Source organism: Stegostoma tigrinum, chromosome 6 (genome assembly GCF_030684315.1).
Source record: "Stegostoma tigrinum isolate sSteTig4 chromosome 6, sSteTig4.hap1, whole genome shotgun sequence".
NCBI lineage: Eukaryota > Metazoa > Chordata > Chondrichthyes > Orectolobiformes > Stegostomatidae > Stegostoma > Stegostoma tigrinum.
In genome coordinates, this window is record NC_081359.1 from 108,614,059 (window position 1) to 108,855,127 (window position 241,069).

General features: G+C 44.0%; 3 protein-coding genes across 9 annotated transcripts; 2 read left to right on the top strand and 1 right to left on the bottom strand.

Moving 5' to 3' along the window:
• Positions 1-1,467: 1,467 nt before the first annotated feature.
• On the bottom strand, positions 1,468-114,279 carry rsf1a (remodeling and spacing factor 1a). 2 transcript variants are annotated; one of them, XM_048532437.2, is made up of 16 exons: positions 114,107-114,279; positions 78,359-78,450; positions 68,606-68,698; positions 48,597-48,802; positions 43,265-43,419; positions 39,757-41,108; positions 35,200-35,397; positions 33,133-33,237; positions 29,174-29,253; positions 27,049-27,103; positions 25,271-25,356; positions 19,964-20,031; positions 18,637-18,844; positions 14,178-14,368; positions 11,854-12,039; positions 1,468-2,007 (listed from the first exon to the last, which is right to left on the bottom strand). In XM_048532437.2, exons 1-16 carry the CDS (start codon positions 114,234-114,236, stop codon positions 1,499-1,501), a joined length of 3,714 nt encoding a protein of 1,237 aa, XP_048388394.2. In that variant the 5' UTR covers positions 114,237-114,279; the 3' UTR covers positions 1,468-1,498. The 2 variants fall into 2 exon arrangements, with proteins under 2 accessions (XP_048388394.2, XP_059502824.1); XM_059646841.1 differs by lacking the exon at positions 78,359-78,450 and having other exon boundaries at positions 114,107-114,270.
• Positions 114,280-114,314: 35 nt separating this feature from the next.
• On the top strand, positions 114,315-174,371 carry aamdc (adipogenesis associated, Mth938 domain containing). 6 transcript variants are annotated; one of them, XR_009445867.1, is made up of 5 exons: positions 114,315-114,495; positions 131,819-131,968; positions 144,030-144,125; positions 171,224-171,519; positions 172,751-174,371. XR_009445867.1 is itself a non-coding variant. In XM_059646842.1 (4 exons), exons 2-4 carry the CDS (start codon positions 131,843-131,845, stop codon positions 171,362-171,364), a joined length of 363 nt encoding a protein of 120 aa, XP_059502825.1. In that variant the 5' UTR covers positions 114,315-114,495; positions 131,819-131,842; the 3' UTR covers positions 171,365-174,371. The 6 variants fall into 6 exon arrangements, 2 of the variants coding, with proteins under 2 accessions (XP_059502825.1, XP_059502826.1); XR_009445869.1 differs by having other exon boundaries at positions 173,246-174,371; XR_009445868.1 differs by having other exon boundaries at positions 171,224-171,445.
• A 12,463-nt stretch (positions 174,372-186,834) lies between these two features.
• Positions 186,835-237,018, top strand: LOC125453090 (transmembrane protein 164-like). Its single transcript, XM_048532188.2, has 6 exons — positions 186,835-187,871; positions 208,588-208,637; positions 223,962-224,028; positions 225,376-225,454; positions 226,160-226,260; positions 236,043-237,018. Exons 1-6 carry the CDS (start codon positions 187,512-187,514, stop codon positions 236,247-236,249), a joined length of 864 nt encoding a protein of 287 aa, XP_048388145.1. The 5' UTR covers positions 186,835-187,511; the 3' UTR covers positions 236,250-237,018.
• Positions 237,019-241,069: the final 4,051 nt, after the last annotated feature.

The window sequence follows — 241,069 nt, forward strand, 5'->3', positions numbered from 1 at the left end:
TACTTTGAACAGGATTGTGTGTTACGATGCTTTGCAGCAAGTTTGACACCATCTGAAAATGATACTTCACGTGTTATATATAATATAACCAAATATTATATATCGTATTTCATTCAGATAATGGGTCTATTTCAAGCAAGCAAAAGCAATACTTTAAAGAAATAATTCTTCTGCTTCACCCACTTAAAGGTCAGATTTGGCTGTGAGGGTGTCCTCAGTCCAAGAGGCTATTGGCACTCATCGCACCCTGTTGTCGTGGTTTTGAGGGGGCTGGGGAATGGTGGGGGGTGGGGGGGGGGGGGGGGGGTGGGGTGGGGGTGAGTGGTGGGAAATATACCAGTGAAATTTTTGTATAAGGCAGAGGAGCAGTGATGAATTAAAGCTCTGCTTGATGATTGTTCCCCACACCAAGTTCGTGCTTTCTCAGGAGTCAGAGCCTGCCTGTCCCCCACCTTCCTTCACCGCCTTTGCTTTCCTTTGAAGAATGTCCAAGTACCGCTGTGTCAGGTAGGTTAAATTGAGCATTAAAACAGACCGCAATCCAAGTTCAAAATCACCCAGCAGGTTAGATGTATCAGCATTAAGCCTGAAGTTCAAATAGAGGCACCTAGGAAGAAATGATCTACTTAAAAAAAAATCTAAAATAAAAAGGAGTGACAATCTGAGCAATTTAGGTATGCTCACAGTGCCATGACAGCATATGCTACAGCCCAATGCCACTGTAGCAATCAACTGCAGTACTGGTATGCATCACAGGGATCTATTTTATAGCACAGCAGAGTTGACTAGAAACAGGTCTTCAAAATGGGCACCACTTACTGCACTCACTACTACAATTGCTCCTAACTCAAAAGCACTGAATGTCACCTACAGAAAAATTTGGTGTTCTTTCAGAAATATTTTGATCCAGGTACATGGACAACTAAATGGTGTTAAGATACTACACATCATACTTAAAAAGTCTTTTTTTTCCTGTATAGATATATATATATATATTTTCTTAAAAAAAGACAAACACATTTAAGGGTCAAAAACAACCTTTCTGGAATGAGGAAGAATTTCCATTCGTTTTCCGCGGCACCAATCCCCCCACCCCCAATCTTTACCTACTCATTTTAGGAAAAGGGGAGTCCTGAAAGGGAGGTGAACATCTTTCTTTCCTTTAAGAAAAGAACCCTGAAATGGAACTTTCATCTTCCACATTATGTTGGGCCAAAGGAAATGCAACTGCACGACATAAAAATGAGCGGAAAAGGAACCTACGGTGTTAAGTATCTCAAAAATTGGTCAAATCATGAAACGGGAGAGGAGAGGGGCAGGGGAATAGAGGCCAGAGAGAGGGGAAGAAAAGAAAACAGGAAGTGGGTGCAGGAGAATCTTGGTCTCTGGAGTAGAGAGGGGGAGGGAACAAAACAAGCAAACCAAAAAGACACACAATAACTGGCCAGATGTACAGCTACTATGGAATAAATTATTTGAACTAGTGTAAAAAGAGTTCTTATATTTGTTCATTATTACAAACATATTCTACAAGGTCAGTTACTCCCAAGAGGTCATCTTCTTCTTCCTCCCCTCCATCACCTCCTGCCTCCACTCCCGCTTCAGAGGCCATAGCTTCACAGGCTCCATTCAACGCTGGGCTGGGAGTGGGGTTAGTGTCCTTGGCCATTTGGTTCTTCTCACTGGCTCTGCTGATTACGTTTTCCGGAGCCTGCCCCGCACTCTGTCCATTGGTGGAGGGTAATACCACCAGGCTGCAGTCCAAAGAGCTGGCCTCCTTCCCTACCTCCTCCAGCTCCTCCTCCTCTTCATCACTCATCAGCCGGTACTTCTTGCTGTAATCCCGGGCGGGTCTGCCACGGAACCTGCTGGTCAGCGCTGGCTCGTCTTCATCCTCATCTTCGTCATTGTCCTCCTCCTCATCCTCATCCTCGATCCTGTTCAGGCGTTTCCGTTGTGGTCGTACATCTTCCTGCTCTTCATCTGAACTTCTGCTTCTGGAACTCTCTAGAGAAAACAATTACTTTGCAATTATTTTAAATAAGGTACAAAGTGTGTTTTTCATAAAAGAAGATTTTACTTTGCTGAACAAGTTGACGGACAATTAATTCATAAACAATTTCTAAAAACATGGATTTAATTTAAGAAACATAGAACTTTTCTTTCTTGCCCACCTCTAGTTGCCCAGAAAGCAGTTATGAGACAACCACAGTGTTACGTCTGGAGTCACATACAGACCAAACCAGGTAAGGACTGCAGATTTCCTTCGCTAAAGGATATTACAGAACTAGGCACGGTTTTCCAACAATCAACAATGGTGTCATGGTCATCATTAGAGTCTTAATTCCAGATTTGTTCATTGAACTCAAATTCTACTCTCCAACGGTAGTAGGATTTGAACCAAGGTCCCCAGAACATTACATGGGTCCCCTAGATTTCTGGGTCATGCACAATGGAGATAAGAGCTTCTTCCAATCTGCTCTACTAAAGTACTGACGTGGAGTTGCCGGTGTTGGACTGGGATGGACAAAGTCAGAAGTCACACAACACTGGGTTATAGTCTAGCAGGTTTATTTGAAATCACAAGCTTCCGGGGCAGCGAAGTGAAGCACTTCTCTCTGCTTCACCTGACGAAGGAGCAGTGACGTGAAAGCTCGTGTTTTCAAATAAACCTACTGGCCTATAACCTGGTGTCATGTGGCTTCAAAAAGAAGAAATGGCATCTATTGTTATATGGCATCTATTTCGCACAACCATCCCAACCACGAAATTCCTGAATTAAGGGGAACTATGACCTATATCATAAAGGCTGTAATAGCAGAGCATTCAAATTCAGTAATATGATCAAGCAGAAGCAAGGTGGAGTCAGGAAGGGAAATCTGGCAAATTTATTAGAATTCTTTGAAGGGATAACAAGCAGGATAGATAAAAGGAAACCACTAGATGCACTATATTTGGATTTCCAAAAGGCATTGGGACTTATGTATTAGGATGGATAGAGGACTGGCTAACTAATAAAAGAGAGTTGGCAGAAGATGGGCATCTTCAAGATATCAGTCTATAAGTATGGAGTGCCACACTGGTCAGACTTGGGGCCACTATTAGTTACAATGTATAATAATGACTTAGACGACATTTGTGAATGCAATATCACTAAGTTTACAAATGACAAAAATAGGTGAAAAGCAAGTAGTTAGGATGACACAACACAGGGTAAGCAGCGGTTGAAAATTTTGCAGGTGGAGTATAATGTGGTGAAATGTGAGATTATGCATGATAACAGAAACAATAGAAAAGCTGGATAACATTTTCATAGAGATACTACAGCAAACTACAAATGACGGAGTTGGGAGTCCACATGCATAAACCACAAACCTCGCAAAACTCAGCAGGCAGTAGGAAAGCATGAATATGGGAAGATCTTGCTAAAACTATACAAGTCCATAAGACCATAAGAAATAGGAGTGGAAGTAAGGCCATTCAGCCCATCAAGTCCACTCCGCTATTTAAATCATGGCTGATGGGCATTTCAACTCCACTTCCCTGCACTCTCCCCGTAGCCCTTGATTCTTTGTGAGATCAAGAATTTGTCGATCTCTGCCTTGAAGACATCCAACGTCCCGGCCTCCACTGCGTGGCAATGAATTCCACAAGCCCACCACTCTCTGGCTGAAGAAATGTCGTCTCATTTCAGTATTAAATTTACCCCCTCTAATTTTAAGGCTGTGCCCACGGGTCCTAGTCACCCCGCCTAACGGAAACAACTTCCTAGCGTCCACCCCTTCTAAACCATTCATTATCTTCTAAGTTTCTGTTAGGTCTCCCCTCAACCTTCTAAACTCTAATGAGTACAATCCCAGGATCCTTAGCTGTTCATCACACGTTAAACCTACCATTCTAGGGATCATCCGTGTGAATCTCCGCTGGACACGCTCCAGGGCTAGTATGTCCTTCCTGAGGTGTGAGGCCCAAAATTGGACACAGTATTCTAAAAGGGACCTAACTAGAGCTTTATAAAGCCTCAGAAGCACGTTGCTGCTTTTATATTCCAACCCTCTTGAGATAAACGACAACATTACATTCGCTTTCTTAATCACAGACTCTACCTGCAAGTTAAACTTTAGAGAATCCTGGACCAATACGCCCAGATCCCTTTGTACTTCAGCTTTGCGAATTTTCTCACCGTTTAGAAAATAGTCCATGCCTGTACTCTTTTTTCCAAAGTGCAAAACCTCACATTTACTCACAATGAATTTCATCAGCCATTTCCTGGACCACTCTCCTAAACTGTCTAAATCTTTCTGCAGCTTCCCCACCTCCTCAGTACTACCTGCCTGTCCACCTATCTTCGTATCATCGGTAAACTTCGCCAGAATGCCCCCAGTCCCTTCATCCAGATCATTAATATATAAGGTGAACAGCTGCGGCCCCAACACTGAACGCTGCAGGACACCACTCGTCACTGGTTGCCATTCCGAAAAAGAGCCTTTTATCCCAACTCCTTGCCTTCTGTCAGACAGCCAATCCTCAATCCAAGCCAGTAGCTCACCTCGAACACCATGGGCCCTCACCTTGCTCAGCAGCCTCCTGTGAGGCACCGTATCAAAGGCCTTTTGGAAGTCTAGATAGATAACATCTACTGGGTTTCCCTGGTCTAACATACTTGTTACCTCTTCAAAGAATTCTAACAGGTTTGTCAGGCACGACCTCCCCTTACTAAATCCATGCTGACTTGTTCTAATCTGATCCTCATCCTTGACAATGGATTCTAGAATTTTATCAACAACCGAGGTTAGGCTAATCGGCCTATAATTTTCCATCTCTTGACTTGATCCTTTCTTAAACAAGGGGGTTACAACAGCAATTTTCCAATTGTCTGGGACTTTCCCTGACTCCAGCGACTTTTGAAAGATCATGACCAAGGCCTCCGCTATTTCCCCAGCCACCTCCCTCAGAACTCTAGGATGTAGCCCATCGAGGCTAGGAGATCACTGGTCAAATCACAACAAGAGCAGCTTTGGTCCACTTATTCAGGAAAGGATGTGTTGGCGATGGAGGTAGTTTAAAGTACATTCATTAGACTGACCCTGAATATGAAGGGATTTTCTTATGAAAAGAGGTTGAGTGATTGGGCCTGATCTCATTGCAGTTTAGAAGAATGAAGCGACCTTACTGAAACATAGGATTCTGAGGGGGATTGACAAGGTAGGTGCAGAAAGATGGACTCTCCCACCATGAAAACTAAGGCAAGAGAGCAAAATCTCAGACAAAGAGGTTTCCCATACAAGACAGAAAGAGGAGGAATTTATTCTCTCAGAAGGAGTGAACCTGTGGAATTCTTTCCAGCAGAGGGTTGGTGAGGCTAGGGCATTAAATATGTTCAAGCTTGAGATAGATAGACTTTTAATCATTAAGGTAATAAGAGATTGTAGGGATAAGAATACAAAAATTAGGAGCAGCACTAGGCAATTCATTCCCTCCATCCTGCTACATCATTTCGTATGCTCAAGGTTGATCTCATCTTGGCCTCAACTTTAATTTCCTGCCCATTCTCCATAGCTCTTCAGCCTGCTACTGAATAAAAATCCGTCTATCTCCTCACATTTGCTTAAGTATCATTACATTCTCAGGTAGACACTCAATTTTTTGAGAGGAATAATTTCTCCTCATCTGTTTTAAATCTGCGATCCCATTTCCTAAAACAATGGCCTTTTTGTTCTAGATTGCCCCACATGAGGAAGCATTGTTAATCCCCTTTAGCATCTTATATACCTCAATTAAATCTCCTTTCATTCTTCTAATCTTCAAGGAATGTGGGACGAAAGTTTTAGCAAAGATTTGTAACTTGGGTTCAGGACTTACTGACGATGTTACCTAGAATAGTGATGAAACATCTGAAAAAACACATGCCAGCTCGGCAAGCATGTCAACAACCTCAATGAAGGGCTAAACTGCTCAATTTCTCTTCGTAAGATGAATTCCTCAACTCTGGAATGATGAATCATATCTGGATAACACAAGAAAATGTAGCTGAGGATTACTGGATCTGCCATGATCTCACTGAATGTTGGAGGAGACACATTAGGCTAATTGCCTACTCCCACTCCAACATTTTACAGGCTCCCTCTCAGTCCAAGGGCAATTGGGAATGGGCAACATGTGGTGGCTTTGCCAGTAACACCCACATCCCATGAAATAATAATGAATTCTAGATATACTGGATATATGGTGAGGAAGTGAAAATCATTCAGCCCCTCCACTATTTGAGGAGAGTTAAAATAGTTCAGAGAAGGTTTACCACACTAATAACTGCAATATGTAGGATGTCTTATGAGGAATGTTTGGACGGGCATGCATTGTGTAATCCACTATAGTTTAGAATCGTGAGGAGGCTTGACTTAAACTAATAAAATCCTGAGTGCTCTTAACAGGGTCTATGTGGAAAGGCTGGTTCCTCTTTTGGGTGAATCTAGAATTGTGTAACTAAGTTTGGCTGATTTAATGCAGAGATAACGAGAAAGAGCAGGAATCTATGGAACACTTTTTCATAAGGCAGTGGCGTCCTTGAGGATTTTTAAAGCAATGGAGATAGATTCACGATAAACGGCTGTGGTGGTATGCGCCTACGTGTTTGTGTATGTGTCTGTGCGCGCACGTGCCAACCAATATGGCACTGTAATCTGATCAGCACTGATCTTATTGGATAACAGAACAGACTTAAGAGATCGAGAGGCCCAATCCTACTCCTAATTTACACATTTGTATGGATCTACTTGAATCCCATTGTGCAGTTACCATTGAATATGTTTGCACCACCCTTCACAGCTGGTTTATTGGTAGGTATTAGCTATTTTAGGAGCCATAGGTCAAGTTTGGACATGCCCAGTCTGACTGTTAGCTTTGTGACAATGGACAACTGGAACAAAAAGAAAAGCAGTTCCTTTCCAAGTGAGATTAGTAAAGTCTTGTCACAGAATAAGGGGAGAATTTAAAAACATTCACTGCATGGTATCTGCATATTATGGGTAACAATAAAATCATTTCACTTGATAAAAAGAAATTGTAAAATTTGCTTCACATGCAGTTATACTCTGGGAACTACTGGACTCAGCCAAGATAGCAGAGACACAATACGGTGATATGGTGAGACTTCAGAGGAGCCAAACAATCTGCTTTTGTAACATTAATATTCAACGTAATTCCAGGATTGAACTGAGAAGTGGCAAGTAACATTGACACCACACAAACACCTGGAATTGACCATCTCTAAAATGAGACAATCTAACCACTGCCCTTTGACATTCAATAGCATCACCCTTACTTAATCTCTCACTACTAATATCCTGGGAATTACTACTGGCCAGAAACTGAACTGGACTAGCCACAAAAATACTTGCTTAAGAGCAGGTCAGAGGTTAGGAATCCTGCAGCTAGTAACTCACCTCCTTACTCCCCAAAGCATGCTCACCATCTACAAGACACAAATCAGGGGTGTGATGGAATATTCCCCACTTGCCTGGATAGGTGCAGCTTCAACAACATGCAAGAAACTTGACAGCATCAAGGACAAAGCAGATCACTTGACTGGCACCACATCAAAAAACATCAATCCCTCCATCACCAATGCCAAGTCACCCCAGTGTGCACCATCTACAAGATGCACTGCCAAAATTCACCAAGGCTCCTTAAACAGCATCTTCAAACAAATGACCACCATCATCATGAATAACAAGGGCAGCGATTACACAGTAACTTGACCACCTGCAAGTTCCCCTCCAAGCCACTCGCCATCCTGATTTGGAAATATATTGCCATTCCTTCACTATCGCAGGTTAAAATCCTGAAATTCCCTCCCTAATAGCACTGTGGGTCAACCTGCAGCACATGGACAGCAACGGTTCAAGAAGGCAGCTCACCATCACCTTCTAGAGCAATTAGGGATGGGCTATAAATGCTAGTGCGGGACCTCATTCAATTTTTTTTTAAGAATCAAAATATATTGCATCTACCAGTCCCGCTGTCTGTACTGCTTGTTATCTCCCAAAACAACTGCAATATAATTGCTGGGCATGTTATCCTCCTCGTCAAGTCATGCCAACTCTACTTGATATTTTGTACTTATAAAGGCTCTGCTATTACATCATTCATCATGGACTGTAATATTTTCCTAGTGACCGATAATGAACTCTGTGGTCTCCAGTCGCCACTTTTTCTCTCTTTTTAATGTTGCGTGTTACATCAGCAGTTTCCAATTCTCTGGAAATGTTCTACAATTTAAAGTTTCCTGCAAGATTACAACTAATGCATCCATTCCATAGCTATCACATATCCTACGATGCAACCCATCAGACCCATAGGGCTGATCTGTCTTTAGTTCCATTAACTTCCTTCATACTTTTTTGCTCATGACAGTTATTGCATTTAGCTCCTCTTCCTTTTTTGACCCTTGAATATTTAGAAATTTTTGGAATCGTGTTAAGTGTTTTCACTGTGAAGACTGACAGAATGTAATTACTTCCACACAACCTCATTATCTAAGCGTCTGTGTACACTTTGGCCTCTTACTTTTATACATTTAAGGAACTCTTGCTGTCTACTTTGATATTACTTGATTTTTGGTCATCTTCTGTTTTTTTTAATAAAAGTGTTCCAATCTTCTAGCTTACTACCAACCTCTGCCATATTGTATGTTTTTTCTCTTTCAATTTCAATCTATCTTTAACATCCCTGGTTAACCAAGGTTGTTTTATTCTGCTCACTGGAACATACTTTTTTTGTAGGTCTTGAACTATTTTCTTAAACATCAGCCTCTATTGTTTTCTCTGCTAAGTTCATAGAACAGTACAGCGCAGAACAGGCCCATTGGCCCTCGATGTTGCGCCGACGTGTGAACTAGTCTAAGGCCCCCCCACCCCACACTATCCTATCATTATCCATATGCTTATCCAAGGACTGTTTAAATGCCCCTAATGTGGCTGAGTTAACTACAATGGCAGGCAGGGCGTTCCACGCCCTTACCACTCTCTGAGTAAAGAACCTGCCTCTGACATCTGTCTTAAATCTATCACCCCTCAATTTGTAGCTATGCCCCCTTGTACACGCTGAAGTCATCATCCTCAGAAGACGACTCTCACTGTCCACCCTATGTAATCCTCTGATCATCTTGTATGTCTCTACTAAATCCCCTCTTAGCCGCCTTCTCTCCAATGAGAACAGACCCAAGTCCCTCAGCCTTTCTTCATAGGGCTCCAGACCAGGCAACATCCTGGTAAATCTCCTCTGTACCTTCTCCATTGCTTCCACATCCTTCCTGTAATAGGGCGACCAGAACTGCACGCAATATTCCAAATGGGGCCGCACTAGTGTTTTGTGCAGTTGCAGCATGACAACAGGGCTCCGGAACTCAATCCCTCTACCAATAAAAACGAACACACCGTAAGCCTTCTTAACAGCACTATCACCCTGGGTGGCAACTTTCAGGGATCTATGTACATGGACACCAAGATCCCTCTGCACATCCACACCACCAAGAATCTATCCATTGACCCACTATTCTGCCTTCCTATTATTCTTCCCAAAGTGAATCACTTCACATTTATCTGCATTGAACTCCATTTGCCATCTTTCAGCCCAATTCTGCAGTTTATCCAAGTCTCCCTGCAACCTGCAACATTCTTCCACACTGTCCACCACTCCACCGACTTCACTGTCATCTACAAACTTACTAACCCATCCACCTATGCCGGCATCCAAGTCATTTATAAAAATGACAAACAGCAGTGGTCCCAAAACAGATCCTTGAGGCACACCACTAGTAACCAAACTCCAGGCTGAATATTTTCCATCAACCACCACTCGTTACACCACTTCTTACAGAAAGCCAGTTTCTAATCCAAACTGCTAAATCGCCCTCAATCCCGTGCCTCTGTATTTTCTCCAATAGCCTACCATGTGGAACCTTATCAAAGGCTATACTAAAGTCTGCGTACACCATGTCAACTGCCCTTCCCTCATCCACATGATTGGTCACTCTCTCAAAAAACTCAGTGAGGTTTGTGAGACATGACCTGCTCTTGATGAATCCATGCTGACTATCTCCAATCAAATTGTTGCTTGCTAGATGAGTATAAATCCTATCTCTCATAATCCTTTCCAAAACTTTTCCTACAACAGACGCAAGGCTCACAGGTCTATAATTACCAGGGTCATCCGTACTGCCCTTCTTGAACAAGGGCACAACATTTGCAATCCACCAGTCCTCTGGTACTAAACCTGTAGACAATGACGACTCAAAGATCAAGGACAAAGGCTCTGCCACTTCCTCCCTAGCTTCCCAGAGAATCCTCGGGAAAAATCCCATCTGGCCCAGGAGATTTATCTACCTTCACACCTTCTAGAATTAATAACACCTCCTCCTTACTAACCATAATCCCTTCAATTCTGGTAGCCCGTAACTCAGTCATCTCCTCTACAATATTCTTCTGTTCCTCAGTGAAAACAGATGAGAAATAATCATTTAGCATCTCTCCAATCTCTACAGGGTCCACACACAACTTCCCACTTCTGTCTTTGACTGGTCCTATTTCTACCTTAGTCATCTTCTTTTCCCTCACATACCTATAGAAAGCTTTAGGGTTCTCCTTTATTCTACCTGCTAATGTCTGCTCATGTCACCTCTTTGCTCTTCTTAACTCTCTCTAAATCCTTCCTAGCTAATCTGTAACTCTCCATTGCCTCATCTGAACCATTTCGTTTCAGTGTCACATAAGCCTCCCTCTTCCGCTTAGTCCACTTTCCTAGTCCACTCTAGCTAACTCTGCCCTCATTACTTTGTAATTACTGTTACTTAAGTTTAGCACAGTTGTTTTCAAATAAACCTTCTTGCTAAAACTGAGTGCTAAAATTCAACCATATTATGATCAACTGTTTCCTGCAACCTTTTACCTGAGATTACTTATTAAAGCTGATTCATTACACATTACCAGATCCAAAACAGCTTGATCCCTGGTTGGATCCAAAACATGCTGTTGGATGAATTCAGGACAGTTTTGGTCAATGAATTTTTCCTTACGGTTATCTCTGCCTATTTGATTTTCTCAATCTGAATGAAATGTAAGTTACCCACGATTAAGTAATACATTTGTTAAATGCCCTCATTAAATCCTGATTTATTAAGTGGGCTGGCTGTCCTAAATTGCCCTGTAGTGTTCAGGGGTCTGCAGGCCAGGCAGGTTAACTATGGTAAGTGAGGGGTTAAGTGGATAGGTCAGGGGGTCGAGCCTATCCATGGGCCTACCTGTAGGGATTCTGTGACAGAAAGGTCAAAGCTAATGCTCTGGGGTGTGGTTCAAATTCCACCATGGAATCTGGTAGACTATGAATTTGATTCTAAACCTGGAACTAGAGGCTAGTATTAGTTTCATAGTGCCATTACTATCATTGATTGCTGTCAAAACCGAATTGTTTAGTAATGTCCTTTACGGAAGGAAATCTGCTCTGGGCCCGGTCTCTGAAATGGCCTGGCAAGCCACTCAGTTCAAGAGCATAAGAATGGAGAACAAATGCCTGCAGCACCTGCATTCCTTGCAAGAATAAAGGAAATAATTAACATTGCAAAATAATTAATCCAAATCCACAAATTCTAACAGAGAAGGCAGACAAGTTAGAACTAAGTTGCTTTAATGGCTAGTCGGGCAGCCTTGGAGCTGAGGTAGGGGAATGCACACAGGATGGATATTCCTAGAATAATGTGAGGTTTTTTTTATTGAAAACGCACTGGTTTCGTAATTGAATCAGTACCTTCACAATGCTGAAGAAATGAATTATGAGGCAAATGGAGAATGATTTTCTTACCATCGCTTGCTGTAATGTACAGTCTACGTTTTCGTCCCCTTAGTCTTTCCTTTCTACTTGCGCCGCTTTTCATAGATTTTTCAGATTCAGAATCTTCCCTGTAGTTCACTTTTTTAGCCTGGTTCCGCTTTGATCGCCTCCTCCTCATATCTAATATGTCACTGTAACAACTTGACCCTTCACTCTCTGTAGAAGAGAAGACACTTGTTAATAAACCAAGCACTTTTCAAGCACGTGAACCTCAAGTGAAAGGAGGAAGGCTTTTTACATTATGAGACATAACTCAATAGCTGGTAGTCTTAAAATGAAAATTAATTGTAGATGAACCTGGATTCAAATCTCATGCCTTTTGAATATGTGATCAATTTTAAATTCAAGGAAAAGATTTCTAAAGTAGAATTTTCAAAACTGTTACCCACAATGTGCCATGACATGAACAGAATCATGATTCAGCTTATAGACCGCAGCCATATTGCCAGTTGCTGCCCACTCAATATCAATGCCCCTCGGTGCTTTGGGGTGGCACAGTGGCTCAGTGGTTAACACTGCAGCCTCGCAGCGCCAGGGACCCCGGTTCAATTCCAGCCTCGGGTGACTGTGTGGAGTTTGCACATTCTCTCCGTGTCGGCGTGGGTTTCCTCCGGGTGCTCCGGTTTCCTCCCGCAGTCCAAAGATGTGCAGGCTAGATGGGTTGGCCATGCTAAATTGCCCGAAGTGTTCAGGGGTGTGTGGGTTACAGGGGGATGGGTCTGGATGGGATGCTCGAAGGGTCGGTGTGGACTTGTTGGGCCAAAGGGCCTATTTCCACACTGTAGGGGTTCTATGATTCATAAGCATCGATTATCAGCAAGCAAATTTTAATGTTGAGAAAGATGCACGCGTTAAAACGCATGAGATAGAAGTGATCTCAACAGACAACCAAAGGAATTTTTAAACCTTGGTTTCACACCAGGCTAGAATTCCAAAGAAGTTATTCTACTTGAAATGTTGACTCTGTTTCTCTCTCCAGATCTGCTGAGTTTTGCCAGAAAGTGCATTTTGATTAGAGATGGGCCATGTCTGCTGAGGTTCCAACTAGTGCAAACCACCACTTAGTTTTTTTGGGAGCTTGATCAGATGAAAGAAAGACGACATACTTGTATAATTTCTTTCATGACCGTGGGGCATTCAGTATGATTTTTGGCTAATTATGAACTGTTGAAGTTTTTGCAATGCAGGTAATATAGCAGTCCACTTGTAACCAGCAGGCTTATTAAAACAGTTACTGTTATAATATTTGGATTAGTCAGTTGTCAATGGTTTTTGGCTGAGAGATAATTATTACCTAGAACATCAGGGAAACACCATTTCTCTTCAAAATAATGGCTCTGGGATGGTTTGAAAAAAACTTCCATCTGAGGGGGCACACAGGCCCTCAGTTTAATACCTCCTCCAAAAGATGAACTCGACCACCCTGTCCATTGCCAGGATATTTGGACTGTGTTGGAATCTCATCCTCAGTGGTGTGCAATAATCAGACCCTTTTGAACAAAAAAACTTTACCTGTCCACTCCCATACATCCATAACCCAACTGTGTCGTCCCATTCCTATCTCAAGATTTCAAATGAAATTAGTCACGGTCAAGATGTACCATTTTGACCAAGCTTTCAGTCACCTTTCTATTATCGCCTTATGCAGATTAGTATCAAACTCTGTTTGATGACACTCTTACAAAGTGCTTTGGCATATGCTACTGCATAGCTGTTACATAAATACAACTTGTTGTGAAGCAGTTAATGCCATTCCTCCTATCCAACTCCCTTATCCAGTCTTCTACCAAGCAATGGAACTTAAATTGCAAACATATGAAAGCAGCAGTCATGATAACATGATTCATGCCACTGCAAGTAGAACATTGTCACAATTCAAGACAGTGAACATTAAGTCAGCGTCACTTGCTGTCAACGTTAAGGTAGAAAGACTCAAATTTTCAGAGTGATAGCTTGAAATGTTAAATTTATTCTGATCTTTTAAAAACTCTCTCAAAACACTGCATTGCAACATACAAATTAGACACAAACTAGAAATGCAAACACTGACTGAGTTGTTACAAAGCATTGCAACACTTGAAGGTTCCAGTCTGTAACAAGTTGATTAATATCTCTGCTGGGCTGGAGTCAAAACATCAGTTAGCCTTAAATGCATTGGGATATCTGAAGTTGTGAAAAGCATCCTAGAAAAGCATCACTTGGTAAAATTAGCCTCATGCACACTGGCAGCTGAATATTTCAAATTTAAATTCAGAGCAGTAGGGAACACAATCAGGGTGTAAAATCCTTTTTACCTCCATGTTCTTCTTCATCGTCCTCATCCTCAGAGTATCTCTTGACTTGTCTTCCTCTCAACCGCCAACTCCTCCTCATTGGCTCCACGCATTTCCGGTGCCTCCCTCGCCGAACCTCAAAACCCTCGTCGTCATTTGAGGCAGGGTCTGCCTCACTATCTCTGTCAGAGATCTCAAACTCTTCTTCACTGCTAAATGGGCAAATGATTTTATTTAAAAAGTCATTAACTATGGTTCATCACTGGCTTGCTGTTTCACAGATGTTCTTTTAAGTGCCATTAGCTACAACAAAAGATGTCAAAAAATGTGATTACACAGAAGTTGAATCGGCATGTGGACATAAAGCGTCAGCACTTTCTAGCTACGGTTTATTTTTCAAGCATAATATTTGTTTGGAGACTGGGTAGGTCTCAAGAAAGAAACTGGCCATCTTTTGCTACAAGCTGTATTGAAATGAGAAACTTCTTAGGATTCAAGTGAATTGTGTTTCAGCATCTTATCCCACGTTCTCAGTGCAGGACTCTTGGAGCACAGTGGTAATATCCCTTATTCTGACACAGGAAGTCCAGGTTCAAGCTTCAGAGGTGATTGGATTGATTTGAAAACATCTCCAAATTCTGTGTTCAATAGCCCAAAATAGGTAATCTAACAAAACTACGAGTAATAATGGGAACTGCAGATGCTGGAGAATCCAAGATAATAAAATATGAGGCTGGATGAACACAGCAGGCCCAGCAGCATCTCAGGAGCATAACTATGAGTAGCTCATTTGCCCCTTGAAGCATACTAGCCAATTATAAACTGTTTAATTCATACCTCAACTCCATTAACATCCTTGAATACCCTTACCCAGCTTATCCATCCAAGTCCTAAAAGCACAAATAGCTTGCCCCTTCTGAACAGAGTTCCAGATTTCCACACAATTTCCTGATGTGCCCCCTAAATTGAACTCTTCACTTTTAGGATCATGTCATCATTCTATATTTCCCAACACTTTCCTTATTACAACTCCATGCAATATTTTAAACATATGACAAGTAGTAATAGGTCAATTGACTCCTGGAGCCTACTCCACCATTCAACAAAATCTGATTGTAAAATGAAATCCACATTCTTGCCTAACATGATTAACATTTTGCCTCCTTGCTTACAAGAAGATACTAGTGACTGCCTTAAAAATATTTAGGCTCTGTTTCCATTACCTTTTCAGGCGAGAGCTCCAAACGCTCATGTCCTTTCAAGATTTTTTTCTGCCCCATCTATTACTAACACATGAACCCTGGATTTTAAACAGTGACTGCTGATTCTAGGTTATTTGAAGAAGCAACACCTCCATATCCAATGTGAAACCCCTACGGATCTTATGTTTCAATCGAGTTCTATCTCACTCTTCTAAATGTTCGCAGAAACAAGGGTAGTTGATTCAACCGTTCCTGGGAAGACAATTTCAGTAATTATCCTGGCAAACCTTTTCTGAATTGTGCTTACATCTATCCTTAAACATGGTGACCAATACAACACACAACACTGCAGATGTGGTCTCACCAGTGACCAATATACACTAGAAGTATAATCTCCCTAGATAATAAAATGTGAGGCTGGATGAACACAGCAGGCCAAGCAGCATCTCAGGAGCACAAAAGCACAAAAGTATAATCTCCCTACCTGTGTTTTCAATTCTCCTTGCAACTGATAACAATATGTTAGCTTTCCTAATTACTTATGTACTTGCATAATAATTATTTGAGGTTCATACATTAGGACAAGATCCCCCAGCATTCTAGTGCACTGCATTCTGTCATCATCTAAAGAATGCATTTTTTTTTCCTTCATTCCAAACATACACCTTCACATTTCTAACATTATACTTGCATTGCCACATCTTTGCCCACTCACTTAACCTATCAATTTGTGGTTTGCTTTTGTCCTATTTACACCTTATGAAAACACATCAGATCACACTCCTTCTTACAAACTCAAGGTAATATCCTTACAATGCTCAAGAGGAAATTGCAAGACAAGTGAACCCTTCGTGAGGGAAAGAACATTGATCAGGCTTTGGGAGATTCTTTCTTCTCACATCATGTGCACTTATCACAGGAATGCCTAATGCAAAGAATGGCATATGACATTCACCTCCAGTAATACTCCTTACCTGATGAGCACAAGTAAAGGGAGTATATGCTGAGACAATGTTTCCCAACTGCCCTAGCTAAAGATTCTATAACTAGGATAAGAAGGTGACCATTTACAAGATAGAGCAGAGGACATTTCTTTATAACAAAGTGTGGATCTGGATGAACACAGCAGTTCAAGCAGCATCTTAGGAGCACAAGAGCTGACGTTTCGGGCCTAGACCCTTCATCAGAAAAGGGTCTAGGTCCAAAATGACAGCTTTTGTGCTCCTAAGATGCTGTTTGGCCTGCTGTATTCATCCGGCTCCACACTTTGGTATCGCGGATTCTCCAGCATCTGCAGTTCCCATTATCTCTAGGAGACATTTCTTTGCTCAGAAGGCTGTGTATCGTTTGAATTCTCCACCAAAAGGCATAAAGGATTTATTGCTCTAGGTGTCAAAAAAAACTGATAGATTTTTGGCCATTAAGAGAATTGAGAGATAATGTGAACTGGGTGGAAAAGTAGCGGCAATCATAGAAATTTACACCATGAAAAGAAGTTATTCAGTTCATTGTGCATAGAAGAGCAGCCAGCAGCCACACAGCCTGATCTCACCTTCCAGCACTTAGTCTGTCGCACTGTAGGTTATAGGCACTTCAAGTGATTTTTGAATGTTATGAAGATTTCTGCTTCTCCCACCCTTCTAGGCGATGAATTCCATATCCTCACTTCCCTCTGGATGAAAAAAAACACTAAAGTCCCCTCTAAAAGCTTACGCTTTGCACTAAATCTGTGCTCCTTGGTACCTGGGCCCTCAACACAGGAAGTCACGTATTTCCATCCACATTTTATCGATACCCCTTGGAATTTCACACACATCAACTGAATCTATTACGAACCAGATGAAACAACCCTAGTCTACCCCGCCTTCCTTCGTGACAAAATATTTTCCAAAGCAGGCTACATCCCTTTCAACCTGTAGAAAATGTAAAAGTTCAAACCTGGTCCTATTGAATGACATGACCACATGGCATACTCCTGTTACTTCCTCTCTCCTCACATCAGATCCAGTAGTTGCTAGTTAGCACTGTTTTATTTCTTCTTGATCTCAAAAGTTCACCCTTTGCAAGTGGTATATTTGCTACCTACCAGTGACTGACCTTGTTGAAATTACTTAAGCAGAATTCTGTACCAGATTCAAAACCAATTCACCAAACACTAGAAAATCTATGCTGATTACGCGGAGATGGGTACACATTTAAATGTTGTTCCTTCAAGAGTGAGTGGAATCTGTTACTAACATAGCACAGTAGAATGGTTTTCTGATGAAGGGTCTAGGCCCAAAACATCAGCTTTTGTGCTCCTAAGATGCTGCTTGGCCTGTTGTGTTCATCCAGCTTACACTTTGTTATCTCAGATGCTCCAGCATCTGCAGTTCCTATTATCTCACAGAAGAGAAGGTAGATGTTGTTACAGATGAAATGTGGTTCACACAATTTCCTGGGCTGGTTCCAACCGTCTCCACAGTTGCTGAGGGGCTATCCAAATGAAATGCCCTCTCTTGGACCTGCGTTTCTCATTTCTTTTGCCTCTCCTCAGAGATTATGAGGTTGTGGACAGGTGGGACTAGGAGGAATTGGAGGTGGGCAAGCTCCCCGTCAACTAAGGTCAAATTGGATGAACCAGTGCACTTTGCTTGGCTTGTCGCCCAAAGATTCATCATACTGGAGCAGAGGCAGCCCACTATGCTTGTGTCGTTTCTTTGAGAGAACAATCCACAGATAAAAAAAAACCTCATCCCTCAGTTAATTTTTGTCAATTATTTTAAACATATTTTCTGACTGTTGACCCTCTTGACACTGGAAACAATTTATGTACTGCCCAAAACCAATTATAAGTTTGTATATTATTATTAAATGTTCTCTTTATGCTTTTGCTCTAAAGTTATGTGAACAATGTTTGTAAGGCTGTATTTGTTACACATTCTAAATTGCTGAGACCATGGATGAGCCTTTTGCCACAGTACTGCTGTAATTGACTGTGTTAGCTACCTAAAAAAGTTACTAAGTGTACGCACCAGGGCCTAGTGGTTTCTTTTGAGTTGTCTCCAGAGAAAAGAGAATATATGGATAACATCATGCAAAAACCGTTTGCTTTCCAGACTGTGGTGGTGGTACTTCAATTCATTCTTTCAGCAACATATTTCTATTCCCTGTTCTCTCATGTAATCTCACCCAGTTTCTCTTTAAAAGCATCTGAACTATTTGCGTCAACCACTTCCAGTGGGAGAGTTTTACATTCAAGGGTGTGGAAAACTAAAAAAGAAAGAAATTATCTTCACCTTTCGCTTATCTTGAACTCCTCCTCACTCTCATCATCTTCAAGTGTGCTATCACTGTCAAGATCATTAAGTCTTCGCCTTTTCTTACGTCTGCAGGCAGCTTCACGTATTGGTCGCTTGTTGTCTTTAGACCCTGCGAGTATTGTAGAGATATCTTTCCCTAGGGACTTTCCAGTGATATTTGCCATATCTTTGCCTCGTCCAGCACCTATTGGAATAAAATGCAAAACCAAAAGCACCCAAAGTCAAAAATAACAAATGAATGAAGACTGGCGTTTTCTTTCTTGTGGGGTTTCAATAGATTTTGTTCAACAATCAGCGGAATAAAATTCTAATTACCATTAAGCAATTTGCACTTGTTCAAAATGGAAACATTTCACCCCCTAAAGACCAAAGCCCACAGTTCTACTGGCCATGAAAAAACAGGAGAGATTATAGGATGTCAAACATTCATGGCTAGGTAGACTTAGGTTGGGGTTTGAAGATAACAGGGAAAGAATGGAACAGAAAACAGTACAGCACAGGCCCCTTGGAAGACCGAAGTTGACACAAAATGCCACACACTCTTATGATTCAGGAGATCAGCAAGTTAGGGAAGGATGTGATACTGATAAGAATTTGAATAAATACAGCAGATATAGATTACATGGCTCCTCAAGTCTGCTCCACCATTCAACAGGTGAATGTCTGATATTGATTCCGAAAGCCTACTTTCCTACTCTTCCTGACACGCCTTACTGCCCAAGAAATTAGCAACTACTGTCTTGAATACACTCAATCTCTGAATATCTACAGCTCTTTTGGGTATAGCATGCTAAAGGTCCATCACCCAAGTGAAGAAATTGGTCCTCACCTCAGGATTAGATAGGTGGCCTCTTATTCTGAAATGGACTTAGTGTTCTGAAGTTCCCAGCCAGCAGAACAAATGCCCACCCTCCAGTAATGATACTTTCTTTCAATACAATTAGGATGCATGGGTCAGCTTGAGAAACTCTTCAAACAAAACTCTGCCTCTGGATTTCAGCTCTCAATTGCTAATACAGTAGAGTGGGTGTACCTCACTGGACTCACATGGCCTATTTGAAGACACGTCTTTGGAGAGACAGTGCACTGAGGAAGCAAGAATGTGCTCAGTATCCATTCTTGCTAACTTGTTCTGCCTTATAAATAGAGGTGATCTGGTGTAAAAAAAACCGAGCACCAATTATTCTCATGAAGAGGGTAAGAAGAGGAAAGTCAAAAACACCACTCCAGACAAGAGGTAATGAATAAAGGATGCTGCCGAGAAAAGAATCAAGAGGTGAAAAGACTGACGTGTGACAATGACCTTTGCCCTCTGCTTCCTGTATGTCTTCATGTATTGCTTCATCAATTGCATCATCAAACTCATCAAACCTGAAAAGCAAAAACAAACTGTATTTAGTTTTATATATGGACCATTTGTGAAGCTCTAGCTACAAAAAGGATTCAGGCTGAAACACAGAATATCTGTGCAAGACAAGTTCCCTCCATTGGCAGAAAAGGATCCATATTTAAACACTAAGTCTTATCATGGAGCAAAGTGACTTTGTTCAGCAGTTCAGAGCAAACAGTACGTAAACTGTCAGTAGACACAGCAGCCTTAACATTGCTGCACTATAATTTATCATCCTAACTGGTATAATTCACCAATTGTGCCTTCATAGACCAAACCACCCATGACAGTACTAATTAGTGGTATGAGCCAGAGGATGAGATCTCCACGAATTTGATTACCGTGACTGAAAAAGGGCAAAGGGTTTCTCACAGTCCAATACAGCAAAGAAGGTCCCTTGATGCCTTCTTTCTCAAGTTTGTCCCTTGTGTACCCATGGTCTGAACTGGGATTTAGATGCATTTCCTCACCTGTTTTCTCAGCTAGCTTGACAATATGGAATCTAAAAACTGAAAGTGATGGAGAAACTCAGGAGGTCTGGCAGCATCTGTGGGATGAAAGCAGAATTAACAGTTGGAGTCTATGACTCCTCATCAGAACTGACTCAAACTGACCTGAAACATTAACTCTACTTTCTTCTCACAAATGCTGCTAGACCTGTTGTGTTTCTCCAGCAATTTCTGCTTTTGTTTCAGATCTCTAGCATCCACAGTTCTTTGCTTTATTTTAGTGTAGAACGTAACATGAACATATTAATTAAACGTGGGGGTAGGTCACTTGCCCAATTAAATCTGCTCTGCCATGCAATAAGATCATGACTATAACCTCGACTTCATGCTCCTGCCTATCCCAAATAATTTTTCACCTGCTTGCTAATGATTAGATTCCCTACAGTGTGGAATCAGGCCCTTTGACCCAACAAGTCCACACTGCCCCTTGAAGCATCCCACCTAGACCCATTCCCCTCTAACCCACACACCCCTGCACACTAAAGGCAATTTAGTATGGTCATTCCATCTAGCCTGCCCATCTTTGGACTGTGGGTGGAAACTAGAGCACCCAGAGGAAACCCACGCAGATACGGGGAGAATGTGCAAACTCCACACAGACAATCGCCAGAGGCTGGAATCGAACCTGGGTCCCTGGTGCTGAGGCTGCAGTGCCAACCACTGAGCCACCGTGCCGCCCTATCAAATCCTATCTACCTCTGCCTTACAAATATTCACAGTCTGCGCCTCCCTTTAACTGTCTTTTCAGAAAAAAGGCCCCAAAGACTTGCAACTCTTAGTGACAAAGTTCTCTCCTCTCTCAATCTTAAAGAAGCAATACACTAGTTTTAAACAGTGATCCCCTAGCTCAGGACTCTGCCAGAAAAATAAACATCTTTTCCATAGCCACCCTATCAAGACCCTTCAGTTAGCTCTTATTTTTCTAATACAGGATAACAACTGGCTTTGCTTGATAAGGCAAGGAAAGACAATGGGTGAAAATCCCCTCTCGCAGGGCATCTTTCCTTCTTCTTTCATAGGACACAGGCATTACTGGCAAGGCCAGCATGTGCTGCTCATGCCTGATTGCTCTTGAATGAAGCCTAATATGAGCAATGGAGAAAACATTAGATAGAATCTACTATAGAAGATGTGATCACCCAATATTTAGAAAGTATTAACAGGACTGGGCTTATGAAAGATAAATTGTGCTTAACAAATCTATTGGAGTTTTGAGAGGATGTAACTAGTAGAATAGTGAAGTGAGAACCAGTGGATGTGGTATATTTGAGTTTTCAGTAGGCTTTTGATTATATCTCTCAAAACAGGTTAGTGGGTAAAGTTGAAGCACAAGGGATGAGTTTAATATATTGGCAAGGATTAAGAATTGGTTAACAAATTGAAAACAGAAAGGAGATCAAATGGAAGATAAAGTGTGGAGCTGGATGAGCACAGCAGGCCAAGCAGCATCTCAGGAGCACAAAAGTTGACATTTCGGGCCTAGGCCTGCTGTGTTCATCCAGCTCCACACTTTGTTATCTTGAATTCTCCAGCATCTGCAGTTCCCATTATCACTCAGGAGATCAAATGGGTCTTTTTCCAAAATTCAGCCAGTGACTAGTGAGGTACCACTAGTATCAGTGCTTGGACTCCAGCTATTCACCATGTGTATATAAATTACCTGGATGAGGGAGCCCATTACAGCATTTCAATGCTTGCTGACAACAGAAAATCGGATAGGGTTGAGAGTTACGAAGAAGATGCCATTATCACTATGGAATCATCTGCCCATGGCAGAACATTTCCAACTGTGGCCATTAAGGAAACTTGAAAGCCCTACAAAAAGCCGTCAATCCTTGCAAGACAGCTACTTGACTCAACAGCAGCAGTAGCATTTCCTTCTTAGATTCAAAGCCTTTTCCAGGCTTCAGCACACAACCCACGTTCTAGGGAAGTTGAGAGAAACTGCTGGAAGCATCATTTTTCATAAATATGGATTTGTATTGATACAATGCCTCTCATGACCACAAACTATCTCAGAGCACATTACAACCAATGAATTAGATAAATTAGGCTTCCACTTTCTGGAACTTAGGAGGTTCTGGGGGGGTTGGGGGGTGGGGAGATTAGATTAAAGCCTTCCATATATTAATAGAAGGAGAGAAGGTACGCAAACAGAAACTATTTCTACTGGTTGGGGATTCTAGAACTAGAGGACAGTGTTTAAAAATTAGGCCAGATCACTCAGGAGAGATGTTAGGAAACATTTCTACACACAAAGGGTGGCAGAGTTTGGAACACTCTCGCATAAATGATATTTGGTGCTAGATCAGTTGGTACTCTCAAATCTGAGATATTAAAGGGTATGGGCCTAAGGCAGTTATATAGAGTAAGGCCACAGATCAACTATGCTGTAAATGAATGGTGGAATAGGGTGGAGAATGGCCTGCTCCTGTTCATATTTTCTTATGAAGTATACTTTTGATGCTTTGGCATTGTTGAAATGCAGGAAACTTGGCAGCCAACTCACAGAAAGAAGTTCCCTGAAATCAGAGTGACAATGACCAATAATCAGGTTTTGCAATTTTTGTGGAGGGATGAACATTAACCAAGCTATTCAAATAATACTCTCTGCCCTTCTCCGAAATTTTTTAAAACACCTGAAGGGTAGACATCTCCACTGAAATATGGCACCTCCATCAGTACAGTGCTCCCTCAATGCTGAGATGAGAACTCAGTCTTGATTCTGTGTGCTCAAGTGAGACTGGAGTATGGAGCAAAAGATCCCACGGCACTAAAGGATTTGCAGAGTACTCGAGCCGTCCTGACAAACAATGATCCCTTAACCAGTGCTATAAAAACTCATGAGCTGGTCTCGTATCTTAATTACCGTTTGTGGAAAGCCTGCTGCGCTCACTTTAGCTGACATATTTGCTTAAAATTATGTCTACACTCCAATCACAACTGAGTCCACAAACCCAGATTTCAGCAAATGATAATGAAGTGTGAAGCTGGATGAACACAGCAGGCCAAGCAGCATCTCAGGAGCACAAAAGCTGACGTTTCGGGCCTAGACCCTTCATCAGCAAGGGAGATGGGGAGGGGGTTCTGGAATAAATAGGGAGGGGGGGAGGCAGACCGAAGATGGAGAGAAAAGAAGATAGGTGGAGAGGAGAGTATAGGTGGGGAGGTAGGGAGGGGATAGGTCTATCCAGGGAAGACGGACAGGTCAAGGCGGAGGGGTGAGGTTAGTAGGTAGGAAATGGAGGTGCGGCTTGGGGTGGGAGGAAGGGATAGGTGAGAGGAAGAACAGGTTACGGAGGCAGAGACAGGCTGGGCTGGTTTTGGGATGCAGTGGGGGGAGGGGACGAACTGGGCTGGTTTTGGGCTGCGGTAGAGGCAGGGGAGATTTTGAAGCTGGTGAAGTCCACATTGATACCATTGGGCTGCAGGGTTCTCAAGCGGAATATGAGTTGCTGTTCCTGCAACCTTCGGGTGGCATCACTGTGGCACTGCAGGAGGCCCATGATGGACATGTCATCTAAAGAATGGGAGGGGCAAGTTGAAATGGTTCGCGACTGGGAGGTGCAGTTGTTTATCGCGAACTGAGCGGAGGTGTTCTGCAAAGCGGTCCCCAAGCCTCCGCTTGGTTTCCCCAATGTAGAGGAAGCCACCCCGGGTACAATGGATGCAGTATACCACATTGGCAGATGTGCAGGTGAACCTCTCCTTAATATGGTAAGTCATCTTTGGGGCCTGGAATGGGGTGAGGGAGGAGGCGTGGGGGCAAGTGTAGCACTTCCTGCGGTTGCAGGGGAAGGTGCCGGGTGTGGTGGGGTTGGAGGACAGTGTGGAGCAAACAAGGGAGTCACGGAGAGAGTGGTCTCTCCTGACAGCAAATGATGCCTTGCCTCACATTAATTAAACAATGTTCAATTACGCCTCTAAATAATGGGCACACCTTCCCTCCCAAAGCCAAAATGGAAACTTTTTTTGATGAGAACTTTTCAGCCTGACATAGGAGGACCTTATGTAATTAGAAATCTACCCAAAACTGAAAAAGTCTAGTATGTTTCTATTTTCCTGGGAATGTGTTCGCTCTGTGCTTTTATACCACAAATCAGCCCAAATAGCAAAACCTTGTCAGTTGTAAAATTCGTTGACTGAAGACATGATTAAGAGGCATTTTCAAGAGACTTTTAAGCAGGGTTAGGTTGGAATAAGTTGCAAATACAGAGCTTTAGGAAATGATAAAGCTTGGTCATAAAGGGGTGACACAAGTTGCTGTGGAGTGAGTAGGGTGGGGAAGCACTGTCTGATAACCTCAGCGTGCAGGCTGGGAGACATGATAGAAGTTAGTGGGAAGATGACAAGGAAAAATTAATCAGTGGAGGATTTGGGTGATTAATGCACAGTTACTGGTCAAACTATTCATCAAGAATGTATACTCTCTGGTCCTACCCAAGCCAACTAGAATTAAGGAGTCGGGAGCTCGGACATGAAATTTCAGGCAGCAGTCAATTTTCAACTGGAAAGGCTGCTAACTTGCTCATTTAGGGCGGAGGGCTAGGATTACCCCAATCTTTATCTCCTAGAACCATACTATAAAGTATGCTTACCTACTGAGTGGAAGGGCGAGCTAGATGCATAACTGGAATGTTCTCTTTTAAACTCTACACAGCAAATGGCATTAAGACAATAAAACAAATAACACAATAAATCAAAGCTTTACCTGTAATTAATAGATCTCCGTGTCCTACCCGACCGCCTTTCCAAGGATTTGTAATCTTTTACTTCTTGTTCTTCAGTTACTGAATCCTGACAGAAAAAAAGGTATATTACAACAGTGGCAAATTTTATACTGGGTGACAAAAAAAATCACGACTAGCATGGAAATCCACATAAGCAATTTACTAATAAATCTATAAACAGTTGCAAATACATAGCAGGTCAGGCAAGATCTATGCCCTTTTATCAAAACTAGAAAACGATTAAAGACATAATGGGTGTCATGTAAGTATGGAGACAGGGAAAGCGGGAGGAAGGAAAGATAGATCAAAAGGAGTTAGTGATGGGCAGAGTACTCACATAAAACCTGCTTCTACTTTTCTGCCCCTGGTTTTAAGTGCCACAGAAACTCCACTTCACTCTATGTGAATGGTGTCCAGCCTCTCTCGTTTTTCGATTTTACTTCAGTTTTCCAGTATTGCGATGTTTTGCTTTTGTGATCAGAGACACATCTCTTCCCACATTTTCTAACATGAGAGCAGTGTTACACTGCATTTGTCTAATTCATGTTCCTCTCAGTACAGAACAATAGGATAATAAATCAGCAACAATGCTTTGGCCTTTTGTTTCACCAGCCCACACCCAATTCATTTTTCTGCTCTTCCCTTGTGTTAGTCTTGACGGTGAACACCATCAAGCTAATTGGCTTCACAGCCAAGCTGGATTTGTCCTCACTGTAGCTGCACACAATTTCCGCAGGAGACAACTCCTACAGACATTCCCTCTGGGAGCTGCTACTATTTGAAAAAAAGTTACTGGTGCAGCACTATAACAATTAGCTAAAGATTTTGGAATAAACCCAGAAAAAGCACAGGCAAAGGAGTCAGCATAAGAAAGAATAAAAACATTAGTTCAGCTTGCAGGTGAGATGTTCAGAATTGCTTCAAACTATAAAAACTGAAAGAACTAGAATGCTGTAAATCAGGAACAAAAACAGAAATTGCTGATCAATCTCACAGGTCTGGCAGCACCTGTGGAGAGAAATCAGAGTTAATGTTTTGGGTTGACCCCTAGGGGTTCTGAGGAAGGTCGCTCAACCCAAAACATTAACTCTGATTTCTCTCCACAGGTGCTGCCAGACCTGCTGAGCTGTTCCAGCAATTTTTACTTTTGTTGCTTCAAACTGTCTTGTTTTCTCTTTCAGAAGACAATTTTTTTTACTTTGAGGTGTTTTTATTTGCAATATTTCAAAATCTCAAGATGTTGGCTTGAAACACGTGAAAGCATGTGGTTAAGCAATACTGAACTTCAGAAGTAAAAAGCAATTGTTTAAAAACTGCCCCATTAAGTTGAATTGATCTTTGCTCTCTTTTTTAAACCATAGTCCCTTTCAGATGTTTAACAGAAATTCCTAAACTATGAAATAAGTGAGGACAGGAGCTCCACAATGCTGGCTGTGAAGCTCAGAATGAATTTTCACAACTGTAGGGCCTCTTTAACTGTATATCCTTTTCTCTGTCAGGTGTTTGACTGAATCAGCTGTTGTGAGATGACTGCTGCTATAACTATGCCTGTTGAAAAGGTATTTGTTTGTTATTTTCAGGGAAAATTTGAAGTTTTAATGAGTCCCCAGTCAACAAATACTGCTCTCTCCTGCTAATCTCCCCACCACCATCCTCCAGACAACTCTCAAGATTCCAATTTGCCCAATTTTCACTGAGATCGTTAAAATGGGTCATAACCCAAAAATGTTTAGAAACCGTTAATTTAAAAGGTGCTTACTTTTGGAGCAATGATATTTTCCACATTAATTCCCACAAAGGCCAGCCTCTCTTTCCTGCAAGAAAAGGAGTACATCATTTTTTTAAAAACCAATGTTTTTTTTCAAATCAGTAAACCAACACTTCCACACATGATTCACCCAGTACATGTTTTTAATAAAGACTGAGAAACTGAAGGATATCACCAAGGTTAGAAGAGGCAAAAATAATCTTCACCAGAAATGCTGAGTCAGTGATCCATTTCAGCCTCCTACAAATGCCAATCTTCAGCCAATTTGAGCAATTCTACATGATATCAAGAAATGGCTTACAGGGTACTGTAAAGGCTTTGGGGCCTAATAATATTGCAGCAACAGTTAGTGAAGACTCGTGCTTCATAATTTGCCATGCTCCTAACCAATCTATCCAGCAATGTAACAAATTGCCCAGATATGCCCACAGACATAAAGCAAGGTAAATCCAAAACAACTGAATACTGCCTTTCAGCCTATTGTCAAACACAACAAACCAATGGAACAGATCATCAACTGTACTAAAAGCAGCACTTACTGAGCAATAACATGGTCACTGAAGCACAGTTTGAGTTCTGCAAGGGCTTATTAGCTTCTAAGCCTTGGTTCAAATAGAATTCCAATGGTGAGGTGAGAGTGACTGCCCTTGATATCAAGGCCTCATTTGTCCGAGCGTGATATCAAGGAGCCCTAGAAAAACTGGGATCAGTGGGAATTTTGGGAAATCTCTTTGCAGGTTGGAGCTGCACACAGAACAAAAGATGACGATTATGAATTTTAAAAGGTCAGTCATGTCAGCTCCAGGGCGTTACCACAGGGCAGTGTTCTAGGGACAACCACCGACAGCTGCTTCACTGATGGCTTTCCCTCCATCATTAAAGTGATAAGTGGGATGTTTGCTGATGATTGCACAATATTCAGCACCAAGCAGGACTCCTCAGATACTCAAGCAGTCCATGTCCAAGCGCAGCAAAATTAAAAGTGGCAAGTAACGTTTGTGCCACGAGTGCCAGGCAATGACTATTCACAACAAGAGAGAATCTAACCATCGCTCCTCGACGTCAGTACTATTATTGGTGCTAGATTCCCCCTTCCATTATCATTTTCCTTTGGGTCACTAAGACCAGAAATCTAACTTGACTAGCCACAAAAATAATCTTGTTACAAAAGTAGATCACAAGTTGGGAATCCTGCAGTGGGGAGCTCATCTCTTGATTCCCAAAAGCCTGTCCACCACCTTCCGGTCAGGAGTATGATGGAAAACTCTCAGCAATGGTGACCATGAAACCTACTATCAATCATCATAAAAACTCATCTGGTTAATGCCTTTGAGGGAAAGAAATCTGCCATCCTTCTCAATGGCCTACGAGTCACACCAGACCCACAACAATGTAGTTGACTTTAAACTGCCTTCTGGGCAATTATGGATGGACAGTAAAAGCTGGCCTTGCCAATGATGCTGACACCTCATGAAAGATTAAAAGAAAGTTATTTATTAATGCAGTGCAGGAGACTATTCAGCCCATCATGTCCATACCAGCCTTTAAAAGAAAAAAAAAATCTGTTCAATTAGTCCCACTCCCTCAATGCACTCTCTGGCTCTGATGCCTTATGTTCACCTCCATTAAGTATTTATTCAGTTTCATTTTGAAGGTTATAATTCAAGCTGCTTCAGTTCTCCTTCCATGTTGTCGTCATGATAGGAGAATTAAAACCCATCTGGATGGCTGAAAAGCGGAGTGATGGGTAGAAGCAATTTCACCATTTTAAGGTGCTGAGGACAAAGAGATAAATACAACGAGACTGAGTTCCATTTCTCTATACTGTGGAAGAAATGACCAGGGTAATGACAGAGTTCTGGATCAAAGAGTTTAGTTGCAGTTTGAAGAAGAATGAGAAAGAAAAATTCAAAATAATGAACATTATTCAACATGAAAGGGTGTTTTGAGCAAAGGCGGAACTAGAGACAGGAGAAGTGTCAACACCAAGACAGCAAAATTCAATTCCACCAGGAGTAAGAAACAAGAGATGGTGACTTGGCCCCTTAGGGTACCGTCCATGCAATCTGCGTCATCACTAGCCTTAGACGTTTCTGGTCCAGTTTTTAAATTTTACCTTCTCTCTGCTCTTTCCTTCTTTTTTATCATCACGTCTATATTTTGCAACTGTTCTTCTAATTTTTCACACAGAAGTTTCTGTAGACAATAAAAAGGGAGATAATGTTTAGTGCAACGTTACCATCTTCACCCATACAGAAATAAACAGTTATGTCTATGATGGATTTTATTGCCATACAGAAGGCTTAACAGGTTATACAATATATCTGCATCCTTTCCTCTCATTGGCTACTGATACTAAAGTACCTTTTAACAAGAAAACAACAGGATTATTATTTTGGTACAAAACAGTCATTCAGATCATACTTGCGGAACTATTCTGAATCCCAGAGCGGCCGCACTTTGAATACATTAACTAATTTCTTAGATAAATTATGTCTCAGATTACTATTCCAAATGGACACTTTCTAAAATACCAAATAAACACAATTTTTAAAACAGTGGCATCTTCTGTTTGTCATTCTGCAATATCTCAGGAGAATAAATGTTTTCCCCATTTTCAACACTGTGATTTGTCCTTGTCACACTAAGCATTTGTCTCATGCTGAACTCACACAGAGGCCAGGCAGGGAAAGAGTAAAGGAACATAAGAAATAGAGCAGTGGGCCATAATGCACTTCAACTCCGTTCCACCATTGAGAAGGATCATGGGTGAACTTCCGTATCAACTCCACTTTCCGCAGAGCAGGCTGCAGGCCTGCGCAGAGCTGGGACAGCTGGAATTGAGACGGTTGTTGGTCTGGGGACTGGTACGGGCAGTCAGTGGTTTGCGAGCAGAGTCAGATCACATGTGGAAACACTCTGTGCTGATCTTTTGCAGGCCCATCATAGAAGGGCTGTAATGTTTATCTTTTTGACTTTATTTCTTATTTGCCTAACTTATCCGGTGGATAACTAAGGTAATGTAACTTTTTTCCCTTTATTTCTCTATTTTTGTATCTAAAGTTTATGCTTAGGTACTTTGTACCTGGGTGCCATTTGGGGTGACATTGTAAACTTTTCACTGTACTCTTGTACTTGAGTACATGTGACAATAAAGCAAATTCTAATTCTGAATTCTAATTTTCACCTTAGTCCACAATCCCTTAAATTGCTTAGTGTTCAAATGTCTATCAATTTTAGCCTTGAATACACTTAATGACTTGCATTTACAGCCCCCCTAAGGTAGTATTTCCAAGATCCATAATGCTCAGTGAATAACATACGAGCATTTGTATTAATTAGGAGTTTGCCATTTAGCCCTCAAACCTGTCCACCCATTTAATAAGATCTTAACTGATCTGAAATTTCTTCTCATTTTGGTCTGGAGTAATTTAGTTTTTGCTCAGAGACTGACCTTCGTTCTAGACTCCACTGCTTGAGAAAACAGCCTTCTGCATGTACGTTATCAAGTCTTTTCATACATAGGTCAATGAGATCATTCTTAACCTCCAAAACTCTAGGGAACATACCCCATTCTGCTCAATTTATTTCTCACAGAAAATATGATCAAACCAGTTGGGTCTTGACTGACAATCTGATAGCTATGTCCTTTGTAATAACAGATTCTTTTATAAATTACATTCACATTCTTAAGCAGATTCGAACTCTTGTTCTCTGGGCTATTACTCGAAGCCTTGATATTGCTGGCTTAACACCATGAAGTCCATGCTATCTATGCCCTTTCAAAACTCAACGTGCATATCATGAAACCAAACTCAATGAATGTGGTAAACCTTTTGTTACATCCAAGAAAGCCAATGAAAAGCCATTGAAAATCCAACTGTTTTATTAACAGAGTCTACTACCCATGCCACCAGAAAAGGCTCATAGAAGATTGACAAAAATACTGTCCTGTCTGGAGAATTTTAGTTGCGAGGGAAAGTTACTAGGTTAGGGTTTTTACTTTCAAATGCAAGAAGTTGCGGAGGTGGGTCGAGTGGACACTAAGGTTTTATATCCCTTGACTGAAGGGTCCATAACCAGGGCAACAGATTCAGAATGAGAGTATCAAGAGGCGCTATGGAGAGGAAATGTTTTACCCAGACTGTAGTCAGGACTTGGAACTCACTGACTGAAAGGGGGGCAGAAGCAGGCAGTTTCACAACATTCAGCAAGTATTGGGATATGATCTTGACCCACAAGGCTATAAACCAAGAATTGAACAGTGGGGTTAAAATAGTATCAGAGATAATGGGAACTGCAGATGCTGGAGAATTCCAAGATAATAAAATCCCTCACACCCCGGCCCCGCCACAACTGCCCTAAGAGGATCCCCCTCGTTCTCACACACCACCCTACCAACCTCCGGATACAACGCATCATCCTCCGACACTTCCGCCATTTACAATCCGACCCCACCACCCAAGACATTTTTCCATCCCCACCCCTGTCTGCTTTCCGGAGAGACCACTCTCTCCGTGACTCCCTTGTTCGCTCCACACTGCCCTCCAACCCCACCACACCCGGCACCTTCCCCTGCAACCGCAGGAAATGCTACACTTGCCCCCACACCTCCTCCCTCACCCCTATCCCAGGCCCCAAGATGACATTCCACATTAAGCAGAGGTTCACCTGCACATCTGCCAATTTGGTATACTGCATCCACTGTACCCGGTGCGGCTTCCTCTACATTGGGGAAACCAAGCGGAGGCTTGGAGACCGCTTTGCAGAACACCTCCGCTCAGTTCGCAACAAACAACTGCACCTCCCAGTCGCAAACCATTTCCACTCCCCCTCCCATTCTCTAGATGGCATGTCCATCATGGGCCTCCTGCACTGCCACAATGATGCCACCCGAAGGTTGCAGGAACAGCAACTCATATTTCGCCTGGGAACCCTGCAGCCATATGGTATCAATGTGGACTTCACCAGTTTCAAAATCTCCCCTTCCCCTACTGCATCCCTAAACCAGCCCAGTTCGTCCCCTCCCCCCACTGCACCACACAACCAGCCCATCTCTTCCCCCCACCCACTGCATCCCAAAACCAGTCCAACCTGTCTCTGCCTCCCTAACCGGTTCTTCCTCTCACCCATCCCTTCCTCCCACCTCAAGCCGCACCCCCATCTACCTACAAACTTCATCCCACCTCCTTGACCTGTCCGTCTTCCCTGGACTGACCTATCCCCTCCCTACCTCCCCACCTATACTCTCTCCACCTATCTTCTTTACTCTCCATCTTCGGTCCGCCTCCCCCTCTCTCCCTATTTATTCCAGTTCCCTCTCCCCATCCCCCTCTCTGATGAAGGGTCCAGGCCCGAAACGTCAGGTTTTGTGCTCCTGAGATGCTGCTTGGCCTGCTGTGTTCATCCAGCCTCACATTTTATTAACTGAACAGTGGGATTAGTCCAATTGGTTATTCATCAACTAGCATGGAAATATGGGCCAAATGGACTCCTCTCTTGCTCTAAGTTCATAGGATTTCTACACTCTAAGCTTGACCCATGTTCACACAAAATTATCCACACAGTTTTAGTAAGCCACCAGTTGTGTGCACAAAATATTGCAAGAAACCAAAGGAGCAGGCCATATAGCCTTTCAGGCCATCTCTACATCTTAATAAGCTGTTTAGTCCACTGCATCAAGTCCACTTCCAGCCTTATCCCCATATCCTTCAACTCTCATGCTGCCTACAAATCCATCAACTGAGCATTCATGGCCATCTGGAGGTTCAGACTTCTGAAGATTCACAATCTTCTGGATTGAAGAAATTTCTCATTTAGGTCCTAAATGGCTGATATATTATCCTTGACACAAGTCTTGACTCTGCATCTGGGGAAAAACACTCCCAGAATCTGATCTGACAAGTCCTCAAGTAACTGATCTGAAGTCAATTAACTTAGTGTGGGAAATAAATGAGCCTTTCCAGAATTACTCATTCTGGGGGAAAAAGAAATAAAAAGACAGCGAAGGCAAATTATTGCCCAATTTTTAAATCTTATGGCAGCAACGTCCATTATAAAAAAGGAGTTATTTACATGTTGGCAGGGTGGGCAGAACCATTCTCCATCAGGGATCGTCATCAATGGAGGTCGTAGACAAGCCGTATGATATCCACTATCACAGGAATCACATAACAGAATCTAGAAAAAAAACATTGAAATTAATAATGAGCAGCAACTCAGATCAGGCACTCAGCTACCCTTCAACAGGGCTGAAGACAGCAATGTAACTATTGTCCATAATTCTATCTGTCTTCAGTCCTTATCAAAAAAATCATCAATCTGAAACATTAATTCAATCTCTCTCCACAGATGCTGTCTGATCTGCTGACATTTCCAACATTGTGTTTTTAACTTCATTTTTCATCATCAGCAATATTTCGCTCTTGCATTTAATTACATCACCGTCATCTGCCCATCTCCACGTCAAGGGCATCGACATGTTATTGAGGCACGCACCCTCAGACTAGGAGTCTGAATAGAAGGAAGGCAGTTCACTCTAACAGCAGTCACAGCAGAAGCTCAACCTGTTCTAGGTGTCTGTAAGTAAGCCATCTTCAACCATCTTCAGCTGCTTCATCAATGACCTTCCTTCCATCATAAAATCAGAAGAGGGGATGTTTGCGGACGATTGCAAAAGTTCAGAACCATTCATGACTCCTCAGACAGTGAAGCAGTCCACATTCACGTGCAACAAGATCTAGACAATATCCAGGCTTGGGCTGACAAATGGCAAGTGACGTTCACACCACACAAATGCCAGGCTGCGACCATCACCTGTAAAAGAGACAATCTAACCACTGCTTCTTGACATTCAATGGTGTTACCATCACTGAATCCCCCACTATCAACATCCTGGGGGTTACCACTGACCAGAAACTCAACTGGAGTCACTACATTAACAGAGTTGCTACAAGAGCAGGACAGAAGCTGAGAATACTTCAGCGAGTAACTCACCTCTTGACTCCCCAAAACCTGTCCACCATCTACAAGGCACAAGTCAGGAGTGTGATGAATACTCCCCATTTGTCTGGATGGGTGCAGCCCCAACAACACAAGAAGCTTGACACCACCCAGGACAATGCAGCCTGCTTGACTGGCGCTACATCCACTAACATTTACTCCCTCCACAACCACACTCAGTAGCAGCAATGTGTACTATCTACAAGATGCACTGCAGAAATTCAAAGATCCTCAGACAGCACCTTCCAAACCCACATCCACTTCCATCTAGAGGGTCTAGGGCAGCAGATATATGGAAACACCACCACCTCCAAGTTTCCCTCCAAGTCACTCATCATCCTGACTTGGAAATATATCACCGTTCCTTCTCTGTCACTGGGTCAAAATCCTGGAATTCCCTCCCTAACAGCATTGTGCGCCAACTCACAGCAGGAGGAATGCAGCAGTTCAAGGCGGCAGCTCACCACCACCTGCTCTAGGGCAACTAGGGATGGACAAGAAATGCTGGCAAACATCTCAACAGGTTGATGTGAAATATCCAAACACAAGTCTGAAGGTGAACTTAACCAAACAACAATCAGGGGCAGGTGATCATTTCCTCTCATTAGGTCAGTACTACAATGTCCTAGCCAATTCTTAAACATTTTTAAAAAAGAAAACTGCTCTGCTACATCCTCCATCAACCAAATTGCACAAGAGACATATCGACTGGATATAGATCTACATTGTGCTTGCTTGCCAGCAGAATTCGGAAAAAATTAAGAGCCAACACACTATTTCACATAAGCGTTGATGGGAATATCCTATGAAACTACATACCTAAGCATGTTTAAGTGCATCCATCAAAATGCATAACAGAAAATGTATTAATCCATTCACAATTAAAAATCATAAATATGCAAGACATCTATTTCATATTTCAACTTGCATATTTACCAATTAAATTGAGAAGTTTGAACTTATAAACCAGCATTTTCGATGAAATTTAACTCCTACCTCCCCAACCACTCACTGAATTATCAGACTTTAGTATATTGTGTTAGAACTTGCCGTTAAAAATGCAGTCCAGTATGTGACTACTTATTTATAACAAGCAAAAACAGTACAGGGCCGACTCTGGCCTTAAACAGTATGACCTACCAGTTCAGGGTGATTGGATAAACCACATTTTTTACAAGGCTCATCATCCTCTAGAGGACCTTCCTCCTCTTCCTCCTCCTCCTCTTCACTGCGTTCATTGTCTTCCTGCGAGCTCTCACTCTCTCCACTCGATTCTTGGGGTCTGCGCCTGCCCCTCGATTTGGTCCACCTGGCTCTCCTGCTGGATTTACTCTTGCGCTGTAATGTCAACATGAGGCAGTCAGAAGCAAGCTGTGAAGTCAGAAATCTCAGAAATTGTCCCAGGGCAGTTACATAGTGTATGAATCCTGCACTGCGGCAGTCCCAACAGAATTTTGAAGAATGTAAAGCAATCTTCATGCATTTAGAATTCATTTTTGCTCTTGCAAGAGGCTCATTTTCGAGCCAAACACAGGGCATATTATATTAAAAAGGGAAGCATTGGACCTGCAGCCCACACCACCGAAGGAAGAACAAGAGTGGCGAGTGCACAGAAACACCATTAGTTTTACTTCACTTGCACAGACAGCAGTTTCATTACATGGGCTTACAGCATGAAGATGCTCTCTCTATCACTTCCAAGACAACTAGGGCTTTGTTATAAATGTTGGCTTTGTTGGAAATACTTGTTTCCAGAGAATGCATTTTTAAAAACTTTTTCATATGTTCCTTACAATTGCAACACTCTGATCTTGCGATACAAGCTGTTGGTCTGTTAGGGGGTTGGAGTTAAGCTCAATTGATTCCTTCCCCACCCAGTAGAAAGGGCAGCCAGCAGTATCACTTTTATACTCAGTCACTGCTTTTGGTATTGAACATAGAACATAGAATTGAATTCAAGAGCCATGAAGTTATACTCCAGCTACACAAAAGCCTAGTTTGGCCACATCTGGAGTAGTGTGCCAGTTTTGGTTACCTCATTACAGGAAAGATGCGGAAGCACTGGAAAAGGTGCAGAGAAGATTTACCAGGTTGTTGCCTGGAACGGAGGGAAGGTTGAGAGAGCTAGGGTTTTTCTCTTTAGAACGATGAAGGATGAGAGGTGACTTAATAGAGGTGTACAGAATGATCAGAGGTGTAGATAGAAGTGACAGCTAGGGACTTTTTCCTAGGGTGCAGGTAACTATTACGAGGGGGCATTGTTTTAAAGTGAGTGGAGGTAGATACAGGGGAGATGTCAGAGGTAGGTTCTTTACTCAGAGTGGTCAGGGTGTGGAACTCATTGCCAGAGAGAAGTCAGAACAACCCCATTAACTGAGATAGTAGGAACTGCAGATTCTGGAGAGTCTGAGATAACAAGGTGTACAGTTGGATGAACACAGCAGGCCAAGCAGCATCTGAGGAGCAAGGAGGCTGATGTTTCAGGCTTAGACCCTTCTCCTGCTTGGCCTGCTGTGTTCATCCAGCTCTACACCTTGTTATCCCATTAACTGATTTGGCTTATTACTGTCACATGCCCCAAGATATAGTGACAAGCATAGTGTTGTGAGCAACCCATGCAATTCATGCCTTACATCGAGTACACCAGGGTACTAGAATAGAATGTTATCAGATTTTTGAAAGGACCTCTTTAACGTTAACACTGATCCCTCCGTGCAACTTCTCGACATCTGTAACATTGTATCCTGCACTCTGCTCTGCTAACCTGATGCACTTGTATAATATGATCTGCCTGTCAGGCACATAAGACAACACTTTTCACTGTAGCTTGGTACGAGACAATAAAGAACCAAATCAAAAATCCTGAATCTAAGTTACAGCTACAGAGAATATGCAGAGAAAGACCAACTCTGTTATATCGGAGCTCTGTTCACAAGTCTGATAACAGCAGGGAAAAAGCTCTTCTTCAATGTGTTTAGAGTTAATGTTAAACTGACAGGGTGGATGCTGAAAGGACACTTCCCCTTGTGAGAGACCAGAACTAGCTGATGTGCTTTTAGATTCAGGGATTGCTCTTTCAAGCGTTGGAAGGCAGAGAAACTTTTTGTCTCAGAAGGTTATTAGTCTGCTCAACTCTCTTTCCTATAGAATAGAACATAAAACATAGGCAAGTGCAGCACAGTACAGGCCCTTCGGTCCACGATGTTGTGCCGTGGAATAATCCTAATCCAAAAATAAAATAACCTAACCTATATTCCCCTCTATTCACTGCTGTCCATGTGCATGTCCAGCAGTTGCTTAAATGTCACTAATGACTCTGCTTCCACAACTTCCACTGGCAAAGTATTCCAGGCGCTCACAATTCTCTGGGTGAAGAACCTCTCTCTGACCTCTCTCGCCCTCTATACCTTCCTCCTAACACCTTAAAACTATGACCCCTTGTGGCAGTCAATCCTGCCCTGGGCAAAAGTCTATGGCTAATGACTCTATCCATGCCTCTCATTACCTTGTACACCTCGATCAGGTCACCTCTCTTCCTCCTTCTCTCAGTCAACCTCTCCTCATAAGACAAGCCTTCCAGTCCAGGCAGCATCCTGGTAAACCTCCTCTGCACCCTCTCCAAAGCCTTCACATCTTTCCTATGATAGGGCGACCAGAACTGGACACAACATTCCAAGTGTGGTTTCACCAGGGTTTTGTAGTATTTGGAGGTTGTGTTACTGAACATAGTTAGTCAGATTTTGATGGACAAGGGAGATAAGAAATATGGAGTCAGGTAAGAAAGCAGAATTGAGGACACAATCAAATTAGACATAATTATATCAAATGGCGGAGCAGGCTCAAGGGGCACAACTGCCTACTCCAAACAATTAAGAAAGCAAATGTGTTGGCTTTTATTACAGGAGGATTTGAAAATAAGAGCAAAGATAGTCTCTTTACCTATGGAAAGATATACTTGCTATGAGGGAAGCATAACAATGGTGAACAAACTAATTCCTGGTATGGGAAGTAATTATTCTAAGCAAAAATGAAATCAACCCCTGTGGAAGTTAGAAGAATGAGAAATGATTTTATTTAAACATATAAATTTCTTATAGGCTTGATAGGATAGAGGCAAGGATGGTTCTCCTGCATGGAAGAGGTTCCAAAGCCAAAGCGGCATAGTCTCAGAAGACGCAGAGCATTTTAGACTTTGTTGGTCATGAGTCTTTGGAAATCTCTTTGTGAAAAGATGGTGGAAGCAGAGTCCTTGAAATTTTTTAAGGCAAAGGTAGAGCGATTTTTGCTCAGGAAGAAGGTGAAAGATTATCAGGAGTAAACAGGAACGTGGCTTTAATTTTCTAGTCAGATCAGCCATGATTAAGAATGGTGGAGCAGGTTTGAGAAGTTGAATGTCTTTCTCCCATTCTTGTTTATATTTTGATAGGGCTAAGAGGAGGAGAAATTTCTTCATTCACACGATGGTGAATCTTTGGAATATTCTATTCCAGAGGGCTGTGAGAGCTCAGTCACTGAGTACGATCAAGGCAGGGATAAATAGATTTAAATATTTTTACACTGAAAACATCAAAGGATGTGGGAATAGTGCAAGAAAATGGTGTTGAAGTACAAGACCAGTCAAGCTCTCACTGAAAAGCTGAATGGTATCCTTTTGCTTCTATTTGCGACATTCTCCTGCTCCCAATTCTTACAACCCACCACCTAATTTTGTGTGTTTTTACTGAGATGATCTTCTATTACAATTTCAGACTTCCTTCCCAGCTTTTCACCTGAGATAGACAGTTTTGGATTTTAAAGGCATCAAGAGATATGGGGAGAAGCAGGACTATGACACAAATAGAAGATCTGCCACGATCATGTTGAATGACAAAGCAAGCTTGAAGGACCAAATGGCTGCCTCTTGCTTGTAAATTCAACGTTTCATCACCAGCCTCAAGCTTCATCTCACCAAAAATCTTCAACAAATATCATAATGACAGTGAGCAAGGAGGAGCTCTTTTTGATTACCCACCCCACATTACACTTGTCCTAATATGAGGACTACCAGGTCCCATTTGCAGTAGAATCATCACCATTATTAATTACTTTAAGCAAGGATTAATCCTAGACCATTGTAGCATCCAACTGGTAAATCACCAAGATTCCCTCTTCATTGAAGAATCCTCTGAGTATGTAATACTTAGATAGAGGTGATAATGGACACAGTTACTACTGCACAGTGAGGGAACAGTAGACAGCTCCTTGAAAGGAAAGATGGGGTCTATTGGACAAGGCAGCAAACCAGGTCTAAATTTAAGCAATTTCACCAAACAACTGGTACAGACCCTAATGGATCAAACGGCTGCAAATGTCTGAGGTTGCACTGAAACTTCTGTACAGTAAAACATCAACAACTGGTTTAGCAATAAACATGTACATCATCACAAGTTCCATTTTTCCAGATTTACATTTGGTATTTGTCCTGAACAAATCTTCACCTTGTTCACCAATTTCACTAATGTCACTTAGGGCAGGAAATCTGCTGCCAGTACCCAATCTGGCTTAATTGTGACTCCAAAGTGTTTGGCTCAGAACTGCAACTCAATTGTTTACCACTGCCTACTCAAAGGCTATTCAGGATGTCTTGCCCTTAACACATTCACCCCACACGTGACAAATCAATTTTCTTTTAACTTTTAAATAATCAAATCACTGTACCTTTGCTCCTTTTGAATCTTTCTCCACCTTTTTATGGTTCTCATCTCTATTTGGACTTGGAGGTATTGCTGGCTCTTCCCGCTTACTTGCTTTCTTCTCTAGGTTTTCTGTCACTTTCACCGTAGGTTTGGATATTCTCAGTGACCTCCTTAAGCACCTTGTCCCATTAGGTTCTGTCTCCTGTTTCTGTTCCACCTGCTCAACCTTCTGGGGTGCTTCTTCCTCTGGAGTCTTCTCTGTCATCTGCTGCCTCAATGACGCTCTTGTTCTCCTCACAGGGAGCTTTTCTGTATGTTTCTCTCCCACGGTAGTAACACTTGCTGTTTGTGTGTCAGGCATTCCTTTGTCAGGCAGCTTGGTGCTGAGGGAACTCTTTGAAGAATCCCCCTTCCCGCCCTCACATTTTGATCTTACTTCCTCAGTCGGCTTCTCCAGCTTGGGAAGATTCTGATCTGCAGCTTTTTCCTTTACTAGGCAGTTCTGATTCATCTCAACTGTGCTTCTGTTCATGTGATTCTCCTGATTAAGGTTCGTAGGCAAATCAGAGTCTGGCTTGCTTGACCCATTGATGCCATTTTCCTCTTCTTTAGTTGAATACGAGGGTTCAGGCTCCTTGTTCTTCTTCTGCTCAACCTTCACTGAAGCAGAAGCCTCCATACCTCTCTCTTCATTTTTGTGGTTGTTCACCTGGGGTCCAGCAGCTACCTCACCATTCACAAGCTGCTTTCCCTCCATCTTTTCATCCGGTATCTGCTTCACGGCATCGCTTTCCACTTTCAGTCCTTCCTTCAGTGGCTCTCTGACAGGGGTCATAGACTTGGTGAGGAGACACTTCACAGAGTTGTCATAGTCCTCAGTCAGTTTAATTTCACGTTTTTTCACGGGGAGTTTCGCCTGTTTAACATTTTTCAAGGCCCTCTCAAACTCCTCAGAGGACTTTTCTTTGGCATCATCAGAAGGTTCTACCTTGATGTTAATTCCTGACTTTTCACGGTCTACAGCTGCCAACTTATCAGCACAACTTTTGGCATCACCAGAGTCTTTCAGGCTGACCACTTGTACTTTAACAGCTACGTTTTCTCCTTCAGTTGGCCTATTAATTTTCTCAAGGTGGTTTTCTATAGCCACTTTAGTATCTTCAATTTTCACATCAGTTTTTTCCAATGCAGGCTGCTCTATCTTAATGGTCTGCTCTGTCTTTGAGTCATTTTCGATTTTCACTTTTTTGACTGTCTTTACTTTTGCCTCACTTTCTGGAGAAGTAGTGTTGGGTGGAGATGTTGGATTTAACTGTGTGGTAACATCAGGCTCCTTCTGCTGCCTTTCTATCGTCTCTTCCATTTTTATTTCTTCTGTTCAAAAGTTAAACAAGAAAAATTGTCAAAGGAAGCATGCTTGCATTTCTAAAGCTCCTCAGCACAGACATATCTAAAAATGCTACATATGCTGCAAACTACTTTTGAAAAGTAGTGATCAAACGCAGGAGAAAACAGCAATGAGGCAAGGACAAGTTATTCTAGTTTATGATGCTGCTGGTTGAGGAGGAATTCTGAAACAGTCAGCTCAGCATGGTCCTCTTCAATATCAATCATATTTGAACTATATGAGGTCTTGGCTTAACTCTGGACTTATGAATATACAGTGGTGGGGTGACCACTGTGCCTCATCACATTATACAAGTGAATGGAAGTGAGAGGTTTACAAGGAGCTGCCACTGCAATCACAGCCTGCTGCCAATCCACATTTGCTGCTGATAGACTTGCTAGTGACAAGGCTCTTAATGTCACACATGGACTCCTGAAAATGGCTACAGTGAAAAGAAATCCCAGAGAGTAGTGACCTTGTGGAATTCTCTGCCACAGAAAGTGGTTGAGGCCAAAAAATTAAAGACCTTAAAGAAATGTGAAGCTATAGTTCTTAGGACTAAAGGGATCAAAGGACGTAGAGAGGAAGCAGGATCAGGGTACCGAGTTGGACAATCAGCCGTGATTATGTTGAATGACAGAACAGGCTCAGAGGGCTAAATAATCTTCCTCTGCCCCTATATTCTATGTCGCTGTGAATATGTTGAGGGGTGTGTAGGAACACAGCAAGAGAGGCAGCGAAAGGTGGAGGGGGAGTGAGAGTGACAGAGAAAGGGGTAAAGAGAAAGTGGGAGAAACACACAAACACACCGAGAGGAGGAAATACATGTGACCAGATAGCAGGGAGTGAGTGGTAAGGGCTACTTTGCATGCGCATGAAAGAGCAAGCATGAACCTAGAGACTGAAATAAGCCAGACACACATGCACACACACCTTTGGCTTGTTTATTACCAAGCCAGACAAGAAGTGGAAAATTTTGGCTGCAAAGTAACCCATTTCTCTCCCCTGCTCTGGCATGTATTCTGCTAGGGCCAGTTCAGAATGGACACAGGTATCCTAATTCCTGCCCGTGGTGAAAAGGACTTGGGGTCTAGTCTGTCCCTCTTTCTCTAACTCTGCTTAGTTATGCAAAAATCAAAAATCATTAATCATTTTATTAAATAGCTCTGCTACTTCACACCTCTTCACTGTCAGCTTTTTTTTGTTGAATGACCAATTTATTTCTGACTTCAAACAAGTTCACTTTTTCTTCAGAACTCAACATCTATTCTGAAATTAATGTTTAATGTTGTTGACAAACTTTATCTTTCAAAATCTGATCACTGCCCTCAAGTGAGTTGGGGGGAAAGAAGTGAAATGTGGACTCTCACACAAATAGGATGGATAACTCTGGTTTAACTGGAAGATGACACACAACATACCCAGTCTACAGACAAAAGGAAAGGTAATTAGCCTTTTAAAACACACTGGACATCAGAATTAACTGGGAATTAACTATAATTAATATGAGAAAATGATGAGATACAGAATGAAATCATCAAAAACATGGATCAGGTAGTATAGTAAAGTAAAGACACTCATTTGTCCCCAAAGAACCCAAATGTTCAGAAGGCCGCCTTCCAGTTCTCTGTGAAATGGCTGAGTATTAGGTAGTCCCCCAAAATATTTCTGCAGAAGAGTAAAAATTGAAGTTTGGGAGTTAATTACAGTAAAACCTGGGAGTGCATTTATAATAGATCAGAATCACAAGACAGACATGTCTTTTTCAGCACTTGAGCAGAAATTCAAGTTCAAGACTATGTTTGGGATTCTCTCTGAATGGAATCACAAGGATGGAAAACATTCTGTTCATTTTAGTTAGCAGTTTTCAGCCAAGTCAAGGGGAGAAATCATGAAGTCAGGCACAAAATTAATGCAGTGCAGAGAAAACACAAGTTTAGCTTTCTGTTTTTCATGATCTTGGTGGAAAGATTTTAGGAGGCAAAAGTTGGCGATGGGAGGATTGGGCTCAACCTCGATGGTTCACCCACCCTCTCATTGATACTGACCAAAGATTTCTGAGCACATACAATAATGCTCACTTCAGGGAGATAATTTGCTATATATCTGGCTCCAAGACAATATTTGTGGGAGAGAACGTTACCTTCCAAATGTTCTTCAATTTCTTTCTTATTCTCTTCATCTTCTGGTGTAGGGCTTGTATGAGAGGAGCCATCTTCTTGGATAAACTTGCTTAATAGTGCTGGATCTATTTGAGCTTTCAGGAGTTGCAGTGTTTCAGCCAACTCATTTCGGTCCCTAGTTTAGAAAAAAGATTGATGGACACATGCCATAACTGTATTACTATGGGCTGAGCATTCTGAAACTTTGACAGAAAAGGTCATTGGAAGAGTAGGTAAGTGCACATGTTGCATTAAAGTATAAGCTTTACGTAACAGCCATACAGAAACATATCTTGAGTCATTTCTAACACTTCTCAATAGAGTAGGCTTATGGTAAAGCCTATCGTTGTTTCTTTTTGTAAGTAGTATTGGAACAATCATGAGTTAGGATGGAAGAGAAAAATCCTCTCTCTCTCTCACACACACACACACCCATACACACACACACCCATACACACACACACACACACACACACACACACACACACACACACACACACACACAAATTCAAACTCTAGAAAGAAGCACGTATGAACAGGTGTTGGTTGCGAATGATTTTCCTGTCCAGCTTCATCCATAATTCCTCAGTGAGGCAAAGCATGTTTGGAGACAGTCAGATGATCACAGCACCCCCCCTGGGTTTGGCTGTTTTGAGATTCTCTTGGCTTGACATCCAATCTTGCACCCGCCACAACCATGAACTCATCCAAATCATACAAGAATCCTAGTTCCCTCACCCAGTTCCCCTGCACTCTCATGATCTCGATTAGCTCTCAATTCATCAAATGCCCTCATCTTTAGAATCTTCATCTCATTCACTTATCTCTGTGACTTTGCTTTGCTCCACCTCACCTGCGTAACATCTTCCAGCCAGACATTCCACTGATAGCTTCACGCTCCTCTATACTCCTGTTTTAATCACTACACCATTGGTGACTGTGCTTTTGACTGCTTAGAAGTCAGGAATTTTTTTCTTTTCACTTGCCCTCCTGCTGCAAGAATCTCCCTAAAATCTATCTACCTCCTATCTCTTACACCAAACTATAGGAGGTGGTAATTGCCTTGTGTCATTATCACTGGGCTGTTAATCTAGAGACCCAGGTAATGTTCTGAAGCCTCAGGGTTTGGATCCGGGCATGGCAGATGGTGGAACGTGAATATAATAAAAATTTAGAATTAACAGTCAGGAAATAATGATGACCACGAATCAATTCAATACCTATTGTCAGAAAAACCCACTTGGTTCACTCATATCCTTCAGGGAAGGAAACTGCCATCCTTACCTGGTTAGGCCTACATATGACTCCAAACCCAAAGCAAGGTGGTTGACTCCAGACAACAAATGCTAGCCTAGCCAGTGGCATTCTCATCCCATGAATGAAGGAAAACAAAAACAAATGTGTCATCACCTATCCTAGGAACTATGACAGTCAGCGTGAAATTGTTCGATAAGCCTCCTGTGAAGTGCTTTCAGATAGATGGCAAAAGATGATTATGACATGTGGCAAGAAACATTGAAGAGATCAATGAGCACAGAATTAGATCATTCAGACCACGATGCAGAATCTTTGAAACAGCTCTCCGATTGGTTTGACTATCCTATTTTTGCTCTGCAATGAAGTTTTAGACCTTGGCACTCAGAAATCAAGGGTGACATTCCATTGCAGGACTGTGGGAATCCTGCACTATTATAGGTATTCTCTCTTGACTGACCATGTTGAATCTAGTCTCCCAAATACCTCCTTTAGCAGAAATCCCTGTCAAGAGGAATGGATTTTTCCCCAGTGTCTGGCAAATATTCGCCCCTCAATCAACACCTTAGAAAATAGTTCTTATCATTCATATATTGTTGTTCAAGCAAAATTGCTATGCGCAAATTGGGTCACCTTTTTCCTACACTGACTACACTTCAGAAGTACTTTATTGGCCATAAAGTGGTCTCAGAATTCAGCTGGCTGTTGAAAGCACCTACATACTTGGGTTCTGTGCTCACAAAGGAGGACCCAAATAAAATACCAGAATTGTTGGGGAACACAGGGTTCAGAGAGAGAGCGAGAGAGAGCTGAAGGAAATCAGTATAGATGGGAAATGGTGTTGTAGGGAAAAACCACTTTGTTGTATTCCACAGTGAATTCCACAGGCTCACAACTCTCTGGGTGAAGATAGTTCTTGTCATCCCTGTTCTAAATTGTCTACCCCTTATTCTTGGACTGTGACCCCTAGTTCTGAACTCCCCTGTCATCGCAAACATTGTTATGTGCAAATTGGAACAATTTCACTCAAACAACAATACATCAATAATCAGGTAATATTTCTGAGGCGCTGTCTGAGAAATGGCTACGTGCCATGGTATGATTACAATAAGGTATTGAATATAGCACTTTGTGCTAAAGGGACCAAACAATGTGGGAGAAAGCGAGGTCAGGGTATTGAGCTGGATGATCAGCCATGATCATATTGAACGATGGAGTAGATTCAAAGGGCTGAATGACCTGCTCCTGTTCCTATTTACTATATTTCTACCACAATTTAAAATGTTTCTCTTTCTTTTATCTTTTCAAAGTTACAATTTAAGCTAATTCCTCGACTACCTTCCAGAAGCATATTCCTGATTTTAGCATAGCCTGGAAAGCAATAACCAAGCAGCAGATAGTGGACAGTTGTCAAGTATCATAGGAACATCCCAAGTGTAGGATCACAGAAGCAATGTTCATTGTTTCAAGAGAACTGCTGATGCCTGTGCAAATATAGACAGAAAGGAAAATAAGAAACATTGCTTCAAAAAAGTTGAGATGTTGAAATTTCATGGTTTGTACTGTTTGGCTCCCTGTGTACAGTTCATACTCAAAAGGTACAACATTTGTTGTAAAATTATCGGACTGCTACTCCCTAAAATGCTGCTCTTGTCCAAGGTCAGAGCTCTGCTACATCTTGGAATTCCTGACCACACAGTAAATGTGCACAATTGCCAATTGTGCTGCAGTCAGCAGGACAGTTTGATCTTTACAAGTTACATATTAATATTACGTAAAAGGTAGAAAACAGGGAAAGCTGTGGTGGGGTAAATCACCATCATGAGGGGTAGGTGCCCAGTGTCACAGATGCCAACCTTCTGCTGATCCAATTAATTCCATGTGATATCAAGAAATGGCTGAAGTTATTGAATACTATAAAGACTGAGCATTAGCATTTTGGCAATAATAAAGTAGTCTTCTTCTCCAGAACATGCCCCTAACAAAGCTGTTCCAGTACAGTTACAACGCTAACAGCCTGACAATGTGGAAAATTCACCACCCAAGTCCTATGCACAAATGAACAAGACAATTCCAACTTAGCCAAATACATTATCATCAGGTGACATTCAATCTCGAGCAAAGTGATGGAAGGGGTGGTCCTTAGTCCCAGCAAGTAATATTTACTCAACAACAAGCTGTTTACTGATGCTGATTTGGGGTTCCATTAGGTCCACTCAGCTCCTAAAGTCATTTCAGCCTTATTTCAAACATGGGCAAAATAGCTGCATTCAAGAGTAGAAGTGATTACAACTGCCCTTCTCATTGTGATACCTTGAAACCTGAACAAAACTGGAATCAATTGGAATCAAGAGGTAACTCTCCACTTGGAGTCATAATTGGTACAAAGGAAGATGGATTGGGTGTTGGGAGTTAATTGTTTCAGCTCCAGGGCATATCTGCAGGGGTTCTGCCGCATAGTGTCATAGGTGTAATCATTTTCAGTTGTTTCAATGACCTTCCTTCCTTCCATCATTAAAATCAAAAGTGGGGACATTTGCTGATGATTACCCAACGATCAAAACCAATCAAGATTCCTCAGATACGGAGGCAGTCCATATCCAAATACAGCAAGATCTGGAAAACACTAAAGCTTGGGCTGACATGTTACAACCACGCCATCCAAATGCCAGGCAATGATAATTTCCATGAGAGAATCTAACCATTGTCCCTTGATATTTATGGCATTGCCAATGTGGAATTGCTCCACAGTCAATATAAAGGGGTTGCTACTGACCAGAAATACTATAGCTACAAGAGGTGAGAGGCTGGGAATGATCGTAGAAATAATGCATGTCCTGACTCCCCAAAGTCTGTCGACCATCTACAAGACAAGTTAGGTGTGATGGATACTCTCCACTTGACTGTATGGCTGCAGCTCTAACTACAGCTTGGTGATGGTGATGTACACGGAGATAAAGATGTGAGAGATAACGGGAACTGCAGATGCTGGAGAATCCAAGACAACAAAGTGTGGAGCTGGATGAACACAGCAGGCCAAGCAGCATCTTTGGAGCACAAAAGCTGACATTTCAGGCCTAGACCCTACATCAGAAAAAAGGTATCATGAGATAAAGATGTAGCAGTAATATCACTGAATTGATAATCTGGAGCTCCAGATTAATTTTTCAAGATTGTTGAAGGGTTGCTGCACGTTTCAAAAGTAAGCAACCTGACACATATTGCAGGTTCTATTTATACAGCTGCTGGCTCAAGCATATAGAAGATGCAGACTAGCTGGATCAAAGTCTAGGTACAATTGCAGATTCATCAAGTTGCTGATTAGTCTGTTGGCTAGTTACCAGTTGTTGATGACAAAACCCTTCTTTCTGCTAACTCCAGCATCTCAGGTGTATCTGATCTACAGTAAACTACTTTAAGCCTGAAGAAAACTAATAAGGGAGAGAACTTTAATGTATCAACCAGCCACCCTCTGCCTCCTGCAAAGCAGTGAAAGCATCTAGAGAAGGAGCATTTCTGATCAGCACAAGAACCATCTCAGCAGAACATCTGAACCAAAGCCACTGAACTGCGTTACCAGTTTTCCATCTGCTCGTAACACATGTTTGTGTTTACCTGTCTGTGTGGGTCTGTCTCTGCACGTGTATAATGGCGCACTTCTTAAATGAGTTAGAGTTTTACCTAGTCGAGTTATATACCAACAGTTCCCAATTGTTTACCTGAGGCTAACATCTATTTACTTGTAAAATGAGCAAGTCTTGTCAACTACAGAAACATGATCAATCTGGATCTAAAAGGTAAATTGGGGAATTCCGCATTTTTACAAAAATCTTCAGCTTTTATGATAACTCTGGGAGCACTGGGGCTCATTTTCCAGTCCAACGAGGCATAACCCTTCCCGAGTGAGGTGTGATAGTCCAAAGTACCAGATTTTCTTTCTAACTGCACTATTAAAATCGGCACTTCTTAAGGTAGAGTTCTTCTGATAATAAAGAATTTTAAGAGTTCCTCCAAAAGCACAAGCTAAGAAGAAACCCAACTTCTCCACCCACACCATACCTTACGATAAGCCTCCATGAAGTACCGTCTTGGTCATCTTGTTCTTCTGTGTACAGTCGGACATTGAACTCTTGGTCCAGTTGGTACCAGTACATTAGGCCATCCTTATCACGCCCAATTGGATGGATGCGCATAGCATCTGGCTCCTCCTCATTCAGCGCATTCTTGAATTTCAAATTGTCATCAAACTGGCATTCACAGAGATACTGAAACAGAAAGGATATGATTAATACTGCATCTCCAGAAAAGAGGTTCCAGGTCTGAGAGGCAGTCACCAATTCAAACACCAAAATGCACGTTAAATTGGCTACAGCAGCTGCACAGGGTAAGAAAGAAGAAATGGCCTAAGGGGAGTGGGAGGGCTGGGGTGGTGGTACATGCTTGCGTAAAAGACAGATTCTAGGTAGGCTTTTACGAAGCCTCTGACCCTCATTCCAGAGCAATCCGTCAATATTTAACACGAGTGTGTGAAACAGAGAGCACCAGAGGCAACCAGCATGAGACCTCTACTGCCAACCTACACCCCGTTATCTCAGATTCTCCAGCATCGGCAGTTCCTACTATCTCGATTTTTTAAGTTATCTATTTTTGCAATTTGGATGTCACCGGCCAGACCAGAACTTATTACTGACCCCTAGATAACGCAATGGAGTCACTTGACAAACCACTTGGGAAGGTAGTGGGCCTGGTGTTACATGTGGGCCACAGCCAAAGGACTGCAAGTTGTCACCCCTAAAGGGACACGAGTTGGATTTTTACAAGAGTCTGGTAGTTTAGTCTTATTGCTGTCACTTGTATTTTTGATTTAATAACAAAAACAGTGCACTATCACGTCATTATTCAGGATGGGGGAAGAACTGCTAACTTCCCCCTACTGGGTAGGATTTATTTTTAAATCTTTTGCTTTTGTCCCATTTTATTTCTCACCATGTGCAAAAGGTGCTCGACACAAACTTGGAATGGATAGTCAAGTTCACTCATGAACTACACAGAATAGAAAAGGTATTCATTTCAAATACTTAGTCTGTGCCAAGACAACTAGTCTCAGCCAGGGCTGTAACTGCAGCACAGCGATTTCCATTTGTATTCAGTGAGGAGAAAAATCAAACCACACTGTTTTTGATCTGGTGAATTCCAGCCGGCAAACCATGTGTTCTGTCAGTAAAGGACAGAATGAGATTAAGCTGTTACACTTTATTGTACCCTATGGTTGCACATCTTCCAAATTATGCACAAAACAGGCATCTAGATCAGTGCCCACAGGACTGCAGGGAAGAAGTTGAAACTTCAAGCAATGAAGGAGAAAACTGGCAAGACGGAGAAACAGACTCTTGCACTACTTCTGTGTTTCATTTGCAATACTAGTACCTCCTGTGAAACTGCAATGGGCAAAGGTACAGAGGCAGCTTTGTTGATTAGATCAGTATCAGCAGTTGAGACACCACCAATTGACTTTGGTTTCCAATGATTGGTGGGAACATGGTGATGGAAGAGATTCAATCTGATTTTCTGTGCAATGAAGTACACGTCTGTTGTTGCCACTCCAAGTTGCAAGGGCATTTTTTTGGGTCGTCTCCAGTACATAGCAAAGGTAGTAAGGATGTAGTGTTAATAATCATTACACTAGTAATCCAACACCGCAGAATAACGCTATTAAGGTATTTTTTCATCCAGATTATTAACAAATTCCAGTTTCAACATCTGCTACAGTTGGATTTGACCCCAAGTCCCAGGCCATTAGCCTGAAGTTCTAGATTATGAATGCAGTGACATTGCCAGTTCACCACCATCTTCCACCTCCCACAGCAGACATACTTATTACTGACAGTGATGGAGGCAGTGAATGCTGCAGGTCATGGTTGGCGTCCCATTCAGATGGGCTACTTTGTTTTGGATGGCATTAAGCTTCTTGTGTGGTTGTTGGAGATGCATTCATCCAAGCAACTAGGGAGTATTCATCACGTTCCCGATTTGTGCTATGTAGCTGGTAGACTGGCTTTGACAAGACGAGACAAGAGGAGATAAGAGATAATGGGAACTGCAGATGCTGGAGAATTCCAAGATAATAAAATGTGAGGCTGGATGAACACAGCAGGCCAAGCAGCATGCTCCTGAGATGCTGCTTGGCCTGCTGTGTTCATCCAGCCTCACATTTTACTATACAAGAGGAGATAAGTTACTTGTTGCAGATTTCCAAACCTCTGCCCTGTCCTCAGTCAGAGTTCTATCACACAGAAAAAGGCACTTTAGTTCATCGTGTCCATACCAGTCAAAAATAGCCAACAGTTCTAATCCCATCTTTCAGCATTTGGCTCATAGCCTTGTATGCCTTGGCATTGCAAGTGCACATCTTTGTCAATGTTATGACAGCTTCTGTCACTACCACCCTTATTGACAGAGTTCCAAACTGCCACCACCCTTAGTGAAAAAGATTTTTTTCTCACATTCCCTACAAACCTCCCGCCTCGTCTTAAATCTGTGCCCCCGATCATCAAGTTGACCCGAAATGTCAACTTTCCTGCTCCTCTGATGCTGTCTGGCCTGCTGTGATCCTCCAGCTCCACACTGTTTTACCCCTGGTCATCAATCCCTATACCAAGGAGAAGGGTTTCTTCCTATGCACCCTATCTATGCTCCTCACGTTTCAGCATCTCAATCATGTCAACCCTCAGTCTCCTCTGTTCCAAGGCAAACAAGCTCATTTTATCCAATCTCATCTTGCAACTAAAAGTCTCTGTTTCAGACATCATCCGAAAAATCTCCTCTAAACCACCTCTAGCACAATCACATCTTTCTTTACAGTGCAGATTCTATAACTACACACAATACTCTAGTTGTACCTTAAACAACTTGTTATACAGTTTCTACATAATTTCCTGGCTCTTAAACTCTATGCCTTCCCTAAAAGAAGTAATGATTCCATAAGCTTTCTTAAACACCTTATTACCTGTCCCGCTGCCTTGAGGAACAGATGGGCATACACACAAAAAACCCCTTTGATTCTTGATGCTCACCAAGGTCTTATTGTTCATTTAACATTCCTTTGCCTTGCTTGCTCTGCCCCAGTACATCACCTCACACTTATCCAGAGTGAATTCCATTTGCTGCTGTCAGCCCAACTGAATAGCCTGCCCATATCCTCCACTAATCTAGGCTATCCTCTCACTATTTATGACTCCCAACAATTTTTGTATCACCCGTGAACTTACCAATCAATCATCCTACAATCAAGTCTTTTATGTATATCACATACAGTAAGGACCTCACTATTCCCTGCAGAACTCCACTGAAAGAGTCCTCAACCATCACCCTCTGTTTCATGGAATTCTGCCAATTTTAGACTCAATAAACCAAATTTCTTTGGATCCTATGATCTTGTAGCCATAAGATTTATATGGGTGCTTCAGTTAAGTTTCTAGTCCTTCATAGTTCTCTCCTGGTCATTGTCTGCAGATGACATCTACTTTGGGTTCTGAGCGAGCAGGCAGGCTCTCAAACATAATGTCCCAAAGGTTAGTAGAATCTAGACTGCTGGCTTGCTCCATTTCTCTTCCTATATGAATGACATTCTGCATCTTTATGGCATTGTGACTCAAAAAGGGCAACACAGCTTGATGGACAAACTGCCTTGCTTTGAACAACTAGTAGGAAGCTTCTCCCAGTCACGTCAATCCTTTGACAGTTCATGCAGTACTTCAACTAGTCTTAAAAGTGATTTCAGTGTCCTCTCTTGGAACAGTCACCATTTGGGAGCCCAGAAAGCAAGATCTGGCAGCAAACACTTATTTCAGCCATTTGGCAAAGCTACCAGGCCAAGAAAGTCAATTTTGCAGCAGCCTTACTTGAATGTTTGCAGAGCTGCTTCAAGCATTTATCTAACCATCTTTTCATATAATCTGGAGGACACAGTGGAGGCAATACTGATAAAAATTTCTCCAGTATTCTTACTGACACTTATTATAGGTGTCCAGATGGCATTACAGGATGGAACTGCAGTTAATGGCAACTGCTGCATCATTAGGATTTATGCAGGCATATGGAGGTCCTTGTTGTCACACAGTCAGTTACGTAATGTTTAGAAGGCTATGCTGGTATGGCTGAGCAGCTGCTGGGTCTTGAAAAGGTTTCTCTGATGAGAGAGGAAGCTGCATTGGTATAGGCTGGGTTACAACATTCCAGAGTCTCTCCTTCGACACAGCTGACTGGCTAGGCATGGGTTCATACAAGTTTTAATTTTGGCACCATTGAAGGACTGGCTGAACTTTACATGTCGAGCATGGCTTGCAAATCTGGTATACAATGGGAAAATGATACAGCAGTCATCAGCAAAATGCAGATAATTCATATTTAAAGGTTGCCAGTTTAGTTTTGGCAGGGAGGTGACTGAAATTAAACAGTTTGCCATCAAGGCTCTATTTCATGATGGTACCAGAGGGAAATTGATCTTTGATGAAGTGAGCAGTCATTCTAATGTAAATTGTAAATTGTAAATAGCACTGGTCTATCACTCAGCTTTGCTTGAGAATACAACAGATTCCGAAGTCTCTTATTGACCTTGCACTCTGGACAGTTCCAGCTGTACCATCATGAAGGTTGGTGGACATCCAAATTGATCAAGCACACTCCACAGAGCCTTATAATTTACTGAGTCAAATGCTTCACTCGAATTGGTGAATCCAAATGGCTCACTGGCAAAAAACAAACATTAATTGATAATGAGATAACAAGATGTAGAGCGGGATGAACACAGCAAGCCAAGCAGCAAAGCAACAGGAGAGCTGACATTGCGGGCCTAGACCCTTCTTCAGAAATGGGGTTCTGAAATAAATGTGGAGGGGGGGTGGGGTGGGAGGCAGATAGAAGATGGATAGAGGAGAACATAGGTACACAGGAGACAGACCGGTCAAAGAGGCGGGGATGGAGCCAGTAAAGGCGAGTGTAGGTGGGGAGGTAGGGAGTGGATAGGTCAGTCCAGGGAGGATGGACAGGTCAAGGGGACGGGATGAGGTTAGTAGGTTGGAGATGGGGGTGGGGCTTGAGGTGGGAAGAGGAGATAGATGGGAGGAACGACAGGTTAGGGAGGCGGGGACGAGCTGGGCTGGTTTTGAGATGCAGTAGGGGGAGGGGAGATTTTGAAGCTTGTGAAGTCCACATTGGTGCCATTGGGCTGCAGGCTTCCCAAGCAGTATGAGTTGCTTTTCCTGCAACCTTCGGCTGGCATCATTATGGCACTGCAGGAGGCCCAAGATGGACATGTTCTCTAAGGAATGGGAGGGGGGAGTTAAAATGGTTCACGACTGGGAGGTGCAGCTGTTTATTGCGAACCGAGCGGAGGTGTTCTGCAAAGCGGTCCCCAAGCCTCCGGTTGGTTTCCCCGATGTAGAAGAGGCCACAACGGCAACAGCGGATGCAGTATACCACATTAGCAGATGTGCAGGTACACATCTGCTTGATGTGGAAAGTCTTCTTGGGGCCTGGGATGGGGGTGAGGGGGGAGGTTTATCTGCCGTCCGGGAGAACCACTCTCTCTGTGACTCCCATGTCTGCTCCACACTCCCCTCCAGCCCCACCACACCCAGCACTTTTCCTTGCAACCACAGGAAGTGCTATACTTGCTGCTACATCTCCCCGCCTCAACCCCACCCCAAGCCCCAAGACGACTTTCCACATCAAGATGTTCACCTGCACATCTGCCAATGTAGTATACCGTACCCAGTGTGGCTTCCTCTACATCGGGGAAACCAAGCGGAGGGTTGGGGACCGCTTTGCAGAACACCTCCGCTTGGTTTGAAATAAACAGCTGCACCTCCCAGTCGCGAACCATTTTAACTCCCCCTCCCATTCTGCAGACGACATGTACATCCTGGGCCTTCTGCAGTGCCACAACGATGCCACCCGAAGGCTGCAGGAACAGCAACTCATATTCTGCTTGGGAACCCTGCAGCCCAATGGTATCAACGTGGACTTCACAAGCTTCAAAATCTCCCCTCCCCCTACTGCATCCCAAAACCAGCCCAGCTCGTCCCCGCCTCCCTCATCTGTCCTTCCTCCCACCTGTCCCCTCTTCCCACCTCAAGCCCCACCCCCATCTCCTACCTACTAACCTCATCCCGCCCTCTTGACTAGTCCATCCTCCCCGCACAGACCTATCCCCTCTCTACCTCCCCACCTACACTGGCTTTATCCCCACTACTTTGACTGGTTTGTCCCCTCTCCCACCTATCCTCTCCTCTATCCATCTTCTATCCATCTCCCCCTATTTATTTCTGAACACCCTTCCCCTCCCCCATTTCTGAACAAGGGTCTAGGCACAAAACGATTTTTATTCCAGAACCCTCACCCCATCTCCCTCTCTGATGAATGGTCTAGGCCCGAAACGTCAGCTTTTGTGCTCCCAAGATGCTGCTTGGCCTGCTGTGTGCATCCAGCTCCACACTTTATTTTCTTGGCTTCTCCAGCATCTGCAGTTCCCATTGTCTCTAGGTACGAAACATCAGCTCTCCTGCTCCTAGGCCTGCTGTGTTCATCCAGCTCTACACCTGGTTATCATTAATTGATAATGGATGTTTGTGTGGCTGGAAGGCTGTTCAGAAATAGATGTTCTGCTTTTTTGGCATATATTAATGATTTTGATGTATTGTAGAAGACACGATCAAGAAGTTAGCAGACAACATAAAAATTAACTGTGCGGTTGATAGAGATGATAGCTGCAGACTCCAAGTAGTTATTACTGGATTGGAGGCGCCGGGAGAAACACTGCGGGCAGTATTCAACCTGGAGAGGCGAGGGGTGATGCACTTGTCAAATAAGGCAAAACAACATAATTAATGGCAGAATGCGGTGAAGTGTAGAGGAAGTGAATGTGAAATAAATGGAGTATACGACCATGGATCTCTGAAGGCAAGGTCAATAAAGTTGAGGTGCCATATGGAATTTTTTTTTTTAAAAATTGCCCAAGAATGTTATGCTGGACTGTGTAAAAGCATTAGTTGTGTCACAACTTCAGAACTGTGCGCCCTTATGGCTACCCATGTTACTTGCCATTATTAGACCAAGCAGTCATGTTGCTTAAGTTTTACTACAAATGCATGTGGACTATTTTACTATCTTGAAGAGTTATGAATGGTGCTGAACACTATGCAGTAATTGCCAAACATCCTAGTTCTGGCATTATGATGGACAGAACATCACTGATGAAGTTGAAGACAATGCCTCGAGGAATTGCTGCAGGAATGATGTCCTGGGATTCAGACAGTTAACCTACAACAACTGCAACCATTTTCCTCAGTACCAGGTATGACTCCAATCAGTAGAATTTGTTTCCCCTTGACTTCACTGAGCTGCTTGATACCTGCACTCAGTCAAATGCTGCGTTAATGCCAAGAGCCATTGCTATCATTTTGCTTCACCTCCAGTTCAACTTAAGTCACTTACATTCAGTTCAAGGATGCACTGAAGTCAGGAGCTAGGTAGCCCTGGTGGAACTCATGCTGAATATTAATCAGTAGGTTATAACTGAGCTCACGCCACGTGAAAGTACAGTTGACAATCATTGGGTTGATGGGCTGCTAAATGGACTGAATTTGCCCTGCTTTAGCGTGAGTAGGACACAGCTGGATTGTTTTCCAAATTGTCAGATATATGCCAGAGTTTTAGTTGTACTGGACATCCTGCCTGAGGGACATGTACTGAACACATCATGCCAAGTAAACCTTTTTTTTTGTCAGTGTTCAGGGACAGGAAAGTGAGACTGCATGTAAGGTAGGTAAAGACACCTTGCAGGAACAATCACAGATGGCTCAGGCTTTGTAATTGTTAGAAAGGTTTGAGATTGTTCTAGCTTGTTTGGATCAGAGCAAGGGCTGCAGGGTGGATGAGCAAACTGATCATATTAGTTGCAGCAAAATGTCGTTTTTTTATTCATTCACAGGATGAGGGCGTCACTAGCTAGGCAGCATTTATTTCCCATCCCTAATTGCCCAGAGGGCAGTTAAGAGTCAACCACATTGCTATGGGTCTGGAGTCACATGTAGGCCAAACCAGGTAAGGATGGCAGTTTCCTTCCCTAAAGGACATGAGTGAACCAGATGGGCTTTTCCGACAATCAACAATAGATTTTTAATTCCAGATATTTATTGAATTCAAATTCCACCATCTGCCATGGCAAGATTCAAAGCAGAATATTATCTGGGTCTCTGGATTAACAGTCCAGCGATACTACCACTAGGCCATTGCCTCCTTCTCGTGGTGTTTTACAAGGAAAGACTGAAAACACAGAGGGGTTTAGGGGCACATACATAAATTACAAAGAAGCAAGCATCAAAATTCAGGCTGGTGATAGGAAAAGCATACAGAATGTCAGACTTTATTCCAAAAGGAATGGAATATAAAAATAAGGAGGTCTTGTTAAAATTATGCCAGGCATTAATCAGTCTATACCCAGAATACTGTGAACAGTTTTATTACCTAAGGGAAGACATGCATTGGAGGCAGTCCAGAGATCATTTCCTAGATTGATCCCAGGTATACAGTGATTTTCTTGAGGCAAGGTTGAGTAGCTTGGGCTTGTATTCACTGAAGTTTAGAAGAACGAGAGACCTTACTGCAAAATACACAATCCTTAATGGGCACGAGCGGGCAGATGCGGAGTATATTACGGCTTGTCTGAGAGTGTCTATGACCAGAGGGCATAATCTTAGTTGAAGTGACTGTGCATTTAAGACAGATATGAGGAGAAATTTATTCTCTTAGAGGGCAGCCAATCTGTGGCATTCTTTACCACAGAGGGCTGTGCAGGCTGAGTCAATATGTATATTTAAGACTGTGATAAATTTATTAATCAGTAAGGGGATCAAGAGTTATAGGCATAAGGCAGAAAAGCTTAGTTGAGTGTTATCAAATCTGGCAGACCGAGCGGTCCTTGTGTTGTGGTAGTAAGATTCAGGGCAGTCAGAGGGATTGAGAGCATCCTCTGCAACTGACAGCAAGTGTTCTGCCAGCCCAGTGCCACAGTTTGGGATATCTGCTGAAGGCTGGAGAAGAACATGCAGTGGGAGAGTCGAGGAGCATCCAGGCCTGGGTCTATGTAGTTATTAATGAGCAATGCTAGACAAAGTAGGAGATTATGCATTTTCAGTCTGAGGAGCTAGGCACGTTAAAGAGGACCTCTCGGGTCGTAATGTCTGCTTTGTTGCAAATTAGCAAAGGTAAATCAAAATGGGTGAAATGAACAACCAGCTCAAAGAGTGGTGTTGGAGAAGCCAGTTCCGGTTCATGGGGTACTAGCACCAGTACAGGGAAAAGCGCAATCTGTCCTGTCGAAATGGTTTACAGCAGAACTATGCTATGACTTGAATTCTCACTAAGTGTGCAATTTGATTTGTTTCGATTTATTATTGGCACATGTACCAAGACAGTGTAAACTATTGTAGTGCATTGCAAGGTACTTTACCTGAGTACATCAGGGTAATATAACAGAATGCAGAATATTGTGTTAGTAAAGGGGATTTTAAACTAAATAGCAGGGACATTGGATCAAATGTTTGAAGGTACGGTTCATCAAAGAGTAGAGGCAAGGCAAGGAAAAAAGATATCAAAGTGGAAAATGATAAACAGACTATGACAGAAAGGGACAGAGTTTATAAATGAGTAAAATTAACAAATAAGAACAAAAGGAAAAAAATAGACTAAAAAGACTTTATCTGAATGCACACAACACCTGAAACAAAACAAAAACTAAAAATGCAAATGGAAATAGATAAGTATGATCAGAGACTTGGCTCCAAGGGTTGGTACCTGAAAACTGAAGGGTACAGGACATTTAGAAAGAACAGGAAATTAGGAAGGGGGGCGGGGTGGCACTGTCAATGACAGTATTAGCACAATACAGATTGATTATCCAAGTGCAGTAAATCAGGATGTGGAAATGGGATGGGTAGAGAGGAGAAATATAAAGGCAAAAAGTAACTTATGGGTGTGGTGCACAGGTCCCTAACCAAAACTACACAGTAAAGTGTAGCATAGGGGAAGGAATAATGTACACGTGTCAGAAAGGTATGGCAATAATTATGGAAGAATTTAATATACCTATTGACCAGAACAGTCAGATGAGAAAAGACAGCAACTTGAGTTAACTTAATGCTTTCAGACCAGTTTCTTAGAACAGTAGATTGAAGCCAACCAGAGAGCAGGTTGTACCGGATCTGGTAATGCACAAGCCAAAGGAACTGATGGATGCAGGAACAGTTGCATCTAGAAGATGCTTAGATATGTACATGAATCTGAAAGGTGAAGAGGGATATTGGCCAAACGCAGGCTGTTATTCATTAATAACCTTTGGAAGCCATAATATGATTGAATTCTTCACTCAGTTTGAAGGGGAGGAGGAATGGGTCCAAGGCCGCCTTTTTAAAATTTAAGTAAGGACAATTATGAGGGCATGAGAGCTGGGTAAAATGAATGGGCAAATTGGATTAAAGGATACGTTAACAGTAATGCAGTGGTAGACATTTGAGAGGATATTTCAGGATACACAGAACACATAGATCACGAGTGAGAAAAATTCCAATGCACTGATTCATCATCCATGGTTAACTGGAAATCAAGGCAGGTAGCAGAACAAAAGATTGGGCAGAATATAAATAACAGCAAAGAATGGCTAAAAAATGAATGACGGAAGAATCAGAGTATGTGAGAAAGTTAGCCAGAAATATAAAATATGAGTTAGTAAATGGTTTTACAGATTTTTAAAAATGGTAACCAAATGAGGGCTGGTCATGAAAGAAAGGCAGCTGGGAGGATTAATGATAGGAAATAAGGAACAGGTGGATGAATTGGACAGATATTTAACATTAGCCTTCATTATGTTGGATTCAAATAACTGAGCAATGATAAATTAAGAAATGGGGAGGGGGGGAAATTTGGAAAATGACAATCACCAGAGAAGAGATATTAAATAAACTGTTGAAGCTGCAAGTCAACAAGGGTCCTTATGGATATCATTATAGCTTCTTGAAAGTAGGGATGAGAGATACAGGTATTTCTGCTATAAAGCGTGTTTCGTTAAAAGCTAATTGGCTGTTACGCAATTGACGAATAGTGGATGCTGTTTGGATAACAAATTTTCTACTATACAGTATAGCGATCTCCCTATAAAGTGATTTTCGGTCAGCTTTAATCTTTCAAAACTCCTCAGATGCAGGGAAAGTATCATTTGAATGGAAGGTCAAAAATAAAACTTCTTTATTAAAAGTGAGGGAAACAAAGCAGGAAACTACAGGCACATTATTCTCACACTATCATAAGGCAAACGTTGCAAGGCACACTTAAAGATATTACAGAAAGACATTTCAATAAGTTCAAGATCAGGTGGAGTCAATAGGGTTTTGTCCAATCTCCTGGAGTTCTTTGAGGAATGAAAATATGCTTTGGATAAAAGGGGAAACCACTGAATGCAGTGTACGGAGATTTCCAATAGGCATTTGATAAAGGGCCACATGATAGGCTTCTGCAGAAAACAGAACCTCATGATGTAGGGATAGCTATTTGGCATGGGTAGAAGATTGCTGACTAACAGGAAGCACAGCTTAAATGTATCAACCTTTTCAGGTTGACAATGGAATTGGTGCTGGGAACTCAACTGTGAACAAATTTATATAAATAATATGCATGAAGGAGCTGAAGACTTAATTGCCAGATTTGAGATGATGGAAAGACATATTGTAAAGCAGTTAATGAAGGGAAAATAACAAAAGCTACATAAAAATATACAGATCGGTTAAGCGAGTGAGCAATAATCTAAAGGGTGATAGCATCTCGGAGCTCCAAGGTGAGCTCAGAGGGATCTGGGTGTTAGTGCATGGATTGCAAAAGGTTACTCTGCAAGAACCCAATTCTGAGGAAGGGTTACCAGACCAGAAACGTTAACTCAGATTTTTTTTCTTCACGGATGCTGCCAGACCTGCTGAGTTTTTGCAGCAACTTCTGTTTTTGTACTCCGCAGATACAGCAGACAGCTAGGAACATTAATAGAATGTTATCATTTATTGCAAGAGGACGGGAATACAAAAGTAGGGAAGTTATGTTTCGGCCATACAGGGCACTGCTGGGACCACATCTGGAGTATTGTTTACAGATGGGGGTAAATGCATTGGTGGTAGTTCAGATGAGTAACCAGAATATTTCCTGGAATGAATGGATTATCTCAAGAAAAAGTTGGACAAGCTAAGCCTGTATCCACTGGAATATATATAAGTGTAAGAGGCAACTTGATGGAAAGATTCAAGCTTCTGAAGGGATTTGACAAGGCGTTTGTTGAAAGGATGTTTGTTCTTGAGGGTAAGTCTGGACGTAGCAATCACTATTTCACCTTGTAAAAATCAGGAGTAACCCATTTAAAACAGCAATGAGGCTAATTTTGTTCTCGGAGATGGTTACAGGTCCATGGAATTCGCCTTCTGAAAAAAGGTAGTGGAAGCAGACTGATAATGGGAAATGCAGATGCTGGAGAATGCAAGATAACAAAGTGTGGAGCTGGATGACTCAGCAGGCCAAGCAGCATCTCAGGAGCACAAAAGCTGATGTTTCAGGCTTAGACCCTTCATCAGAGAGTGGAAGCAGAGTTCCTGAATATCCGTAACGCAGAGGTGGATGGATTCTTGATAAAGTAAGGAGCAGAAAGACTATCAGGAGTGGGCAGAAATTTGGATTTGAGGTTAGAAACAAATCAAACATGATCTTTACTGAATATTTGATATAATGAGCGCATCTTTTTTAGAACATAGAACAACACAGTGCAGAACAGGCCCTTCGGCCCTCGATGTTGCGCCGACCTGTGAACTAATCTAAGCCCATCCCCCTACACTATCCCATTATCATCCATATGCTTATCCAAGGACTGTTTAAATGCCCCTAATGTGGCTGAGTTAACTACATTGGCAGGCAGGGCATTCCACGCCCTTCCCACTCTGAGTAAAGAACCTGCCTCTGACATCTGTCTTAAATCTATCATCCCTCAATTTGCAACTATGCCCCCTCATACAAGCCGATAGCATCATCCTAGGAAAAAGACTCTCACTGTCTACCCTATCTAATCCTCTGATCATCTTGTAGGTCTCTATTAAATCCCTTCTTAGCCTTCTTCTCTCCAATGAGAACAGATGCAAGTCCCTCAGACTTTCCTCAAGGCCTTCCCTCCAGATCAGGCAACATCCTGGTAAATCTCCTCTGCACCTTTTCCAATGTTTCCACATCCTTCCTGTAATGGGGCAACCAATACTCCAAGTGGGGCCCCACTAGCATTTTGTACAGTTGCAGCGTGACATCATGGCTCCGGAACTCAATCACTCTAACAATAAAACCTAACACACCGTAAGCCTTCTTAACAGCACTATCACCCTGGGTGGCAACTTTCAGGGATCTATGTGCATGGACACCAAGATCCCTCTGCACATCCACATTACCAAGAATCTTTCCAATGACCTGGTATTCTGCCTTCCTATTATTCCTCCCAAAGTGAATCACCTCACATTTACCTGCATTGAACTCCATTTACCACCTTTCAGCCCAATTCTGCAGTTTACCCAAGTCTCCAGCAACCTGCAACATTCTTCCACACTGTCCACCACTCCACCGACTTTAGTCATCTGCAAACTTACTAACCCATCCACTTACTAACCTGCATCCAAGTCATTTTTATAAATGACAAACAGCAGCGGTCCCAAAACAGACCCTTGTGGGACAGCACCAGTAACCGGACTCCAGGCTGAATATTTTCCAATCACCACTCGTTGCCTTCTTACAGAAAGCCAGTTTCTAATCCAAACTGCTAAATCTCCCTCAATCCCGTGCCTCCGTATTTTCTCCAATAGCCTCCCATGTGGAACCTTATCAAAGGTTTTACTGAAATCCATATATACCACGTCAACTGCCCTACCCTGATCCACATGCTTGATCACCTTCTCAAAAGACTCAATGAGGTTTGTGAGACATGACCTGCCCTTGACGAATCATGCTATCTCGAATCAAATTGTTGCTTGCTAGATGATTATAAATCCTATCTCTCATAATCCTTTTCAAAAAACTTTTCCTACAACAGACATAAGGCTCACTGGACTATAATTACCTGGGTCATCTCTACTGCCCTTCTTGAACAAGGGCACAACATTCGCAATCCTCCAGTAGTCTGGTACTAAACCTGTCGACACTGAGGGCTCAAAGATCAAGGCCAAAGGCTCTGCCACCTCCTCCCTAGCTTCCCAGAGAATCCTCAGGAAAAATCCCATCCAGTCCAGGGGATTTATCTACCTTCACATCTTCTAGAATTGATAACACCTCCTCCTTACTAGCCTCAATCCTTTCAAGCCCGTATCTCAGTCTTCTCCTCTACAATATTCTCCTTTTCCTGAGTGAAAACAGATGAGAAATAATCATTTAGCACCTCTCCAATCTCCACAGGGACCACACACAACTTCTCACTTCTGTCTTTGACTGGCCCTATTCTTACCCTAGTCATCCTTTTATTCCTCACGTACCTATAGAAACCTTTATGGTTCTCCTTTATTCTACCTGCTAATGACTGCTCATGTCCCCTCCTTGCTCCTTTTATCTCTTTCTTTAAATCCTTCCTAGCTAATCTGTAACTCTCCATCGCCTCAACGTCACATAAGCGTCCCTATCAAGGACATGCAATATCTGTTCCTTAAACCAGCTCCACATTTTGATTGTCCCCATCCCCTGCAGTTTGCTACCCCATTCTATGCCTCCTAAGTCTGGCCTAATCACATTATAATTGCCCTTCCCCCATCTATAACTCTTGCCCTGTGGCATGTTCCTATCCCCTTCCATTACTAAAGTAAACATAACCAAATTATGGTCACTCTCTCCAAAGTGCCCACCTACCACTAAATCAAACACCTGGCCTGGTTTATTAACAATATTTAATATTCCTTCCTTTCAACTGTGAACATAGAACGATACAGCACAGGAACAGGCCCTGCAGCCCATCATGTCTTCATCAGCCACGATGTCATTCACACAAAAATAAAAAGGGAGTGATATTATCACTAGGCTATTATCCAGAGACCAAGATAATCTTCTGGCGATCCAGGTTCAAATCCTGCCATGGCAGATGATGAAATCTGAATTCAATAAACGTCTGGATAAAACAGTCTAACGATGACTATGAATAATGAATCCATTGCCAATTGTCAAAAAAAAACCTATCTGCTTCACAAATGTCCTTTAAGGAAAGAAACTGCCATTCCTACCTGGTCTGGTCTACGTGTAACTCTAGGCCCATAGCAATATGGTTGACTCTCCACTGCCCTCTGGGCAATAAATGCTGCCTAGCCCGTCATGCCCTCATCCCGTGAATGAAGAAAGAGAAAAAAATATTAATTCAGTCTGCCTGCACAAGGTATGTATGCCTCTATTCCTGCCTGTCTCAATACCACTTAAACAGTGCTATCGTGTCTACTTCTTCCACTTCTCCTGGCAAAGCATTCCAAGCGCCTATCAACCAAAAAAGTTGCCTCACTTATCTCCATTAAAAAAAACTTTCTTCCTCACCTAACACCTGTGCCCCCTAGTTTTTGACATTTCCATCCTGGGGAGAAAAAAAGGACTCAATTATTCACCGTATCCATGCCTCTCAATTTTACATACATCTATCAGGTCGCCTCCTCAGACTCCGATGCTCGGGTGAAAACAATCCAAATTTGTTCACCCTCTCCAATCCAGACAGCATTGTGGTAAATCTCTTTTGCACCCTCTCCAAAGTCTCTACATTTTTCCTATAGTGTGGTGACTAGAACTGTACACAATACTCCAAATATGACCTGACCAATGTTGTATACAGCTACAATGACTTGCTAACTTACACTCAATGCCTCTACCACTTGTGTTTCTACTTCCATGGAACTATGGACTTGCACCCGAAGATCCCTCTGTATATCAATGGTCCTCAAGATGCTGTCATCTACTGCATATCTTCCTCTCGCACTTGACTCTCAAATACATCTCTTCACGCTTATTGTATTAAATCCCATCTGCCATTTCTCTGCTCAACCTTTCTGACTATCGACAACTCCACCAATTTATATGTTGTATGAAAACTTGCTACTCTGGCCACCTACATTTTAATTCAAATCAACGTAAGTCCCAACATTGATCGTGGTGGAACAACAGTGGTCGTAGACCTCCAACAGAAAAATACTCCTCCAAAACTACGCTCTTCTATGGTCTATGATCAAGCCAATTTTGTATCTAACTCAACAACTTATCTTGGATCCCATGTGATTAATCTTCGAGACTAGCCTCCCATGAAGGACCTTGTCAAATGCTAAAGTCCATGCAGACAGACAGCATCTACTTCCCTATGCTCAATCATCTTTGTCACTTCCTCTAAAAACTCAATCAAATTTGTAGCACAAGCCAACCCCTCTCAAAGCCAAGATAACAAAGCGTGAAGCTGGATGAACAAAACAGGCCAAGCAGCATCTTAGGAGCACAAAAGCTGATGTTTCGGGCCTAGACCCTCCTTCAGAGAGGGGGATGGGGACAGAGCTCTGAAATAAATAGGGAGAGAGGGGGAGGCGGATCAAAGATGGATAGAGGAGAAGATAGGTGGAGAGGAGAGTATAGGCGGGGAGGTAGGTTGGGGATAGTTCAGTCCGGGGAGGACGGACAGGTCAAGGAGGTGGGATGAGGTTAGTAGGTAGGAAACGGAGGTGCGGCTTGAGGTGGGAGGAGGGGATAGGTGAGAGGAAGAACAGGTTAGGGAGTTGGGGACGAGGTGGGCTACTTTTTGGGATGCAGTGGTTGGGGGGGGGGGGGGGGGGGAAGAGAAGGGACAAGGTAGGCTGGTTTTGGGATGCAGTGTGGGGGGGGGGGGTGGATTTTGAAGCTTGTGAAGTCCACGTCGATACCATTGGGCTGCAGGGTTCCCAAGCGGAATGAGAGTTGCCGTTCCTGCAACCTTCAGGTGGCACCATTATGGCACTGCAGGAGGCCCAGGATGGACATGTCATCTAAGGAATGGGAAGAGGAGTCAAAATGGTTCTCGACTGGGAGGTGCAGTTGTTTATTGCGAACCGAGTGGAGGTGTTCTGCAGAGTGATCCCCAAGCTTCCGCTTGGTTTCCCCGATGTAGAGGTAGCCACAACGGGTACAGTGGATGCAGTATACCACATTGGCAGATGTGCAGGCAAACATCTGCTTGATATGGAAAGTCATCTTGGGGCCTGGGATGGGGGTGAGGGAGGTGGTGTGGGGGCAAGTGTAGCACTTCCTGCGGTTGCAGGTGAAGGTGGCGGGTGTGGTGGGGTTGGAGGGGAGTGTGGAGCGGACAAGGGAGTCCCGGAGAGACAGTGGTCTCTCCGGAAGGCAGACAAGGGTGGGGATGGAAAAATGTTTTGGGTGGTGGGGTCGGATTGTAGATGGCAGAAATGTTGGAGGATAATGCGTCGCATTCGGAGGTTGGTGGGGTGGTATGTGAGAACCAGCCCAGCTCGACCCCTCCCCCCACTGCATCCCAAAACCAGCCCAGCTCGTCCCCACCTCCCTAACCTGTTCTTCCTCTCACTTATCCTCTCCTCCCAACTCAAGCCGCACCCCCATTTCCTACCTACTAACCTCATCCCGGCTCCTTGACCTGTCTGTCCTCCCCGGACTGACCTATCCCCTACCTACCTCCCCACCCATACTCTCCTCTCCACCTATCTTCTCCTCTATCCATCTTCGATCCGCCTCCCCCACCCCTCCCTATTTAGTTCAGAACCCTCTCCCCATGCCCCTCTCTGAAGGAGGGTCTAGGCCCGAAACGTCAGGTTTTGTGCTCCTAAGATGCTGCTTGGCCTGCTGTGTTCATCCAGCTTCACATTTTGTTATCTTGGATTCTCCAGCATCTGCAGTTCCCATTACCTCCCTCACAAAGCCATGTTGACTATCCTTAATAAAGTCCAGCAAGTAAATAACTGGAAAACAATTTCCACAGTCCTTGACTCAAGGCAAACTCATGATCACAGTTTTAAAAACCACAGTTACTAGAACTTTTGCAAACTTGCAAAGCAAGATCATACTCAATTTCATAGATACCTGACATGTGTTATACAGATGGCTTTCAGGCTCAAGAATATCAAAAAGGAAATAATATATTTTAACAGCTCAAATAACTGAAATTCAGAATTCTAGTGCACTTTTACAGACAGACACAGCAGTAATTTCTAGAAGTGTTGGCAGGCAGAGGACAGTTCTCTTGCTAAGCTGAATTAGCTTCCTTTCAAAAAAACAGGTTTTGGCGAGGTTTGTGTCTTTTAGGTAGACTTAGCTGTTATAGCCTGGCGTCCAACACTGCTTCCTTCTGTGAGTGCTATCCAACAGACTGATACAAAAAGGAGTTCAGAACGTGTGCTTAAAATTCCTAAGAATCCCAAAGGCATTTCAGTCACGACATCAGGTAATGGGGGAACTGCCCAACCAAGTCTCTGCCTAATCAATTTCTCAGTGGTAGCCATCTTAAGAGAGTCCAGCAAAGTAATTGTTTTAGAACAAAAGCAGATAATTTGTCATTTCCTTCACTGAGCAGCTTGCTGGGGCCATTTCAGACAGCAGTTAAGAATCAACCACATTGTTGATAGCTCTATAGACAGAGGTAGGCCTGATAGAATAAGGATGTCAAAATTCTCTTCCCTGTATTACATTAATGAGCCAGATGTATTTTTGCAACTCAGTGATAACCACTAGAACATCATCACTGCGACTAGCTTTACAGTCAAGATTTTTAAATGTCCTTCACGGCCCCATGGACATGAGGATGATCAGTAGCAAGATTAAGTATACCTACAATATTAATTTTTTGAGAATATCTGAGACACACATGGTTTACTTCTGACAAGAATACTCACCAGATACTATTGTCCCTAATGAACTTTTCTTTCACTGAAGGAGCTTTGTTACGATTTTTTATAAAATGGGTGGAGAAAAAAGGAAGTTTTAAGGCAATTGGCTGAGTAGACTTAAGAAGGGGAAAGAATGGATGTGAGTTTACTCGCTGAGCTGGAAGGTTAGTTTTCAGAGGTTTCGTCACCATTCTAGGTAACATCATCAGTGAGCCGCTGGTATTATGTCCCGCTTTCTATTAATCTGGTTAGGCTTCCTTGGGTTGGTGATGTCATTTCCTACGTTGGTGATGTCATTTCCTGTTCTTTTCTCAGAGGGTGGTAGATGGGCTCCAAATCGATATGTTTGTTGATGGAGTTCTAGGATGGATGTGTTGTCCCAATCAAAGTGGTGTCCTTCCTCATCTGTATGCAAGGATAGTAGTGATAGTGGGTCATGTCCTTTTGTGGTTAGTTGATGTTCATGTATCCTGGTGGCTAGCTTTCTGCCTGTTTGTCCAATGTAGTGTTTGTCACAGTTATTGCAAGGTATTTTGTAGATGACGTTCATCTTGCTTGTTGTCTGTATAGGGTCTTTTAGGTTCATTAGCTGCTGTTTTAGTGTGTTGGTGGGTTTGTGGGCTACCATGATGCCAAGAGGTCTGAGTAGTCTGGCAGTCATTTCCGAAACATCTTTGATGTAGGGGAGAGTGGTTATGGTTTCTGGGCACGTTTTGTCTGTTTGTTTGGGTTTGTTGCTGAGAAATCAGTGGACTGTGTTCATTGGGTACCCGTTCTTTTTGAATACGCTGTATACGGGATTTTCTTCTGCTCTTCGTAGTTCCTCTGCGCTGAATGTTGTTAATTGAAATGTATAATCAGAAGTTTCACTTCCAAAGATGTCAAATATGATAGATTTGATGATGGCACAGTTTAAGATAGGAGGGTGTGATTAAGGAATTTTGGCACTTTACAGGAATATTATTCTAGACCCAAATGCTCAATGCTGACTCTAGGTGATATTATATTCGGTTTCCTTGCACTAATATACCTCATACACTGTATTTTGTGTTAGCAAAATGTGTACGCACACAACATTTGTAAAATCGTATTCCTTTGGTGCTCAGAAATTACCTTTAAGAGACCAAGTTTGCATTCAGCGTCCATCTCTGTATATCCAATTTTTTCCATCTCCCAGGCCCAAGTATTATTGTATTCCAAGCAAATCTATTTCAAATGAAAGAAAATAATTTTACAATCCATTTAAAGAAATAAATTTAGAACATTTTCAAGCAAAACAAAGTACACCATTCAGGACAATTGGAAACTTTGTTTTTGAAAGCTTAATTTGTTATGGCAAACTACAACCAAGCTAGGTGAACAAAGGAATGAAATTCACTTTCAGTCTGTACCAATGTACTGGGAGGCAGCCCAACAATTCCTGCCAAAGAGCTCCCATCTGAGAACCTTAGGTTGGGGAAATTTTGATTGCAATCCACTGACCAAACACAAACATGCATTTTTGGAAAACACTATGCACAGGTGTGATGCAAAACCAAGTTCAGCAGTTACAGCGCAGGTAGGTGCAGCAGCGCAAAAGGTCTCTCAAGCCTGCTCAACCCCATGCACTGTCGTTGGTTTTCACCACCACCTAAAGTAACTAGCAATCTCTATACTGAAATTACACAATAACTGAATAACATAGCTCACCAAGGTAAAAAATTATAAAGGTTCATGTGAAAGGATGAAGTAATTTTTAAAAGAAAATTCTTTGATGGGATGCTGGCATTTGCCCACGCTTTGAACTGAGCAGCGTGGTGGGGCCATTTCAGATGGCAATTAAGAACCAACCACATTGTTGATAGCTCTATAGACAGAGATAGGCCTGACAGAATAAGGATGTCAAAAGTTTCTTCCCAATATTACATTAGTGAACCAGATGTATTTTTGCAAGTCAATGATAACTATCATAGCATCATTACTGAGACTAGCTTTACATTCCAGAATTATTAATTGAATTCAAATTCTATCAGCTGTCATGCAATTGATTTTTAATTGTGATGTCAAGTATTGATTCACCAAAGCACACCACGACTGGAGTCAGTGTAGACAGAGCATGAACCCACATGGCAGTGATTGGCATCTGCCTCTCAGCCGGCAGAGGCAAGAGTTTTGACAAATATGGCATATGAATAAATAATTACAGAAATTTCGTTAGAAGTAGAGTGTTCACTGAAGATTGCACAATGTCAGTCCCGTTCACAATTCCTCAGATACTAAAGTAGTCTATGTCTACATGCAATAAGACTTGGAAAACATTGGGCTGATAAGTAGCAGCTAACATCCAGGCCACACAAAAACCATCTTCAGCAAGGGAGGACATAACCATCACCCTCTGACACTCAATGCCATTACCACTGAATCTCACACTATAAATATCTTGGCTGTTATCACCAACCAGAAACTGAACTGGACCAGTCACATCAATGTGGCTACAAGGGTAAAACATCGGCCTCTGCAGCAAGTAACTCACCTCCACTTTCCCTACCATCTGTCCACCACCAAGTCAGGAGGATGCTGGGATACTCTCCACTTGCTTGGGTGAGTACAGCACCACAACATTCAAGAGACTGATCATCCAGGACAAACAGCCACTTGATTGACACCCCATCTAACCTATTGAACATTCATTCCCTTCACCAATAATGCACAGTAGCAGCAGTGTACACCTTCCAAAAGATGCACTACAGCAACTCCTTCAACGGCATCTTCCAAACCCCTGACCTTGACGAGAAAGGCAATGGCAGAGAGGGAACAACACAACCTGCAAGTTTCCTTCCAAGCCACACACTACCATGAGTTGGAAATATATTAATTCCTTCAGTGTTGCTTGGTGAAAATCCTGGACTTGCCTCCCCACAAGTACTTTGGGTGATCCTGCACCCCGAGGAAAACAGTGGTTCAAGACAGTTGGCCACCACCTCTAATTTGAGATGGATAAAAACTGCTAACCAAACTAGCAGCACCAACATCCCATAAATAACTAAAAAAAATTACATGAGACTCTCAGTATCCATTTCTCATTGTTGTCAAGTTCTCAGCTAGGATTACAGAGGGACGTTGTAGTGTATTGATGAGTAAGGATAGACTGGAAAACTAGCTTGAGTTGTTGTCTCCCAGTTACAATCCAGCGGATTCTATCAAAACATACAAGTGGATTGATCCAGGACATAATGGAACAGAAGGATGCCATTCAACCCCTTGATCCTGTCTGCATTTAACTAAGCCATGACTGAAAATCAGAGTTCACTGAAAAAACACATCTAGTTGGCAGACAGTTCATGTATGGTCTCATACAAGACAAATGGCCATTTCGAAGCGGTATTAGAGCTCCTACATTTCTGCACCAATGAGCAAAAGACAGAAAGGGACTTTTTAAAAAAAAAAAGCCATTCCTGAATGCTTCGATAATATCTTGCCTACCAGCTAATCATAGCCCACATTCATCAATCCATCCCTGTAATCACTAAGTGGCACAGATCTTCCAACAGGAACTAGTCATAACCATAAACAAAAGTTGAGAGTCAGGACCACGTAGATATTCCAATGCAACTGACTCTGCAGGAATTAAGTTTCAAGTGGATTGTTTCTTGTCTCATCATCTACACCGTCTGCACTATTAAGGCAACTTTATTTGCACTGCAGCTTGTTCATTATCAGGAACAGCCTAAAAGGCTTCACATTTGGTTTCTTTGAAACAGCATTATTGTTAAATAGGCAGATATTGCTATCTGGTTTTGGATTAATCAAGGTTGTCACTTCACCATTGTTCTGTCAAACTACTACTTTATACATCACAATCATGTGCCCCCCCCTCAGTCTCCTCTGCTCCAAGGAAAACAAATCCAGCTGGTCCAATCCAAAGGAAGGGTCACCAGATCTGAAACGTTAACTCTGTTTTTACCTTTACAGATGCTGCCAGACCTGCTCAGCTTTTCCAGCAACTGTGTTTTTGATCCAATCTTTCTTCATAAATAAACCTATCCAGCCCAGACACCATCCTGATAAATTTCCTCTGCACCGTCTCCTGTGCGATCACATCCTTCCTCAAATGTGGATTCCAGAACTGCACACAATACTCGCGCTGTGGCCCAGCCATCTTTTTGTACAGGTCCAGCATAACCTTAAAGATAGACACCTTTTAAACACAGTCCGTGTTCAAATGCAACAAGGTCTGACAAGATCAAAGACACAAAACGAACTCTGGGTGGGGGATTTCAATGTCCACCACCAAGAGCGGCTCGGCAGCACTACTATTGTTCGAGCTGGTTGGGTCCTAAAAGGGCACAGCTGCTAGACTGGGTCTGCAGTAGGTGGTGAGAGAACCAAGAGGGAAAAACATACTTGACCTCATCCTTACTAATCTGCCAGGTGCAGCTGCATCTGTCCATGACAATATCAGTAAGAGTGACCATCACATAGTCCTTGGGTAGAAAATGTTCCACCTTTATACTGAGAATAACTTCCACAGTGTTGTGTGGCACTGTCACCATGCTAAATGGGACGGACTTTGCACAAATCTTTCAACTCAAGACTGGGCATCGCTGAAGCACTGTGGGCCATCAAAAGCAGCAGAATTGTACTCCAGCACAATCTGTAACCTCATGGCGAGGCATCTTCCCCACTCAACCATTGCCATCAAGCCAGGGGATCAACCCTGGTTCAATGGAGAATACAGGAGGGTGTGCCAGGGGCAGCACAAGGCTTACCTGAAGATGAGGTATCAACCTGGTGAAGCCACCAAATAGGACTACTTGCACGCCAAACAACAAAAGCAGCAAGTGATACTTATCAATCCCACAACCAACGGATCAGATCTAAGCTCTGCAGTTCTGCTACGTCCAGTCGTGAATAGTGGCAGACAATTAAAGAATTCACTGGAGGAGGAGGAGGGTCCACAGATATCGCCATCTCAATGATGGAAGAGCCCAGCACATCAGTGCAAAAAGATAAGGCTGAGGCATACGCAACAATCTTCTACCAGAAGTGCCAAGTGGATGATCCATCTCAGGATCCTCCAGTGATATCCAGCATTTCAGATACCAGTCTTCAGCAAATTCGATCCACTCAACTTGATACCAAAAAATGGTTGGAGACACTAGATACTGCAAAGGCTAAGGGCCCTGACAACATTCCGGCAATAGTACTAAAGTCTTGCACTCCAGAACTTGCTGCTCCCCGAGCCAGAAATAACGGGAACTGCAGATGCTGGGGAATCCGAGATAACAAAGTGTGGAGCTGGATGAACACAAGAGGCCAAGCAGCATCTTAGGGGCACAATTTTCTGATGAAGGGTCTCTCCCCAAGCCAAACGTTCCATTATAGTTACAACACGGTATCTACCCGACAATGTAGAAAACTGCCCAAGTATGCCCTGTATATAAAAAGCAGCATAAATTTAACCCAAACAATTACCACCCCATCAGTCTACTCTCAATCATCAGTAAAGTGACAATGACATCAAGCAGCACCCGCTCAGCAACGCCCAGTTTGGATTCTGCCAGGGCCACTCAGCTCCTGACCTCCTTACAGCCTTGGTTCAAACATGGAGAAAACAGCTGAATTCCAGAGGTGAGTTCAGTGTGACAGCCCTTGAAATCAAGGCTGCATTCGGCTGAGTGCAGCATCAAGCAGCCCGAGCAAAACTAGAATCAATGGGTATCAAGGGACAAACTCTCCAGCGGATGGAGTCATACCTGACATAGGAAAATTGTCGTGGTCGAAGGCCAGTCACCTCTGCTTCAGGGACATCTCTGCAGGAGTTCTTCAGGGCAGTGTCCAAGGCCCAAACATCCTCACCTGCTTCATCAATGACCTTCCCTCTATCATAAGGTCAGATGTGGGGATGGTTGTCAATGATTGCGCAATGTCCAGCAACATTCCCAACTCCTGGAGGTACTGAAACAGTGTGTTCAAATGCAACAAGGTGGGGCAATGTCCAGGCTCGGGCTGACAAGTGGCAAGAGACATTTATGCCACACAAATGCCAGGCTATAACCATCACCAATAAGAGACAATCTAACCACTCTGCCTTGACATTCAATGGTGTTACCTTCACTGAACCCCTCACTATCAACATCCTGGGTGTGATCACTGACCAGACACTCAACTGGCCTCACCACATAAACACAGTGGCTACAACAGCAGGCCAGTAACTAGGAATACTACGGCGAGTAATTCACCTCCTGGCTCCTCAAAGCCTGTCCACTATTTACAAGGCACACATCAGGAGTGCGATGAATTATTCCCCACTGGCCCTGATGAGTGAAGCCCCAAAGAGCTTGACACTATCCAGGACAAAGCAGCCTGCTTAATTGGCTCTACATCCACAAGCATCCACTTCTTCCACCACCAATGCTCAGTAGCAGCATTATATACAATCTACAAGATGCACCGCAGATATTCACTCATGATCCTCAGACAGCACCTTCCAAACCTATGACCACTTCCATCTAGAAGGGCACAGGCATCAGATATATGGGAACACCACCATCACCTGCAAGTTCCCCTCCAAGCCACTCACCGTCCTGGCTTGGAAATAGAATCACTGTTCTTTCACTGTCGCTGGGTCAAAATCCTGGAATTCCCTCCCTAACAGCATAGTGGGTCAACCTACAATGGGAGGACTGCAGCAGTTCAAGAAGGCAGCTCACCACCACCTTCTCAAGGACAACTAGGGATGGGCAAAAAATGCTGGCCAGCTAGTGACACCTACATCCCACAAATGAATAGAATAAAAAATAGATCCACAGTCCCCTCAAAGTGGCAATACAAGTGGATATGGTTGTCAAGGCGGCATATGACATGCTTGCCTTCTTCAGTGAGGACATGCAGCATAAAAATTGGCAAGTCATGTTGCATTTATACAGAAGTTTAGTTAGACCACATTTGGAATATTGCATGCAGTTCTGGTCGCCATACTAGCAGGAGAATGTGGAGGCTTGGGAGAGGGTACAGAAAAGGTCTACCAATATGTTACCTGGTTTGGATGGTGCTAGCTATGAGAAATTGGACAAGCCTGGTCTATTTTCACTTGAATGTTGAAGGATGAGGGTCGACCCGATAGAAGTTTACAAAATTATGAAAGATATGGGATAGAGTGGATAGTTGGAATCTATTTCCCTGGTTTTAAATGATAATTACTAGAGATATAGGTTTAAGGTAAAACAGAGAAAGTTCAAAGGAGATGTGAGACACAGGTTTTGTTTTTACACAAATGGTGCTAATTGCCTCCATAGGTGGTGGTAGAGGAGGATACAACAGCAATGTTTAAGAGCATCTGGACAGATACATGAATAGACAGGATGAGGGGGATAAGGACAGCATAGAGACGAAATGTTTTAGTTTAAATAGGCATCAGTTCTGGGCATTCAGTTAAATGGAAGATGAAAGTCATCAGTTGGGTGCATTAAGGTTCTCCAGAATTGTACCATTAATGAGCAGTGATACGAATGAAAGGATGTACATAAGATACAGGTTATGATACACTAGAAGATACATGAGAAGGAAATCAAAATTGAAGTTAGTAAAATTAAGCATTTTTAATAAGATAAATCCAAAAAGACTGCTAGTGGTTCGCCACATGGAACTAAACATCAGCCATAACAGCATGCAATGAGGTTAGTTGGTCCATCAAGAGTATAGAAGGAAATTAAGGAAAATAAGAGTAGACTATCCATTACTGCTAGAAAAATGAATAGCAAACTTGAATTGTTTTCACACAAAATATTAGTGTGTGGAGCGTTTTACCTCAAAGCACTGGAACAGAGTATAAGCCTAACAGTTTCATGAGAAAAGGAATTCAGGGCATACGGGGAGGGGGGCCTACGGGGAGGAAGGAATACCTTTCTTTTTCTAAGATTGTTAGTATTTGTTAGCAGAGTGAGAGCTGAAAAGTTGCTCAAAAGGAGAGAATGATAGTGAGAACTCAGTTCCACAAACATTTCCACTTCCAAATTGCATTCAGAAACAAAAACAAAATGAAATCAGAGAAACAGATAATTGATTGGTAAGAATTCTGATAACTTGTTTTATCTTCTAAAACTTAACAAATTTATCAGCAACCATAAGGTTAAGTAAAATTTACAAATGCTAATAAATTCTACTATTTGTAAAAAGACTGATGATAAATGAATGAAAATAATACCAGGTCAGTGACATTTTACGACAACAGAATATCTAAGACTATAAGACAAAGGAGCAGAATTAGGCTACTCATCCCATCCTGTATCTCTGCCATTCAATCATATCAAGGCTAGCAAGAGAATCCCGACTCCACGTTCCTACCTTCTCTCCAAAAATCCCAATTCCCTTACTGATTGAAGATCTGTCTTTTTCAGTCTTGAAAATACCTAATGACCCAGCCTCTACAAACCTCTGCAGTTAAATATTCCAGAGATTTATGAACCTCAGAGAGGAAGTCTTTCATCTGTTTTAAAAGGGCAACACTTTGCTCTGTGTCCTCCGATCCTAGACTCCCCAGCCAAGAGGAAAAATCTACCCACACTTAGCCTGTCAAGTCTTCTAAACATGCATATGTTTTAATACTTCACCTCATTCTTCTAAACTCCACTGAGTATAGATCCAAGCTACTCAACTTCTCCTCCAAATATATCACATCAATACCTATCATCAATCTAGCGATCTTTCTCCAAACTGCCTCCAATGAGATACGTCTTTCCTTAGCTAGGGCCACAAAACTGTTCACAGTATTCCAGCTCTTATCTGATCAGTACCTTGAATAGTTTAGCAAGATCTAAACTTATACGCCATTCCATTTAACATAAAGGCAAATATTCCATTTGCCTTTACCTGAAATTAGTTGCTTACTTTTATCTGTGTTTCACATTTCTGCAATCCATTTGAATAGTAAACTACTCCTTTATCTCCACTGCCAAAGTTCATAACATCGTGTCTTCCCACATAATATTCCACTTACCGGAGTTTTGCCCACTGACTAAACCTGTCTATGTCCCTCTTCAGACTCTTCCATTTGCAGTACTTAGCTTCCCATCTTCCCAAATTGTAATTTAAAAACTTGACTGTAGTATATTCACTTCCCTCATTGACCTATCCCTGTGGCATTCCAATAGTTACAAGATGCCAGCGCGATGCTGAGAAAACTGGTGTGAGGAACTCTGCCTAAAAAGCTTTGAGCTGTAGAAACTGCAACGCATCAGGGAAGGGAAAAAATTACTTAGTTATTTTATTCCAGGATGTGGTCTCACTCCTTAGGATAGGGTCTTCTGATTTGACCAGCGCTCAGAGACTAGAGGATACGACTGAGTGAGACTGGTTTTGGATCCAGGTATGGAGAAATCTCAATCGTTTCAATGATCTGAGTCGGACGCATTTTTGGTTTGGTTGGATGTCAGAGTGCTGACAGGTGGATGAACCAACTGACCATGACTTAATAGTGCAGGAAGCTATTCAGTTGAAGGAGTAAAAAGAATGTAATGGTAGCAGGATACAGTACAGTGGGAGGTGACTGGCACCATTCTCAGTACAAGACATTAGGCACTATATGAGGCAGAGCCTCAGATAATCTCTGGATTATTACCCGAACCGTATGAAAACTGGAAAGGTTAAATGAAATGAATGCATGGCTCAAACCTTTTTTTTCAAAACTTCTATTCATTCATGGGATGTGGGCATCCCTGGCTAGACCAGCAATTATTGCCCATTCATAACTGCCCAAAACACAGTTCACTGTCAATCACATTGCAGTGGTCTGGAGTCATGTTGGCCAGATGGATGGCAGTTTCCTTCCCTAAAAGGGCATTAGTGAACCAGATGGGTTTTCCTGACAATCTGCAATGGTTTCATGGTTACCATTAGACTCCTAATTCCAGGTCCCCAGAACATTACCTGGGTATCTGGATTAATAACGTAGCTATTAATACCACAAGGCCATTGCCTGCCTTGGCACGGAGGAAGTGGATTCCAATTCATTAGGCACTGGTACAAATATAGGGAAGTGATTATCCAAGTAGCATGTTTTGAACTTTTAATTTAGAATATGAGGACTTAGAAACTTTAAGTTGTGGCTGCTTCCGAGAAAAAACACAATACCCGGTAGTGCTTGTCCATAATTTAGCAGTAACTGAGACTCGTGGTAATGTCGGAATGTCCATTCATCCATCCAGTTACTTTCTCATGGTTGATGAGGCAGTTGTGAAAAACATCTTGTAGTGCATACAATACATAAACATCAAATACCAGACTTGTATGCTGAAAGTTTAAAGGAAAGCCACTAACTAGCATTCCTGCTTGATCCTATTCTGAATTTTATCAAAGACACCATACTTACTTGGCAATAATCCAGCTGAAGCCACATTTTTCTTGAAAATACTTGAGATATTTATTGTTCAATCCCTAGCTATCCGAGAAAATGATGCCAAATGGTCTTCTACAGCCACTGCAATTAGGGTGTTGAAAGATGCTATTAGAATGGAGCTGCAGGATTTTTGACCTGGAAACCATGTGGATGCAGTTTTACCTCAGTGTCAAAAAGGCAGATATCAAGAAATGCAACACAATTACTACAAGGCTTGATATCTGTTCTGAAGTGGTCTCCTGTTAATTATCAAGATCATATCAGCTCAGTAACAGTCTGATTTTCAGCAGTTTTGTTATGGAACAGAAATTATACATGCACAGCGGAATAGAGTTATTCCATGTCTGTTTTACATACACAGGCACGACTCTCACTCGAGTATAAATTCAAATAAAGCTGGGCTATTTGTGACTAGTCAAGTACGTACTTGTAAGACTAACTCTGAATAACATGGAAGCGCTTCAATAATATAATAATATAAAGTCTTTTACCCTGAGAAGATACTTTTCCCATCGATCAAAGCTTACAGACTTGCCAATCTTCCTCATTAGCTTCAGGTGAAGGTCCACCAATGGTTGAGGAACTGTAGAAAATAAGGAGGCTTGAGGTCAAGAACTTGCATTGCACAGAAGAAACTGACCTGGACAAAAAAAAAGCAGTTCCCTGCAGAAATTAAGACTATTAACTTGCCATCATCCAATTTCCGGTGGCGTTTGTGTATGGAGAGTTAAGATTGGTCTAAGCTTCATGAGAAGAGGGGTTAGATACCTTGGGGGTAACTGAACCAGGGTGCAGGGAGTCCTATTCTGAAATCATACCTTCATATTTCCATTGTAATATCCCGTAACTGCTTATTGGAAAGTTGCTGGAATACTTGTCATGTTAAGAATTACACTCTCCTGCCAGGGGAAGCACTGCAGCTGCTAGTAGGTTTATGTAATTTCATCTCGTCACAATATAAAACATCCACGCAAGCACAGAAATGTGGACAATTCATAAAATAAACCAGCACGAGTAGAGGCACAAGATTTTTCACTGATCAACAGTCAACCTTCCATGTTGCTGCATTGCTAGACTCAAAGTATAGCCTACAAAAGTTCCAATGCAATGTGATGACTCAATGCGCTTAAACAGACAACTGCAACATGAAATTTTTAAAAAACTAAATGAGCTAGAGCAGTAACAAGGTGCATAATGGATTTTGTTTGACACCCCATAAACAAAACAGGAAAGATCAACTTCTAAAAACTAGGACAAAGAAGAAAAATGGCTTGCAACAACAAAGGCTTAACAGCAACTACTGATGCAGAGCTAAAGAGGCACTCATCAATTAAAATCTTTGAGGACAGCAATCATCACTAAATGAATAAATTCAAAAGGGCAGCAGGAGAAGTGCTTCCACTGAAGTTAAATTAACAACAGTAGCAGGAAACAACATAGATCTAGCAGCAGTGTGCAGAAAATTAATGACCCAGGTTCATGGATCAATGAATAAATTACTCAAGGAATAGGAGCATGTCTTTCATGAGTTCACGTATGTTGTTGTTACTCTGAAGATTGGCCTAGGAAGTTGAAAATTTTTACATGCAGTATTGAGTTTGATGCAAGTGTTTTGTGTTGGAGGTGCATGTGAACAAGGGATGGAGGTGGTCTTGGACAATTATCAGTTCCCACAATCTTCTCTTTCCTCCAAATGTGAGGCTATCCCTAATAGAGGCGAAGAGCTACAATAAGACAAAAATGTCAAATGTCATTCATGGAAAAAGGAAGCAAAGCAGCTTGATGCCAAAACAACAGGAACATTGAAATTGAAGACAATTTTTGTTTGAATTCTACGTAGACAAAAAAAATTGAAAGCCTAAGTAATCTTTCATAAAGAGCACTGCTCCGAAGGGTGTTTTGCAGCAGTTGAAAATTAAGATAAACCGTTGGAGATTCTTAACATAAAAGTTTCCACAAAGTTCAAAGACTGTACACTCCATCATCAGGTACCCAAATTACATAATTGCTACATTACAAGTTTACAAAAGCCAAACTCATTGAGTGAGAAGAGCATTGTAATTTATAACATTGTAAAGATTGACAAAAGAATGGATCGATGGTACAGACAGGAAATGTGCTGACATGAAATTTTAAACATACTATATATATAGATGGATAGAATGATCAAACTCATTGCAGGTAAACTTTGACACAGAGAGTATCTGATGATATATTATGGTAGGTCAGGCAAATGCTAAACTGGATCAAGTTAAAAAGTGAAACATCAATGAAAAACAAGAGTAATAAACCCAGGGGATAGTAATTAAAAGGTTTCTTACACTTGTCCAGGGATGAGTATCAAGATTAAGCATAAGCAGACTATGGAGACAGTGCATCATAGTTATCATACTGGACCAATAATCCAAAGACTAATATTCAAAAGATGTAACTTCCATATCCTACCTCAGCACCTTTGACAGACTAAAGTTAATTGAGAAACTAAAACTGGAATAAAATGCACTACTTATTAATAATGATCATGAAACCACCAGACTATCATAATTACCCATGTGATTCACTTATATCTGTCTTGGAAGAAAAGTGCCGTCCTCACTTTAGGTAACCAGTAACAACTCCACACTTGAGTGTCCCCTGAAAAGGTCTGGCAAGCCATTCAAATGTAGGGAACGCAATACCACCTGCTTGATGGCAATTGTGGACGGGCGATAAGTACTGGGCTTTACCAGTAACATCCACAGAGTGTTAGGTTTGGGTAACTGTGCACTTAGAATGGAGGTGTAAGTGGCACGGTGCCATTTACACCACCAGTGCCAGAGCAGCATGGTGACTCAGTGGTTAGCACTGCAGCCTCAGCACCAGGGACCCAGGTTTGATTCCAGCCTCTGGCAACTGTCTATATGGAGTTTGCATGTTCTCCCCATGTCTGCATGGGTTTCTTCAGGGTGCTTCGGTTTCCTCCCACAGTCCAAAGATGTGCAGGCTAGATGGATCAGTCATGCTAAATTGCCCGTAGTGTTCAGGGGTGTGTGGGTTATAGAGGAGTGGGTCTGGGTGGGATGCTTAAGGAGTGGTGTGGACTTGTTGGCCAAAGGGCCTATTTCCACACTGTAGGGAATCTAATCCCAAGAAAGAAAATGTGAAAATGCCAACATATTCAAACACTCCACCCATGCTCAGATGAGATAGCCATTACCTTGCATCTACATTGATTAAAGCATGGGAGCAAAACTTCCAACTCATTGCCTTTCATGGTTTTACAAATGACGAACTATCAAAATACACAACTGATCAGGCAAAACGAAAGGAAATGTCAAAAATTCTTCGCTTTTTTGCGACTACTTGAAACTACCTTCTAACATATTCATAGGTCTCTCCTTTAAAGACCAACACTGCTGGATTCTCACAGCATTGCTTACAAGATTTGGGTCAACTTTTCAAGTCAAATTTAGCACTGCCGATCATTTAAAAATGGAGAACTTACAATTTTACAGGTCCGGAAGAAGTGAGCCGATATTATATTCCAGTTTCAGGTTATACACAGAAAATGTTTCGCATGTACGCAAAAAAAAATGAACTTTAGAGCATTATAAAGAAAAATAAAGCAACTTTAGGACATGTAGGAGGGCAGAAATGGTGTTCCACAAATATCTGGGGTGTTTTGCAGCTGTGTGTTGTTCAGTCTTGCTTGCCTGAGATCAATACTTAGATAATGGAAAGCTCCTACTGGAGGGTTGCTTTATGCTGATGATAATATACAAGCATTTCGCACCTCAGAATACTTTCAACTGCAAATGAATACTCACTCGTGCATTTAGGAGGTTTGACCAGCAACATAAGGAAAGCAAATACTACTGTCCGGGATGTGGCCATTCTGCCATCTTTTAACATTGACAGTGTGACATTGGAGATTGTTGTTAGCTTCACACTCAAGTTTCACAATCACTACCAATCTCAATGCTGAAATCAACGTGAGCATCACAAAAATTGCAGCCGAGTCTAAGTTAAGCATATGGAACAAATGCAATCTAACAGAGAAAAACAACTGTACATAAACCAATTCTTCATTCTCAGATATTCCCCAACAGTGGTTAGCCTAGCTTATGCCAAGTAGAAAAGACTCAAACAATTTCAACTTTGAGATAACAAGATGTAGAGCTGAATGAACACAGCGGGCCAAGCAGCATTGGAGGAGCAGGAAAGTTTCGGACCTGGACCCTTCTTCAGAAATTAAGAAATCAAGAAATTCGGAATTTCAAACTTTTCTGTCTCAGATGTATCCTGGCATTCCTTGGCAGGACAAGGTGACCAATTCAGAGGGCTTGGAGCATGCTTACTCTATCAGCACAAACTCATTCCCAAGCCAAGGACGTCAGCACTGGCTTGCCTGCATTCATCAAATGGATTATGGCTATACACCCGAAGACCTTCTGTACATTGAAGTGAACAACGGACATAACTTTTGGACATCCATACTTGCTGCAGTATCAAAATGTCAAGTATTAAACGGACAGTCACAAACTCTTAGAGGATAACTCTTGGAAAAGACAAGCAGAAACAAGCAGCACAGGTGGCCATGAAGAGGGACCAGAGAAAGACAGAAGTGAGTGAATCCTACAACTTTTCAGTCTATGATTTTACTCTTCAGCAAATGCTGTAGCCAAAGTAGGGCTCTTGAATCACACCAGGTAATGCTTATCACAATTGACTACCACAACACAAACCATCATCTTATGACACGTGAAGTTTCCCTAATCATAATATGCAGTTGGAGGAGCTGCTAGAGATAGGAAAGCACGTGGTGGAGATTTGAAAATGGGGAGGAACATTTTTAAAAGAATCAAAGCACTGCTGAACAGACAGGCAATGCAAATCAGCAACCATACAGCGGTACAGTGGCTCAGTAGTAAGCACTGCTGCCTCACAGCACCAGAGATCTGGCTTCAATTCCAGCTTCAGGCAACTGTCTGCGTGGAGTCTGCACATTCTCCTCACGTCTGAGGGATTTCCTCCGGGTGCTCCGGTTTTCTCCCACAGTCCAAAGATGTGTGGGTTAGGTGGTCTGGCCATGTTAAGTTGTCCACAGTGTCCACAGATGAGCAGGCTGAGTGGATTTACCATGCAGGTTACAGGGATAGGGTAAGGGGTTGAGTTTGGGTGTGGACATTTTGGGCAGAAATGTCTGTTTCCACACTATCGGGGTTCTATGACAAGATGAATGGTGCTTGGTTTACATAAGGAAAAGGAAAGAGTTGTGCAGCATGGAAGTAGACTCTTCGGTCCAACTAGCCTATGCCAAACATATTCTCAAAACAAACTAGTCACACTTGCCTGGCGTTTGACCCATATCTCTAAACATTTTCCATTCATATACTTATCTTTTAAATGTTGCAACTGTACCTACATCCACTACTTACTCTGCAGCTCATCCCATATACAAACCACCCATGTAAAAAAGTTGCCCTCATGTCCTTTTTAATCTTTCTCCTCTCAGCTTAAACTCCCCCATCCTAGGGAAAAGACCCTTGCTATTCACCTTAGCTATGTCCCTCATGATTTTATAAAACTCTATAAACAGTTATCCCTCAGCATCCTATGATCCACTGAAAAGTCCCAACCTACTTTTAAAGCAACATCCTTATAAATCTTTTCTGAGCTCTCTCCATTTAATAATAACCTTCCAATAGCAAGGTGACCACAACTGGACACAGTACTCCAGAACAGGCCTCACCAATGTCCTGTACAACTTCAACATGATGGCCCAACTTCTACATGCAAACATCTGAGCAATGAAGGCTAGTACACTAAACATCCTTTTAACTGCCCTGTTTACTTATGAGGCAAATTTCAAAGAATTACATCTCTGAACTCTTCAGTCTCTCTGTGCAACAACACTACCCCTGGGCCCTACCATTAATTGCATAAGTCCAGTCGTTGTGTTTTGTCAAAACGCAGTACCTCACATTTATCCAAATTACACTGTTTCTGCCACTCCTCAGCCCATTAACCCAATTAAGCAATCTTAAATAATCTCTTCCACTGTTCAACAATTTTGGTGTCATCTGCAAACTTACTAACGATGGTTCCTAAATTCTTATCCAAATTGTTTACAAAATGATAAACAGAAGTGGACTCAGTAGCAATCCTTTTGGAGCACCGCTGGTCACAGGCCACCAGTCCAAAAAATAACCCTCTGCCACCACCGTCTGGTTTTGTATCCAATTGGCAAGGTCATTCTGAATTCCATGAGATCTAACTTTACTAATTAGGGTACCATGAGAAATCTTGCCAAAGGCTTTACAAAAGTTCACATAAACAACATTTACCATTTTATCCTCAATCTTTCTGGTTACTTCCTCAAAATAATCTTAAATGCATGTAAATCCTATCTTTCAGGATAATCTCCAAGAATTTACCCACCACCATTGTCAGACTCACAGGTCTATAGTTCCCAGGCTTCTTCTCACAACCTCTTAAAGGCACAACAATAGCCACGTTCCAGCTCTCCGGCACATCACCCATTGTTATTAGATGATACAAATATCTCTGCTCAGGGTCACACAATTTCTTGCCTAACTTGCCACAACATCCTAGGATACAGTTGATCAGATCCACCATTATGCTTTCCAAGACCTCCAGCACCTCCTCTGCTGTAATGTGAATTCTTTTCAAAATATCAATATTTATTTCCCAGCATTTTCTAACCCCCATTTCATGGGCTGTATGGGGAGTCGATGGCCTAGTGGTATTATCGCTGAACTGTTAATCCAGAGACCCAGATAATGTCCTCGGGAGCTGGGTTCGAATCCCGCTATGGCAGACTGTGGAACTTAAATTCAATAAAAATCTGGAATTAAGAGTCTAATGACGACCGTGAATCCATTGTCGATTGTTGGAAAAATCCATCTGGTTCACCACTGTCCTTGAGGGAAGGAAACTGCCATCCTTATCTGGTCTGGCCTACATGTGACTCCAGACCCACAGCAATGTGGTTGACTCTTAGCTGCCCTCTGGCCAATTAGGGATGGGCAATAAATGCTGCGAATAAAGGAAAAAGAATTTCTTTCTCCACATTACTTTTTTTTAAAATTCATTCTTGTGATACGGACATCACTGGCCGGGCCAGCATTTATTGTCCATCCCTGACTGGCCTTGGGCTGAATGGCTTGCTTGGCCATTTTCAGAGTCCAGTTAAGAATCACCATTTTTTAATCAATCTCTATTCTGTACATAAGGATTGTACCTGTTTCCAAAATGGCACAGTGTGTTGGTGACATTGTTACAGATGCTAATCTGTAACCGAAGCAGTTGTATCTAGGTACCTTTGGTCCTAAGGTGGTGCTGTAAGTGGCGACTCATAAGCTTTTCATTGTACTTCTGACCTTCTGGTGGAGAGCAAGTAATTGATGAAGCAGCTGAACCTTGGACACTACACTGAGGAACTCCTGAAGATATATCCTGGAGTCAAGATTACTGACCACCACCAACCACATTTATCTTTCTACATTCCAGGTATAACTCTAACTAAAAAGAGATTTTCCTGATTTCTAACGACTCCAAACTAGTTCTAGTGTAAGTTTTTGGCATTACAGCTGGGATGTTAATGAGGGAATGTAGTTTTATACTTTGCAGTGTCCTCTGCGCTGTGCTTTTATTTGTTTAATATCACGTGCATTGAGTCAAATTGCATATAGACAGGCACTTGAGTTGGTGGGGGCCTCAAAGAGGTTAAAAAAATCAGCTATTTAAGCACAAAAAACCCTACAAAAGAACTGCGGATGCTGGAAATCAGAAATGCAAAACAGCAATTGCTAGAAAAACTCAGCAGTTCTAGCAGCATCTGTGGATAGAAAGCAGTTTTTGGTCCAGTTTTGGAGAAGGGTCATTGGGCCTGAAACATTAACTCTGCCTCCTCTCCACAAACGTTGCCCAGCCTGAGATTTTTTCCAGCAATTTGATTTTGTTGCACTTACTTAGCATACTGGTCAAATATACCTATAAATACTTCAAACAGTCAGGTTGGACTCTGCCAAAACCAGGGCCAAGGTTGTTCATGGAGCCTCCTCTTTCCATTAGTTACTCATTCGCCTGTTTTCACAATACCCACATGCGGTAGGTTCTTTACTCAGGCCCATCTAAACATTTTAACAAGATATTTGAAAAGGGTCAAATGACTTTACCCACAGCCAACTGAATTTACACTAAATGATGGCAGCTTGGAAACTTTTTCCAACAAAATCACTCCACAGGCCTATTAGTGGCCAGTGCCTGAAACTAGACGACAGATGAATGAGAAATTTTGGCACAGCAATTTTCAGTCGGTGCGTGAGAACAGAAAAGCATTGCCCGTGGGAAATAATGGCCAGAACAGGATTCATAGAAGCAATAAATTATTTCCTCTCTACCTCAACCGTGACTACCAGCCACAAGTCAAAGGTTAGGAATTTCACAACAAGTAACTCGCTTGTGTCTCAGTGCCCATCATCCACAAAGCACAAATTAGAAATGTTACAGAATACTCCCCTCTTGCCTGGGTGAGTGCAGCTCTAACATTTAGAAAGTGCAACACCATCCACAACAAAGGCTGATTGGCACCTTATCCACCACCTTCAACATTCACTCCCTTCACCACCGATGCTCAGTAGTAGTAGTAGTAGTAGTATGTATGATTTAAAAGATGCACTGCAAAAATTCACCATGGCTCCACTGGCACCTTCTTCCAAATCCATGAACTCTACCACTAACACAGAGGACAGCATCAGATACCTAAGAAATCATAACCTGCAAGTTCCCCATAAGCCACACAGCATCTGATCTGGAACTAAATACCAGTTTTCTCACTGCCACTGTGTTAAAATCCTGGAACAACCTTCCTTACCAGTACCATCAATTTATCACCACACCCTAAGGACTGCAGTGGTCCAAAAAGGTAGCTCACCACCACCAACTTTTCATCATAAATGGTCAATAAATGCTGGAAAAACCAACATCTTATGAACAATTTTTTTAAACAATCTCTTGCAATTTTTCTGGGTTTTTTTTGATTGGGAATTGAGGCAGTGATAGGCTGGCAAAATTCCTCCCCAACTAAATTAGGTTTCAAAATGAATGTTCTCTATTTACCACAAACTTACCTCAAAGGATTGCAATGTTCAATTTGCACTGACCATTTCCTGTTATTAAATCTGTCCACCATAAGCCCTGTTTTTTTTATTCTTAAACCATCAGTATGACATCAGATTTACTAATCATCTGTTTTCTAAAAAGTCGGCCTTAGAATCATGCAGTGTAGAAGAGGCCCTTTGGCCTATCAAGTCTATACTGACAAAACACATTATCTACCTGCACTAGTCCCAGTTTCCCACACTAGGTCCATAGCCTTGAACGTTCTGACATCTATATATAACATAAAAGTTTCAGATGAGCCACCTCAACCATGTTCTTATGTTGTGCATTTCACATCCCCCACTACCCTACGTTCAATTTCTTTTTCCTCAAATCCCCTCTCAACCTCCTGCACTTCGCTTTAAAAAAAAAGTGTGCTGCCTTGTTGACCCGTCTTCCGGTCCATGCCCTTCAAAAATTTATTCACGTTAAATTGGGTCCCAACTCAACGGTCTCTGCTCCAAAGAAAACACGTCCAACATCACTTCACAGCTGAAATATTCCATCCCAGACAGCACCTTGGTGAATCTCTTCTCCACCCCCTCCAATGCAATCACATCATACTTGAGATAGAAGGAACTGCCGATGCTGGAGATAACAAGGTGTAGAGGTGGATGAACACAGCAGGCCAGGCAGGAATCAGAGGAGCAGGAAAGGCGACGTTTTGGGTCTGGACTCTTCTTCAAAAATGGGGCAGGGGAAGGGCTCTGAAATAATTAGAGTAAGGGGAAGGCGATGATAGAAGGTGGATAAAGGAGCAGATAGGTGGAGAAGACAGACAGGTCCAGGAGGCGGGGATGAAGCCAAAGATACTAAATGTGAGATGACCAGAACTGTACACAGTACTTCAGCTGTGGCCTAACCAAAGTCCTGCACAGCTCCAACACAACATCCCTGCTCATAATCTACGCCCCGTGTTCTGAATATTTGCGAAAGCACCCATCGATTGCGTGTCCCCTAGCCGATTAAGTTCCGTCGCCCACGTGGCTCCAATTGTAAACAGTGTAGTAACAGTGCTCGCGCATATTATTATTAAAATAATGAATGAAACCTTTATTGGCACTGCTGCAAACTGCCGACTTAAATAGGACAAAAGCAACACTGCCACCTCTACTTTATAGTCAGGTTAAACAGGGGCAAAAAAACCCAGCAAAACTGGAATAGACTGGATAAATCTGCGCCGCATTTCAAATTCAAACTCAGGCGAACAGGACGTGAACGAGGCGGTCAAAACTCACATCGCTGTACCCATGATGTTTTTTTAAAAATACTTAATTATTTAGACCGGACAGGCGTTTAAACGCCTCTACAAGACTCGGATCGACATATCCCCATCAATGAGGCAAATAAAAACCGGCTAAGTCAATGACTGTGGTTATCGAGTCGCCTTGGTGCCGTGTACTGTAGAAAGGGTTAACCTGCCAATCCATGATGGAGAAAATAAACTGGATAAGGCGTAGTGTCTACAATTATGAACGGGGCGGGGGAGAGAAAGCATTTGAGGTACTGTTTATTTTTTAAAAAGCGCGGAGTACAACAGATTTTTGAAATCTGCACCAGAATCCGCACAAGATCCTGCAGTCTGCTGTTTAAAGAAAACACAGCACCATGAATTGAATCTGGACCACATCACATAGACCCCCAAATGAAAAAATAGAGGCAGTCTGAGGGTGAGACAGAGACAACGCCTACGTTAAAAACACGAATCACCGGGACCATCAACAGCCAAACACAAATGTGGGCAACACAGTTTGGTGAGGAGGTCAGTACTGCTGATTTATTTTGATTTTCAAAAATTGAATACCAACAGCAAAATACTCAGCAGTTTCTTCCCTCGAACACGCCACGTGTTGGTCAAATTCTTCGCAAATAAAGATAACATAATCCACAGGAAACTCGCAGAGCTATCAACGAACCAAGTTAATCAACTGCTCTCAGCACACCAGGTCCCTCCTGCGACCCGTTAAAAAACCTCATTTCATCACGAAAAGATGCAACTTTGCAACACTTAAACAGTGACAGTTTTGTTTAAAAGCTAACTTGGAGGAAAACTCGTCTTTAGCAGACAACCAAGAGCTCCAAACTCTCATTACAAAGCAGAACCCAGGGGCCATATGCACATCGACCAATAACAGGGCACCCTACTGCAGCCCCACCGTATCTCGTGCGTGGCATTCAAAGCGATTATGAAATAACCTGAAAGGTGAAATTTGCAAGATTTGGGAGGAACAGGACTAATTCGGGTGAATGAGTAGCTTCTCATCAGCTTAGATTTTAAAAAAAGACAGACAATTCCCAGGTTTAGCGAAAGCTACCCAATAAATGTTGACAGCATAGAGATTCAACACAGCTATTAGCAAAGATACTGAGATAATGGAACTGCAGATGCTGGAGAATCCGAGATAACAAAGTGTGGAGCTGGATGAACACAGCAGGCCAAGCAGCATCTCAGGAGCACAAAAGCTGACGTACGGGCCTGGACCCTTCATCAGAAAAGGGGGAGGGGGAGAGGGTTCTGAAGTCTCAGTGTGGAGGCAAAACCTGAGAAAAACCAAATAGGCCGAAACGTCAGCTTTTGTGCTCCTGAGATGCTGCTTGGCCTGCTGTGTTCATCCAGCCTCACATTTTATCATCAGGGAGAGAGGGGGAGGCGGATAGAAGATGGATAGAGAAGAAGGTAGGTGGAGAGGAGACAGACAAGTTAAAGGGGCGGGGATGGAGCCAGTAGAGGTGAGTGTAGGTGGGGACGTAGGGAGGGGATAGGTCAGTCCGGGGAGGACAGACAAGTCAAGGGGGCAGGATGAAGTTAGTAGGTAGAAAATGGAGGTGCAGCTTGAGGTGGGAGGAGGGGATAGGTGAGAGGAAGAACAGGTTAGGAGGGCGGGGACAAGCTGGGCTGGTCTTGGGATGCAGTAGCAGGAGGGGAGATTTTGAAGCTTGCTGTTCCTGCAACCTTCGGGTGGCACTGCAGGAGGTCCAGGATGGACATCTAAGGAATGGGAGGGGGAGTTAAAATGGTTCGCGACTGGGAGGTGCAATTGTTTATTGCAAACCGAGCGTAGGTGTTCTGCAAAGCGGTCCCCAAGACTCCGCTTGGTTTCCCCGATGTAGAGAAGGCCACAACGTGAAAAGTGGATGCAGTATACCACATTGGCAGATGTGCAGGTGAACATCTGCTTGACGTGGAAAATCCTTTTGGGGCCTCAGAAGGAGGTATGGGGGCAAGTGTAGCACTTCCTGCGGTTGCAGGGGAAAGTGCCAGGTGTGGTGGGGATGGAGGGGACAAGGGAGTCATGGAGAGAGTGGTCACTCTGGAAAGCAGACAAGGTTGAGGAAGGAAAAATGTCTTTGCTGGTGGGGTCAGATTGCAGATGGCGGAAGTGTTAGTGTTGGAGGATGATGCGCTGGATCCGGAGGTTGGTGGGGTGGTATGTGAGGATGAGGGGGATTCACTTTTGGCGGTTATTGCAGGGATGGAGTGTGAGGGATGAGTTGCGGGAAACACGGTCAAGGACGTTCTTGACCGGGGCGGGGGCGGGGGTGTTGCGGTGTAGTTGCGGTCCTTGAAGCACAAGGACATCCGAGATGTACGGAAGTGGAATGCCTCATCCTGGAAGCAGAGGCAGTGGAGGTGAAGGAATTGGGAATAGGGGATGGCATTTTTGCAGGAAGGTGGGTGGGAGGAGGTATATTCTAGGCAGGTCTGGGAGTCAGTGGGCTTGGAATGGATATCGGTCTAACCTCTCCCCTGCAGAACTTGTCTGTCTCCTCGCCACCTATTTTCTCCTCTATCCATCTTCGATCCGCCTTCACCTCTCTCCCTATTTATTTCAGAACCCTCTTCTCCTCCCCCTTTTCTGATGAAGGGTCTAGGCCCGAAACTTCAGCTTTTGTGCTCCTGAGATGCTGCTTGGCCTGCTGTGTTCATCCAGCTCCACACTTTGTTATCTAGCCAAGAACTGACATCTTTGAGAAAGGAGATGCAGGAATAGATGTACAATACATGTACAAGTCATTAACTCTGTGTCCTGCCAGCTTTAATAAATCAAACAGTACTCTAGGTTTCCCATGGCCTCAGTGAAAGAGTTGTGCAGTTTTCCTATTGCCTCAGCTAACATTTCTTCCTCCAATACAGACTGATTGAAAACTTTAACCTACTGCTTGTAAATTTTCTGCGCTCCAGAGGCTTGTGATTTCAAATAAACCTCTTGGACTATAACATGGTGTTGTGTAACTCTAAGTTTTTGTTCACCCCAATCCAACACCAGCACGTCCACATCATGTAAATTTTCAGGATACCATTATGTTATTAAGCAATTAAAAATGGTTGTTATCAAGATTTAAAATGGAGATTTAGAGGGATGTAAAGCGGCAACTGGAAATTAAAGAATCTGACAAGCTTAAAACATTGAGGGAAAAATTGTGAAATATAATTGGTCCATTTTCTGATCAGGAATTGGAAAGCTGATTTTCTGACTTCAACAGACAAAAAGAAACTTTCTTTGGAGGAATTCTTTGTGCAAACCCAAGCCAGTGGCTTTCCCAGTATGAAGCAGTTTAGTCCAGGCCAGGAATCAAAGCAGCCAGCAGCAGAGTGAATCAGTATTGAAACCATGTCCCCTTTATCAACATGAGTGGCTGTCATACATTCATACAATGTGGAAGCAGGCCCTTCGGCCCAAATTGATCCACAGTCACCCTGGTGCCCACTCAGCTTGTTCCAATTGTTCACATCCCTTTAAACTCTTCTCATCCATGTACCTATCCAAATGTTTTATAAATGTTGCTTAAAAAGGCACATAGGCCACTGGCCTTTAATAGTCGAGGTACTGAATGCAAGAGCAAGGTTATGATACAGCTAAATAAAACATTAAGGCCATAGCAGGAGTATAGCATGCAGCTCTGGTCAGCACAAAAAGGATGAGATTGCACTAAATGGGATGCACAGCTCTCTGATGAAGGGTCTAGGCCAGCTTTTGTGCTCCTGAGATGCTGCTGGGCCTGCTGTGTTCATCCAGCCTCACATTTTATTATCTTAGATTCACGAAGACATTGCCTTCAGAAATGAAGGGAGACTAATTAGGCTGTGGTTGTTTCAGAAGGGTGTAGGCCCGAAAGGACAGCCTTCCTGCTCGTCCGATGCTGCTTGGCCTGCGATGTTCATCCAGCCCTACACCTTGTTATCTCAAATTCTCCAGCATCTGCAGTTCCTACTATCTCCGAGAAAAGTTTTGACCTTAGTACCAATTTGGAACAATGATCTCAGGCAAATAAAAACAGAAATTGCTGGAGAAACTCAGAAGATGTGGTAACGTCTGTGGCAAGAAAACAAAAGTTAATGTTTCAAGTTTGGTGAACTCGGTTTTATTTCATTTATTTCAGCTAGGTTGGTGAGTGTTCATAACACTGGACAAACTGCATTGGAATAAGAGAAGTCATCAATTGAGTTCCTATTGCTGATTCCTTGTCAGTTCACCATTTTACGAAGAATTACAAAGCATTGAAACAGGCAATAGGCCCAACAGATCCATGTTAACATGCAAACTCCAAAAATCCTCCTCCCACACCAACATATACTCTTATTCTTGCCCCTTCAATGCAATGCTGTTTGCCAGAGCCACTCCGTGCGGCAGTGAATCCTCCATCTGCCTCACTCAATTATTTAAAAATAAACACAATCGATATCAGTCAAGGACAGGGGCAGTTCCGGCTCTGATATTAATCATTGTCAACTGCGTATTTTATGGTACAGGTGCTGGCCATTTGGCCCATTGTGTCCATATGCACAGAGGACAACTCAAATCAGCAGCCTTTCAGAAAGATGGGAAAATAGTTCCTACTATTTTTTTGCTACTTAGGTGCTGATCATTTTTCTTTAAAGAAATAAAATTGTGACCATTATCCCTGGCCAGAATAGTTTAATTCCCCAAACTTATAAAAATTGGTGTAAGTAACTGGGATTGATTTTATGCAGATCACTTCTATTATGTAACTGTCTACCATGCTCTGCATTTTGGAAGAATTGTCCAGCTTCTCCCAGCTACTGCTGTATCTCACCCAAGTTCTGCTGGATGCACTTCATTACAGACTTTTAAAATGTAGACTGGTCGACTATTTTGCATTTTTTAAGTAGATGTTGTTAATGCAAGTCTTGCCATGCCCTCAACTCATTATCAATGCCACTGTGTCAGTCAGATACTTGTAAAATCAGCATAAGCAAATGTAACAAACCATACATTTGCCAGAACTTCCAAGCACTCCTTAGAAAAGCATACACTACTTTTTTTTAGGGGAGGCATGGACAAGTAAGAAATGCTTACTGAAAATGAAAGCAAAACTAGTGGAAGTCTGAAATAAAGGTGCTTCAATTATGCAACTTCTGTAGTTCATGTTAAACACAGAATATTTTCTTTCAATATGATGAATATCCTGAATAAGAAATATAAAAGCTAAATTATCAAAACTTCATTAGGATATTTTCAAGTGACTACAAATCAAACTAATGATGTAACGTAATAAAATGTGAGGCTGGATGAACACAGCAGGCCAAGCAGCATCTCAGGAGCACAAAAGCTGACGTTTCGGGCCTAGACCCTTCATCAGAGAGGGGGATGGGGAGAGGGAACTGGAATAAATAGGGAGAGAGGGGGAGGCGGACCGAAGATGGAGAGAACAGAAGATAGGTGGAGAGAGTATAGGTGGGGAGGTAGGGAGGGGACAGCTCAGTCCAGGGAAGACGGACAGGTCAAGGAGGTGGGATGAGGTTAGTAGGTAGATGGGGGTGCGGCTTGGGGTGGGAGGAAGGGATGGGTGAGAGGAAGAACCGGTTAGGGAGGCAGAGACAGGCTGGACTGGTTTTGGGATGCAGTGGGTGGGGGGGGAAAAGAGATGGGCTGGTTGTGTGGTGCAGTGGGGGGAGGGGACGAACTAGGCTGGTTGAGGGGGATGCAGTAGGGGAAGGGGAGATTTTGAAACTGGTGAAGTCCACATTGATGCCATTAGGCTGCAGGGTTCCCAGGCGGAATATGAGTTGCTGTTCCTGCAACCTTCGGGTGGCATCATTGTGGCAGTGCAGGAGGCCCATGATGGACATGTCATCCAAAGAATGGGAGGGGGAGTGGAAATGGTTTGCGACTGGGAGGTGCAGTTGTTTGATGCGAACTGAGCGGAGGTGTTCTGCAAAGTGGTCTCCAAGCCTCCGCTTGGTTTCCCTAATGTAGAGGAAGCCGCACCGAGTACAATGGATGCAGTATACCACATTGGCAGATGTGCAGGTGAACCTCTGCTTAATGTGGAATGTCATCTTGGGGCCTGGGATAGGGGTGAGGGAGGAGGTGTGGGGACAAGTGTAGCATTTTCTGCGGTTGCAGGGGAAGGTGCCGGGTGTGGTGGGGTTGGAGGGCAGTGTGGAGTGAACAAGGGAGTCACGGAGAGAGTGGTCTCTCCGGAAAGCAGACAGGGGAGGGGATGGAAAAATGTCTTGGGTGGTGGGGTCGGATTGTAAATGGCGGAAGTGTCGGAGGATGACGCGTTGTATCCGGAGGTTGGTAGGGTGGTGTGTGAGAACGAGGGGGATCCTCTTAGGGCGGTTGTGGCGGGGGCGGGGTGTGAGGGATGTGTTGCGGGAAATACGGGAGACGCGGTCAAGGGCGTTCTCGATCACTGTGGGGGGAAAGTTGCGGTCCTTAAAGAACTTGGACATCTGGGATGTGCGGGAGTGGAATGTCTTATCGTGGGAGGAGATGCGGTGGAGGCGGAGGAATTGGGAATAGGGGATGGAATTTTTGCAGGAGGGTGGGTGGGAGGTGGTGTATTCTAGGTAGCTGTGGGAGTCGGTAGGCTTGAAATGGACATCAGTTACAAGCTGGTTGCCTGAGATGGAAACTGAGAGGTCCAGGAAGGTGAGGGATGTGCTGGAGATGGCCCAGGTGAACTGAAGGTTGGGGTGGAAGGTGTTGGTGAAGTGGATGAACTGTTCGAGCTCCTCTGGGGAGCAAGACGCAGCGCCGATACAGTCATCAATGTACCGGAGGAAGAGGTGGGGTTTGGGGCCTGTGTAGGTGCGGAAGAGGGACTGTTCCACGTAACCTACAAAGAGGCAGGCATAGCTGGGGCCCATGGCCACCCCCTTAGTCTGTAGGAAGTGGGAGTTCATCCACTTCACCAACACCTTCCACCCCAACCTTCAGTTCACCTGGGCCATCTCCAGCACATCCCTCACCTTCCTGGACCTCTCAGTCTCCATCTCAGGCAACCAGCTTGTAACTGATGTCCATTTCAAGCCCACCGACTCCCACAGCTACCTAGAATACACCTCCTCCCACCCACCCTCCTGCAAAAATTCCATCCCCTATTCCCAATTCCTCCGCCTCCACCGCATCTGCTCCCACGATAAGACATTCCACTCCCGCACATCCCAGATGTCCAAGTTCTTTAAGGACCGCAACTTTCCCCCCACAGTGATCGAGAACGCCCTTGACCGCGTCTCCCGTATTTCCCGCAACACATCCCTCACACCCCGCCCCCGCCACAACCGCCCTAAGAGGATCCCCCTCGTTCTCACACACCACCCTACCAACCTCCGGATACAACGCATCATCCTCCGACACTTCCGCCATTTACAATCCGACCCCACCACCCAAGACATTTTTCCATCCCCTCCCCTGTCTGCTTTCCGGAGAGACCACTCTCTCCGTGACTCCCTTGTTCACTCCACACTGCCCTCCAACCCCACCACACCCGGCACCTTCCCCTGCAACCGCAGGAAATGCTACACTTGTCCCCACACCTCCTCCCTCACCCCTATCCCAGGCCCCAAGATGACATTCCACATTAAGCAGAGGTTCACCTGAACATCTGCCAATGTGGTATACTGCATCCACTGTACCCGGTGTGGCTTCCTCTACATTGGGGAAACCAAGCGGAGGCTTGGAGACCACTTTGCAAAACACCTCCGCTCAGTTCGCAAAAAACAACTGCACCTCCCAGTCGCAAACCATTTTCACTCCCCCTCCCATTCTCTAGATGAGATGTCTATCATGGGCCTCCTGCACTGCCACAATGATGCCACCCGAAGGTTGCAGGAACAGCAACTCATATTCCGCCTGGGAACCCTGCAGCCTAATGGTATCAATGTGGACTTCACCAGTTTCAAAATCACCCCTTCCCCTACTGCATCCCTAAACCAGCCCAGTTCGTCCCCTCCCCCCACTGCACCACACAACCAGCCGAGCTCTTCCCCCCCACCCACTGCGTCCCAAAACCAGTCCAGCCTGTCTCTGCCTCCCTAACCGGTTCTTCCTCTCACCCATCCCTTCCTCCCACCCCAAGCCGCACCCCCATCTACCTACTAACCTCATCCCACCTCCTTGACCTGTTCGTCTTCCCTGGACTGAGCTATCCCTTCCCTACCTCCCCACCTATCTTCTGTTCTCTCCATCTTCGGTCCGCCTCCCCCTCTCTCCCTATCCATTCCAGTTCCCTCTCCCCATCCCCCTCTCTGATGAAGGGTCTAGGCCCGAAACGTCAGCTTTTGTGCTCCTGAGCTGCTGCTTGGCCTGCTGTGTTCATCCAACCTCACATTTTATTATCTTGGAATTCTCCAGCATCTGCAGTTCCCATTATCTAACGATGTAACGTACTTGTGGATAGTGTTGTTTTGTCTAAAAAACCTACATTCCGTAAGCAAATAATTAATATAAATTCCAAGCAATTTTTGTCAGCCCAATAAATGTACAGATTAAATTAAACAACTACCCCCTGTGTGAGACTTGCTGTATCCACAAATCAACTGTACACCAAAGAGGATTTGGGATTGTGATCAGAGATAATGGGAACTGCAGATGCTTGAGATTTTGAGATAACAAAGCGTGAAGCTGGATGAACACAGTAGGCCAAGCAGCATCTCAGGAGCACAAAAGCTGACATTCCGGGCCTAGACCCTTCATCAGAGAGGGGGATGGGGAAAGGGTTCTGAAATAAATAGGGAGAGAGAGGGAGGCGGACCGAAAATGGATAGAGAAGATAGGTGGAGAGTTGATAGGTCAGTACGGGGAGGACGGACAGGTCAAGGAGGCGGGATGAGGTTGGTAGGTGGGAAATGGAGGTGCGGCTTGAGGCGGGAGGGGGGGATAGGTGAGAGGAGGAACAGGTTAGGGAGGCGGGATGAGCTGGGCTGGTTTTGGGATGCAGTGGGGGAAGGGGAGATTTTGAAGCTTATGAAGTCCACATTGATACCATTGGGATGCAGGGTTCCCAAGCAGAATATGAGTTGCTGACAGCGATCAGAGATAATGGGAACTGCAGATGCTGGAGAATCTAAGATAACAAAGTGTGAAGCTGGATGAACACAGCAGGCCAAGCAGCAACTCAGGAGCACAAAACCTGATATTTTAGGCCTAGACCCTTCATCGGAGAGGGTTCTGAAATAAATAGGGAAAGAGGGGTAGGGGGACCAAAGATGGATAGAGGAGACGACAGGTGGAGAGGAGAGTATAGGTGGGGAGGGGATAGGTCAGTCCGGGGAGGACGGACAGGTCAAGGAGGCAGGATGAGGTTGGTAGGTGGGAAATGGAGGAGCGGCTTGAGGTGGGAGGAGGGGACAGGTGAGAGGAAGAACAGGTTAGGGAGGCGGGGATGAGCTGGGCTGGATTTGTGATGCAGTGGGGGGAGCGGACGAGCTGGGCTGGTTTTGGGATGCAGTGGGGGAAGAGGAGATTTAGAAGCTTGTGAAGTCCACATTGATACCACTGGGCTGCAGGGTTCCCAAGCAGAATATGAGTTGCTGTTCCTGCAACCTTTGGGTGGCATCATTGTGGCACTGCAGGAGGCCCGTGATGAACATGTCACCTGAGGAATGGGAGGGGGAGTTAAAATGGTTCGCGACTGGGAGGCGTAGTTGTTTACTGTGAACCGAGCATAGGTGTTCTCCAAAGCGGTCCCCAAGCCTCCGCTTGGTTTCCCCAATGTACAGGAAGCCACACCGGGCACATTGGATACAGTATACTACATTGGCAGATGTGCAGGTGAACATCTGCTTAATATGGAAAGTCATCTTGAGGCCTGGGATGGGGGTGAGGGAGGGGGTGTGGGGGCAAGTGTTGCACTTCCTGGGGTTGCAGGTGGTGGTGCCGGATGTGGTGGGGTTGGAGGGGAGTGTGGAGCGGACAAGGGAGTCCCGGAGAGAGTGTTCTCTCTGGAAGGCACAGAAGGGTGGGGATGGAAAAATGTGTTGGGTGGTGCGGTCGGATTGTAGATGGCGAAAGTGTCGGAGGATGATGCATTGCATCCAGAGGTTGGTGGGGTGGTATGTGAGGACGAGGGGGATTCTTTTAGGGCGGTTGTGGCAGGTGCCGGGTGTGAGGGCTGTGTTGCGGGAAATGCAGGAGACGTGGTCGAGGGGGTTCGCGACCACTGCAGGGTGGGGAGGTGCAGATAGTTGCGGTCGTTGAAGAACATGGATATCTGGGATATGCGGGATTGGAATGCCTCATCCTGGGAGCAGATGTGGCGGAGGCAAAGGAATTGGGAATAGAGGATGGCATTTTTGCAAAAGAGTGGGTGGGAGGTGCATTCTCGGTAGCTGTGGAAGTCGGTGGGCTTGAAATGGACATCAGTTTCTAGCTGGTTGCCTGAGATGGAGACAGAGAGGTCTAGGAAGGTGAGGGATGTGTTGGAGATGGCCCAGGTGAACTGAAGGTTGGGGTGGAAGGTGTTGGTGAAGTGGATGAACTGTTTGACCTTCTCATGGGAGCACGAGGCGGCGCCAATACAGTCATCAGTGTAACGGAGGAAGCGGTGGGGTTTGGGGCCAGTGTAGGTGCGGAAGAGGGACTGTTCCACCTAACCTACAAAGAGGCAGTCTTAGCTTGGGCCCACGCGGGTATCCATGGCCACCCTCTTTGTCTGTATGAAGTGGGAGAAATCGAAAGAGAAGTTGTTGAGGGGGAGGAAGAGTTCGGCCAGGCGGATGAGGGTGTCAGTGGAGGGGGACTGGTTGGGCCTGCGGGACAGGAAGAAACGGAGGGCCTTCAGGCCATCTGCATGAGGAATGCAGGTGTACAGAGACTGGACGTCCATGGTGAAAATGAGGTGTTGGGGACCGGGGAATTGGAAGTTCTGGAGGAGGTGGAGGGTGTGGGTGATGTCACGGCCATAGGCTGAGATTTCCTGGACCAAAGGGGGAGAAAATGGAGTCCAGATAGGTGGAGGTGAGTTCAGTGAGGTCGGAACAGGTGGAGACAATGGGTCGACCAGGGCAGGCAGGTTTGTGGATTTTGGGAATGAGATAGAAGCCGGCAGTGCAGGGTTGGGGAATAATCAGGTTAGAGGCTGTGGGTGGGAGGTCACCTGAGGTGATGAGGTTGTGAATGGTTTGGGAGATGATGGTTTAGTGCTCAGGGAGGGGGTCGTGATCCAGGGGCAGTAGGAGGTGGTATCGGAGAGTTGGCGTTTGGCCTCGGCGATGTAGAGGTCAGTGGACCACACTACAACTGCGCCTCCCTTGTCTGCGTGTTTGATGGTGAGGTTGGGGTTGGAGCAGAGGGAGCAGAAGGCTGCCCGTTCTGCAGGGGAGAGGTTGGAGTGGGTGAGAGGGTTGGAGAGGTTGAGGCAGTTAATGTCTCCATGGCAGTTGGAGATGAAGACGTCAAGGGAGGGTAGTAGGCCTGGGGATGGTGTCCAGGAGGAGGACTTGTGTTGGAGGCGTGTAAAGGGGTCAGTGGAGGGAGGGTTGGGCTCACGGTTGGAGAAGCAAGCATGGAGGCTAAGGCAACGGAAAAACTGCTCTATGTCCAAACGTGACTGGTATTCGTTGATGTGTGGATGGAGGGGGACAAAAGGTGAACCCCTTGCTAAGGACTGACCATTCGTCCTCAGTCAGGATTTCTAAGTTTTTAAAAATTCATTCATGGAATGTGGGCAGCATTTAGTAGATGTTGTTTGTTAGGCCAGCATTTATTACCCATCTCTACAAGAGTCAACCACATTGCTGCGGTCTGGAGTCATATGCAAGACAGAGAAGGTAAGGGCAACTGTTTCCTTCTCTCAAAAGATATTAGTGAAGTAGATAGGGTTTTCCAGCAATCAGAATTTCATCAAACTCTTAATTCCATATTTGTTACTGAATTTCAATTCCACCATTTGCCACTGTGGCACTTATTCCAAGAACATTACCTGGCTCCCTAGATTAACAGTCCTGTAACAATACCACTTGACCATTGCTCCCCTTGGAGATCAACAAGAATTGAGAAAGTTTTCAATCACTACTCAATAAAACAAGCAACAGTTAGAAATATGCATGTCCAAGAATATAAACTATTGGACAGTAATTTTTTCAAATTCATTTACAGGATGAGGATGTCGCCGGCTAGGCTAGCATTTATTGCCTATCTCAATTGTCTCAATTTCTCAGCCCAAGCGTCTGTGTAGCATGCTAATCATGCTCAAACTAGGCCAATTCTGTGCATTTGAGCTGGATTTTTCAGTCATGCAGGTTTGGCCTTGAATTATCCTATTCGATCTATACATATATCTTTTACTAACAAAGTGATTTGTCTTTTTGAGGTTGTACACATACACTTTTTAAAAATAAATTTTGTGAATGCCTTAGAAATAGCTTTTTTAAAAATTACTGTATTACTTTTTGCGTCTGCCAAACCAGATACTTGATGAGAAATTAAGTAATTTTATTCCTTTGGTGATGCTGTTCAGGGAGAAATTTTGGCCAAGACAATGAAATAATTTCCTAGCTTTTCCTTTAGTGAAACAGATTCTTTCATAAGTACATGAACAGAGTTTTACTTGAACATCACGCCCAAAAATGCAATCCCTCCAACCATACAACATATTTTGTGCTAAGATGCCTGCCTAGATCATGTGGCCAGGCCTGAATTTATATTCTTCTCACTTGGGAACCACAGTCTTTTAAGATAGATTTCCTGACCTCACAACTGCGAAAATGGAGTCAAGGTGCTGTTCTACACAGACCACAGCTTCAAGTACACAACGATCACATGTAGACTTACAAAGTTTTGTCCAAATTATTCAACTACAGGACATTTTATAAGTGTTACGGATTCTATTGCAGGGGAACTGAATTCATTTCAAAGGAAGAAGTGAGAACCTAGTTAAATTATTGCTTTCTTCTTCCTCCTGCCTCCAACACCAACCACCAACCCCCTTGTCAGAAGATCCTGGAACAAACTATTCTGGCCAATTCAAAATCTAGCAATTTAGCATTCCCATTCAATTATTGGCCAGTGTTATTTGATCTGAAAACTTAAACACTACACAAAGCATATTTACCTACTGATCTATTGGTACAGATTTCACCTAATAAAACAGCTGATATTCTTGCATAAAAGTTTCACACTGTATAGTAGCAATAAACATTCATTCTGACAGAATAATGAGGCATTCCTTGTGAGTCATGACCCTTTGTTGTGCTAGTAAACTAATCTGGTCCAAAAAACAGAATGCAGAGGAAAATCAATTTCCAGTATCAAACTACAATGACAGTGCTAAAATTGCTCATTGCCTGTACAATTTGAGGCAGCAACAGTCTAGAATCTACACCTAGCAAAACAAATATCTTCATGAACTGACACAAATAAAGCTACCATGTCCAGTTGAGCTAACAGATCACTGTCATAGCGTAGCTTATTGTTTCACCTATGCGCCTCAACAGATATCCACGGCCGACGGAACCCCGCCCACGGCCGACGACATCATCGCTCCACCCACAACCTCCACAGCCTGCAACCCCAGCGGAGACAGCCACACTGAACCCTGCCGCATCTTCTCCATCCCCCCAGACCTCCCACTGACTGAGGACGAACGGTCAGTCCTGAGCAAGGGGCTCACCTTTGTCCCCCTACAACCACACATCAACGAATACCAGTCACGGTCAGACATAGAGCAGTTTTTCCGCCGTCTTCGCCTGCATGCCTACTTCTTCAACCGGGAACCCAACCCTCCTTCCACTGACCCCTTCACCCGCTTCCAACACAAGTCCTCCTCCTGGACACCACCCCCAGGCCTCCTACCCTCCCTCGACCTCTTCATCTCCAACTGCCGTCGAGACATCAACCGCCTCAACCTCTCCACCCCTCTCACCCACTCCAACCTCTCCCCCGCAGAACGGGCAGCCCTCCGCTCCCTCCGCTCCAACCCCAACCTCACCATCAAACCTGCAGACAAGGGTGGCGCAGTGGTAGTATGGCGTACTGACCTCTACATCGCCGAGGCCAGACGCCAACTCTCCGACACCACCTCCTACCGCCTCCTCGATCATGACCCCACACCCGAGCACCAAACCATCATCTCCAACACCATTCGTGACCTCATCACCTCAGGGGACCTCCCACCCACAGCCTCCAACCTCATTGTTCCCCAACCCCGCACGGCCCGTTTCTATCTCCTTCCCAAAATCCACAAACCTGCCTGCCCCGGTCGACCCATCGTCTCAGCCTGCTCCTGCCCCACCGAACTCATCTCCACCTATCTGGACTCCATTTTCTCCCCTTTGGTCCAGGAACTCCCCACCTATGTCCGTGACACCACCCATGCCCTCCACCTCCTCCAGGACTTCCAATTCCCTGGCCCCCAACACCTCATATTCACCATGGACGTCCAGTCCCTGTACACCTGCATTCCGCATGGAGATGGCTTCAAGGCCCTCCGCTTCTTCCTGTCCCGCAGGCCCGACCAGGCCCCCTCCACCGACACTCTCATCCGCCTAGCGGAACTCGTCCTCACACTCAACAACTTCTCTTTTGACTCCTCCCACTTCCTACAGACCAAGGGGGTGGCCATGGGCACCCGCATGGGCCCCAGCTATGCCTGCCTCTTTGTAGGTTACGTGGAACAGTCCATCTTCCGCACCTACACAGGCCCCAAACCCCACCTCTTCCTCCGGTACATTGATGACTGTATCGGCGCCGCCTCTTGCTCCCCAGAGGAGCTTGAACAGTTCATCCACTTCACCAACACCTTCCACCCCAACCTTCAGTTCACCTGGGCCATCTCCAGCACATCCCTCAACTTCCTGGACCTCTCAGTCTCCATCTCAGGCAACCAGCTTGTAACTGATGTCCATTTCAAGCCCACCGACTCCCACAGCTACCTAGAATACACCTCCTCCCACCCACCCTCCTGCAAAAATTCCATCCCCTATTCCCAATTCCTCCGCCTCCGCCGCATCTGCTCCCACGACGAGGCATTCCACTCCCGCACATCCCAGATGTCCAAGTTCTTTAAGGACCGCAACTTTCCCCCCACGGTGATTGAGAACGCCCTTGACCGCGTCTCCCGCATCTCCCGCGACACATCCCTCACACCCCGCCCCCGCCACAACCGCCCCAAGAGGATCCCCCTCGTTCTCACACACCACCCTACCAACCTCCGGATACAACGCATTATCCTCCGACACTTCCGCCATTTACAATCCGACCCCACCACCCAAGACATTTTTCCATCCCCTCCCCTGTCTGCTTTCCGGAGAGATCACTCTCTCCGTGACTCCCTTGTTCGCTCCACACTGCCCTCCAACCCCACCACACCCGGCACCTTCCCCTGCAACCGCAGGAAATGCTACACTTGTCCCCACACCTCCTCCCTCACCCCCATCCCAGGCCCCAAGATGACATTCCACATTAAGCAGAGGTTCACCTGCACATCTGCCAATGTGGTATACTGCATCCACTGTACCCGGTGCGGCTTCCTCTACATTGGGGAAACCAAGCGGAGGCTTGGGGACCGCTTTGCAGAACACCTCCGCTCAGTTCGCAACAAACAACTGCACCTCCCAGTCGCAAACCATTTCCACTCCCCCTCCCATTCTCTTGATGACATGTCCATCATGGGCCTCCTGCACTGCCACAATGATGCCACCCGAAGGTTGCAGGAACAGCAACTCATATTCCGCCTGGGAACCCTGCAGCCATATGGTATCAATGTGGACTTCACCAGTTTCAAAATCTCCCCTTCCCCCACTGCATCCCTAAACCAGCCCAGTTCATCCCCTCCCCCCACTGCACCACACAACCAGCCCAGCTCTTCCCCCCCACCCACTGCATCCCAAAACCAGTCCAACCTGTCTCTGCCTCCCTAACCGGTTCTTCCTCTCACCCATCCCTTCCTCCCACCCCAAGCCGCACCCCCAGCTACCTACTAACCTCATCCCACCTCCTTGACCTGTCCGTCTTCCCTGGACTGACCTATCCCCTCCCTACCTCCCCACCTACACCCTCTCCACCTATCTTCTTTACTCTCCATCTTCGGTCCGCCTCCCCCTCTCTCCCTATTTATTCCAGTTCCCTCCCCCCATCCCCCTCTCTGATGAAGGGTCTAGGCCCGAAACGTCAGCTTTTGTGCTCCTGAGATGCTGCTTGGCCTGCTGTGTTCATCCAGCCTCACATTTTATTACCTGCCTCAAGTGTCTTTGGGCTTTTGCATGAAACCTGCTTAGCTGGGAGTTGTTGATCAAGATGTAGTTCAGAGATGTTCCCTCTCATTTTTATCTTTGCCATACTTGGCATGACATCCCAATGAGAAACAGGGGTTTTCCAAGCATCCATACACAATTGATCAGACGGTCACTTCTACAATTTCACTCTAATCCATACCAAGTGGAAACAAATGACATTTAAGTTACTCACTGTAGCATACCACACCTAGGGCCCATTTTGAACAAAACTGTAAGAGTTCAGCCTTCAGATAATTACTCTAATGCCTGCCTCAATTATACAATTCATCTTAAAATAAGGAGTGATGCCATGCTTCTTTTTAACAAGGGAAACAAGGGTGCTCCAACTGAGCCAAGCTGACAGTTTGAAAAATTGCAACCGTATTACTGAAATAGCTACCAAGATAGAGATCATAACATCAGTACAAAGGGAAGCAGACAAAAAATACATGAAAGAACCAGTGGAACTAGAATGGATAATTCTAGTGAAGACAACACCTAATGGCCTCTCTATGTGCTGTAAAATCTCTGGTTCTATAGCATGGGCATTTGGTGACAAGAAAATGGTGCTAACTGGACTGTAGGCTCCATTTTACAATGGTAACTGGTACATTATATAACAGAGGTAATCCTAATGACAATTTTTACTCTACAATATTTTATAAATTACAGGAATAAATGCCTTACAAAACACAGTCCTAAGCATCTTACTGTATAGGTCAATTGGCCTTTTATATCTTGCGATAGCAATCCAAAAAGGTGACTGTCTGATGATTCCTAAAGCCCTGTATCATACATGAAATATACAGCACAAACAAGGTAATAGCCCCATTGGGCAGTACTGCAGTGCATCCTGCACTTTCATCACACGCCCCATCAGTGGTGAGATCAAGACAACATAAGCCAGGCAGAAAAAAGGATGAACAATTCCCAGAGATAGTAGGAACTGCCAATGCTGGAGTATGAGATAACACTGTAGAGCTGGATGAACACAGCAGACCAAGCAGCATCAGAGGAGCAGGAAAGCCGATGTTTCGGATCGAGACATTTCTTTAGAAATTCCCGGCTTTGCTGTCTCACTCATATCCTCGGTATCTCTTCGCAAGACAAGCTGACCAATTCTGAGGAGGGGTCACCAGACCTGAAATGTTAACTGATTCTTTTTTTCCACAGATGCTGCCAGACCTGCTGAGCTTTTCCAGCAACTTCTGCTTTTGTGACTAATTCAGAGCTAATAGGGCACGCTAATTCCCTTAACGTATGATCATTGTTAAACCAATGATATCTGATTAACAATTACTGCATATCCAAAAATCCAAAGTGCATTGAGCTGGTCACTAGGTTCTGACCTAGTGACCAGTTGGGTGCCATTCTTCCACTTAACTGAGATTTGAAGACGGCAGGCATTAAAACAGTTATCGACAGTCATGACCCGCGGAGACTGGCTATTTGGAAGGGCAATGGCAAAGGCGAGCAGAAGCAAAAAGCTCATCTGGCTCAGAACAGGGCCAAGAGAAAACCTTTAGAGGTCTTCCACTGCAGCAGGGATAGCCATTCCAGACTGTCTGGTGTGGCTCAGAAATCCCAGTGTTTAAAACTCTGTTGACCAAGAGAGTGTGAACTATTATCTTATGGGACGGGCAGCTGCCACTTTGATCATCAGCTTCACCCTCTATTCTCTTCTTCCTCTTATGTAAATTTCACTTAAATACATCATTCTATTCACCTCAACCTATTCCTATGGCAAATGTTTGAAGGGGAACTGCAGGTGGTGACGCTCCCATAGATCTGCTGCCCTTACTTTTCCAGACGGTAGTGTCAGTGGGATTGGAAGGTGCGATTGAAAGAAGCTTGGTTTTTTTTGTGATGCATCCTGTGCAAGACCATAAAGTACAGGAGCCGAAGTACACAATTTAACTTGAGTCTGCTCTGCCTTCCAAATGAGATCACAGCTGATCTGATAAAGCTCAACTACACTTTCCTGCCTTATTTCCAAATACTTGATTCCCTTACTCATTCGAAATCTATCCCAGCCTCGAAAGTGCTTCATGGTCTGGCCTCAAATGCCCTCCCCCTTTCTCTGTTGTGAAAGGATTCCAAAGATTTACCACAATTCTAAGGTTTTGGAGCAGATCTGCAGCTCGGGTTGTGGGCATTGGGGTTGTTTGGTTGGTTTGTTGTTTAAACCGGGAAGTGAGGCAATCCATCTCAACAGACCCGAGTTTAAAAACCAGGCGGGAAAACAAACCAGTGTTTCATCGGAGGCTGCACTGAGGATGTTACCCAGCACGGTAATGAAACATCTACAAAGCACAAACCAGCTTGGCGAACCAACCAACCTCTACCTTTACTACAAGTACATTGTTCACATGTGTCTTGTAGATGGTGGACAGGAGCCAAGAGGCAAGTTACTTCCTGTAGGATTTCTAGCTTCAGCCCAACCATGGCCATTGTCTGGAATTGTACACCACAAATAGGTAACTTGCTACCAGTCAGCTTGAATCTGGATATTGCCCAGGTCTCACTGCATTCGGACATGGACTGCTTTAGTATCTGAAGAATCATCAATGATGTTGAACATCATGAAATTATCAGCAAACATTCCCACTTTTAATCTTATGATGGAGGTAAGGTCATTGATGAAGCAGCTGAAGATGATTGGGCACAGAACCCTTCCCTGAGGCGACCTTGCACAGGTGTCCTTGAGGATGTTCATTGTCTCTGGTTCACAAACTTTCCCAAATGAGTAAAGAATGTTTGTGGTTGCACATTTAAAACGTTATATAATTGTGACAGCTCCTCTTAGATAACCTTCAACTTTCAAAAGCAAAAAAGACACTGCATATTGATCTATTCCTGATAGATTCTTTTTTCATTTGTGTGCGCTCTTTGGCTTAAAAATCTGCTGCTGCTTCATCCTGCACAACTTTCTTGGTAGTATGTCAGTGGTGGCTTAATCTCGTAGTTCTGATGTCTCCATGTTAGTCTCCAGTATCTCCATGTCCTTCGTACAATATGGTAACCAGTACTGCACATAGCATTCCTTTGCTTTAAATGGTTATCCTATAGAAGGAGGGAATGGCAGCACTTTAACAACTCCATGTGACAAAGTTACATACAAACAACTTCTATCTCATAGCCGGTGAGAATACCAGGCATCGAGTTAGAAACCCTGTACGGTTCAGGAATCCCTCTGGCACAACAGACCCTGCTTCACTTGTTGCAGATGAGGAAATTGGGATGTGAAGATGCAGGGTTCACTGCCCAAGTTCTCTGTGGGGGCTCCATCCCAATCAGATGAGCTTTCTATTATTCCTCACCCTCTTCAAAAAATTATCCTACTAGTCAGAATCCGGTTTCTATTCTACTTACTCAGCCTAATCAAACCTCCCTTAAGTGGAGGGTTTTTGCTTTATGTTGCAATTAAATACTAGAATCATCTTTTGGGATTCACATAGAGGTAAAATGCATTGTTAAGAGCACAGAGCTCAAAAGTAGAGAAACATTATTGGCTGTCTAGACTTGCACGTGGGAAATAAGAAATTGGGAAAGTTGATAAAAAATGTAGAACATAATTTCTGACGTCTGTCTCATTTTCAAATCAATAACTCATTTTTCATACGCAAGCAATCCATCACAGCTTTGAATCCAGCACCTTGATTACAAAATACATTTCCTTACAGATCCTAAATAGAACTTCCTTGATGGAAATACAATATATGCGCACTACAATGTAAACAAAACAATTTCTAATTACAACAAGGTAACTCAAAGTCTTAAGTGCTCAGACACTGAACTTAAAGATGCACACCGTGGTTAGTTGTTTAATTGTTGCAAAGAGGAAAGACCACATAAAACTTGTCTAGGTGAAATTTGACCTGAAGGAATTTCTCACATCTTCAAATAACAGCCTTCATATAAACAAGGATTCAGGAGTGGCATAGCTGAGTTGTTTTCCAACAGAATGACATTAATCACTGCCTCAAGGAGAGTAAAGGTGGGAGGGGAGCTTTGTGATTTTCCCTGAAACTTAAAACACTCACTTCAAACTGTGGAACGTGTGCATGTTTTCCAAATTCCCACTCACTTACCTGTGAAATGGTGACCATTTGCTGTCAACTCAGGAACGGTAATGAAAAGACAAAGGTCTCTAAACACCGGTGCAGTCCTTGAACAACAAAAGCCTTGTGCCTCTTTATTTCGAGAACGTCAAGGAACAAATAAAATCAATGTCTGCCCGTAACACAGCTAGTGAGTGAAGAAACCCAACAAGGTAGCTGGAATCCTCTATAATCAACTCCTGCTCATCTGAGCTAGAGGTGTAGGAATTCTTCCAGCAAGTGAAACTTGTTGCGTTTAAGTAGAGCTTCGCCAAGAACTAAATCAGTATATATGAGAACAACCTGTACACTATCAACCCAATCGTAAAAAGCAAAGCATTCACCTCACAATCATGCTTCATTACATTGCACCACATCTCCTGTTTCATGTACACATCGTCCTAACATTTAGGGTTGGATTAATTAGGCGGTAACTGTGATAGAAAATTTACTCTGAATTAACTGGGATATGCTATTGATGTTAAGTGGAAAAGGTTACTAGGGAGAGGAGCAGTGAACGTGTGTGCAACCTTATGAATCCTCACTAAAAGAAATGTGTTACATGCAACATTTGAAGTAGTAATATCTATGACCCTCAAAAATAGACAGACAATCTCTTCCTTTATAAAATATTTTTAACCCTTTACTTCATCAATCCTGGTTTCAGCATTAACCCAGTGTTGCTAAGAAGGCCCTGAAACCATTGTTTTAAAAGCAGATCATACTAATTTAATGGCACAATGAAACATAGCACTGTGGATATTGAAGGAACAGCACTATGTTTGAATTCAGGACGGCGAGTGGCTTGAAGACAAACTGGTGGGGCATTCCTGGGCATCTGCTGCCCTGGTCTTTCTAGACAATATCCTTGTGATTCCAGACCCACAGCAATGTGGTTGACTCTGAACTGCCCTCCAGGCAATTAGGGATGGGCAATAAATGCTGCCTAGCCAGCGACATCCTCATCCCATGAATGAGTACAGAAAGATAGTGCTGTGTAACAAGCTTCAGCAAATTTCTGCAGTGCACCTTGTAGGTGGCACACAATTGCTGCTACTTTGTCAGTGGTGAGGGAATGAATGTTTGTGGGCATGATGACGTAAGCAGCACAAGAGTGTAAATTTATTCCTACACAGTACACATATGACAGAGCTCAACATCAGTTTTTGAAAATGCTCCATTGGTAAGCTTGTGACGCAAATCAGAACTGATTCCCAGACTGTTCTGGTGAACTGTACTATGTTGCAAAAACAGTGCAGGCTATTACAAATGCAAGTTCTGCTTACTGCTTACCATTCAGAGACGACTGCTGGGAGAAAGATCTACACTGTAGAGTCATGTGAGTAGATGATTAAACTGTGACATCTGCCCTTCCCCATTCCTTTGAGCCTTCCACCAACATGGTACAGGAGTTGAAGATTACATAGGAGGTGGGGGGCGGGGGGGAACAGGAGGTGCAAAGGAAGCTCGCCATCATGACTGTTGCACAAACAGGAGTAGTCAATTAAGCCTCTTGGGCCTGCAGTACTATTGTATTAAAGCATATCTGATCAGGATTTCAATATGTCTGCAGCAAAGTGAGAAAGGATTCATTCAGGAACACACTAACCGAAACAATAGATTATGTTAAAAGTATAATGGATCTATTCAGATGACTATATATACACCTTATGTTTGGAAAAGGTGTTAGGAAAATAAATCACCTCCTGTGTGACAACTCAGATGAGTCTGAAGGTAGCAGAATAGTTTCAGCATTTCTTCATTCACATAAAAGCTGTGTGCTACAGGATCTGCAAAGTGACTTGATCTCACTTTTTCTGAATAATTCAATGAGTCTCATTGAAAAATGTTTTTGATGCAACTACAGAATTGAGACTACAATAAAGGTTTTATAATTTCAGAAACAATGGGGCAGGGATGACAGTTGACAGACAACAGTTCTATAATAAGCAGACTGCACAAGCACTTTAGAAAATTGCTATGATTCCATGCATCAAACTTTTCTTCCTGCCTTCTTAAAGGTCCTGGGGATGCTTCATTATGTTGTTGTGTACTTCTGGCATTTTGATAATGATTCAGACTCTTGTTTTTGATTACTTTCTACTAGCACATCATTCCCCATTACTCAGCTTCCAAAGTGGGTATCTATATTCTGCTTCAAACTCATCTAAATTTTGAACCTATGGCCTGAAATCAATTCATTTCATTTTATTTTAATAAAAGACCAGAAGAAACAGGAACAGGAGTAAACCATTTGGCCCCTTAACCCTGCTCCACCACTCAACAGGACTGCAGTCGATCCAGCGTTCCTTACTTCCATTTTCCCTGTAATCCTAGACACTACCAATCTCAGCCTTAAACATACACAAGGACTGATCCACATCTCTCAGTCACAAGGCTCTAAAGACAATTCACAGAGAGAAGAAATTCTTCCTCATCTCAGTCTTTCATTTTTCTCTTAATTCTGAGACAGCACTTTCTGCTCCTTCAGCACAATAGCCTCTCAGTATTCACCCTATAAGAATGCTACACGTTTTAACGATGCAGAGGACTGTAACCTGGTGTTGTGTGATTTCTGAACATGTTTTAATGACATCAGCTCTCATTCTTCCAAATTCCAACAAGAAGAGTCCCAACTCGTGTAACCTTTCGTCAAGACAAGCCCTCCATGCTAGGGATCGTCACAGTGAATGTTCTCTGAACTGGATATAGTCCTGGAAGCAGAGGAAATTTTCCTGCAATTGTGTTTTTTTTAAATAAAGGCAGGTTTGCATTTATGTAGCACTTTTACAACCACAGGACCTTTTAAAGTGTGTTGCAATCAATGAAGTACTTTTGTAGTATATTCATTGCTGTAATGCATGAAACTGATTTAACCTATATTCCACAATTACGCATTTTGCTAGAGGAACTTTGCACCGTTATTTATCCTGTCAACTTTCCTTCATTAATTAAAATACTTCAAAAATCAAACCAACACTCAAGTTCCTCTCAAATCATAACCACACAGGATGAGGCCATTCAGCCCATGCCAATCTTCTGATGAGCAATCCAGGCAGTCCTGTACTCCCACTCTACACATTGACTATGTAAGCCTCAGCTGACATTTTCAAAAGGAAATTGGATTATTATTTGGCAAAGGAAAATGTGTACAGCAAATAGGGAGGAGAGTGGTTCTAGATGAACTGTTCTTTTAGGGAACTAATGCAGAAATGACAATAGGGAATGACAAATAAATTTGCCCAGGCTTTCCTCAGTTTGTTTCTTCAGGTCTAGATTAAGCATGTCACTTGACTTTCTTTGTGCACAACATGCATTTCTTGCAGTACTCCAAGTGAAAAAGGTCAAGAAACATTGATGGTCTGAAATAAAAACTGAAAATGCTGGAAATATACTTCAAATTAGTTTGTATCTTAAAAAAAGCACCAGAAAGGAAAGATTATGAATGCTAACTTGTTAACTATTTCCTGTGTTTTCTGTTTTTATTGTAAATGAGGGTTGACCGTTGGTTTAGACAATTGCAATGGCATTCCATATTCTAAACCTCTGATGAGCTCCTTTGGTCCATCATATTTTGGACTGTTTTGTTTGGATTTGTAAGATGGCTTTTGATAACATGAAACTAGATGCCTAAAGCTCCCTGTTCTTCTGTGTCTTGTACCATAATTTTTTCCAACTTGCAATATATTACATTCTACTAGTCTTATATCTAGTATGCGTTTTGTGAAATAAAGTGCCACACATAAAGGTGTTAGAAGTTTCTGGAATATCAACCAAGCTGTCATTGTAAATCAGGGATTCAGCTCACATTGGAAAATCTATTCATTGGGGTATGGCCTCATTGCAGAGTCCTGTTCCCAAACAGACTTTCCAGCAAACAGACACTGGACTTCAAACAAGAATAAGAACACTGCCAGTTTTCTTAACCTTCCTAGACTCATGCAGCAGCGAAGATCATGCCAAATCATTACAGGCCAGGTGGTTTGGGGCCTAGATCCACCAACGTGACTCACAAAGAACCAGAACATACAGCTCAACATGAAATATTCACTGAGCAATCATCATTATCAGCACAAGCATCTGCCACTCCAAGCACATGGTCCAATATACTCAGCTAAAGATTCATGTGAAACTGCCAGCATAAACCACAGCACAGTCATTGTCATTCCCAAAAATCAGATAAAATGGCACAAACAGATTGCAACTATCACCAAGGACAAAACTCTGTGGATGCCAGAAATCTGAAACAACTGAATATGGTAGCATCAAAAGGGAAGGGAAGAAAGTTAACTATTCAATTTGACAATCCATTCAGTGTTGCATTTTTAAAATGGACTGAAAATTAGTCAATCACTAAATTTCATGTTCTTTAATACCTCGAATCCTTTTTATAAGGGAAAATTCTACAAGTACCCAGCAAATCAGTCAGCATTTGTACTCAGGTAACCTAAGTTATGTTTTAGTAAAGTCTTCATCACAATAATTTATTTCCTTTACCAGTATTGGTTGCCTTGAATTGATGCAAGGTGGCCAACCAGAAACATTAACTCTTTCTTTCTCCAAACACGTTGCCTGACCTACTGAGCACATCTAGAAACAAAAACAGAAATTGCTGGGAAAAAAAAATCAGCAAGTCTGGCAGCAACTACGGAGAGAAATCACAGTTAACATTTCAGGTCAAGTAACCCTTCCTCAGTACATCTTGCATGTTTTGTTTTTGTTAATTGAGCAAATCTCTGGATATTTCAGAACTTAAACCACTGCATCTATTTTACCACAAGAAACAATTATTTAAACGCATAGTAGAATTAAGTCGTTTACCTTCAATGCTACACATATTTCATGCCACCTTTGACACCAACCTCAAAGTCTCATTTGATTTAGCTGAGTTTCGATGAGAGAAAGATGAAAAAGTTACAAACAAAACCGCGTTAAAATTCCAAATGGGATGTTCGTGTATCATATTTGAAACAAAATTATTATAATTTATGCAGAAGCAACAAAAATACCAATGGGGACCCCTTTTCCTTAAGGAACGAGAAAACGATAAAAGAAACAAGGATTAGTAGAAGAGAATAATTTAGAAAAGAGAAATGGATAGGGAAAAGGGATTAAAAACGAAAAGGCGACTGAGAAAAAGAAAAGAAAGGCTTCAAAATGGGAGGCGAAAAAAGTAAAGGTGAGAAATATTTTAATTCTTTTCTTACTTTTAACAGGAAGTCTCAAGTGATATAGGCGCATGCGTGATATTAAAAGGCGCTTGAGATTTTGGCACTTGATTGTTGATTTTTGTGTCATTTGAAAAATCGTTCGAGATTATTTGATTTATTGGCTATGTACTCGTCAAAACAGGAGAGGATCGGGCTAGTTTTGATTCTAAACCCATGCGTGGTTACCACACATAATAGAGATGGGGGATGCTAAAGGATCCCATCTCTCTTTATTAACAGTATTTCATCTCAACCATCAACTTACACGGTATCCTCCCATGTAATTTATTTCAGCCTTACCAGATTTCTTGTTTTCCAGCGCTTCTTCCAGCTCGGGGAAGGTGAATTCGGGCAGTTCCAGCGAGGCGCCATAGCGCTCTAGGAAAGAACAGACAACGGCGAAATTGGGCTTAGAGGCGACCGCCGCCATCTTAGTGTCGGAGGACTTAGCACGGTCCTCCGCTATCCCGACAACCAACGCTACCTTCCCCTCCACACCCCTCCTTCTTCACACGCCCGACCTGGCCAGAAGTAAACACAGATTGGAGGGCGTTTGGAGGAACGAGCCTGTCAGGAAGAGTCTTCCAGTGTCCCATCTTGCACCACGCCGAGAGGCAGGCACGAGCAAAAAATTCGACGGGAGGGAGCAAGAGCGGCCGTTGCCTCAGCAACCGCCCCAGGGAACTGAGGTAATGCTGAAACTTAGTGGAGAAGAAAAAGTTCATTAAACGCTTATTCTCTGTTTCTTGGAGTGGGGGGAATGAAACCTAAAGAAGAAATCTTGAGCTGCATTAAGATAAATAGGAGGAAAAGAGGATCGTAGTTGATAAATTTGCTTGATTTGTAGGCCTAAGGTTGAATTTTTGCTTTTTCTTTCATTTATGGGATGTGGGGGTCACTGAATAGGCATCACTTACCCATTCCTAATTGCCCCGAGAGTAGTTAAGAGTCAACCACTTTGCTAAGGTTCTGGAGCCACACGTAGGCCAGACCAGATAAAGATGGCAGATTTCCTCCTTAAAGGTCATGAATGAATCAAATGGATTTTTCTCCACAATGGTTTCATGGTCATCATTAGACTCTTACTTTTTTAAATTGAATTCAAATTCTGTAAGAATTTGAACCCAGGTACGCAGAACACCACCTGGGTCATAGAGTCATACACCACATAAACAGACTCTTCGGTCCAACTCGTCCATGCCAGCCAGGTGTCCCAAACCTAACTATAAACTTTGGCAAGTTATGTGACAGCTGTACAAAACTTTAGTTGGGCCACATTTGGAATATTGCATGCAATTCTGAAAGCTGTGCTACCAGAAGGACGTGGATGGTTTGTCGAGGGTGCAGAAAAGTTTTACCAAGATGTTGTCTGGTCTGGAGGGTTTTAGTTATGAGGAGAGGTTGAAGAAACCTGGATTGATTTCAAGGGAAAGACAAAAGCTGAGGGGCAACCTGATAAAGTTCTGCAAAATTATGAGACACATGGATAGGGTGGATAGTCAGAGACAATTTCCCAGGGCGGAAAGGTCAGCCACAAGAGGGCACAGGTTCAAGGTGAGAAGGGGAAGGCTAGGGCAGAAATGTGGGGGGGAAAATTTTTCCTCAGTGTGTTGGGTGCCTGGAACACACTGCCAATGGACGTGGAGGAAGCAGGCACATTAGCAGTGTTTAAGGCATATCTTGATAGGCACATGAATGGGAGGCAAACAGAGGGATAAAAATCCACATATAGCCAATAAGTAGTAGGTCTAACTAAGGCATAGGAATTGGCGAAGGCTTGGTGAATCAAAGGGCCTGATGCTGTTTGACTGCATTTGGTCTATACCCCTATAAACCTTCGCTATTCATGTACCTGTCCAAATATCTTTTAAACATTGTAATTGTACCCCAACTCTACCACTTCCTGTGGCAACTCATTCCATACACGAACGACTCTCTGTGTGAAAACAGTTGACCCTCAGGTTGCTTTTAAATCTTTCCCCTCTCATCTTAAGCCTATGTCCTCTAATTTTGGACTCCTCTGCCCAGGAAAAGACCTTGGCTATTGACTTTTTCCATGACCTTAATGATTTTATAAACCTCTACGAGGTCACCTCTCAGCCTCCAATAATTAAATAGTCTAGCAATCGTATGACTAGGCCATTACCTTCACAATTTAATTAAAACACTTGTGTTCTGAGGAACGATCACTGGCTCTGAAACATTAACTCAGTTTTCTCCTTCATAGATGCTGCCAGACCTGCTGAGCTTTTCCAGCAATTTTGTTTTTGTTCCCTATTAAACACTGACTAGTTTGACTTACTTGTGTGACAAAAGAGTTGTTTTTTTTAAATATACCTGGGTTACATCTGTTTGAAAAAGAAAGGCTTGCATTATAGAATTGCCAAATTTTTATGGTGAAGAAGGAGGCTATTTGGCCCATTATGTCTGTACCAGTTCTGTTCCCTAGTGCCAGTCTCCTGCTTTTTCTGCATATCGTAGTGCACCATTTGTATTAAATAATAATACAATGCTCTTCGAAACATAGAAAATAGGAACAGGAGTGTAATAAATCAAATAACTCTGGATGCTGGAGATCTGAAATGCCCACAAACAGGAATTGCTGGAGAAGCCCAGCAGGCCTGGCGGCATTTATGGAGAGAAAACAGAGTTAACTTTTCAAGTTTCAGTGACTTCTTTAGAATGGCTCAGAACAGCTGCTTTTGTGATGAACTGGTATAGGTCATTTGACCCTTCAAGTCCAATTTGCTATTCGGTGAGACCATGGTCAATCTGTGGCCCAACTCCATAAACCTGTCTTTAGCCCATAGCCCCTCACACCTTTATTTAACAAAAAAAACTCTCTCAGACTTATCTATATGGTCCCTTTTGGTGACCCGAGGATGTTTGTGCAAGATCTTTTAAAATGCACTCACTGTTGTAATGTAAGAAGCGCTGCAGCCAATTTGTGCACAGCCAGCTGTCACAAATGAGCTATAATGACCAGATTATCTATCACAGTAATGTCGGTTCAGGGATAAGTTTTGGCCAGAACACCAATTTGACAGAGTGCTGTGGATGCTTTAAAAATGCAACTGGGGCACAGTAAGTGGGTCCTTAGTTTAAGATGTCATCAAAAAGACAACATTTCTGACTGTCAGTCCCTCTGCACTCAGTTGAAGTGCGGCCTTGAGTTTGCTTTGCATTCTTCAGTCCTGAAATCGGATATGATCTGTCACCAAAGATGGGAGTGCTGGTTGATTTTGGAATGTTATGAGGCTTTTTGACCCAATAGCCAACAGATGTGGTGTTTTGTGAATGGTTGGACGTGTCCTACACCAGTCCTTTCTGTGTGTTATTTGTGGGTGAGAAGATGCTGCCACAATCATCTTTCCTTTGGCTGGATCTAAGGTCTAATGCATTTCCAGTTGTTGAAGATCAATATGGAGTGTAAACAAGAAGATACTCTTGTTTTAACAAGATGTAATATATTGCATGTTAGCAATTAGGTACAAGTTACATTACTTTGGTAGATATTGTTACGAAGAGTATAAGACAAAGAAGTAGAACATTCAGTCAGTTGAGTCTGTTCTGCCATTCAAATAGCTCATGACTAATCTGATAATCCTTAACTCCACTTTCTGGTCTTTTCCCCATGATACTTGATTCCCCTTCTGATTAAAATCTGTCTATCTTGTCCTTGAGTACATGTAATCATCTGGCCTCAACAGCTCTCTGTGGTAAGGAATTCCACTGACTCTCAACTCTCTGAGAGAAGAAATTCCTCCTCATCTCAGTCTTAAGAATACAGTCCATAGTTCTGAAATTATGCCCTTTGGTCCTAGACTCATCACAATAAGGTTTTCTGTCATTCTTCTATATTTCAATAAGTATAGGCCCAACCTACTCAGCCTCTTCTCGTAAAAAGGACCCTCCATAGTTGATATGAATGTCTTGAACCATCTCTAGACTGCCTCCAATACCGTTATATCTTTGCTTAAATGTGAGGCCTAAAACCATTTACAGTATTCCAGCTGACTAGTGCCTTGTACAGTTTTAGCAAAACCTCCTTATTTTTATATTCCATTTCTTTTGAAATAAAGGCCAACATTCTAGTTGCCTTCCCTATTACCTGTTGAACTTGGATGCTAGCTTTTTGTGATTCATGTTTGAGGACTTCCAAATCCCTCTGCTCTGTTGCTTTCTGCTCTCTTTCTCCATTTAAATAATATGCTTCCTACCAAAATGCATAACCACATAATGCATAACATTTTGTCCCAAGTGCCAGATTTTGCCCAGTCACTCAACCTGCCTATGTCCGTCCGCAGACTCTCTATCATTCTCTCCATTTGTCTCTCTGCCTATTTTAGTGTCATCAGCACATTTGATTAACATTCATTCACTTCCCTCCTCCAAGCCATTGATTTGAATTGTAAATAAGTGTTGAGAAGACCTAGGGCTCTTGTGGTTCTATGGTGGTATTCCTATCTTCAAACCAGGAAGCTTTAAATCCTGATTATTCCAGAAATGTATTGTAGCATATCTGAACAGGTTGATTAAAAATGTCTAAGACAACTGGTGGATGTAGGTTTTGTAGTTTAATGGGATCCTAAGATATTCTGTATATCCTAACCAAAGTTGATAGAACAGAATTATGTGACATAGAGACTTAATATAGTCCCCAACTTTAATCCTTTCAGACCCATTTCATCATACAACACACTGGCTAACCGAACTGTAATTACCACTGGAACAATATGTAGACCTGCCATAGATCAGGTTCCAACTGTGCACATAATCAAATACAGTTTCTCATACAGAACCTGGTGTTAAGTTGGCTCTTGGTGGTCCAATTGATTAACTCTGTAACGTAACCTAAGGAATCTGTCGGTGCACTTGAGATATTATACCTTCTGCCTTTTCATTTTATTCAAAGCTAGACTGAGAAAACATCTGAGAGGAGATTGCATAGCTGTTAGCAAGTTATTACGTTGCTTTATTTCACAGACAACAAGTAAACATCCAAAACAACAATCACGCTCACTTTTAGTCAAATCATTGTATCTATTATTTCCTGAGATGTAGGTATCACAAGCAGAATTAATGTTTCAGTTTGATTACTTTTTTTTTCAGAACTGGGTAAATGTTAGCAGTGTAACAAGCTCAAGTACAGGGATAAAAAGAAGGAGGGTAAGCACGAGTAGATTTAATACAGGGTGACTATGAACAAAAGAAATAAAAGCAGGAGAAGATTATTTGATCCCTCTGTTTTTCACCCATTCAATTAGATGATGTCTTATCAAGGTCCACCCTCTTGGAGTGCATTCCACAACCTTTCACTCCCTTGTAGATTGAGAAACATTTGCTTATCAATTATGAGAAGAGGCTAATTAAGAGTCTAACAGCTTCTTGTTACAACTGAGACAGGAGGAGTGCAGAGTCGCTCGAGTCCCACTAATCCAAGAGTTGCAGTGTAATATGAAGAGGTAATGTTAATAAACATACACAGTCAGTAATATAGAACTATAAATGCTTATCCCTGTAAATATCCCCAAAAAGCAAACACAAACACATTCTTTGGGAAAAATGAAAAAAATTCTCTGCAGAGATTGGCCTTCCAAAAATAAATGCCTTGACTGTTGGATTATTCTTGAAGTTAAGAGGATAAAGTACAAGATATTTTGGAGTCTTTCTCTATGTTCTGTGTAGCCAAGAGACTAATTGTGCATAATCATCTTTGAAGTCTTGCAGCATGCTCAAGAAGTAAAATCTTGTTGTTCTTTCAATCTCTCAAAAAAAAATACATTTCACCCTGAACTTGATGTGGAAGATTTTCTTAGATAGCAAGGTGTAGAGCTGGATGAACACAGCCAGCCAAGCAGCATTATAGGAGCAGGAGACCTGACATTTCGGGCCTAGACCCTTCTTCAGAAATCCGAATTTTCTTTTTTGGAAATGGAAAGGATCAGCTGGGCAACTCGTTCACAGCAATTTTTCCTCCAGCTTAGCTTGCACTCATTAGACGTCTCTCTAATACAGATGTTTCTTCCCAGGCTTACCTTCAATTGATAACTGATACGGTGGGTCAGTGGTTAGTGCTGCTGCCTCACAGCAGCAGGGGCCTGAGTTCAATTCCAGCTTTGTGAGTTTGCACGTTCTCCCTGTGTCTCACTGGGTTTCCTCCACGTGCTCTGGTTTTCGCCCATAATCCAAAGATGTGCACGTTAGGCAGATTGGCTATGCTAATTTGCCCAATGTGTTGAGGATGTGCTGACTAGGCGGATTAGCCATGGAAATGTGGGGTTACAGAGATCGGATAGGAGACTGCGTCTGGGTGGGATGCCTTTCAGAGGTTAGTATAGACTCAATGGGCCAAGTGGCCTCTTTTTGCATTGTAGGGATTCTATGATTCAGTGAAACAGATAAATCTGGTTTAATCTGAGGATACGGCCACAGTATTCTGGATGTTGGAATATGGAGGGATGATTCTGAGATGATTGTCAACTGCATTTGACCAAGGGTGACATTCAGGAATCTGAGCAAAGGTAGAGTTAATCAGGAGCAAAACTGTCTTTTGGTTAGAGTTTAAGACTCAAAGGAAGATGACTTTGGTTGTTGGAAGTAATTTTCTACAGGAGTTCCTCAGGGTAGTGTCATGGCTCCAAATAGCTTCAGTTGATTCCACCATAAGGTCAGAACTGGGGCATGTTGCTGTTTGCACAATATTCAGCACCATTCATGATATCTTCGTATCAAATAAATAGAGAGAAAAAGATTACATCCAGATGTGAAGAAGGCATAGATGACAGGCGAACCCTTGTTTAACCTGAGATAATAGCTGAACAGTCGGGTGAAAATGGGCAAAGTAGCATGGTTTGCACTGGAAAAGATTAGACATCGTAGTGTTTAAGTAAAGCAAAATGCAAATTGATGTTGGGGGAAGGCAGCAGTAATCCTGTGGAGGAGAAGTTTTTCTAAGAGCCAAAACTGAATAATTACCAAAGCACAAGAAAAATATTGCAGTCCATCGTAAGGCTAATTTAGAGTTAGGTGAAAAATAGACACTCCTGAGGTTGTTGACTTGTTTTTGTTCAGATGTTTCATCACCATACTAGATAGCATCATCAGTGAGGCCTTCGATGAAACAATGTTGTTCTACTCCACTTTTAATTAATACAGTCCGATCTGTTATGGTGAGTTGTGTCTTTTCCGGTTTTGTTCTGAATGGGTTTGTATGTGGGATCCAATTCTATATGTTAGTTGATTGCATTATGGGTGGAGAACCATGCATCTATGTCATAGACACGCATGGGGTCCCTAGCATGGTGACAAAATGTCTGAACAAATAAAAGCCAGCTCAGCGAGCAAGTCAACTACCTCAGCCGCAACCCAAGCTGCAAACCTTTGCCTAAACCTTAAAAGACACATCTATTTATGTTGTCTTTATTGTGTCTAGTTTGCATGTGAAACCAGAAGAATTTCCAGATGGCTTACTTTAAAGTGTTTGGAAACAACCTTATTTTTAACACAGTTTCTGTTATTTGTGTAAATAAATTTACCTGTTTCTTTCTATGGCTGATTTTCTCATTTCTTGCCTGAGGTTCTGCCCCAGTAGGGAATTAACAGCTCCTAGGCAGTTTGTTGCACTTCAAGGTCTTGTAGACATGGCTAAATATTCATAATCAAAGAAAGCATGTACCATTGTGCTGTGCATTGCAGAATGGGAACTGTCATCGTCCAGCAAGCACTAATTCTGTTCCCTTCCACAGGCAGATTTCTACAATGGCTGCTAAATGGCCAGGCAAAAAGCAACTGTCGCAACATTAGAACACCCCAAAGTTTTTAACAGACAATGAAGTGCTCCAGAAGTGTAATGTAGCAAATGCGGCAGCCAACTTGTGCATACTAAGCTGTGCCAAAAAAATGTGCATGACTAAATTAAGATAATAAAATGTGAGGCTGGATGAACACAGCAGGCCCAGCAGCATCTCAGGAGCACAAAAGCTGACGTTTCGGGCCTAGACCCTTCATCAGATGATGCTGTGTTCATCCAGCCTCACATTTTATTATCTTTGATTCTCCAGCATCTGCAGTTCCCATTATCTCTGCATGACTAAATTGTCTGCTTTAGTTCCAGGCCATCCCTGATTAATGAACATCCAACTCTGAACGCTCGTACCTACGAATACAATCCCACTTTGGGCTGTATTAATATTAATTTTAAAGATCCAACATGTGAACATGTCCTCCTATTTAAGAACAGCTATTTTATATTGTATTGTAATGTGTTCCAATTTGTTAGAGTGCACAGTGGCTCAGTGGTTAGCACTGCTACCTCACAGCACTAGCGATCTGGGTTCACGTCCTGCCTCAGACAACTATCTGTGTGGAGTTTCATGTTCTTCCCATGTCTGTAACCAGAGAAATGCAGGATAGGTGGATTAGCCCTGGGAAAGGCAGGGTTATAGAGCAGGGGTGTGGGTCTGGTGGACTGCTCTTTGGACGGTCAGTATGGACTCAATGGGCCAAATTCCCTGTAGGAATTCTGTGACTATATACAAACTGACATGCAAATGAACTTGTGTGTAATCCAGGGACTGGTTGTGTGTTGCTTTATGACTGTTGTTATGGGGAAGAATTCTTCTGTTCTTCTTTGAACTACTCCATCTAAGAGACATTCCACTGCAGTACTCCTTCAATAGTGAAATGTTTATGCTCAAATCTTGAACCCATAACCATTGGACTCATGGGAGGACCGGTGCCCATTAAGACACATGCGATATGGGTGGGAGTTTGGATCTACTTATCTGTTCCCTAGGATTATAGTAAGGCCATTTGTGGTGTTCCTTCCATCACCACCCTGGTTCAGAGCTGCTGACTCAGAATACTGCATTAGGACCCACTCTAAATAAACTGACTTGGGCTAGTTTAATATTTTAATGTTTTGACAGTAGCAACTTCTAATCTCCTCACCTCCTTCCATCTTTTGCCTCATGGAGGTGCTATGGGCCAGCATCCGTGACAAAGATTAATTCAATAATGTTCAGAACTCTGCTTCAAGGATGCTTGCTCAACAATAATGCAAAGTGTCCAGGCATCCATTTTCGCACCTGGGCAACACTAGTGAGTGATGGAGGAAATGACAATGTATCGTCTAATGAGTCACTATCATGAACAGTGTCAGCATTCCAGATCCTTGCCAACCTCTGCGTGAAGGAAACTTTTCCTCACATATCTAAGCCTTTATACATGAGATCACAAGCAAAGATTCCATCAAACTAAACAAGCTAAATTCATAAATTTAGTAACTAATACATCAACATCAAACTAATAATCCTAAAAAGTAACCGTGTGTTGCCAATATTCAATGGGTTCATTTATACCTCAAGGAATAATGTACCTCCAGGAATCTAGAACTCAAACACTGTTAATGACAGTGATGCATTCTGGCCTGTTAAGGTGATAGAGGCAGATATCTTCAACATTTAAGAGATACTTAGATGTAAGGTGTAGCATACAAGACTATGGGTGAAATGTTGGAAAATGGGATTGGAATAGTTCAATGTTTGTTTTTAATTGGCACAGACCTGATGGGCCAAAGGGCCGCCTTCTGTGCCGTAACAATTCTATAACTCTGTTGCAACTGGCTAACAGACAACAACACTGAAAACAACAGCCCAAATATCAACTGTTCACCACTTCATATGCAAAACTTATGACAGGTTCTGCCTCTCACGCATTGGTCTTTTCAGCCAATGCCAAATGTGTACCATGTGAAGCTGTCCCCATCCTGTCCCCATTTGATTTGCTGATGTTCTTTTATTGAATGTAGATGGAAGGATCCCAGCTATGTTCTTGACGAGATGTCCCGACCAGAAATGTCAGCTTTCCTGCTCTGATGCTGTCTGGCCTGCTGTGTTCCTGCACCTCCACTCTGCATTGTCCCTGACTCCAGCATCTGCAATTCTTGCTGTCTCTGCCAGCTATGTTTGTTGATTTTTTTTCTCTTTTGGAATACAAGAATTAAAAAGAATACTTTGAATCAATGGTATAGGTACCAAGCTAGCCCAGCTAGTTCTCTCCAACCTCCTCCACATAGCTAACCTTGAAGCAATGTTAACGATTGATACCAGGCTGAATGTTTGTCTGTGCTTCATGCCATAAGGAAGACACAGATAAATGTGGGTCTTCTCTGATTACCACATGCAAAATCATTTTCTGTGCAGTGGTGGGGGTGAGAGAAAAATGGGGTTTAGGTTTTAAGAGTAAGACTATTGGGTCTGATTTGTTATGTTAAGTGAGTCTTAGTATGTTTCTTGGTCTGATAGTACAATACAGTAATATGGACACCTTCTGCCCTTGCAAAAAGTGTATGGATTAGTGTGTAACTTTAACAATACAGTTCTGAACTAGGTCAGTGTTAGTTTTTTTTCAGGGCACTATTGTTGACTTCAGTATTTTACCAAGGATGATTGGAAAACTGACCAGTTATATAAAAGTTGGGACTTGTATTTAGATTGCACATTTAGCATGGTCAAGATCTGTCAAAGCATGTACGAGGCAATGAAGTGCTCTTGAAGTGTGATCACTAATGTAATGTAGAAAATAAAGTAGCCAGTGTTCAGACAGTGAGGTTCCATAACAGAGATAATGGGAACTGCAGATGCTGGAGAATTCCAAGATAATAAAATGTGAGGCTGGATGAACACAGCAGGCCAAGCAGCATCTCAGGAGCACAAAAGCTGACGTTTCGGGCCTAGACCCTTCATCAGAGAGGGGGATGGGGGGAGGGAACTGGAATAAATAGGGAGAGAGGGGGAGGCGGACCGAAGATGGAGAGTAAAGAAGATAGGTGGAGAGAGTATAGGTGGGGAAGTAGGGAGGGGATAGGTCAGTCCAGGGAAGACGGACAGGTCAAGGAGGTGGGATGAGGTTAGTAGGTAGATGGGGGTGCGGCTTGGGGTGGGAGGAAGGGATGGGTGAGAGGAAGAACCGGTTAGGGAGGCAGAGACAGGTTGGACTGGTTTTGGGATGCAGTGGGTGGGGGGGAAGAGCTCGGCTGGTTGTGTGGTGCAGTGGGGGGAGGGGACGAACTGGGCTGGTTTAAGGATGCAGTAGGGGAAGGGGAGATTTTGAAACTGGTGAAGTCCACATTGATACCATTGGGCTGCAGGGTTCCCAGGCGGAATATGAGTTGCTGTTCCTGCAACCTTCGGGTGGCATCATTGTGGCAGTGCAGGAGGCCCATGATGCACATGTCATCTAGAGAATGGGAGGGGGAGTGGAAATGGTTTGCGACTGGGAGGTGCAGTTGTTTGTTGCGAACTGAGCGGAGGTGTTCTGCAAAGCGGTCTCCAAGCCTCCGCTTGGTTTCCCCAATGTACCTTCCCCTGCAACCGCAGGAAATGCTACACTTGCCCCCACACCTCCTCCCTCACCCCTATCCCAGGCCCCAAGATGACATTCCACATTAAGCAGAGGTTCACCTGCACATCTGCCAATGTGGTATACTGTATCCACTGTACCCGGTGTGGCTTCCTCTACATTGGGGAAACCAAGCGGAGGCTTGGAGACCGCTTTGCAGAACACCTCCGCTCAGTTCGCAACAAACAACTGCACCTCCCAGTCGCAAACCATTTCCACTCCCCCTCCCATTCTCGAGATGACATGTCCATCATGGGCCTCCTGCAGTGCCACAATGATGCCACCCGAAGGTTGCAGGAACAGCAGCTCATATTCCGCCTGGGAACCCTGCAGCCATATGGTATCAATGTGGACTTCACTAGTTTCAAAATCTCCCCTTCCCCTACTGCATCCCTAAACCAGCCCAGTTCGTCCCCTCCCCCCACTGCACCACACAACCAGCCCAGCTCTTCCCCCCCCCCCCCCACCCACTGCATCCCAAAACCAGTCCAACCTGTATCTGCCTCCCTAACCGGTTCTTCCTCTCACCCATCCCTTCCTCCCACCCCAAGCCGCACCCCCATCTAACTACTAACCTCATCCCACCTCCTTGACCTGTCCGTCTTCCCTGGACTGAGCTATCCCCTCCCTACCTCCCCACCTATACTCTCTCCACCTATCTTCTTTACTCTCCATCTTCGGTCCACCTCCCCCTCTCTCCCTATTTATTCCAGTTCCCTCTCCCCATCCCCCTCTCTGATGAAGGGTCTAGGCCCGAAACGTCAGCTTTTGTGCTCCTGAGATGCTGCTTGGCCTGCTGTGTTCATCCAGCCTCACATTTTATTATCTTGGAAGGTTCCATAACAGCCTTGAGAACTATTTTTTAAACTGATGTTGGTGGATTAAATATTCACTAACACAACATGGAAGAAGCCCCTGTTTTCTTGACTAATCCCACACAACAGAGAAGGAAAACAACACATCTGAAAGCAGCATTTTGGACAGTAACACTTCCTCACTGCCAGTGTGGATTTTGTGATCAGGTCTCTGCAGTTGGACTTGAGCAGGCAAACCTCTGATTTGAGATAAAAGAGATACCTGTTGAGCTACAGCTAAAATTGCAATCCACCCTTAATGCACTGACTGTGTATGATTTCTGTAATGAAGGATGGATTTAATTGCATTGGAAGCAGCACAGCATAGGTAGTAGGAACTGCAGATGCTGGAGAATCTGAGATAACAAGGAGTAGAGCTGAATGAACACAGTAGGCCAAGCAGCATCAGAGGAGCAGGAAAGCTGACATTTTGGGCCTAGACGCTTCATCAGAAATGGAGGAAGGGAAGGGAGTTCTGAAATAAATAGGGAGAGAGGGGGAGGCAGGTAGAAGATGGCTAGAGGAGAAGATAAGTGGAGAAGAGACAGCAGATCAAAGAGGCGGGGATTGAGCCAGGAGAGGTGAGTGTAGTTGGGGAGGGAGGGAGGGGACAGGTCAAGGGGGCGGGATGAGGTTAGTAGGTAGGAAATGGGGGTGCGACTTGAAGTGGGAGGAGGGGATAGGTGGTAGGAAGGACAGGTTAGGGAGGCGGGGATAAGATGGGCTGGTTTTGGGATGCGGCAGTGGGAGGGGAGATTTTGAAGCTTGTGAAGTCCACATTGATACCATTGGGCTGCAGGGTTCCCAAGTGGATTGGTGTTGCTGTTCCTGCAACCTTCGGGTGGCATCGTTGTGGCACTGCAGGAGGCCCAGGATGGACATGTCATCTTAGGAATGGGAGGGGCAGTTGAAATGGTTTGCGACTGGGTGATGCAATTGTTTAGTGTGAACCGAGCATAGGTGTTCAGCAAAGCAGTCCCCAAGCCCAAGCTTCAAAATCTGCCCCCCCGCCCACATCCCAAAACCAGCCCAGCTTGTCCCTACCTCCCTAACCTGTCCTTCCTCCCACCTATCCACTCCTCCCACCTCAAACCCCACCCCCATCTCCTACCTACTAGCGTCATCCCACCCCCTTGACCTGTCCGTCCTCCCCCTGGACTGACCTATCCCCTCCCTAACTCGAAACCTACACTCACCTTTACTGGCTCCATCTCTGCTTCTTTGACCTGTCTGTCTCCTCTCCACCTACTTTCTTCTCTATCCATCTTCTATCTGCCTCCCCCTCTCTCTCTATTTATTTCAGAACCCCTTTCCCTTACCCCATTTCTGAAGAAGGGCTGAAACTTCGGCTTTCCTGCTCCTCTGATGTTGCTTGGCTTGCTGTGTTCATCCAGCTCTACATATCGTTAGCACAGCGTCGGTACACTCTTTTGGTGCCTGGGATTGTCGAATGAGAGGCTGAGTAAATTGGGCCAATATTGTCTGGACTTTAGAGAAATGAGAGACCGGCTTGTGGAAACATTGTAACACAGTTTAAGATTTAGGGGTCTCCTACATATGACTGTAGTGAGGAGAACATTTTTCGGAGAGTTTATAAAATTCTTCTCCAGATAGCAGTTGAGGCAAGGTCATTGGACCTTTTTAAGGTCGTGGGCAGTGAATATCTGACCTATGAGGGAATATGATGTAGAGAAATTGAGGGCATATTCTGATCAGTCATGATTTTACTGAATGGTTGACCTGTAAGATTTTGAAGCATATTGAATAGGTAGTACAGAGAAATTATTTCTGATGAAGGATCTAGGCCCGAAACGTCAGCTTTTGTGCTCCTGAGATGCTGCTTGGCCTGCTGTGTTCATCCAGCTTCACACTTTGTTATCTTGGATTCTCCAGCACCTGCAGTTCCCATTATCACAGAGAAATTATTTGTTTTGGTTGGGAAATCCAAAATGTGAGGCAACAATCTCAGGATAACTTAGCACTAACTTAAGATTACTACACTCAAATCTTTGCCCAAACTCAGAGGCTGCTACTCTAGAGGCTTGTGGCTTCTTCATCACTGAACATACTTAAGGCTAGGACAGGTGGCATTTAGGTCTGCCAGGCGATTCAGGTAGCAGAGAGAAAGCAGGAAAGTGGTGTTGGCTGACAGCATTTGCTTGACTGTCCTGCTGCTGCTTCTATTTCTTATGTTCTTTTTGACTCCAGCTAGAAATTTGTGTCAGTGCAAAAGTTCAGTGAGCTTTGCATTGGACTTGACTTGTCCTCACTGTCAAGTTAGAACAGCGCAACGTAGGAGAGGCACAAGAGTGTTTTTGGCTGTTGTAGATCTGTGCACCAACATTTAGGAATGGGGAGTAAACAAAAAGAATATCTTACTCTTTTAATCAAGAATTTATAACTCATTTAAATTCTTTTCTGATACAACAGCATTATAGACTTTATAAGTTAAGATAGAGATTTTGGAAAACTGAAACTGAAGTTTCTCTGTAATGCAGTATTCCAATTATAGCGAACTGACCGATAGACATATTTGAAACCCAGCCACAGTGGAGTTTGATTTCATAATCTTCAAAATAGAAAGATCATTCCAGAGTTGGCCTTTGGAAATAAGGTCTGCCGCAATCAATTATGCAGAATACATCTAGATTTCTACAGATTAATTTTCCTTGCACACTGTAGGATGTGAAGAAAGCAGACATCTCCAGTTCTAAACAGGTAAATCAATTTTAGCTGCTTTTGTATCTGAGAATGCATCAGATATGTTTAGATGTTGGCATGACCTTTGTAGTTTTACACAGTTTATATGTCACTTCTTTGAACTCACCCTTAGAGTTTTATAGCTTAATTATCTCATTGGACATCATTTCAATTAGACCCTGTGAAAAGTAGAAAAGAGCTTGCCTTATATAGTGCCTTTCAGAACCTCAAAATTTAAAACAGCTGGTAAATAATTTTGTAATTTAGTCACTGGTATAATGTAGGAATTGTGACACCCAAATGCAGATCTCTCAAAAATCAATATGGTGAGATGGACTGTTTAACTGAAATTTTAAAGCCTCAATCAATATCATTCTTGGAATGTATGTGTTGCTGTATGGGCCAGCATTTTTTGCCCACCTCTAGTTGCACAGGGGGTAGTTGCAAGACAACCACATTGTCGTGGGTCTGGAGTCACATCTAAGTCAGGCCAGGTAAAGATGTCAATTTCATAGAACATAGAACATTACAGCACAGTACAGGCCCTTCGGCCCTCGATGTTGTGCCGACCTGTCATACCGATCTCAAGCCCATCTAACCTACACTATTCCATGTACGTCCATATGCTTGTCCAATGACGACTTAAATCTATCTAAAGTTGGCGAATCTACTACCGTTGCAGGCAAAGCATTCCATACCCTTACTAGTAAAGAAACTACCTCTGACATCTGTCCTATATCTTCCACCCCTCAATTTAAAGCTATGTGCTTGCCGTCACCATCCTAGGAAAAAGGCTCCCTCTATCCACCCTATCTAACCCTCTGATTATCTTATATGTCTCAATTAAGTCACCTCTCAACCTTCTTCTCCCTAACGAAAACAGCCTCAAGTTCCTCAGCCTTTCCTCGTAAGACGGTCCCAGGCAACATCCTAGTAAATCTCAGAGATAATGGGAACTGCAGATGCTGGAGATTCCAAGACAAAAAAATGTGAGGCTGGATGAACACAGCAGGCCAAGCAGCATCTCAGGAGCACAAAAGCTGACGTTTCGGGCCTAGACCCTTCATCAGAGAGGGGGATGGGGGGAGGGAACTGGAATAAATAGGGAGAGAGGGGGAGGCGGACCGAAGATGGAGAGTAAAGAAGATAGGTGGAGAGGGTGTAGGTGGGGAGGTAGGGAGGGGATAGGTCAGTCCAGGGAAGACGGACAGGTCAAGGAGGTGGGATGAGGTTAGTAGGTAGCTGGGGGTGCGGCTTGGGGTGGGAGGAAGGGATGGGTGAGAGGAAGAACCGGTTAGGGAGGCAGAGACAGGTTGGACTGGTTTTGGGATGCAGTGGGTGGGGGGGAAGAGCTGGGCTGGTTGTGTGGTGCAGTGGGGGGAGGGGATGAACTGGGCTGGTTTAGGGATGCAGTGGGGGAAGGGGAGATTTTGAAACTGGTGAAGTCCACATTGATACCATATGGCTGCAGGGTTCCCAGGCGGAATATGAGTTGCTGTTCCTGCAACCTTCTGGTGGCATCATTGTGGCACTGTAGGAGGCCCATGATGGACATGTCATCTAGAGAATGGGAGGGGGAGTGGAAATGGTTTGCGACTGGGAGGTGCAGTTGTTTGTTGCGAACTGAGCGGAGGTGTTCTGCAAAGCGGTCCCCAAGCCTCCGCTTGGTTTCCCCAATGTAGAGGAAGCCGCACCGGGTACAGTGGATGCAGTATACCGCATTGGCAGATGTGCAGGTGAACCTCTGCTTAATGTGGAATGTGTTAATGCTTGGCCTGCTGTGTTCATCCAGCCTCACATTTTATTATCTTGGAATTCTCCAGCATCTGCAGTTCCCATTATCTCTCGGCATCTTCAAGTTGACAGGCTGTGACTAGTAGGGCGCCATAGAGCTCAGATGAAGCCTCACTTATTTATAATCTTTATTAACGACTTTTACAAAGGAGCTTGAGAATAATGAATAGCATCTAAGTTTGCTGATGATTCAAAGCTAGGTGGGAGTGCAGGCTATGAGGCTGGAAGGAGAAGTGTACTGGTTAAGTGGGTGGATGGCAAGGTGGCAGATGGAGTGTAACGTGGAAAAATGTAAAGTTGTTCCCTTTGCTTATAAGAAGTGGGAAAAAAAGTTGTTCCCTCTTGTCAGGGAATCTAGATAATGGGTGCAGATTAAAGGACTAATCATTTAGAACTGACGAGCAGAAATTTCTCCACTTTGTGTTGGAGTTCTATTGCCAGAGAATGTGTAGATGATCCATCGTTGAGTATGTTTAAGGATGGGTCTTGGTCCCTCAGAGAATTGAGGAATATGGTGATTAGGGACAAAGTGGAGTTAAAGCCAAAGACCAGCTATGTTTGATAATAAAATGTGAGGCTGGATGAACTCAGCAGGCCCAGCAGCATCTCAGGAGCACAAAAGCTGATGTTTCGGGCCTAGACCCTTCATCAGAGAGGGGGATGGGGTGAGGGTTCTGGAATAAATAGGGAGAGAGGGGGAGGCGGACCGAAGATGGAGAGAAAAGAAGATAGGTAGAGAGGAGAGTATAGGTGGGGACGTGGGGAGGGGATAGGTCAGTCCAGGGAAGACGGACAGGTCAAGGCGGTGGAATGAGGTTAGTAGGTAGGAGATGGAGGTGTGGCTTGGGGTGGGAGGAAGGGATGGGTGAGAGGAAGAACAGGTTAGGGCGGCAGAGACAGGCTGGACTGGTTTTGGGATGCAGTGGGGGGAGGGGAAGAGCTGGGCTGGTTGTGTGGTGCAGTGGGGGGAGGGGACGAACTGGGCTGGTTTTGGGATGCGATCGGGGAAGGGGAGATTTTGAAGGTGGTGATGTCCACGTTGATCCCATTGGGCTGTAGGGTTTCCAAGCGGAATATGAGTTGCTGTTCCTGCAACCTTCGGGTGGCATCATTGTGGCACTGCAGGAGGCCCCTGATGGACATGTCAGCTATGTTTGTTTTGAATGACGGAGCAGTCTCACGTGGACCATGTTGTGTATTCTTACTCCTTCCTAAAATGTCCTTGCACCTCTTTTTAAATTCTGCTATTGATCCTTTTTAGGTTTCAAGGCAGTACTTTACTACAATGTCATCTCCAAAAATAGCTTCACTCTCTTGGGGTCGTATAAAGGTCCAAGATACTACATATAAGGACTGCAAAGTGTGGCCAGGAGGAAGTCGTACCTGGGACTGGAGAGAAACAGGGACTGATGTGAGTTGGAAACAGAACACACTGGGTGAGGTAGTGTTATCATGGGAGCGAGGGCATTGGAGGTCAAAATTTTTGTTTGCCCCTGCATCTGAAAGTTTGAATCCACTGAAAATAAAAGTAAATTATATAGAGCATGAAGTGTGGAAACATGCAGTTTAGTTTTACAGTTCCTTACTATGTTTGTGCTTTACACATGTTTCCCCCTATTTCTCTTTATCTGACCTCATCACTGTATTGTTTGATTCTTTTCTCTTTTGGGTTTATCTAGTTTACCCTTAAAAGTATCAATGATTCTCTGTGCTAGAGAATTCCACGTTCATTTCGATTTCTCAGTAAAAAAAGTTCCTGACTAGTTCCATATCAGATTTATTAGTGACTACAGTAGAAAGGTCATTGATAGAAAAGTGGAGGCGATGGCCTAGTGGTATTATCACTGGATTGTTAATCCAGAGTCCCAGATAACATTCTGGGGACACTGGTTTGAATCTCGCCACAGCAGATCGTGGAATTTAAATTCAATAAATACCTGGAATTAAGAGTCTATTGATGACTGTGAATCCATTGTTGATTATGGAAAAACTCATCTTGTTCGCTAATATCCTTTAGGGAAGGAAACTGCCATCCTTACCCAGTCTGGCCTACATGTGACTCCAGGCCCACAGCAATGTGGTTGACTCTTAACTGCCCTCTGGGCAATTAGAGATGGGTAATAAATGCTGCCTAGCCACCGACACCTTCATCCTGTGAGTAAATTAAAAAGAAATAATTTTGTTTCTTTCTCCATAGATGCTACCCAGATTCCCATGAAATAGCTGCATCCCAGGGAAACCATTGGTTGATTTACACCTCTGATTCACTGATCCATTCTCTCTCAGTATTACAATATTTATTTACACACAATTAAGATGTTTAAATTGCTGGCAGTATACATATCAATTCTTCAAAAGATCTGGATAAATGACACTCTTAATGGGCTGAGGAAAAAAATTTTTAAACGCGTGAATGATTTCGGTGTAAAGTTTTTTTTAAAACACATACTGCGGTCATTAAAGGTCTGTATTGGTCTGTACAGAGTATATATTTGGTTAATGGGCACAGAAGTGCCATAGCTTGACACTGATAATGTGCGGGGCTATAGTGAGTCGGGGTTATAATTGACATGGAAGTTCTAGGGCCCATCATGGGGCTGGCATAGCTTGGCATATGAGGTAAGGATGAGAGCTTTTGAACTAGGTTTTCAAAGCGTTCCCTCATCCAGACCTGCTGAAATGCTTTTGCAGTCTTTTTGTGTTCTCAATTTCTCACCTACTTTTTATTATCAGCAAACTTGGATACGTTACATTCAAGGCTTCTCTCAGGCTTGATATTTTCAAAGCAAACTGTTCAAAAATGTTATAGACAGGGTGGTTAAAAAAACGTTGGCATGCTGGCTTTCATTGCTCAGTCCTTTGAGTACAGGAGTTGGGAAGTCATGCTGAGGTTGTACAGGACATTGGTGAGACCTCTTCTGGAATACTGTGTTCAGTTCTGTTTGCCCAGTTATAAGAGGGATTTATCAGGATGGGGCTGTTTTTGCAGATTTTGATTATAAAAAAAGGCTAGATAGGCTGGGCTATTTCTCACTGGAACATAGGACGCCGAGAGGTGACGCAGTAGAAGTTTATAAGATAATGAAAGGCATGGGTAAAGTTAATGGTAGTTGTCTTTTCCCTAGGTTGGGAGATTTCAAGATTAGGTGACACATTTTTAAGGTGAGAGGAGAGAGATTTAAAAAAGATATGAGGCAATATTTTACACAGAGGGTGGTTTGCGTGTGGAATGAACTTCTTGAAGTGGTGGATGCAGGTACAATTAGAACATTTAAAAGATATTTGGGTAAGTACATGAATCGGAAAGGTTATGGAAGGACATGGGCCAGGAGCAGGCAGGTGGGACCAGTTTACTTTGCAATTATGTTTGACATGGACTTGTTGGACCAAAAGGCCTGTTTCTGCGCTGTATGACTATGACTGTATGAACTCTGGAGTTTGGTAAGAGCAAGAGTACCCCTCTAAGGGTCTTGAACAGCGAGTTCTTTAAAAACTCTTTCAACTCTGTCAGTCACAGAAGAATAGCACATGCCTAACCCCACAATGTCAAAGTGTAGGGTGTGGCCTTACGGTTGGAATCTTGGAATCAGATTGCTCCTGCCATAATCACCCCTCTACTGACTCTCCAAAATTCTGTGAAGAACCAGCCCAGAGAGTTAGGGATAACAAGTTGTAGAGTTGAATCAACACAGCAGGCCGAGCAGAAAAGCTGGCGTTTCGGGTCTAGACCCTAGACCTGCTGTGTTCATCCAGTTCTGCACCTTGCTATCTCAGTTTCTCCAGCATCTGCAGTTCCTACTATCCCAGAGAGTTAGGGGCTTGTTATTAAGCAAGTTTGTTACAGAGCGTTCAGGAGGCAATTAACTTTGTTTCTTGAATTTTATTGATTGAGGATGTTGTAAAAAGAATGGTAGTTGTGTGATGAAATGAGTCCTTAAGATAATTCTAACATCCCTTTCCAATCCTTAGAAAAGTTTAGACTTAGCCAAGAAGGAATTCATTTAGTCCATTGTACCTACACTAGCAGAGCAATGTGCTTAATCCAACTTCCCTTTCCACGATAAATACAGAAAATTCTGGAAATACTCAGCAGGTCAGACAGCATTTGTGGAGAGAAAACAATGTTAACATTTCAGGTCAGTGATATTTCATCACATCAAAAATAGAAATTAAGAGTTTTTAAGTAGAGAAGGCAACAAAGAGCAGGAAGAGCAAAAGGAAATGTTTTGTCGATAAATAGAAACCTGAAGTTTTTCATCTTAATTCAAAAAAGGTGCAATGATTGGGTGTGTCCTTTTTGTCTGCACAGGCCATATGCAAGCATTTGAATGTATGTAGCTTCTAGCACGCACATGTAAATCTCTGAACATCCTAAATTGCTTATTAATGTACTAGTTAGCACACTCGCATTGGGACCTGTCTACAGCAGGCAGAAGGAATCTGCCCAGGCATTTCACTTTCCTCAAATTAAAAAGAAGTGTGAGGACAATGATTCCTTGGCACATTCTCCATGGGAGTATCTCAATCAAACAGAGCCAACTTGGCAACCAGTGATAATGGGAACTGTAGATGCTGGAGAATCCAAGATAACAAAGTATGGAGCAGGATGAACACAGCAGGCCAAGCAGCATCTCAGGAGGACAAAAGCTGACGTTTCGGGCCTTGACCCTTCATCAGAGAGGGGAATGGGGAGAGGGAACTGGAATAAATAGGGAGAGAGGGGGAGGCGAACCGAAGATGGAGAGAAAAGAAGATAGGTAGAGAGGAGAGTATAGGTGGGGAGGTAGGGAGGGGATAGGTCAGTCCAGGGAAGACAGACAGGTCAAGGAGGCGGGATGTGGTGGTAGGTAGGAAATGGAGGTGCGGCTTGAGGTGGGAGGAAGGGATGGGTGAGAGGAAGAACAGGTTAGGGAAGCAGAGACAGGCTGGGCTGGTTTTGGGATGCAGTGGGGGGAGGGGAAGAACTGGGCTGGTTTTGGGATGCAATAGGGGAAGGGGAGATTTTGAAGCTTGTGAAGTCCACGTTGATACCATTGGGCTGCAGGGTTCCCAAACGGAATATGAGTTGCTGTTCCTGCAACCTTCGGGTGGCATCATTGTGGCACTGCAGGAGGCCCATGATGGACATTTCGTCTGAGGAATGGGAGGGGGAGTTGAAATGGTTTGCGACTGGGAGGTGCAGTTGTTTGTTGCAAACCGAGCGGAGGTGTTCTGCAAAGCGGTCCCCAAGCCTCCGCTTGGTTTCCCCAATGTAGAGGAAGCTACACCGGGTACAATGGATACAATATACCACATTGGCAGATGTGCAGGTGAACATCTGTTTGATATGGAAGTGTGGTAGGGTTGGAGCGGAGTGTGGATCGGACAAGGGAGTCGCGGAGAGAGTAGTCTCTCCAGAAGGCAGACAAGGGTGGGGATGGAAAAATGGCTTGGGTGGTGGGGTCAGATTGTATATGTCAGAAGTGTCGGAGCATGATACGTTGTATCCGGAGATTGTTGGGGTGGTATGTGAGGACGAGGGGGATCCTCTGGGGGCAGTTGTGGCAGGGGCAGTGTGTGAGGGATGTGTTGCAGGAACAGAACTCATATTCTGCTTGGGAACCCTGCAGCCCAATGGTATCAACGTGGACTTCACAAGCTTCATAATCTCCCCTTCCCCTACTGCATCCCAAAACCGGCCCAGTTCTTCCCCTCCCCCCACTGCATCACAAAACCAGCCCAGCTCGTCTCCTCCCCCCACTGCATCCCAAAACCAGCCCAGCCTGTCTCTGCTTCTCTAACCTGTTCTTCCTCTCACCCATCCCTTCCTCCCACCTCAAGCCGCACTTCCATTTCCTACCTACCACCTCGTCCCGCCCCCTTGATCTGTCCATCTTCCCTGGACTGACCTACCCCCTCCCTACCTCCCCACCTATACTCTCCTCTCTACCTATCTTGTTTTCTCTCCATCTTTGGTCCACCTCTCCCTATTTATTCCAGTTCCCTCTCCCCATCCCCCTTTTCTGATGAAGGGTCTAGGCCCAAAACGTCAGCTTTTGTGCTCCTGAGATGCTGCTTGGCCTGCTGTGTTCATCCAGCTCCACACTTTGTCAACTTGGCAACTAAACAGCACCCTTCTCTTGTACAGTATAAATCGCTGTTCCTTTTGAATTTTGGCATTCTTGCATCGGTCTGATGATTGCAAGACAAAATACTTTCATAGTATATCTCCTTTTTACAGAAATACTTAATTTCTGTACTGCTAGGTGGCTGAAAGGGAAGATCACCCAATAGGGTCAAGAGTGAGAGAGATTAAACTACAAGAAAATTCATCCTGTAACAGCCAACTAATATAGTAATAGGTATTGTAAAGAAGCCAATGGTGTGGCTAGTTGAGGAGTGAGTGGTGACATAGCAGCACCTGCATACAACACGAAGGCATAATAAAATAAACCAGCAACAAAAATCATCCATAAAGAGCATGGTGGAGGCAGAAATTGTAATCTAAAGTTGTTGAACTCCATATTGAGTCCAGAAGGCTACAGAATGCTGAAGTAAAAGATGAGATACTTTTCCTTAAGGTTGCATTGAACTTCATTGGAATCCTGCAGTAAACCAGACAAAATGGCCAGGTAAGAACAAGCTCAAGATTTAAAATGCCTTGTGATAAGAAGCTCTGGGTCATGCTTACAAAGTGATCAGAGATGTTCAATGAAGCAATGAAACAGCTTCAGGGACCAGGGCTCATTTCCAGTCTCAGACCATTGTGTGTAGTTAGCACATACTCCCTGTAATGCATGAGCATCCATTGTGTCCTCCGGCTTCCTCCCATAATTCAAAGATGTGTAGGTGGATTGGCCATGGTAAATGATGGCTTGGAGTAGTAGCTCTCGGTGGAATGCTGTTTGGAAGGTCTGTGAAGACACAATGGGCCAAATGGCCTCTACCTGCACTGTAAGGATTCTACAATTCTACGGTCTCCACAATATAGAGGATACTATGTCATGAGTTGAAAATACCACATACTAAGAAAAGTGCAAGCAAATTGCTGTTTCACTTAGCCAGTGTTTATGGGCCTTGCCCCCCCCGCCCCGTATTCTTCTTAAAATTTTATCCCCCTCAAATATTTATCTTTTTAGTAGACTTTGTTATAGATCTTGCCTCTGCTGCCATATCTCAATTGGGTGTTTCATATTACAAGAACCACTCTGCACTGAACAAATTTCTCCTCTCCCCTCCCTTCCTGTTGTACTGATCTCTCAAGTCTATTTCACAATTCATTTCGATTGTAGCTTTTCTTTCTCTCAAATCCATTTCTGTACATTGGTTCTATAACATTTACAGTTTGAAATTGTGATTCATTGATTTTCATTGGTTTGTTGTTATGGAGCCAAAGCATAGAACATTGTAGCGCAGTACACAAAATAAAAATGTCCCTTAAAGAGATATTCTCCTGATATTATGAATAAAAGCGTATTGATTAAGTGGAGTAATCCAGTGTTCATAAGATTATTAGAAGTAAGAGCAAGAATAGCCCTCTCAAATCTGCTCTGCTATTCAGTAGGGTCCTGGCTAACCTTCCATAGCAGCTATGCTTTTACACGGTCTGTTTAATCTCCCTCAGTAAGACAATCCCCTCCACTGAAAAAACTGGTCTAGTGGATCTTTACTGCATTCCTAAGGCTTTTGTACCGTTTCAAGGAAACTAAAACAGTGCACATGAGAGTTGTGCTATAACTAAAGCCATTTAGAATTGCAATAAAGCATCTTTACTCTGATAGTCAAATCCTTTGTTGTAAAAGCTCACATCATTTATGTTCTTGTTGGGTTGCTGTAGCTTCTTGGTAAGTTTATGCAACTTGTGTACAAGGATATTCAGGGTCCCTGGGATAATAATAATTCCCAGTCTCTCTCAATGCCAGTTTTCTATTTGTCCTGCTAAAGCAGGTTATTTCACCTTTCTCCTCATTGTATTTAATGTGTCATTTACTCATCTAGTTAAGTAACTTGCTGAAATTCTGTTGCAGTCTTTTTGTGTCCTCAACTTAATTTCTCACCTACTTTCTAGTTTCAGTAAACTTGGATACATTAAATTCAAGACCTCTCTCAGACTTGATAATTTCAAGTCATCCTGTTCAGAGATTTTATTACACAACTGTGGAGCTGGTGTGACTTGACTCAATGCCACCTGGCTCAGGGATAGAGTCGTTACCATTGCAGCACAAGAGACTTATCATTCATCCTCATAGATATAAATAGTTGAGGTCCAAGGACTGATCTTTGCAATACCACACTCATTACAACCTGACGACCCAAAGATGATCTGATTATCCCTGTTTTCTGGTTGTCTACGGTAATATTAACCACAATCCTAATATATCTAATCAGAGATGCTACCTTGAGCAGAGCAGTCACAGCATGGTTACAAGGTAAAAGGAGGCCAGTGGGTTCACAATGTCCCTGCTGGCTGTCTGCAAGAACAGTGCAGCTGGACCACACCCCTGCTGCAGGAAAAGTGTGCAAGAGGACTTTCCTATGAACTTTGTATAACACTGAATTGATTTTAAGCCAATGGAGGTAAAAATAGAGTTGTAAAATAGGTTCTGACTTTGCACACGTGGTTCACATTATCATCACATCAATGGTTACACCTGGATCCTGAGATGTCCTAGAATCAGGTCCAGGTCTCTGCTGATCAAGTGGTGCACTTTACAGTGAATGAAGCACTTTGAGGCATGGTCATTGTCAGAATTTGGGAAATCTGACAGTCAGCATCTGCAGAGCAAGCTGTCACAAATCATAACGTGATAATGACTCAGTCATCTGCTTATACTGATATTTGTGTATAAAGGATAAAGATTCGCCAAGACATCAGGGATACCTTGCCAAGGATTAACCCCTTGCCTGAAAGACATCATCTTCAGCAGAGCTGGCCTCTATTATTAATGGGCTGGGAGCATTAGTGTTCACTTTTGTGCAGGAGATTCTGGCGTGGAATGTTGATATGAACCTAGAACCTTCCAATTCAGAAGGAAGAGATTGGTTCAACTGAACCTTTATTCATTAGAATTTGGAAGAGTGAGAGGGTATCTGTTTGAAATGTATAAAATTCTCACAGGATCTGGATGTAGGAAAGATGTTTCCCTGATTGGGGAGTTTAGTACTAGGGGCCAACCTCTCACAGGATCACGAGAAATAGAAGTAGAATTAGGCTATTTGGCCCATTGAGACTGCTGCACTATTCGATCATGGCTGATTTGTTTCTCAACCCCATTCTCCTGCCTTCTCCCTGTTACCCTTGTTCCCTTTGCCAATCAAGAACCTATCTGTCTCTGTCTTAAATACAGTCAATTACTTGGCCTCCACAGTCCTTTGAAAGTAAACCATAATTGATAATCAAATTAATAACTATCACCAAGCAATGAATTTACTGTGATATCACTCATATAAAAAAAAGTACAAGGTCCCTGATCACTTGGCTTCAGCTTATCCTGTTAAAAAAACTCTTACGAACTATGAATCAAAAAAAACAAGCAAAAAGCACTTCTTTTGCATCTGAAGCAAATTCCCATGCTAATTTCAAATTCGTTGAACTATACACTCACTTGGGCTGTGTCTAACATTGGGTGTGATCTCTCCTTCCTGACTCTAAATCTTACACAGGAGTATGGGGTTGCCCACTTAGGACTGAGATGAGGAAAAAGTTTTTAACTCAGAGGGTAGTGAACCTGTGGAATTCTCTACCACAGAAGGCTGTGGAGGCTGAGTCACTGAATATATCTATGAATATAACCCTATTGATAAATTTCTAGATTTAAAGAGATCAAGGGGAAATCATGCTTGACAAATGTGTTGGAATTCTATGAAGATATAAATAGTAGAGTTGACAAGGGAGGGCCAATCAATGTGTATATTTGGACTTTCAGAAAGCATTTGACAAAATCCTGCGTAAGAGATTATTGTGCAAGATTATAACGCATGGGATAGGGCGAACTGTATTGAGATAGAGAGGAAACAAAGAGTAGAAATTAATGGGTCCTTTTCAAATTGGCAGACAGTCACTAGTGGGATGCCACTGGGATTGATGCTAGGACCCCAGCTGTTCACTCTACATATTAATAATTTGGATGAGCGAACAAAAAGCAACATATCAAAGTTTGCTGATGATACCAAGTTTGGTGGGAGGGTGAACTGTGACAAGGATGGAGAGATCCTTCAGCATGATCTTGACAGGTTGGGTGAGTAGGCAAATCAATGGCAAATGCAGTATAAATTGGATAAATGTGAGGTTATTCACTTTGGAAGCAAAAACATGAAGGCTGATTACTATCTGAATGGCTGTAAATTGGGAGAGGGGAGTGTGCAGCAGGACCTGGGTGTCCTTGTGCACTAATTGCTGAAGGTAAGCATGCAGGTGCAGCAGGTGGGAAAGAAGGCAAATGATATGTTGGCCTTCGTTGCATGAGGTTTTGAGTACAGGAATAGAGATGTGTTGTTGCAATTGTACAGGGCCTTAGTGAGGCCACACCTAGAATATTGTGTACTGTTTTGGTCTCCTTTTCTGAGGAAGGGTGCCCTTGCTTTTGGGGGAGCACAGCAAAGGTTTATCAGGCTGATTCCAGCGATGTCGGAACTGAAGTATGAGGAGACGATAGGTTAGGATTGTTTTTTCTGGAGTTCAGACAAATGAGGGGGATTCTCATAGAGACTTAAAAAATTATAACAGGACTAGACAGGGCAGATGCAGGGAGGACATTCCTGATGGTGGGTGCGTCCAGAACCAGGAGTCACAGTCTGAGGATTCAGGATAGACCTTTTAGGACAGAGATGAGGAGATATTCTTCACCTGAAGAGTGGTGAGCTGCGGAAGAGGCCTGTGAGATCGTTCACGTTACAGCTCAGCCTCCTCATCCAGGCTCCAACTACATAAGCCCCTACTTTTTGCCACCTTGTGTTTATCTAGATTCCCCATCTGTTCATCGATGTTGATTTGGGGCAGCACGGTGGCTCAGTGGTTAGCACTGCTGCCTCACAGCGCTTGGGACCTGGGTTCGATTCCAGCCTCGGTCGACTGTCTGTATGGAGTTTGCACATTCTCCCCGTGCCTGATTGGGTTTCCTCCGGGTGCTCCGGTTTCCTCCCACAGTCCAAAGATGTGCAGCCTAGGTGGATCGGCCATGCTAAATTGCCTGTAGTGTTCAGGGATGTGTGGGTTATCAGGGATGGCTCTGAGTGGGATTCTTCAAGGAGTGGTATGGACTTGTTGGGCCAAAGGGGCTGTTTCCACACTGTAGATAATCTAATCTAAGTATAACATAGCAAAGATGGGTGGGAAGCCGGGGGACTGGGAAGCTTTTAAAGAGCAACAGAAGATAGCTAAAAAGGCTACACGCAGAGAAAAAATGAGGTACGAAGGAAAACTAACCAAAAATATAAAGGAGAACAGTAAAAGCTTTTTTAGGTATGTGAAAAGAAAAAAAATGGTTAAGACCAAAATTGGGCCCTTGAAGATAGAAACGGGTGAATTTATTATGGGGAACCAGGAACTGGCAGAAGAGTTGAATAGGTACTCTGGATCGGTCTTCAACTAGGGAAGACACAAGCAATCTCCCAGATGTAATAGTGGCTGAAGGACCTAGGGTAATGGATGACCTGAAGGGAATTTATATTAGGCAGGAAATGGTGTTGGATAGACTGTTAAGTCTGAAGGCTGATAAGTCCCTGGGACCTGATCGTCTGCATCCCAGGGTGCTGAAGGAGGTGGCTCTAGAAATCATGGATGCATTGGTAATCGTTTTCCAATGTTCTATAGATTCAGGATCAGTTCCTGCGGATTGGAGAGTGGCTAATGTTGTCCCACTTTTCAAGAAAGGAGGCAGAGAGAAAACATGGAATTATAGATCAGTTAGCCTGACGTCAGTGATGGGAAAGACGCTAGAGTCAATTATAAAAGATGAAATTATGACTCATTTGGATAGCAGTGACAGGGTAGATCAGAGTCAGCATGGATTTATGAAGGGGAAATCATGCTTGACTAATCTTTTGGAAATTTTTGAGTATGTAACTGTGAAGATGGACAAGGGAGAACCAGTGCATATAGTGTACCCGGACTTTCAGAAAGCCTTTGATAAAGTCCCGCATAGGAGATTGGTGAGCAAAATTGGGGCACATGGTATTGGGGGCAAAATACTGGCTTGGATTGAAAATTGGCTGGCTGACAGGAAGCAAAGATTAGTGATAAACTTTCGGAATGGCAGGCGGTGACCAGTGGGGTACCACAAGGTTCGGTGCTGGGACCGTAGCTGTTTACAATATACATTAATGATATAGATGAAGGCATTAAAAGTAATATTAGCAGATTTGCCGATGACACAAAACTGGGTGGCAGTATGAAATGTGAGGAGGATGTTATGAGAATACAGGGTGACTTGGACAGGCTAGGTGAGTGGGCGGATGCATGGCAGACGCAGTTTAAAGTGGATAAATGTGTGGTTATCCACTTTGGTGGCAAGAACAGGAAGGCAGATTACTATCTGAATAGAGTCAAGTTAGGTAAAGGGGAAGTACAACGAGATCTGGGTGTTCTTGTACATCAGTCAATGAAAGCAAGCATGCAGGTACAGCAGGCAGTGAAGAAAGCTAATGGCATGCTGGCCTTCATAACAAGAGGAATTGAGTATAGGAGCAAAGAGGTCCTTCTGCAGCTGTACAGGGCCCTGGTGAGACCGCACCTGGAGTATTGTGTGCAGTTTTTGTCTCCACATTTGAGAAAGGATATTCTTGCTATTGAGGGAATGCAGCGTAGTTTCACAAGGTCAATTCCCAGAATGGCGGGACTATCATATGTTGAAAGATTGGAGCGACTGGGCTTGTATACACTTGAGTTTAGAAGGATGAGAGGGGATCTGATTGAGACGTATAAGATTATTAAGGGATTGGACACTCTGGAGGCAGGACGCATGTTTCCGCTGATGGTTGAGTCCAGAACCAGAGGACACAGTTTAAAAATAAGGGGTAGGCCATTTAGAACAGAGTTGAGGAAAACTTCTCACCCAGGGAGTGGTGGATATACGGAATGCTCTGCCCCAGAAGGCAGTGGAGGCCAAGTCTCTGGATACTTTCAAGAAAGAGATGGATAGAGCTCTTAAAGACAGTGGAACCAAGGGTTATGGGGATAAGGCAGGAACAGGATACTGATTGTGGATGATCAGCCATGATCATAATGAATGGTGGTGCTGGCTCGAAGGGCCGAATGGCCTACTTCTGCACTTATTATCTCTTGTCTATGTTGGGAGAAAGTGGAAATATGGCACTGAAAAAGATGACCAGCTATGATCTCATTGAATAGCAGGGCTGACTGAAAGGGCAAAATGGCCTACTGCTGCTCCTGGTTTCCGTATTTCATTGAGCAGTGATTGGTTTAGGAAATTAAGCTGTAAGAGTTCGAAACAAGTTCCTGGTTACTGCTGACTGTTGTACTCTCTCCCATTTAGCATTACCCTGGAGTGCAGGCAGCTGACCTGGAGGAAATCATTAACAAAGGTATTGAGACGTTAGTTATTGGCCGTGGAATGAGTGAAGCTTTACAGGTTAGTCTGATTTCTTTCGTTTGCTTAAAGAATCTATTGTTTCTGCTTTTCTAACCAGTTGTAATTAAGCATTTTGGCTGTATACAGTTGCAGGACATGAAAAGTGATGCATTTCTTAATTAAATACAGCAAATAGGACTGTCCTGGATTTCTGAGATCAGAGTTACTGGCAGAACTGCAGGATGCCTGAACTAATGGTGCAGGCAAATTTTATAGACACAGAGTATCAGAGCAGCTAAGTCATGCTAACTGTTTCTGTCTCCACAAATGATGCCAGAGCATTCTGTTTTCATTTCTGGTCAGACTTCCAGCATCCATAGTACTTTGTTTTTACCTAATATAACATTGGCACATGTGTGAGGGAAGCTGACTAGTCCTATTTCCTCAGCAATATAAGAGGATGCTCTCAAGGGGTGGGGGTATGGGGGAGGGTGGAAAGTCACAAGTTGTTCACGCAAAGTACTAAAACAGAGAGATTCATATTTATGAACAGTGTATTTTCGCAACCACCTGCATCTGAAATGACTTTAAAGCCAGTGAAGCAATATTTTGATGTGAACTCACTGCCAAAATGTAGGAAACACGACAGTGAATTTGTGCTCAACAAGCTGCTGAAACAGCAATGTAATAATGGCTGGATCTTTGTGGTATTGATGGAAGTTTAAATATTGCCCAAGATACCAGAGCAATCTTCGAAATGGTAGTGTAGCCAGGGACAGAATTCATGGGCCGTGGTGCTTCTCCTGGCCCGACCATCCTGGTCGCCAACCGAGCACAGCAGCTCTGACCCAACCTTGAGCTTACAGGGTTCTCTAACCTTCACATGTGCAATGGGACCCGGTTATTGGACCCTGATGTATTCCAACTGCTGTCTCAGGTCCTTGGCCAAGGTAACCAATTATATCTAACTGCAAAAGCAGGCAAGGCCTCAGTTTGAAGTCTCACCTGAGAGAAGGCAACTGCAACATTGCAGCATTCCTTCAACACTGCAATGGACCGTTAGCTGACACTGTTGTGCTCACATTCTGGATTTTGAATTGACAGCCATGCAACCTGGGAGTGCTACCCACAAGATTTGAATATAAACATAATGTTACTACATAGAACATAGAACATAGAACAGTACAGCACAGAACAGGCCCTTCAGCCCACAATGTTGTGCCGACCATTGATCCTCATGTATGCACCCTCAAATTTCTGTGACCATATACATGTCCAGCAGTCTCTTAAATGACCCCAATGACCTTGCTTCCACAACTGCTGCTGGCAACGCATTCCATGCTCTCACAACTCTCTGCGTAAAGAACCTGCCTCTGACCTCCCCTCTATACTTTCCACCAACCAGCTTAAAACTATGACCCCTCGTGCTAGCCATTTCTGCCCTGGGAAATAGTCTCTGGCTATCAACTCTATCTATGCCTCTCATTATCTTGTATACCTCAATTAGGTCCCCTCTCCTCCTCCTTTTCTCCAATGAAAAGAGACCGAGCTCAGTCAACCTCTCTTCATAAGATAAGCCCTCCAGTCCAGGCAGCATCCTGGTAAACCTCCTCTGAACCCTCTCCAAAGCATCCACATCTTTCCTATAATAGGGCGACCAGAACTGGACGCAGTATTCCAAGTGCGGTCTAACCAAAGTTTTATAGAGCTGCAACAAGATCTCACCACTCTTAAACTCAATCCCCCTGTTAATGAAAGCCAAAACACCATATGCTTTCTTAACAACCCTGTCCACTTGGGTGGCCATTTTAAGGGATCTATGTATCTGCACACCAAGATCCCTCTGTTCCTCCACGCTGCCAAGAATCCTATCGTTAATCCTGTACTCAGCTTTCAAATTCGACCTTCCAAAATGCATCACCTCGCATTTATCCAGGTTGAACTCCATCTGCCACCTCTCAGCCCATCTCTGCATCCTGTCAATGTCCCGCTACAGCCTACAACAGCCCTCTACACTGTCAACGACACCTCCGACCTTTGTGTCGTCTGCAAACTTGCTGACCCATCCTTCAATTCCCTCGTCCAAGTCATTAATAAAAATTACAAACAGTAGAGGCCCAAGGACAGAGCCCTATGGAACTCCACTCACCACTGACTTCCAGGCAGAATATTTTCCTTCTACTACCACTCGCTGTCTTCTGTTGGCCAGCCAATTCTGTATCCAAGCAGCTAAGTTCCCCTGTATCCCATTCCTCCTGACCTTCTGAATGAGCCTACCATGGGGAACCTTATCAAATGCCTTACTGAAGTCCATATACACCACATCCACAGCTCGACCCTCATCAACCTTTCTAGTCACATCCTCAAAAAACTCGATAAGGTTTGTAAGGCATGACCTACCCCTCACAAAGCCGTGTTGACTGTATTTGATCAAGCCATGCTCTTCCAGATGGTCATAAATCTTATCCCTCAGAATCCTTTCTAACACCTTGCAGACGACAGACGTGAGACTTACCGGTCTATAATTGCCGGGGATTTCCCTATTTCCTTTCTTGAAGAGAGGAATTACATTTGCCTCTCTCCAGTCCTCAGGTACGACTCCAGTGGAGAGCGAGGATGCAAAGATCTTCGCAAGTGGCGAAGCAATTGCATTTCTCGCTTCCCAAAGCAGCCGAGGACAAATCTGATCCGGGCCTGGCGACTTGTCAATCTTAATGTTTGACAAAATTTTCAGCACATCAGCTTCGTCTATCTCTATCCATTCCAGCATGCACACCTGCTCTTCAAAGGTTTCATTCACTACAAAGTTCGTTTCTTTCGTAAAGACAGAAGCAAAAAACTCATTTAGGGCTTCCCCTACCTCCTCAGGCTCCACACACAAGTTCCCTATGCTATCCCTGATCGGCCCTACTCTTTCTTTGACCATTTTCTTATTCCTCACGTAAGTGTAAAATGCCTTTGTGTTTTCCCGGATTCCTTCTGCCAAGCCTTTCTCGTGCCCCCTCCTGGCTCTCCTCAGACCATTTTTGAGCTCCTTCCTTGCCTGTATGTAATCCTCTCTAGCTGAACTTGACCCTAGCTTCCTCCACCTTATGTAAGCTACCTTCTTCCTTTTCACTAGAAGCTCCACCGCTCTCGTCATCCAAGGTTCCTTAATCTTACCCCTTCTTGCCTGTCTCAGAGGGACATATTTACTCATCACTCCCAACAACTGTTCCTTAAACCGTCTCCACATGTCTATAGTTCCCTTACCATGGAACAACTGCTCCCAGTCCATGCTTCCTAACTCATGTCTAATGATGATGTGTTTGCTCCTTCGTCCTTCTCAACCCACCCCCAACAAAGTTCTCCATGTAAATTATGTTCTGTCTCTAGTGCAGTGCTGAAGAAGTGCTGCACTGTTGGAAGTGCAATCTTCTGAATAATTTTGTTAAATCAATGTCACTTCTGCTCTTTCAAGTGGTTGGTCATCTCCAGGCCACTAATTCACATTTTGGTTCATAGAAGCTTGTTGTGCACAAACTGGTTGTTACTTTTCCTACATTAATGCAGTGGCAGTGCTTCAGAAGGGTCTTATCTGCCTAGAAATTGATGTTCTGGGGTTGTGAATGATGATTTTGTAGTATAAGCCTTCTGGCCCACCCTCATCTAATGTCTTACTGCCCTCCACTCCTTCAGACTTTCCGTGATCCAAAATCACCAAGGTATCAAATACAAGATTATCTACTGATGGTTCTCCTATTCAGATATATGGCTTGTGACTCTGCACATGAAATGTCTCACTCTATAACTGAGGACATCTAGAGAAGAAAAAATATAATTAACAATTAATTCCAGTTTCAACCAGCCAATTGGCCATCAATTGGTAGGAACCACATGATTGCGTCAAGATTCCCACTAACCCTCATTCATTGCAGATTGGTCATCATGTAACTCCACACTGTCTGAAACATAGAGTAGAATTAGAGAATATTTACAGCCCAAAAAGAGGCCATTCAACTTGCCCAGTTTCTGTCAGCTCCTTCCAAAGAGCAATTTAATTCATCCCACTTCACAGTCCATTTAATTGTAGCTCTCAGATACACATGCAATGAAGCATGTTGCAAACTTGATTGGGTCATTAACGGAGAAGCCTGAAGATTTCAGCACAGAGGAAGGATCTTTCACTCATTTTGACTGCCTCCGATGCCACATTTGTGCTATTTATTCTCATCCACAAGATCTTTTCTGTGAGTTGATCTGATTCAGTCGTGACGGTTGAGTTTTCATTTCAGTATCTTTGCAGTGTTTTTTCAGAGGTACAGGTGGAAAAATTTGCAGTTGATTAACCGTGCAAGATGGTCATTTTCATTATATCTTTACACTCTTCCCTGAAAGAACATTGTGTAGTGGAAAGATCCACAGATTTAAGAACAGGCTGGAAGGCTCCTTTTATTATGAGCATAACCATTTTCAAGTCTGCTGGTGGGTGGTGCTTAGTACAGCAAACAGACCCTTCAGTCCAACTTGTCCATGCTGACCAGATATCCTAAACTGACCGAGTCAAATTTGCCAAGATTTGGCCCTGATCACTCTTAAATCCTTCCTATTCCTGTACCTATCCAAATTACTTTTAAATGTTGTAATTGTAGCAGCCTACACCATTTCCTGTGACCGCTCATTCCATACACGCACCAACCTCTGCTTAAATAAGGTGCTCTTAGGTCCCTTTTTAAATCTTTTCCTTCACCCCTTCTAGTTTTGGAATTCCCCTCCCTTTACTATTCATCCTATTCAAGCCCTTCATGATTTTATAAACCTCTATTAAGATCACCCCTTAGCCTCCAACATTCCAGGGAGAAAAGCCCCCAAGCCTCTTCAGCCTCTCCCTATAGCTCAAACCCTCCAATCCCAGTAACATGCTTGTAAATCCTTTATGAATCCGTTCAAGTTTAACAACAACTTTCCTATAGCAGGCCTATATGGAAGGAGGGTTTTATAGGCTCTACACAATGGAGGAGGCATGACTACACACAACACCAGGCGCCTGAATCCCACTCGAAGTTCAGAATTTTGTCACTGCAGCAGTGCTGTCTTAAGAACTGGTTGGAGCACTGAGAGTAATTTGGGAGCTGCCTAATGGCATTTTCCAGAAACCGAAAACTAGCTCACTGCTGATGAAGAGTCACTCGAGCCAAAACGTTAACTCTGCTTGCTTCACAGGGATGCTGCCAAACCTGCTGAGGCCCTCCAGCAATTTCTGTTTTTGTTGTAGTTATTTGTTGTGGTGTCCAATGCCCCTTTACAGGATGGCCACCTGTACCCAAGAACTGCTAGCCTGTTGAAAGGCTGGTGGCCTAGCTGTTTCCGCATTGCCCCTTGGAGCAGCAACCAGATCTGGGACAGTACCTGGAAAAGAGGGCACGATGGAAGCACTCTGAACTCCCACCTGGGAGTAAGGGGGAAGAAAGAGGCTGTAAGAGGGATGAAAATGGGGACGAAAGGTCACAGATTCTGTGCAAGAAAGAAGAACAGGAAACGTGGAGGCCTTCGAGGACCGGAAAGAGCGTGCGAGTTGGGGTTGCAGTGGAAGAAAGCAGTTGCAAGGTTGGGGTGAGAATAGCGATGCTGCAGGAGGGTGTGTGCAATGAAAAGAGCGATACAAGGATGGCAAGTATATAAGGGATGGCAGCAAAGGAGTTTGGGGGAAATAGGGTGACTGCAAACAGAGTGGGGAATGAAAGAGGATGCAAGAGGTTGGAAAAAATAAGGAGAAGCTGGTGGGTTGTGTCAGAAAGAAAAGAGGGTGGTTACATGGGTGGTGGGAAAGGCATGAGTGGGGACAAAAGGCTGCAAAGAGACAAGATTTTAAACCTGCCAGTAAAGGAATATTCAACAGAAGTCCGGTAAGTCACTAAAATAATGATATTGTAGTTGACACAAGCTGATCCTATCCACCTTTCCTCATAAGATGACTTGCCTATTCCAGGTATTAGTTTGGTAAACCCTCCCCGAACTGCTTCCAAAGCATTTACATACTTAAATAAAGAGAGGACGGGGCGACACGGTGGCTCAGTTGTTAGCACTGCTGCCTCATAGCACCAGCCACCTGCTTTCAAATCCACCTTTGGATGAATGTCTGTGTGGAGTTTGCACGTTCTCCCTGTGTCCGCTTGGGTGCTCCGGTTTGCTCCCACAGTCCAGAGGTGTGCAGGTTAGGTGAATTGGCCATGCTAAATTGCCCATAGTGTTCAGGGATGTATAGATTAGGTGGGTAACAGGGGGATGGGTCTTGGTGGGATGCTCTGATGGATGTAAGTTTGCTCGCTGAGCTGGAAGGTTCGTTTTCAGACGTTTCATCACCATTCTAGGTCCGAAACGTCTGAAAACGAACCTTCCAGCTCAGCAAGCAAACTTACATCCAGAACCTCAACCTGAGCTGCAAACCTTCTCGAAACTCGGGATGCTCTGATGTTCGGTGTGTGTGGACTTGTTGGGCTGAAAGGGCCAGTTCCACACTAAGGGATTCTATGATGATGATGATCAATACCATAAATGGTACGCAATAGTGCCCTGTATAGTTACTTTCTAATTAATCTGTTCAGAGATGTTATTACACACCTCTAGAGCAGGTGGAACTTGAACTCGGGCCTCACAGTTCAGAGTTGGGAACACCACCACTGCATCACAAAGGTCGCTACCTACTTCTGGTAAGTTAGTCCTCATTATTTGCAGATTCACTACCTGGATATCGACATGCTTGTGATGTCTGCTACAGACCCTGTCTTTCTTTTCTCATCGACTTGTCTGGTTGGATCACACTGCCCTTTTGTGGTAGTTTGGGGAGCTACATAAGACCAAATGATATAGGGGCCGAATTAGACCATTTAGCCCATTGAGCCTACTCTACCGTTTGATCATGTCTGAGACATTTCTCAACTTCATTCTCCACCTTCTTCCCTTAGCCCTGACCTCCTCATTAATCAAGAACCAATCTATCATGTCAGCAGTATCCACAAAAGCATGTGCACCTACCTTCTGTGGCTATTGTGGATTTGGTGTATTCAATTTCCCTCACAATAAACAGTAATATTCCATTAACTTTCTCAATTACTTAATGAGCTTGCACAGTGATTTTTTTGTGCATACATTGTGCATTTAGTGCATGCGATTCGATTACAATTCTAACACCCATATCTCTGTACATTTGAGGGCTTGCAATCTCACCACTTAGATAATGTGCTTTTTTATTCTTCCTGCCAAATTAAGCAAGCTCACATTTTCCCATATTATACTCCATGTGACAGATTTCTGTTCATTCCTTTAAGTTATTTATATCCTTCTTATGCCTTCCTATGTAGTCTCCTTATGTCCTCTTTTCAACTTAATTTACCACCTGTATTTTTGCCATTGGCAAATTTAGTAACCATAACTTCATCCAAGTCATTTATGAATATTGCTAAAAGTTGAGTCCCAGCACCAATCTCTCTGGCACACAACTTAACACTTCTTACCAAACAGCATGGGTATAAATGGGTCATTCTCTGATTCCTGCTAGCCAGCGAATCTTCCATCCATCTTCCAGTATACTCCTAACTGCATCATAAACCTTTATCGGCAGCTCAGTGGTTAGCACTCCTGCCTCTCAGTGCCAAGGACCCAGGTTCAATTCAACCCTTGGGCGACTGTGTGTGTAGAGTTTGTGCATTCTCCTCGTGTGTGCATGGGTTTCCTCTGGATCCTCTGGTCTTCTTCCACCATCCAAAGATGTGCAGCTTAGGTGGATTGGCTGTGCTAAATTGCCCGTAATGTACAGGCTGCGTGGGGTAGTCATGGGAAATACAGGGTTACACGGTTGTGGTTGGGTGCGAATGCATCGGAGGGTCGGTGTGGACTTGATGGGCCAGACGACCTACTTCCACATTGTAAGGATTCTATGATCTATGATAATATACTCCACGATAACCTAGTACAGCACATCCACCAGCTTCCCTTTTTGCAGTGCACATTGCTTTCTCAAAGAACTCTACTGAGTTTATTAAATATGATTTCTTTATCATGTTGGCTCGGCAAGTTACCTTGATGTTAAGCTAACAGATACTGCTCTCTGTCTCCCTTCTTTTTTAAATAAAGGAGTAATCTTTTTCATTCTAATAGAACATTTCCCAAATCTAGGAAGTTTTCAAAAAGTATAACCAATACATCAATTACTTTATGGTCACCACGTTTACATAGAACATAGAAAAGTGCAGCACAGTACAGGCCCTTCGGCCCACAATGTTGTGCTGTTTAATACCCTAACATGAAGCCCACCGGGCCACAAAAACTTGTCAGCCCTCAGGGCCAGTATTTTTCTCAGTACTGTAGTGATTGTAGCAAGGTCAGCCAGCTGGACTTAATATAAGCTGCTCAAAGAGGACAAGGCAGCGCAGCCCATAGCTTCAGGCCACAATCAGTGGTGGGCTGTATTACTAAGTACATGCAATTACAAGTTAGAACGCTGTCTGGGAAGCAGAGTTGCAAATGCAGATGCTTTGAGTGGCCTGCCTTTAACAGATACTTCACCGGTTGCACACCTGGTAGAAGAGGCTGTAAAAATATTAAATTTTCTGGACACACTCCCAGTCACAGCTAACAATATCTGACTTTGGACATAGAAAGACCCAGTCCTTTCAAAACTGAAACACTTGGTGGTGATGGGGGAAACCAAAGGGCTATCAGAACTCGAGCTGAAACCTTTTTGGAGCCGGACAGACCAAATCATAGTAGAGGGCAACATATTGTAATGAGGTGCAACGGTGATAGCTGCATTGGGGGACAGTGCCCAGAGTACCAAGAAGAACAAAAGTTACTGCCAGAGGCTCTGCCACATCTGTGGGAATGGCTGGATAAACCTTGGACTCAGTTACATATCAAGTGTCTGGTCCTTTCATGGGTTCAATGTTTTGAGTCATTGTAGACGACCACTCGGCGTTGGACATGCATAGAATCCATTAATCAAACACTACGCATCTTTCTAGTAAGTGGACTCCCAGAAATGTTAGCAACAGGCTACCATTTACCAGCAGGAAATTTGAGTATTTCTGAAAATTGAGTGGGATTTGACATATACAGACAGCTCCATACCACTCCTCATCCAATGGCCTGGCAGAAAAGCAGTCCAAACTTTGAAGGCAGGCATGAAGAAACAGTCTACGGCCTCATGAGATACCATGTTGTCATGATCCTTATACGGCCACTCCACGTGGATAGTGCCTGCAGTGTTGCTAATGGGTATGTGACTCTGCACACCTTAAGTCGGATCATCCTGGACCTGGGAGGCAGGGTGAAATGGCATTAGAAATGCCAGTGCCAGACACCCGACTCTGCCAAGTAGGAGAGACAGTTTAGATTAGATTAGATTCTCTACAGTGTGGATACAGGGAACTCATATTGTAAGATGTCCAGCTGACTGACCTCATTACAAACACTACATCCATCCCCCTCCAAATCCGAGGACTTAGGTCGGTCCTTTCACAGCCCTAATCAGGGAGCCCTGACTAACATAAAGAAAACTAGTAGCTGACACAGACGAGGCAGTACTAAAGTCAAGAAGTCTTCATGTGTAAATAAAGGGTGATTTGGTGATGGGATACTGACCTTTGTGGAATTGTTTCAAGTACAACTTCTGTGGTGTTTATAATGGGATATGTCCTTTTTGTTTATATTAATGCACAGAGCTCTCTTCTTTGCAAACAGACACAATGTGTGTGCACTGTGCCTATTTCGCTCAACAAAATAGATGGCAGCCATTTTCTGGTTCTCATGACAGTCCACTGACCAATCAAGGTCAACCTGTGTGGTTTAAAAGTTAAAGTTCAGTAGTTAACAGTCAGTCATCATTAACTGCTGCATTCTCCATGCTGATGTCTCAACCATTTGCCTACTAGTGAGCACTGTCCCCTCTGTGTAATTGTTAGTTTTCTTATTTATGAATATGTTTGCAAATTGACCTGATCAGTGCATGATGAAAAGCTTCTGCAAACTATCTTTTTCTGTGGGCAATTCTGAAGTTCTCTACTGCCAAACAACAAATTTAATCCACAAATTATTACTGTTGAGATTCCGCTTTTAATTTGGTGTCAAGGTCTTCATACATCAGTGATAGTAACATGGCAAATGAATAAGCCCATACCAAAAGGTAGCCCCTGAAAATTAAAATATGGCCCTCTAGAATTTCCACACATATCACCCATAAACTTTCCTCCTCTCACTTTGAACTCATGACCCCTCGTAATTGAGTCCCCCGCTCTGGGGAAAAAGCTTTTAGCTATCCACCTTGTCTATACCCCTCATGATTTTGTAGACCTTAATCAGGTCCCCCCTTAATCTCTGTCTTTCTAATGAAAATAATCCTAATCTACTCAACCTTTCTTCATAGCTAGTTTCCCAGTGCCAGGAACCTGGGTTTAATTCCACCCTTGGGCGATTGTCTGCATGGAGTTTGTACATTCTCCCTGTGTCTGCTGGTTTCCTCCGGATGCTTTGGTTTCCTCCTACAGTGCAAAAATGTGCAGATTAATTGGATTGGCCATGCTGAATTGCCCATAGTGTCAAGGGATGTACAGGCTCGATGGGTGATCCTTGGGAAATGCAGGGTTACAGGGATAGTGTAGGGGAGTGAGTCTAGGTGGGGTGCTGTTCAGAAGATCGGTGTGAACTTGAGGAGCTGAATGCCCTGTTTCAAAGCTGTAGGGATTCTGTGATTCTGTGATCTAAATTACTGAAGTAACTGCTCTATTCAGAACTTGTCACAGCCGGAGATACCTGGCTGGATGGCACAAGTGCCGTAGGAATAACTTTAAAGCAACCATGAAAAGGGCAAACGTACCCACTGACGCAGGAGAGGCCCTAGCTTGTGACAGTCCCAGTGGCAAAGGTTTGTTTGAAAAGGCACCAAACATGTGGAGAGACTTTGTCAGGAACATGCAGAGACTGAGTTGAGGCATCAAAGGGAATGCACCAATCGCCAAAATGATTAATCTACTTGAACCTTCAAGCACCACTGACTCCATGTGCCGGAATCTGCAGATTAAGCATTGTATTTAACAGCCAAGGAATCTGAGTGGAGGAAAACCAACCTTAATCCTGAAGAACTGCCTGAAAGGAAGACCTGACCTCCATCTGTATGAAAAATGATTGTACATTTTAGCAAACCTTTAGTGACATTTCTCGTCTGGCCTGGATGGCTTAGTTCCATAGTGGACAAGCAAGTCAGCCAATAGGATATTCTCAGGATTTTGTTTTATTCTGGATGTGAGTTTGCTCGCTGAGCTGGAAAGTTAGTTTTCAGACGTTTAGTCACCATTCTAGGTAACATTGTCAGTGAGCCTCCGACGAAGCACTGGTGTTATGTCCCACTTTCTATTTATCTGGTTAGGTTTCCTTGGGTTGGTGATGTCATTTCCTGCGTTGGTGATGTCATTTCCTGTTCTTTTTCTCAGGGGATGGTAGATTGATTTGAAGCCAATGTGTTTGTTGATGGAGTTCCGGTTGGAATGCCATGCTTCTAGGAATTCTCGTGCGTGTCTCTGTTTGGCTTGTCCTAGGATGGATGTGTTGTCCCAATCAAAGTGGTGTCCTTCCTCATCTGTACGTAAGGATACGAGTGATAGTGGGTCATGTCGTTTTGTGGCTAGTTGATGTTCATGTATCCTGGTGGCTAGCTTTCTGCCAGTTTGTCCAATGCAGTGTTTGTCACAGTTCTTGCAAGGTATTTTGTAGATGACGTTTGTTCTATTTGTTGTCTGTATAGGGTCTTTTAAGTTCATTAGCTGCTGTTTTAGTGTGTTGGTGGGTTTGTGGGCTACCCTGATGCCAAGAGGTCTGAGTAGTCTGGCAGTCATTTCCGTGATGTCTTTGATGTAGGGGAGCGTGGTTATGGTTTCTGGGCCCGTTTTGTCTGTTTGTTTGGGTTTATTGCTGAGGAATCGGCGGACTGTGTTCATTGGGTACCCATTCTTTTTGAATACGCTGTATAGGTGATTTTCTTCTGCTCTGCGTAGTTCCTCTGTGCTGCAGTGTGTGGTGGCTCGTTGGAATAATGTTCTAATGCAGCTTCGTTTGTGGGTGTTGGGATGGTTGCTCCTGTAGTTCAGTATTTGGTCCATATGTGTTGTTTTCCTGTAGACGCTGGTTTGAAGTTCCCCATTGACTGTTCGCTCTACTGTGACATCTAGGAATGGCTGTTTGTTGTTGTTTTCCTCCTCTTTTGTGAATGTTATGCCAGTAAAGGGTATTATTGATGGTCTTGAAGGTTTCCTCTAATTTGTTTTGTTTAGTGATGACAAAGGTGTCATCCACATAGCGGACCCAAAGTTTGGGTTGGATGATTGGCAGAGCTGTTTGTTCGAGTCTCTGCGTTACTGCCTCTGCTAAGAACCCTGATATCGGATTTTGTTATCGGAGGAAAACAACAGCAAACTGCCATTCCTAGATGTCACAGTAGAGCGAACAGTCAATGGGGAACTTCAAACCAGCGTCTACAGGAAAACAACACATATGGACCAAATACTGAACTACAGGAGCAACCATCCCAACACCCACAAACGAAGCTGCATTAGAACATTATTCCAACGAGCCACCACACACTGCAGCACAGAGGAACTACACAGAGCAGAAGAAAATCACCCATACAGCGTATTCAAAAAGAATGGGTACCCAATGAACACAGTCCGTCGATTCCTCAGCAACAAACCCAAACAAACAGACAAAACGGGCTCAGAAACCATAACCACTCTCCCCTACATCAAAGACATTTCCGAAATGACCTCCAGACTACTCGGACCTCTTGGCATCAGGGTAGCCCACAAACCCACCAACACACTAAAACAGCAGCTAATAAACTTAAAAGACTCTATACAGACAACAAATAAAACGAACGTCATCTACAAAATACTTTGCAAGAACTGTGACAAACACTACATTGGACAAACAGGCAGAAAGCTAGCCACCAGGATACATGAACATCAACTAGCCACAAAACGACATGACCCACTATCACTCGTATCCTTACATACAGATAAGGAAGAACACCACTTTGATTGGGACAACACATCCATCCTAGGACAAGCCAAACAGAGACATGCACGAGAATTCCTAGAAGCATGGCATTCCAACCGGAACTCCATCAACAAACACACTGATTTGGAGCCCATCTACCATCCCCTGAGAAAAAGAACAGGAAATGACATCACCAACCCAAGGAAACCTAAACAGATAAATAGAAAGCGGGACATAACACCAGCGCTTCGTCGGAGGCTCACTGATGATGTTACCTAGAATGGTGACGAAACGTCTGAAAACTAACCTTCCAGCTCAGCGAGCAAACTCACATCCAGGATTTTGTTTTATTCATTCATAGTATGTGGATGTCACTGGCTGAAAAGTGGTTGTCACTTTGGAAGATTCTGTCAAAGGATCTTTGGATTTCTGCAGTGCATCTTATAGATGGTACACATTGCTGCGACTGAGCATTGGTAGTGCAGGGCATGAATGTTTGTGGATGTAGTGTCAATCAAGCAGGCAGCTTTGTACTAGATGATTGCAAGCTTCTTGAGTGGTGTTCTAGCTACAGTCATCCAGACAAATGAGGAATATTGCCTCACACTGCGCATTTCTAATCTCTACTGTTAAAAAATGGGAAAGAAATCTCCAAACAGAATATTCACTTTTGCACCAATACAAGATAATAAAATAGCAGAACCTGGGAAACACGTCACTTCAGTCCTTAGCTTTTAAATCAGCTCAGTGGTTAGCACTGCTACCTCACAACACCAGGAACCTGGGTTCGATTCCACCCTCAGGTGACTGTCTGTATGGAGTTTGCGCATCCTCACTGTGCTTGCGTGGGTTTCCTCTGGGTGCTCCAGTTTCCTCCCACAGATGTGCAAGCTAGGTGGATTGGTCTTGCTAAATTGTGCATAGTGTTCAGGGATGCCTAGATTAGATGGGTAATAGAGGGATAGGTCTGGGTGGGATGCTGTGAGGGTCAGTTTAGACTTGTTGGGCTGAAGGGCCTGTTTCCACAATGTAGGGATTCTATGATCAGTAAGGAAATCAAAGACAATAGGAATAAGATAGGAAAGTGGAGTTGAGAATGATCAGGATGAACACAGCAGGCCAAGCAGCATCTCAGGAGCACAAAAGCTGACGTTTCAGGCCTAGACCCTTCATCAGAGAGGGGGATGGGGAGAGGGAACTGGAATAAATAGGGAGAGAGGGGGAGGTGGACCGAAGATGGAGAGAAAAGAAGATAGGTAGAGAGGAGAGTATAGGTGGGGAGGTAGGGAAGGGATAGGTCAGTCCAGGGAAGACAGACAGGTCAAGGAGGCGGGATGTGGTGGTTGGTAGGAAATGGAGGTGCGGCTTGAGGTGGGAGGAAGGGATGGGTGAGAGGAAGAACAGGTTAGGGAAGCGGAGACAGGTTGGGCTGGTTTTGGGATGCAGTGGGGGGAGGGGTCGAGCTGGGCTGGTTTTGTGATGCAGTGGGGGGAGGGGATGAACTGGGCTGGTTTTGGGATCCAGTGGGGGAAGGGGAGATATTGAAGCTTGTGAAGTCCACATTGATACCATTGGGCTGCAGGGTTCCCAAGCGGAATATGAGTTGCTGTTCTTGCAACCTTCGGGTGGCATCATTGTGGCAGTGCAGGAGGCCCATGATGGACATGTCATCTAAAGAATGGGAGGGGGAGTGGAAATGGTTTGTGACTGGGAGGTGCAGTTGTTTATTGCGAACCGAGCGGAGGTGTCCTGCAAAGCGGTCCCCAAGCCTCCGCTTGGTTTCCCCAGTGTAGAGGAAGCCACACTGGGTACAATGGATACAATATACCACATTGGCAGATGTGCAGGTGAACATCTGCTTGATATGGAAAATCATCTTGGGGCCTGGGATAGGGGTGAGGGAGGAGGTGTGGGGGCAAGTGTAGCACTTGCTGCGGTTGCAGGGGAAGGTGCCGGCTTAGAACTAAAGCTCAGCATCTAACAAGTCCTAGCTGTCTTGCATTCTGTACCTCTGACTGGTCTGCCCTATCAAGTGCTGGAGAGAATAGTGATGCAAGAGTGACAGAGATTGCAATAGAAAGAGCCAGCCAGGTGATGTCAGTATTAGCCACTTGATGCCAGGAAAATGTCATCAACCCAGGCTTTCAGAAATCACATGATACCAGGTTATAGTCCAATGATTTATTTGAAATCTCACAAGCTTTCAGAGCCCCTTCATCAGGTGCTGTGAGAGAACAGAGCATACAGACCCAGAATTCATAGACAAAGAGATCAAAAAATCATACAACTGGTGTGAGTGAAATGTTAAATGATAAGTCTTTGCAGGTGACCAAGAGTGTTACTCAATGCGTAAAGTGTCAGCAGCCCAAATCACCAGCGAAGGGCTGACCTATAATCCAATTAAGTGAGGCAGAGAGATAATTACACCAAAGTTAAAAAAAAGATGATGCTGAAGATAAACTAAATGACTGGAATAACATTATACATTTTTGAGCCGCATGCTGAGGGCCTAACCAAAGTAATGAGTAATTCGAAACTACAAATTAATTTAGGTAGAGAGATTATAACAATTCAACAAGGTGGTGCTGTCAAAACAGGACAGTAAGGAAGATTTTACAGATACAAAACAGTATGGTGGGGTCACCTGTAACACAGCCTGAACCCAAGAACACAGTTGTGGCCATTTTAATGGGCACAGAACTTGGCCATCAGTCTCTGCTGCGCGACTCTGCATTGTTGTGTATCTCGAAGTCTGCCTTGGAGGACACTTACTCAATGATCGGAGGCTGAATGTCATTGTCTGCTGAAGAGAACGTTCTTGCCTGGTGATTGTTGCGTGGTGTCCATTCATCCGTTGCCATTGTGTCTGCATGGTTTTGCCAATATACCATGTCTCAGGCATCCTTGCCTGTAGCGGATGAGTTAGACAACATAGTAACATAAGTATCGGCCGTGTACATGATGGGTAGTGTTCCCACGCGTGATGGTAGTGACCATGTCAATGATCTAACATCACTTGCAGAGGTTGTCGTGGCAGAGTTGTATAGTGTTGTGGTCGATGTCCCGAAGGCTGGGTTGTTTGCTGCAAACAGTAGTCTGTTCAAGCTTTGGTGGTTGTTTGAAGGTGAGAAGTGAAGGCATGGGAAAGGTCTTGGCGAGATGGCAAAGAACATTACATAGTTTCTCCACTCCAGAGAAGTACTGGACCATGAAGTGTACTCTATTGTCGTACCCTGTGTCCGTCTTCTGAGGGGTTCATTGTGGTTTTTTGCTGTGGCACGTTGAAATTGGCCATTGAGTTGAGCATCATATCCTGTTCCTTTGAGGGTGTCCTTCAAAATCTTTAGATGTCCATTGCATTCCTCCCGATCTGAGCAGACCCTGTGTACGTGTAGACCTTGTCTACAGGAGATAGCTTCCAAATGGAATACTCCCATTTTCAAATTCATTGTTTGCAGAATTAAAAAAAACTAAATTAAGCTAAACTGTCAAACGCCATATAATTTTAATAAGCTAGTATGTTTTGGACATTGCTAAATTATTGTAATTAGTAAATTTCAGGTTTTTATGCAGTTTGTCCAAAACGTGAAAGAGCATAGAATATAAAACAGTACAGGCCCTTCAGCCCATGATGTTGTGCCGACCTATTATCCTACGAAGATCAAACTACCCTGCATACCCTACATTACACTATCATCATGTGCCTATCTAAGAGTTGCTTAATTGTCTCTAATGTATCAGACTCCACTAACACTGCCGGCAGCGCATTCCACGAGCCCACCAGTCGCTGTGTAATGAACCTACCTATGAAATCTCCCCTACGCCTTCCTCCAATCACCTTAAAATTATGTGCCCTCGTAATAGCCATTTCCTCCCTGGGGAAAAAGTCTCTGGGTATCCACCCTATCGATGCCTCATCATTTTGTACATGAAAGAAATTTTTAAAGTTTTTAGATTGATGAAAACATTTGAGTGGAATCAATTAGGGATGCCTGCAGAAATCTTACGTTCTGGAGCCCTGGTTGAAAAGCACTGTTGGAGCGTCAGTACTGAGAGTGCACTACATTATCAGATTCAGTACTGAGGGATTGCTCCGCTGTGGGAAGGTCAATACTACGTGCACACTATGCTGTCAGAAATTCAGTGTTGATTGAGTACAGCACTCCATCATAAAGACCATAAGAAATAGGAACACGAATAGAGCATTCGGCCCCTCAAGCCTACTCCACATTCAGTCGGATCATGGCCGATCCAACTTGTCCACTTTTCTACATTTTACCCTGTAACACTTGGCTCCCCAGCTGATCAAGAATTTGTCTATCTCAGCCTTTAATATATACAAAGATTCTACCGCTACAGCTGCCCAGGGCAAGGAGTTCCAAAGACTAGAAATTCCTCCTCATCTCAGTCTTAGAATGACGCCCTTTTACTCTGAGGCTGTCACCTCTAGTCCTAGACTCCCCTGTGATAGGAAACATCCTCTCAGTATTTACCCTGTCAAACCCCTATAATATATATAGATCAATGAGATGACCTGTCATTCTTCTAAACTCCAGTGAGTAGATTTCCATTCTGTTTAGCCTTTACTCATAAGACAGTCCTTCCATGCCGGGTATCATCCTAGTGAACCTTCTCTGAGCTACCTCCAATGAAATGGTGCATTTCCTTAAATAAGAGGACCAGAACTCCAATCAGTACTCTATATGCAGTTGCACAAAGACTTCGCTACCTTTATATTCCAACTTCTTGAAATAAGGGCCAACGTTTTGTTAACCTGAGGAAGGGTCACTCAACACAAAATGTTAACTCTGATTTCTTTCCATAGATGCTGTCAGACCTGCTGAGCTTTTCCAGCAATTTCTGATTTTGTTTCTGGTTTATAGCATTGGCAGTCCTTTTGGTTTTTATTTCATGAACCTTTCTGATTAACTACTGCACCTGTGTGCTAGCTTTCTGTATTTCGTGTACAGGTACTCCACCACCATCCCTTTGTGTTACAGCTTTCTGCAGTTTTGCCCCATCAAAAAACATTCTACTCTTTTGTTCTCCCCTCCAAAATGGACTTCACATTTTCCCATATTATACTGCCAATTGTCAACTTTCTTCCCACATATTTAATCTATCAACATCTCTCTGTAAGCTGTTTGTATCTCTCTTGCAACTTGCCTTTCCACATTTTTGTGTCCTCTGCAAGAGGATCTATAGTAGATTTGCTTCCTTCTTTCAAGTCATTTTAATATAGAATACAGATGGAGCGTGTAAAGATAATATCCAATACCAGGGCCCTATGCTTGTAGTCCCCCTTGCTCAATAGAATGAGGGAGGACTAGGCTAAAGTAGACAGGTAACAAAGATTTTATGGTGGGACAGTTAATGAGCAGTGGAGAACTTTCAATGCAATTTTCAAAGTGCTCATCAAAAGTATATTCCAATGAAAAGGAAGGACTCTAAGAAAAGGGGTAATCTGCCATGGGTGTCTAAGGAAATAAGGGACTCTATCAAATTGAAAGAGAAGGCATACAAAGTGGTCAAAAACAGCATGAAACTAGAAGATTGGGAAAACTTTAAAGATCAACAGAGAGCTACAAAGAAAAGCAAGATAGTTTTTTTCTCATGTTCTATCACAGAGTATAAAGACAGATAGCAAAAGTTTCTATAAATATATAAAACGAAAAAGAGTGGCTAAAGTAAACGTTGGCCCTTTAGAGGATGAGAAGGGGAATTTAGTTATGGGATATGATGAAATGGCCGAGGCATTGAACAGGTATTTTGTATTGGTCTTCACAGTGGAGGACACTAATAACATGCCAATAGTTGACAAAGAGACGAAGGTAAGTGAGGACCTGGAAGTAATCATTATTAGAGAAGAGGTAGTGTTGGGCAATGCTAATGGAGCTAAGGATTGATAAGTCTCCTGACTCTGATAGAATGCATCCCAGGGTACTAAAAGAGATGGCAGGAGAAATAGCAAGTACACTGGTGGTAATTTTCCAAAATTTGCTGGACTCTGGGGCAGTCCCAGCAGATTGGAAAACAGCAAATACGATGCCACTGTATAAAAAGGGAGGTAGACAAAAGATGGGGAATTCTCAACTGGTTAACTTTACCTCTCTAGTGAGGAAGAAGCTTAAGTATGTCATCAAGGAAGAAATAGCAAGGCATCTCGATAGAAATTGTCCTATTGGGCAGACGCAGCATGGGTTCGTGAAGGGCAGGTCATGCTCGACAAATCTTTTGGAATTCTATGAAGAAATTACAAGCAAGATGGACAATGGGACCCAGTGGATGTGGTGTACTTAGATTTCTAAAAGGCCTTTAACAAGGTGCCACACAAGAGGCTGCTGCATAAGATAAGGATGCATGGCATTAGGGTTAAAGTATTAGCATAGACAGACGATTGGTTGACTAATAGGAAGCAAAGAGTGGGAATAAATGAGTGCTATTCTGCTGGCAATCATTGACTGGCAGTGTGCCTCAGGGATCAGTGTTGGGACTGCAATTACTTACAACTTATATACATGATTTGGAGTTGGGGACCACGTGTAGGGTGTCAAAGTTTGCAGATGACACTAAGGTGAGTGGCAGAGCAAAGTGTGCAGAGGACTGTGAAACTTTGCCGAGGAACATAGATACACTGAATGAGTGGGCAAAGGTCTGGCAGATGGAATACGATGTAAATAAATGTGAAGTCATACATTTTGGTAGGAGTAATAGTAAAAGGGATTATTACTTGAATGGCAAAAAGTTGCAGCGTGCTGCTATGCAAAGGGACCTGGATGTACACAGAAGGTTGGGCTGCAGGTACAGCAGTGGAATTAGGAATGTAAATGGAATTTTGTCCTTCATTGCTAAAGGGGTTGAGTTTAAAAGCAGGGAGGTTATGTTCCAGTTGTAGAAGATGCTGGTGAGGCCATACCTGGAGTACTATGTGCAGTTTTGGTCTCCTTACTGGCACTGGAGGGGGTGCAGAGGAGGTTCACTAGGTTGATTCTGGAGTTGAGGGTGTTGGCTTATGAGGAGAGACTAGGTAGATTGGGATTATGTTCATTGCAATTCAGAAGATTGAGAGGGGATCTTATAGAAACATATAAAATTACAAAGGGAATAGATAAGAAAGGAGAGAGGATGTTCCCACTGGCAGGTGAAGCTAGGACAAGAGGGCATAGCCTCAAGATTGGAGGGAGCAGATTTAGGACTGAATTAAGAAGGAACTTTTTCACCCAGAGGGTTGTTAATCTATGGAACTCCTTGCCCAGTGAAGTAGTTGATACTACTTCAGTAAATGTTTTTAAAGCTAAGGTAGATTTTTTTAACAATAAAGGAATTAAGGGATACGGTGAGAATGCGGGTAAGTGGATCTGAGTTCACGAAACGATCAACCTTGATCTTAATTGAATGGCGGAGCAGTCTCGAAGGGCCGAACGGCCTACTCCTGCTCCTAGTTCTTATGTTCTTATATATTAAGTAGTTGCAGTCCTAGCACTGATCCCTGTCAATCCCCACTGGTTACAGGTGGCCAACCTGAAAAGATGAACCTCTTGACACACACTGTTTCCTGCCCATTAGCCAATTCTCTACACGTGCCAATACACTATATCTAACGCCATGGGCTTTTATACTATGACAGCACTGTCGAGTGTCACTACTGAGGGAGCACTGCAGTGTTGAAGAGGCAGTATAACAGGAGTGCTACTCTGTTAGAGAACGGTACTGCAGGAGTGCTGCAATGTTGGAAGGGCAGTTAGTGTTCCTTCTGCCTAAAGATGCTGCTGCACTGAGTCATACCTATTGGGCTGTTGGGTAGAGGGATGATCATTAATTCAAGATTTGTAAAAGGATGCTGACTGTGATACCTGTTCTGTTTAATATGTGGTACAGACAATATGGAGACTTAAGCAATGATAACGGTCGACCTACCCAACAGTAGTATAAAATATTACAGCTTCATAAGTGGATTTCATTGACAAATTATCTTTCTTTCCATTTCCATTAACAACAGATGATAGCTGTGTAATCTGTAAATATGATAGGTCGTTCATTCTATTCTGCTGTTGTTAGACCTAGAAATTACAGTTGTGGATTGTTTAGTATGTATAAAGAAAGTAAGAGAGATCTTTCATTTGAATAGCACCATTCATGACATTGAGGATGTCTCAACACAGCTCAACTGGCAAGGAAGTACTTCTTCAAGTGCAGTTATTGTTGTAATAACAAACATGGCAGCCATATCACAGCAAGCTCCTACCACAGCCATTGTGTTGATGGTCAGATCATCTACTTTGGCGATCTTAGTTGAGATAAAGATTAGCCCAGGATATCAAGCATATCTCCTGTACCACTTCATGGTGTTGTAGAATCCGCCTGAGAAGACAGGAAGGATTTCAGTTTAATCTCTCACCTGAAAAAATAGCACCTCCATCATTGCAGCATTGCCTTCACGCTGTACTGGAATATGTCGAACTGATTCCATGGTGAAGTCTCTGAATTGGGACTCCACAACCTTCTAGTTTGGGACACGAAAGCTACTCGTGGAGACCCAGCTGGCAGTTCTTGCCAGACAAAGGACATAGAATGGATTCCAGATGCCAACACAACCTCACAGCCAAGGAGTAAAAGATTAGGCAGTGATAGCTGCCAATCTAGTCACTTACTGGTGTGCGCCTTGAATAATTGGGTGGGATGCCTTTGTCGTTAACTTGCCAGTCAGCACAATCTACCTTAATTTGCTCACAGATAATGGCTGCCAGTGTAATATAATGGGAGGGAGATGTTAGGTTGGAGCTATATTCCAATAGGCTTTGTAAGAGCAAGCCTGACTGTTGATTTCCTTCTCTGAAACAACTCATGCTAGGTTATAGCGAGTTCACACGAGAGAGTGTGTCACAGAATAATGTCTGATATTGAGATGGATTGAATTATTCAAGTATGCAAGCAGAGATGGGAATGAGCGTTAATGTGGAGTTGTTCATTTGGCAGTGGATATGTCCGAGTCTATCCCATTGTGCAGCATGGATTCAGTGGGCTGAACAACCTCAATTATTCTGACTCTGAGCTACCCATTCCTTGAGAACAGGTTGTACTGAATCTCAACAAAAATATCCCAGAAAACTTAAGAATAGACACCTTTTGAGAGTAGGTTGGGACAGTCAACGAATCAGCCATTGAGAACAGAGATGAGAAGAAATTTCTTTAAAGCATTCTGAATCTTCTGAATTTTCTGCTGTAGAAGGATGTGTAAGTTCTATCATTGAATATATTCCAAACAGAGGTCAATAAATTGTACAGTGATAATGGGAACTGCAGATGCTGGAGAATCCAAGACAATAAAATGTGAGGCTGGATGAACACAGCAGGCTCAGCAGCATCTCAGGAGCACAAAAGATGACGTTTCGGGCCGAGACCCTTCATCAGAGATGGGGATGGGGTGAGGGGTCTGGAATAAATAGGGAGAGAGGGGGAGGCGGACCGAAGATGGAGAGAAAAGAAGATAGGTGGAAAGGAGGGAATAGGTGGGGAGGTGGGGAGGGGATAGGTCAGTCCGGGGAAGACGGACAGGTCAAGGAGGTGGGATGAGGTTAGTAGGTAGGAGATGGAGGTGCGGCTTGGGGTTGGGGGAAGGGATGGGTGAGAGGAAGAACAGGTTAGGGAAGCAGAGACAGGTTGGACTGGTTTTGGGATGCAGTGGGTGGAGGAGAAGAGCTGGGCTGGTTGTGTGGTGCAGTGGGGGGAGGGGATGAACTGGGCTGGTTTTGGGAGGCGGTGGGGGAAGGGGAGATTTTGAAGCTGGTGAAGTCCACATTGATACCATTGGGCTGCAGGGTTCCCAAGCGGAATACGAGTTGCAGTTCCTGCAACCTTCGGGTGGCATCATTGTGGCACTGCAGGAGGCCCATGATGGACATGTCATCTAAAGAATGAGAGGGGGAGTGGAAATGGTTTGCGACTGGGAGGTGCAGTTGTTTATTGCGAACCGAGCGGAGGTGTTCTGCACAGCGGTCCCCAAGCCTCCGCTTGGTTTCCCCAATGTAGAGGAAGCCACACCGGGTACAATGGATGCTGTATACCACATTGGCAGATGTGCAGGTGAACCTCTGCTTAATGTGGAAAGTCATCTTGGGGCCGGGGATAGGGGTGAGGGAGGAGGTGTGGGGACAGGTGTAGCATTTCCTGCGGTTGCAGGGGAAGGTGCCAGGTGTGGTGGGCAGTGTGGAGCGAACAAGGGAGTCACAGAGAGAGTGTCTCTCCGGAAAGCAGACCAGGGTGGGGATGGAAAATTGTCTTAGGTGGTGGGCTCGGATTGTAGATGGCGCAAGTGTCGGAGGATGATGCGTTGTATCCGGAGGTTGGTGGAGTGGTGTGTGAGAACGAGGGGGAGCCTCCAACCTCATTGTTCCCCAACCCCGCACGGCCCGTTTCTATCTCCTTCCCAAAATCCACAAACCTGCCTGCCCTGGTCGACCCATTGTCTCAGCCTGTTCCTGCCCCACCGAACTCATCTCCACCTATCTGGACTCCATTTTCTCCCCTTTGGTCCAGGAACTCCCTACCTACATCCATGACACCACCCACACCCTCCACCTCCTCCAGGACTTTCAATTCCCTGGCCCCCAACACCTCATTTTCACCATGGACGTCCAGTCCCTATACACCTGTATTCCGCATGCAGATGGCTTCAAGGCCCTCCGCCTCTTCCTGTCCCGCAGGCCCGACCAGTCCCCCTCCACCGACACCCTCATCCGCCTAGCCGAATTCGTCCTCACCCTCAACAACTTCTCTTTCGATTCCTCCCACTTTCTACAGACTAAGGAGGTGGCCATGGGCCCCAGCTATGCCTGCCTCTTTGTAGGTTACGTGGAACAGTTCCTCTTCCACACCTACACAGGCCCCAAACTCCACCTCTTCCTCCGTTACATTGATGACTGTATCGGCGCCGCCTCTTGCTCCCCAGAGGAGGTCGAACAGTTCATCCACTTCACCAACACCTTCCACCCCAACCTACAGTTCACCTGGGCCATCTCCAGCACATCCCTCACCTTCCTGGACCTCTCAGTCTCCATCTCAGGCAACCAGCTTGTAACTGATGTCCATTTCAAGTCTGCCGACTCCCACAGCTACCTAGAATACACCTCCTCCCACCCACCCTCCTGCAAAAATTCCATCCCCTATTCCCAATTCCTCCGCCTCCGCCGCATCTGCTCCCACGACGAGGCATTCCACTCCCGCACATCCCAGATGTCCAAGTTCTTCAAGGACCGCAACATTCCCCCCACAGTGGTCGAGAACGCCCTTGACCGTGTCTCCCGCATTTCCCGCAACACATCCCTCGCACCCCGCCCCCGCCTCAACCGCCCAAAGATGATCCCCCTCGTTCTCTCACCACCCCACCAACCTCCGGATACAACGCGTCATCCTCCGACACTTCCGCCATCTATAATCCGACCCCACCACCCAAGACATTTTTCCATCCCCACCCTTGTCTGCTTTCCGGACAGACCACTCTCTCCGTGACTCACTTGTTCACTCCACACTGCCCTCCAACCCCACCACACCCGGCACCTTCCCCTGCAACTGCAGGAAATGCTACACCTGCCCCCACACCTCCTCCCTCACCCCTATCCCAGGCCCCAAGATGACTTTCCATATTAAGCAGAGGTTCACCTGCACATCTGTCAATGTGGTATACTGCATCCATTGTACCCGGTGTGGCCTCCTCTACGTTGGGGAAACCAAGCGGAGGCTTGGAGACCGCTTTGCAGAACACCTCCGCTCGGTTCACAATAAACAACTGCACCTCCCAGTCACAAACCATTTCCACTCCCCCTCCAATTCTTTAGATGACATGTCCATCATGGGCCTCCTGCAGTGCCACAATGATGTCATCCGAAGGTTGCAGGAACAGCATCTCATATTCCGCTTAGGAACCCTGCAGCCCAATGGTATCAATGTGGACTTCACCAGCTTCAAAATCTCCCCTTCCCCTACCGCATTCCAAAAGCAGCCCAGATCGTCCCCTCCCCCCACTGCACCACACAACCAGCCCAGCTCTTCTCCTCCACCCACTGCATCCCAAAACCAGTCCAACCTGTCTCTGCTTCCCTAACCTGTTCTTTCTCTCACCCATCCCTTCCTCCCACCCCAAGCCGCACCTCCATCCCCTACCTACTAACCTCATCCCACCTCCTTGACCTGTCCGTCTTCCCTGGACCTACCTATCCCCTCCCCACCTATACTCTTCTCTCCACCTATCTTCTTTTCTCTCCATCTTCGGTCCGCCTCCCCCTCTCTCCCTATTTATTCCAGACCCCTCACCCCATCCCCATCTCTGATGAAGGGTCTAGGCCCGAAACGTCAGCTTTTGTGCTCCTGAGATGCTGCTGGGCCTGCTGTGTTCATCCAGCCTCACATTTTATTGTCAGAGGTCAATAAATGTTTGGTAATTAAGGATTAATTGGATAAGGCAGCAATGTGTTGGAAGGGTTCATCAAGAGTGTTATCCAACAGCACTTACGTAATAGTAACTAGCTCACCGATAGTCAAGTTCTGAGACCTGACTACAATGCAACGTTGGGCTGAACAGGCACAAAAGAGCCGAATTCTGAGCTGGGAGTGGTGGGTAATGTATGTATTTATAAAAGAGTATGAGAATGTGACTGTCCTTGTCACAAGTGACAATTTAACCAAGTGTGGCATCAAGGAGCCCTAGCAAAACTACAGCCAATGGGAATCATGGGAAACTCTTAACTGGTTTGAGTCATGTCTCACAAAGGAAGGCAGTTGAATTTGTTGGAGTTGAGTGATTTCAGCTCCAGGACATTTCTACAGATGCCTCAGGACAGTAACATCTTCAACTACATCACCAATGACCTTCCCTCCATTGTAAGGTCCGAAGTGGGGAATTTTGCTGAATGGACTGCATAATGTTCAGTGCATCATTCATGACTTTTTGGATAGCAAAACTGTCCATGTCCAAATGCACCAAGACTTGGACAATCTCCAGCTGTGGGCTGACCAATGGCATGTACATTTGTGCCGCTTAAGAGCAGGGCCGTAGCCATTCCCAGCCACAGAAAATCTAAGCTTTGCCTCTCAGCATTCAATGGCATTACTAACAATGAATCCTCCACAATCAGATTCTGGGAATTTTACAGTGAACAATTCACGTCCTCACTCCCCTAAACGTGCCTATTATGTACAAGGTTCAAGTCAGGCATGTGATGGAATACACCTTGCTTTCATGGATGAGTGCAGGTCCACTCAAGAAACTTGACACTTTCCAGGACAAAGCTTATTTGGCATCACATCCACAAACATCCACATACTGACACACAATATTAGCTGTGTACCATCTACAAGATGCATTGGAGAAATTACCAAAACCCTTTAGACATCACATTGCAAATCCATGACCTCTACCATCTAGAAAGACAGGAGCAGCAGATACATGAGATGCTGTGAACCTCAAGTTCCCATCCGAGTCATTTACCATCCTGACTTGGAAATATATCACCGTTCCTTCAGTGTCATTGGGTCAAAGCCCTAGAACTGTGTCCCCAGTAGGACTGTGGATGGACCGACACCAAATGGATTGCAGCAGTTTGCCATCACCTTCTTAAAGACAACTAGCAATGTGCAATAAATGGTGGCCTGGGCTGCAAAACCGACATCCAAGAAATAAAAAGGAAGAAGATTTGAGGAAGTGAGTGATTTTGTTGAATGTTGGAATAAACCCAAACAGCCATACTCAAATGCTGTACTCCAGCTCCTACTCCTTAGGTACTCCTTTTAAGACACTCCTTTCACCTGCCTCTTTGATGTTTCTGTCTTAATACCTTGAGAAGTGATTTGGTGACAGTGCTCCTGTAAAGTGTCTCGGGGTGTTGACAATATAATTGAGTGTAATAAGGGATGTTTGGGCCCACAACTTTATAAATAACCAATTACAAATGAAGTTCAGAATGGGTACCAGAAGAAATATATTTGCTAAAAGATGCTGCCTGATAAAGTAACAGATGCTCAGTCATTAAAGACACTTGATGCTAGATTTGAATGATAGAGTGGTCAAGGTTCAGTGGCCAATCAATTTGTTGGCTTTTCATCCCTGATATTTTCTCTCTGTATTTTGTTTTACTTCATTGCAGGTTCCCTCCAGAACACTAGAGTATCTTAAGAACAAGGGGGTTGAGGTGAAAGTCCTTCAAACAGAGGCAGCTGTGCGAGAGTACAACTTGTTGGCTGGTCGCGGTGCACGAGTAGGCGGCGTCTTCCACTCTACTTGCTGAAACAACAAATCAAGCAATGCCAGGCACTGTGACAACACTTTGACCACAGTGTGATCATCCCTTGGTTTCACAACTTGAAAGGTGGTCTTTGTGATTATTTTCTTTGTAGTATGCGGTTTGAATTACTTAAAGAGGAGGAGAAAAGGCTTTAATGGGTGTGTATGCATATGTATTATATTACATAAAAGCGATTTCCACGTCAAACTGGACTGTCTAGTTTTAGTGTCGGCTCTAGCCTTCTGCACATTCAAAACTGGATTACCGAAGGGTCATTTTTACCTGCTGTCCTCAGATCTTTTTTCTAAAATAAAAGCATGGTTTGGGAAACCTTGAATCCCCAATCCCAAGGTTAGGCACTTACTTTCCCATTTTGGTTATACATGAAGGAACTGAGGAAGGAAATCCCATTTCAAGAATGACTTATCAGTACAGTTTCCCTCTGTGAATAAGTGGTAATGGGGCTGACTTTTCTTTCACAGGGGAGTGAAGGATCCTTCTCTCCTTCTGACTGTGCTTGAGTCAGTCCATTCTGCAGCTGCACTGAGCTCATATGTTTTATGTCCTGCACCAATATACTACCATTTCAAACTCCTTTTGTCTTGGTGATAACTCCTCAAATTGCTTATTTTTGTTACCCTTGAAGATTTCCTAACAATTGCCATCTATCTGCAGTCAGATGACTTGCACATCCGCCTGTGAAATGCAAACAGCAGGAGGTATAACTGCAGAAAAATTGTCTGCTGTATCAGACTGCTTTGAGGTTCATTGTGATGGAGTGAGTAGCAGGAATTTATTCCTCCTCGTCAGAGAAACATGGAAAATATAAATGGAAATAGCCTTATAGTAATTTTGAGGGGAGACAGTAGAATAGTGGTAATGTCACTGGACTAGTAATACAGAGGTCCAGGCCAATGCTCTAGGCACATAGTTTCAAATCCCACACAGCAATTTAATTCTGTTTATGAATCTGGCATTGAAAGCCAGCCTGTGTAATACCTTCATAAAATTATGAGAAGCATAAATAGGGTGGATAGTCAGAGGCATTTTCCCAGGGTGGAAAGATCAACTACAAGAGGACACAGGTTCAAGGTGAGCAGGGGAAACAGGTGATGGATACCTGGAACACACTGCTAGTGGAGGTAGTGGAAGCAGGCACATTAGCAATGTTTAAGGCATACCTTGACAGACACACGAGCAGGAGGCAAACAGACAGGCATGGACAATAAGTAGCGCACCTAAGTAAGGATTAGAATCAGAGCATGCTTGGTGGGCCAAAGGCCCTGTTCCTGTGCTGTATTGAATTGTGTTGTACTGAATTCTAATGGTGATCATGAAATTAACATCAGTTTTTGTAAACTTTGATTTGGTTCATGAATGCCCTTCAAGGAAGAAAATCTGCCCTCCTTACCCAGTCTGGCTGTACACATGGCTGCAGACCCACAGGAACTTGACTCGTAACCGACCTCTGAAATAACTGAGCAAGCCCTTGCCAGTGACATCCACTTTCTATGAAACATCAAAGGAAAAAAAAGTCTAAAACATTGTGAACAAAACTGGACACAATCGCGTGGAGATGCAATACAAATAAGAAAGTGTCTGTTGCATGTTATGAGCCCTGTCTGATGTTTAATTCCAATAACTTCAGTAGATCTCTGATTCTTTTGAATAGTGATTCCATCTCCTCCCCATGTCCAATTTCAACCCCATCATCTGGTTCTTACCAAGTTGCTGTTTGTGATAGCTTGTTGTGCTCAAATTGGCTGCTGCATTTCAAAATTAATTGACAGTAAAGTAATTTAGGACATCATGAGCTAGTGAAAGGGGCTATGTAAATGCACATTCTTGAAATTAAGATCAGCAAGATGGTTTGTTTAATTTCAGATAGTAGCCTGTGCCGTAACAGTCCTGGTGATGAACTCGAGCCAGGAAAGTCCCCATTTAAATGAATTAGCTGTTCAGCACAAGATGCTTTCGCCTGTCTCCGCGAACCAAGGACTATGAAGAGACAGAAAATCAATCAGAAACTCATCACCTGATCGTAATCCAGTGTTCACCTACTGGAAAGGTATTCGTGCATTGCATAAGGTCAGGACTGGACTGTATCATTTGCTCGCATGATTCCTTGTCACTGAGCTATTCATGGTTCAGGCCTTCATCTGGGAGAGGTAATAGAAAATCCATGTACCAATTGAACTATGTTCTAACATTTGGCTATAGTTTGAGGAAAAGGATAATATTGTAAGCGGAAGAGGAGAAATTGATGGACATGGTCCAAGGGAAGTGCAGAATTTTTCTTAATGTCAACATTACCTCAGGAGCAGTACTTTTCTCTTTGAATGCACAGTCCAACCTGGTACTTCCAGCGCAAAATGGAGGCAGTGATGCACTGTCAGAGGCGCCATCGTTTGGGTGACATATAAGACTGAGGCTCCATCTGCCCTTCTGGGTGGATGTAAAGAATCTCACGGGACCCTTTTAGGAAATGCAGAGTTTCCCCCATATACAAGCTAACATATCCTTTAATAGTTACCGGACATTTATGACATTAATATTTCTGCGTGCTTGGTATGTGCAGGTTAGCTTCCACATTTCCGGTATGTGTTTCTGAACAAAAACTTAATTGGCTGGGAAGTGATTTTAAACCAAGGAGCTGGACGTGCAATATCAAATGCAGGCTCTTATTTTCCTAATATGCCTTGTTTTTACTTCTTCCTTCTGATGGTCACTTTCCCTCTGATAAGTTTTAGTTTTAATTTTAATGGAGTAATGGTTCCAGATTCATAAATATACAGCACAGAGAAGCCCATTGAGCCTCTCCCAGATTTCTGTGCAAGAGATACCAAGCAATTGACTACTTGAAAAATAATTTTAGAGTTTGTGCATCTAATGCTTTAAGCCCTTATTCATACTGATGCATGCACAAATATATTGATAGAATGTTTTGTCAAGCAAGAATAAATGTATTTATGAATTAACAGATAATTAATAAAGCTATAGTCTGCACAAAGCCGCTAGACTTTTCTTTAAACTTTTCACATAATAGTAAAGTTAACAACTCTGGACAATTTCCTAGATATCTCATATCATTTCCCAGCACCGATGCACTGCTTCCACACTCACCATTCAGCTATCCTCCAGGCACATGAACCATCCTGCAGACCGGGCTAAAACTCATTGTTCCCAATCGGATTAACCTTAGTGGCTTATATGTGAAAGAGATTTCATTTCCTTTCTCCCCGCACATCCCTTCCTAAATTTCTGTATTTGTATTAACTTGTTTATGGAAGATGGTGATAAAGTGAAAATGTAATTGAACCAGTTATCCAGAGGCCCAGGCTAATTCTAGAGGGCTACCAGTATAAGTCACATTAAGCAGCCGGTGCATTTTAATTGTCTTGATAAATCTGGAACACAAAAGCTGGTTTTGGTGATAATTGACATGGTGACTACCATCAATTGTGCTAAAGACCCATCTGCTTCACCAGTGTATTTTTGGGATGCCTCACTACGGTAGGATGCTGGAAATCGAGTCTACTGTTCATCATAGCTCAGTTCACCTCTCAGAGTCAGAAAGTTTTCGGTTAAAGACCCACTTTGGAAAGTTGAACATATAATCCACTCTGGCATTCTGATGTAGTGCTGAAGGTGTGCTGTATTGGTTGTAGAAGAGGTCAGACGTCAATGGGAATGGCGAGAGGAGGTTAGAAAATGGGTAAATTCATGGATAGAGCTATAGAAAGAGAAGGCTTTAAACGTCAGCCCTTGGCTGCCTTTACTTATGTGGCTGTATACCACAGGTCTTTTCCAAATCTTCAGTCACTCATCTTCAATTTCCTTTATCGTTCGGCATCTGTTCCTTTCTTTGCCTGAAGACGTTTAATGTTTCCTCTATTTATTCTTGGCGTGCAGACAAGAGAATGTATTGCCAAATCATACTAGCTTTAAACTTATGAAGAGTCAAATCAAAGAGGACAGAGTATTCAGGGAGAAATATATGGGGCGTATAACAAATGTACAATACTCATAATGATTTTAATCCACATAAAACAAAGAGGCAGAAGTAGGCCATTGACCCCATCAGGTTCATTTCATTATTTAATGAGATCACAGTTGTTCTGATAACCCTCAACTTTCCTGCCTTTTCCCCACAGCCTTTGATTCTTCTACTGCTTGAAAATGTCTACCTCAGCCATGAATATATTTTAAAGACTTAGCCCCTATAAATTCTACAAATTCACTATCTGCTGACAGAAGAGATTCCTCCTTGAGGGCGGCACGGTGGCTCAGTGGTTAGCACTGCAGCCTCACAGCACCAGGGACCCGGGTTCGATTCCAGCCTCGGGCAACTGTCCGAGTGGAGTTTGCACATTCTTCCCGTGTCTGTGTGGGTTTCCTCTGGGTGCTCCAGTTTCCTTCCACAGTTCAAAGATGTGCAGGCTAGGTGGATCAGCCATGTTAAATTGCCCATAGTGTTCAGGGGTGTGTGGGTTATAGGGGGATGGGTCTGGGTGGGATGCTTCAAGGTTGGTGTAGACTTGTTGGGTCAAAGGGCCTGTTTCCACACTGTAGGGATTCTATTTAAAAGATTTGCTGTAGAAACTTGCAGGTCTGGCAGCATCTAAAGAGAGAAAGCAGAGTCAACATTTCAAGTTCAGCAATCCTTCCACAGAGTTATTCATATCCCTCCATTCCTGGCATCAGCCAACCTTTTCTGGACTACCTCCAATGCCAGTATATCTTCCCTTCGATAATGGGCCCAAAACTGTTCACAGAATTTCAGCTGTGGTCTGACTAGTGCCTTGGATAATTTCAGCAGGACATCCCTATTTTCCTAATCCATTCCCTTACAAAATACGTCACCTCACAATTGTTTGGATTAAATTCCACCTGCCATTTCTTTGCCCAAGTCTCCAGCCTGTTTATAGTTGGCTGCATCCTCTGACAATCCTCCTCGCTATTTGCAGCTCCCCCAATCTTTGTGACATCGACAAATTTATTAATCAGGCCACCTACATTGTCCTCCAAATAATTCATGTGTATTACAAACAACAGGGGACCCCACAGAGCATCACTGGTCACAGATTTCCAGTCAGAAAAACAACCTTCCACTGCTTCTCTCTGTCTTCTATGACCAAGCCAGTTCTGTATCCGTTTTACCAGCTCACCGCCGATTCCATGTGGCTTCACTTTCTGTATCAGCCTGCTCTGAGGGACCTCATCAAAGGCCTTGCTAAAGTCCATGCTAAATGCTTTAGTAAAGTCCATGCAGGCAACATCCAATGTCCTCCCTCATCAACCATCTTTATCATTTCTTCAAACAACGCAGTCAAATTTGTGAGACACAGCCTCTCTGCACAAAGCCACACTACTTTATTGCTAATAATTCCACATTTGCCAACGTTCGTTTTTTTCTCCCTTTACTCATGCACACAATGAGGGCATCAATGTCTAGGCAGTATTTATAGCCCATCCCTAATAGCCCAGTGGGCAGTTATGATTCAACCACATTGCGGTGGGACTGGAGTCACATGTAGGCCAGACCAGGTAAGGATGGCAGTTTCCTTCCACATTCGTGAACGAGATGGGTTTTTCCAACAATCGACAATGGATTCACGGTCATCATTAGATGCTTAATTCCAGATGTTTTATTGGATTCAAATTCCACCATCTGCCATGATTTGAACCCAGGTCCCCAGAACTTACCTGACTGTCTGGATTAATAGTCCAGCAATAGTACCACTAGACCATTGCCTCCTGGGTGATTTGCATTCCCTATTAACACTGAACTTAGATGCTAACGTTTTTGTGATATTCATGCCCTTACCTGGTCTGATTCCTGTGGCACTCCACCAGTAACAGATGTCTAATTTGAAAATTCCAACTCTCCGTCTTCTATTAGCCAATCCTCTCTCCATGCTACTTTGCTACTTTCCAACACCATTGGCTGTCATCTTATTAAGTAACCCTATATGTGGAATATATCGAATACCTTTTGGAAATCCAAATATATTTCATCTTTTTTCTTTGAAAGCAGATTGGGAGAATCAAAAATGCAAATGGACTCTGGAAAATGAGTTGATAGAGAACTTTCTGGGTGGTATCATAGAGCAATACCTTCTAGAACCAACCAGGGAGGAGCTATCCGTGATCTTGTAATGTGGCCCTGGTGGAAGCATGATGAATCAATAACCTGATGACAAAGGAGCCTATAGGTGACCATGATAGATCACGACATGATAGAATTTCATGGACCCAAATTCTGGAATTATTTTATTCATTGGATTGCTGTGGGCCAGGATTCACATGTAGGCTTGACCAAGTAAAGATGGCAGTTTTTTTTTTAACTCAATGAGATAAGAGCTCACAGGGTGTTGGGGATAATCTTTTGACATGGATAGAGCATAGCTGAAGGCCTGTCTGCTAATAGCTGAACAATTACAATTGGGGACGTACATAAGGTCAGAATTGGAGGAGCTCAGAGATCTCATTTCCGTGTTGAAGGAGACTATGGAATTATGAAAGAACAAGGCCAAAGTGGAAATTAAAACCCAAAATGAGAAAATTAAAATGAAGGTGTTGACGGGAAGTCAGCAACTACATGGCAAGAGAATTTGCTGCTAATTAATTCATAGGCAGAATAAGTTAGAGGACTTCACGTTTGAATAACGTATAATGTGGAAAACCATCAGGATCGGAAATAACTAACACCCAGATCGGTTTCCACCAGGGCCACTCAGCTCTTGATCTCATCACAGCCTTGGTCCAAACATGGCCAAGACAGCTGAACTCCAGAGGTGAGATGAAAGTAAGAAACCTTGACATCAAGGCAACATCCAGCTGAGTGTGGCATCAAGGAGGAGTTGCGAAACTAGAGTCAATCAATAGGATCCAATGGAAAACTCTTTGCTGGGTGGCATCATATCTACTACAAAGCAAAATATTTGTCGTTGCTACTTGTCAGTAATCTCAGTACCAGGACATCCCTGCAGGAGTTCCATGGGGTAATGTCCTCATCCAAACTGTCTTTAGCTGCCTCATCAATGATTTTCCCTCCACCCTAAGGTCAAAAGTGGGGATATTTGTTGATGTTTATACAATTAGAGTCAAAGAGATATACAGGATAGAAACAGGCCCTTCAGTCCAACTCATCCATGCCAACCAGATATCCTATATAAATCTAACCCCATTTGCCAGCATTTGGCCCATATCCCTCCAAACGCTTCCTATTCATATACCCATCCAGATGCCTTCTAAATGTTATAATTGTACCAGTCTCCACCTCTTCCTCTGGCAGCTCATTCCATACACACACCACCCTCTGTGTGAAAAAGTTGCCCCTTAGGTCCCTTTTATATCTTTCTATCGTCACCTTAAACCTATGCCCTCTAGTTTTGGATCGTGTCATGCTGGGGCAAAGACCTTGCCTACTTATCCTATCCATGTCCCTCATGATTTTATAAACCTCTATTAGCTCATCCCTCAGCCTTCAATGCTGCAGAGGAATTTAGTTCCAGCCTATTCAGCCTCCCCCATAGCTCAAACACTCCAACCCTCGCAGCATCCTTGCAAATCTTTTTTGAACCCTTTCAAGTTTCACAACATCTTTCCCTTAAGAGGGAGACCAGAATTGCATGTAATACTCCTAAAGTCCTGTACAGCCACAACATGACCTCCCAACTCCCATACTCAATGCACTGACCAATAAAGGAATGCCTTCTTCTCTGTCCTATCTACCTGCAATTAAACTTTCAAGGAACAATGAACATGCACCCCATGGTCTCTTTGTTCAGCAACACTCTTCAGGACTTTATGATTAAGTATATCACTCCTGCCCTGACTTGCCTTACCAAAATGTGACATTTCACTTTTATCTAAATTAAATTCCATCTGCCAATCCTCAGCCCATTGGCCCATCTTATCAAGATTCTGTTGTACTCTGAGGTAACCTTCTTCGCTGTCCACTAAACCTCCAATTTTGGTGTCATCTGCAAACTTACTAACCAAACCTCTAAATCTAAATCATTTATATAAATGACAAAAAGCATTAAACCCAGCACTAATCCTATAGCACACTGCTGGTCACAGGCCTTCAGTCTGAAAAGCGACCCTCCACAACTACCCACTGTATTTTAGCTTTGAGCCAGTTTTGTATCCAGATGGCTAGCTCTCCCTGTATTCCGTGTGATCTAACCTTGCTAACCAGTCTACCATTCAGAACCTTGTCAAATGCTTTACTGAAGTCCATGTAGATCATATCCACCGCTCTGCCCTCATTAATCCTTTTTGTTACTTCTTCAAAAAACTAAATCAAGTTAGTGAGACATGCATGATTTCCCCTGCACAAAGCCATGTTGACTATCCCTAATCAGTCCTTGCCTTTCTAAATATATGTCTCTCGGGATTCCCTTCAACAGCTTGCCCACCCCCCTCCTCACCGAAGCCAGGCTCACCTGTCTACTGTCCCCTGGCTTTTCCTTATCATATTTCTTAAATAGTATCACCATGTTAGCCAACCTGTAGCTATTGATGATACAAATATCTCAACAAGGGGCCCAGCAGTCACTTCCCTAGCTTCCCACAGAGATCTAGATTATGCCTCATCAAATCTCCAAGATTTATCTACCTTTCTGTGTTTTACGAAGTCCAGCACCTCCTCCTCTGTAATATGGATATTTTTCACGATGTTACTATTTATTTTCCCATGTGCTTTATCTTCCATAACCCTTCCTACTCCACAATGAATACTAATGCAAAATACTTGTTTAATACCTCCCCCATCACCTGTGGTTCCATGCTTAGATGGCCTTGCTGATCTTAAAGGGGCCCTACTTTCTCCTTAGTTATCCCTTTGACCTTAATGTATTTGTAGAATCCCCTTGGGTTCTCCTTAACCCTATTTGCCAAAGTTATTTCATGTCCTATTTTGCCCTCTTGATTTTCCTCTTAAATGTACTTCTGCTGCCTTTACACTCATTTAGGAATTCACTTGATCCCTGCTGTCTGTACCAGACACCTGCTTCCTTCTTTTTTCTTAATCAAAACCTCAATTTCTCTAGTCACCTGGCATTCTCTACACCTACCAGCCTTGCCCTTCGCGCTAAAGGGAACACACTATCTCTGGATAGAGATAGTAGGAACGGCAGATGCTGGAGAATCTGAAATAACAAGGTGTAGAGCTGGATGAACACAGCAGGCCAAGCAGCATCATAGGAGCAGGAAGGCTGATGTTTCAGGCCTAGACCCTTCACCAAAGATCCTTGGACAGGTCCTTCCAAACCCATGACCACTTCCATCTAGAAGGACAAGGGCATCAGCTATATGGGAACACCACCACTTCCAAGTCCCCCTCCAAGTCACTCACCATCCTGACATGGAAACATATCACCGTTCCTTCACTGTCGCTGGATCAAAATCCTGGAATTCCCTCTTTAATAGCATTGTCGGTCAACCCACAGTAGGAGGACTGCAGCAGTTCAAGAAGGCAGCTCACTATCACCTTCTCAAGGGCAAGAAATTCTGTTTCAGAGATAGTAGGAACTGCAGATGCTGAAGAATCTGAGGTAACAAGGTATAGAGCTGGATGAACACAGCAGGCCAAGCAGCACCAGAGGAGCAGGAAAGCTGAGGTTTCGGGCCTAGACCCTTCTTCAGAAAATTTTCTTTACAAGGGTCTAGGCCTGAAACATCAGCTTTCCTGCTCCTTGATGCTGCTTGGCCTGCTGTGTTCATCCAGCTCTACACCTTGTTATCACACTATCTCTGGACTCTTGTTATCTCGTTCAGACATTACAATGTCTCGGCGGCAGGTGGAGATGAAGAGGTCAAGGTAGTGTAGGAGGCCTGGGGATGGTGTCCAGGAAGAGGACTTGTGTTGGAGGCAGGTGAAGGGGTCAGCTTTCCTGCTCCTCTGATGCTGCTTAGCCTGCTGTGTTCACCCAGCTCTATACCTTGTTATCTCAGATTCTTCAGCATCTGCAGTTCCTAATATCTCTGAAACAGAATTTCTTGCCCTTGAGAAGGTGATAGTGAGCTGCCTTCTTGAACTGCTGCAGTCCTCCTACTGTGGGTTGACCAACAATGCTTCCGCACCGACACAGGCCCCAAACCCCACCTCTTCCTCCGTTATTGGTGCCGCCTCTTACTCCCCAGAGGAGTTCGAACAGTTCATCCACTTTACCAACACTTTCCACCCCAACCTCAAGTTCACCTGGGCCATCTCTAACACATCCCTCACCTTCCTTGACCTCTCAGTCTCCATCTCAGGTAACCAGCTAGAAACTGATGTCCATTTCAAGCCCACTGACTCCCACAGCTACCGAGAATATACCTCCTCCCACCCACCCTCCTGCAAAAATACCATTCCCAATTCCTTTGCCTTCACCACATCTGCTCCCATGATGAGGCATTCCACTCCCGCACATCCCAGATGTCCACGTTCTTCAAGGACTGCAACTTGCCCCCACAGTGGTTGAGAACGCCCTTGACCGCGTCTCCCGCATTTCCCGCAACACATCCCTCACATCCCGCCCCTGCCACAACCGCCCCCAGAGGATACCCTCGTTCTCACATAGCACCCCACCAACCTCCAGATGCAACGCATCATCCTCCGACACTTCCGACATCCACAATCCGACCCCAACACCCAAACCATTTTTCCATCCCCACCCTTGTCTGCCTTCCGGAGAGACCACTCTCTCCGCGACTCCCTTGTCTGCTCCACACTCCCCTCCAACCCCACCACACCCAACACCTTCCCCCGCAACCGCAGGAAGCGCTACACTTGCCCCCACACCTCCTCCCTCACCCTTATCCCAGGCCCCAAGATGACCTTCCATACCTGCACATCTGCCAAAGTGGTATATTGTATCTATTGCACCCAGTGTGGCTCCCTCTACATTTGGGGAAACCCATTTGCAGAACACCTCCGCTCGGTTCGCAACAAACAACTGCACCTCCCAGTTGTGAACCATTTCAACTCCCTCTCCCATTCTTTAGATGACATGTCCATCATGGGCCTCCTGCAGTGCCACAATGATGCCACCCGAAGGTTGCAGGAACAGCAACTCATATTCTGCTTGGGAACCCTGCAGCTCAATGGTATCAATGTGGACTTCACAAACTTCAAAATCTCCCCTCCCCCCCCCCACTGCATTCCAAAACCAGCCCAGTCTGTCTCTGCTTCCCTAATCTGTTCTTCCCCAATCTGTTCTTTCCCTCACCCATCCCTTCCTCCCACCTCAAGCCGCACCTCCATTTCCTACCTACCACCTCATCCCACCTCCTTGACCGGTCCATCTTCCCTGGACTGACCTATCCCCTCCCTACCTCCTCACCTATACTCTCCTCTCCACCTATCTTGTTTTCTCTCCATCTTCGGTCCGCCTCCCCCTCTCCCCCTATTTATTCCAGTTCCCTCTCCCCATCCCCCTTTTCTGATGAAGGGTCTAGGCCCGAAACATCAGCTTTTGTGCTCCTGAGATGCTGCTTGGCCTGCTGTGTTCATCCAGCTCCACACTTTGTTATCTTGTTATCTCGTTAATTCTTTAAGGGTCACTGTTCCTGAAATGTTAACTCTGCTTTCTCTCCACAGATGCTGCCAGACCTGTTGGGTTTCTCTTGCAATTTCTGCTTTTGTTTCAGATTTTCAGGATCTGCAGTTCTGTGTTATCATACGTTGGAGTATTGAGTATACTTCTAGATGCCACATTATTGATAAAATGCATTGGAGAGAGTGCAGAAGAAATTTTAAAGCATGATTCCAGAAATGAGAAACTTCAATTTCAACTTCTAAGACTGTCCTTTCAAAGTTCAATTGAAGCATTCAGGAGGAAACTAGATCTCTATTTGGATGGAAATAGTGTCCAGCGATGTGGGGGGAAAGGTTCTACAATAGCAGTACAACAGCAGATACAATGGGCCGAATGGACTTTTTCTGTTACCTGGGGAGAGTTGGTGTAGTGTTCCCATGGAGAGTTGGTGTTGTTGTAGTATCTCTGGTTCAGTAAACCAGCACCCAAGCCTAATGCTCAGGACCTATAGGTTCATACCTCACCTATTGCACAATTCGAATTCAAAATATAAACACAAACACAACAATGTAATTTATTATTTAAAAATTCATCTGGTTGACTAATGTCCTTTTGGGGTGGCACGGTGGCTTAGTGGTTAGTCCTGCTGCCTCACAGCACCAGGGACCAGGGTTCAATTCCAGCCTCAGGTGACTGTGTGGAGTTTGCACACCTGCCCCATGTTTGCATGGGTTTTCTCTGGGTGCTCCAGTTTCCGCCCAGGGTCCAAAGATGTGCAGGCTAGGTGGATTGGCCATGCTAAATTGCACATAGTATCCAGGGATATATGGTTAGGTGACCTAGCCGTGGAAAATTCTGGATTACAGGGAGAGGGCGAGGGTGAGGGTGGGAAGGTCTTCAGACATGTGGATGCAATGGGCCAAATGACCTGCTTCCACACTGTAGAGACTGTATGATAACAATTCAGCAATTCTGAGCGACACATAAATCCAGCTCTTACTTCTTTACTACTTTTCCATGCTTACTTCTTTAACTGGGAGGCTAACCCTCCCTCCACTGACCCCTTCACCCGCTTCCAACATAAATTGTCCTCCTGGACACCACCTCCAGGCCTCCTACCCTCCCCTCGACCTCTTCATCTCCAACTGCCGTTGAGACATCAACAGCCTCAACCTCTCCACCCCCCTCACCCACTCCAACCTCTCCCCCCGCACAACACACAGCCCTCCGTTCCAATCCCAACCTCCCCATCAAACCCACAGACAAGGGAGGCGCAGTGGTAGTATGGCACACTGCCCTCTACATTGCCAAGGCCAAACGCCAACTCGCCGACACCTCCTCCTACCACCCCCTTGATCATGACCCCACCCGCAAGCACCAAACCATCATCTCCAATACCATCCATGACCTCAACACCTCAGGTGACCTCCCACCCACAGCCTCCGACCTCATTGTTCCCCAGCCCCGCACCGTCCGCTTCTATCTCCTTCCCAAAAATCCACAAACCTGCCTGCCCTGGCCGACCTATTGTCTCCGCCTGCTCCTGCTGCAACGAACTGATCTCCACCTATCTGGACGGCATTTTCTTCCCCTTGGTCCAGGAACTCCCCACCTACGTCCCTGACACCAACCATGCCCTCCACCTCCTCCAGAACTTCCAATTCCCTGGCCCCCAACACCTCATTTTCACCATAGACATCCAGTCCCAATACTCATGCATTCCTCATGCAGATGGCCTTAAGGCTCTCCACTTCTTCCTGTCCCGCAGGCCCGACCAATCCCCCCTCCACCGACACCCTCATCTGCCTAGCCGAACTCATCCTCACCCTCAACAACTTCTCCTTTGATTCCTCCCACTTCCTACAGACAAAGGGGGTGGCCATGGGTACCCACATGGGCCCAAGCTATGGCTGCCTCTTTGTAGGTTAGGTGGAACAGTCCCTCTTCCGCACCTACACTGGCCCCAAACCCCACCTCTTCCTCCGTTACATTGATAACTGTATCGGCACCACCTCTTGCTCCCAAGAGCAGCTTGAACAGTTCATCCACTTCACCCAGACCTTCCACCCCAACCTCAAGTTCACCTGGGCCATCTCAAACACATCCCTCACCTTCCTGGACCTCTCTGTCTCCATCTCAGGCAACCAGCTAGAAACTGATGTCCACTTCAACCCCACCGACTCCCACAGCTACCTAGAAAAGACATCCTCCCACTCACACCCCTGCAAAAATTCCATCCCCTATTCCCAATTCCTTCGCCTCAGCCGCATCCCATCCCAGGATGAAGCATTCCACTCCCGCACATCCCAGATGTCCGTGTTCTCCAAGGACTGCAACTTCCCCCCTGCAGTGGTTGAGAACGCCCTTGACCATGTCTCCCGCATTTCCCGCAACACATCCCTCACACCCTGCCCCCGCAATATCGGCCCTAGGAGAATCCCCCTCGTCCTCACATACCACCCCACCAACCTCCGGATACAATGCATGATCCTCCGACACATCCGCCATCTACAATCCGACCCCACCACCCAAGACATTTTTCCATCCCCACCCTTGTCTGCTTTCCGGAGAGACCACTCTCACCGTGACTCCCTTGTCCGCTCCACACTCCCCTCCAACCCGGCACCTTCCCCTGCAACCGCAGGAAGTGCTACACTTGCTCCCACTCCTCCTCCCTCACCCCCATCCCAAGCCCCAAGATGACTTTCCATATCAAGCAGATGTTCACCTGCACATCTGCCAATGTAGTATACTGTACCCAGTGTGGCTTATTCTACATTGGGGAAACCAAGCGGAGGCTTGGGGAACGCTTTGCAGAACACCGCAACTCGGTTCGCAATAAACAACTGCACCTCCCTGTTGCAAACCATTTTAACTCCCCCTCCCATTCCTTAGATGACATGTCCACCATGGGCCTCCTGCAGTGCCACAATGATGCCACCCAAAAGTTGCAGGAACAGGAACTCATATTGCACTTGGGAACCCTGCAGCCCAATGGTATCAATGTGGACTTCACAAGCTTCAAAATCTCCCCTCCCCCCCACTGCATCACAAAACCAGCCCAGCTCGACCCCATCTCCCTAACCTGTTCTTCCTCTCACCTATCCCCTCCTCCCAACCCAAGCTGCACCTCTATTTCCCACCTGCTAACCTCATCCTACCCCCTTGACCTGTCCATCCTCCCTGGACTGACCTATCCCGTCCCCGTCCCCACCCCCACCCCCACCCATACTCTCCTCTCCACCTATCTTCGCCTCTATCCATCTTCGGTCTGCCTCCCCCTCTCCCCCTATTTATTCCAGAACCCTCTCCCCATCCCCCTTTTCTGATGAAGCGTCTGGGCCTGAAATGTGAGCTGTTGTGCTCCTGAGATGCGCTTGGCCTGCTGTGCTCATCCAGCTTCACACTTTGTTGTCATAAATCCAGCTCTGACGAGTTAGCACACGACTCCGGGTGATTAACTGAGATTGGGGACCAGCGATCAAATGAGGCAAGGCTCCAGGTACTTGTTTGAGAGGGCTCCAGGTGATTGGCTAAGGCAGACCTCCAGGTGATTGGCTGAGACAGGGCTCCAGGTAATTGGCTGTGAGTGGAGTCCAGGTAATTGGCTGGGACAAGACTCCAGGTGATTGGCTGAGAGTGGGCTCTGGGTCATTAGCTGGGACAAGGCTCCAGGTGATTGGCTGAGAGAGGGCTCCAGGGGATTGGCTGAGAGTGGGCTCCAGGTGATAGGCTGAGAGAGGGCTCCAGGGGATTGGCTGAGAGAGGGCTCCAGGGGATTGGCTGAGAGAGGGCTCCAGGGGATTGGCTGAGAGAGTGCTCCAGGGGATTGGCTGAGAGAGTGCTCCAGGTGACAGGCTGAGAGAGTGCTCCAGGTGATTGGCTGAGACGTTCGCAGGTGAGCAGGTAGACGCTTTCAGGTTGTTTCTTGTTGTAGTGAGTTAGAGGGAGTAGCGGGGCCGTCAGTTTTTAGCCCCACAGCTACCGCTCGCAGCAGCAGAGAGCAGCCGGCACAGTGATGGAAGGAGCAGCCAGGTACCTCTAGGAGGAAAGTTTCCATTACCGGAGTCTGCAGGAGAGCCCTGATCCCCACCTAACATCACCCCCCACCGACTGGGTTTGTGGAAACAATTAAAAATAATCTCTGTGGAAATCTCCTCGGGTTGGACATTGGAGAAGGAATTTCACGAGCAGTTGAAAAAATTAATCACTTTTGTTAGGATCGTAAACCTCGAGCCGAAATCATCGCCAAATGAATTCAAACCAAAAGGGACTAATGCGTAGACTATAAGTCCTTCATTCTTTACTACTTTTAAAAGTGTTATGTCCCTTCAGTTCTTTCATACTTTAATGGGCAGCCTATTGTTTCTGAATGAGAGATGTTGGTGAGACTTCTCAGTGAATTTTAAAATTTAGAAAAAAATCTAAATGTAAAGGATTAAGAGCAAAGTATAGAGGTTTCCCTTTTAATTAAATTCAGCCCATGAGCCCAGTCGGCTAGGGAAACTTTATCTTGAAGCTTAAAAGATTAGGTTTCATTTTATTCTGTGGGCTTGTGGAGAGTTATAACGCTCGTAGTCTGAGGAGTGAATGTCAAGTGGGATTCTCCATTTCTGAAGATGACCAGATTGGAACTGGATAATATCTTAGACGCAGTGTACGGTGGAGTGGACCCCAGCATCTCTGGCAATGGTGGAGAGGAGTGTGCTGCCTTCCTGTCAGTTGGTCAGCGTACCCTGGAGACTATCATCATGATCACTGTATCCTTGCTGCAAATTCTGTTGGCCTACAGGAAAATCAGAGGTGTTCAAGAGGATTGGACATTACAAACATCTTCACAGGGACGTGAAGGGACTCTGGGGAGAAACCTCCTGCAAGCTGCCCTATGCCTGAGCTTTGGGTTGGAGATTGGATTTAAGTGTGCGACCAAAACTCTCATCTACCTGCTGAATCCTTGTCATGTTGTTACTGCCCTACAGGTATGTTGTTCTTCCACAAGGGGGGGAAAACAAATCTACTATGTTCAAAAGAGGTGAAAAAAACTAGTACTTATATAGCACCTTTCTCTGCGTTTTACAATTAGTGAACTGTTAATGAAACCTTTTTGAAGGGTAGTCAGGTAGGAAACACAGCAGCTAATTTACACTCAGCAGCCTCCTGCAGACAGCAAAGTTAAAATGACCAAATATTGTTTTCAAAAATTTCTTATTTATGATGATGGGGACAAAATATTTAGGACAACACTGGGGATTACCACCCTGAACTTCTTTCAGATTGTACTGTGAATCTTAAATCCACCTGAGCAGGCAGTTAGGACCTTGGTTAAACATCTTATCGGAGAGAAAGCATCTCCTACAGTGCAGCACTCCTCCAGTACTGCACTGATGAGTATGTTATTCCTATTTGTACACAAGCCATGGTGTGGGATTTGGAGACTTATCCTTGTGATTTGGGGACAAGTGCAGTGCCACTGAACCCCAGCATGCCCCAATAATTTAATATTTTGGGGAAACATTTTGAGGCAAAACTCAATAAATGCAAACACAGCAGTAAAAGCTAGCCAAGGGGGTCCCGTGGGTTGGAAAGAAAAGACAGTGGAGTTGAGACCACATTAGATCGGTCATGATTGTTTGAATAGTGGAGCAGGTTTGAGGGATTGAATGATCTTTTCTTTACTCTTAACTCTTAAGAGTGTGTTGCTGGAGGTTGGATGACTTGAAGAGGCTTTTTGTTTAAAAAAAATTCATTGGTAGGATGTGGGTGTTACAAGCTGGGCCTGTGTTTGTTACCCAGTCCTAATTAAGAATCATCCAAATTGCTGTGGGTCTGGAGTCTAGACTGTAAGCTAGACTGGGTTAAGGTCTGCAGTTTCTTTCCCTGAAAGTCATTAGGTGGATATTTCTCCAACATCATGGCCATCATTAGAGTCTTAATTCCTGATTTTTTTAAAATTGAATTCAAGTTCCATTATATGCCATGGTAGGATTTGAACCCTGGTGTCCAGAACCTTACTTGGGTCTCTAAATTAATAGGCCAGTGATAATACCCTTCGGCCAACATCTCCCTTCCCTGTGAGCTATGAACATTGGCATGGATAAGATGAGTTGCTACTGTATTGTGGGCAATGGTTTAGTGGTTTTGTCACTGGACTGGTAATGGAGGGTCCCAGTTGATGATCTGTGACTTACCCCACCAGGACAGGTGAGTTAACAATCTGGGGTTGGCTATTAATGACCATGATGTGATTGGCATTAAACTCCATCTAGGTTACGTTCCCCATGGGCAAAACTGTGGTTTCCAATGATTTTCCTCATTGTGTGTAGTGCTAATGTCCCTACCCGCACCAAGAGACCTGTGTTCAAGTCCCACCTGTTCTAGAGATATGTTGTAACTTCTTTGAATAGGTTGATTAGTTACCTATTTTTATAATGCTCCCCTTTAGAAGATCTCTGTCCTACATGTGAGTCCAGACTCAGATTCTTAGGTCCAAAAAGTCTCAATAAAGAAATGAGCTTAGATGGTTTCAGATGTAATTTGTTGGGATAAGGGAGTGGCGATGGTGTTACCCCTGTTGAAACATACACCAAATAAATTTTATTGCAAAGGGTGATGGAAAGCAACAAGTTGCTTAAGTTATTGATGGTGTACCTGAGATTCATATATTTTTCACTGTCCAAAGCGTGTCTTGGGGATAGAAAGAAGACATTTTTCTCTCCATGAGTAAATTGAACAGTTTTATGTCACAACCTAATTCAGATATTGTATGCTGGAAAAATCCAGTGGATGAGATTGAAATTGTACTTGAGTTTGTAATCGTGAAGAGCTTCATGATTGACCTGACTGTAGTTCGGCTATTGGTAATGGGAATATGCAAAACAACCTTTATTGCCAAGCTAAGAATCAACCACATTGCTGAAAGTCTGGAGTCACATATCGGTCAGTCCAGATAAGGATGGCAGTTTCCTTCCCTAAAGGACATTAGGGGTTCCACAGGGCTCTGTCCTTGGGCCTCTACTGTTTGTAATTTTTATTAATGACTTGGATGAGGGGATTGAAGGATGGGTCAGCAAGTTTGCAGATGACACAAAGGTCGGAGGTGTCGTTGACAGTGTAGAGGGCTGTTGTAGGCTGCAGCGGGACATTGACAGGATTCAGAGATGGGCTGAGAGGTGGCAGATGGAGTTCAACCTGGATAAATGCGAGGTGATGCATTTTGGAAGGTCGAATTTGAAAGCTGAGTACAGGATTAAGGATAGGATTCTTGGCAGCGTGGAGGAACAGAGGGATCTTGGTGTGCAGATACATAGATCCCTTAAAATGGCCACCCAAGTGGACAGGGTTGTTAAGAAAGCATATGGTGTTTTGGCTTTCATTAACAGGGGGATTGAGTTTAAGAGTGGTGAGATCTTGTTGCAGCTCTATAAAACTTTGCTTAGACCGCACTTGGAATACTGCGTCCAGTTCTGGGCGTCCTATTATAGGAAAGATGTGGATGCTTTGGAGAGGGTTCAGAGGAGGTTTACCAGGATGCTGCCTGGACTGGAGGGCTTATCTTATGAAGAGAGGTTGACTGAGCTCGGTCTCTTTTCATTGGAGAAAAGGAGGAGGAGAGGGGACCTAATTGAGGTATACAAGATAATGAGAGGCATAGATAGAGTTGATAGCCAGAGACTATTTCCCAGGGCAGAAATGGCTAGCACGAGGGGTCATAGTTTTAAGCTGGTTGGAGGAACATATAGAGGGGATGTCAGAGGCAGGTTCTTTACGCAGAGAGTTGTGAGAGCATGGAATGCGTTGCCAGCAGCAGTTGTGGAAGCAAGGTCATTGGGGTCATTTAAGAGACTGCTGGACATGTATATGGTCACAGAAATTTGAGGGTGCATACATGAGGATCAATGGTCGGCACAACATTGTGGGCTGAAGGGCCTGTTCTGTGCTGTACTGTTCTATGTTCTATGTTCTATGTTCTATTAGTGAACCAGATGGGTTTTTCCAACAGTCCATAAATGTGGTGCTGCAAAAACACAGCCAATCAGACTGCAACTGCAGAGCAGGAAAGTCAACTTTTGGGGGTGAAATGCTTTGTCAGGACTGGGAAGGGGGAAGGAAGCCCAAAATTAGTAGAGGGAGGAGGAGGAGGGTAAGTGAGATGCAGGTAGGGGTTTATTGTGGTTGGTCAGTGGCTAGGTGAGTCAGAAGATGGGCAGGTTAGGAGAGGAGAGATTTTTGAAGCTGATGAATTCAGTATTCAGGTCATCGGGCTGTAAGCTCCCAGGGTGAAATATAAGGTGTTGTTCCTCCAGTTTCCGTTGACCTCTCTCAGACAATGGAGGAGGCCAGTGATGGACATATCACCAGGGGAGGGGGGAGGAAGGTGGGAGTTAAGTGGATGGCAACTGAAAGGTCAGGTTAGTTAGTGCATGCAGAGCACAGATATTTTTCCGGCAATTGACAATAAATTCATGGTCGTCATTAGACTCCTAGTTCTAGGTGTTTTTTTTATTATTGCATTCAAATTCCTCCAACTGCAGTGGTGGGATCCTATTTAATAGTCCACCAATAATACATTGCCTCCATCATCTCTTTTGATGAAAGAAAATGTGGTTTCACTAAAAGTGTGCCAAACTGTCAAGATTGTTGCAGAAGAAAATCTCAGTTGATGCACTAATGTCCCCCCAGGTGGAAACTTGCAATCCTTATATGGTATGTTATTCCAGTTCTTCACCAACATAGTTTATCTTTAGGTGATGTCTAAAGTGGCCAAACAAATCAATTCCTTGTGCTAAACTACAACTAGAATGGATCAGGAAGATGACACACCATGTTCTATTCTGGAAAGCCAGTCCATGAAAGATGTAACTTTCTACTTGGTCAATTTCTACTCTGTTTTGTATTCTGGAGTTGACCATTCCAACCATGCAGCCCCTAACTCAACCTCCCCACAATTTCCAATAGTTGTATATGTAAGTACCCATCATGGGCATATTATTAATCAATATTCCCTCTAATTTTCTGACCAGCTGCATTGGCCTCCTAGGCCCATGCACATTAGTGATAGTTGGGATTTTGGAACCTGGACCTTCTGACCTAGCAGTTTGGACACTGCCACTACCCACCATACCCTTGGATTAGTAGCTACTTATATGTTCTGTGGATATTTTTCCTAAACAACCTGTTTAGAGATGTTGTTATACACCTCTGCAGCATATGGGACTTAAACCCAGGCAACCTAGCTTAAAGGTAGGGGCACTACCACTGCATCACAAGAGCCCTCTGCGTTCAAGGTATCAACCTATTTAGAGGTGTACTTACACGTGACTGGAGCAGGCTAGACTTGAACCCAGGCCTTCAGGCTCAGAGATGGGGACATTACCACTGCACCACGAGAGCCCTTACAAAAGCTCAAGTGAAACCTCAACAAATGCTGATCATCTGTATATAATTAAACAGAATTGGTATAAAATTAACAATCATTAATGAAGAATAAATGCCAGTGACATCCATATCTTGAGATTAGCCTCAAAAATCTGTAAAATTAATTTGGGGCTAGGTTCCAAATGTGAAAGCTGAGTTTAGCAATCCATTTTCTATGGTCCTGGAGGTAAAGATTTTTATATCCAGCAATAAAACTCCTCCCTGTAGTGAATGATTAGCTGTGTAATGTTCTGCATGTGGATGCAAGTGCTTTGTAATCTCTTGCATTGCACCTTACCTGTTTTCCTGGATGTGTCATCCAAAATGCTTTTGTTTAAAGGAATTCTCTTCACACTGATTACAGCAATCCCCCAAGTAAATTTATAACATAAATATGATCGTGCTTATACAGAAGGTCTGAACAATTTGATATCTGTTGCCCTGCATTTACATCCCCATTTTATTAGGGAACAATTTTGAGTACTTCTTCAGCTGTTCTGTATTCTTGTTATTTGAGTTGCAGAAAATTCATTTTTTTTATTGGAAATAGATACCTGTATTTCACTTTCACTATTGTCACATTTTTGAGGCATGCAGGCAAATGGGATTAGTTTAAAGTGGAATATGGTCAGCACAGATGTGGTGGAACAAAGGGCCTGTTGCTGTCCTATGGAACGTAGAACATATACATATCTGACAAATAGCAAGGAGACCTCTGCGTTGAAAAGCCAACATGCAAAGAATGCTTTAGCAATGTTTCAGTAACACAGTAATACAGTCATACAGGTATTTACTCCTGCTGTGGCGAGTGTGTCAGTCTAGCTTTGGTTTGAAATATGCTGCTGTCTGCTCTTAACATCCTAGCTTGGACCTCAGCCCCTCACTCCGGGCAACGATACGCTTGTTTATTTGGGACCTTGAGACCAGTGTGTACCTACCCCCTCTGTCACTACTCTTTCCCCACTGTCCATCCATGAGGCTCATCCTACTTGCTTGGCACCCTCGCATTGTTTCGCAGGCACATGGAAAGTCTCTACAGTCTGATCGCCATGTAACTGCTGACTGTGCTTGCATTCTGGCGCATGGGAATTGACTTTCCAGTTTATTTGGGTTGATTTGCCCTGTTTCCATTATCATGTATCTACACCCTGTTGAACTGCAGTGTTTAAGTAATTGCAGTCTGTAGTTACAGGGGAACTACCAGTTTGGTTGTTTTTTAAAGATTTGCATTGAGCCACACTTTTCATGGCCTCCAGGCACCCCGTGGTGATTCACAACCAGTGAGGTAATTTTGACCTTGATGACACGGTGTGGAGCTGGAGGATCTTGCTGGGGTTTTTTCCTTGTGATTCATTCGTGGGCACCACCGGATGGGCATATATTGTCCATCACTAGTAATTCTTGAGAAGGTGGTAATGAGCTGCTGTCTTGAACCACTGTAGTCTTCTTCCTCTTGGTAGACCCACAATGCCATTAGAAAGGGAATTGTGCTGTAGGATAGTCCACCAATTTGTGTATGACAAGCTCCCACACAGGAACGTGCTAATAACCAGATCGTCTGCTTTAAGGATGTTGTTTGAGGAATAAATGGGGCCCGTTACTTCAAAATACTACTCAATGTTCAAAAATGCCAGGATTCTTCACTCTTGGGGGGGGGGGGTGTGGTAAAAAGGAACATTTAAAAAATAAGAGCAGGAATGGGCCATTTGGCCCTTTCGAACCTGCTCTGTCATTCAACCATCCCCTGTTCCTGCTTTCTCCTCGTACCCTTTGACCCACTTCTGCCAAGAACTGTACTTACCTTCTTGAAAACATGCAGTATCTTTGGCCTCAACTGCTTTCTGTGACAGAGAACTCCACATGCTCACCACTGATGGGTATAGACATTTCATCCTGAAATGGCCCACTCCATATCCTTAGGGGTAAGTCTATGAGAAAGAAATGTTAGTATGCCATGATAACGTACAGACCTGTAGGAAAAGTCTTCTCTCTAATGAAAACAGCCTCAAGTCCCTCAGCCTTTCCTTGTAAGACCTTCCCTCCATACCAGGCAACATCCTAGTAAATCTCCTCTGCACCCTTTCCAAAGCTTCCACATCCTTCTTATAATGCGGTGACCAGAACTGTACACAATACTCTAAGTGCAGCCGCGCCAGAGTTTTGTACAGCTAAGTCTTTCCCATCTCCTCTTTTAAACCTGTTCTGGTGATAACCATGAATAAACCACAAAAGAAAATTCAGGCGAATTCTTTGCCAGAGAATGGTGAGAATGTGGAATTCCACAATCACTGAGACAAGCAGTATTGGCATTTAACAGAAATCTGGATAAGTACCGGAGTGGGGAGAAGGGCTTGGAATGATTTGCTGATTGGATGAGAGGATCTTTGTTTTGGAGCAAAAATTATTCACTGCACAGCATTGGTGGTATGAAGACAAAGGCCATTCAGCCCATTGTATATGAGCTAGCCCTTCAAATGAGCACTTCACTCGGTGTCATTTTCTCCTCCTTCTCCACTCCTCGTATCGGTACATGGTTCCTTTTCAAATAACTTACTAATTCCCTTTTGAGTGAGTGCTTCAATGGGATTTGGACTTCAGCTAAATAGCATGTAAACTCTAGCAAAGTAGCAGTACTTACTGTGGGCTTTTATTTGTGCTTTGTGTGGTTTATATGGCCTGGGGTTGTGACGAAATGGTTAAGAAGCTGCACATCATCTGGCAGTATAGACCTGCCAGCTCCTAACATGCTGGTAACTCTCAAACAGTAATGGAGGTGGCGAGTTTTGAGTAATGGAGGTCTTTTCAGATTTATGAAGATAAGCTGAAAGACATGTACCAACGGATTGAAGAGCAGCCTCCACCTTGCTGTTTTAGACTCCAGAATGGACGTCTCAAATTTAAAATTTAGCATTGATTTTGCTGTTTGTGCACCTTCTGCAACATTGTACTTCTTCGTCCGTTCTATTGCTGTTACGCATTCTGAACGGGTATGATCTGCTAGCACTGCACGCAAAACCAAACTTTTCACTGTACTTAGGCACATGTGGTGACAATAATAAATCAAACCAAATCCAATAATGTCTGTCGGCCAGCTGAGGGTTTTGGGTAGTAGTGCTGTCAGGGATAAAGGACAGTGCAGGAGATCGACGTTGGATAATAAGGTTGGACTAGATATATGAAAGGGTGTATGCTCAGTGGGTTGAATGGCCTCTTTCTGCAATGGAATAGTTCTGTGATTCTGAGATTTAGTTGTAGCCAAGTGTTTGCGTAACCATGCTGCACGATGTTGCAATTCTGATCTCATTAAACAAAGTATTTCTCAAAGACATATGAGAAGAAAAACACAGGACTTTGCTTTTCAGAAACAATGACATTGGTTTCCTTGGGTGACAATGAATAGCTGTGTGCTTCAGTCAGGGACTGTCACACAGCCTAGATTTCTTAAGCAGGTAATTTTAAAAATAAGCAAGCTGGCAAGAAGAGTTGAATCTACAAAAGACAGACTTGCATTTCTATAGCTCCATTCATTTCCGCTGGATATCTCAAAGCACTTTGGTGCTAATTTAAACAGTAGTCACATTTCGTTGGAGAAAGTGAAACAGCAAATTTATGGAACAGGTGCTAGCAAGAGCTGATGTGTGATAATGATCTGCTTTTTTAAATGCTCACAGCATCTTCCAAACCCATGACCACTTCCATCTAGAAGATCAAGGGCAGCGGATACATGGGAACACCACCTCCAAGTCACTCACTTTCCTCACAAAATATATCCCCATTTCCTTCACTGTCGCTGGGTCAAATCCTGGAAATACTTCCCTAATGGCATTGAGGGTCAACCTACAGCAGGAGGACTGCAGTGCTTCAAGAAGGCAGCTCACCCCCCCACCTTGTCAAGGGGCAACTAGGGATGAGCAAGAAAGGCAGGTCAGCCAGTGGTGCTTACCGCTGTTATAGTGCCACAGGATCTTTTATTTCCATGTGGGAGGGTGGATGAGGCCTCCAATTAATGCCTCAGCTGATAAACTGTATCCACAGCAATACAGCACTCTCTCAGCACTGCATTGGACTGTGAGCTTTGATTTTCTTTGTGCTCATGCCCTTTCTCCCACCAGGGAAAGGAGAGGAACTGAATGGTGCTAAGTGAGTTTGGGGGTGGTGGGGGGAGGGTGTGTAGTTGGTGTGTGTTCCACATGGGGAAAAATCAAACAGTTTGAGTCAAGCTGCAGTTAGATTTATAAAGAAGGCAAGTTAATACAATGGGGTGTACATCTTTAGCTGGTGGGACGTAGGAAGGTAGGAAAATGGGAACAGGAATGGGCCCTTTAGCCCATCAAGCCTGTTCCACCATTCAATGAGATCATGATTGATCTGTGTCCAAACTCCATATACCTGTCTTTGGCCTATACCCCTTAATACCTTTTGCTTAACAAAAATGCATAATTTTAGATCCAAAATGAACAACTGATCCAGCACGCGGAAGAAAGTTCCAAACATCTACCATCCTTCATTGTGTAGAAGTGCTTCCTGAACGGTCTGGCCCTAATTCTCAGACTCTGCCCCCTAGTTTAGTTGGTTAGCTCAGTTGGCTGGATGGCTGGTTTGTATGCAGGGTGATATCACCTGTATGGGTTCAATTCCTGATAACAAAGTGTGGAGCTGGATGAACACAGCAGGCCAAGCAGCATCTTAGGACCAGGAAAGCTTTCGTACTCCTAAGATGCTGCTTGGCCTGCTGTGTTCATCCAGCCCAACACTTTGTTACCTCAGATTCTCCAGCATCTGCAGTTCCCATTATCTCTGGGTTCAATTCCTGCACTGGCTGAGGTTACCATGACTGTCCTCCTTAACCTTCTCCCCACTCCGACCAACCACCTTCCCTGAGGTGTGGTGACCCTTAGGTTAAACCTTCACCAGCTGTGCCTCTCAAATGAGGGAGCACCCTATGGCCGGATAGGACTATGCTGACTTAACCTTGGGGATTCTAGAATCCCCAATCAATGGAAATAGTTTATCTTTATCTACCCTGTTAAAAATATGAAAATGTAATTCGATTGAATAGTAGAGTGGGAAGCAATGCATTAGGAGCCCGCGTTTTCCTGGACCTTCCAAGTTACACATTCTCAAAATTCCCCACCCAAACCCAGGGCACCTTTTCCCAGGGCAGAAATGGCTAGCACGAGGGGTCATAGTTTTAAGCTGGTTGGTGGAAAGTATAGAGGGGATGTCAGAGGCAGGTTCTTTACGCAGAGAGTTGTGAGAGCATGGAATGCGTTGCCAGCAGCAGTTGTGGAAGCAAGGTCGTTGGGGTCATTTAAGAGACTGCTGGACATGTATATGGTCACAGAAATTTGAGGGTGCATACATGAGGATCAATGGTCGGCACAACATTGTGGGCTGAAGGGCCTGTTCTGTGCTGTACTGTTCTATGTTCTATGTTCTATGTTCAAACCCCCCCCAGAGATCAGACTGAAGTGAATTACTACATGTCAAGGTACTGATTTTACAAAGTTCAGTGGCTTTAGATGTGGGCTTTTTTTTCCCAATCAGCAGTTTGTTAAAGTTGACAGAGTGAACTGTGCCCTGCAGCCTGACATTAGCTCACATCCTGTAGCTGTTATCTTCCTGGTGCCTGACAACTTCACTGTAATCTGATCCCAGCTGGGAGAGCCTTCTCTTCAAACTGGAATTTGCTTTCACCCAACAAAAATGCTAATTGGCAGAAAGGAACTGGTGATAAGCCTCTATGAAACAAAAGGTTGAGGACTGGGTATAGTGATAACCTGCCAACGTAATGCATAGCATTCTGTGTCAGCCGTGTTGCTAATATTTCATCCTGTACATAGAGCAGTGAATCTCTGTGAGAGTCATCAATTGTTTGTGAAAGATAATCGCTGCACAGTCAAAACAGCGTTGCTGCAAATACAGTCTTTGTTCTGACGGCTGTACAATCACACATGATACGTTGTCCTGCGGTGGTGATAACCCTTTTGAGGCTGAGAAATAGTTCTTTATAATGAGGGAGGCTTTCTATTCTCAATTTGTTGGACTTTTCGACTTTTCTTACAGCAGATTCCTTTGCAAAAGAATGGTATTTATCTACTTTCAGACGTCATTGAAACGGAATGTTTGTGTGTCTGTCACATCTTTCACACCCTCAGGGCATTCATTTTTGTAACAAAATCAGAAATTGCTGGAGAAAGCTCAGCAGGTTTGGCAGCATCTTTGGAGAGAAATCAGAGTTAACGTTTTTGGTCCAGTTGACTGTAGCTGGGAAAAGAATGGTATATATGCTGGAGATTGGTGGGGGTAAGGAGTAAATGATAGAGATGGAGCCCAGAGAGAGAGAAACACAATTGGGCAGATAAAGGAATAGATAAAAAGCAGCCTGGGAGCTGCCAATGGGCAGAGTTGGTGGCTGATAATGGGTTGTTTGTGGTAGCAGCCCATGTGGTGACAAGGTCTGGTGTGTGGGGGTTAGAGAAAGGATATGGGAAGAGGTGCTTCAAGCCCTAAAATTGTTGAAATCCATATCAAATCCAGAATGCTGTAGAGTTCCTAAGTAAAAATTTGAGATGCTGTTCTTCCAGCTTCCACTGAGCTTCACTGGAACGCGGTAGCAAGCCCGAGACAGAGATGTTAGCCAGGGAACAGGGTGATGTGTTTCAGAGATAGTAGGAACTGCAGATGCTGGAGAATCTAATATAACCAGGTGCAGAGCTGGATGAACATAGCAAGCCGAGCAGGAAAGCTGGCATTTCAGGTCTAGACCCCTCATCAGAAAAGGGGGATGGGGAGAGGACCCTGAAATAAATAGGGAGAGAGGGGGAGGCAGATCAAAGGTGAATAGAGGAGACAGACAAGTTAGAGAGACAGGGATGGAGCCTGCAGAGGTGAGTATAGGTGGGGAGGTAGGGAGGGGATAGGTCAGTCTCAGGAGGACGGACAGGTCAAGGGGGCGGGGTGAGGTTAGGAAGTAGGAAATGGAGGTGCAGTTTGAGGTGGGAGGAGGGGATAGGTGAGAAGAAAAACAGGTTAGGGAGGCGGGGATGAGCTGGGCCGGTTTTGGGAAGCGTGGAGGTAGAGGCGGTGGAAAAACTGCTTGATGTCCAAACATTTCTGGTATTTGTTGATGTGTGGATGGAGGGGGACAAGGGTGAGCCCCTTGCTGAGGACTGACCATTTTTCCTCTGTCAGGGGGAGGTCTGGGAGAATGGTGAGGAAGGTGATGTGGCTGTGGTAACTGGTTTGCTTCAGGACATGGTCGAACAGTTTCAAGTCCTCAGTAAGGGGCTCACCTTTGTCCTTCTCCACCCACACATCAACGAATACCAGTCACATTTGGACATCGAGCAGTTTTTCCGCCGCCTTCGCCTCCATGCTTCCCAAAACCAGCCCAGCTCATTCCACCTCCCTAACCTGTTCTTCCTCTCACCTATTTCCTCCTCCCACCTCAAGCCGCACCTCCATTTCCTATCTCCTAACATCACCCCGCCCCCTTGACCTGTCCGTCCTCCCCGGACTGACCTATCCCCTCCCTACCTCCCCACCAATACTCACCTCTACAGGCTCTATTCCCGCCTCTTTAACTTGTCTGTCTCCTCTCCACCTATCTTCTCCTCTATCCACCTTCAATCCGCCTCCCCTTCTCTCCCTATTTATTTCAGGACCCTCTCCCCATCCCTCTTTTCTGATGAAGCATCCATGCCTGAAACATCAGCTTTTGTGCTCCTAAGATGCTGCTTGACCTGCTGCGTTCATCCAGCTCCACACTTTGTTATCTCGGATTCTCCAGCATCTGCAGTTCCATTATCTCTAGTGTTCTGGGGACCCTGGTTCAAATCCTGCCATGACAGATGATGGAAATTGAGTTTAATAGAAAAGGATCTTCGTATAAGAGTCTAACGATGACCATGAAACCATTGTTGATTGTTGGAAAAACCCATGCGGTTTACTAATGCCCATTAGGAAAGGAATCTGCTGGCCTACATGTGACTCCTGAGCCACAACAATGTGGCTGACTCTTAACTATTGTCTGGGCAATGAAGGATGAGCAATAAATGCTGGTTGGCCCAGTGATGCCTACTTCCCATGAATGAATTAAAAATATTGCCCCTGTGCCTGTGGATCATACTCCAGCTTTGGTAAAGCCAAGAATGTATTTTTTTTAAAAAAAGTCTCATCAGTAGATATCCACTGTTGTTGAAAACGCTGTAATCCATCTCTCAGGCTATGGAGTGTGTCCTGGAGGATCTTTAAAAGAATTGCAAATTATGTTCTGGCCAATAAGTGCATTTCTGTCGATGCTAAATGCAGGAAGGGTGATCTCTGACAGGGGAGTGCACAATGAGAATTTCAAGGATACTGAGTAGGTCATTTAAAACTGAGAAGAGGAGCAATCACAATTCTGTTATGCTTACTTTAGTGATGGAAAGGGCTAGGTGTATACCACTGGGCAAGAGTTATAGCTGAGGGAAAGGCAATTACAATGAGATTAGGCAAGATTTAGGGAGCATAGAATGGGGAAGGAAACTGCAGGGGATGGGCACATTAGAAATGTGGAGCTTATTCAAGGAAAGGCTCCTGTGTGTCCTAGATAAGTATGTACCTGTCAGGCAGGGAGGAAGCGGTAGACCGTGGGAGCCGTGGTTTACGAAGGAGGTGGAATCTCTGGTAAAGTGGCAGAAGAAGGATTATGTTAGGATGAGTTGTGAGGGCTCAGTTAGGGCACTTGAGGGCTACGAGGTAGCCAGGAAAGACCTAAAGAGAGAGCTCGGAAGAGCCAGGAGGAGACATGAGAAGTTGTTGGCGGATAGGATCAGGGTAAACCCTAAGGCTTTCTATAGGTATTTAAGGAATACAAGAATGACGAAAGTAAGATTAGGGCCAATCAAGGATAGTTGTGGGAAGTTGTGTGTGGAGTCAGAGGAGATAGGGGAAGCGCTAAATGAATATTTTTCAACAGTATTCACTCTAGAAAACAACAATGTTGTCGAGGAGAATACTGAGATACAGGCTACTAGTCTAGGTGGGATTAAGGTTCACAAGGAAGAAGTATTAGAAATCCTACAGAGGATGAAGATAGATAAGTCCCCTGGGCCGGATGGGATTTATCCTAGGATCCTCTGGGAATTTTGAGAAGATTTGTATCACAGGTTGAGGCTCTGGATGTGAGTTTGCTCACTGAGCTGGAAAGTTAGTTTTCAGATGTTTCGTCACCATTCTAGGTAACATCATCAGTGAGCCTCCGACGAAGCGCTGGTGTTATGTCCCGCTTTCTATTTATCTGTTTAGGTTTCCTTGGGTTGGTGATGTCATTTCCTGTTCTTTTTCTCAGAGGATGGTAGATTGGCTCCAAATCAATGTGTTTGTTGATGGAGTTCCGGTTGGAATGCCATGCTTCTAGGAATTCTCGTGCATGTCTCTGTTTGGCTTGTCCTAGGATGGATGTGTTGTCCCAATCAAAGTGGTGCCCTTCCTCATGTGTATGTAAGGATACTAGTGATGGTGGGTCTTGTCGTTTTGTGGCTAGTTGATGTTCATGTATCCTGGTGGACAAACAGGCAGAAAGCTAGCCTAGAATGGTGACGAAATGTCTGAAAACTAACCTTCCAGCTCAGTGAGCAAACTCACAGCCAGATCCTCTGGGAAGCCAGGGAGGAGATTACCGAGCCTTTGGGATTGATCTTTAACTCGTCATTGTCTACAGGAATAGTGCCAGACGACTGGAGAATAGCAAATATGGTTCCCCTGTTCAAGAAGGGGAGTAGAGACAACCCTGGTAATTATAGGCCAGTGAGCCTTACCTCAGTTGTTGGTAAAGTGTTGGAAAAGGTTATAAGGGATAGGATTTATAATCATCTAGAAAAACATTCTCAAAACTCGCTATCATCTAGAAAAGAATAAATTGATTAGGGATAGTCAACACGGTTTTGTGAAGGGAAGGTCGTGCCTCACAAACCTTATTGAGTTCTTTGAGAAGGTGACCAAACAGGTAGATGAGAGTAAACTGGTTGATGTGGTGTATTGGATTACAGCAAGGCGTTCAATAAGGTTCCCCACAGTAGGCTATTGCACAATATGTGGAGGAATGGGATTGTGGGAGATGTAGCAGTTTGGATCGGAAATTGGCTTGCTGAAAGAAGACAGAGGTTGGGTAGTTGATGGGAAGTGTTCGTCCTGGAGACCAGTTACTAGTGGTGTACCGCAAGGGTCGGCTTTGGGTCCACTGCTGTTTGTCATTTTTATAAATGACCTGGATGAGGGCGTAGAAGGATGGGTTAGTAAATTTGCAGATGAAGGTTGGTGGAGTTGTGGATAGTGACGAAGGATGCTGTGGGTTGCAGAGAGGCATGGATAAGCTGCAGAGCTGGGCTGAGGGGTGGCAAATGGAGTTTAATGCAGACAAGTGTGAGGTGATGCACTTTGGTAGGAGTAACCGGAAGGCAAAGTACTGGGCTAATGGTAAGATTCTTGGTAGTGTAGATGAGCAGAGAGATCTCGGTGTCCATGTACACAGATCCTTGAAAGTTGCAACCCAGTTTGACAAGGCTGTTAAGAAGGCATACAGTGTTTTAGCTTTTATTAATAGAGGGATCGGGTTCCGGAACCAAGAGGTTATGCTGTAGCTGTACAAAACTCTGGTGCGGCCACACTTGGAGTATTGTGTACAGTTCTGGTCACCGCATTATAAGAAGGATGTGGAAGCTTTGAAAAGGGTGCAGTGGAGATTTACTAGGATGTTGCCTGGTATGGAGGGAAGGTCTTACAAGGAAAGGCTGTGGGACTTGAGGCTGTTTTCATTGGAGAGAAGAAGGTTGAGAGGTGACTTAATTGAAACATATAAAATAATCAGAGGGTTAGATAGGATGGATAGGGAGAGCCTTTTTCCTAGGATGGTGACAGCGAGCACGAGGGGGCACAGCTTTAAATTGAGGGGTGAAAGATATAGGACAGATGTCAGAGGTAGTTTCTTTACTCAGAGAGTAGTAAGGGAATGGAACACTTTGCCTGCAACGGTAGTAGATTCGCCAACTTTAGGTACGTTTAAGTCGTCATTGGATAAGCATATGGACGTACATGGAATCGTGTAGGTTAGATTGGCTTGAGATCGGTATGACAGGTCGGCACAACATCGAGGGCCGAAGGGCCTGTACTGTGCTGTAATGTTCTATGTTCTATAGATGTCTTCACCCCGAGAGTCTGGAGCCTGTGGAATTCTCTGCCACAAAAGCAGTTAAGACCAGAAATGTTTTCATGAAGGAGCTGTATATGATTCTTGAGGCCAAAGAGATCAAAGGATACGGAGAGAAAGTGGGGACAGGGAACTGAGTGGGATCAGCCATCCTATTTATTGGCAGAGCAGGCTCGAAAGGCCGAATGGCCTGCTGCTTCTATTATTTTCTGTTTCTAACTGGATGGAATTTTACAACAGTTGAGTCACCTTACTGGGATTAATTTTTGATTCTACATTTTTATTCATTAACTAAACTTATTACTTTATGGCATTTAAATTCCACCAGCTGACCATGTGGAATTTGAACATGTGACTCTATCATTAGAGATGATGGAACTGCAGATGCTGGAGAATCCAAGATAATAAAGTGTGGAGCTGGATGAACACAGCAGGCCAAGCAGCATCTTAGGAGCTCCTAAGATGCTGCTTGGCCTGCTGTGCTCTTCCTACTCCACACTTTGTTATCTTGGATTCTCCAGCATTTGCAGCTCCAGTTATCTCTCATGTTTAATTAATTGAGTAGACTGTTTTGAGAATGGAACTAGTAGAATAAATACACGTCAGGGGCCACAATTAAAATGCATGGCCTTGGGGGGTAACGTTTTGACTTAGATTGAGAATTGCTTGAGATTGGAAGTAGTGAGTGGAATAAATGGTTTTTATTTTGAATGGCGGACAATTACTAATGGAGCCCAGCTATTTACAGCCTATCTACAAATGGCTTCGATGAGGGAACAAAATGCAATATTTCCAAGTTTGATGCAAAATGAGATGGAATGAGTTCTGAGCAAGATGCAAGGCTTCAGCAAAATCTGGACAAGTTAAATGAGCAGGCAAACTCCTTTCAGACACAATATATCATGTTAAATATGAAGTTTATCTTTCCAGAGAGACCGATTGTTATTTAAATCGTGATGTATTGAGCAGTGCAAGTGCCCAAACGGATCTGGGTATCCTTGTACATGAATCAGTGAAAGTAGACAGGCAGGTACAGCTAGCAAATTGGAAGGCAGATGGTATATTAACCTTCATTGCAAGAGGATTTGAGTTCAGAAGTAGGGATTCCTCACTATGTTATGCAGAGCCTTGGTAAGACCACACCTGGAGTATTGTGTGTAGTTTTGGTCTCCTTGCCCAAAAGCAGAGGTTCACTCAGCTTTTAACAAGATATTGTTGTGGGTTTGGAGTCATGTGCAGGGGGTGGCTAGAGTGTCCTGGGGGAGAGACCAGTTTGACTGCACCTGTATTCATGAGTTTAGAAGGATCAGAGGGGATCTAGACAGACCCTAAGATGCAGGGAGGCTGTTTCTCTTGGTTGGGGAATCTCGAAGCAGGAGGACACAGCCTCAAGAAATATTTTTTCACTCAAAGGGTGGTCAGTTCTCTACCCTTAGAGGTTGTGTAGGCCAGGTCACTAGATATTAAAGAAAAAGATTGATTAAATATTAAGCTTTTCAAGGCATCCCAAGGGCATGGGGAGAAAATTAAATAATGGTATTGAGATGCAGGATCAGCCATGATCAAACTGAATAGCAGAGTAGACTTGAAGGGCTAAATGGGCTACACCTGCTCCAGGTTTCTGTGTTTGTGTGGAACTTCTGGGGCCACCCAGAGTGAAAACCAGCCTTATCTGCAAACAAACATACTGGTTACACTGGAATGCCATTCTGAAGTGTTTGCAAAGAGTTGGACAGAAATATGTACTTCAGAAGTTTTGTGTTTTTCTTCTGGCTAAGAGTTTGCTATTTTGATAAAGCAAACAATCTTCAGGGTGTTAGAGATAATGGGAACTGCAGATGCTGGAGATTCCAAGATAATAAAATGTGAGGCTGGATGAACACAGCAGGCCAAGCAGCATCTCAGGAGCACAAAAGCTGACATTTCGGGCCTAGACCCTTCATCAGAGAGGGGGATGGGGGGAGGGAACTGGAATAAATAGGGATAGAAGGGGAGGCGGACCAAAGATGGAGAGTAAAGAAGATAGGTGGAGAGAGTGTAGGTGGGGAGGTAGGGAGGGGATAGGTCAGTCCAGGGAAGACGGACAGGTCAAGGAGGTGGGATGAGATTAGTAGGTAGCTGGGGGTGCGGCTTGGGGTGGGAGGAAGGGATGGGTGAGAGGAAGAACCGGTTAGGGAGGCAGAGACAGGTTGGACTGGTTTTGGGATGCAGTGGGTGGGGGGGAAGAGATGGGCTGGTTGTGTGGTGCAGTGGGGGGAGGGGATGAACTGGGCTGGTTTAGGGATGCAGTAGGGGAAGGGGAGATTTTGAAACTGGTGAAGTCCACATTGATACCATATGGCTGCAGGGTTCCCAGGCGGAATATGAGTTGCTGTTCCTGCAACCTTCGGGTGGCATCATTGTGGCAGTGCAGGAGGCCCATGATGGACATGTCATCAAGAGAATGGGAGGGGGAGTGGAAATGGTTTGCGACTGGGAGGTGCAGTTGTTTTTTGCGAACTGAGCGGAGGTGTTCTGCAAAGCGGTCCCCAAGCCTCCGCTTGGTTTCCCCAATGTAGAGGAAGCCGCACCGGGTACAGTGGATGCAGTATACCACATTGGCAGATGTATACTGCATCCACTGTACCCGGTGCGGCTTCCTCTACATTGGGGAAACCAAGCGGAGGCTTGGGGACCGCTTTGCAGAACACCTCCGCTCAGTTCGCAACAAACAACTGCACCTCCCAGTCGCAAACCATTTCCACTCCCCCTTCCATTCTCTTGATGACATGTCCATCATGGGCCTCCTGCACTGCCACAATGATGCCACCCGAAGGTTGCAGGAACAGCAACTCATATTCCGCCTGGGAACCCTGCAGCCATATGGTATCAATGTGGGCTTCACCAGTTTCAAAATCTCCCCTTCCCCTACTGCATCCCTAAACCAGCCCAGTTCATCCCCTCCCCCCACTGCACCACACAACCAGCCCAGCTCTTCCCCCCCCCCCCCACCCACTGCATCCCAAAACCAGTCCAACCTGTCTCTGCCTCCCTAACCGGTTCTTCCTCTCACCCATCCCTTCCTCCCACCCCAAGCCGCACCCCCAGCTACCTACTAACCTCATCCCACCTCCTTGACCTGTCCGTCTTCCCTGGACTGACCTATCCCCTCCCTACCTCCCTACCTACACTCTCTCCACCTATCTTCTTTACTGTCTATCTTCGGCCCGCCTCCCCCTCTCTCCCTATTTATTCCAGTTCCCTCCCCCCATCCCCCTCTCTGATGAAGGGTCTAGGCCCGAAACGACAGCTTTTGTGCTCCTGAGATGCTGCTTGGCCTGCTGTGTTCATCCAGCCTCACATTTTATAATCTTCAGGGTGTTGTTTTTATTTATAAAAGGTAACTTTATTGTAGAGCCAGAATTGTACAACACAGAAACAGACCCTGTGGTCCAACTTGTCCATGCCGACCAAATATTTTGAAATAATCTAGCCCTATTTGCCAGCATTTGATCCATATCCCTCCAAATCCTTACTATTCATATACCCATCCAGATGTCTTTTTAAATGCTGTAATTGTACCATTCTCCACCACTTCCTCTGGCAGCTCATTCCATACACACACCACCCTCTGTGTGAAAAAGTTGCCCCTTAGGCCCCTTTTAAACCTTTCCCCTCTCACCTTAACCGTATGCCCTCTAGTTTTGGACTTTGCCACCCCGGGGAAAAGACCTTGCCTATTCACCCTATCCATGCCTGTCATGATTTTATAAACCTCTGAGTTCACCCTCTGACAGCCCAGGGAAAATAGCCATAGTCTATTTCAGCCTTTTGCCGCAGCTCAAATCCTCCAAACGCTGGCAACATCTTTGTAAATCTTTTCTGAACCCCTTCAAGTTTCACAACATCCTTCTTAAAGTAGGGAGAACTGAATTGCACACACTACTCCAAAAGTGGTCGAAACAATGTCTCTACTGCGGCAACATGACCTCCCAATTCCTATGCTCTCTGCACTGCGCAATAAAGACAAACATTTCAAATGCCTCCTTTGCTATCCTATCTACTTTCTTTTAATTTTAACAAAATTTGTTAATGACTAGAGAACAGTTTTACAGAGGTACTAAATATATGTATTTTTAGTCTTATGGCTTCAAGAAAGGAGATATCGCATTGGTTGTAAAGAGCTGGATACTGATTGTTTTGTGAATGCATATGAGTGTCACCTGCAGTCTTGTGCTGAGTATTTTTTTTTGTTCATGGGATCTGGGCATTGCCGGCTACATCAGCATTTATTGCCCATTGCGAATTGCCCAGAGGACAGTTAAGACATTAACTGACTATGTCTCTGGAGTCATATATGTCCGGGCAGGTAAGGACAGGAGATTACCGTGAGTGACCCAGATGGTTACATGGTCATCTTTGGGCAAGCTTCAGGTTTCAGTTTCTACCCTATCAAGCCTCTTGTCTGTTTCAATAAGTTTGCCTTTCATTTGTTCTAAACCTCAATGATTACAGATCCAACCTAGTCAACCTCTCCTCATTACGAAATACCTCCATTCCTGTGGTGAAGCTTCTCTGCACTACCTCCAGTATCCCTCCCACAAGATAGCTCTCCTTCTCAAGCATTTATCTCAAGTGATCCCTTTTGAAAATTGGTGCTCCATCCTTTCAATCAAAACATCGCCCCAACCCCACACATACACTCTGTCTCACACACGCACACGCACACTCCTGCTTTCACTGTGTCTTACTCACTTGGCCTCTCTCTCTCGTTCTGACTCAAGCTCCCCCTTTTGTTTTTCTCTCTTGCTGTCGCTCTGCCTCTCTCTCACTGCCTATACATTTACTGATTCTGACTTCTACTTACTGACTATTTTGTTGATAGTTTCTTTGTGTTTAATGTATCGAATGCATTCATGATTAAATTTCCCTTAAAACCTGCTCCACTCTGTAGAGAACAAGTGCCAAATCCTTTAGTCTCTCCACATAGTTGAAGCCCCTCACCCCGGTACCATTCTAAAGGATCTCCTTTACTGCTGTACAATCAGTCTTCGTTCTCTTGACATTTAAGAATGCATACAACGGATTAACTGGATGTACTTTTATTACAGATAATCCTACTTACTTGTCCACCTTGCCCTGCTGTCTTGATTCTCTTCAGGTGAGTATGACTCGTGGTTTTAATTATTAATTTGTGTGCAGTTAAAAGCAGTATGGCCAGGATTGCTGCCATTTTGCACTGAACAAAACACTGAGGGTGTGTGTGTAGCGGGAGTGAAGTTGTTGTAATGGTTCCCTGGTGCATTCTCCATGGGATTGGACATTCCACCAAATGCTGGATTTATAGCTTTTCAACGCTAAAATTTGAAATTCCGTTTGAAGTGGGGTTTTTTTCCTGCCCTCGGCACTGCTTCATTATTCATGTGGGACCCATTCCACACCCCGCCCCCCCCCCCCAACCCTGCCCCCTCTTCTGTTAGGGCTGTGTTGAACATGACCAGAATAACAGAGCCTCATTCCAGTAGCTTTTAAATGTTCCCTGCACAGCAGCAATCTCTGAGCATGAAGTGCCACCTTTCCTTGCTTGCCTTGTCTTTGTTGGGTGTTAAGGCCTCTTTCATAATCAAAGGGGCAGAGGACACAGATTGGATTTCAAGGAAGCACTAAATGCAAGAAGAATGAGGCACGTGCTGAGTACCTTGACGCAGGCACACAGGAGAAATTGAATTCTTTAAACGATATCAAAGTTGAGAAAATTGCAACCGCGGCCTCTTGGCTTCAGGAGTTGTGCTGAGGTGTCATATGGTCACAGCATGGAAGCAAACAAGGGGACTCAGGCTGAGAGACATCACCTATCTATCTGTGCAGTGTTACTTCTGGGATGTGGGTGTTGCTTGCTGAGCCAGCATTTATTGTTTGCTCTGAGTTGCCCTTGAGAAAGCGTGGGTGAGCTGCCGCCTTGAACCGCTGCAGTCCACATCTGTGTCGGTTGACCCACAGTGCCCTTAGAAAGGGCATTCCAGGATTTTGACCCAGTGACAGTGAAGGAACGACCAATTTATATTTCCAAGTCATGATGGTGATTAGCTTGGAGCAGATCTTGAAGGTGAGCAGTGTTCCCAAGTATCTAAAAACTGAAAGAACTGTGGATCCTGAGAGTCAGGATCAAAAACAATGTTGCTGGAGAAGTTCAGCAGGTCTGGCAGCATCTGTGGAGGAGAAAACGGAGTTAACGTTTCGGGTCCTGTGACCCTTTCTGAGAACTGATGGTGGCTGGGAAATGTCAGTTTATATGCAGAAAATAGGGAGGTGGATGGGGTTATTGTGGATTGGAATATTGCGTGCAGTTCTGGACGCCCCATTACAGGAAGGATGTGGAAGCATCGGAAAAGGTACAGAGTATGTTTACCAGGATGTTGCCTGGTCTGGAGTGAAGGCCCTATGAAGAAAGGCCGAGGGACTTGGGTCTGTTCTCATTGGAAAGAAGGAGGCTAAGTGGTGATTTAATAGAGACATACAAGATGATCAGAGGATTAGATAGGGTGGACAGTGAGAATCTTTTTCCTAGGATGATGTCAGCTTGTACAAGGGGACACAGCTACAAATTGAGGGGTGATAGATTTAAGACAGATGTCAGAGGCAGGTTCTTTACTCAGAGTGGTAAGGGCGTGGAATGCCCTGCCTGCCAATGTAATTAACTCAGCCACATTAGGGGCATTTAAACAGTCTTTGGATAAGCATATGGGATAATGATGGGTTAGTGTAGGGGGAGGGACTTAAATTAGTTCACAGATCGGTGCAACATCGAGGGTCGAAGGGCCTGTTCTGCGCTGTATTGTTCTGTGTTCTATGTAGGGAGTAAACGATGGGAGAGAGCCCAACGAGAGAGAGGCAGTTGGACAGACAAAGGAGTTGCTAATGATCAGCCTGGGAAGGTGAATAGTTGTTAATGGGGACTATTAGTGACAAACAGCATGGGGTGTGTAATTGCAGGCTATATGGTAACAAAGCTTGGTGTGTGGAGTAGGGGGCTGGAACATGGGAGAGTTTAGGCCCTAAAATTATTGAATTCGATATTGAGTCCAGAAGGCTGCAGGGTCCCCAAGTAGAAAATGAGGTGTTGTTCCTCCGGCTTGCGTTGGGCTTCACTGGAACACTGCAGCGAGCCAGAGACAGATGTTGGCCAGAGTGCAGGGTGGTGCATTGAAGTGGCAGGTAACAGGTAGCTCAGGGTCATTTTTGTGAGCAGAACGCAAGTGTTCTATGAAGTGGTCACCAAGTCTACGCTTCATTTCCCCAATGTAGAGGAGACCACATTGTGAGTAGTGAATGCAGTAGACTAGATTCTGGGAAGTGCAGGTGAAGTGTTATTTCACCTGGAAGGCATGTTTGGGCTCTTGGATACTGGGAAGGGAGGAGGTTAATGGACAGGTGTTGCACCTTCGCCGGTTACAGGGGAAGGTGCTGTAGGGCTGTGCGGAGGTGTTGGGGGTGAAGGAAGTGTGCACCAGGGTGTCCCGGAGGGAATGGTCCCTATGGTAGGCAGACAAGGGAGGGGAGGGGAATATGTGTCTGGTGGCATCTTGCTGGAGGTGGCGGAAATGGCATCTGATGATCTGGATATGGATGCAGGTGGGATGGTAGGTGAGGTTAAGGGGAACCCTATCGCTGTTGCAGGGGAAGAGAAGGGGTGAGGGCTGAAGTGCAGGAGATGGGTCGGACCTGGTTGAGGGCGCTGTCAACAACAGAGCTGGGGAATCCTCAGTTGAGGAAGAAGGTGGACATTTCGGAGGCTCCCTTGTAGAAGTTGGCCATGTTTGAACATATATGACAGAGACAGAGGACCTGAGAAAATGGGTTGAAGTCTTTACAGGAAGTATGAGGATGTATAGTCTAGGTAGCTGTGGGAGTCAGTGGGTTTGTAATGGATAATAGTGACTAGTCGATCCCCAGAAATGGAAACAAATTTCGAGGAAGGGAGGAGTCAGAGATAGATCAGTGAGGGCAGGATGGAAACTGGAGGTGAAATTGATGAAGTTTTCCAATTGTTGACAAGAGAGGGAAGCAGTACCGACGGTATCGTGGATGTATCAGAGAAAGTGTTGTGGGTGGGGGCCGGAACAGGACTGGAACAAGGAATGTTCCATGTATCCCACAAAGAGACAGGTGTAACTAGGGCCCATGCGGGTACTCGTGGCAACCTCTCTTACCTGAAGAAACTGAGAGGAGTTGAAAGAGAAGTTGTTGAGGGTGAGGCCAAGCTCGGCCAAGTGGAGGAGGGTGGTGGTCAATGTGGATTGTTCAGGTCTTTGCTCCATGAAGAAGCGGAGAGCCCTAAGACCCTCCTGGTGGGGAATGGATATGTAAAGGGATTTCACATCTGTGGTAAAGAGGAGGTAGCTGGAGCCAGTAAACTGGGAGTTTTGAAACCGGCGTAAGATGTCAGATGAATAATGGATGTATGACTTCCTTGTTCCAGTCCTTTTCCAGACAGCATCCTAGGAGCAGGAAAGTCAACGTTTCAGGCTGAACGCCTCTGATAGGTATCCTGACAAAGGATTTTGGATGGAAACATTGACTTTCCTGCCCCTCAGATGCTGTCTGACCTGATGTGCTTTTCCAGCTCCACATTTATTGACTGGGGCTTCCCAATTGTCTTTGAGATGCTGTCATGGCTGCCACCTGAGAGGACAGGTGGGGCCTTGCATTTATCTGAAGGGCAGTAACCTCAGCAGCAAGTGATAGCCTCAAATCACTGGAGTGGGACCTGAATGCACAGTCCTCGTGGCTCAGAGAACTGCCAGTAAGCAATAGAACATAGAACATAGAACATAGAACAGTACAGCACAGAACAGGCCCTTCAGCCCACAATGTTGTGCCGACCATTGATCCTCATGTATGCACCCTCAAATTTCTGTGACCATATACATGCCCAGCAGTCTCTTAAATGACCCCAATGACCTTGCTTCCACAACTGCTGCTGGCAACGCATTCCATGCTCTCACAACTCTCTGCGTAAAGAACCTGCCTCTGACATCCCCTCTATACTTTCCACCAACCAGCTTAAAACTATGACCCCTCGTGCTAGCCATTTCTGCCCTGGGAAATAGTCTCTGGCTATCAACTCTATCTATGCCTCTCATTATCTTGTATACCTCAATTAGGTCCCCTCTCCTCCTCCTTTTTTCCAATGAAAAGAGACCGAGCTCAGTCAACCTCTCTTCATAAGATAAGCCCTCCAGTCCAGGCAGCATCCTGGTAAACCTCCTCTGAACCCTCTCCAAAGCATCCACATCTTTTCTATAATAGGGCGCCCAGAACTGGACGCAGTATTCCAAGTGCGGTCTAAGCAAAGTTTTATAGAGCTGCAACAAGATCTCACGACTCTTAAACTCAATCCCCCTGTTAATGAAAGCAAAACACCATATGCTTTCTTAACAACCCTGTCCACTTGGGTGGCCATTTTAAGGGATCTATGTATCTGCACACCAAGATCCCTCTGTTCCTCCACGCTGCCAAGAATCCTATCCTTAATCCTGTACTCAGCTTTCAAATTCGACCTTCCAAAATGCATCACCTCGCATTTATCCAGGTTGAACTCCATCTGCCACCTCTCAGCCCATCTCTGCATCCTGTCAATGTCCCGCTGCAGCCTACAACAGCCCTCTACACTGTCAACGACACCTCCGACCTTTGTGTCGTCTGCAAACTTGCTGACCCATCCTTCAATCCCCTCATCCAAGTCTTTAATAAAAATTACAAACAGTAGAGGCCCAAGGACAGAGCCCTGTGGAACCCCACTCACCACTGACTTCCAGGCAGAATATTTTCCTTCTACTACCACTCGCTGTCTTCTGTTGGCCAGCCAATTCTGTATCCAAGCAGCTAAGTTCCCCTGTATCCCATTCCTCCTGACCTTCTGAATGAGCCTACCATGGGGAACCTTATCAAATGCCTTACTGAAGTCCATATACACCACATCCACAGCTCGACCCTCATCAACTTTTCTAGTCACATCCTCAAAAAACTCGTTAAGGTTTGTAAGGCATGACCTACCCCTCACAAAGCCGTGTTGACTGTATTTGATCAAGCCATGCTAAATCGTATCCCTCAGAATCCTTTCTAACACCTTGCAGACGACAGACGTGAGACTTACTGGTCTATAATTGCCGGGGATTTCCCTATTTCCTTTCTTGAAGAGAGGAATTACATTTGCCTCTCTCCAGTCCTCAGGTACGACTCCAGTGGAGAGCGAGGATGCAAAGATCTTCGCAAGTGGCGAAGCAATTGCATTTGTCACTTCCCAAAGCAGCCGAGGACAAATCTGGTCCGGGTCTGGCGACTTGTCAATCTTAATGTTTGACAAAATTTTCAGCACATCAGCTTCCTCTATCTCTATCCATTCCAGCATGCACACCTGCTCTTCAAAGGTTTCATTCACTACAAAGTTTGTTTCTTTCGTAAAGACAGAAGCAAAAAACTCATTTAGGGCTTCCCCTACCTCCTCAGACTCCACACACAAGTTCCCTATGCTATCCCTGATCGCCCCTACTCTTTCTTTGATCATTCTCTTATTCCTCACGTAAGTGTAAAATGCCTTTGTGTTTTCCCGGATTCCTTCTGCCAAGCCTTTCTCGTGCCCCCTCCTGGCTCTCCTCAGAGATAGTTAGCACCTTCATGCCATCAGGTGACATTGCCTTGTCCTCCGTGTGAAAGGTCACTTTAATTTGCTCATGTTCAGCTTGTGCATCGTTGCAACAAGGTTTTAAGCCCCTCAAAAGTGGGGCTGGTCCCAGTTCACCTGTTGGTCACCACTCCCTTTACAATATAAAAACCAAAAGAACTGCAGATGCTGTAAATCAGAAACAAAAACAAAGTTGCTAGAAAAGCTCAGCAGGTCTGGCAGCATCTGTGAAGGAGAAAACAGTTCACGTTTTGGGTCCAGTGACCATTCTGCAACACTTCACCTGCACTTTCCACAATCTAGTCTTCTGCGATTGCTGCTCACAATGTGATTCCCTCTACATTGGAGAAACAAAGCATAGACTCTACGTTCTGCTTGCAAAAAAGACCCTGAACTACCTGTTGCCTGCCACTTCAATGCATCACCCTGCCTCCAGGCCAACATCTCTTTCTGGCTCGCTGCAGTGTTCCAGTGAAGCCCAACGCAAGCTGGAGGAACAACACCTCATTTTCCACTTGGGGACCCTACAGCCCTCTGGACTCGTTATAGAGTTTAATAATTTTAGGGCCTAAACTCTCCCATGTCCCAGCTCCCTACCCCACACACCAGGCCATGTTACCATATAGCCTGCAATTACACACCCCCTGCTGTCAGTCACTAATAGTCCCGATTAACAACTATTCACCCTCCCAGCCTGATCATTATCAACTCCTTTGTCTGTCCAACTGTCTTTCTCTCTCTTTGGGGTCTCCTATCATTTACTCCCTACTCTACCCATCTCCCTATTTTCTCCATATAAACTGCTATTTTCCCCGCCATCATCAGCTCTGAGGAAGAGTCACTGGACCCGAAACATTAACTTTGATCTTTCCTTCACAGCTGCTGCCAGACCTATGAGCTTCTGCAGCAACTCCGTTTTTGTTCCCAAGTAACTGCTGCCCTTGTCCTTCTAGATGGATGAAGGTATGGAAGGTTCTGTCTGAGGATCTTTGATCTCTTCAGTGCATTTTGTAGGTGCTTCTACTGACCGTCGTTGCTGGGGGGAGTGGATGCTTGTGGATGAGGTGCCAATCAAGGAGCTGCTTTATCCTGGGCAAAGTCAAGCTTCTTGAGTGTTGGGGCTGCAGTCATCCGGGCCAGTGGGGTGTATTCCATCACCTTCCTGACTTGTGCTTTGTAGATGGTGGGCATGCTTTAGAGAGTCAGGAGGTGAGTTACTTGCTGCAGTATTCCTAACCTCTGACCTGCTCTTGTAGCCACTGTATTTGTGATGAGTCCTGTTCAGTTTCTGGTGAGCCCTAAAATGTTGATAGGGGATTCCGGTGTGGTAATGCCATTTGAATGTCAAGGTGGGGAGGCGGCAATGAGATAGTCATTGCCTGGCATTTGTGTAGCGTGAATGTTGCTTGCCACTTTTCAGCAAAGCCTGGGTATTGTCCAGTTATTGCTGGATTTGGATCCCGCCTTCACCCTATTTCCCTGCAGTGGATAAATAGGTTAGTAAATAAGATTTGGCTGGATTCTGCCCACTGTTCCAACTCTGAGCATAAAGGACTAACATAACAGCATGACAACCGATGTGATTGTCCTCTGTACTAATGGGAAGCTAAAAATTAGAATCCTCGTAGCTGGGGTGGCATGTCGCTAATGTGTTGTCATCACCAACTCAGTGTGTTGTTCAGTTGTGCTGTGCTACAGTCCCAGTGTGTGCAACTATTGTCACAATTACACACTGCATCCTGGCCCATATGTAAAAGGGCCAATCTTTGATAGTTTGGATGCTCCAAGAGGGCAGTTCAGTTGCTGAGCAGTTAGCACGTGAGCTGTTTACCTGTCATCTTTAACTAGTCTGACCTATATGTGACTCCGGACCCACAGCCAATGTGATTGACTCTTGGCTGCCCTCTGGGCAGCAAGGGATGGGTGATATGTGCTGGCTTGGCCAGTGATACCCACAGGCTGTGAATGAATAACAATAAAAAAAAACCCAGCCAGACCAGATGAGTCAGTCCAAAAACGAGCCCAGTTATATCAGATAAGGTTCAAAGATCCCGCAGTCCAACGATTCCAGTTTGGGTATTAATAAATAAATCCATTAATTCAATCCCTAGCAACTGTGATAGCCATTAAATGGTATCTAACGGTAATTGGAGTAAGCAGTCTAGTTGCTTTTCACATGGAAGATAGGAACATAAGAACAAGAGTAGGCTATTCAGCCCCTTGAGCCTGATCCACTTTTCAGTGAGATTGTGACTGATCTGTGGTCTTTGGGGTGGTTCGGTGGCTCAGTGGTGAGCACTGCAGCCTCACAGCACCGGGGACCCAGGTTCGATTCCAGCCTCAGGCGACTGTGCAATCTCCACACAGACATTCTCCCCGAGTCTGCGTGGGCTTCCTCCGGGGGCTCCGGTTTCCTCTCACAGTCCAAAGATGTGCAGGCTAGATGGATTGGCCATGCTAAATTGCCCGTAGTGTTCAGGGGAATGGGTCTGGGTGGGATGCTTCAAAGGGTGGTGTGGACATTTTGGGCCGAAGGGCCTGTTTCCACACTGTAGGGAATCTAACTGCATAAAACTGTCTTCACCTCCTATCCCTTAATACCATTGTTTACCAAAAAAAATAATCTCTGATTTAAAACTAACAAATGATCCAGTACCAAAAACAGAAGTTGCTGGAAAAGCTCAGCAGGTCTGGCAGCATCTGTGAAGAAAAATCCAAGTTAACATTTTTGGTCTGGTGACTTTTCCTTGTCACAAATGCTGCCAGACCTGCTGAGCTTTCCCAGCAACTTCTCATTTTGTGATAATGGGAACTGCAGATGCTGGAAAATCCTGTTCCTGATTTACAGCATCTGCAGTTTTTTTTCGGCTTTTAACTGATCCAGTATCGTCTGCTAACATTTGTGGAAGACTGTACCAAACCTCTATCACCCTTGGTGTGTAGAAGTGCTTCCTGACATCTCTCCTGAACAGCCTGGCCCTAATTCTCAGACTGTGCTCCCTAGTTCTAGGATCCCCTAATCAGTAGAAATAGTTTTATCTTTTTATCTACTGTGAAGCCTTCAGGAAATTAACAGGAACAGACAATCAGATCCCTTCTCAACGTTCCACATTGAATAGAAACCAAGACTAACTTGTATATTTTACTGATTTCTCTCTTGAGCTGAAGTTGCTTGTAAAATAGTGACCTGTGTGCTATAGTCTTTTGAAATGGTGAGGCCACTTCAGTGACTAATCCAAATGCATTAGTTCAGTGTTGACTATAATTGAAAGTAAATAAAGAGAATGTTTCAACCCAGTTGATGTCTGATAATTCTATCCTTCAAAGTGACCTAGAGGTAATTGTGTTCACTCGATTGTGAAAGGTGCTATGATTACATTTCTTGTGACAATATATTTTGTTTTCATGTTTTGTTTTCAGCCACACTTGTCCCTGGCAATCATTTCCCCATACGTTTGAAATTTAACATTCTTGAGTCACATAGCACAGTGGCCCAGTGCTTAGCACTGCTGCCTCACAGCACCAGGGACCTGGATTCAGTCCCACCCTTGGACAACTGTCTGTGTAGAGTTTGCACATGTTCCCCGTGTCTGTGTGGGTTTCCTCTGGCTGCCGTGGTTCCATCCCACAGTCTGAAGATGTGCAAATTAGGTGGATTGGCCATGCTAAATTCCCCATAGTGCCCAGGGATGTAGGCGAGGTGGGTTATTAGTCATGGGAAATGCAAGGTTACAAGGATGAAACATGGGGGCTGTGGGGGAGAGAGGGGGAGGGTTGGCCTGGGTGGGATCCTTTTGGAGGGGTGGTGTAGACTTGATGGGCTGAATGGCCCAGTGAGGATTGACTGAGGAAGACTGGCTGAACCATGGAGAATAATGAGCACTGCTTCCTACTAGCTCTGCTTGATGAGATCTCCCCTCTGCCTCCACCTATAGTTTTATCACATTTTTAGGAGCAATTTTTTTTTTAGTCTTGTCAATCAATTGTCAGATCCCTTTTGGTCAATGGCCATGGGACAGCCAGTCATGATATTGGATGATCATTGCCCCTTGGCCCACCTCCATCTGACGATTAGTTTACTATTCTTTCTAAGAACAAAACCTTCCCACTTTCAAAAACAACGCACTAATAGGAGGGTGTATTTGGTGCCTGATATGTTGTTCATGGTAGTTTAACCAGCAGTGTGACTGTTTTTTTCTTAAGTCTTCCCTTTGTTTTTGTGCTGGAATTTTGGAACGTTAAGTAACTCTTTTTAATAACTTTTTATTACTAGAATCAAGTGCTTTACAGTAAATATCAAAACAAGTTAGTTTTTAAGGAACCCCAGTATTCAATAATGCTGTCTATCCACCTTGTTTCCATATCATTAATACTTTTTTTGTGAATAAAAGTCTACGACTCTGTTTTGAAGTTTCCAAAGGATCTCCATGGATTTCAATAGTTCTTAGGATTTACACTGCCCTTTGATTGAAGGAATCCCACCCTGTGTCACTCCTTAGTGATCTGTCTTTAATTTTAAGGGTTTTACTCACTTTTTTTGCTTTGGACTCTTTCACCTGCAAAGTGTCTTTTGAGTTTTCACTCTTTCTCCACCGTAAAGACAAGTGTAGGAGGCTGAGAAGTGACCTTGCAGAGGCTTATAAAATCATGAAGGATGTAGTTAGGGTTTAATGGTAGGTGTCTTTCCCCTAGGATGGGGGTCTTTGAGACTAGGGGACATATTTTCAAGGTGAGAGGAGAGAGATTTAAAAAAAATACGAGGGCCAAGTTCTCTACACAGAAGGTGGTTCGTGTGTGGAATGAACTTCCTGAGGAAGTGGTGGATGTGGGTATAGTTACAACGTCTAAAGGACACTTGGATAACTACATGAATCGGAACAGTTTGGCGGGAGATGGGCCAGGAGCAGGCGGGTGGACTAGTTTAGTTTGGGACTATGTTTGGCATGGACTAGTTGGACCAAAGGGTTTTTTGTTTCTGCGCTACTTGACTCTGACTGTGATTTTATGTTGCATTTTTGATATTACATAAACAGCTTCACATTCTCTCATCCTAATCCCACGTTCTTGAGAGTTTATCTTAAAATTTTCACTAGGGCTACTTTAACATCCTCACTAGCGTATTGATTTAGGTGGTGCAGTTGTATAGTAACAAGAGTTCCCACTAACTTTTACGGAACCTCTGCAGCACCTGAAGTAGTTTATGCAACATATTCCATCTATTGCGTGGGAGTTATATTGTATCATTTTTCAATTTTCATTCATTAACTATTAAGTGTCCATTTGTTATTTTACAGTTACAAGTCCTTTCTTTAAAAAAAAAATCATGGGATGGGGGCATCACAGGCTAGATCAGCATTTATTCCCCATTCCTAATTGCCCAGAGGGCAGTTAAGAGTCAACTACATTGCTGTGGGTCAGGAATCCTATGTAGGTCAAACCAGGTTAGGATGGCAGTTTCCCTAGAGTACATTAGTGAACCAGATGGGTTTTTCCTAGCAATCAGCAGTGGTTTCATGGTCATCATTACACACTTAATTCACAGATTTTTTTTGTTTTATTCACTTTTTTTTTAATCATTGAATTCAAATTCCACCATCTGCCCTGGCAGAATTCACTCAAACCCCCAGAACATTCGCTGAGCCTCTGGATTAACAGTCCAGTGATGTCACCACTAGGCCGTCATCTCCCCACTTTTTGTATAAAAGTGAAATATTTCGATATCAGTTGCACAATACTGTCTTCTTCACATTTGTAATCAATCTTCTTGGCACTTGTAGCCTGGTTAAATCCATGCCATTTTCGTAATTACATCTTCTGGAAATCTTCTTTCCAGGTGGTCAGCTAACTGGTGAATTACATGAAGGATTGCTGCAGTATCCACATTACTATCAAGGGCAGCCAGAAAGTTTTTCACTTCTTCACTCCAATAATTATGTTCAGCTAGACACTGAGTGTCCAGTTTATTGATCTTTGGACTTCGAAAATTGAATAACTTGCTTTGTTAAAAAGCATCGTTGCCAAGTTCACCACTGTTCAGAGCTGTTATTAATTTACAAAATCAGCACAAAAGTAGAATTTATTGAATCCTTACCCAAACACCAAGAGACCTTGAAATGAGGACAAAAAGGCTGACCCTGATTTTCATAAAGTTATAGAACATAGAACAGTACAGCACAGGAACAGTGCCTCTGATCCCCCATTTGTGTCGACCGTGATGCCATTCTAAATTAATTTGCACCTACCCACACACATTCCATATCTCTTTATTCCTGCCTGTTCATGTGACTGCCTGAATGCCCCTTAAGTGTTGCAGTTGTATCTGCTTCAGCCATATTCCCTGGCAGCATGTTCTAGGCTTTTGACGAGTCCCCACCTGGATGTGATGTGACTTGGCTGTTCTGAAGATAAGTCATACCTAACTCAAAAAACTAACTCTGTTTTTCTCTCTCTCCACAGAAGCTGCCAGGTCTGCTGAGTTTTTCCAGCATTCTCTGCATTGTTTTCTGATTTAAAATATCCACTATTTTGCATTTTATAAAAAGCGAGACCCTCCAGTAGACCAAGGCCAGCTTTACACCAGTCAGGATCAGTGGTTTGATGATGTGCAGGTGTTGGTGCGTTCTTGCCAGCTTGTGATGTTCGATTTTACTTATTTATGGTCCAGCCTCACCGAGATATCAAAATCTGCAAAGGTGTGCTACATCTGTTTGTTTGCATGAATTTTTAAACAAACAAGAATAAGATAGGACACAAGCTCCAAAGTAATTAGACAAAGCTGCAACTCAAACAGAACAAAGAGGGTCAAGATTTCTAAAGGGAATTTGTCTTGCAAAAAGAGATTTTCACAGTGGAACCCAGTAAGTTACTGTCGATCCAAAAGAATGCTTTCCCTTCCTCTCTCACTGAACCAAGTTCTAACCCTGTGACCACTTCCATCTAGAAGAACGAGGACAGCTGATACATGGGTACACCCAGCCCTTGCAAGATCCCTTCCAAGCCACTCCCCATACGGACTTGGAAATGCATTAACAACAGTCTGCCACTGAACTGCCAATTCCTTGAATTGTAATTCAGGAAGGATGGCTCTTTTGTCCATGTTTGGACCAAAGCGATAGGAACCTCAGGAATTGACTACCCCATCAGTGAGTAGGTCGAAGCTGAGATCAGTGCTGCTTGATAACACTGTTACACAGCTCATTCCATCATTTTGAGAGTGGCCTGATGGGGCAGTAATTGCCTCAGCTAGACTTACCATGCTGATTTCTGTCCATGGCTGGTAGATTCCAAATTTATTCCACATACAGGGATAATGTGGGAATATTACATTGAGGTAGAAAATCAGCCACCAAAGTATAGATAGATGTTTAATTAGGAAGGGAATTGAGGAATTGGGACGAGAGAGGAACATGGAGTAGGGAATGATCAGATCAACCATGATCTCATGGAATGATGGAGCTGATTTGATGGGCTGAATGGCCTACTTCTGCTCCTCTGTCATTTGATGTAATGATCTAGTTGAATGGCAGACCAGGTATGATGGGCTGCATAGCCTCTTTCTGTGTTCTTAATCAGTTCATTAATTCAAATTCCATCAGCTGTTGTGGTGACATTTAAACTCCTGCATCTGCTCCATTATCAGTATAACCTTTAGGATTTTGAATCTAGTATAATTGACACTGTGCTGTTGTACCCTGCAGCAGCCTGGCTGTCTTTGTACATGATCTCAATTGAAAGAGGCTCTGTGATGCTTTGATGTTTATATCTTTCCTGTTTTAAGACATTAAAAGTTCTTTCTGCTCCCCTTGCTTGATCCTTGAAGTATCTCTTGTATTTTGACCGCGGAAACGGAAGTGCGCTGTCTTACGTGCGTCTCATTACTCCAGTGGTAACTACAGATAACTGGGTAAACCATAACTTGATGTAATTATCGAGATACCCAGTTATTTATATACTTAATATAGCTTTCAAAATACATATCCAGGTTTCTTAAATTGATATTTTACGTTTTAATTATAAAACAAAACTTCTTCAATAAAGCTGATGTTTCGGGTCAGGATCCTTCGTTTTCTGAAGAAGGGTCCAGATTCGAAACGTCAACTTTCCTGCTCCTCTGCTGCTTGGCCTGCTGTGCTCATCCAACTCTACACCTTGTTATCTCAGATTCTCTAGCATTGGCAGTTCCTACTATCTCTCCCTCAATGAAGGTGCAGGACTTATTACTGTAGTTCAGAGTATACTGGATTATTTAGAAGAGTAAACAGTGAAACTAGCACACACTCATGTATGTACACACCATAAAATCATAGAATTCTACAGTACAGAAGGAGGCCATTTGATCCATTTTGTCTATATCGGCTTCCAAAACAACTAACCAGCTAGTCCCAACCTCCAAGATAACAAGGTGTGAAGCTGGACAAACACAGCAGGCCAAGCAGCATCTCAGGAGCACAAAAGCTGACGTTTCGGGCCTAGACCATTCATCAGAGATCAGAGATTTATGCTCCTGAGATGCTGCTTGGCCTGCTGTTTTCATCCAGCTTCACACATTTTTTTATCTAGGATTCTCCAGCATCTGCCGTTCCCATTATCTTGAGTCCCAATCTCCAGGCCTGTCTCCGTAACCCTCTACATTCATCACGTTCAAATATGTTTCCAGCTATCTTTTGAAACCTATCGAATCTGCTCCCACCACTTTCCCAGGCAGTGCATTCCAAATCCTAACAACTGAGTAAAGAAGTTTCTCCTCATCTCACTCTTCGCTCTCTTGCTGACAATGTTGAAATTGTGACCCCTAGTTACTGACTTATCAACGAAACAGAATATCCTTTTTTTTTTAAACCCTGTCAAAATTGTTTTTAATTTTTGGCAACCACAACAAGGTCGCCTTTAAATCTTCTCTGCTCCGAGGAGAATAATCCTAATCTCTAATCTTTCCTTGTGTCTAAAATCTGTCATTCCTGGCATCATTCTATTAAATCTCTTTTGCACACTCTCCAAAGCTTTAACATTCTTCCAGTTAAAGAAAAATTAAAGAATCGTTCTCTGCAGAGAACAAGTGTACTAAACAAAATTTTAAAATACATGTTAGACATGTCTAAGACCAGACGGCGTAAGTTCAAGGTGAGGACTAAGTGATGTGGAGATCTGAAGAAAAAAATTTTCACCCAGGGTGTGGTAGAAATATGAAACGTGCGACCTGAGATGCGTTCATCAACTTGAGATGTTATTGAGCTCTACTGTGCTACATTCCCAGTGTGCAGGTTTGGGAAATGTCGTCTAGGGAATTTTGATGAATTGCTGCAGTGTATTTTGTAGATGATACACCCTGCTGCTGAGCGTTGGTAGTGGAGGGAGTAGATGTTTGTAAATGTGGTGTTATTCAAGTGGGCTGCTTTGTCCTGGATCGTGCCGAGCTGCTTGTGTTGTTGGGGCCGCACCCATCCACAGTCTTCTGTCACACTCCTGACTTATGCCTTGTCATTGGTGGTCAGGCTTTGGGCAGTTGTTAATTGCAGGATTCTTCAACTCTGACCTGCTCTTTGTCGTTTTTTTTTTAATACAGCAAGAACAGTTCAGTTCCTGTTCAGTGCTAACCCCCAGGATGTTGACAGTGCAGGATTCAGTGATGGTGATTGCAGCTGATTATTACATGATCAAAGAGTGTCAGGAAGTATTTAGAATCAATAGGGGAAGACAGCAATACTGTGAAATAGTTTCAGCTAATATGTTATCACTGCTGTGCCACAGTCTGTTGTTTATGCTTGGAATTTATTAAACTCCATGTTGTGTTTATACCCCCAGGTTACACCTGCACATGTTGAATGGACCTCTTCTGGCATTGCTCTTCCCTGTAGTCAACACTAGACTGGTGAGTGTTTGGCTGTGTGTTCACAGCTTTCAATCTGCTCCTCTTGGGTTTGACTGGTTAGAGATTAGTCTCTGCCGACACATAAGGTCCAGAATTGCCTGTGTTGCGTGAGGGCTGGAGTCCCAGGTCAGAAGGTTCCTGTGACCACCCTTATTGGTCCTTGCATGTTATGGCTGAGTTACATTTGTAGGCTAAACCCCCCCAACCCCAATGCCCCCACCCCCCCACCATCAACCTAACCCTTGCTTCTTCCTATTCTCAGTAGCTCCCACCCACCCTGGAGAGACAAGATCTGACAAAGGTCTATGGTAAGAGAAATATGTTTGGATTGAGGCAGGGAAATCGGCTCGCTATGAAGGCCAACAGTTGCCTCTTTCACCTCCTGTACCTGCAAGCTTACTTTCAGTGACTGATGTACAAGGACACCCAGGTCTCGTTACACCTCCGGGTTTCTCCATCTGTCACCATTTCGATAATGATCCTGCCTTCCTGTTGTTGCCACCGAGGTGGATAGTCTTCGATTTACTCATGGGGTGTGAGGGAGGTTTGGTGGCAGAAGGGAGGCATGGGGAGAGTGAATCATGGGAAAGATTGATGGAAATGTGGAGTTGAGGCGGAGGAGAGGACTTTAGGTGTAATCGGGAAGATTGTGGAGTGTGAATCGGGACAAATTGGTCATAATGTGGAGTCAGCGAGGGGGAGATTGAGATAAATGTGGCGCTACAAATGTGAGGTTTCTAAGATCAAGTTCTGTGCCTGTATTTTGGGTAAACTAAAGGAGCAATGTCACCTGTGATGTTAACATATTTATCGGTGTTTAAAATTTTTTTAAAAATGGAATCATCAGATGATGCAGTGCAGAAGAAGACTATTCAACTCTTGTACCTGTGCTACCTCTTTGAAAGAGCTGTCTAATTATTCTCACTGTTTGCATCCTGCAAGTTTGTTGCTCTTAAAGTATTTATTCCACTTTCCTTGTGAAAGCTACTATTGAATTTCCTACTGCTGTACTTTCAGGCAGCACGTTCCAGATCATAACATCTCCCTGTGGAAAATTAATTTATTTTTATCTCTCCTGTGGTTCCTCTTTTAAATGCATCTTCTGTGGCCAATGCACCTGCAACTGGAAACAATTTCTCTTTAGTCACGCTATCGAAATTATTCATCGTTTTGAACACCTTTTATCAAAGCTTCTCTTCTCTATGAAGAGCAATCACAGCTTTCTCCGTCCCTCTGAATAACAGGCGCCCCTCGTTTCTGACAACTCTAATAAATTTCCCGTGTGTTGTCTTTAAAGAAATTTGTGTTGTTCAGTGTTTCCCTAAATTGTGTGTTTCTTGTTTGCAGCTTCCGTTTGAAACTGAGGTGTATTACATTCAGCACATTCTGATGTATGTTGTCCCCCTCTATCTGCTGAGCAAAGGTGGTGAGTACAGCAGACTGGCTATTTTATATAACGTGCTGAAGAAAAATTGAACAGTTTTTTTACATACCATCTTTCACAAACTTGTGTTCATGTACAGAATTCTGTTGAAGCTATGATACTAAATGACCTTCTGTGCTGTAACCATTCTGAGAAGGTTTTATTTTAAGAAGAAAATCAAAGTAAGATGAGAATGTGCCCAAGTTGTTTTGCCAAGGTAACAGGAGCAGGCCATTCGGCCCTTGAGCCTGTTCTGCCATTCAATGAAATCATGACTAATTTGTGGCCTAACTCCATATACCTGCCTTTGACTCCCATCCCTTAATACCTTTGCTAAACAAAAATTAATTTTAAATGTGAGATAGATTTAACAACCGATCCACTCCATTTGTGGAAGAGAGTTCCCTTTGTGTGTAGAGGGTTAGCATTAATGCATGACTCAAAAGCTTGGTCAAAGAAGTGGGATTTTAATGAGCTTCTCAAAGAAGGAGCATGAGGCGGAATAGATCCAGCAGGAGATTTGGAGGTTAAAGATGTAAATGGCTGAAAGAAGAGCACAAAAGGTACCGAGGCAAATAAAGCACAGGAGATAATGTCGGCACAGCATTGGAGCTCCTTAATAGTTGAGGTTTATAGAACGCAGAAGCAGACAGGACACAGTATGTTGAATGTAAGATTGAGAGTAATCACCTAATCTCCACTTTCCAGATATCTACAAACCAGAGCCGTTGGGAGACTTCTGGTGGCCACTGCTGGCAACGGGTATTCTATTTCTATATCACTACACTGTTCTTCAGCCCCTAGGACTGGTGAGTACACACATTAATCTGGGCTGATTCTTATTGGGGAAAGATTTACATATTTATTAGGCTAGAAACCTATAAAACTCTCTCAGGATTGGACAGGTTAGATGCAGGAAGGGTCTTCCTGATGCAGAGCAGTCCAGACGAAGGATCACAGTTTAAGGATAATAGGCAAACCCTTTTAGAACTGCGATGAGGAGACCACCGCAGAAAATGGTTGAGGCCAAAATATTGTGTTTTCAAGAAAAAGGTAAATACAGCTCTTGTGGGTAAAGGGATCAAGGGATAATGGAGGGGAGGGTGGGATGTAGGTATTGAGCTCAATGATCAGCGATGATCATATTGAATGGCAGAGCAGGCTCAAAGGGCTGAATGGCCTACTCCTGCTCCTATCATCTACATTTCTGCAAGATGATGCCAGTTTTAGATATTGTAGACAGGGGCTAGGAGACACTGTTTTAAATGCTTTGGGACTAAGAGGTGCAGGCAGGGGAGATGGGAGGTAGAATGTTTTTGGTGCTGGCCTATAAATCACTGCCTTTGAGGGTGGTGATACTGGAGAGAATCTGTGATTTCAAATAGAAATTGAATGGACGCTTGAGAGAAACGATGGGGATAAAGCAGGGGGAATGGGTCGGACTGGATTGGGTGACAGAGAGCCAGCAACGACTGATGCAGTGACTGTGCCACCGTAATTCTGACTGCGTTCGACACTTTGTCTCCTGTTGCATGAATTCTGCTAGAGCACAGAGCTGTAGCATTCCTAGACCATTGTATGTTGTTTCATGTTGGTGGTACTCTGGGGCTTCCAGACAGTGAAGATTTACCCCTTTTCTGGGACAAAGCTTTCAGTGCAGCTCTGAGGAAGAGGGAGACGAAATGAAAGGCAAAAGTGAATGTGCCTCTCCTCAAACATCAGGAGGTTAGTAATTAGTCTGTGCCTCAATGGTGGAGATTTGTTAATTGTCAGGTTTAAAAATATCACTCTTGTGTTCAATAGAATATAAATTCAGTACATGTTTCTTAAAATAGAAGATTTAATTACAGGGAGAAGCTCTGACACCGCTCCCTCTGGTACTAGCTAGATTAAATTCTAACAGGGATCACAAAATTGGAAATGGAATGTTCTAGAAATCCATGGAGCATCAGTCAGCATGCAAGAGAGAACATGTTAATGAAGAGACGGAAAATTCACTCACTCCATAACCTACTCATTACCCTGTTTCAAATCCACTGGGTACCCAATCCCAGATTCCAGCTGGGAATATTAAACTCTGACATAGTTTGGGAAGGAAATGCAGCATAAATTCAGTCAAAAGCTCCCACAATCACAAAGGGCCAAATTGAAGACAGGTTGCATAGTCTTAGCAATGTTCCCTCGAGCTTAAAGGTTTAAGGGCCATTCACATTATTGCACTTAAGATAATTAAAGGTGTCGCCTGGTTATTTGGAGAGAAACTGTCTCCTCTGGTGCAGTTGAAGGGACACAAGAACTTGAGACTTGCAGACATTCCCATGGCCAGTGACAGTGGGGGCCTATACCTGTGTCAGTTCCATTGACCCAACATGTGCTGCCGGCCTGCCTGCGGGAAATCCATTTAGCATTGAGTGCAATCAATTAGATTCACTCTGACTCCTGACTCTCCACACTGCAAACCAGAGAAGCCACTCCCTCTGTTCGGCAACATGGTTCTGATTTCCCACAGTGACTGTGGGCCCTTTGTAAACTGTGCCCGGACCAGCTGAAGCCCCTGCGCAGTCACCCAACATCACGAGGGCCATCCAAACTAGAGATTTGGTTGCAGTCCAAACACAAACACAGGAGCTAGGAGCAGCAGCAGGCCATTCAGCCCTTCAGGCTTACTCATGGCTGATCCTGTACCTTGATTTCTGCTTTCTCCCCAGCCCCTTTTAAAATCTTAAAAAAAAATTGTGAACCTCTTTCTTTAATGTATTAGTGAATTGTTCTCCTTGGTCTTCTTTGGTAGAGAATTCCACAATTTAACTAATCTCTGCATGAAGAAATGTTTCCTATCTCAGTCCTAAATGGCCTATCCCATAGGCTGAGACTGTGTCCCCCAATTCTAGACTTCCCAACTAGGCTTGCATCTGGTCTGTCCAGCTCTGTGAGAATTTTATACTTTCAATCAGACCCGTTGCCCCCCATCCTTCTAACTCTAGTGAATTCCGGCCCACGTAAACCAATCACTCCTCATAGGACAGGCCTACCATTCCTGTGCTCCAGGTCATAGAATCCTTACAGTGTGGAAGCAGGCCATCCAGCCCATCAAGTCCATACTGCCTGTCTATCCTGTCCCTGTAACCCTACATTTCCCATGGCCAATCCACCTAACCTGCACATATTTGGACTATGGGAGGAAACCTGAGCACCCGGAGGGAACCCACGCAGACTCGGGGAGAACATGCAAACTCCACATAGCTCCAGGTTTGATTTCATTCTCGGGCGACTGTGAGGCAGCGGTGCTAACCGCTGAGGCACCCCGTGCCATCCATCTCTCTACAGCCCTGAACAGCAGAACAAAATTTCCCTACATTTATATTCCGATAACTGACACTGCCAAGGGGTCTCGGCAGAGGAGAGCTTAAAAAAATTTCCATCCAGCCACTAACAAAGCCACTGCTTGGCTCTGTAACAATGCACATGTTAAATAAATAAATAGCTATCCATCACAGGGTTGTTAGAAGGAGTTGCTGATTTCTGCTCAACCAGTTCAATCAAATTATGACACCTCTTCCTTGGCCATTTATTAATGCCGATTGAGCTCAGAGCCTCAGGGGAGTGAGCTCCTGCATTGAAATAGCACCAAGGAATCTTTTGTGGAGAGGACCAGTGGCGCCTCAGTTTAACCGGAGACAGCCCCTGTGCAACACTCGCATACTGCACTGCAGTGGGTAGCAGACCAGATCCCTGTAAATCACATCCCCAGGAGTGGGATAGAACGCTCAAACTCTTAAGAGGCAAGAACTCCCTTTGGTGAGCCCAGGCTAATGGTTTTCATGGGCAAACGTCCTGCTCGCTGTGGTGGGAGATGAAGGAGGATGTTGCATGGAACTAGGAGAGATTGACGAAGTTGGTTTGCTTATCCTTGGAGAGAGGAAGTCTGAGAGATCTGAATGAGGTTCTCAAAATTGTGAGCAGGCTGGACAGGGACGATACGGAAAAAGGAACAAGAACGGGAGGGCATAGATTTAAAGTGACGTACAAACAGCAAGGATGATTTGAGGGGAAACAACATTTTCTCACGCAGTGAACAAGAACAAGGAGATGTTGAACTTTACACTTGTTAGACCTCAGCTGGAGGATTGGGTACAGTTGAGTGTGCCACATTATAGGAAAAATGAGAGTGCATCGGAGAGAGTGCATAAGCGATTTTCAAGAATGGTTCCAGGAACGAGAAACTTCAGTTGTAAGGATTGGTAAAGTGGGAACTGTTCTCCTTGGAGAGAGGGCAGTTGGGAGGGGATCTGATAAAGGTGTTCAAAATCATGAGTGGGCAGGACAAATTTGATAGTGAAATAGCTTCCACTCAAAAGAAACATGAATGAGACAGCATAGATTTGAAGTGATCTGCAAAAGAAGCAAAGGTGAAGTGAGAACATTGTCACACGGCGAGTAGTTTGGGACTGGAATGCACTCCCTGGAAATATGATGGAAACAGGTTCACCTGGAGCATTCAAGAGGCACATTGGATGTAATGGTATGCAGGATTCTAGGGAAAAGGCAGGAGATTGGCATTTGTGAATAGGGCTTGTGCATGTGTGAAGGGCAAAATGGCAGCCTTCTGCACTATAATAATTGATTTGTGTCAAAGAAACCAGGAGTTGCAGAGTAATCTTTCAGGATAATGATCACTAAGCCAATATAAATGGGTTAAACAGTTAGGTTTGTTTTTGAAGAGAGGGAGAATTGAATGAGTAGGTGGTGCCAGGTCACAGTTCCTACACGGAGACCAAGTTGCTGTGGAACATGCACACTCATTCTTTCCAAAACAAGGCTGTTTGGGAATCTCGTGATCAAGGGTCTAGGCCTGAAACGTCAGCTTTTGTGCTCTTGAGATGCTGCTTGGCCTGCTGTGTTCATCCAGCCTCACACTTTATTATCTTTGTTTGGGAATCTCTCCCATTCTCGCTGACTGCCATAGGAAAGATTAGCAGGTTGGTGACCAAATTGTTCCTGGCTCAAAGACCGAGACACTACCTGAAATAACTCCACAGAGGCTGGTATCCTGTCACCAAGTCACCTTTAATTTATACATGCATAGTGCTTGATACTGGCCTGGCTTCCTCAGAGCCAGGTCTCAGTGAGCAGAATCCTTGACACCCATGTTTATATCTGTCAGTCAGATCTCCCTGATTGGGGATGTCCATCAGGGAACACCTATTCTGAGGTCCATCTGGCTGACCTTGTTACAATCACTATACCACCCACTGCCCCTCTAGAGTTGGCGGCTGGGTTCCCTCAAATAAAGGGAGGTGGTTGGATGAAATTACTATTCCAAGGCTCCCTGTGTTCATGACAATGTGAAGTATAATGTGTCTGGCAGATTGCAAGGAGAATTTTTCACAACAGAAGAAGCTTGTTCAGGTGATAAGCTCTTTGGAAAAAGCTGTCCAATCCTAGCGAGTTTTGAGAAGATTTGTAGCTCAGGTTGAGGTTCAGGATGTGAGTTTGCTCACTGAGCTGGAAGGTTCGTTTTCAGACGTTGCGTCACCATTCTAGGTAACATCATCAGTGAGCCTCCGATGAAGCGCTGGTGTTATGTCCCGCTTTCTATTTATCTGTTTATGTTTCCTTGGGTTGGTGATGTCATTTCCTGTTCTTTTTCTCAGAGGATGGTAGATGGGCTCCAAATCAATGTGTGTCTAAGGATACTAGTGATAGTAAAACAGCAGCTAATGAATTTAAAAGACCCTATATAGACAACAAGCAAAATGAACGTCATTTACAAAATACCTTGCAAGAACTGTGACAAACACTGCATTGGACAAACTGGCAGAAAGCTAGCCACCAGGATACATGAACATCAACTAGCCACAAAACGACATGACCCACTATCACTCGTATCCTTACATACAGATAAGGAAGGACACCACTTTGATTGGGACAACACATCCATCCTAGGACAAGGCAAACAGAGACACGCACGAGAATTCCTAGAAGCATGGCATTCCAACCGGAACTCCAATCTACCATCCCCTGAGAAAAAGAACAGGAAATGACATCACCAACACAGGAAATGACATCACCAACCCAAGGAAACCGAAACAGATGAATAGAAAGTGGGACATAACACCAGCTCTTCACCGGAGGCTCACTGACGATGTTACCTAGAATGGTGACGAAACGTCTGAAAATGAACCTTCCAGCTCAGCAAGCAAACTCATGTCCAGCTGTCAAATCCCTTGGTCTTTCATCACAGCTCTGCAAATGGCTACTTTTCAAATCATAAACTCTTTGAGATTTATTATTAAATTTATGGTGGAAATCCAAAACAATGTGGATCAGTACACTGCGAATAGCCCAGTGGTCTAAAGGCTTCCAAATGAGATAAATCTTAGAACAATAGACATCGGAGCAGAATTGGGCCATTCAACCCATTGCGTTTGCTCTGTCATTTGATGAGATCATGGCTGATCTGATAATCCTCAACTTCACTTTCCTTTTCCATCCCCACAACCTTTGATTTAATAAAACCATAAGAAATAGGAACAGGAGTAGGTCATTCAGCCCCTCAAGTCGGCTCTTTCACCCCCCACCCCAGTCAATAGGATCGTGGCTGATTCAATATTCTTCCCTTTCACTTTCCTGCCTTTTCCCCATAACCCTTGATTCCCCGACTGATCAAGAATCTATCTGTTCTTGGCCTTAAATATACACAAGGACTCTGCCCCTTCAGTTCTCTGTGGCAAGGAGTTCCAAAGACATTTCAACGCATGGAGAAATTCCCTCCTCAACTTGGTCTTAAATTGGTGCCCCTTTACTCTGAGACAGTGTCTTCTGTCCTAACTCTCCCATGAGAAGAAACATCCTCTCAGCATTTATCTTACTGATTAAAAATCTGCCTTTTAATATACTTAACTACCCAGCCTCACCAGTCCTCTGCAGTAGAGAATTCCACAGAGTCACAATGACCAGGCAAAAATGACTGTATTTCACCCTCTACAGATCCTTCCACCCTCTACAGATCCTTCCACCATAAACAATATCCCCTGCTCCCTAAACTCCTATCCCATCCTTGGAATGACCTACCACCATCCTCAGCCTGACCCAACTTGACACTCCAACTGCTCCCTGATCTGTCTTGTCTCATATATATGCCTAACTCTCTCCTCTTTTATGTTTTGCTTTCTACGTTCACCGTTTATAGGAAGTGCTTTTGTGGGGCTAATGGGCACTGCAATAATGTAGTCAATATCTGAAATATTTCCATAATGTTTTAGGGCAATTAACTTTTAAATCTCAAATTTGTTCTTTAAATAACATCCTTCTCCAATATTACAGCTAGTGATATTATTAACGTAAAAGCAAACAATGTTTTAAATTTTCGTTGTCCATGAAAGAGCCTTGAGACCTTGTGAAAAGTGGATGTGAGTTTGCTCGCTGAGCTGGAAGGTTAGTTTTCAGACATTTCGTCACCATTCTTGGTAACATCATCAGTGAGCCTCCGACGAAGCGCTGGTGTTATGTCCCGCTTTCTATTTGTCTGGTTAGGTTTCCCTGGGTTGGTGATGTCATTTCCTGTGTTGGTGATGTCATTTCCTGTTCTTTTTCTCAGGGGATGGTAGATTGGCTCCAAATCAGTGTGTTTGTTGATGGAATTCCGGTTAGTTCCGGCAGAAAGCTAGCCACCAGGATACATGAACATCAACTAGCCACAAAACGACATGACCCACTATCACTCGTATCCTTACACACAGATGAGGAAGGACACCACTTTGATTGGGACAACACATCCATCCTAGGACAAGCCAAACAGAGACACGCACGAGAATTCCTAGAAGCATGGCATTCCAACCGGAACTCCATCAACAAACACATTGATTTGGAGCCAATCTACCATCCCCTGAGAAAAAGAACAGGAAATGACATCACCAACACAGGAAATGACATCACCAACCCAAGGAAACCTAACCAGATAAATAGAAAGCGGGACATAACACCAGTGCTTCGTCGGAGGCTCACTGATGATGTTACCTAGAATGGTGATGAAATGTCTGAAAACGAACCTTCCAGCTCAGCGAGCAAACTCACATCCAGAACCTCAACCTGAGCTACAAATCTTCTCAAAACTCGCAAGTGGATGTGACTTCTGTATAATCTCCTCTGACTTAGCTGGATTGCAGATAGACAGCAATAACGCAGTATCACCTCTGACCCCAACATCCACATTACGACAAATTTCCACTCCTTTCAGGAACTTCATGTCATCACATCAAGATAAAAGCAAATTTTGTTTCACTTTACGTTCCCCTGTTTGTTCTATCGATTGCCTTAAATTTGTATATAATAATGGTGATGCTGGACAAGTCATGGTAGCATGCTGACTCAGTGGGGAGTGGCATGGTGGTTCAGTGGTTAGCACTGCTGCATCACAGCACTAGGGATCTGCGTTCAATTCAGCCTCTGGTGACTGTCTGTGTGGAGTTTGCACATTCTCCCACGTGTCTGTGTGGGTTTCCTCTGGGTGCTCCAGCTTCCTCCCACAGTCCAAACATCTGCAGGTTAGGGTGGATTGGTCATGCTAAATTGCCATGATGTCCAGGGATGTGCAGCTAGATGGGTTAGCCATGCAAAATGCGGGGTTACAGGGACAGGGTGGGATGCTCTTTGGAGTATCAGTGCAGGCTTGATCGGCTGAATGGCCTTTTCCTGCAGTGTAGGGATGCTATGAAATCTGATCCCAAGGAATCCTGATTTGATACACCAGAAGTTTGCTTGCTCTTTGTTTTTCTGTGATAGTCAGTAACACATTCATAAGAGACTGTCAATGTACTTTTAACAAAAGAACATAACATTTTATTACACATGAGAAAAGCATGTATTACACTTTGAACAATTTGAAACAATGAAAGATTCAACCATTTTATGCCCACAACAACTTTACAGGTAGTCAAACCTCAGCAAAGGGCCATGCCTGTCTCCATTTTTAAAGCTCCTTCTGCAGCTGGCATGCCTGTAATCAGTTCTTGTTTGGTGAATTTCTCCATTCACTTGACACCATATTTTCTTTCTTTCTGTGACTCTTCAACAAGCTGCTGACTCTGCCCGCTTAATCCTTAGCATGTTTTACTAAAATTTCAGGTCTTCAGCAGCCTTGTAGAATGTATTTTTCTGTAACAACACCGCGGCAGTTGTCTGCTTGCAAAGTTTCTGAGTGATTTCTAAGCTGCTCAGACCTTTACCACCCAGACTAATTGGAGACTACTAAATTTAGCAACATCTCTCAATGAAGTTCTTCTGAGTGAAACTGCACATTCCCTGACCATCATCTGGATAATTCTAACTTTCTATGTTGCTGGCCTCCTATCATTAGCAGTGTAAGTATTTTTACTCCCTACCTTTTGCCTAATGCACTGAATTATTCACCTCAAGAGTTTGAAAGTCGTCATTTTTAAATGACACCCATCCACACAACTCTTGGACAATGTTAAAAATGCAACAAAAAGCCACGATCTCCCCATTCAGAGCACACGTAATATAGAAATACAGATCAAACTTTAATATTATATGTCAGTCCTGCACTTTAAAACCCAAATTCTCAAACCGTAATAATATATTACGGACTTTTCGCCATGCTATGTCCTCTGGTTACCACCTCTCCAGCCAGTGTGAGTGGTTTCTCCTTGTATATTCCATCAAACCCATTTAAGATTTAGAAGAATTTATTAAATCTCCTCTTAACCTTCTGTGCTCCTGAGAATAATTCCAGTTTCTCCAGTCCCTCATTTCTGTGCAATTATAGTAAATCTCCTTTGTCACCCTCTCCAAGTCCTTGATCTACTCCCTAAAGTGTGGTGCCCCCAGGATTGGATTTTATCCTCCACCTGAAGCCTACTTAACATTGTGTTGTAACAGTTTTTCCTAATGCCTTGCTTTTTGTACTTGAGGCCTCTATTTTTTACAGCATCCCTCATGCTTTTTTTTCTAAAAAAAGTATTTTCAACCTCTCCTGTCCAGATTCAAAATAAAATCAAAACTATATGTACTACTAGATCAATTCCGGATTTGTGAGGAGCGACTGAGGAGACTGGGATTATATTCATCAGAATTTAGAAGAGTGGGAGGGGGATCTTGTGGAAACATATAAAATTGTGAAGGCAATAGATAAGATAGAGGCAGGCTGGCTGTTCCCACTGGCTGGTGAAACCAGAACAAGAGGGCATAGCCTCAAAATTAGGGAGAGTAGCATTAGATTGAATTGAGAAGGAACTTCTTCACCCAAAGGGCTGTGAATCTGTGGATTCCCTGCCCAGTGAAGCATTTGAGGCTTTGTCATTGAATGTTTTTAATGCTAAGTTTTATTTTGTTGAACAGTAAAGAAATTAAGGGTTACAGTGAGAGGGTGGGTGAGTGGAACTGAGGCCATGAAAAGATGAGCCACTATCTTATTGAATGGTGGAGCAAGTTTGAACGGCCAGATGGTCAGGTTTTCGTGATCTAACTCTGGTTTCTGCATTCCAGTGCACCTTTCCACTCCCAATTCTTCCATACAAAACAATGTCACCGTATTAATCAAGAACCTTGCTTTTCCATGTCATTGCTATAGGTCACCACAGTGAATTTGAATTGCATGCTGTGCCCAGCTGTATCAGACCCATTCCATGGACCGTACTATCGGATGTGGGCATCTCTGCACCAAACAGCGCTGCTGCTGATACACGGTAAACTGATCATTCTCCTCTCCTACGCCGTGTCCCTGGTGACCTGGCATCCCCGCAGGCTTATGCAACAACCTTCACAGAAACTAGACTGAGTGACACTCTGAAGGAGTTTGCTCAGTGGTACAGATTCCGTTTTGTCCAGAGATCGCAGGAATGAAGTTGCTGAGGAAAAAAACGTTAGATGACAGGAGCAACGTGAACAAAAAAAGGAAAAAGAATGGTAATGCAGCAATACCGTCTGCCTGGTTTTTGGTGGAAAGTTGTGTTGGACATCTAGAGATTGTAAATTCTGGGCTCCAGTAGGGCAGCAATACCCACCCGATGGGGATGGCGGGGGGGTGAATTCAGTTGCTTTCCTTATGCCACCAACTGTGGCCCATGAATATTCTGGCAAAACCCCTGCAATAACAACTTCAATGGACTGCAAGCTGTGTCCTGATGGATAGAAACTGTGCTACGCTAGATCCTGTTTTCTCAAAAGGCCCTTGCTCCAGGAGAAGATGAAGAAAATGCCTCAGACACAATGAAACTCTCCCATGAAGGACTGACATTAATGACTGGGAGGAACTTGCTACCGATCGTTTTAGAATGAGGGTACATAATTCTGATGGGACAGCCGGTTTCAAGTGACCAAAGTTCTTGAGGCCTGTTTGGTGACCTGAAGACCCATGGTGGAAACCCTCCTCCCTGAGTTGCTGATATCTCTCCAATTGAGGGAGGGGGCCTGTCTGGGAGCTAAATATTCAGGACATGTGGCATTGTGAATCCACAGTTTGATGCAGAACAGGAGGCCTACCCGCACCATTGTGAGCCTCTCTGTCAACCTGATAACAAAAGGAAATTAAAGAGCTGCATAGTGACTCTACTGCCTTTTTTCTTTTATGATATACTGTGTGTAAAAAGGGTGCATAATTCTAAGGCAGGAGGTTTAGAGGGGCTTTGAGGAAAAGCTTTTTCATCCAGAGGGTGGTGGGAATTTGGAATGCATTGCCTGGGAAGGTAGTTGAGTTGGGAAACTTCGCAACATTTTAATAATGTGGAGATGTTGGTGTTGGACTGGGGTGGACAAAGTTGAAGTCACAAGATATTGGTTATGGTCCAACAGGTTTAATTGAAATCACAAGCTTTCGGAGCACTGCTCCTTCGTCTGTCACATGAGGTCTCACATATGACATTCTGACTTTTGTCCCCTACACCTCCATTGAGAAACTCCAAGATTTCCAGGTTTTATTCACATTCACATTCACATTCACATTCTCTTCTCATTCAGTGTAAAATGTTTTCCCCCTCCAGCTTACATTATTATTCCTTACAAATTATCCTGATGACTGTAGAACAAAAATCTTCGACTAACTGTCTTCCTTAAGCCGCATTCCAGTTCCATTTTATTAACTGTCAGCCTGTCCCTGGTGTTATGGCTGGTTTGTGATGTGGAATGATGCCAGTAGCACAGGTTCAATACTCACATTGGCTGAGGTTACCATGAAGGTACCACCTTCTCAACCTCTCCCCTTGGGGTGTGCTGCCCTTCAAGTTAAACCACTGCCACTTGTCTCTGTCTCTCACGTGAGCTCAGCTCTGTGGTTCGGGATGATTATGCCGACTTTATGGAATTACGGAAGCACTCCAACAAGGATGATTCACTCATGGAATGTGCATATGTCTGGCTAAGTCAGCATTTATTGCCCCATCCCTGATTACCCAGAGGCAGTTAAGAGTCAACCACAGTGCTGCAGGTCTGCAGTCATATGTAGGCCAGACCAGGTAAGGATGACCGTTTCCTTCTCCAGAAGATATTAATGATGGGTTTTTCCAGTAATCAACAATGATTTCATTGTCATCATTAGACCCTTAATTTCTAATTCTTTATTGAATTCAAATTCCGCACTCTGCCGTGGTGGAATTTGAACCCTGTTCCCCAGAAAATTAGCTGAGTTCCTGGACTGATGGTTTTGTGATAATGGCACTAGGCCATAGCCTCCCCAGTTTGGCTCATTGCTTCCTTGCTAGCACTCCTAAAGAATCAGTTTACACCCTGTCACTTTCTTTCACCCCCACCCCCAATTTCTGTGTCTTCATCCTTTGACTTAGATACGAGCACCTTATGTGTTACTATCAGACAGTGGCGCATTTCTTAGCAGTGGTTTAAGAGAGTTGCTTTTTAGATGAGATTCCCTACAGTGTGGAAGCAGGCCCTTTGGCCCAACAAGTCTACACCGCCCCTTGGAGCATCCCACCCAGACCCATTCCCCCTATAACCCACACACCCCTGAACACTACAGGCAATTTAGCATGGCCAATCCACCTAGCCTGCAGATCTTTGGACCGTGGGAGGAAATCAGAGCACCTGGAGAGAACCCACGCAGACACGGGGAGAATGTCTGTGCGGAGTTTGCACAGTCACCCGAGGCTGGAATCGTACCCGGGTCCCTGGCGCTGTGAGGCTGCAGTGCTAGCCACCGTGCAACCCTGCAACAAGCAATGTCTGATAATAGTAAAATGCTGTGTGCAAACAGAAGTGAAAAGTACTGATTAATCACTGATGACCCAGACGCATAAGACAGTTTCACTGCCAGCATAATCTTTGTTTAAACAATCTAAAGCTGATAGCCAGCCACGCAAGTGAAACTGTTTACTTTATTAAATTAGCTCTATCTAACTTGTGGGAATGGTAAGGTTGCTTGCTTGCCTAGGGCCAGTTATAATTCCAATTCACACAATAAATGCTGGCCGACACCCATGTCCCAAGAAAAACGCTGCTGCTGGGTGGGGAGCCTAGAACCAGGAGATACAACACTAAAGGGGTGCCACTTAAATCTGATCAGAAATCTCATGATACCAGGTTAGTCCGTCAGGGTCATTTGAAAACACAAGATTTTGGAGCCTCACTCCTCCACTCCAGGTGTTCCTGGAGTGAAGGAGTGAGACTCATAACCTGGTATTGTTGTGATTTCTGGGAGAGAGCAAGAACTGCAGATGCTGGAGTCAGAGATAACATCGTGGAGCTGGAGGAACACAGCAGGTCAGGCAGCATCAGAGGAGCAGGAAAACTGATGTTTCTTCAGAAATGGGAAGGGGGAAGGGAGCTGGGGAAACAAATGGAGCAGGGGTAGGGGTGGGATGGCAATAGGTGGATGCAGGTAGGGAGTGGTAGGGATTGGTCAGTGGGATGGGTGGAGTGGATAGATGGGGAAGAAGACAGACAGGTTGTGTCAGATCAAGGAGGTGGGGATGACAGGATGTTTGGACATGGGATGAGGCTGGGGTGGGGAGATTATAAAACTGGTGAATTCTAGGTTAAGGCCATCAGGTTTGAGGTGTTGTTGCTCTAGTGTGCGTCTGGCATCATTGTGACGTGGAGGAGGCCCAGGTTGGGCATGCCACCCAGGGAGTGGAAGTGGGAGTGGGAAGGGGAGTTAAAATGGTTGGCAACCGAAAGGTGTTGTCCTTTGTTGCGAACCGAGCACAGATACTCCACAAAATGATCCCCGAGTCTGCGCTTGCTCTGACCGATGTAGAGGAAGCCACACCAGGAGCAACGGATACAGTAGACCAAGTTGGAGGATGTACAAGTGAATCCCTGTCGGTTGTGAAAGGTTTGCTTTGGGCCTTGGATGGAGGGGAGGGGAGAGGTGTAGGGGCAGGTTGCTTTTCCTCCGGTTGCAGGGAAAGGTGCCTAGAGTTGTGGCGCTAGTGAAGGGTTGGAGCAGATGAGGGAGTCGCGGAGAGAGTGATCCCTTCAAAAGGCGGATGGGGGTGGGGTGGGAAATATCTCTTTGGTGATGGGGTTGGATTGTAGGTGGCAGAAATGGCGGAGAATGATGCGCTGGATGCAGAGGTTGGTGGGATGGTATGTGAGGATCAGGAGGATTCTCTTTTTATTTTTCTTGGGGGAGAGGGTTTGAGGGCAGAAGTGCGATAAAAGTGAGGTGCGGTCAAGGGCATTTTTGATCACTAGAAGGGGAATGTTGCAGTCCTTGCAATAGGAGGAAATCTGGATGTCTGGGAGTGCTCCGTCTTGGACGAAGATGTGGCAGAGGTGAAGGAATTGGGACTAAGGAATCGCATTCTTGCAGGAGGATGGGTGCTGCACTCAAACGAGTAGTGAAACGTTTACAAGTCACCATTTTTGGTGCTATTTTAGGTACAAGCTACTTAGATACAGATTCTTCAGTACAAGTTCTTCGGGGAAAACAAAAATTGAAAAATAAAGAAATGAAAGTCCAGCATAAATCATTGTAGGAATAAAATAGAGAAATATCAAGTTCAGAGTAACAATCCTTCAGGTACAGGCCACACCAGTACCTTGCCTCCACTCACCTTGAGGCCAAAAATCCATACTGAGGACACACTAGACTGAAAGACCGCCGTGGACTGCTGAGAGACCATCATGTCAAAGCCAAGTCAAGGTTTTACTCAAAGTTGTAAGCCTGTGGAATCCTCTACCTTAGAGGGCTATGGTTTTTTTTTATACATTCAAAGTAGAGATTGATCAATTTCTGGTTACGGGGTGAATAAAGAAATCATTGAAGTCTTTGAGTAGTCATGAATGGTAGGGCAGGCTTGATGGGCTGAATGGTCTACTCCTGTTTCTATCTTGCAATAAAATTCATGGTCAGAGCCTGTCTGCAAGACTGTGCTCCATTTTTGGCACCACATCTCAGGAAGGATATGTTAGCCTTTTTGTCAGGGAGAACGTGTATACTGCTGAAAACAGGACAAGGTGCTGTAATTTTTCACGTTACACTCATTAGGACAAATGAAAGAATATCAAATTTCAAATGATCACACCAATTTGTACAATATGAGAAAAGGCTGCTGGCTCATGGCACGTTAACTCTGAATGATCAAGGAATTGCTTTGCAGAAAGCCATAGGGAAATTTGGGATTCTCTTGCTCCTTAGTAATTCAC

Bases quoted from the DNA above. Each gene is read 5' to 3' on its own strand.
- rsf1a (XM_048532437.2), bottom strand. From the start codon at position 114,236: ATGGCGGCGGTCGCCTCTAAGCCCAATTTCGCCGTTGTCTGTTCTTTC. The intron at 25,357-27,048 runs GTAAGCACCTTT...TTTTTCTGTCAG, and splicing joins AAAATATCATTGCTCCAAAA to GATTCAGTAACTGAAGAACA. The intron at 20,032-25,270 runs GTAAAGCTTTGA...TTTGCTTTTCAG, and splicing joins CGGAGATCTATTAATTACAG to GTTTGATGAGTTTGATGATG.
- aamdc (XM_059646842.1), top strand. From the start codon at position 131,843: ATGTCATCTCCAAAAATAGCTTCACTCTCTTGGGGTCGTATAAAGGTC. The intron at 131,969-144,029 runs GTGAGTTGGAAA...TCTCCCATTTAG, and splicing joins GGAGAGAAACAGGGACTGAT to CATTACCCTGGAGTGCAGGC. The intron at 144,126-171,223 runs GTTAGTCTGATT...ACTTCATTGCAG, and splicing joins GAATGAGTGAAGCTTTACAG to GTTCCCTCCAGAACACTAGA.
- LOC125453090 (XM_048532188.2), top strand. From the start codon at position 187,512: ATGACCAGATTGGAACTGGATAATATCTTAGACGCAGTGTACGGTGGA. The intron at 208,638-223,961 runs GTGAGTATGACT...TTATACCCCCAG, and splicing joins GCTGTCTTGATTCTCTTCAG to GTTACACCTGCACATGTTGA. The intron at 226,261-236,042 runs GTGAGTACACAC...TCATTGCTATAG, and splicing joins TTCTTCAGCCCCTAGGACTG to GTCACCACAGTGAATTTGAA.